We start from the raw sequence: 288,358 nt of genomic DNA, 5'->3' as shown, positions 1-288,358 counted from the left end.
GCGGAACGCAATGCCATCCACAGCCTCAGAAACAACTCTGACATCATAATCAAAAAGGCTGACAAAGGAGGTGCTGTTGTCATCATGAATAGGTCGGAATATGAACAAGAGGCTGCTCGGCAGCTCTCCAACACGAGTTTCTACAAGCCATTACCCTATGATCCCACTGAGAGTTACCAAAAGCAACTACAGCATTTGCTCAAGAAACTTCCTGAAAAAGCACAAGATCAAATCCGCACAGACACACCCCTGGAACCCCGACCTGGGATATTCTATCTACTACCCAAGATCCATAAACCTGGAAATCCTGGGCGCCCCATCATCTCAGGCATTGGCACCCTGACAGCAGGATTGTCTGGCTATGTAGACTCCCTCCTCAGGCCCTACGCTACCAGCACTCCCAGCTACCTTCGAGACACCACTGACTTCCTGAGGAAACTTCAATCCATCGGTGATCTTCCTGATAACACCATCCTGGCTACTATGGATGTAGAAGCCCTCTACACCAACATTCCACACAAAGATGGACTACAAGCCGTCAAGAACACTATCCCCGATAATGTCACGGCTAACCTGGTGGCTGAACTTTGTGACTTTGTCCTTACCCATAACTATTTCACATTTGGGGACAATGTATACCTTCAGATCAGCGGCACTGCTATGGGTACCCGCATGGCCCCACAGTATGCCAACATTTTTATGGCTGATTTAGAACAACGCTTCCTCAGCTCTCGTCCCCTAAAGCCCCTACTCTACTTGCGCTATATTGATGACATCTTCATCATCTGGACCCATGGAAAAGAAGCCCTTGAGGAATTCCACCATGATTTCAACAATTTCCATCCCACCACCAACCTCAGCCTGGTCCAGTCCACACAAGAGATCCACTTCCTGGACACTACAGTGCTAATAAACAATGGCCACATAAACACCACCCTATACCGTAAACCTACTGACCGCTATTCCTACCTGCATGCCTCCAGCTTTCACCCTGACCACACCACACGATCCATCGTCTACAGCCAAGCTCTGCGATACAACCGCATTTGCTCCAACCCCTCAGACAGAGACAAACACCTACAAGATCTCTGTCAAGCTTTCTTACAACTACAATACCCACCTACAGAAGTAAAGAAACAGATTGATAGAGCCAGAAGAGTTCCCAGAAGTTACCTACTACAGGACAGGCCTAACAAAGAAAATAACAGAACGCCACTAGCCGTCACCTTCAGCCCCCAACTAAAACCCCTCCAACGCATTATTAAGGATCTACAACCTATCCTAAAGGATGACCCAACACTCTCACAAGTCTTGGGAGACAGGCCAGTCCTTGCCTACAGACAGCCCCGCAACCTGAAGCAAATACTCACCAACAACCACATACCACACAACAGAACCACTAACCCAGGAACTTATCCTTGCAACAAAGCCCGTTGCCAATTGTGCCCACATATCTATTCAGGGGACACCATCACAGGGCCTAATAACATCAGCCACACTATCAGAGGCTCGTTCACCTGCACATCCACCAATGTGATCTATGCCATCATGTGCCAGCAATGCCCCTCTGCCATGTACATTGGTCAAACTGGACAGTCTCTACGTAAAAGAATAAATGGACACAAATCAGATGTCAAGAATTATAACATTCATAAACCAGTCGGAGAACACTTCAATCTCTCTGGTCACGCAATCACAGACATGAAGGTCGCTATCTTAAAACAAAAAAACTTCAAATCCAGACTCCAGCGAGAAACTGCTGAATTGGAATTCATTTGCAAATTGGATACTATTAATTTAGGCTTAAATAGAGACTGGGAGTGGCTAAGTCATTATGCAAGGTAGCCTGTTTCCTCTTGTTTTTTCCTACCCCCCCCCCCCAGATGTTCTGGTTTAACTTGGATTTAAACCTGGAGAATGGTCAGTTTAGATGAGCTATTACCAGCAGGAGAGTGAGTTTGTGTGTGTATGGGGGTGGGGGGGATGTGAGAAAACCTTGATCTATGCAGGAAATAGCCCGACTTGATTATGTAAAGAGTTGTCACTTTGGATGGGCTAGCACCAGCAGGAGAGTGAATTTGTGTGGGGGGGTGGAGGGTGAGAAAACCTGGATTTGTGCTGGAAATGGCCCACCTGTTGATCACTTTAGATAAGCTATTACCAGCAGGACAGTGGGGTGGGAGGAGGTATTGTTTCATGATTTCTGTGTGTATATAAAGTCTGCTGCAGTTTCCACGGTAAACATCTGATGAAGTGAGCTGTAGCTCACGAAAGCTCATGCTCAAATAAATTGGTTAGTCTCTAAGGTGCCACAAGTCCTCCTTTTCTTTTTGCGAATACAGACTAACACGGCTGTTCCTCTGAAACCTGTCAATGTACTCAATGCTTTTTTTGCCTCTGTCTTCACGAACAAGATCAGCTCCCAGACTGCTGCGCTGGGCAACACAGCATGGGGAGTAGGTGGCCAGCCCTCTATGGAGAAAGAAGTGGTTAGGGACTATTTAGAAAAGCTGGACGTGCACAAGTCCATGGGGCCGGATGCGTTGCATCCGAGAGTGCTAAAGGAGTTGGCGGATGTGATTGCAGAGCCATTGGCCATTATCTTTGAAAACTCATGGCGATCCAGGGAAGTCCCGGATGACTGGAAAAAGGCTAATGTAGTGCCCATCTTTAAAAAAAGGGAAGAAGGAGGATCCTGGGAACTACAGGCCAGTCAGCCCCAGCTCAGTCCCCGGAAAAATCATGGAGCAGGTCCTCAAGGAATCAATTCTGAAGCACTTAGAGGAGAGGAAAGTGATCAGGAACAGTCAGCATGGATTCACCAAGGGAAGATCATGCCTGACTAATCTAATTGCCTTCTATGATGAGATTACTCATTCTGTGGATGAAGGGAAAGCAGTGGATGTATTGTTTCTTGACTTTAGCAAAGCTTTTGACACTGTCTCCCACAGTATTCTTGTCAGCAAGTTAAAGAAGTACGGGCTGGATGCATGGACTATAAGGTGGGTAGAAAGTTGGCTAGATTGTCGGGCTCAACGGGTAGTGATCAATGGCTCCATGTCTTGTTGGCAGCCGGTATCAAGTGGAGTGCCCCAAGGGTCGGTCCTGCGGCCAGTTTTGTTCAATATCTTCATAAATGATCTGGAGGATGGTGTGGATTGCACTCTCAGCAAATTTGCGGCTGATACTAAACTAGGAGGAGTGGTAGATACGCTGGAGGGCAGGTATAGGATACAGTGGGACCTAGACAAATTGGAGGCTTGGGCCAAAAGAAATCTGATGAGGTTCAACAAGGATAAGTGCAGGGTCCTGCACTTAGGACGGAAGAATCCAATGCACCGCTACAGACTAGGGACCGAACGGCTCGGCAGCAGTTCTGCAGAAAAGGACCTAGGCTTGACAGCGGACAAGAAGCTGGATATGAGTCAACAGCGTGCCCTTGTTGCCAAGAAGACCAATGGCATTTTGGGATGTATAAGTAGGGGCATTGCCAGCAAATCGAGGGACATGATCATTCCTCTCTATTTGACATTGGTGAGGCCTCATCTGGAGTACTGTGTCCAGTTTTGGGCCCCATACTACAAGAAGGATGTGGAAAAATTGGAGAGAGTCCATCGAAGGGCAACAAAAATGATTAGGGGGCTGAAACACATGACTTATGAGGAGAGGGTGAGGGAACTGGGATTGTTTAGTCTGCAGAAGAGAAGAATGAGGGGGGATTTGATAGCTGCTTTCAGCTACCTGAGAGGTGGTTCCAAAGAGGATGGTTCTAGAGTATTCTCAGTGGTAGAAGATGACAGAACAAGGAGTAATGGTCTCAAGTTGCAGTGGAGGAGGTTTAGGTTGGATATTAGGAAAAACGTTTTCACTAGGAGGGTGGTGAAACACTGGAATGCATTACCAAGGGAGGTGGTGGAATCTCCTTCCTTAGAAGTTTTTAAGGTCAGGATTGACAAAGCCCTGGCTGGGATGATTTAATTGGGGATCGGTCCTGCTTTGAGCAGGGGGTTGGATTAGATGACCTCCTGAGGTCCCTTCCAACCTTGATATTCTATGATTCTATGAACCAATCACAATTGTTTTCTCATTAGCGTCAGGGGAGGGAAGTGTCCAAGCTTGCCTGGGCCGAGAGCGGGGGGGGGCTTCCTCGACTCTCGTGGTCTTCCACCCTTCTGGGTTACCTGCTGGCCCAGAGCGAGGGGGCTTCATCGACTCTCAAGGTCTTCATCCCCTCGAGTTACCTGACACCACGCCCGAGTAACAACAATTCCCTCCTTTGAAAGCACCCAACAAGAGGGGCAGGCTGTGGGGTCGACAACCCGGGGAGGGCACGTGCACCCACGTGTGAAAGGACCCCTCTAAGGTGGTGGTGTCTGCAGCAGCAATGGCTGGGGCTGGGGTCCCTTACTCTCTCCCCCAATCAAAGGGTCAAACAAAGGGAACCGGACGGGGACATTGAGCAGAGAACCTCGGACAGTGCCCACTGCTCCTCAAAAGCATCAAGGGAGTCGGTGGACGCTGCCCAGAGGAACTCCGCCCGGATACATGAACGGACCGAGGATCGGAAAATGGCCCCACAGTCACAGGAAACTCCATCGGCCAACCTCCTCTCTCTGGTTTTATACATGGCCGTTTTAGCCAGGGCAAGGAGGAGGTTAACTAGGAGATGCCGTGACTTTGTGAGGCCACGGATGGGGAGTAAATAAATAAAAAGGTGAGGGGGAAAATGCAACCAAAAACGTAATAGGAGATTTGTGAGGAGCCGGAACAGGGGCTGCAGTCTGGCGCACTCCAAATATACATGTGCCAGGGTTTCCCTCACACCGCAAAAGGGACAAGTATCTAGGATGGGAGTGAACCACACCAAGTGCGTGCCCGAGCTCACAGCTCCGTGAAGGAGCTGCCAACTGATGTCCCCGACAGGCCTGGGAACCAAGGTGGAATATAGGCTGGCCCACCGGGGCTGCTCACCCTCCAAAGGTGGCAGAAGGTCTTGCCACTTTGTGTTGGGGCGTGACACAAGGGTGAGGGCATGAAGGGTGTGGAGCACGAGCATGTGTAGATGTTTCCTTGGCGCGGTTTGGAAGCATACCGGCTGCAGTTCATGCAGCCTGCTTGCCGTAAAGGGGTGAGGGGTCGATTGGGTCTATGGGACGGGGTCCAATTAAAAGATCTGGTGGGCCTGGGGTAGAGGGTGGGCGGGACGTGCCCTCGAGCAGGACCTGGTCGAGTTAAGCTCTAGCAGCGGGCAGCAAAGCGGCCTTCACCTCCTGAAGTATGTGCCGGGGGGGGGGGGGGGGCGGGTATGAGGTCTGGAGAGCCCCATGCGCTGAGCGTCAGGGGATCCAGCCAGTCTCCCCGGTCATAGACCAGGAGGTCTCCGACTCTCGTGACTTCTGCCAGGATCAAGCTCTGGCGCACCGTGCGGGACTCCTCCACCTGCACATGGAGCTGGGGGTTGTGTAGCAGGGGCTCCGCAAGGAGATCTGCCCCCTCGGTGGCCACCACAGACCTGGTCGTTAAAAACAGTTTCCAAGTCCGGAGGAGATCCTGGCAGAAGACCGGCAGCCCAGAGAGGTCTCGCGGAAGACCTCCCAGATGGAGATAAAAGAGCTGCCAGTCATATCGGAACCCTCAGATGCAGTGCAGGATGGCGTGCGCCAGTATGCTCCACGCCGAACTGCCTGCACCATAGAGGAGCCTCTGTAGGGCCTGGAGGCGTAAGACGCGGACCTGAGTGTGCAGACACTTCAGGCCCTGTCCTCCTTCCTTCAGGGGTAAATTAAGAACCCCTAAAGGGGCCCAGTGCATTCCTGACCAAAAGAACCCCAGAATCGATGTCCGGAGGTTGGTCAGGAAACCCAGGGCCGGGACCAGGGTGTTGAGCCGGTACCAGAGCATGGACAGGACTATTTGATTAAGCACCAGCACTCTCCCTCGGAGGGAGAGACATCGGAGTAGTCCTGCCCATTTCCGGAGCCACTCTGTCACCCCGCCCTCTAAATTTTCCCAGTTCTCTGGCGGAGAGGGATGCGTGGCAGAAAGGTAAATGCCGAGATAGAGCAGCGGACCCACACTCCACTGGATGGTCTGAAGCGCGGGTGGGAGGGAGCTCGCCTGCCGCCAGTCTCCTACCGCCAAGCCAGAGCTTTTGCCCCAGTTGACCCAGGCGGAGAAGGCTGCCAAATAGATGGCCTGGCAAGCCTCCTCCCGCGCCAAGTCGCCCGGATCCTGGACCACGAGGAGCATGTCATCAGCGTACGCCGACAGGACCAGCTGCAGCTCTGGCTCCCGCAGCACCAACCCTGTCAACCTCCTGCGGAGGAGACAGAGGAAAGGCTCGATCGCCAGAGCGTACAGCTGGCCCAAGAGGGGACACCCCTGCTGTACTCCTCACCCGAAGCTGACCGGTTCGGTCAGGGTCCAGTTGAGCTTAACCAGACACTCTGCGGAAGCGTACAGCACCCGGAGAAAACCCACAAACTGGTGTCCGAAGCCAAACGCCTGCAGAGTGCTCAGGAGGTACCCGTGGTCCACCCTATCGAACGCCTTCTCCTGATCTAGGGACAGGAGGGCAAATGACAGACCGTCTCTACGCCCGAGTTTCAAAAGGTCCTGAACCAGAAATAGGTTATCAAAGATGCTGCAGTCCAGGACGGTGTAGGTCTGGTCTGGGTGGATCATGTCTGCCAGCACGGAACCTCGCCGCAGCAAGATTGCTTTCACTACGATTTTGTAGTCCATGCTGAGGAGCGAGAGGGGACACCAATTTTGTAAATCGCGGAGGTCCCCCTTCTTTGGCAATAAGGCGAGCACAGCTCGCCTGCACGAAAGAGGGAGGACCCAGCTCTGCAGAGAGTTGGCCCAGACGGTGACTAGGTCTGGGCTGAGGATGTCCCAAAACACGCAGTAGAACTCCACGGTCAACCCGTCCATGCCTGGAGACTTATTAGTGGGCATATGACGGAGGGCTTCCGAGAACTTGGCCAGAGTGAGAGGCAACTCTAGCCGGTCTTGGTCACTCGCGCTGAACGTAGGGAGCTCCTCCCAGAGCACTCTGCAAGCGCTAGGGTCAGTCAGATCCGGGGAGCAAAGACTTGCATAGAAGGCTCAGGCTCTCCCACACATCTCCGCCGGTTCCATGAGGAGGGTGCTGGCTTCTGCCAGGAGGCAGGTGACGTGTTTCTTGGCCCCCCTCATTTTTTTCAGGTCATAGAAGAAGCGGGAGCCGCGATCCATCTCCCGAAGGAGACGGATGCGGGATCGAACAAAGGCGCCCCTGGCCCGATGGTCCTCGATGGCCCGGAGCTCCTCCCACTTCTCCTGGCACGCTCCACAGAGGAGCGGGTCCTCAGGGCTGGCGGTCAGACACCTCTCCAGCTCTAAGACCTCCCTTTCCAACTGCTCTATCACCGCATTTCTCCATTGGCTGGTGCCCCGGGTGTAGTCGCGGCAGAAAATCCTGGCACGCACCTTCCCCAGGTCCCACCATCGCCACGCCGAGGGAAATGCACGCCGTTGCCCTCACCAGGCCAACCAGAATTCCCGGAAGGACGTCATGAAGCCCTCATCCTCCAACAGGCTGTTGTTAAAATGTCAGTAGGCCGGCCCCGGCCTCTCCGCACAGAGGGAGGCTGTCACAGTGGCTAGGTGATGGTCAGAAAATGGGGCCAGCCGAATGCTGGAGGAGTGGGCTCGTGAGAGATGGAAGCGTGATAAATAAATGCGGTCCAACCAGGAGTGGCTCGACCGATGGGCCTCCACCCGGACAAAGTTGAACGTGGAAGTGTCATCCGGGTGGTGGTCACACCAGATGTCCACTAGGGAGTGATGTTCCACTATCTCCCGGAGGGTGTCCGCGGCGGCCGGGCTCTGCTCGGTCCCCGAGCAGTCCCGCTCCTTGAGGGTGGTATTAAAATCCCCTCCCAGGACCAGGCACTCATGAGAATCTAAGGTGCTGAGGAAGGCGGATGCCTGCTGATAGAATTGCAGCCGCTCTGGGCCCGATGTCGGGGCATAGACGTTAACGGGGTTTACCATGAGCCCCTCCATACGGACCTGGAGATGCAGCAGGTGACCTGGCACAGCCTCGGCGACCCCTAGCACCTCAGGCCGCAGGTCGGGGGAGAACAGGGTCGCCACTCCAGCCTGTCGAACCATGGAATGGCTAAAGTAGACCCTGTCCCCCCACTCCAGCCGTCAACTGTCTTCAGCGATCGGGTCTGTATGGGTCTCCTGCAGGAAAACCACAGAGTACCCTCCCTCCCGAAGGAAGGAGAGCACCTGGGACCTGCGGAGAGCCATCCTACAACCCCGGGTGTTCAACGTTGTGATAGTGAGAGGTGTCATGGGGAGGGCCGGGGGGGGCTCCTCACTGGCAGGGATGCTCGCATCCCCCAGCGGGCCTTGACCCATCCCGTAGGTGAGTAATTGTTCACGGAAGACGCGGACCCGCCAGTAGGCTGCGGCATCCCGCTTCCCCGTCCCTTTACTTTCCCCCATTAGGGCTCTTGTGGCCCAGAGGATTTGAGAAAAGTTCCCCCATCGCTGGAGAGCAAGCTGTACCTTGTTGTGGGAGCCACGGAAATCCTCTAAAAACTTCTGCAATGCTCCTCGTAGCTCATGGGGGGATGGGGTTATGGTTTCCCGGTTATTCCCCGGCAGGGCCCTTGGTGCAGCCCCGTGGCCCACTAAAATGGGCAAGCAGGGTGCGGACCCCTGACAGGGTGCCTGATGGGCTGATGCTTCTAGGCCCGCCTCAAACCCTGGGGCAATAGGGGGCGGTGGAGGGAAAATAGCAGCCCCTAATGGGTCGGGGCAGGAGAACACAAAGGCCGCTCCCTGGGGGTCATCAGTTGGAAAAGGGAAGGAGACAGCCCCGGGGGTAACATTGCAGGAGGTAAACTGGATAGGGGTAGGGGCAGGGGCAGAGGCGAGGTTCTGGGTTTCGGGAGGCAGACAGCTGGATGGTGACGCCTCCCGATCAGGCTCGAGGGTTAAGGGGGTGGGGAGGGAGCTCTCAGTGATACCGGGCGCGGGGTCTATGATGGATTTAGCAGCCACAGCATCAGGAGGTGGATTATTTTCTGTAGGGCCCCTGCCCGGGAAGGAAGTCGATTGCTCCGCACCAACGGGGGGTGCCCCTGGCGACTTGTGTCCCAGCCACGTGGCACCAGCTGTCACCTGAGCAGGCTCGGTGGTCATCAGCGGGGTGCCATCAGTGGCCAGGTCGATGGAGGAGTCCAGGGGCTCCTCGGAGGTGGGAGCAGAAGCAGCAGTTAGGGGGAGGGAACATGGGGAAAAGAGGGGTGGAGTGAGGTCGTCCAGATCGAGATTTGCTGGCAAAAGGTCATCCTCCCGCTGGGTGACCGGGGTCAGATCTAGGGCCTTGATCTCCTCGAACATGGAGGAGAGGACACTTTCCGCCGCTCCGGGGTCCTCCCCGCTGGCACCCGCCACGACAGTTGCCTCAGGGTTCACGGGGGCTTTGGGTAGTGTCAGGACAGAAGGGGCTTCCTCAAGGGTCTCGGAGGGGAGGGTCTCTCATGGAGGGGAGATGCTACCTTCCAGTGCTGCCACGTCTCTCCCGGCTGACACCGGTGGATGGGACGCACTCGTGGGCAAAGTGGAAGGCTCAGCATCAGTGCCTCTCTTCCTGGTCTTCCGGGGGGCCTCCACTTCGGGTAGATGAGGCGGAGCTCGAGCCTTCTGCTTGCCTCTCTTCCCCTGGATTAGGGCCCGGCCCTTCATGGCATCATCTGGGGGCTGGTTAGCAGGGGTCGTGTCAGGGGGTAAAGGCAATGGCTCAGGGACTTGGCGGGGGGGGAATGGTGGGGCAGCATAAGGGAGGGAGGATTCTCCCTGGGACAGGCTCTCTCCCATGCCTGGTGGTATCTCTGCCACACCCTCCTCCATAGGCCCCGCCAGATTGTCAGCAGCAAGGGCAGGGCTCTCCTGCTTGTCTGGGCATTGTAGGGGAGGTGCCCCTTGGGCCTGAGCAGGAGTAGTGGTGATCCGAAGAGGAGGGGGGGCGGGTTCGGGTACTGGGCGGCCAGGGGCGTCGGCAATGACGGGGCCGATGTCCTGCTGGGTCTCGGGGATCCCAGGTGCCCCTCCGGACATGCCCTGATGCCCGGCAGAGGTAGCACCGAGCTTCCCCCGTGGAGAAGTACACCTGGTAACGGGCCCCCTGGTGGGGGACTAGGAAGGACCCCTCGAGCACCTCTCTGTCACACACCGCCGACAGCAGTAGAAGCTGCACTTAGAATATCAGGGTTGGAAGGGACCTCAGGAGGTCATCTAGTCTAACGCCCTGCTGAAAGCAGGACCAATCCCCAATTTTTGCCCCAGTTCCCTAAATGGCCCCCTCAATGATTGAACTCACAACCCTGGGTTTAGCAGGCCAATGCTCAAACCACTGAGCTATCCCCCCCCCACTTGCTGGTGGAAGGAAAAGATGTGACAGTTGCAGCCCAACGGGAGAGGGCTGATAACAGAAACAGGTTTCCCCAGGGTGGAAAGGGCAGGTAACAGGGCAGAATTGGGGAGAAAAGGAGGGACAGAGGTCAGGACCAGGTGGATGCCCAGGTCCTCTAGTGGCTCTAGGGGGACAAACACCCCCCCCCACCGCCAGGCCCCTCTCCGCTGCTTCCTGGGTGGCAGCCTCCGAGGCTAAGAAGAAGACGACCTTCCCGTACATTTTGGAGGCTGCCACAATGGCCGAGGGCCCCACCACCCTTGCCAACGCTCGCATGTAGGTCTCCACGTGGGGCGAGGCGGGCACCAGGAGGCATCGGACACCATGCTTCCTTGTCATGGTGGGAAAGGGGCCCTGGTCGCTATTGATGGTGGCGGAGGCGGTGGGCGGGAGAGATGACGAGGCGGCAGGTGGGGGGGCTGCCGCCGCCCAGGCGTACATCCTGGGGGCTGAGGGAGGGACACCCACAGAGCTGGTGGAGGGGGCAGTGGGGAAGGATGCTGTGGTCGGTGGTGGGGCCACAGCAGTGGGGGTGGCCCCTGCCATGGAGGGCCCGGTGGTTGTAGCGGGGCCCTTCCCCTTCTTCTTGCCCTGGCCTTTCCCACCGGCTGTGGGGCTTCCCTAGAGTCTGGGGAGGCGATGGGCATGGCAGTGGCGGAGGTCACCCTGGTGCCCTCCATTGCCGATGACCCAGCAGGGGTGGTGGCAGGTGGTTAACAGGAGTTGGGGTCAGGTAAAAAGGGACAAACTGTGGGATGGACAGTTCGGAGGGGGGGTGCACATGAACCAACGTACGCTCGTACAGAGAGTCCTGTTTGGTTGGCTGGTGCTTCTGGAATCAGGTGGAATCAGGGTGAGCAGCTAAGTCCAGAGGCAGATGTTAAACAGCCAGCAAAGACGGTGGAGGGGGCAGTGGTGAAGATAGTAGTGTGGGGGTTGGGAGGACACAGATGGATCGGGGGGTAGCTCCGTGCCACACCCCCTGTGTCCCTACAAACACAGTCAAGACACAGTCAAGCCCTCCCTCCACACGAGACCACAGTTCGGAAGTTACTCAGTTTTAAGGCCCCCTCCATGGCGATTTGTAGATTCCCCGGGCAGTGTTCCTCTGGTGGACGGCTTTTTCCCTTTCTTTTCCGGGCTTTCTTTGCAGCTGTAGCATTCCAGGGATGTCGAAGCAGATGACAAGAGCCTCTCTCGGCCTGATACGGGTCCACAAATATACAGCAAGAGGCTGGGTCTGGCGGCTGGGTCCCTCCACTTCCCCCCTCTGGGGAGCGGGTCAGCAGGCCCCCCCCTCTCTCCGGGGACCTCAGTTGGAGCGTCCGAGGGCGGGCCGGGGAGGGGGGGGGCTGACAGCCAGCCAGCCAGCAGCCAACCAGCACTCAAGCAACAGCAGGAAAACAAAAAAAAATAGGGGGGATAAAGGGGGCAAGTGTCTGGCCCGGTCGGGGGGGAAGCTGAAAGCAGGGGCAAAAAGCAAGGAAAGCCCAGGCCAGAGGGCAGCAGGAGAGGGTTAGAAGGGAGCCTTGTTCCCTGTATAGGGAAGGAAGTTTGCTATAGATTAATTAAAGCACCTGAAGGCAATTAAAGCACCTGAAGCCAATTAGAGCACCTGAAGCCAGTCACCTGATAAAAAGCCCTTGCTTCAATCAGACAAGAGGAGGAGTTGAAGCAGAGTGGATTGGTGTTAGAGCAGAGAGCCATTTGGAGCGGAGCGTGGAGAAGTGCTGTGGTGGGCTAAGATGACTAAAACCCTAGGTAAAAGGACACCTGGTTTGTGCAGAAGGAGGGCAGGAAGCCCCACAAGCTGAAGGGCAGGAGTGGGAAGTAGCCCAGGGGAAGGAACTGCTAGTTCAAGTGGTTTACTGCTATCCCTGGGCTGGGACCCGGAGTAGAGGGCAGGCTGGGTCCTTCCCTTTCCACGCCTCTTCACTAGGACACTAGTGGGGCAGTTAATACCCCAGTTCAGGGGCAAGAAATGGTGCCCTGAACACCCCCCCCCCACACCCAAGAAGAGACCATGTGAGACCCATCATAGTAGTGTTGGCAGTTTGCCACAATACACACAAACACACACCCAGAAATAAGTTCCCAATTATGATCATTCCATCTGAATCAGATTGCTAAGAACTCTTTTGAAGCATTTGTAATTTGCATAACTTAGTAGAAGTAGGGCATAACTCAATTTTTTGAGTCTAGTTTTTCTATTATGTGTGGTATAAGCATCCATTTTGCTTCTGCATACCAAAAGAAGGAGAAAAAAAAGATTAATAATAGATGAATGAGGCTACCCACATGACACTGTGTGACCTGTTGTAAATACCTTGTTTGCAGGGCAGATTTACACTTCCAACCCATGCAGTATGATTCTGTGTATGAACACCTGATAGTCAAACAAACAAATTAAATTTCTATTGTCACAGCAGCCTTGCAGCCTCACACAAACATTCTCTTTACAAGGCAGCTTTGGTGTAGACTTTGTAAGACTCCTCAGAGTCTAGCCTGAGGAATGGAAATTGCAGGATCTGGCAGTGTAAATAGAAATAGCAGGAGGAGGTAATGGTATGAAAATAAATATTAGATATAATCTACCCAGCAGAAAAACAAGTAGGAAGTAAGATGGGGACAACCAATTTCAAATCTGTCTCCTGTGCAAATATCAGAAGTGGGAGTCACATGTCTCTAATGTACATAGCTGATACCTCCTGAGTAACTGATCAGCAGCCATTGAAAAAGGCACAGTGAAAACATTTGAATCAGAGAGCAGACTTGGGAAAATTAATGTAAATATTTTAAGATTTAATTTCTTTGGAAGATCCAGCTGCAATGGAAAATTCAAGTTCTTAGTTGTCCTCCCCCCAGTGTTTAATAAATGAAATGTCAAATTCCTGATCTCTCAAAAAGTTGCTGTCACTGATGATCCAGGCATTACTTCAGATCCTATAATGAGCTCCACCGGCATCTACCAAGCCTTAGAAACATGGAGACCCCCTATTGCCTTCAGTGGTGTTCATAGAATCATAGAATAGAATCATAGACTATCAGGGTTGGAAGGGACCTCAGGAGGTCATCTAGTCCAACCCCCTGCTCAAAGCAGGACCGATCCCTGACTAAATCATCCCAGCCAGGGCTTTGTCAAGCCTGACCTTAAAAACTTCTAGGGAAGGAGATTTCACTACCTCCCTAGGTAACGCATTCCAGTGTTTCACCACCCTCCTAGTTAAAAAGTTTTTCCTAATATCCAACCTAAATCTCCCCCACTGCAACTTGAGACCATTACTCCTTGTTCTGTCATCTGCTACCACTGAGAACAGTCTAGAGCCATCCTCTTTGGAACCCCCTTTCAGGTAGTTGAAAGCAGCTATCAAATCCCCCCTCATTCTTCTCTTCTGCAGACTAAACATCCCCAGTTCCCTCAGCCTCTCCTCATAAGTCATGTGTTCCAGTCCCCTAATCATTTTTGTTGCCCTCCGCTGGACTCTTTCCAATTTTTCCACATCCTTCTTGTAGTGTGGGGCCCAAAACTGGACACAGTACTCCAGATGAGGCCTCACCAATGTCAAATAGAGAGGAACGATCATGTCCCTCGATCTGCTGGCAATGCCCCTACTTATACATCCCAAAATGACATTAGCCTTCTTGGCAACAAGGGCACGCTGTTGACTCATATCCAACTTCTCGTCCACTGTAACCCCTAGGTCCTTTTCTGCAGAACTGCTGCCAAGCCATTCGGTCCCTAGTCTGTAGCAGTGCATTGGATTCTTCCGTCCTAAGTGCAGGACTCTGCACTTGCCTTGTTGAACCTCATCAGATTTCTTTTGGCCCAAGCCTCCAATTTGTCTAGGTCCCTCTGTATCCTATCCCTACCCTCCAGCGTATTTACCTCTCCTTCCAGTTAATGTCATCTGCAAACTTGCTGAGGGTGCAATCTACACCATTCTCCAGATCATTTATGAAGATATTGAACAAAACCGGCCCCAGGACCGACCCTTGGGGCACTCCACTTGATACCGGCTGTCAACTAGACATGAGCCATTGATCACTATCCGTTGAGCCCGACAATCTAGCCAACTTTCTACCCACCTTATAGTCCATTCATCCAGTCCATACTTTTTTAACTTGCTGACAAGAATACTGTGGGAGACAGTGTCAAAAGCTTTGCTAAAGTCAAGGAACAACACATCCACTGCTTTCCCTTCATCCACACAACCAGTTATCTCGTCATAGAAGGCAATTAGATTAGTCAGGCATGACTTGCCCTTGGTGAATCCATGCTGACTGTTCCTGATCACTTTCCTCTCCTCTAAGTGCTTCAGAATTGATTCCTTGAGGACCTGCTCCATGATTTTTCCACGGGTGAGGCTGACTGGCCTGTAGTTCCCAGGATCCTCCTTCTTCCCTTTTTTAAAGATGGGCACTACATTAGCCTTTTTCCAGTCATCTGAGACCTCCCCCGATCGCCATGAGTTTTCAAAGATAATGGACAATGGCTCTGCAATCACATCCGCCAACTCCTTTAGCACTCTCGGATGCAAAGCATCCAGCCCCATAGACTTGTGCTCGTCCAGCTTTTCTAAATAGTCCCGAACCACTTCTTTCTCCATAGAGGGCTGGTCACCTCCTCCCCATGCTGTGCTGCCCAGTGCAGTAGTCTGGGAGCTGACCTTGTTCGCGAAGACAGAGGCAAAAAAAGCATTGAGTACATTAACTTTTTCCACATCCTCTGTCACTAGGTTGCCTCCCTCATTCAGTAAGGGGCCCAAACTTTCCTTGACTTTCTTCTTGTTGCTAACATACCTGAAGAAACCCTTCTTGTTACTCTTAACATCTCTTGCTAGCTGCAACTCCAGGTGTGATTTGGCCTTCCTGATTTCACTCGTGCAAGCCCGAGCAATATTTTTATACTCTTCCCTGGTCATTTGTCCAATCTTCCACTTCTTGTTAGCTTCTTTTTTGGATTTAAGAGCAGCAAGGAATTCACTGTTAAGTCAAGCTGGTCGCCTGCCATATTTACTATTCTTTCTACACATCGGGATGGTTTGTCCCTGTAACCTCAATAAGGATTCTTTAAAATACAGCCAGCTCTCCTGGACTCCTTTCTCCCTCATGTTATTCTCCCAGGGGATCTTGCCCACCAGTTCCCTGAGGGAGTCAAAGTTTGCTTTTCTGAAATTCAGGGTCTGTATTCTGCTGCTCTCCTTTCTTCCTTGTGTTAGGATCCTGTATTCCTTAAAGTGTTATGAAGTTCATTGTCAAATGAAATGGAGTGATTTAGTCAAACAATATCTTTACAACCACAGTATTTGATTCTTTTAAATCTAATCAATCTTGTAATTTTTGTAAAAATTATATCATCTGGAGTCATCCATTAACTCAGGTATATTGAGGTACTGTAATTTGTTGGCCCTGAAGTAGTGATTGGGCCAAACTCACTTCATACGAATGGGGGTGATGTGGTCTGGATTGCAACTTCATGCCTGTGGCCTATGTTTATAAGAAGCTTTCAAATCTGGACCCAGCTCCTGGACTACTCACAAGTGTGCAGGTACACACAGAGACTCACTAAAATCCAAGTGTGCACCCACACCAGTGGGGCTTTATACACTAGATTCAAATCCATTCAGACTTTAGGGAAATTCAGACCCAAATGTTGAAGATCTGGCCCACGTTTAATTATAAGAGGTAATGTTTGCAAAAAGAAAAGGTATCCCTTTGTATCAACATGAGTGTGCAAACTTAGTAAAACAAAAACTATTTTTAAATTGGTGAAAGAGAAAGACAGAAAGCAAGAATATAGACTTCTCCAGAACAGAATGAGTGTTTACTTAGCTGTGTCACAATTGGGAGTTAGACATTCCTAGCCAAAGATCTACTAGAGAAATTGACCTCCCATCATGAGTGTCACAGTTCAGGGCAATTGCAACTATATTTTCCTCTTGAGTCCAGCGAGGAAACCCATTTTTAGAGTCCCAAGGTCACCTCTCTTGGGTAGAGACCCACATTTCTCCCCCTCCTGAACACGTTTTTTCCAGGCTGTGTAGCTCCCTGCCTACATTGCGAGTTCCCCTGCAAGTCAGACTGCTTAAGCAGGCCTGCTTTGCTTTTCTCCTCAAAGGTCATAAACAGAATAATGGCTGTTATAAGGCATCACACAGCTCTTCCTAAGCAAGCACATTTATTCTTAGGTGAAAGCATTACATAGAAAACATAGTAAAACAATAAAAGAACCTACAGGCATGCTAATAAGCTCACCAGAGGTCACCCCAACTCCATCAAGGGTTTTTGCAGGTGATCAGCACTTCAAACTCCACACAGGGTTTTTCTGTGGTTACAAGTTCATAATAGCCTAAGGTGAGAACAAGAACCCCCATGAATCTGTGAATCCCTCCTTTATACAGTTTGGGGCTCCGATGTTGTCCTCATGAAACAGGTGATCAGAAAAATCCTCTCCTCAGGTTGAAGTTTCAAAAGACTGAGTTCTTGCATAACTGGAGGGGGTATATTTGCATACACCTGCCGTTAGAGATTCCTGGGAAACACACTTAACTTGAAAAGTTCATTCTTGTCTGGAACATTGTTTCAAATAGACCTTTGAAGTTCCTAACAGTTCCCAGTAGGGTGACCAGAAGTCCCAATTTTATAGGGACAGTCCTGATATTCAGGGCTTTTTCTTATATAGGCGTCTATTACCCCGCACACTCAGTCCCAATTTTTCATACTTGCTATCTGCTCACCCTACTTCCCAGGTTTACATTAGTCACATCTCCCTTCTAGAGATGTTGCACATAATTACTCCTGAGGGAATTCTGCACCACTGTGCATGCACAGAATTCATGTCCCCCACAGATTTCTTTACTTCCCAGAAGAAAAGTGACTTTGATAGGGAATCAAAGAGAAGCCACAAGAGTGGTCATGCGACCCTCCCCAGCAGTTTGTTTTGGGTGCTCAGGGCAGTCGGCAGAGAGGTAAATCAGTGTGGGGAAGGGGGTGGGACTGAGGAAGACCCTGCGCTGGGCTCAGCTGCTAGTCCCAGCTGGGCTGTGGAGTACAGGACTTACTCTTCCCCTGCACAGCATCCAGGGCTGAGTCAGACCCACCCCTAGATTTCTCCCCAGCTCTGAAAATGCTGTCTCCTCCCACACTTCCTGCATCCATTGCTCCTCAGCTGCAGGGTGAGTGATCACTGTATGGGGAGCTGCTCCCCCATCTGCCTGTGCATCCAGACCACCTAATATCCAGACGCTCCCGCCAAGCCTTGCCTCGCCCCACCCCACTCCACCTAGACTCCCGCCCCTTCTGAGCTCCAACCAGGTTCACCTGGACTCCCCTGCAGAGTCCTATTACCATTGCACCCAGAACCCCCCTAACAAACCCTTGTGCATACAGATCCCCCTGCACACGGATCCCTCACGGAGCTGTCTGCACCCAGATTGCCCCTCACAGAACCCTCTCAACCCATACCTGGCTGCCACCACACGAAGCCCCTCCCACTTGGATCCTGCAGGGCTGAGCCTGGTGCACCTGGCACAGAAGGACAGGACTGTGGGGTGTTTCTAGGGCAGGCCTGGTCCTTTTACTGTGTCAGGGTTGGGTGCAGCCTCACCACTGAGTCTGTGTCCTGGGGGGAGCTGCACAGTGATCTCCCACCTTTGTGCAGCCAGTGGCTTGTGCTCCCCAATGCCATGCTGGAGCCTCCACATTTCTGCAAATTTTATTTGTCAAATTTTAAAATATTGTGCACAGAGTTTTTAAATGTTTGTTTGGTGCAGAATTTTTAATATTTTGGCACAGAGTGCCCTCAGGAGTAACACAATCCAACAATAATAAATAAACATTTTCATTTTTAATATCATGAACACCTAAGATACTTTGGTATAATTTGAATGAAGGTTTGAAAGATTATCTGCCATTATTAGTGAACAAGACAGCTGGAGTACCAAAAAAAAAAAAATTGAATTCTTTTTTTGGGGAAAAACCATCAAAATAAACAGGCAGTGAAAAAATAAAATCACAGTACTCATGAGGAGTAACCTGATTGTAGAAAGAATATAGTATAACTACAAAGTTGCTTAAGGGATTTAGGCATTCATTCATCCCTTCATTCAACTTGCCATAGGATATGTTGTTATACTCAATAGACATGGTCGGAAAATGCTCTATAAACTTCCTTACACAATCTGTTCCCATTTGTATTTGAGGGAGTATTTTGAATTATGAATGAAATTTCTTTGTTACGCTTTTCTTTTTCTTCCACTGTGCAATATAATGTGCTTATATTATTTAGGAAGTTGTTCAAATACTGACCCGGCAATTGCTGGGAATACAGGAGTTGAAAGTACATGTACTTTTACTTATAAGTACTATTTCCACATCATACTTGTACTTGTAAGTACTTCTGTAATGGTGTGCTTGGCACTTACACTTAAGTCCTTTTTATCAGTACTTACAGCAACAGGGCTCACAGAGTGGCTCCTTTATTCAGTGGGTACTGCTGGATTTCAGTGACAGAAGTAGGCCTGAAAAGTGTGAATGGAGATACCATAACAGTAACATTGCAGGGACTGTGAACACATCTCATGAAAGGTTACAGTTGCAACAGATTTATATTCTGATGGTATTTCCCCCTCCTCCTCCCCCCGAGTCAAACTCAATGATCCAAACCATGAGGAAGGAATTGAATTAATTAAAGGAGCTGTAGGCTGAAGGCATGGATGTTTCACTACTTTTTCAGGCAAAACCTCAAGTAATTTATTAATGTAAAAATATTTTGTGCAGGAGGGAAGAGATCTTAAGGTAGGAGAAGAATTCAAAAATAGAGCACAGAGCAACACAGACATTGACAGTCTGACACTGACTACTCACATAAGTAAGTGCTCACCAATGTGAGAAAATCACCCTGTCGCATTGACTGTATAGTTTAGGCACATCCCAGAGTAAAGGGTGGTGCAAAGTCTATATCAGGGAGGCAAATGCTTCTTGGAGATTCATGGCACACAGAGGGAGTACACAAGCTTTATGTGGTGCAATTCACCACTACACTGGTCCCTTAATACACCAAGATTTCTTTGGCATTGAAACTATAGTGATTACACTCAAAAGTCCTTAGGCTCTGCAGGCATAGAGACGGCTGAAGAAGACTTATTCCTACAGTTCCTGGAAATGTGTAGAGTACAATTCCCTGAAGTGTGGTTGTGAGCTGTCACACATAGTCCCTGGCATTCAGCATTATTCCTTTTCTGATTCAGATAGCTTCAGCCCCTTCAAAACTGAAGCACTGTATTTTTAAAGAAATTTCTGAGGAGATTCTGCAACTTGGTAACAGAGAAATAAAGTTTAGGAGAAGCATCTGCTGATCAAGAATAAGCTTTTTGATTCTCAGGGCCAATAATGAGTTTGCCAATTTTTTTCCCTTTGGAAAAAATATTTTTACTTGTAAACAGAGTATATTTAATATGTATGCAGTTTTGTTGTAGCTGTGTTGGTCCCATGGACATGCAATAAACAGACATCCATAACGCCATTTTTACAGTCATTTATCAGAGTAGAAATGCAGTTTAAAGGTATTAGAAACTTAGACAGACTTTTTATTGTTTAGTTACCATTGTTTTTAGAGATAAAAGGCTAAAAAGGGCTAATTCCAGGCTACCAAAGGGGGCAATATCGATCTCAAACCAAAGCAGGCATAAAAGGCAAGTTATATGGGCCCATGGTGCCCGTGCTCCACCAATATTCAGGAAGGTGGGCCTGGCTCCACCAATATTTGGGCTTATCTTTTCAGAGCCATCCTGAAAATGGGGCAACCGCCATGGACCCCGCGCTTTGGGGGCCCCCACTCTTCAGAGGGACCCAGGGTCCTGGGGAGTTAGCAGGGGGCCTGGCGCCAGCAGCAGTGAGCAACCCGGCCCCAGCCCATGCCGCCCCACCTCTTCCTGCCCCTTCCCTGCCCCCACTCCACTCCTTCCCCGTCCCCTGAGTTATGCCAGGAACTGGCGAGGCAGAGCAAGGCAGGCAGGGGCCTGGTCACTTGCTGCTGCCGGCGCCAGTTCCCCCGATAACCCTGCAGGCTGCCCTGAACCCCACATCTCCCTGAAGCGTGCGGCCCCTGAAAGTGCAGGGCCCAGGGCGGTTGCCCCGGTCCGTCCTATGGATGGGACGGCTCTGCGTGGACCCATTCCAGGCACCACCAAAAATTATACAAACCTGGCACCCATGAAAGCGGGTAGTGATTCTGTGAATGTATGTTTGTTTCATTGTTGTTCCAGAGATCTTTGTGAGAAAGGGCACTCATGTGGGTTGTTTTGCTTCTTGTCCTCTTTGTTGGGATATTCTGCTCACAGTTGTGCTGCCAAAGAAGAAGTTATGCCTTTCCTAGAAGTGGCAGCTCTTATTGTGTTACACAAGATGTAATAAGGGTGAATGTTGGGAGGCCACCAAAACGTATCACACTCCATCACTCCAGGCAGACACCACGAAAATGAAGGCTCTTGTCTCCAATGATGAATGAATAGGGCAGGAGGGAATAAATACTACACACAGCTGAGAATTCTAGAGAGAGCTTGAGGAATATAATTCAGGGAAGGAAGATGATAAATAAGATACTGAGCACTACTTAATTTGAGCTGTCTTGAATAAATAATCAAGTTTTATACTAAAAATTACTCATTTGCTTCAGTCAAAATACAACAAAAGTGCTGTGGAGAAAATGACAATGAAAACACACCTTACTTCAATAATTTCCTACATTATATACTCCTGGCCCTACAATACACAGGCAAGGAGGATCTTGACGATACAAATTGTTCCTCTCTGGCTGCAGGAGCACATCTATCCTTTTCTCTTCATTCTCACTGCTAAAACCTTGTTCTTGCCTTATCCATTGCAATTTCTGTTTCTCTCCTCCCCTCTGTTCATCAGTACTCCCCCCATTATTGTCCAAGAGAGAATTACCCTCTTGCTTTTACAAGGGCCTCCTAAACTCTCTTAGGCAAACCTCTGAGAATTATCCAATATTGAAATCCTCCTCTTCCTAATCAAGGAGGATTACATGTTAAGGAGCCTATCAATTCCACTCCTAAATTGACTGCAGTCGCTGTTGTTGAGTAATTTAAGAAACTCCCTTAGCCAAGGGGATATGCAGGTCTGAGGCCCAGATCCACAAAGGTACTTAAATGCCTAAACCCCAGATTTAGATGCCTGCATTCCAATTTATGCTGCAGTGCAATCCATGTAACTCCTGCTCAGCTGCTGCTTTATCCTGTAGGTGCCTAACTCCCCTGGCATCCAAATTTTCAGAGTAAAAGTTCCTTAGGGCATGGCTACACTTGCAGATGCAGAGCACTTTGAGTTAAACCCGCCTTCGGAGAGCGCAGTAGGGAAAGCGCTGCAGTCTGTCCACAATGACAGCTGCAAGCACACTGGCGTGGCCACATTTGCAGCACTTGCAGCGGCATTGGGAGCAGTGCATTATGGGCAGCTATCCCACAGAGCACCTCTTCCCATTCTGGCGCTGTGGCTTGTGGGAAGGGGGCAGGAGGTGTGGGGCATTCTGGGTCCTGTCCCAATGCCCCAGGATGCATTGGTTTGCATCCCAGCAATCTCTGTGCTTCCATCCATGTTTGGCACCATCTTTAAACGGTTTTTGTACTGCACGCTCTGTCTTCCCTTTAGGTCTGTGGGAATGGACCCTGAACTGCTGAAGAGTATGCTGATGAGTTTTGCAAGCACATCACGTTTGGCAGTTGAGTTACTCCTTTTGATCCAAAGTGACAGTGAGGGCTCCAACGATGATATCAACTCAAGTAACGCATATGACACAAGTTTGCTTGTGGCATTCACAGACATGCTCACCACCCTGGAATTCCGTTTTTGGGCTCGGGAAACAAGCACTGAGTGGTGGGATCACATCATCATGCAAGTCTGGGATGATGAGCAGTAGCTGCAGAGCTTTTGGATAAGAAAAGCCACTTTCATGGGACTGTGTGAGGAGCTTGCTCCCACCCTGTGGCACAAGGACATGAGCTTGAGAGCTGTCCTGATGGTGGAGAAGCGGGTGGCTATTGCAATAATCTGGAAGCTGGCAACTCCAGACAGCTACCAATCGGTCGCTAACCAGTTTGGAGTGGGAAAGTCGACCGTTGGAATTGTGTTGATACAAGTTTGCAGGGCCATTAATCACATCCTGCTCAGAAGAACCGTGACTTTGGGTAATATGCGTGACATTGTGGATGGCTTTGCACAAATGGGTTTCCCTAACTGCAGAGGGGCACTAGATGGCACGCATATTCCAATTCTGGCACCAGCCCACCTAGCCTCCGAGTACGTTAAATGGAAAGGGTATTTCTTGATGGTTCTCCAGGCTCTTGTGGATCACCATGGGCATTTCATTGACATTAACATAGGCTGGCCTGGAAAGGTGCATGACGCACTCATCTTTCAGAACACTGGCGTGTTCAGAAAGCTGCAAGCCGGGACGCTTTTCCCAGACCAGAAGATCACCACAGGGGAAGTTGAAATGCCCATTGTGATCCTTGGAGACCCCGCTTACCCTTTAATGCCATGGCTCATGAAACCCTACACAGGGAGCCTTGACAGCAGCAAGGAGTGGTTAAACAGGCTGAGCCGGTGCAGAATGACTGTGGAGTGTGCTTTTGGTCGTTTAAAGGGCCATTGGTGCTCTCTGGGAAGAGCTGGACCTGACCAACGACAGCATCCTCCTGGTTATATCCACATGCTGTACCTTCCATAACATTTGTGAAGGGAAGGGTGAATGGAACTCGAAGGTTCAACACCTGGAGGCTGAATTTGAACAGCCAGAGAGCAGGGCTATTAGAGGGGCCCCGGGCGGGGCTGCAAGGATTAGGGATGCCTTGAGGGAGCAATTTGAGGCTGAAAGCCACCAATAATGTCTGGTGCCCTGCACAGGAATGAAGTGAAGTGCTTCCAATGTTAGTGGGAATCTGTGTTTGCTACACTGACTTGCGGTGCCTGTTTCTTTCCTGGGCTAAGGTATCATTTACTTTATGCAATAATAGAGAATGTTTTCAAATAAAACAATATCCGTTTATTGAAAAGAAAATTTATTGAAAAGAAACACAACTGCTTGGGAAACAGAAAGAGCAAGGGGGTGGCATGGGGAACGGTACAATCACAGATTTGCGTATGTCCTGTTATTATACTCAGCCTTCCTGTCTGGAGTGCGGTGCAATGAGTGCTGCACTTCAGGATGGCTATACTGCATGGTGATGGGGGTTGAGTGCAGTGGGTAAGGGTCGTAGTTTTCAGGGCTGGGTGGTGAAGCTACAGGTGTTGGAGGCAGCTGGTGGTGGTAAGAACCTGGATGTTGGGGAAAGTGGGTTGGAGGTGACATGGGGGCACAAGGGAAAGAGTTTTGGGACCAGGGCTGCAGGGGGGCTCAGGCACGGTAGTGCTCCGCCTGCATGGCTACAAGCTCCTGGATAGAGTCCACTTGGCACTCCATTATGCTGATCAGCCGCTCCGTGCCAGCGCTCCTCATTCTGCTGGCGGATCCTCCTTTCACTGTCCCACCATTCCTGCACTTTTTGATTTTCATTACTTGAATGCTGCATTACTTCATACACATGCTTCTACGTGGCTTCTTTCTGATACTTTGGAGTCTTTTGGCCAGTGATAGCATGGATGGCTGAGATCTCAAGGTTGCATCTGTAAAGGCAAAATGCAGCACTTAACAGAGGCAGCATTGTTCACACCAGACAGAGCAATGATTCCCCCGTACTTAAGGGCAAACACAGTCTACACAATAGCATAATTTTCCCATCCCAAAGAGAGTGCACATAACCCACGGGAGCCCCAAAATGGTGAGTAAGCACAGGGTCAAGCGTGACTGATTGTTTCACGGCTGTACAGTCCTTGGGTTTCTGTGCCTTGGGGAGAGCCAACAGCAGCAGGGGCCCCCTATACTGAACACTGTCCCCACATTTTCCACAGGAGTTTGTCCTGGAAGATCTCGCTGCTGAGGGTGACCTGGGAAGCAAGGGACGGTCTTCTACCACACTGCGGCTTCTCCCCTGGATCATATGCAGCTTGCCTATGTGCAGCAATGGTCCCCCTGCCCCTCACAGCACAGTGGCAAGGACAAGTTAGCCTTACTGGGCCAAGGACCACAGTGGCTCTCCCGAGAAACCTGCGCAAGCGCATTGCCCAAATTCTGGATGAGACCTTTGAAGAGATCACTGAGGCTGATTGCCATGATGTGAGAGAGCACATCAACGCCTTATTCCGCATCTAGGCATGCATGTAGCCCTAACCCTCCTTGCCCCAAGAGTCCACACCGAATAACTTCCTTCCCAAAAGCTGCTTACCTGGAGCCTCCTCTGGTGTTTGTCCTTCCCCAAGCACCGGCAGCCATGACGGGCTACCTTCCTCCTGGCTTGAGAGCAGCTCCTGGCTGCATGCAGCTAAGGATTCAGGGGTGTCTTCCTCCACCCTCAGCACCTCAGCTCCCACTTTGCTCCTCCTCCCACCTTGTTGAACTGGACTCTGAGGTGTCCATGGTGGTTCTCGGAGTGGAAATGGGGTTGCCCCCAAATATTGCATCCAGCTCTTTGTAGAAATGGCAGGTCACAGGGGCAGCACCAGAGTGGCTGTTTGCCTCATGGGCTTTGCAGTAGGCATTCCACAGCTCCTTCACTTTAACCGTGCACTGCAGAGCGTCCCGGTCATGGCCCCTTTACATCATGTCCCTTGATATCTGCCAGAAGGTATTGTAATTCCTCAGCTGGGACTGGACAGCTTCCTCCACCCAAACACTGATGAGGTCCAGCATGTCGCCATTGCTCCATATTGGGGATCACCTGGTGCATGGAAGCATGGTCACCTGGAAAGATTCGCTGAGAGCACTCCATGCCTCACTGAGCAAACAGGAAAGGGATTTTCAAAATTCCCAGAGAATTTAAAGGGCAGTCTGACGGTTGGTTACCTGAGGGCAGGGCAGTAGAGTTCAAAGTGATGACCAGAGTAGCTAGAACAGGCATTGTGGATGTTTGCCAGGCATCGGGATGTCCATAGGGGTGTCTGCCAGGTTCTCAGAGTCTCTGGCTTCCGCTTTCAGGGTCTTCCACAGGTCTGAGGCAAGTTCCTGCAAGAGATATCCTTCCTTTCCAGCAGTCAGCCCCAACTGAGCTGGGCTGCTCCCTTTTATACTGGTGCTACACTTCGAGCATGCCCAGTAGTGACATGGGGGCGTGGCTTTCTCAGCCCACATTGAGGCATTAACTTCTCCTTCCCCATCCAGTGCGGGTGAGTGCATCCTGTCACAGGTGCCTATGCCACCTGACTCCAGGAGACGGGTTCCTAGATGTGGATTGCTAATAGAGATAGGTGCCTCCCTGCAGCCCAGACTTAGGCACCTATCTCTGTGAGAGGGGCAGGGCTTAGGACACATCTCTCTTGTCAGCATCTCCCATTGGCTAGCTTAGGTGACTCCCCCCTAGTGTGCTGGCTTTTGTGGATCCCATTCTCAGGCACCTGTCTCTCTTCATTCATCATACAGGGAGCCTCGGTGCCTAGCTCAGGCATTGCGGATTGCAGTCTTGTTCAAGGGCTTTTCTAGATGTCTAAAAGTTAGGTGCTGTGATACTGAGAGTCACCACTCCTAAGTCCCTTTGTGGATCTGGGCCCAAAAAACTCGGGCTCTAGGAAATAAGAACCTCCTATTCCTGCTTTTGTCCCTTTACACTGGCTAAAAGGGCTGGAGTGTCTTAAAGAGGTCCTAATAGTACTCCTTTCTGACCAGGGGAGGATTCCCCAGAGCAAGCACTCAAGAGACTGTCCTCCAACGATTCCCTTGGAAGCCCTGGTGTTGGGGGCATGACAGACCTGGTGTCACAGCAGTTAGCATTGCAGCCCATAGGGTAGCCTGGGGAGGCTCCTATAACCTGAGGGCTTTTGCCACCCCTGGAGCAGCCCAGGAACAGTAAGGCACAAAGATGATTTAAAGTTTCCTTAATCCCTCCTCCCTGTGTACTGTGAGTTCTGTGTTGTACCTTGTAGCGGTACAGCAAAGAATCTCACCCCACGTCACCATGCTCCAGGGTAAATCACTGGTAAATAAAAATCTTTGTCTATTCAAATGTATGTGGTTTCACACACTTAAATGGGTTATATAAGTAACCCTACCTTTTACTATTTAGGAGATAATATTTCTTATGTATTGCAAAGTCATCAATAAATGTATGAAAAAATGTTTCTGCTACTTAAGTCAAATTGTTTTTCATGCAGGGTTGTGATCTCAGTTACTCTGCTATAAGTCTAGGGTATCTTCACTGAAAACAATGGAGTTAGTTACTCTCATATAAACTAGTGTAAGTGAACTCAACATCTGACCCTTCATATCCATTACATTTAGCTTCTCAGCAACTTTAATGATTTTTGATCTCCAGATACTTCTAAAACACATCAAAGCTCTGTGTGAGCCAAGCTTTTAGTTTCAATGTAGCTCTGCTCTAAATTCTACTTCAATCATTTAGGATGTTTGGGACTTTCTGGCCACTAACCAATACATATTACTTGTTTAGCTTTCATCAGAAATGTTGTACAATCTGAAGTTTTCTTGGATAACTGCAAATACATTGACAGAAACAATGCCAGTCCTTATATGGACAGCTGTTCATCCTGAAACCTAGTTCAAACCTGTTCCATTGTGCCATGTTATGCAATAACATGATGTAATGAAATGTCTTATTCCAGAATTAAAGAAAATTTATACTAGTTTTAGAACTGGGATGCTGTTCATTTGAATACTAAATATAGTATCATATCTGAAATGCAAACAGGGACTTAGGCTGGGAAAATGTTCCTACTTTAGGGCATTGGCTGTACAATTATGACCTAAGGTAAATGCATTTCACAAGAATTTATCAGAATCATATCTTCTTTTCAATCTCTGTTTATTGACAGCTTTACAGTAGGTCTCAGTAACATTATCTCTGATTTTTTTAATGAAACCAAATCACTTGTTAAAATTCCTTAATGGAACCTTAACGTTAAAGGATGCCTCCTTCTCTCCCACCTGCAAAAACTTTATTTCTGTATGAAATCCTGAACTGTGTCTGTCTTTGCTACTTAAAATGAAACAGAAAATGCTTTCTTTGTTAATGAGACCTCTGAAAAACATCACAGATGTAATAAACCAGATTAAAAACTGTAGGAAACAAGTAAACCAATAATTTCAGCCTAGAACACGGCATATAAAAAGCAAAAATAATATGGGTAAATGACCACAGTCAGTTTAGTCTAGGTTCTGAATTTTTTTTTTAAAGCACAGGAGGAGGTAACAAAATCTAAACTGAAATGTGTTTGTGATATTTTAGAGTTTCAGTTAAGTTCTTTTATCAATATAATCACTGAGCTTCAGTACTTTAAAACAAACACAACAGTATTGTAAGAGTGTACAGGAACTGATTATGACACTGACTAGCAACTAAAGTGAAACTGAACATTCCAGGTTTATTGTCCAAGCTAAGTGAAATCCAAATAATAAACATTATGGATAAAAAGTGGTGTTATGACAGGCACTTTCCTCTAGAATGCCCCCTTGTATCAAAGCTGCTGTGTCTGCCCCCATGCTCCCTCTTGGTCCAGTGCAGAACTGTGGATATGACCCTGCCTCTGTTTTCCCCACCTGAGTCCAATCTGTTTCTTTAGCAAAGCATGAAGTTGAATGTAGGTTCAACTGAACAAGTGGAATTTAATTAAAACCTGTGGACTGCTCTGTCCATATGCCTGAGTTGCTTCCATCCTAACTCCACCTGTTCCCCTGGTGTCCTTTCAATAACAGTCCTTCAGGGAACATGGACTCCAGTTCCTCTGATCATGATACATCTTTCCTAGTTTGGAAACATTTTAATATGAACATTAAAAACAAATAATTGATGCCCAGACTGCTATCCCATGTCCCTTCAGACAGAGGTTGCTAGTACATAGCTCAGTTTGTGTCTTGTCTTTACCACAGATTCAACTGGTTACATCATCTTAGAGATCATTTGTGCTCCTCAACAGGTCACCACACCATGAGTGACCTATCTCAGTCTCCAAATCTAGCAAACTATCTCTCTGCAGAGTATGCTCCCTCCCTGGGGAGTTGCCCACCAGATGGTTCTCCATATCTCCATTCTGTGATGATCTCTGTAAAATCTCGCTGGGTGTTGTGTCTGCCAGCTCATAAGTGTCTGCTGTTCTTTAAGATCACTTGACCCTCTTGAGTATTCCCTGCCTATGACCTGGGTGCCACTGTGCCCTTCACAACTCCTTTAGTTCACTCCACTCCTGGTATCTCTCTAAAGGCTAGATCCTCACAACAGTGCCTGTCTCCAGTGCTGGTAGGTCCTTGGCGGATGTGTCATACTCTAGTGCCTGCTTCCTCTGCTTGCTGGCCACCTCCTCTCAGTGGTGTCTCCATCCTTCTGGCTGCAATAGGTCTCCCCTCATTGGTAGCAGGGTTTTGATCAGGTGTCCCATCAGTGCCTGCTCTGGACTGTTTCAGCACCCCTGTGATGCGGTATTTCTGTGTGTCAAAAAATGCTAAAAAGGGCTCTGAATCAGAAGAAACAGCCTTGTGTGACAGTCTCTTAGCTGTTTTCACAGCTGATTTCCCCTTACCATTATTCTGGGTATGCTGAAAGGAAGTGTGATGGTTAAACTCCCAAGTGTGCAAATTCCTTGAATTCTTCCAAGGCAAATTGTGGTCTATTGTCAGTCACTACAGTCTCCGGAATCCAAATCTCCCAAAGTGAGCCAATCACTGACTTGCTTCTTGTATCAGGCCATGCATCAATCTCCTAAAAATGCATGGAGTTGTCACTATAATTAAATATTAAATATAGTGGTGTCTGCTAGGGGTCTGTACTAGAACCAGTACTATTCAACATACTCAAAAATTATCTAGAAAAGGGGGTAAATAGTGAAGTGGCAAAATTTGCAGATGATACAAAACTATTGAAAATAGTTAAGTCTAAAGCAGACTGCAAAGAGTTACAAAGGAATCTCACAAAATTGGGTGACTGGGCAACAAAATGGCAGATGAAATTCAATGCTGATAAATGCAAAGTAATGCACATCGGAAAACATAATCCCAACTATACATATAAAATGATGGAGTCATGGATAGTTCTCTATCTTACTGGTGTGATATTTATGTATACCTCTTTGCAAGGTGAGGTGTGAGTTGATATTTCAGATGGGCCCACTGACATTAGCTTCCATGGAAGAGTTCCTGGAAAAGGAGAGGAAGTAACAGAGGCACATCCAATTTCAATATGGGTTGGGTTTGTGCCTGGCCCATCTCCTTTGGAGGTGAGAGAGGAGCAAAAACCATTGAGACTGTTTGGAGCGAATGAGTGAAGGAGTATGCTGGTGAATGTTTTAGCTAATGCTACGGTGGGAACTGGAAAGAGATTGTGTTGGGTGTGGGAATTATGCTACCCCAGGAATATTGTTAATTGTAGTTACTCGAGGTATCACAGAATCCAATATGTCAGGGGCATGGGGTATCAGTGAAAGGGCTATTGTGTAATGACTGTGAGGATTCTGCTATCACTGTTGGCTACAACTGTTTTTATTTTCCATGTAGGGACATGTTGCTGTGTATCAAGGAGCCGGGTTTGTGTCCGGGTATTGGGAGAATGCTAGAAGCAGAATCTTGAGCACTATGCAACTGATGCTCTCTGAAGGTATGGAGCACCTGTTATGGGACAGAGTGAGAACTACCAGTTGTGATTGACTTCTCATTTGACTGGACTTCGGATGTCAAAGGAACTGTATTTGGAGGATGTGGCAAAGCTTCAGTGCCAACGTTCTCTTGCCAAGGGGGTTGTGGACATTGGAAGGAGGGGGTAGGCTGTGCTCTCTGGCATCAGTTTGGTCTTGATTTTTGACTTTGTCATGTTCATATTTCGGTTGTGTTGTCTGGAATTTATTATTTTTACATTGGTTGGTGTGTTTTAGAAAAGGTCTCAGAGGACCATCTATCCTCTGACAGATGGATTTTTAAAAAGTAATGGTATTAAATATTAGCCTGTTTTCTCAGTATTGTAAGTAAGGAATTACTTATTTAAATATGATTTTTGACAACATCCCATGAAATAATAAATGGTCACCTTTTGTATGGGAATGAATAAATAAATAGGCCGTATTTTGAAAAAAAATTGTTTCAAATACCTAAAGTTGTTAAGAAACCTAGCCTCATGGATTGTAATGTGTGCAGAGCTATGCTACTGAGAACATCCTGTACATTACAGTGGTATAGCAGTCCAGACTGGAAGTAAGAAGAGCATACTTTATCTATACTCCAGGGTTTGCCTCCGAAAATAGAAGCTGAAATCCTACAATATTTTTTTAGTTGGGAGATCACAATTCTGACCAAACAAGACAAATGTTCAAAAGACAGAATTGGGTCTAGCATTACAACCAAATCCCTAACAATGTCAGTGATGTTTGTATATTCACCATCAATCTGCGTGTCACAAGAAAAAATCCCCTAGAATTAACAACTTTTTCTCGGATTCATTCAGAATTTCGCAACATTTTGTCACATCCAATTCTGAAGCTCTATCAAGGCAAAACAGTATTTAGCATCACCCCATGTCATATCATAGCTACAATATCAAAGAGAGGTGGGAATAAGTTATAATTCAGATTTATACCACTGAAAAACTAAAATCAAAGGGTTTATGTACATTGAACGTAATCTGAGATCTGAAAGTCAAGCTGAGTTCTTACCTTGGCATACATCATCATCATCATCACCACTAAATGATTCTTCAGGCCTAATTATGAAGTCAGTTACACCTGTGCAACCCATTAGCTTTGACAGCTGGTGAGACAAGGTGTTACCTGGGGTTCTTTCAACCCAAAGCTCTTGGTAACTTTTACACTGTGCGAGGAAATAAATCAGGGGAGACACGGCTGTCCAACAGATAGATGGCTGGCACAAACAGGACAACACAAGAGTGCTTTCTTTAAAGCTAAACTTTACTTAGTCTCAAGCACTTATACACACATCGTCACCAGGTTAGTAAAACACCCCCAACCCTTGATAATTACCAAAGCTGTGTGTGGCTCTCGAGTGGCACAATGGCAGCCTGTCTGCTAGTGGGGAACACAAGGATCCAGAGGGAGAGTCCAGTTCTGAAGAGTCTCCCTACCTCAAACTTTTTCCCCTTATTTATACATTAGTAAGAGAATGACATGTCCCTTAAAGCAAACTTGTTAAGTAAGCAGTTTCAATGGTCAAGTGAGAGGTTCCTTCTGATTATCGATTAACCATGTGTGGGTTTTTCCAGCGTTTGCAGCCTTGAGGCCCCAATAGACATTCCTGGAGCACATCCTGCTCTTCTAAGTTGCATGTATCAGCAACTTCAACACAATTCTTATCAGGAAGGACGCAGGGTCAAGCTGCCCTCTCTGTGGCACCCAAAAACCCGCTTCCCCTCCTGCCTTGGTTAAGCTAAGCCTGCTGACTTGGCTAATTTACAGCCTGCTGACTTGGCTGCTTTTAGCAATAAGCCATAGTGGTTTCAGGCACTTTACTGGTTTGCCAAAGTCTCCCCGTACAAAGATGGGTGAAGTAATATCTTTCATTGGATCATTTCTATTGGCGAAAGAGACAATCTTTGGAGCTACACAGTGTTCTTCTACGGGTCTGGGAAAGATACTCGGAGTATCACGACTAAATGCAAGGTGGAATAGATTGTTTAGCATAAGGGACCATTCAAGGTGAAGTATCCTGTTAACACCTTTGTAGTCATAGGACAAGAAGGAGGGTGAGTGATTAACAGATTAGTGTAAAATAAGTCATAAATTTGGTGTCTTTATTAAGACCATGATCTTTAGTGTCTAGCAAAGTTATGAATTTAAGATCCCAGGCTTGTCTTTTGAAGGTGTTGGGCAGGTTTCCTTTGAGGACAGGGACTGAGAGGTCATATATGGAGTGATCATTTTGTGAAAAGCATTCACCCACAGATGATCTGACATTTTGACAATCATTGATGAAGATATATTTTGCCTGCAGAATCTGTTAATGATGATGCATGAGAATGAAAACACCTGAGACTAGTAATAGCTTTTGGCAGACAGGGAACGGGAGCAGCTGCCTAAGAGGGTTGTATTTAAAAAAAATTGAGGAAGGTGTTGGGAGCAGCTTAGTGGAGTAAGCCTAAATAGATTGAGAAGCATTGTAGGCCTGGGAATCAGTGGTCTGAGGATGAGTGTAGACATGCCCTCATGATGTAAAGTCCTAAGGCTAAGATCCAAAGCAGAGCGACATGAGGGGTACCGCTATGATCCTGCCTGCAGAGCTAATGTGGCTACTTCTGCAATGGAGGAGTGGGAAAATTTATGAATTTATGGGACAAGGCCTGTGCTGGAACTCCTGCAACCCAAAGGCTTGGCCCAGGGAAGACAAGCAGTTTGTGGATGGGAAGCCTTTTGATAGTGGGCAGGGATGAAAGACTAGTTTGTCTTGAAAAGGCAAAGGGTTTGTATTGCTCTGAATTTGGCTGAGGAGGGAGGATGTTTGACTTGGGCAGTGGGACAAACGTAGGTGCTGGAAATATGGGTGTGGGGACGTGTTGCTGTACTCCCTGGCTCAAAGTGGTTTGCATCATATACAGCATTTACAGTTTGGTCAATGGATATCAGCACCCCATCTGTACAAATTGTTCTAACACCTATGAGGCCAAATCCCTGACTAACTGAAATCACCTTACTGAGCATAAGAGGCATCCTGGCAGGAAAATGGTAGCATAAACATGTCAGGATATTTGAAAAGAACGCCATAACCTCAGAAGCATAAACAAAATATGAATTTCCAAATAGCCAAAATCTATTTGAAAGCAGCAGACTAGTTTTTCAGCTCCTGGAATTTGCCAAAATTTAGGAAGTAAAAGAGTCACAAAGGTTGGCAAATCAAAATACTACAAAAAGAAATAGTAAATTCAAAAAGCTTGAAATAATCTCACTGGGCTGGTCATCCTGAAAATAATAGACAATAATAGCTTGGTCTATCCCCCCTCCCCAACCTACCTCCCATGAAAGCTAGAGGCCTAGTGAGGAAAGCAGTGCAACTTTCAACATAGTTCCACAGCCCATCTGGAGGTCATGAACCCCAGTTTGAGAACCACTGCTCGCTATTTTTCTCATTAAAACCTCCACTTGCCTTCTTGTACTCATGCTGAGATTGTTATGGCCCTAAATCCACTGCTAGGAGGGTGGAGAATTTCTGTTGGGACTTGAATGTTGCTGTTAACAGGAGTATGTGTATACTGAAGTGAGCTCTGATGGCCAAAGGGGCTGTATGTTCATTTATTTTACATGACATTTTGTACAACATATATAAAATGTTGAAAGTACAAATCATACATACAAATTTTAGCAGGAGCTCAGCTTCTGAAGTTAAGGCTGAAAAGCAGTTTCCATTCTAGGTCTTCTCTCTCTCTCTGTTTTTAACTTCCAAGCAAATTCCTTTGTGGAATTTTGTTTGCCCACACAGAGATGAATTTTTGGTTGGTTAGATTTTGGAAAATGTATGTAATAATTGAAGTAAGCTGATTGCATATATAGCAGGTAATGCCAGAAGGAGAGTCATAAGTTGGAGAGACAAAATGGTGGAGGTGTTATTTTTCATGAGCTGTCTCACACAGAGAACCCAATTTGATTTTACAATCTGCTTGCTAGCTCCAGTCCCAATACACTAACATTCTAGCAAAATCTATTCAGACTTTAAGATGTGTGGGTTTAACAATACAAACAAAAAAAACACAGCTGTCCCATATATTACAATAAGAAATGTGATAACCTTCCAACTCCCCCTCATTCTCGCAGTTGTGCTCATTTGAGTTGGTCTAGAAACTCAAAGGAAACTTTTCTAGTTGCAAACATTAGCTGTTCATAACTATAAAACTACAGAACTGATTTTCTTAAAGCTTGGTTTCTGTTGTAGACCTCAATAAAATTTTAAATCAAGCTAAGGGGTGGAGGGAAGGTTGTATAATTTTCATGTTGTATAGTATAACTTATAATAGAGAGACACGTCTTAAAGCATATACAGAAGACTTTAACGGTAAACTTTCAACTTCACTTGAAATCAGGCCAGGCCTTAGGGAAAATGGCATCCTGGGCAAACTTGTATTTTGGTGCCCCGGCCACCATGAGTATGGTGCCCCCCATTGCCCCTGGCTCCCATGGATTCCACAAGGCCCAGGTGCTCAGCATGATGGGATTGCTTGCTAAATGATCACTTTTGGCTGGTGTTGGATTCCCAGTCTCCTTATTATTGGGGCAGGAGTAATAAAGGTTGTTATCTTTGTTGTGTGAATCCAGGGCAGCAGAACTGTACTTGGCATTTCCCAATTGAGGGACTCACCCTCAAGTAAATGGCACTCGCTAGGCAGGGGACATGGGTTCTAAAGCCCAGTGAGTTGAAAGAGGGTGGGGATAGGTACTTGTACCTGGTGGTGTAGCCCTGCCTAAGGGCTCCAGACACCACCTGAGCCTTCCTCTATCCACAGTGTAATAGTGGAGCTAATTTAGACTCACTTGAGAGTCTTGTTACATGCTGTAGAGTTGAAATCAGTAATACCAAGGTCTAAGTATTAGACCTGCTTCAAGCCAATATCTCTGATGCAAGAGACTATCCAGTGTACACCAGCAGTGAGGTTCCCCCACTAACAGCTGAAATCACTGAAAGCTGTGTTAAGTGGTGGGCCCTGAAGACATCTTTGTGAGCAGCCAGCAGGGTGGAGGGCTGCAGCAAGCGGCCAGCAGGGTGGCTGGTGGAAAGGTGCAGCCAGCATGGTGGTTGGCAAAGAGGGCCAGAGCAGAGCCTGGCAGAGAGGGGTGGCAAGTGAGTGCCTGAGCAAAGAAGCGAATAAGGTGTCTCCTTACCCCCTCCACCCAGGGTGCGGGGTGAATGCTGCAGAAGCATCTCTGAACTCTATGTCTGCACTGCCCAAGGACACTAACTGTGAATTGGGTGCAGAAAGAGATGGACATGTTAAAGGGACTTTTGGATTGCTGGAATAAGAACCTCAGGGGGAAAGGACACTGCCCAACTTACTTGGGGGTGGGTCTTTCATTCATGGTTTATGTTTATGAGCCCTGTTTGTGGTGTTTCCCCGAATTAATGTTGAGTTATTTCCCTCCTTTTATTAATTTTTTTTTGCTACACTCAGGCTCTGTGCTTGCGAGAGGGGAAGTATTGCCTCTTAGAGGCACCCAGGGGGTGGTGTATAATTGTCCCAGGTCACTGGGTGGGGACTCGAGCCAATTTTGTGTTATATTGTTGAAAAGAACCTCTAGATACTGAACTCGGCCCTTGTTGCTGCCAACTTTGACTAGCAGAAGGGTTACATTAGTGGAGAAGGGTATTGTACATCTTGATTTAAGAACTGCTTTCTAGCTTGGTGGCTCATCTAATAGAGGTGTCAATTAAATAAAAATATTAGTTATTTCTATCATCATCTCAAAGCTGAACTTTGGAAATACAAAATAGAACAAAATCCTTCTTAATAATATTGAATATTCTTTCCTTAATTTATAGGTGAGAGGAAATCAATAACTTCTTTTAAAGTTCCAATTCTTGTGGGGCTGACAGGCCATTTCTTAATAAAGAAATCTTCTCCTGAATGTGAAGAGATAATACATAAAATAGCTGCCATTTTAGTACTATCTAGTTACAATTCTTTACAAATGAAATTTGTAGCAAAATTACAATATCTAATTTTGATCTTTATTCACAGATTTTAAAGGACCATTACAATGATCTAGTCTGACTCCTCCATAACGCAGACCATAGATTCATCACCTTAATTTAGGCATTTGGTGCAACAATTTGTGGCTGAACTAGAACATGGGTAAAACATTCAAAAGTGCCTAAGTGCCTATCACTTTTGAAATGGGGACTGAGGACTTCAGAATCCCATATCTTTTAGAAAGACATCCAATCTTGACTCCAAGTGATGATGATTTACACTTTATTTCCAGTTTGAACTTTTCAGACTTCAGGTTCTAGCCACTGGATCTCAGTACGCCACTGTCTACTAAATTAAAGAACACGCTAGTATCATCTTCTCTCTGCACAGGGATTTACAGACTATGGTCAACTTGTGTCTTAACCTTCTCTTTGAAAAGCTAAATAGATTGAGCTCCTCTAGTGTCTAATTCTAAAGCATGTTTTCCATGCCTTGAATCATTCTTGTGGCTCTTAAATCTTTCAACATCCTTTTTCAAGAGTGGACACCAGTTTTGAACACTACATGATTTAGCTACATGGTCAGTTAAAATAGAGTTTCATATTACACAGCTTGCATGAACCTGTTTTATCAGCTCTTATGGATGAGTATAGAATATACCCAGTAGCTCATTTTATACAAACTTTGCATAATACAACTACACATGAGAACAGAATCAAATCACTATTTAACTTTGGCTTTTGGTTTCACAATATTCAGCTCTAAAGCTAAGCAAATATTTTGCAGAAACATTGATTTATGCAGTTATAATAAATCTTTCATGGATTCAGGCAAACTTGACTAGTAAAACTCAGTATATATGCCAATAAGATTTGTGAATCACCAACTTACTAGGCCTTGTTCCTGTTTGTTTGTAGCTTTGAGATACTGAAGAAATGCAACATATTACTATGATATGCCCTGTAATAAATGATTGCTATAAAGACTTTCAAGAGTGTCAGAATGCTAAATGGGATGTGAACCTTTGAGGTTTTAGACTGTTTGAAATATTTTCCACAAGCTTTGTGCTGCCTAAATCTGGGGGTTAGGTCCTAAGTACCTTTGTAGAGCTGGGTGTCTTAGACAAAAGCTAGTCCATCAGACTATGATGTGATGACTCTCATAATAAAGTGAAAGGGTTAGATCAATTGCAAAACATTAGCAAAGGTAGAAAAAGCCAGGGGAATGAGGGGTAAGGGAAGTAAAATATATGTGGAATAGAAGTCCTCAGGTCCAAGCTAGAGCAGTGTTCTAGAGAGTTTTTTATACTTGGAGAAAAGGATCTGGCTGGAATTAAGGAGAGAGAATAGATTGAATAATGAGACTGGGCTGAGTCCAGTTACATAGAGGGACTGGATACAGAAAATGAGGAGGAGGAGGAGAAATATTTGAGATGCTTCATATAATCTGAGTACATTCTGAATTGTCATTTGATTCAGAAAAACCCTAACCTTTTGAACCTTATCCAGATCTAGCCATTAATACTGTATTTACCAAGCACAAATGTCCTCTTTAACATCAAGGATGTACATGTTATTTCACTTCCAGTCAAAAGAACTGCAAACATATTATTGTAGTCAGTACAATGACTCTCTCTATGTCCTGCTAATATTTCCTAGAATGATAATATAGCAGAGGATGCTCCATATGAATTCTTTGCTTCAGGCATCACCTTCTAAGCTCCAATTACATAATGCAACTGGTGGTGTTAATGGTGTATCCTAAACTCGTGTATCATATAGTTTGAATAAAGTTCTAGTATTTGCCCTCTGATCTTCTGCAGAAGGGTAAGCAGTGGCACAAATAGTATTAAAATTTTTATAAGTGTCTGTTTAAGGGTCCATTTGAAGTCAAAGTAAAAAAAATTGTAATGACTTGCAAAGGACACTTCTTTTGGCAGTACTATTCAAATTATTCATAAACAATCTGGAAGAAGGGGTAAACAGTGAGGTGGCAAAATTTGCAGAAGATGCAAAACTATTCAAGATAGTTAAGACCAAAGCAGATTGTGAAGAGCTACACAGGGATCTCACAAAACTGGGTGACTGGGCAACAAAATGGCAGAAGAAATTCAATGTTGATAAATGCAAAGTAATGCACATTGGGAAATATAATCCCAACTATATATAAAATGATGGGGTCTAAATTAGATGTTACCACTCAAGAAGGAGATTTTTGAGTCATTGTGGATAGTTCTCTGAAAACATCCATTCAATGTGCAGCGGCAGTCAAAAAAGGTAACAGAATGTTGAGAATCATTAAGAAAGGGATAGATAATAAGACAGAAAATATCATATTGCCTCTGTATAAATCCATGGTATGCCCACATCTTGAATACTGCATGCAGATGTGGTCGCCCCATCTCAAAAATTATATATTGGAATTGGAAAAGATTCAGAAAAGGGCAACAAAAATTATTAGAGTAGGAACAGCTTCCATATGAGAAAACATCAATAAGATGGGGACTTTTGAGCTTGGAAAAGAGATGACTAAGGGGGGATATGAATGAGGTCTGTAAAATCATGACTGGTGTGGAGAAAGTAAATAAGGAAGTGTTATTTACTCCTTCTCATAACACAAGAACTAGGGGTCACCAAATGAAATTAATAGGCAGCAGGTTTAAAACAAACAAAAGGAAGTATTTCTTCATACACAGTCAAACTGTGGAACCCTTTGCCAGAGGATTTTGTGAGGGCCAAGACTATAACAGGGTTCAAAAAAGAACTAGATAAATTCATGGAGGGTAGGTCCATCAATGGCTATTATCCAGGATAGATAGGGATGGTGTCCCTAGCTTCTGTTTGCCCGAAGTTGGGACAGAGCGACATGATGGGTTACTTGATGATTATTTGTTCTGTTCATTCCCTGTGGGGCACCTGGCATTGGCATCAGAAGACAGGATACTGGGCTAGATGGACCCTTGGTCTGACCCAGTATGGCTGTTCTTATGTTCTAAGAAGGACCATTTTATCCCAAAATACTACATATTCACAGATTATTTCTAACTTGTTATGTATTATGAGAAATGTATCAGAAAACAGACCATCTAACATTTGGGAATCATCATGTATCCAGATCGCAGCTGAGTCTAACCCTGAGTACTACAAAAAATACCCACTAATCCACTATGTTGTAAGATCTCTTCTTCTTCAGAAAGCAAGAAGAAATTTGCCACTTCTAGCTTTAATTTCCAGTGTACGGCTCTCCAAAATAAGGCATGAAAAATAATAGCAATGTAAAAATCATCACAAGGTAAAGGGACACATCTATCCTACCTGCAAGTTGCCATATAATATTTTGAAGATACCCAAATCTTGGCAGGGTACTTCCAGAAATCTAAGATTTTAGGTCTATTCCCCCCAAAAAATACAACTTTCCTTACATGACCTCTTCCTTGCACAAGAGTGTGGTTTCTCAAACCATGCCAAAATGTATGTTCAGTAATTCTTGAAGGTTTCCCCCTGAATCCCATTCAGTCCACATAGTTGTCCAACTGCACCTCATGTAATTTACAAGACTAAACTAAAAATGCACAGCATGAAAAAGCTTTAGTAAATATGGCACTCTATATACATGTTCTCCAAGTAGCCTATAATTTCCCAATGGATGTCTGATTGTTTTATTCCCTCATAAAATATTTGTTAAACTATGGAAACATAATGATTATGCAGACAAATATATACTTGGGCCTCTTTCTTATTAATATAAAATTTATACATTTCTAGATCTGTTACATTAGGTTCACTTTTCTCCATGACAGCAGATGGGTAAACAAAACAAAAGCTAAACAAAAAGAACAACCCACAGTCGCTTTGGGAGGTACAGTTATAACTTATCTCTACAAAGTGCTGTATTCAATACTGAAATCTGCAAAAGTATGAGCTAGCCTTTTATGATGGCTAAAAACTATGTGTATTCTTTGAGGCATACTTTATTTCTGAGTTAACATCTTCAAGCTTACTTAGGGTTTTTGTCTTCTCGTTTTGTGGGAATTCCTATTAATCTTTGGTAACTGTTGTTTAAACATAAAATCATTCAAATCATTGCAGCTCTTGTATATTTTTTTTTATTTATCCAAACAGCTTCTTAAGGTTTCACACATAATTTTATAGTAGATGGAACATAAGGATTTCCCTTCTCTTTTAATTCTGTAGCACTCCTTTGATCTGTTTTTTGAGCATCTGAACTTTGAAAATTATGATTATATCGCATATAACATATTGCCTCCTTAACTTTAGCAGTATTTTATCAGCTGAATACTAAACTTTAATACCCAAAGAGAAGTGGAATTCTGAAAATAAAAATGTATTTAAAGACCTACTGGGAAAGGGGATTTTGCCACTTGTCTCTAACACTACATTTGAAATGCTAATGGCTTTTGCTAGCATGAAGTTTTATTATGATCTTTGTAGTTTTCATATTGATGCTTTAGATGTAGTAAGAAGTTGCTCTTTTTCAGTAGAGTTGTATGTTCCATAATTTGAATTGGCAGATGTGGAATAAAATATCACATAAAAAACCAAACACTTGGGCTTAAAGATCAGCCAGCATTTCTAATTCACATTCTTGTTGAATGTTGCTAATGTAGAATGATGAAGCATTACTTTGATTTGAATTAGATCTCTTTATACATACAGCCCCATTTATTCATAGAAAAGTCACCATAATCACAACAGTAGTCCTAAGTTATGTTTAGGATCTAAACGGATGTTGCTAGTAACAGATTTCCTTTTAGTTTAAATTTTGCTAATAATGACTTTTCAGAAAGAAAGTAGAAAACTGACACTTTGACACTGTAACTAATAAAAAGATTAGAAATTATGATGATCTCTAATGCAACCATTCAGGGAACGAGAGAGGAATAAGCATTCCCCTTTGTGTGGTCTTATTAGGGTTACCTGGATGTCTGCTTTGGGGATATGTGGGAGAAGTTTAAGGGTTGGATACCAGATGATCCTCCCTTCTTTCTCAGCAGGGCTGGCTGACCACTGGGAGGGGAGTAAACTGCATTCTGAAAAGGGATGTTTTAAATTACTTTCCTCTCCCAACCTGATGAATAGGGAACTCTAGACTCTGCTTAGTCTCTAGTCCAAAGCTTATGTATCTTACCACTATGGATGAAATCTACATTTTGAGTTTTCTTTTGGAGAGGGCAGGACACCTTTTACTCATTAGAATAAAACTTGCAGGGTTCGTCAAGTACTTAAGTTGTAAGAAAACTGCTATTTTGTTCTCATATTTGGCTGATTTGCATCATGGACATGGAATAATGAGATCAGGGGAAGAGTATCCAGCAAGACACATGGATATGAAAGGAAATGCTTGAAAAATAAGTAGAAATGTCAGGTGTTAAGTAAAAGCTTTCTCTATGAAAAGCTTTAGCAAATGGAATTTTGCTGACTCCAGATACTCTAAACACTCAGAATAAACAAGAACAGTGCCACACTGAAAACAAGAAACATGGCACGGGATGCACTACAGCTTATACATGTGGGGTAAAATGATATACAGTAACATGTTAAGATGAGCAGCTTCCATTGTTTTCTCTCAGTGGGTCCAATTCTATAAGGGGTTGAGCAGCCCAGCTTCTTCTGGCTTCACTAGTTTAGTAGTATATGTATTATCATGTCACCCAGGAGCCTCAGTCCTTACTGCTAAACACTTATGCAATCAGGCTTGTATATTGTGCTGGAAGACACTGGAGACAACTGTAGGCATTTATTTAACCTTGAAGTTATAAAACATCAGGCTAAGGTAATTCATCGACAGTTCTGAAAAAAGTCATAGTACAGGATAAAATACATGTTTTCTTCGATACTTAGAAACAAAAGGGATTACTATCTTTCTTAATGCATTGTATTGTATTTTTGCCTATATTTAAGTTCATATTAACTACTTTGCTTTTCTACCGTTGACACAATACTATGCTCTCACTGGACCTGAATTGCTTTACAGGGGATCTCTCCATTGACTACAGAAGGAGTTGGATCCGGGCCATAATCTCATTGCATAACTCATAAATAAAGAATGAAATGCAGATTTATAAAGTACATTTCATATCAACTTCACAAATCAGCTTTGAGATAAATAAGTCTCATTTGAAAAAGAATGAAGTGGCGTGACAGGATGGGGGGACCCGGTCTAGTGCACCCCATCCTTCGAGCAGCCTTCTGTCTCTAGGCAGAGAGACCTAAGGGCTAAAGTCAATAGAGTTGCCCTGATCCACAGGGCTGTGATGCCTGGTGGCCAGAGTCTATATAATCACTCTGATCCACAGGGCAGTAGGGCCCAAGTCAATGAGGTTGCCCTTCTCTGCAGGGCAGCATGGCCTAGTGGCCAGAGTCCATAGAGTTACCCTAGTTCACAGGAAAGTGTGGCCAATCAGCCAGAGTCAATAAGTCTATTCTGGTTCTCTGATTCACTGGGCAGTAAGGCCTAGTGGCCTGCAGAGAGGTGGGTCACCACCCGGATGGCCACGGTAAGGGGACTCAGGTCCTCCCTGCTCCACCGGGTCTCAGCCCAGGGCCCTGGCAGCGGAGAGTGAGTTCACCACTGAGTTAGTGGGGAGCTAACTGCAAGACTCTGACTGTGCTTGGGACTATGGCTAGTCCTTGCCCAGTGCTACTTCTTACTGTGACTCCTGCATTCATGGTCTGGGTGACTTCGGGATTCCTGGGTTCCTCTGCCTGGAATGATCCCAGTGGTTCCAAAGTTCCAAGGGTGTTCGCAGGTATCTGGGCATCTGCCAGGGTTTCAGTACCTCTGGCTTCCACATTCAACAGCTGCTGCTGCTCCAAGGCAGGATCCTCCTTAATGCCGGGGGAGCTATCCAAAGAAAAGCCACACAAAAGGTGCAGTGACGGATATGTGGATCGGGACTGATGTGAATCGGAACACATTCCCCTATTCATGAGCGACGGATAAGCAAAACGACAGGGGGAGATGGATACCAGGGACCCCCTGCACTGACTCTCTCAAACAAAACAGACACTGGAAGGAGATGTGTATCAGAGAGGATATGCGGCCTCTCACCTTGAGTCTGCTGATCTAAATTTATCCTAGGTTGACAGTAACAGGTTCTTATTGTCATCTGATGATTGTTTTGGGACTCAAAATTCTGAGTCAAGTCATATTTCCAGTTCTCAAGACAGAAGTTGAGGTAGCTGAAACCCACTTTGTTATTTAATAAGGATGTGGTTCTAACTTATGCATTTCAGTCTGATATTCGTAAATATATTTGTCCCATCTGTAATTTTGTTGTTGTTCTTTACAAGCCTGGGATCAGGCTATTGAATAATTCACAAATAGAAAATGAAATAAAACTCAACTGAGTTGTTTGTTCAGATCTAATCCATTGCTAATGAAAGTACAGTAAAAGCATATTTCATGGCTGTCCCCATCTGTATACCTGCCTCTGTCTTTTTATTGCTTTTATTACCAGTCTGATACCAATGCTGTTTCTATAGCCTGGCTTCATTATCATATTAGTGAGTTTAAGCATAAAAGCTGTTATAAAAATTAGTAACTCTGTGGTGTTTTATATGAAGGTTGCCAATATAGCGCATTATAAAATTTCCCAATATCCTTTTACAATCGCTCACAGTGATAGAGCCTGTCTCCGTAGGAATTATTAGCCTGCTAACTTAAACAATTAACCTTTGTCATATTAGTTATTGATTCTATTACTTTTGTGGTTTTATTAAATAAATGTAGCCTCAGATACCACCACTTTCTTTATATTTCTTTTAATAAAGAATGGATCTGTAATTCAAGTCTCAAAGTGAGGGAGATTCTAATGAACAGTGGTGGATTTATTATTCACAAGAAGAAAGGAAGAAGACCTTTTGAAGGGCAAGGTTAACTTGAACGAGAAATAAAATAATGCTTAATTTTAAACAGATGAGCAGTTGCACTGAAGTCAAGAGGTTTCATCTGAGGCTTAGCTGTCAGCATGTATTTAAGTGATTTGCTGAGTTAGAGCAATAAAGCATAAAAATCAAGTACTCTCAAAATTGAGCAGACTTATTAAGTGACATAAGAAAGTTGGGGTACACAGTCCCAAAAGCAGGAAAAATGCTGTTATACTTACAGCTACTGGCCACAAATGATGTCTGAGGTATCCATTAATCAAGGAAAGTGTCTGCAGTCACATGTTTATTTCCAGTGTGTGCAACATGACACTTGTTCAAATAAAATTAGGGACCAAATTCAGTTATGGCACAACTACACTTGACATAGATGCAATTATACATGTAATAATCTTTTCTACATCAAGGATCCTCTTCCCCAAGACTTATTACACAGTTTTGGCCACATAACTGTAACATGACTTCCTGTCTCAGCAAGGCCCTATTGCTGATTCATAAATCAAAGTTGTGCTCCTTCTCAAGCCCCTTGGAATACCTCTCAAAATGGTGTAGACTCCTTAAGACGCACTTGGCTGTGCTCATGGGGGGAATCACCCCATCCACTGTGCCAAGAGCCAGCAAAGACCTATGCACCAGTAAATTTCATTTAAGCCTTATATAAGTGGGACTTAAATGGTACATAGGTCCTGAGTGGCCCTCTGCACCGTTGGTGAATTTAATCCACAGTGAGATTATTATTTGAACTCCTTACCTAAGCATGCTTAATGACTCTTCAAATATAAATACAGAAGATGGTTTTTCAGAGACTGTCAATTAATGGCACTTGTAGGGAGTTACTCTTGGCAGAGAAAAGGCTAGGAGATGTGTAAAAACAGGGCTCTGTTTTTAACCGAAAATAAACATCTGCTTGGCAGACAAGGGCTTTTGTAGCAGTTGGTTTAGCTCCAGGATAGATTACCTTTTATGCAAAACAGAAAAAGGTGCTTTCACAGTCATGTAGGCCAGTATTCACCGCTGCTGACAGAGGGAGAGAGCTCCACACATGTGCAAATCTTTGTTTAAATTGTGTTGCCTCTGGGATTAGGCTCTTCATGGAAGGCATTTGTAATACAGCAGAAAATGGAATCTGCACTCAAGCCAGGTTCTTACTAAATTACCAGACTGGAAGGGAAAGGCTAATCTTCAACCTTTTAGAGTCTTCACTGTGCAAAAGATCAGATCTCTCTAGTGAATAGAGCTGGAAGAGGTTTATTACTCAGTGTATGCACCCTGTCCTGCAAACAAGTATGACATGGCAGGGCTTCTTACCAGCCTGGCAGCACATGTGGTTGTAATTCGTGCTTCTGTCACTGTTTCTTTTAAAAAGTACTGGTCAGTTTTGCTTTGTTTTTGCCAAAAGAGTGGAGCAGCTGTCTACTGACTCCAGCTAGTCTGGGACTAGCCAATAAGCAAAGGCAAAAGTTCATAAACAATTTGAGTATGATCAGTAGGGCATCTTCAAGGGTGGGGCCAATTTCACTCCCACACATAAGGAAAAAAAAGGTGCCAAACTCTTCAGTTAGTCCAGCCAGATAGCCATACCAGAGGAGAGGTGAAGATCTCTGCCCTAAGTGCTGATACTCACAGGCCTGCTTTTACTATTTGCAGCAAGAAGATAAGCACAAGGAGATACCAGCCTATTTAAAGAACTGGGCACTTGCTGTTTCTTCAGCTCAGGACAATGTGGTGACATTAACGCCAGATCCGTGCTGCATACTTTCAAAGGATTTGTGGCCTGTGTGCCTTTTGGTACTGAAGAAATCTATATGTTTGATACAATTAGTTTTTGTGTGTGTGCAGAGCATTTGCTGTAATGATAAGATTGTGGACGCAGAACTGGTGGGGCGCCAAAATGGGGCAATGCAGGATCAGGCCCAGTGGTGTCTGCTCCCCCCCCGCCCCCGCAGGATTGGGCCTAGCAGTGTCAGCCAGAGTCCATTGGCGTAGTTTGTGGTGGAGTGGAGGGGGCAGTTGGGGCAGGGCAAGGGGGGGATATGGGGGAAGATGGGTGAGGTGGAGGGGAAGAGGCAGTGGGGCAGGAAGGGAGATGGGACAGAGTAGGGGGAGGGGGGGATGGAAGTGGGAGGAGGGAGATAGGGGCAAGGGACGGTAGGGAAGAGGGATGGGATGGGGAAGAGAAGGGGATGGGGAATGGGGGTGTGGAAGGCATGCAGCACCCGCTTGGCAGCAGCTAGAGCTCCCCCATTAAGCCAGCCCATCCCTGCCCAGTACTGGCAGCCCACCTCCAGTGGGTACCCCTGCCACATGTACCCCCTCCAGTGCCATCCAAATATCCCTTCCAGTACACAGACATCCCCTCCAACCCCCTTCAGTTCCTCCTCCCCCATCCCACCCAGTAGTGTTTTCTATTTGGGAACCTGAAATATGGTAACCCCAGGGATTGCTCCATTCTTACAGCCTTGGTTTCCGGAGCAGGCGGGAGCGAGTCCATCCTGCCAGCAGCCGCCTCCCCCGCTCCTGGGTTGGGCACCAAGCTTCGTGGCTGAGTTTGGGCTGTGTGACCACAAGCCCGGAAGCAATGGGGCTTGGTCAGGACAGCCAAGGGGAGCAAGGGGAAGTTCTGCTCTGTGTGCAGGGAGTGTGCGTAAAGTGACCTGGCTGCAATGGCAGATCCCTGGGCAGGGACTGGGGTGTGACCGGGTTGCTGAGAGGCAGGAGCCCAAGGGGGATGAATGCTCTAGGGAGCACCTCAAAGAGCAACTCATGGCAGCCAGGCTCCATTGGCAGAGCCTGGCTTCAGGGGGTGTTGCCAGCCAGCCCCAGGATCCTTCAAGGCAGAGGCGAGAGCATGTCAGGAGCATAGCTTGGAGCTGTGCCGCCTGCCCTGCCTGGGGAGCACTGGGCCATGAAGAGGCAGCCGGCTTGGGGAGCAGGGTGGGGAGGGCTGCTGAGCAGCCAACCAGCACCTTGGATCCTACAGCAACCAGGAGAGCCAGGAGCCCGAGTGGGCCAAGCAGCTCCCACCAGCTTCCAATCTGCCCCTGGCCCCTGTAACTGTGAGGTACATCCCCCTAGGGAGGCGTGTTCCACAGTTTGATAACCTCTGTGCTAAATGGTGTTAGGGGGCTTATTCCTTCACCCACTTACTTCCCTGGTCCTTCTCACATGAACAGAGAGCAACAATACCCGAAGTCCTAAGGTGCAAACAATTCAATGTTTATCAGGGTGAACTTCCAGCAAGCATGATTCCAGTTTTCTTCCTTAGTGTCCCCCTTCCCAGCTCTGACACCACAGAGCCTTACCTGTGTCCCTGTTCCCATTCCCCCCCCAAGCAAAACATGATTCCAATTTTCCCACCCCCATTCCCTGTGTTATACCAATAAAATAAAAAACAGCAGGATCTTATTAAAGGGGAAAAGGCAAAATGCCACATTTATTGAGAATACAGAAAGAATCATAGTAAGCAGTTAGTTATAGCTATAACATTCCATTCAATTTCATATTTATTCACACATTCATTCATAAACACACACACACACACAGGTTCTGCAAGGTTGTTATCATAGTTACCAGCCTTAGAGTTGCTCATGCCAAGCCACTGGCCAGGTGGCCTGGACATGAGGATGGAGCAGGGCCTTGTCAGATACTCATCTGATGCTTCTGGAAGTTGGTTTTCAGAATCAGACCCCAAAGTTCTCACTTTCTAGAGTCCATTTTTATAGGAATTTATTCCTATGCCAGATGACACAATTCCTGATGGCTCTGTGCTGCCAGATGTTATCTTGTTCTTTGGTTCTCCCATCCTTGAGGCTGTTGGGTGGATTCCAGTCTGCCCTCCGGGGATCCTCTGGTTATTTCCACTTGACGCCTTCTTCAGTCGATGGACACTGGATTCTTAGGCTGGCACCTCCCTGATCATTCAGTTATTATCCACACCAAGCATCCATCCACATCCATCCTCTATCTCTATTTTAATCACAATTGTTAACAAAGCGAGATGAATACAACAAAAGGGCGGGGAGTCTCTGGGTGCTGTTTCTGTTGTTACAGAGTATTGCTTTGAGTCTCTCTCTGTGTGAGCAGTTGTTATTACAAAGAATTGCTTTGAGAACAGACTCTGTCTTAGAATGTACTAACACAATTAGCAGCTTGCAAGTTTCACACAGAGAGGGAGAGAAACAGTACCAAAAACTAAGAGACCTCTTAATTAGTAATACCCTGGAATTTAAACTATGGGGAATCAAACTCATTTGTGATTTTAATACAGAACTTCTTTAATATGATCCAACACCTGTTCCCATTTCCCCCCCCCCCCCCCCTTACTTCCAGATTGACTGCAGACTATATAGTAAAACTTGAGTTCTGCTTAGCTATACCTTAACCAATCATTTTCCTGAAATTTAACTAACCAATCCTAACATGATTGTAACATGATTATTTATCCAATTATATCCCACCACCTTAATTAGTTTACACCCAGCAAAATTAATTATGCAGCAGACAGAAACAATCACAGAACCAGACAGAGATTATACAGACAAACAATAGGGAAATGGGGACCACAGTGACAGAACAGCAAAGAAATGAGGATTTCACACCCCAGCTATTGATAAGTGAGTTCTTGCCAGACAGGATGCTATCAAACTAAGTTTCCCTTTACATTTGCTAGGCACTTCCCTTTCTCTGGAGCCGATAGGCGTTATCAGGACAGGACTGTATTCCTAACAGCCCAATAACACCTTCTTTCAGTGTGACTAGTTTGGAATGTGAGGATGTGACCGTTCGCTTCCCAGCTTATGGCTGCCTCTGCTGCTTAGCCAAAAGCCATAGCCTAAGAACAGGGCCTCAGACTGTCACAGTAAGAGAAGGCCCTTACACCAGCAGACAGTGATTTTGATTCTTTCTTTTATACCTCTAGAACTAGCTAAGTGATAAGAATATACCTACATTCTTAGAGTCTAGGCCTTTACAGACAGGCCTGAATATCTATATCCTAACAAATGGGAGGCAGAAATTGCGAGGAGGGCTATGTGCTCCCCCTCATGTTGCCTCTAGGGGGCACAAATATGATTGCTCTTTCCAGGCACTAAAATGCTTTGTTACAGCTCTCGTCCCAGCCAGCTCTGTAGCTCCTCTGGAACACCAACTCCAGGACAACCTTCCTGAGCATCTGGCCTCTTGCTCCAGGGACCCACCACAGGAGTTAGCTCCATTCCTTTATGATTCATTTCCCCAAGCACAGCCTGTTCCAATCACTCTTCCCTCTTCCACTTCCTCCCATCTTACAGGCCTTTATATCCCCAGGTGTAGCCATGCCCACTTTAAATGGCTCAGCTGGGCACACCTGCTCCGACACTGGGGCACTGGACCTTCTCTGTTTACAGTGACCAGTTGCCCTGTGACGCCAACTTTACATGTTTTTTTTGCTGGCAGTGTGCTACCAGAAAAAGCAATACAATACTCTCTCTCTCTCTTACACTAAAGGCCTGGATTTTTCATATAACTTATCAGTGCAAAATTGCAATCTTTCCAGAATTCATATGAAAATCAAATGAAACTCGGGGCTAAGTCCTGACCCCAGGGAGGCCTCAGCATGGAGCCCTTAAGATATATCTGACCCACAGAGGTTAATGCAGAACTTGAGGAGACTGATCAAACCTCCTGCACTGTCAATCTTTGCTCCAAAACAAAGCCCCTGACTCTGTACCCTAGCAGTTTTATATGGAAGCTAAGCACCTAAAGAACTATATGGGTTCTTTCCAAGCCAGTAGGAGGCGTTATAGTTGGTAAACAGTTGAAGGGACACAATGGGCTGATAATACCTCCCCATCACCACCACCCACCCAACTTATGCTCATGCTTTCTCAGCAAAAAGCTTCTATCATTCACATGAAATGATGATTTATTCATCCCTCTGAAAAATCAGAGAGAATATTGCTCAGGCACACTATAAAACTATGTCCATAATACTCTAAAAACATCAGGGTGACAATTTACTTTGCAACTAAGTCTATGTCATCATCTTCTTCTTTCTTCTTTTTCCTTTATGCTGCTTTTCCTGTTGAGAGTCGTGGCGGCAGCATGGGGAATAGGAAGGACCAGACCTCCCTTTCCTTTGCAACAGGTTCCAGCTCTTCCTGGGGTTTTCCCCAGCATTCCCAGGCAAGCTGTGAGATATAATCCTTCCAGCCTACCCTGGGTTGGCTTTGGGGCCTCCTACCACGGGACATGCCCAGTAGAGTTCCAACGGAAGCCTCCCAGGGGGCATCCTTATCAGGTGCCCAAACCACCTCAACTTGCTCCTCTCGATCTGGAGGAGTAGCAGCTCTACTCCGAGGCTCTCCCATACAGCTGAGCTCTCACCCTATCTCAGAAATAAGTCCTTCCACCCTGCGGAGAAACCTCATTTCCACTGCTTGTACCCCCAATCTCGTCCTTTCAGTCATTAGCCAAAATTCATGACCATAGTTGAGGATGGGGATGTAGACTGACATGTAAACCGAGAGCTTTATCCAAGAACTCAGCTCCCGCTTCACCACCATGGATTGGTACAGCACCCGCATACCTGCTGCCGCTGCACCAATCCGCCAGATGATCTCACGTTTGCCATCACTCATGAGCAAGACCCCTAGATACTTGGAGAATAAGCCCAGACACCCTACGGAGACCCCTAGATACTCCTAGATACCCCTAGATACAAGATCCCTAGATACTCAGAGAATAAACCCAGCCACCCTGCAGAGAAACCTCATTTCCGCTGCTTTTACCTGCAATCTCGTCCTTTCAGTCATTACCCAAAATTCATGACCATAGGTGAGGATGCGGATGTAGACTGACATGTAAACCGAGAGCTTCGTCCAAGAACTCAGCTCCTGCTTCACCACCATGGATTGGTACAGCACCCGCATACCTGCTGCCGCCGCACCAGTCAGTCAATTGATCACTCGTGAGCAAGACCTCTAGAAACTTGAACTCTTCCACCAAGGGTAGCTTTCCCCCCCTCACCTAGAGAGAGCTGTCCATTTTCTTCTGGGAGAGGACCATGACCTCCTATGTGGTTCTCATCCCAAGTGCTTCACACTGAGCAGCAAAATGTTTGAGTGCACATTGGAGATTGCAGTCTGAAGAAGAAAGAAGGACAACATCATCTGCAAACAGCAGTGATCCCACGTCTGGGTCCCCATACCGGATGCACTCCAGAAGCTCAGCTGTGCCTTGATATCCTGTCCATGAAAATCACAAACAGGAGTGGGGACAAGACACACTCTGGGTGGAGTCCAATGTCCACTTTGAACGAACTCGACATAATGCCAAGAATATGGACACAACTCTCACTCTGAGAATAGAGGGACCGGATAGCACACAAAAGTGGCACCGGAACTTCATGCTCCTGCAGGACTTGCACAAGACATCTCAGGGAACGTGGTCATATGCTTACTCCAGGTCTACAAAACAAAGGTTGATTCGATTAGCAAACTTCCATGACCCCTCGAATATCTGCGAGAGAGCAAAAAGCTGGTCCATTGTTCCACACATAGGCACCAACTTCTCCTGGCGCTGGTGTCACAAGATGGCTGCCCCCCCCACACACAGGGGGTCCCCTGGGTAAACACCAGCCTCATATATTGCTAATGCTGTTGTATGTTTTGGAAAGAATTTCGGGAAGGGTTAAAGGTATGAATGCAGAATGAAAGGTTTCTTTACAGGTGGTGAAAGACTGAAGGGGGAGGAAAGGAGAAAAGAATGGTTTAACTTGATGTTCCAGCTAAACCCGAAGATAAGGAGCTGACTCCAGCCCAAGGCCATCGCGCACACTCTGATACCTGCCAAGACAGAAGGGGGGAGTCCACACCCCCTCCACCCCCTGACCAGCCATGAGAAAGGAGAGTTGCTGAACAAAATTGCAGGTGCCACGAAAAGGAGTGAGACAACAAGGTCAACGAGAGAAAAACAAGCATCTCACGGCCCTGAAGCTGGTCTGTTTTGGGAAAGCTGAGGAAGCCACAGGCGGCCGGTTTGAACTGGTACACAGAGCTTGGGGAACAAAGGTCCCGGAAGAAGATGCCCCCAAGAGACCCCAGGGACTTAAAAACCCTCCTGGGAGCTGAGGCAAATCAGAGATCAATAGCAGACCCTGGACGACCCGTGCACAGGACAAGAACTCCCGTCCACCCCTCTCCCTCTTCTTCTTACATTACACCCAGCCTTGGCCAGCCTCGGGTAGTGCAGGTATGAGTATGAAAGTGGGTTAGGGCTTCGGGCACTAACGCTTTCTTCCTTCCTTTGAGTGACGTGGGGAATGGAATCCCCAGCACTCTCCATTGTCATTTTATTATTTTATTAATAAAGCTTTAAAACTCAGTTACTTGGTGTGCTCCATCATCTCCTCCCCTAACGATCCTGCGGCCTCAGCCTGATCACCTGATGCCTCAGGCAGATTGGTAACAGACCCCCCTGCCCCCACCTCGACTCCACCCCTGCCCTGCCCCCATTCCAACCTCTTCCCCAAAGTCCCCACCCCAACTCTGCCCCCTCCCTGCCCCTATTGGACTCCTACCCCAAATCCCAGCCCTGGCCACACCTCTTCCCCACCTCCTCTCCTGAGTGTGCCGCATTCCCACTCCTCCCCCCCTCTCTCCCACAGCTTGTTACGCTGGCATAAGCTTTGCCGGGGACGCTGAGGAGCGTGATCCCCCTGAAGTTGGAACACACACTCTGCAATTAAACACCCATGGCTGGCCCATGTCAGCTGACTCAAGTTCGTGGGGCTGTTGAATTGCAGTGTAGATGCTCAGTCTTGGGCCAGAACCTAGGCTTTGGGACCCTGCAAGGTGGGAAAGTCCAAGAGCTTGGGCTTCAGCCCAAGGCCAAATGTCTACACCACAATTAAACAGACTCATAGCCCGAGCCCCACAAGTCAAAGTCAGCTGACATGGACCAGCCAAGGGTGTTTAATTGCAGTGTAGATGGACACTAAAGGGCCTGATCAGCACCTTTCCACATCAGGCCATTACTTTGTAGAGCTTCTTCCACACAAACTATCCAAAACACTCATAAGAGAGTTGAAGGGATTACTTCTTGAAAGGGATTACTTCTTGAAAAAGGCATAGTGCAAAAATTACTTAAATATCCAATACACATTTTTGAGGGGTAACTGCTTTTCTTTTTCTGAACATTGTTTCAATATTGAACTATATTGTATTGAATACAAAATAATGTGGGGGGTTTTTTGCTTTAGATATTACCCTACACTATCTCCTGTTACTTTTTATGTTTTGTCAAGAAGTCATTTGAAAATTCTGGTATCTGTCACCATTAACTAACTTTCTACAATCATTTTCTAGCCAACAATATACAAGAGAATGACAATATGTTTCTGTAACTCTCTCTAAGAACTGCATTCCAAAATAATGTGCTAATTTTAAAATCCCAGCAAATCAATAAGAAATAATTAAATTGTCATCCTTCCAGGGTTTATATTTTCACTTGGCATATATAGTTTGATATTACAATTTTATTGTGCTTTACAGAGGTTAGTATGCAATTGTTTTTACAAGAAGAGAAGTATAATTAATAAAAATAGGGCGACATTTATTTTTGTAATTTTAAGACAAATATATGTTTGACAACAGACCTGACAAATTTTATGTTTATATGTACACATATATTTGTCAGTTCTGTTGCCAAAATATATATTTGTATTAAAAACTACAAACCTAAATATATATATATTAATTTAATATGCTGTTCTGCTGTGCTCAGAATTCATTATTCTATTCATGTGCTATCAAAAATAAAGTCCTGAACAAGATGCTATTCATAGCATTAACAGCTGCTTCTTTTTTTTTTTTTTAATCTCTACAACTATATTACAGGACCATGGTCAAGGCACCATTGGTAAGGCTGCAACCTTCGTTATATTGTGAAAGCCCTATTTTAGACTCCCCTCTACATCCTCCCTCATGTTGTAGTTCTTACCATAGTTTCACTTATGTCTTCACTCCTCTGTGGTTCTCTTTCTACTTCCAAGTTCGGCTTCTGTCTTGATCTCCTCCCATTGTTACTATCCTATTAAATTCCACTCCACTGGCACTTGTAGGAAGTGAAAAGGACTAAAATTTAAAGGCTTAATAGCTTGGTGAAGAGAAGAGTAGAGGAAGCAAAGGTTTTAAACCACCTTTCTCCTCTCCCGATCCTGGAACTGACCTGGTGTTGTCTGGTTCCCTCTCCTTGTCTAGTTGGTTTAGAACATCTTTTAGGATCAGGAAAAAGAGACTCCAGTAATGAATCTCTGGGTTCCAGATGGTGCCAGGATAGTGATACTGGCTAATGATCCCTGCTACTAACAACATGTAGTGTAATGACTCCAAAATAAGCTGCCCAGCAGCTCCCCTGAAAAACATGTTCAAAAGGGGTGGTAACTTTGTTGTATCAAAATGAACCAATCAGAATAAATATCGGGTGGTTCCACATATGCACTTCCCCTTTTCATTTTAACAAAATCTTAGTCTATTACTAAGACAATTGTCGTTGGAGTCTGTTGCATCCGATGAAGTGAGCTGTAGCTCATGAAAGCTTATGCTCAAATAAATTTGTTAGTCTCTAAGGTGCCACAACTACTCCTTTTCTTAAGACAATTCTATGGCTTCACTATGAGCCTTGAAATGCCACAATCGGTAGGTCTTTTAAACAAATATAGTTTACATCATTTATTTGATTCCATTCTGTACTTTCTTTCAAAAACAAGTTTCTGTAACACATTTTATAGGTTAAAATGACTTCTTGCTGTTTTTTATCCACTCTTATTTCAGCAAGGCTCCAACTCATGATACAGACCTCAACATAACAGGATATGTAGGCCCAACTCCTCCCTACGTTCTTTGGGGTGATTTGTGTAACAGTAGTCACTAGAGGGAGTGAATAGTAATCCCTGCCATGTGATAAGAATATAACATATTGTAAGTCATACAACTGGGGCTCTGAAATAATAGGTGATCCCTGTCAAAAGTAAACAAAATCTTTAACAAAAATGGAACAAATGAAGCCCCCTAAATCTATCAGTCTGAAAGGGAGTAGGGGAGAGAGCTATAGGAGATGATTACAGCATCTGGTTTCCAGGGTCATGTTTTGGAGTGTGTACTATTTGAGTGCTCTTTACTAAATAACTTTCTTCCTTTTTCTGAATTTCTGTGTCTGTGTTCAATTTTATTTTTATATCCAAAATTCCATCTGTTGTTTCATCTGGGCTGCAAAGAAATTAGTTCCACCCACAAACTCCAATGATTTAACAACTTTGCCAGACAAAATGACATAGATTCAACTTGTTGTAAAATAAGTAGACACAACTGTGGTGTGTATCAAGGAAGGTAAATCAGTCTAAACAGTTAGGTCCTGATTCACTGACTGAGGTACTTAATCATGTGCCTTCAATTAAGCACATGAGTATTCCCACTGATTTAACTGGGATTACTTATGTGTCTAAGAACAGTGTGAATTGGGATCTATATTTCTTTTTTAATATTGAAATTTGTCACAAGTACCCTTAGAATTTGATTTACTTGGGATTGTAAACAGTAAAAAGGTACTCATCTGCTATTCTGAGTGCCTTTGACTTTATTTATACAAATACCACCATCAGCAGCAAACTGTTGGAAAAAACTTCAGCAAAACTCCACCCTCTACACAACCAAAGAGGCATAAGGCCACAGAGCTTACACATTGTTTATGAAGACACATTAATTTGTTATATAGAACTATTACAAGCATGTATCCTGTTGACTAGCTGCAAATCAAACTCAAAGTGGTTTTGGGTGGGTTTTTTTCAATACAAGTGCCTGCATTACTGCCGTCATCAGAGCTTTCTTTTAAGAATTCCCACTAGGAAATGAATAGAAATCAACAGAGCTCAGGTTATGTAAAATTCTATTTAGCCTACTTTGAAAATCATGCCAGATTTTATTAGACATTGCTCAAGTGATCTGTACCAGTGCTAAAAGACTGCAGGTTGATCTTGTTTAACAAATATTGCTTTCACTGCACATTTGTTGTAATATGAGAAATTACTCAGCAAATGCAATTGCATTAGTGCAAAAAAATTGCCATTCAAAGAACCATAGAATTGATAATTTAAGTAAATAAGATGCACATGAACTTCACTGTTATGTGATATGTAGCAAAAGCCAACACATCCTGCAAAGCAATTAGAGCTAACTCTGGTTAGTTAAGCATTTGATGAAAGTTGTAAGAAACAGTAACTATTGTTTTAATATTCAGGAGGAAGAAAATTTTTTCCTTGTCAAAACAGAAAATAGTTGAGTACCACATCTTCTTACCTGTGCCAAGCCTGAGTAAACAGTCTTGGCACAGGGATGCCCTATGCAGAAAAGAATCCTCCTTTAGAATATCAAGGCCATGCTTCAGTGCGTACAATAACCTCTGTGGTAACTGCAGCCATCACCTCTGCCACAAGGAATTTGTGAATATAATAGCCAGGTCCCCATCCACCCTCCCACAGCTTGCCCAGACCTACAAAACGCCCCTACTGGTGTGGTCAGAGATCCACAGAACCATGTGGGGGATGCAAGGTGTCTGCATTGTATCCCCTTTTTACACTCTGTGATGGGGTTTGTACCCCCCATACAGGTAATGAAAGAGATAACTGGAGACAGACAGCAACCAGAACACCTGATTGCACCAGCAGATGCCAGGCCCAAGTACAGATGACGCTTAGCTGTGGGCAGAGCTGGGGTGAACATAAAGGGAGGAAGCCTAGATAAGAAGGAGGTTGGAGGAGAGAAAGAATAAGTGGTCTTCTCTGCTTCTCTGGTGCTAGAATGTGAAAGAAAGATCTAGAGAGAAGTAGAAGTATAATAAGCCTAGGGAGGAGACATGGTTACGGGGTCTGAAGGAAAGTCAAGATAGGAAGAAGTCCAGGGAAGCACCAAGGTGTCTGAAGGAGCAGATGTTAGTTGTTTGCCACAGGGTCCCTGGACTGGAACCTGGAGGAATGGGAGGGCATGGATTCTCCCACTGGTCCACTGGAAAAAGTGGTGAGGAAACTGTCTGACACAAGAGGGAGAAGGAGTGTTGAATTTGGAGCCCTGGTAGGTGTTGCTCTGCACAAGAGCAGGAGAGCTACCCTGCTGAGCCCAAGAAGGGGTCGAGGAATTATGTTTATTTGAGTTTAGTTTATTTGACTCTTTGTTTTCCCTGGAAGGGGTAAAACTAATGTCCCTGGCCGTAGGGCTCAGTCATGAGGAAAAGTAGACCACCACAGAGCTCAAGCGGCTGTCGGCAGAGGGTGCCAGTGGAGGATAGGCTGCTACACCACATCCAGTCATTAGGGGAAGCATCAGCAGTGAGTTTAGTCTATCACACACTCCCTCCTGTTCATCACCCAATATACTGAATCCTCACTGGTTTTGCTGTCTATTGGGTACTTCACACTCACAGACCAGGATTTACCCCTGAGTACACTTTTTAGAAGTGTGCATGGATAAAAATATAATTTGCTGTTACAGAACACTAACTAGAGTAGTAATTTTTGAGGACGAGTCCTTATACTAGTCCTTATGTTTCGGGGCACATGTTGATCAGCAGGTAGTATCAGGATAAATTTCCCCATGTCATAATTAGGGACTTTATAAGAATGGTGGAGACTATACCTTCTTCTGACTGTCTGTCATTGTTCAGTGTCAGACACTGCATTAAACAGACCACAGGTCTATTCTAGTATGGCAGTTCTCAACTTCTTATCTAACTTACTGCATATGTCTCTTTTTTATTTTTTTCAAGCCAATTTCTATTTTTATTTAATATTCACATTACCATATTACAGAGGCATCAATCAGGATTGAGGTGCCATTGTGCTAGGTACTGTACAAACACTGAGATAGGCATGTCCCCTACCCTGCACAACTTGCAGTTAGGGGACAAAGTTACAGACTGTGCTGAATAGGCTGAGTAGTTATTGGAAATAAATTCCCTAACAAGTTTGGTAAGGTTTACCATGATTCAGTTTCCACAAAGCAGTCCTTTATTAATTCAAAGGCCACTCAGTGGTGTTTACATCCAAATACAAATATAAGTGCCTACACACTTATACTCTATATCCTAGCAATAATACAGTTATAAGTACTGGCCAAATACTCACAACAGGATCAGGATCAGGAGATACCTTCCCATCGTGGTACCCAATTAACTATGTCTTCTTTATTTTTATTATCTCAGACCAAACCTTAAATATGATAGCACTGGTATTTCAAGGATTGCTACAAGTTTAACACAAATTACTATTCTTTCTCATGCTGTTATTCGTTTTTGGTCACATGTTTTGGGCCTATCTTTCATGCTAACATCCAAGCTCAATTTAAAACCATATTTTACCAATGTCTAATGTGGGCCTATGCTCCTATGGTAATCAAAGATCAATCAAGGGCAGCGTGATAAATCTGCAATGAGCGAATCAGCTGCTCTTCTCCCTCCTGTTCTGCACAGAATAGGACAGCAGGATGGGGAAGGTTCTAGACAGCTGGGAGGCTGATTGATAAGTGAATCCCAGCTGGGGTGTGTGGGAGGCCCTGGGAGGAGAGTGACATTGAAGGCAGTTTGCAGAAAGCTGAATGGGACCGAACAACATTGTAGCATATCTGACTTAGGGCGCTTGGAGTGCCTACTGAACTGTCTCTGAGCTCATGGTGCACAAAGCACACTACTAGACACTTGCCAGGGTCTGAGGTACACAGTATGCCAGTGACCCCATGGGATCAATGATTAAAAGATGAAGAATGGGAAGAGAGGGATATTGCCAAATATACAATATTTTTTTTCTGTGCAAAGATTGTTAAACAATATCATGTGTTATTTCTTAGAAAAATTCTCTTATCAGGAACCCTAATTCTGTAATACCCATTTAGCTCCAATTTTTGAAGATGCAGGTACTTAGAGGATTAGAGTCCTGATGAAGCTGTACTCAAAAGTTTGGTCAGTCTAACTGCAAAGATTGTCAGATGTTCCTGCAATTTTTTTAATGACCTTGCTGATTTTATATAAAACCCATATACATTATTAAAAAATGTGTAGATCTCTTTGCTGGTTAATGGGAGTTAAGGCATAATGGCCTGATTTTAATTCACTGACTTCTTCCAAAGCATGCAGCTTTCTGTGCATCTTATTACTAATAAAGAGTTAAACCAGTTCACAGGGAAACTCCCATTGAACTTAATAGAAAATGATAAATTATGTTGTGACAGGATATACAGTATGGAAGAACCAGCATGGAAAGAATTAAGGAGCCGCTTTGGGCTGCAGTGGCCCTACTCCTCCGTTCCTGCAAATCATGCCAGGACTGGAGGAGGAGTTAAAAGGAGAAAACTTCACTCAGACAGGGCAACCTTGGGAAGGGAACAAATTGTGGAGCTGCCCAGCTCCCAGACAGAGGTCAGACAGCCAACAGAGCCCCTGTCCTCACAGAAAGGAAAATACGGACTTCCTGGACTAAGGAGAGAAAAACTGAGATTTACCTGGACACTGGAGTGGAATGTGATACTTCCAAGGACCTCTGAAATAAGAGTGGCCAATATCCTCACTGAAACCACCTATAGGTTTTCTTTCTTTTTCTTTATGCTTTAATTTAACCTCATTTTCTGACTGTGGACTGTTTTGTTCATTTCATCTGGGACCAAAAGGCCTCAGCCGGAGGGTTGAACACCAGCCCTGCTAGACTGGCATTTGGGGGCAATTGGAGATGCACGTTGGTGCTTCCCATGTAGTTCCTGAAGGGGGCACTCTGCCAAGGACCAGTCCATGACGTATATATTTTAGAAACATCCTGTAGGACTTAACAGAAAAATATATACTTGCTATAGTTCTACAGGATGATTTAAAACTTATCAGGAAATAGGTTTTACAGTAACTTCTATAGAACCCTATTGGTTTCATTCCTGTGTATTTCTATAGCACTTTTCCATAAGGGAAAAATTCAAAGGATTCAGAGGATGTATTTTGATGGGCACCCAAAAGTTAATCTACTTATCCATAACTAAACTATCTCCTGCCTACCAAATTGACCTTTGAATTTGAATAGACTCCCTCAAGAGACCTTTGTATACGTCATCCTGTCCCTCACCCTTTATCTGTTTTATTGTCTTTTTAATTGCTCTTCAGAGCAGGTACAGTGTCTTCCTATATGATGATACCATACTTAGCACATTATGGATGCCATCAAGAAACCCCTTTGAAGGATGGAGATCTTTGCTGAATCAAGCCCTTAATTTTTTACAGTCACAATGTCATTCAGTGTAAGAGGATAGTGGATAAACAATTTGAATAGAAAGAGAATACATTATACTTAGCAGATTTCAAAAGCCAATGTTTCTTTAAGGACTTCAGTTATGAGAATTCCTGTTGAACAGTGTTGCTCTAAAAAACCCTGCCTCTTATTTAAAGAAAGAAACATCAAATTATCTAAGGATTTCAGTTAAGCAACAGCAATTCTCCAGTTATGGATGCTCCCAGTATGGCTTTATAGGTTTCAGAGTAGCAACTGTGTTAGTCTGTATCTGCAAAAAGAACAGGAGTACTTGTGGCACCTTAGAGACTAACAAATGTATTTTAGCATAAGCTTTCGTGGGCTACAGCCCACTTCATCAGATGCATAGAATGGAACATATAGTAAGAGGATATATACACATACAGAAAATATGAAAAGCTGGAAGTTGCCAGACCAACTCTAAGAGGCTAATTAATTAAGATCAGCAGGAGAAAAATAAAACTTTTGTAGTGATAATCAAGATGGTCCATTTCAGACAGTTGACAAGAAGGTGTAAGGATGCTTAACATGGGGAAATAGATTCAATTAGTGTAATGACCCAGCCACTCCCAGTCTCTATTCAAGTCTGAGTTAATGGTATCTAGTTTGCAAATCAATTCAAGTTCAGCAGTTTCTCCTTGGAGTCTGTTTTTGAAGTTTTTCTGTTGCAAAACTGCCACCTTTAAGTCTGTTAATGAGTGACCAGAGAGGCTGAAGTGTTCTCCTACTGGTTTTTGTATGTTATGATTCCTGATGTCAGATTTGTGTCCGTTTATTCTTTTGCGTAGAGACTGTCCGGTTTTATAGTTACTTTACAGCACATTTTAAATCTGATCTGAACAGTTCCCGTGATTTATGATGTATTCCTTTATCTTAATACCAAATCCTAAAGGGACAACCTTAACCTATGACTGCCAGAAGCCAAGAGGGAACACACTGGTGCATCCCTCCAACTGCCCTGTTCTGTATACTCCCCTGAAGCTGTGGTACTGGCCAATGTCAGAGACAAGATACTGGGCTAGATGGGCTATTGATCTTATGATCTTAATATGCACGGGCAACTCCCATTAACACTGATGTGTGAATTACATGTGAGTTTCAAGTGAAGAATAATGCTTTCTGTTTTAAAAATATTTGGTATGATACTTCTGTTATTGTTAGGGTGGTCTTTCTGTGCAGAAAGTGGTACGAGATGCCTTTGCAGCACTGCCCTTACTGTTTCATGTATAACACGATGAGTACTATGAAAGGACTTCAGATTTCTAAATGAAACTTGCTCTTTATTATAAAAACTTTTTACAGAGATGCTGCATCTGCAGATAGCATTCCAATCATGTGCTCACAAGATTGGCCCCCTGATCTTCCTTCAAATTCTTCCCTCTTGCAACCTGTACTCTTCCCTCCAAATTTCATGCAGGTTGCTACTGTGATGCTACAATCCATATTCTTCATAGAAATATTGTTATAATATGACTACAGCATAACTAAGGTGTATTTTATGCAAGATGGGTCATATGAGATATAATTGGAAAGGTTATGATTTACTGAATATGATTATCTTATTTGTACCCATTTATCATTTCTGTATCTGAAGTTAGGAATATTGACTATGTATCCATTACTAAAGTTTTGCACCTGGGGAACATCCACCAGACAGTAGACAATCAGCCTGGATGGGCCATTAGGAAGGAAAATAGGACTGTGAAGATGCTAATCTCTCTCCTTCCTGAGAAGTTTCCTGGGATGCTGCTTTGACACTGCAGGGTCAGGTGATCATGTCATCTAGTACTGGACACCATCCTGCACTTCTAGTGTTTTTCCAGTAAGAGGGGCTGGTGGTCAAACTGGAAAACAAAGAATTCCCAGCATATGCAAATCCTATTTAAGGCTGGGGAGTGAGTTAATCTTGGTTCATTCTTCATTGACTCTCCACCCAGGATATCCACTGGAAAAATCTAAGAAACAAAGACAAAGGGGAAGCAGTGGGTGTACTGAACCCAGGCTAGAAATGGTGTCTGACCCTTGAAGGATATACCTGGAGTTTTAAGCTGCAAGCAAGAGCTGTCTGTCCACAAAGAAATTTTATAACCTGCTTAAAACAACATTTAGGGTGAGGAATTACTATTTGTAGCCAGTTTCTTTAGTTAAGCTTAGTTTGCCTGTTTGTTTTATTTGCTCAGTAATCTGCTTTGATCTGTTTGCTATCCCTTATAACCACTTAAAATCTATCCTTTGTAGTTCATAAACTTGTTTTGTTTTATAAAACCCAGTTTGTGCAATTCATAACTGGGGGGGGAGCTGTACATATATTTCTCCACATTGAGGGAGGGGGCATATTTCATGAGCTTACGCTGTATAGATTTCTGTGCAGTTCAAAACAGTACAATTTTGGGTTTACATTCTAGAGGGGATGTGCCCTTGAGTGCCGGGCAATCCCCGAGCTGAGTCTTCCCACGTGGAACTGATCTCAGTGTCTGTGTCCTTTTGCAGCTGGGTGTGGACCTACCTGTGAGTGTTTGAGTGGAGGCTTGAAGGCTTGGCACAGCAGGACAGGGAGAGGGAGCCCAGGCTGGTGGAATGGGTGGGCTCAGTAGGACCCCAGTGTATCAGGTGGCACCCTGGAGTGGGGGGCAACCCATCACAATTACACTTTCCTTTTAACAACTACTGTTATGTTTTCTGACCTGTTGGGGTCACAGGTTATTAGTACATAGCCCATCATAGAGACATAGTCCTTCAAGAGTGCTGGTCTTCAAAGCAGTCTCCCACTTCTTGTTTGTGTTTTTGCTGTTGATGGGAGACTTGCCTCCACCCCGTTGCTGCCTTCGTTCTGCTGATTGGCATCCTGTTGGTCCTCTCTCTTGCTAATATTCTTACTTTTTTCTGACTTTGCTACATCAGGCCAGATGATGGCTCAGGCTGATCTTAATCATGGCCCCGGTCCATCTGTCCAGATGTGCCAGCTGTCTGCTACTACTACACAGTTATCTTTGATTTAATTTCCACGGCTGTTTTGAGTCTGTAGCTGCCACATATGACCTGTGTCCTGCTGAAGCTTGGATGGTTGCCTCTTGCCATTGCTTTGTGTGGCTATTTGTTGGTTGAATCAAGACCTGCTCATCTGTGCACAGTGGATTCAGGTCCTTGGTTTCTTTGTTGCAGTTTGTGCTGATGTTTTCTTAACTGATCCTGTGTACTGTCCGTCATTCCTCTGCAGGGCTGCAGCATCCGTCGTCGGTCTTGGTTCTCCAGCCCATAAATCTCTGTGCTGGACTACTATCTGGCCTTTGGAAGGATATGTTGCAATGGTCCAAAACTGCTATGTAGTGACTCCCTTCCTGTCTGTTTTGCCTTTTCCATCAGACCCTGGGCTCTTTTAATTGAAAACTCTGCCTACCTGTTGTTTTGTGAATACCCAAAAGAAGACATCTTGCGCTCAAATTCCTATTTGGCATTGAATCGTTTAATTTCTTCTCATTGTACTGTGGCCTGTTGTCTGAGCACAGCATGTTGGGCATATCATACCTTGCAAAAAATGTGCCTTCATTTCTGGATCACAGTTCTTGCCTGAGTTTCCTCCAGACAGTCCAATTCCAGAAATTGGACTAATAATCTACTATAACCATATACTTCCTGTCATATAAAAAACAGTGAACAGGTCTGTTTTGACTTTTTCTCAGGGTTGAGTTTGAAATTTAATGAGGCTATACAGTTTCCTTTCATTGTTCATCTAAAACTATTTCACGTGCACTCTCAGTTGGGCATCCATGCCTGGCCAGTAGATACATCCCTTGCTCATCTCAGGCTCAGGTGTGAAGCATGTATCTGTCTCATGATGTCAGCTTTTAAATCTGCTGGGACTGATGCTCAGTTATTTGTAAACAAAATCCCATCTTGCACACATGAAGCTAATCACTCTCCTGGTAGTAGGGGGTAACCTCCTCTAGCATTTGCTCTTTGCAATGTGGCCAGTCCTGGAGTATGAACTGTTTTATTGCCTGTAGCACCTCATCATGCTGGGTGTTGCAGAGGGAAAGCCTTAGATCTGGGATTAACTCTAGGAAAGCAGAAGACTGGGTGGACCTTGGACTGGGCAGATGGACATCATCCGTAGCCCCACAGATCTTCATGGCAGAAGGTTTTTCACAAAGCACACCCCAGGAGTCCTGGCAGCTGCTGTGGCCATGGCATGTCCCTGGTAGTGCAGGTTCAATAGAGCCATGTTGCCAAAGATTAGGGAGGGTGCAGTGGGGCAGAAGGATGCCAGACACCAGAGCACCTGCAGAGGCACAGGACTTCAGAGCACATGCCCTACCCTGCTGCATATCTCTTGGAAGGCAATGGGTTTGGGTGAGTAGCCTGCCGCTTGCCCCACAAGGGAGGTTAAACTCCACTCCTGTTATGCCTCACAATGGAACAATGTGGGGAAACTCCATAAGGAAGAATTTTACAGAGATTTCTTCTCCAGAATTCACCCTCTGGGGGTTCTTCTGAAGGAAAAATTTAAACATTTTGCTATATCTTAAATCTCTTTTACAAACTCGTGACTTTTAAATTACAAGAAAACTCCATTTTCTTGACCTCACCATTAAGGAAAACAAACTCATGTAAGGTTGAGACTGTTTGTTTGAAGTGTGCAAAATATAGTGAGCCAAATATGCCACATTTCAAAGGAGCTACATCAGTTTACATCAGCTGAAGATTTGGCCCACTATTTTATGAGGGGGGAAATTGTGATTATCACCCAGTGACTTGTGGGGAAAATCATGAATTTAAATAAAGACATGGAGGCAAGATGTACAGTTCCTCTCTCTATGATTCATTTTATATATTATTGTACTTTGAATGCAGTGAATAAGAAATTTAAATGTTCCCTTTGAAGAATGATTGTTTATAGCAGATGTCCTAATTAGCGTTTATTCCAAGTTACTTTGAATTTGAGAGTTGATTTATCATTCCACTTGTTACCTTGATGAGTCAAGGATATTGGGTGCATCAAAAGAATAATTTGCTCACCTTAATTAGGAGTTTGGATTAGTGTATGTGCAAACACTCCTTTGTTAAAGCTTTTGCTGTTGTCAGGAGGAATAAAAAGGGAAGACACTTGATATGGAGTCATAGTGTTTCACCCTAATATCTTGCACTGACATTATTTATCTACTTTGATTTCTTAAAAATGAAAAGGGTCTTTCCTAGGATAAAGGCACATCTGACAATTTAAAATACATATAATTCTTATTAATTGCAGATCCAATAATTTCACTTACCCCCTTTAGGAAAAAATGACCAAGCTGAAAATAAACAAAAATCCATACTGGCAGCACAATTGTCCCTTCCCCAAAAGATTAGACAGATAGATAAGCTTTACAGTGTGTTCAGATGTCAAGAGACCAAGGCAGAGAGGGATGAAAGAGAAAGCCAGTCAGACATTTTGACAGAATGTTTTTCTGTCAGAAAATGGTGATTTGTTGAAATCTTTTCCGGGACTGTATCAGTTTTACTGGATTGTCCAGTGGATCTAGGCAAGTTTTCTGAAAGCTCTTCTGCTCAGCACGCTGCCTCTGAGCTGTGACCCTGGAAGCCCAATGAGCACTAGGGCTCTCAGGGCTTCCACACTCCCTGCTATGCAGCTGGAAGCCCGGCAGCACAGGCTCAAGCTGGGACTGTCAGGGTTTACAGGCTCCCAGCTGCTGCATACCCCACCAGGTGGGCAGCCAGACCTCTGGGAAGCTTGGGGACTCTCATCCATTTTTTTTTGAAGTCTAAATGGAATGTCACTTCAATTTTTCAAAACAAAAAAATTTGGAACCCCCCCCTCCCCATTCTACAGGAAACTTCAAAATCACAAGATTTTGTTCCAATGAGCAACTTTCTGTTGTTGAAAGTTTAGAATTTTCCATGGAACGGAAATTCTGTGTTGTGGCCAGCCCTAATAGGGGATCCAAAGTTCAGAGAACATCCTGCCATCAGCTTCCTTGCAATTAAACTGGGACACCCTGCTGAAGTGTCTCTGCTGATGTCAATTACAGCGACAGAGCACAGGGAGAGAGACCTTTGATTTTACTTCTTGAGTAGTTTTGGTCTCTGTTTAATCATAAAGTATCTCAACAATTTGTATAAACATATTGTTACAACTCTAAGCAGAGTATAAATGTAGAGTATCATTCTGAAAATAAAAAAAAACCACAGGAATAGCCCTTGATGCCACTTTCTCATGTTTAGCTGTTACATATGTAATCTTGATTCACCATTATAGTGACTTATAATGGTTAAAATTACAAAACAATTACTACTAATCTTTGTAGCTTTGACAAAATATTCACTTTTGGGGCAAAGAATTTCTATGGCTGGAAATTTTTGCTTATATTTTGAGTGGAGAAAAAGTTAGCTGGAATGCTGACATATTTTAAAAAATAACAACTTTTTCCTGTACAAAAAAGGTTAGCAAAAAGAAAAGGAGTACTTGTGGCACCTTAGAGACTAACAAATTTATTTGAGCATAAGCTTTCGTGAGCTACAGCTCACTTCATCTGATGCATGCAGTGGAAAATACAGTGGGGAGATTTATATACACAGAGAATATGAAACAATGGGTGTTACCATACACACTGTAAGGAAAGTGATCACTTAAGATGAGCTAATACCAGCAGGAGAGCCGGGGGGTGGGGGGAAGAGAGAAAACCTTTTGTAGTGATAATCAAGGTGGGCCATTTCCAGCAGTTGACAAGAACATCTGAGGAACAGCCGGGGGTGGGGTGGGAGGAGGGGGGATAGTTTTACTTTGTGTAATGACCCATCCACTCCCAGTCTGTATTCAAGCCTAAGTTAATTGTATCCAGTTTGCAAATTAATTCCAATTCAGCAGTCTCTCGTTGGAGTCTGTTTCTGAAGTTTTTTTGTTGAAGAATTGTCACTTTTAGGTCTCTAATCGAGTGACCAGAGAGATTGAAGTGTTCTCCAACTGGTTTTTGAATGTTATAATTCTTGACGTCTGATTTGTGTCCATTTATTCTTTTACGTAGAGACTGTCCAGTTTGACCAATGAACATGGCAGAGGGGCATTTCTGGCACATGATGGCATATATCACATTGGTGGATGTGCAGGTGAACGAGCCTCTGATAGTGTGGCTGATGTGATTAGGCCCTATGATGGTGTCCCCTGAATAGATATGTGGACACAGTTGACAATGGACTTTGTTGCAAGGATAGGTTCCTGGGTTCATGGTTCTGTTGTGTGGTGTGTGGTTGCTGGTGAGTATTTGCTTGAGGTTGGGGGGCTGTCTGTAAGCAAGGACTGTCCTGGCTCCCAAGATCTGTGAGAGTGATGAGTTGTCCTTCAGGATAGGTTGTAGATCCTTGATGATACGTTGGAGAGGTTTTAGTTGGGGGCTGAAGGTGATGGCTAGTGGTGTTCTGTTATTTTCTTTCCTACTACAGGACAGGCCCAACAAAGAAAATGAATATGACATCATGTGCCAGCAATGCCCCTCTGCCATGTACATTGGTCAAACTGGACAGTCTCTACGTAAAAGAATAAATTGGCAAGATTTATTCAGAGAATCAGCCCCCAAAATATCAGCATAATGTAAAAATTAAGGTTTCTACTTTCATGTTAACTCTGATTTTTTGGCATTTGCTTATTTAAATTGGTCATGCAATGAGAAGTCTAGGATAAAACATCTTTAGTCAATATTTGAAAATATGAATGTACATAAACATAGTATTTATTTATTGTTCAGGGGTATACAGTAACTCCTCGCTTAACATTGTAGTTATGTTCCTGAAAAATGCGACTTTAAGTGAAACGATGTTAAACTAATCCAATTTCCCCATAAGAATTAATGTAAATAGTGGGGGTTAGGTTCCAGGGAAAGTTTTTTCACCAGACAAAAGACTATATTGTGTGTGTATATATATATATATATATATACACACACACACACAGTGTAAGTTTTAAACAAACAATTTAATACTGGTACACAGCGATGATGATTGTGAAGCTTGGTTGAGGTGGTGAGGGGGAGGGATAGCTATGTGGTTTGAGCATTGGCCTGCTAAACCCAGGGTTGTGAGTTCAATCCTTGAGGGGACCATTTAGGGATCTGGGGCAAAAACTGAAGATTGGTCCTGCTTTGTGCAGTGGATTGGACTAGATGATGTCCTGAGGTCCCTTCCAACCCTGATATTCTATGATTCTATGAAGTCAGAGGGTGGGATATTTCCCAAGGGATGCCTTACTGCTAAATGATGAACTAGCAATCAGCTGAGCCCTCAAGGGTTAACTCATTGTTGGTAATGACAGGTTTCAGAGTAACAGCCGTGTTAGTCTGTATTCGCAAAAAGAAAAGGAGTACTTGTGGCACCTTAGAGACTAACCTATTAGAGCATAAGCTTTCGTGAGCTACAGCATCTGAGGAAGTGAGCTGTAGCTCACGAAAGCTTATGCTCTAATAAATTGGTTAGTCTCTAAGGTGCCACAAGTACTCCTTTTCTTTATTGTTGGTAATGTAGCCTCACACTCTACAAGGCAGCAGGGATGGAGGGAGGGGAGACAGCATGGCAGACAGAGACACACATCCTGTGTGTGAGAGAGAGACGTGCATTGCTCCTTTAAGTATGCTGACCCCACTCTTAAGTACACTGCCTTTTTAAGTTAAAAAGTTGTTAGTACAGCAATCACAAAAGAGTATTCATGTCACAGAAGTGTTACTGATAATGATCCTCAGAGGAGCACATGATATCATCTGTTCTTGGTGTAACTCGCATTCTTCTTCTTTAACTTTTTAAGCAAGCTGAGATGGCAGCTACTGCCAGGAAGCTCCCTCCATCCTAAGCCCTGTCGTGTGCCCCCCCTGCTCTATGGAAGCTGGGGTAAGCGGGGTGCAGGAGCAGGAGGGAGGAGGAGACCCTGACATTAGCCCCTCTTCTTCCCCCCTCCCCAGCAAACAGGAGGCTTGGGGAGCAGCTCCAAGGCAGAGGGCAGGAGTAGCATATGGCAGTGGGGGGAGGGACAGCTAAACTGCCAGCAATTGATAGCCTGCTGGGCGTCTGCCATACAGGGAACCTAGGGGAATGGGGAGATGATAGGGGGGCTGCCGGTCCACCCTGGTTCCAAGCCCCCACCAGCTAGCTGCAATGGGCTGCTCTTCCTGCAAGCAGTGGAAAAAGCAGGCGGTGGAGTTACTGTATTAAAGATACATTTAAAGCAATAGGCAGTAAGCAACTAGGACTTTCCCCAATTTGGAGTATGTAAATGGGTTACTTTTTATACATGCCATCCTCTTTGGAACTACATATGGAAGTAATTAAAGCATATGAAGTCTTTTTAAACACCAGATACTCTTACATAATTGTTAATTTGTATTGTGTCTGATATAAGATACAATGCTATTTTTGGTTAAGTGTTCTTCCTCTGAATAACAAGAAAATGACACAGGTTAACATTTAAAATATATTTAACTGATATATCTCCAGATTATCATCCTTCAGCATAAATCTACATGATTCATAACTTTTTTATTGTACACATAGATTTTTAAAATCACTTTCTAACAAATCGGGCAGTAGTCTTTTATTTTTTGTTCATCTCCAAAGAATTTTGCCATTAAGTGTTCACATCTCAGTACCTTCAGCCAGTTTTTGGTGTCCACCTGAGTGGATTAACAAAATAAAGACAGATGGCAATGGATTCATTCTCGCACTTCTTTATTGGAAGGGGGCCATTTACAGACTTTTCTTTGGCACTCACTCTCATTAGAACTCTCCTAACTTTATTTCCCTACAACTCGGTCATGCCATCTAATGATCCAGCAAGATTATTTATCAATGATTCAGTTGTTAAGAATGCATGTGTGAGATCAGTGTTCTTCATCGTCAGAGATTTTGAATGGTGATTGAATATATGTTGTATTACTCTTTTAACTGTATAGTTAATACCATCAGATTCTTCTAATCATCAAGGAGAACCTCTTGCTTTTGTGGCTCACACTGGGGAAAAAACGAAGTTATACCCAACTCTCTGAAGAAGAATGCGAGTTACACCAAGAACAGATGATATCATGTGCTCCTCTGAGGATCATCATCAGTAACACTTCTGTGACATGAATACTCTTTTGTGATTGCTGTACTAACAATATGCATATAATAAAACTTGTATGCCTTGGGTTGTGTGTTGTTTTGTATTCAATCAACTATAATTGAGTGTGGGGTCACTGTGATTGAGATTTTGGTCAGATGTCATTTATGGGTATGATCCTTCTTCACTTTACTGTGTCAGTGATTTTTGTAATTGAACATGTCAAACAGCATTTCCAACAGTATGTTGAATATCATTCTAGAGCTGACAGGCATGAACAGTAAAACTGCTGCTGTCCTTTCAGCAGTAGATGTAACACAGAGTTGTGGAATTGAGTTGATCAGTGACCTACTTGAGTGACCTACCTGAAGGAGGTTTACTATGTCTCCCGGGTTTCTAGATTGCTTTTCTATTTATCTTCCATACTTCTATTGATGGTCTACTTGCTTCAGCTGACAACTGGCAGCTGCCTCAAATTCTATGTGAGGCAGGAAACACTTTTTTTTTCACATTTAAGTCTATTACTGTGGTTACAAGCAGTGTGCTGTGTTCTGCACCTCCAAGAGCTGTAAAAACATGTTTGTATGGAATCTGGAATAAACATTTCCTGTTCCTGATATAGAACACTGACCTAAATAAAACCACTCCCACAGGTTAAATTTCATGTGGATTTGATGACATAAGATGAAATGTATCATTTGACAGTAATTTCCCCTTCTGTGTGGTTTTATTTATTTTATTCTAAACAGGACAATATTTACCTACAGAATCACGATTCAGACCCATTCACGCGTCAGACAGTACTTCACGGTACCAAATACCATGGCATAAGACAAAGTAAAATGCTGCATTCTTTTTTACTTAAAATAGGATTTGTTTAGGGATTTCACAATAGTATTCAAATTCTGGCTCATCAGTGTAACCTATACAGTCAACAAGCAAAATGCACATAGAAGTTCACTGTGGGCCTGACTTCTGCTGCATTTACCTGTTCTGAAAAATTTATTCTACAGGGATCCCATTACTTGTCTTAGAATCTTTTAATCCCAAACTTACATTCATTTAGTCTTGATACACCTACAAGACATCTCTCTCGAGTATGATCAATGATTCCAGGCTAAATTGAAAGCAATGGGACTACTCATCTATAATTAGGTTTGGAAGGACTACATTTTTATTTGTAAATGTAGATTTCACCAAGCACCAACCAACAAAATATTTTCATTGATGATTCTCAAAATTTACAGATAAGCAAAGTAAGAAAAATGCTCCTTGAGAACTTAGAGTATAAGGATTTTTCAACATTTTGACATACGATTTTTGACAATTTGTGATTTAAAGGTTATAAAGCTTTACATTTTAAAATTTCAATGTCTACTGTCAATAACTAGTGATTGTCTGACCCCTCCCATAACCTTCCACAACTGTGAAAATTTAAAGAGATATTTTTTAAAAAAATGCTTAAAATAAACATTGATATTATCAATGTCAATTATATATTAAAATGAATTATGCCAGTCTAATCCACAAACACACACACTGAGTGGAAGCACCAATTGAAGCTCTATATTTAAAGCTGAGTTTTGAACTTAACCAAGAGGTTGAATCACAGCTATATATATGAAAAATAGTGTCTCCTTCTCAAAATTACAGCAATGGACTGAACTAAATACCAAATAATATGGCAGTGCAAATCCAGTGACTTAAGTACATTTTTAGTTGTAACTGAGGGGGGAATTTAGCTCTAACACTTTGGCTTCAGGGCCACTGTATACCCGGATAACCCAGGGCATGAGATCTTTCAGTATATCAATTGCTTAGAACACCTATAACATAATTGTCTGTGTCAAGTGATGCCTACCACTCAACTCAGTGGCATTTCTCTTTCTGTAACATAACATTTGAAGACTGTGCCCGATCAATTCCAAACTTTAAGGGAATATTCTGGGCATCAATGGGAAGAACTCTTGATTTGGGTGACAATCAGAAAACCAAAACATTGTAAAAGCCTGACTTCCACACAGCGCTCATTTCATGTTGCAGAGAAAGTGACATTGTGACATCAGCAGTAACTAAACTAAGTAGAAAGAACAGGAGAACTTGTGGCAATTTAGAGACTAACAAATTTATCTGAGCATAAACTTTCATGGGCTACAGCCCACTTCATCGGATGCATAGAATGGAACATACAGTAAGAAGATATTTATACATGAGACAATGGGTGTTACCATACACACTATAATGAGAGAGATCAGTTAAGGTAAACTAAGTAGCACTTTCTGCCTCCAATTCATTTGCATACTTCAATCCCATTGGTTGAAATGAGACAGCAAATGAAACTTCAGTTCAGCATAGAGGTGCTTTGACAGAATGGCAGGTGTATGTTGGATTTCAAGCCTGGAGTGGGCAAATACTGCAGATCAGGAGTTATACTGGCTGAGTAGGAATGATACTGAAGATTTGCACTGGAGCTCCCGCCACACTATACCTGGCTCAGGCAAGGTCATTTACCTTCGTCCAGTGAAAGCTGTTTTAGTTAATCTAAATGATGTCCACTTGGTGTTACAAGCAGAGAGATTCCTCTGCCTGGAGCACCAAATGGGCACTTTTAAGAAGAAACTGCTGATAAAACAACAAAGAGAAGGAGAGAAGTGGCTTAGATGACATCACAATAAAAATTTAGATTTAGTGGCAGTGTCCTGAAAAATTGCTACATGTTCGGGAGTAGAGACTGTATTCCAGCTCCTCCCAGTTTGACCTCCATAACCAATGAAGTGTGCAGCCCTTTAGTAAATAAAGTGTCTCGTATGAATGTATGTGTATATATATCTTTCCACCATGATAAAGTTGGGACAGGTGTAAATCTAGAGTAACTGAGATAAACCACCATAAATGCAGCCACTCAGGGGTTAAAGAGCAGAGCCAGCCCCTCTGTGTAGAGACAGGTAGAAGGCAGCATTACAGTTTAGAAGTGGAAGTGAAGAATGTTGTAGTCAAATGAAACTGCAGGATGAATTTAACTCAACAAAATAGATTGACCTAGGACAAGATTTAACTAGACCCTTGGGACTAATTATCATAATAATTATGTAACCCTTCTGCCAGGTGGAGTTGGCAGCAACAAGGCCAAGGTTCTAGGGGATTCTCTTAACAATACAATGATTTAACTGGGCAGCAGGAAACCTCACTGCCAGTACAACCTCTGCATTTCCTTTCATTTCGCTACTAGTCCCTACACCAGGTCTAAGGCATAGCCCCTAGAGCTGCTTGTCAGTGATTTACCTCTGGTAATCACTGAACAGAAACTGAAACATAAACACCACCCTATACCAGAAACCTACTGACCGCTATACTTACCTACATGCCTCCAGCTTTCATCCAGACCACACCACACGATCCATTGTCTACAGCCAAGCTCTACGATACAACTGCATTTGCTCCAACCCCTCAGACAGAGACAAACACCTACAAGATTTCTATCAAGCGTTATTACAACTACAATACCCACCTGCTGAAGTGAAGAAACAGATTGACAGAGCCAGAAGAGTACCCAGAAATTACCTGCTACAAGACAGGCCCAACAAAGAAAATAACAGAATGCCACTAGCCATCACCTTCAGCCCCCAACTAAAACCTCTCCAACACATCATCAAGAATCTACAAGCTATCCTGAAGGACCAACCCATCACTCTCACAGATCTTGGGAGACAGGCCAGACCTTGATTACAGACAGCCCCCTAACCTGAAGCAAATACTCACCAGCAACCACACACCACACAACAGAACCACTAACCCAGGAACCTATCCATGCAACAAAGCCCGTTGCCAACTGTGTCCACATATATATTGAGGGGACAGCATCATAGGGCCTAATCACATCAGCCATACTATCAGAGGCTTGTTCACCTGCACATCTACCAATGTGATATATGCCATCATGTGACAGCAATGCCCCTCTGCCATGTACATTGGTCAAACTGGACAGTCTCTACGTAAAAGAATAAATGGACACAAATCAGATGTCAAGAATTATAGCATTCAAAACCAGTCGGAGAACACTTCAATCTCTCTAGTCACTTGATTACAGCCCTAAAAGTGGCAATTCTTCAACAAAAAACCTTGAAAAACAGACTCCAACGAGAGACTTCTGAACTGGAATTAATTTGCAAACTGGACACCTTTAACTTACGCTTGAACAAAGACTGGGAGTGGATGTGTCATTACACAAAATAAAACTATTTCTCCGTGTTTATTCCTGCCCCCCCCCCACACACACTGTTCCTCACATGTTCTTGTCAACTGCTGGAAATGGCCCACCTTGATTATCACTACAAAAGTGTTTTTTTTTTTCTTTTTTTCTCTCTTCTGCCGGTAACAGCTCACCTTACCTGATCACTCTCATTACAGTGTGTATGGTAACATCCATTGTTTCATGTTCTCTGTGTATATAAAATCTCCCCACTGTATTTTTCACTGAATGCATCCGATGAAGTGAGCTATAGCTCACGAAAGCTTATGCTCAAATAAATTTGTTAGTCTCTAAGGTGCCACAAGCACTCCTTTTCTTTTTTTGAACAGAAACTGTGACTCTCAGTTGAGTCTAATCAACTATGTCTTTAAACACCGGTAAGGGGACAGTCAAATAGTGTCTAGGACTCTTTAGGCACCATCCACACTCCCATCCCATCTCTATCAGGCTTTGACATACCTACTCCCTGCTTTGTGGATGAGGTTCAGTTTAAAATGATCCCCTCAATCAGAGCAGGCTAAGTACAGTTCTGCTGCCTTTTACTCAAACAGGGTGGCTCCTTTATGAAAGATACAGTGCCAGCTTCTGCCCTTATGTACATAATTGCAATCCCATTGACATCAATGGGGTGGCATGCCTGTAACTGAGATAATTGGCCCCACGTGTAAGTTTCTTTCCCCTCATTCCCACCAATCATTGCTTATTTTTTCCTGTTCATTGCATTCTGCCAGGCTGGCATTTCTTCCTAGTTTGTTGACTGTTTTTAGAGTATACTTCCAACCCTGCCCCCCCCACCTCCACCCCCCGAAACGCCACACACCCAGCCACTTTAGCAGCACCAGGAGTATTGATTATTGTCATAAATAGATGCTGAGGTACTCAGCCTGTTCCAGAAAGAAAAGCAAGTATCACATGACTAAAAGTGACTCTTTATATAAGTCAGCCTTACTTAGTCTTAGAATCTAGAGGTAACCCATTTTTCCCACTGTTGTCTGTCCAGAGCTAGGTGCTTGACTCCATCATAAGTCATGTCCATGACAACAGCATCCTTTTCAATCATCTTTCAATAAGTCATTCTTTGTCCTCTATGCCTTCTTTTCCTACCATCTGCCTTGGAGTAGCCATCTCTGTCTGACTGTTGAGTCCACAGGCTGCTGACCCATAAATGCCCAAGTATTTCTTAAATAAAGCTGGTGAAATGCATTCATCTTCCTATTATGGACTTCCACTATCTGCCACATTTCTGAGGTGTAGTGTTGGGAAGACAATAAGTGTTGTTTAATCTCATTTTAGTGTATAGGTGTATCTTATTACTTTTCCAGATATTTGACAAACAGGAAAATGATTCACTGGCTTTTCCGATTCTGGCTTTCACTTTGTGAGCTGGCCATTAGCAGATATTGTACTTCAAAGACAAAATCATCAACTCTTTCATACTCTTCTCGATCAATCTCAAATCTGCCACAATTGACAGCATTCTCTCATATCTCTATGATCTTACTTTTCTGGATACTGATGCAAAATTCCACTTTAGCAGCTTCTGCTTGTATACTTATAAAGAGTCTGTTCATTCCACCCAACCTGGTATCCAGTATGACTACGTCTAGCTCTCAGAGCTTATATTTTGCCCATACAATACCAGTGTCTTCAGCAGCAGCCATGGCTCTTCTCACCAGCAAGTCAATGACAATGCAGAAAAGAAGTGGGGATAGCACACAACCTTGCCTTATATCAGTGACAATCTTAAACCATTCCAGGTTTCCACTCTCTATCCTGAAGCAGCACACAGTCTCATCATATAACACTTTTATCAAATTAACAATCTTTGCTAGAATTCCAAGATGTCTCAGGATTTTTCAGAGGCTTCCTTACCTAACAGCAGTGCCTCGATCTGCAATGAGGACCCATTGTGTTAGGTATTGTACACATGATAAAATAGTTCCTACCTGGAAGAACTTGCAGTCTAAGTACACAATACAAAGCAGTGGATAGCAACAAATAAATAAGAAGGAAAATGGAGATGGGAGGATGAAGGTACAATAAAAGGTCACATCATTCAGGTTTCTAGTGTACATATCTTGTGTTTAATGATATTAATACCAGTTGTAAAATAAATCTAAATGTTTCTCAAAACCCCACTCATTAAAAAAAACTCCTTCTTTCTCACTCATCAGCCACAAAACAGAATATCCACCCATCCTCAACCACAGTACAGTCCCTATTCCTTTACCCATACTCCATTTATACATATAATTTCAGTTTCAACTCTGTTCCTAAAGGGAGAGCTCCCTTTAACCAAAATGCATGTAATACAAATACAACAACAAAATTAACACATTATCCACATTTAAACACATTTAGCAACATAATTTCAACAGCTACAATTTTTCCAGGCTTCTCTCACTAATTTGTGAGAATTTTATATGTTACATTAAACTATATTAAACAGTAAGGTTTTAAAATCAAGCAACTGAAAAGTTAGAAAAGGGAAAAAAATAAGATTCCCCATGCAATCATAATTCTTCCCTTGTATATATCCATTATAACACAGCCTTTATTTATATACAATTTTTTCCTTATAAGATGGTCAGTAGGGTTTGAACCAAGGGTCTTAAGAACCTCAGCACAGGCTTAATCTACTTGGAGAAATCAATAGCAGAACTAGGCTGTTATCCTCTGTGTGGACCAATCCACAGAGAGGGACACAACACATACTTTGCCAATGGTAATATAACTATACAAAATGACTGGAGGATAGCTAACGTGACACCAATATTTTAAAAAGGCTCAAGAGGCGATTCTGGCAATTACAGGCCAGCAAGCCTAGCTTCAGTACCAGGCAAACTGATTGAAATGATAGTAAAGAACACAATTATCAGATATATAGATGGACACGATATGTTGGGGAAGAGTCAACAAGGTTTTTGCAAAGGAAAATCATGCCTCCTCAACCTATTAGAATTCTTTGAGGGCATGGTCGTGAAGGGTGATCCAGTGGATATAGTGTATGCCCCCATATTCTTCATAGAGATATTGTTGTGATATGAGTATGGCATAATTATGATGTATTTTGTGCAAGATAAGGCATGTGAGAGATATAATTGGAAAGGTTATAATTTACTGAATATGATTATACTACTTGTATGCATGTATCATTTCTGCATCTGAATATTGAGTACGTATCTGTACTACAAATTCTGTTTACACATGGGGAACACTCACCAGACAGAATGCAATCAGTCCAGCGGGCTGGCTGGAAACAAGTCAATGGACCATTAGGGAGAACAACAGGTATTAAAAGATGCTCATCTCCCACCGGGGAAGCTTTCCTGAGAACGTTACAAACAGCCTCTGAGTTATGGGACATGTGGGACATGTGACCAAGTTACCTGGTACTGAACTCCATAATAATATTAGTGTTTTTCCCCTGACCGGGGTGGTAATCAAACTGGGAGACAAATGATTCCCGCCATATGCAAAGCCTATTTAAGGCAGAGGAATGACATCATCGGGTTCATTTTTCACTAACTCCCCACCCAAGAAAGAAGGCTGCTGGAAACACCCAAGAAACAAAAAGACTGAGCTGTGGTGGAAGGGCTGAGCCCAGGCTAGAGGGTGTTTGGCCTGTAAAAGGAATATCTGGAGTTTTAAGCTGCAAGCAAGTCTCTGCAATCTGCCTAAAACATCAGTTTGGGTGAGAATTTGCCACTTGTAACCAATTTATTTAGTATATTAATCTTAGATTGTGTTTTGCTTTATTTGCTGGGTAATCTACTTTGATCTGTTTGCTATCCCTTATAATCATGTAAAATCTATCTTTTGTAGTTAATAAACTTGTTTTTGTTTTATCTAAAACCCAGAGTGTGGAATTCATAACTGGGGTGCAAAAGCTGTTGCATGTCTCTCTCCACATTGAGGAAGAGGGCAAATTTCATGAGCTTACGCTGTGCAGCACAAGATGGTATAATTTTGGGTTTGCACTCCAGAGGGATGTGTGCACTTGAGTACTGGGAAGTTCTCTAGCTGACCTCAGCATCTGGTGTGTAAAGCTGCAGATGGGTGTGTCCTTACCTTTTTGTATGCTGGTTAAGTGCAATCTAAGCCTGGCTGGCTTGCCTCATCAATACAATGAAACGGCCCAGGCTGTTGGATCAGGCAGTCTCAGTGGTACCCCAGTTCCAAGTGGCACCCTGGGGGAACCCGTTACAGTGTACTTGGACTTTCAGAAAGCCTTTGACAATGTCCCTCACCAAAGACTCTTAAGCAAAGTAAACTGTCATGGGATAAGAGGAAATGTCCTCCCAAGAATCAATAACTGCTTAAAAGACAGAAAACAAAGGAGGGAATAAATGATCAGTTTTCAGAATGGAGAGAGGTAAATAGCAGTATCCCCCAGAGATCTGTACTGGAATCAGTACTGTTCAACATATTCATACATGATCTGAAAAAGGGGTGTCAGGGTTCCTCCCCACTCTGAACTCTAGGGTACAGATGTGGGGCCCGCATAAAAGACCCCCTAAGCTTATTCTTACCAGCTTAGGTTAAAAACTTCCCCAAGGTACAAACTTTGCCTTGGCCTTGAACAGTATGCTGCCACCATCAAGCGTTTTAAACAAAGAACAGGGAAAGAGACCACTTGGAGACGTCTTTCCTCAAAATATCCCCCCAAACCCTAAACCCCCTTTCCTAGGGAAGGCTTGATAATAATCCTCACCAATTTGTACAGGTGAACACAGACCGAAACTCTTGGATCTTAAGAACAATGAAAAATCAATCAGGTTCTTAAAAGAAGAATTTGAATTAAAGGAAAGGTAGAAGAATCACCTCTGTAAAATCAGGATGGAAAATACTTTACAGGGTATTCAGATTCAAAACACAGAGGATCCCCCTCTGGGAAAAACCTTAAAGTTACAGAAAACAGGAATAAACCTCCCTCTTAACACAGGGAAAATACACATAAAACAAAGGATAAACTAATCCACCTTGCCTGGCTTACCTATACTGGCTGCAATATTGGAGACTTGGATTAGGATGGGTTGGAGAAGATGCATTTCTGCCTGGCCTCTCTCAGTCCCAAGAGAGAACAAACACGTAAACAAAGAGCACAAACAAAAGCATTTTCCCCCACAAGATTTGAAAGTATCTTGTTCCCTTATTGGTCCTTTGGGTCAGGTGCCAGCCAGGTTAGCTGAGCTTCTTAACCTTTTACAGGTAACAGGATGTTGCCTCTGGCCAGGAGGGATTTTATAGCACTGTATACAGAAAGGTGGTTACCCTTCCCTTTATATTTATGACAAGGGGTAAATAGTGAGGTGGCAAAGTTTGCAGATGACACAAAATTACTCAAGATAGTTAAAACCAAAGCAAACTGCAAAGAGTTACAAAAAGATCTCAAAAAACTGGGTGACTGTGCAACATGGCAGATAAAATTCAGTATTGATACATGCAAAGTAATGATATTGGAACGCCTAATCTCAACTTTACATACAAAATGATGGGATCTAAATAAGCTGTTACCACTCAAGAAGGAGATCTTGGAGTAATTGCGAATAGTTCTCTGAAAGCATCTGCTCAATGGGCAACAGCAGTCAAAAAAGCTAACAATGTTGGGAACCATTAGGACCGGGATAAAAAATGAGACAGTAAATATGACACTATACAAATCGATGGTATGTTCACAATACTCTGTGCAGTTCTGGTCACCCCATCTCAAAAAATATATATTACTAATGGAAAAGGTACAGAAAAGGGCAACAAAAATGATGAAGGGTATGGAACAGCTTCTATATGAGGAGAGATTTAAAAGACTGGGGCTTTTCATCTTGGAAAAGAGACGACTAAGGGAACGATATGATAGAGGTATACAAAATCATGAATGTTGTGAAGAAAGTGATTATGGAAGTGTTATTTACCCCTTTACATAACACAAGAACCACGGGTGTCATAACCATACAGCTAAGGGTAGCCTAGAATTCCTCCTTCCCTTTAAGGGGTTAAGAAGCTCAAATAGCCTGGTTGGCACCAGACCAAAAGGACCAATGGGGAAACAAGATAATTTCAAATCTTGGGGGGGAGAGGGGAAGGCTTTGTTTTGTGTATTCTCTTGGGAAGCAGAGAAGCATCAGGTTAGAAAACTCCTCCTATAAACCATCCTAAAAGTCTCTCATATTACAAAAATTGTAAGTAAAAAGCCAGGCAAGGCATGCTAGATTATCTTTTGTTTTGCTTGTGAATTTTTCCTTTGCTGGAGGGAGGTTTATTCCTGTTTATTGTAACTTTGAAACTAAGCCTGGAGGAAGTTCTGCTGTGTTTTTGAATCTTTTGTTACCCTGTAAAGTTATTTTCCATCCTGATTTTACAGAGGTGATTTTTACCTTTTTTTAAAATAAAATCTTTCTTTTAAGAACCTGACTGATTTCTCTATTGTCCTAAGACCCAGGGGTTTGGGTCTGTGATCACTTTGTAACCAATTGGTTAGGATATTATTCCCAAGCCTCCCCAGGAAAGGCAGTGTAAGGGCTTGGAAGGATATTTTGGGGAACAGGAACTCCAAGTGGTCCTTTCCCTGATTTTTTGTTAAATCACTTGGTGTGGGCAGCGTACCCTCCAAGGCCAAATAATTTGTGCCTTGGGAAAGTTTTAACCTAAGCTGGTAGAAGTAAATTTAGGGGGTCTTTCATGTGGGTCCCCACATCTGTACCCTAGAGTTCAGAGTGGGGAGGGAACTTTGACAAGGGGTCATCTAATTAATAGGCAGCAGGTTTAAAACAAATATAAGAAAGTACTTCTTCACAAAACATACAGTCAACCTGTGGAACTCATTGCCAGCGATGTTGTGAAGGCCAGAACCATAACTGGGTTCAAAAAAGAATTAGATAAGTTTATGGAGGATAGGTCCACCAATGGCTATTAGCCAAGATGGTCAGGGATATAACCCCATGCTCTGGGTGCCCCTAAGCCTCTGACTGCCAGATGCTGGGAAAGAAGAAAAGGGGATGAATCACTTGATAATTGCCCTGTTCTGTTCATTCCCTTTGATGCATCTGACATTGGCCACTGATGGAAAACAGAATACTGAGCTAGATGGACCATTGGTCTGACCCAGTATGGCCATTTTTATGTTCTTATTTGTGAGACAGCAGTGAAATGGTGGATATGATTCTCGGTTCTATTTCTGGCTCTGGAAGCAGTGTGGTCCAGTGGTTTAGAAGCAGAATAACTAAGCTCATGATTTTGGCACATTTATTTTGAAAGGTTGAGTGGAATGGACTTGAGGCTGTAATGTTAGAGACCTGGGTTCTCTTCCTAGCTTTGCCAATGCCCAGGTCTGCCAGACCTTGTATAACCTTTGTTTTCTTATATGTAAAATGGTGGAATGACCGTTTCTGCCTCCGGAGCTGAAGATGTGAGGTCAGTAATAAGACCTGTGAGCTGTACAGAAATATTACCAGCATTCAGTCATTGAGACCAAACCTTCTGGCTCCCAGCCCAGTGCAAGTTTCCCCAGTATAAAGGATATTTGGAATATATCCTTTAAATATATATATTTAATTTAGTTTAAAATTACAATAAAAATACATTAAGATTGCAAAGTCTAACACAAAATTAGGAAATGCTAGAATCAAGATTGCTCCCAGCACCTTAATTTGGCCCCTTTGTGCATCTGTATTATGATGCAGTCTTTAATTATATGATTACATATTATTTTTTCCACAAGACCCTTGTCTTAAGGATGGAATCTTCAGAAAATTTAGCTGCCACTCTAACAAACATCTGCTGAACATATGTGAACTTGAGATTTTTTTAGTGAAGTTTATAACTTGGCCAGATTTGGGCTAATTTTCATAATGATGGCACAAGGCACATCGCTATCAAAAAGGGCACCGCATTGCCAAATTTCTAAGTCCTGGCCCCAAGTATGCAGATGGTAAAGCTCTTCAAGGAAAAGGTCATCAGAATTTATTTTTAGCACAGGTAAAATAATGAATTTTTCTGTAACCTCATTCTCAGAAACAGCTGAACCATTTTAGCTTCCAAACTTTCCAAACTACTTCGGCCTGACGCAGACAACCAGGCATGGAAAATTTCAGCCCTAAAGGTTATAGTGCTGCAAAGATATGAGCAGCTGAAAACTGGATCATGTACTGGGACGTGTCAGGCGTGTAATAATAAGGGCTGGGAGAGTTTGACACTTTGCCTGCCAAATGCATGAGTGTCATGTGAAAGGTGTCACACTTGACAGGCCTTCATGGGACAAGTGCCCTTGTCCTCTCCTTCTCCACCTTAAAAAAACAAAGCCAAACCACATCATACAATTATTTGGTCCAGGCTTACTGAAAGGTTGGGGGTCTCAGCTTATCCTGTAGATTGGGGTGGGTGAACTACAGTGCCATTTTAAGCTGGCCCGTGAGCTCCCACTGGGGCGCTGGGTCAGGGGCTGCACCATGCAGCTCCCGGAAGCTGCGGCATGGCCCCACTCCAAGGGTCGGGGCTGCTCCACAAGTAGGAGCCGAAGAAGGGACATGCCACTGCTTCCGGGAGCTGCTTGAGGTTAGCGTCGCTTGAAGCCTGCACCCGAGCCTCTCCCCACGCCCCAACTCCCTGCTCTAGCCCTGATCTCCCTCCCACTCTCCAAACCCCTCGATACCGGCAGGGAGCACCCTCCTGCACCCCAAACCTCTCATCCCCAGCCCCACCCCAGAGCCCGCACGCCCTGCTGGAACCTGCTCCCCTGCCTCAGCCCTGATCCCCCTCCAAACCCCTCGCTGCCAGCTCACAGCACCCTCCTACACCCCAAACTCATCCCCAGCCCCACCCCAGAGCCTGCACCCCCAACCAGAGCCCTAACCCCTCCACACCCCAACCCCAATTTTGTGAGCATTCATGGCTCGCCATACAATTTCTATTCCCCAATGTAGCCCTCAGGCCAAAAAGTTTGCCCACCCCTGCTGTAGATACTACATGTATGTCTGTGTGTGGGGCAGGAGCTCTTGCCCAAGTGGAGGAGTGCATAGGTCAATTGATCTTGGAGGCCTGTTGACTCTGGGCATCTAGGAAGTTGAGGAGGCTCTCCCCTCACTACTGCCCCTCTGGTCTGACACCCGCTCCCCTCCCACTACTGCCCCTCTGGTCTGACACCCGCTCCCCTCCCTCACTACTGCCCCAGGTCTGACACCCGCTCCCCTCCCCCCACCACTACTGCCCCTCTGGTCTGACACCTGCTCCCCTCCCACTACTACTGCCCCTCTGGTCTGACACCCACTCCCTTCCCACTACTACTGCCCCTCTGGTCTGACAACTGCTCCCCTCCCCCCACCACTACTGCCCCCTTGGTCTGACACCCGCTCCCTTCCCACTACTGCCCCTCTGGTCTGACACCCGCTCCCCTCCCCCCACCACTACTGCCCCTCTGGTCGGACACCCGCTCCCCTCCCCCCACCACTACTGCCCCTCTGGTCGGACACCCGCTCCCCTCCCCCCACCACTACTGCCCCTCTGGTCTGACACCCGCTCCCCTCCCCCCACCACTACTGCCCCTCTGGTCTGACACCCGCTCCCCTCCCCCCACCACTACTGCCCCTCTGGTCGGACACCCGCTCCCCTCCCCCCACCACTACTGCCCCTCTGGTCGGACACCCGCTTCCCCCCCCCCACTACTGCCCCTCTGGTCTGACACCCGCTCGCCCCCACCCCGCCTTCTCGGTCTCCTCGGCGCCCCTCCCGTTCCATCAGGCAGGGCCAGGAGCCCGGTTGGGTAGCCCAGGAGGCGTCTCCGGCAGCAGCCTCCGCCCAGCCACCTGGCTGCTGCTGTAGCGGCCGCAACGACACCCCCTTTGTCACCATTCCCCGGGAAACCGGCGCCTTGTGCTTTGGGCCGCGAGCGGCAGCCGGTCCGGGAGCAGCAGGGGCAGCCGCCTGCCCCAGACAAACACAAGGGCTCCCTCCTGCTGCTGCTGCTGCTGCTGGGGACACGTCATGGTGAATAAATAAATAAATAAATCCACTCACCCAGTGGCAGCGAGAGGAGCCGGCGGCGGGATTAGATCCAGCCCACCGAGCCCCAGCTAGAGACCAGGTAACGTAACCGACCCCTCAGGAGGGAGGAGGCGGAGGCGGCCGCTTATCTCGGCGCTTGCCTGGGCGGGAAGGGGGCTAGCACCCGGGCTAGTGTGCGTGCCCATCGTGCGTGCCGGCTGCTGCCCCCGCCGTGCGGGCAGCGGGCCGGGAGTCGCTCTCAGACACGCGCTCCAGAGCCTCTGCTGCCGACGCTGGGGTGTGAGTGGGATGCAGGCGGCCCAGTGGGCTCGCTTACTGACACCCACCCTGCACAAACAGCGGCTGGCATTGGCTTGTGTGCGGAGAGAGGATGCCCAAGCAGCCTCGCTCATTGCCACAGAACCCCCCGCCCCCCACACACGAGCTGCTGCCCTTGGGTTGTGGGCAAGGGGCAGGTATCCCAGCACAGCCTCAGTCACTGCGCCAGGGGCACACCACAGTTGCTGCTGCCCTTGGATTGTGGGCAAGGGGCGGGTACCCTAGCACGTGACAGCCTCAGTCTCTCTCTCTCTCCCACACACACACACACACACACACACACACGGCACCACTACAACTGCTGCTGCTCTTGGATTGTTTGAGCTGCAGGTTCCCCCCCGCCCCACTGCCAGCCGCTGCCGCGGGCACACACAAAGAGCGGCGGCCAGTGCTCTCTCCCATCCCCGCAAGCTGAAGTGCCCCCGTGTGGCGGTGGCTTGGGCACCCGGCGCCCCCCCCCCCCCCGCCAGTCTCCGGAGCCGCGGAGAGAAGCGCAGAAGCCGCCCCCGCTGCGCGGCGCCGCACCCTGGCGCGCTGTAGGGCGCTGCCGGTGGGACCGCTCCATCCCCCAGGGGAGGCGTCTCTGAGCGCGAGGCCGGGGCCATTCCTGTGACTGCCCCTTATTCTGAGGCGCTAGCCGCGTTGGGAACCGCTGCTTGGCAGCGCCGGCGGGAGAGGAGGCGAGCGCGCTTGGCTCACGCCTTTGTGTCTGCGCTGCAGCATCACTACGCGCCTCCTCGGCGCTCTCATCACACAGCCCGGCCCCCGTCTCCTCCCCCGCGCTGGAGCTGCCCCAGGCTGGGCGTGCTACTGGGCAGACCACGGGCCGCCGTGGCCCGTCTCGTCGTCAACGCCCTACAGCAACTGGCTTGCCCAGGGGCAGAGCCGTGGGGTGCAGCTGCCAGACAGGGACGCGCCCGCGGGCGGCGGCTGGCGATGCTCAGCGGGCGTGGCGGCTGCTTCGGCCCCTCTCCTACCGCGCACCCTGCGGTGGCCAATAGGAAGCGGCGCGGAGGCGGCGGCTGGCCGCTGGAGAGGAATGGAGGATGAGGACGGGAACCGGATGCGCCTGGGAGGGGAGGTGGGCTCGGCCGCCCGGCATTGCCCGGTTGGTTCGTTCAGGGGAAGTTGGGGCCGCCTGGAACCCAGCCCTGCAGTGCTGAGTTCACTCAGCATAAGCCAGGCAAGGGGTCGCGGTGATGCCTGCCGCCCGGAGACTGCCCGAGTCTAGCGCTCACTGAACCAAGGCACTTGCACACTGGGGAAGGCTCCAGAGGGAAACGTGGGAACTTCTAAAAACAACAACTCGATCAATTTATTATTCTGAGAGGTGGGGCTGAAGGAAGTAGAGATCTGTCTCCTGAGCTGTGGAAAAATTCGGCCAGAATAAGTCTCCCGACTCTGCAGCTCTTATGTATTGCTCTGATTACTACTACAATCATTCTGGTGTTGGTTATGGTGGATGATATTTATTGATCCAGCGGTGTCACTGGCACTGTATAGAGGGAGAAGTAGACATGGGGGAGTTCATTTTGTTACTGCAGCTACTTCATATACTTCAGCATACTTCCAGATACAAGGGGTGCAAAGTAGTCCTAAAGTTCCTTCAGGGAATGCTTCCAATTTAAGGGGCTTCCTTAGCAGGAGGAGCATAATTAGCCCTGCTCTACCACCCTGATTCTGTTGCAGGGTGCCCTGGTACATGGGGCATCAGTGAGGCACTGCCATGCCTCAGCTATTTCTGGCTCCTGGAATGGCTCATATAATGTTACAGCTGAAGCACAAGTTTAGATCAGGTCAAGAAGCTGCCCACCCCTAAACCATGCTAGGTTTAACTGTCCCCGGCAGTCCTAGTATCCAGAAGGCACATTATCTCCTCAGTCTCTGTCCCAGGCATAATATCAACATAGGAATGAGTCCCCCTGAGTTTTCACATCTCTGGCAGGGACATTTCAGACATGCAGAGTGCATCACATGCCCATTGGTGAAGTAGGAATCTTACTAAGATAATTGTTGGAAACCTGTGTGGTTAAAACATCTGAGCAAACTGAGGTCACTGGCTTGTGGAGCCTTCCATATATGTTTCACTGGTCTTAATAGTAATTCTTTGTATTGCTGTAGCTCAAGCTACTTATCAAATAGTAATGAAATAGGTGCATACAGCTTTCTTTGCAGGAGTGGGGCTGTAAACTCAACAGCACACCAGATAAGCCTAGCAACATACCAGCCCAGGTCTAAAGAGAGTTGAATCATATGAAGGTCATGCTTAAACGCAAATATTTTGGACAGATAGAAAAAGTAGGAAGAAATTACAAGAGAGGGCCAATAAAGGAAAGGAAAATGGTTTATGTTTAAGTTAGTTATATTTGGTAATATTAATAAGATTCATACTTTTTTTAAAAAAGAGAACCTTCTCCCCTCTCCTTTAGTTCTAGACTGCATATTAAAGTTCTTTAATATTGAAGATTTCTGATATTGTTTTTGATAAAGAATGCTGAATAAATGCAGTTTCTCTGACCATTAAATCAGTTTAATCAGTTTAATCAGAAGAGAGTTGAAGATGGCTTTTTCAATTAGACATTTCTCTTAAGTGTGTAACTTAGTATGGAGTAATAACTGTATGAGAAGTTAGTGGTAGTTTTAATTTAGTATTGAGCTTTTATCTTAGTGATTTTATCTTGTCTGTTTTCCACAATAAAAGCAATAGTTGTCAGGACTGCCCCTAGTTAGAGGTCATTTCCTTTATCATAAAAATGTCGCTCTACTAGAATACCCAGTATCTGTGTTCATTCCACCCATATTTATCCTTCAAAATACACCTTTACATTTCCCCCTTCTGTTTTCTTATCATAGCCTTCAGGGGTTATAGGTAGGCTAAAGAGGAAATGTAATCTTAAAAAAGGGATGACAAACATCAGAGGGTGAAAGGTAAAAGACAAAGTGGAAGGCTGAGTGAGTTTCATCCTGGGGGAAGTATTATTACTTGCAGGGATTTCCTGGACCTTAATCTTTCCAGGTTAGCTAATGTAGAATAGTAGATCAATTTTTCAATGATATGTTTTTTAGTTGTTTTCAGCTTTATCTTATTTTATTGTTTAGGTAGTTACATTAGCTACCTGTATGCCATTGCAAGGTTGTGCTTATTGATGAATCGTAGGTCATTCCATCACAAAGTTGTTCTTCAGCCCTTGGCTTTGCTATTTTGTAAAACATTGATCAGTTATGATGCTAATACTGATACAATTTTAATGTGCATAAGAGAAAAGTTAATGAACAAGTGAATAACATGAGTCTCAAACTTAATGCAATTTGAAAATATAAAAGACACGTCTCTAGTTATACAATGTATACTTGTCCTAGAACTTGAAAATATATTGAGTTATAGGAATGCTATTTTGACAGGGTCGGGCCAGATGGCTATAGGAGAGTAATTTTTTTTTTAAGCAAAAAAGGTATTTTTTTATTTGCATAACACACTTACAAAACAAAACAACAGCATATGCAATGTGTAACACAGCAACCAATCACAATTGTTTTCTCATTAGCTTCAGGGGAGGGAAGTGTTCAAGCTTGCCTGGGCCCAGGGCGGGGGGCTTCCTCGACTCTCAAGGTCTGCCACCCCCTCGAGTTACCTGGCGCCACGCGCGAGTGTCACCAACAATTCCCTCCTTTGAAAGCACCCAACAAAAGGGGCAGGCTGTGGGGTGGACAACCGGGGGGGGGGCACGTGCACCCACATGTGAAAGGACCCCTCTAAGGTGGTAGTGTCCACAGCAGCAATGGCTGGGGCTGGGGTCCCTTACTCTCTCCCCCAATCAAAGGGTCAAAACAAAAGGAGCCGGATGGGGGCACCAAGCAGAGAGCCTCGGACAGCACCCACCGCTCCTCAAAAGCATCAAGGGAGTCGGTGGACGCCGCCCAGAGGAACTCCGCCCGGATACGTGAATGGACCGAGGATCGGAAAACGGCCCCACAGTCACAGGAAACTCCATCTGCCAACTTCCTCTCTCTGGTTTTATAGATGGCCGTTTTAGCCAGGGCCAGGAGGAGGTTAACTAGGAGATCACGCGACTTTGTGAGGCCACGGATGGGGAGTGCATAAATAAAAAGGTGAGGGTAAAAATGCAACCAAAAACATAATAAAAGATTTGTGAGAAGCCGGAACAGGGGCTGCAGCCTGGCACACTCCAAATATACGTGCGCCAGGGTTTCTCTCACACCGCAAAAGGGACAAGTATCTGGAATGGGGTTGAACCGCGCCAAGTACATGCCCGTGCTCACAGCTCCGTGAAGGAGCCACCAACTGATGTCCCCGACAGCCTCGGAACCAAGGTGGAATATAGGCTGGCCCACCGGGGCTGCTCACCCTCCAAAGGTGGCAGAAGGTCTTGCCACTTTGTGTTGGGGCGGGACACTAGGGTGAGGGCGTGAAGGGTGTGGAGCACAAGCATGTATAGATGTTTCCTTGGCGCGGTTTGGAAGCATACCAGCTGCAGTTCATGTAGCCAGCTCGCTGTAAAGGGGTGAGGGGGTCGATTGGGTCTATGGGGCAGGGGTCCAATTAAAAGGTCGGGCGGGCCTGGGGTAGAGGTGGGCGGGGCGTACCCTCGAGAAGGACCCGATCGAGGTAAGCTCTAGCAGCGGGCGGCAAAGCAGCCTTCACCTCCTGAAGTACGCGCCAGGGGGTACGAGGTCTGGAGAGCCCCATGCACAGAGCGAGCGTCAGGGGATCCAGCCAGTCTCCCCGGTCATAGACCAGGAGGTCTCCGACTTTCGTGACTTCTGCCAGGATCAAGCTCTCGTGCACCGAGCAGGACTCTACCACCTGCACACGGAGCTGGGGGTTGTGTAGCAGGGACTCCGCAAGGAGATCTGCCATCGGTGGCCCCCACGGACCCGGTCGTTAAAAACAGTTTCCAAGTCCGGAGGAGGTCCTGGTAGAAGACCGGCAGCCCAGAGAAGTCTCGCGGAAGACCTCCCAGACAGAGATAAAAGAGCTGCTGGTCATATCGGAGCCCTCGGATGCGGTGCAGGATGGCGTGTGCCATTATGCTCCACGCCGAACTGCCTGCACCATAAAGGAGCCTCTGTAGGGCCTGGAGGCGGAAGACGCGGACCTGAGTGTGCAGATACTTCAGGCCCTGTCCTCCTTCCTTGAGGGGTAGATGAAGAACCCCTACAGGGGCCCAGTGCATTCCTCACCAAAAGAACCCCAGAATCAATGTCCGGAGGTTGGTCAGGAAACCCGGGGCCGGGACCATGGTGTTGAGCTGGTACCAGAGCATGGACAGGACTAGCTGATTAAACACCAGCGCTCTCCCTCGGAGGGAGAGACATCAGAGTAGTCCCGTCCATTTCCAGAGTCACTCTATCACCCCGCCCTCTAAGTTTTCCCAGTTCTCTGGTGGAGAGGGATGCGTGGCAGAAAGGTAAACGCAGAGGTAGAACAGCAGACCCGCGCTCCACCGGACGGTCTGAAGCACGGGTGGGAGGGAGCTCACCTGCCGCCAGTCTCCTACCGCCAAGCCAGAGCTCTTGACCCAGTTGACCCGGGCAGAGGAGGCTGCCGAACAGATGGCCTGGCAAACTTCCACCCGCGCCAAGTCACCCGGGTCCCGGACCACAAGGAGCACGTCATCGGCGTACGCCGACAAGACCAGCCGCAGCTCCGGCTCCCGCAGCACCAACCCTGTCAACTCCTGAAGAGGAGACAGAGGAAGGGCTCGATCGCCAGAGCGTACAGCTGGCCCAAGAGGGGGCACCCCTGCCGTACTCCTTGCCCGAAGTTGACCGGTTCGGTCAGGGTCCAGTTGAGCTTAACTAGACACTCTGCGGAAGCGTACAGCACCCGGAGAAAACCCACAAACTGGGGTCCAAAGCCAAACGCCTGCAGAGTGCTCAGGAGGTACCCGTGGTCCACCCTATCGAACGCCTTCTCCTGATCTAGGGACAGGAGGGTGAACGACAGGCTGTCTCTATGCCCGAGTTCCAAAAGGTCCCGAACAAGAAATAGGTTATCAAAGATACTGCGGTCTGGGACGGTGTAGGTCTGGTCTGGGTGGATCAGGTCCACCAGTACAGACCCTAGCCGCAGAGAGATTGCTTTCGTTACGATTTTGTAGTCCGTGCTGAGGAGCGAGACGGGACGCCAATTCGTAAATCACGGAGGTCCCCCTTCTTCGGCAGTAAGGCGAGCACAGCTTGCCTGCATGAAAGAGGGAGGACCCAGCTCTGCAGAGACTCGGCCCAGACGGTGACTAGGTCTGGGCCGAGGACGTCCCAAAACACAAGGTAGAACTCCAGGGTCAGCCCGTCCATTCCTGGAGACTTATTAGTGGGCATATGACAGAGGGCTTCCGAGAACTCGGCCAGAGTGAAAGGCAACTCTAGCCGGTCTCGGTCGCTCGTGCTGACTGTAGGGAGCTCCTCCCAGAGCACTCTGCAAGCACCAGGGTCGTTCGGATCCGGGGAGAAAAGACTTGCGTAGAAGGCTTGGGCCCTCCTGCACATCTCCGCCGGTTCCATGAGGGGGGTGCCGTCTTCTGCCAGGAGGCAGGTGATGTGTTTCTTGGCCCCCCTCGTTTTCTCCAGGGCATAGAAGAAGTGGGAGCCACAATCCATCTCCCGAAGGAGGCGGATGCGGGATCGAACAAAGGCACCTCGGGCCCGATGGTCCTCGAGGGCCCGGAGCTCCTCCCGCTTCTCTCGGCACGCTCCGCAGAGGAACGGGTCTTCGGGGCTGGCAGCCAGACGCCTCTCCAGCTCTAACACCTCCCTTTCCAACTGCTCTATCGCTGCATTTCTCCGTTGGCTGGTGCCCCGGGTGTAGTCGCGGCAGATAATCCTGGCGCGTACCTTCCCCAGGTCCCACCATTGCCGCGCCAAAGGAAAGGCACGCCGCTGCTCTCACCAGGCCAGCCAGAATTCCCAGAAGGACGTCACGAAGCCCTCATCCTCCAACAGGCTGTTGTTAAAATGCCAGTAGGCTGGCCCTGGCCTCTCCGCACAGAGGGAGGCTGTCACGGTGGCTAGATGATGGTCAGAAAATGGGGCCAGCTGAATGCTGGAGGAGTGGGCTCGTGAGAGATGGAAGCGTGATAAATAAATGCGGTCCAACCGGGAGTGGCTCAACCGATGGGCTTCCACCCAGACAAAGGTGAACGTGGAAGTGTCATCCGGGTGGTGGTCGCGCCAGATTTCCACTAGGCAGTGATGTTCGACTATCTCCCGGAGGGTGTCCGCGGCGGCCGGGCTCTGCTCGGTCCCCTAGCGGTCCTGTTCCTCGAGGGTGGTATTCAAGTCCCCTCCCAGGAGCAAGCACTCGTGAGAATCTAAGGTGCTGAGGAAGGCGGACGCCTGCTGAGAGAATTGCAGCCGCTCTGGGCCCGATGTTGGGGCACAGACATTAACGAGGTTAACCACAAGCCTCTCCATACGGACCCAGAGATGCAGCAGGCCCCTAGCACCTCGGCGACCCCTAGCATCTTGGGCCGTAGGTTGGGGGAGAACAGGGTCGCCACTCCAGCCTGTTGAACCGTGGCATGGCTAAAGTAGACCCTGTCCCCCCACTCCAGCTGTCAACTGTCTTCGGCGATCGGGTCCGAATGGGTTTCCTGCTGGAAAACCACAGAGTACCCTCCCTCCCGAAGGAAGGAGATCACCTGGGACCTGCAGAGAGCCATCCTACAACCCCGGGTGTTCAACGTTGCGATGGTGAGAGGTGTCATGGGGAGGGTTGGGGGGGTCCTCACTGGCAGGGACGCTCGCATCTCCCAGCTGGCCATGCAGCAGTCCGTGACCCATCCCGTAGGTGAGTAATTGTTCACGGAAGACGCGGACCGTCCAGTAGGCCGTGGCATCCCACTTCCCCATCCCTTTACCTTCCCCCATGAGGGCACTTGTGGCCTGGAGGATTTGAGAAAATCCTGGAGAGGAAGTTGTACCTTGTTGCGGGAGCCATGGACATCCTCTAAAAACTTCCGCAGCTCTCCTCGCAGCTCATGGGGGGTGGGGTTACGGTTTCCCAGTTGTTCCCCGGTGGGGCCCTTGGTGCAGCCCTGTGGTCCACTAAAATGGAGAAGCAGGGTGCGGACCCCCGATGGGGTGGCTGATGGGCTGGAGCTTCTAGGCCTGCCTCAAGCTCTGGGGCGATAGGGGGCGGTGGAGGCAAAATAGCAGCTCCTAATGGGTCGGGGCAGGAGAACACAAACGCCGCTCCCTGGGGGTCATCAGTTGGGAAAGGGAAGGAGACAGCCCCGGGGGCGGCAATGACATTGCAGGAGGTAAATTGGATAGGGGTAGGGGCAGGGCAAAGGCGAGGTTCTGGGTTTCGGGAGGCAAGCAGCTGTATGGTGGCACCTCCCGATTAGGCTCAAGGGTTAACGGGGTGGGGAGGGAGCTCTCAGTGACACTGGGTGCGCGCTCTGTGGTGGATTTAGCGGCCACAGTATCAGGAGGTGGATTATCTTCTGTAGGGCCCCTGCCCCGGAAGGAAGTCAATTGCTCTGTACCAACGGGGAGTGCGCCTGGCGACTCGTGTCCCGGCCGCATGGCGCCAGCTGTCACCTGAGTAGGCTCAGTGGTCGTCAGCGGGGTGTAATCAGCGGCTGGGTCGGTGGAGGAGTCCAGGGGCTCCTCGGAGGTGGGAGCGGAAGCAGCAGTTAAGGGGAGGGAGCATGGGGAAAAGAGGGGTGGAGTGAGGTCGCCCAGATCGAGATTTGCTGGCAAAAAGTTGTCCTCCCGCTGGGTGGCCGGGGTCAGATCTAAGGTCTCGATCTCCTTGACCGAGAGGAGGAGAGGACACTTTCCGCCGCTCCGGGGTTTTCTCCGCCGGCACCCGCCACGACAGTTGCCTTGGGGTTCACGGGGGCTTCGGGTAGCGTCAGGACAGAAGGGGCTTCCTCGAGGGTCTCGGACGAGAGGGTCTCCCATGGAGGGGAGACACTACCCTCCGGTCCTGCCACATCTTTCCCGGCTGACACCAGTGGATGGGACGCACTCTTAGGAAAGTGGAAGGTTCCGCATCGGTGCCCCCCTTCCTGGCCTTTCGGGGGGCCTCTGCCTCGGGTAGATGAGGCGGAGCTCGAGCCTTCCACTTGCCTCGCTTCCCCTGGACTAGGGCCCAGTCCTCCATGGCATCATCTGGGGGCTGGTTAGCAGGAGTCGTGTCAGGGGGTAAAGGCGATGGCTCAGGGACTTGAGGGGGAATGGAGGGGCAGCATAAGGGAGGGAGGATTCTCCCTGGGACAGGCTCTCTCCCATGCCTGGTGGTATCTCTGCCACACCCTCCTCCATAGGCCCCGCTAGATTGTCAGCAGCGAGGGCGGGGCTCTCCTGCTTGTCTGGGCATTGTAGGGGAGGTGCCCCTTGGGCTTGAGCGGGCGTAATGGTGGTCCGAAGGGGGGGGGCAGGTTTGGGTACCGGGTGGCAGGGGCGTCGGCAATGAAGGGGCCAGGTGCTCAGGGATTCTCAGGGATCCCAGGTGCCCCTCCTTGCTGGGCTAAGGGGCAGTCCCTCCGGACATGTCCCGACACCTGGCAGAGATAGCACCGGGCTTCCCCCGTGGAAAAGTACACCCGGTAACGGGCCCCCTGGTGGGGGGCTAGGAAGGACCCTTCGAGCTCCACTCTGTCACGCACCAAAAGTTGCACTTGCCGGCGGAAGGAAAAAATGTGACAGAGGGTGGGGTCCTTGCAGCCCAACGGGAGAGGGCTGATAACAGAAACAGGTTTCCCCAGGGTGGAAAGGGCAGGTAGCAGGGCAGCACTGGGGAGAAAAGGAGGGACAGAGGTCAGGACCAGGCAGACGGCTAGGTCCGCCACGGCTCTATGGGGACAAACACCCCCCCCACCGCCAGGCCCTTCTCCACCGCTTCCTGGGCGGCAGCCTCCGATGCTAAGAAGAAAACAACCTTCCCGTATATTTCGGAGGCTGCCACAATGGCCGAGGGCCCCACCACCCTTGCCAACGCCTGCATGTAGGTCTCCACGTGGGGCGAGGCGGGCACCAGGAGGCATCAGACACCATGCTTCCTTGTCATGGTGGGAAAGGGGCCCTGGCCGCTATTGATGGTGGCGGAGGCGGTGGGTGGGAGAGGGGGGGCTGCTGCTGCCCAGGCATACGTCCTGGGGGCTGAGGGAGGGACATCCTCAGAGCTGGTGGAGGGGGCGCGGGGGAGGACGCCGTGGTTGGTGGTGGGGCTGCAGCAGTGGGTTGGCCCCTGCCATGGAGGGCCCGGTGGTTTTGGCAGGGCCCTTCCCCTTCTTCTTGCCCTGGCCTTTCCTGCTGGCGGGGGGGGGGGGGGGGCTTCCCTAGAGTCTGGGGAGGCGATGGGCATGGCAGCAGTGGAGGTCACCCCGGTGCCCTCCATTGCCGATGACCCAGCGGGGGCGGTGGCAGGTGATTAACAGGAGTTGGGGTCAGGTAGAAAGGGACAAGCTGTGGGGTGGACAATTCGGAGGGGGGGCACATGAATAGTTTGACTTTGTGTAATGACACATGCACTCCCAGTCTTTATTCAAGCGTAAGTTAATTGAATCCAGTTTGCAAAGTAAAACTATTTCTCCATGTTTATTCCCCCCCCCCCGCCCCACTGTTCCTCACACATTCTTGTCAACTGCTGGAAATGGCTCACCTTGATTATCACTACAAAAGGTTCCCCCCCCCCCCCGCCTCCCCGCTCTCCTGCTGGTAATAGCTCACTTTACCTGATCACTCTTGTTACAGTGTGTACGGTCACACTCATTGTTTCATGTTCTCTGTGTATATAAAATCTCCCCCCTGTATTTTCCACTACGTGCATCTGATGAAGTGAGCTGTAGCTCACAAAAGCTTATGCTCAAATAAATTTGTTAGTCTCTAAGGTGCCACAAGTACTCCTTTTCTTTTTGCGGATACAGATTAACATGGCTGCTACTCTGAAACCTGCAATAATATACCGTATTCTAGAATTTATGTACTGTATTTGTAAGTAGTGTACCAGAGGTTCAAAGCACAGTTCTGTACCGCTTGAGCTGAATACACAGTACAGTTGAGACACATTACAGACTAGATATCCAGAGACTGGCGTCCAATCTCGAAGCAGTGCAGGTATTTTTTTGTTCCTTTCTTTCTCTGACCCCCCACTGATGGACTAACATTGAATGTTTTCACATAAGAAGTATGTTTTAATGAAATATTTGAATGAGGAGAGGATGGTTGTTGTGCCCTACTCGTCTTACCTAAAAGGCATTGTAAGCAATCATGGTGGGGTCTAGGGAATGCCACAAAGAATCAGTGCAGTAGGTCTGCACTCTCTTTTGCCACAGAGCTGTGCTCTGTCTGGGTGGTCTGTCCACTGTAGCCCAGAGAGGTTTGGGGCATGAAGCGGCTGGAGTGATCAGATCAACTGGCCACTACTGTCCCCCAAATAGGATGCTATTAAAGTACACAGAATACAGTAACAGTAGTGGAATATTTCTGCTAGATGGAAGGATACCCTTTGGTTCTTGTGGAACATCCCTGTGCAAAGTTAATGTAGTTAGGTTTTGTGCATTGGAAAGGATTTGGGCCATGATGTACAAGGAAAGGGAAGTGGTTCCGCACATAGGGGCAGCATGGAGCAAGAGTGAAGATGAGAGATAGAGGCTTGTGTGACGGAAAGGAAGAGTGAGTGGGAATGTGATGGGATGTGTGTGTGCCTTGTAGGACACTGAAGAGGTTAAATCCCTTCAGTATGGGATAAGCGAAGAGATTCTCCTTCTTCCACTCCTCACAGTGACCACATCTGCTGTCAGATTTTGAAGGATGGCTCTTCAGCTGGGGCTCAGTAATAATACTAGTCCCATAAGAGTTAAGGGCTCCAGCAAGCGAGGAGGTGATTATTCTTCCAGTCTAAGCAGAGACGACTGTGTTTCGTAGAGCCACATAGCTGAGATTGTTGGTCTGTTGGTTATTGCCACTGTTACAGAGGAGAATTTGAATTGTTTAGTTGATCCCTACCTAGATTCATTAACTGTGTGTTTATTTCTGTCACCTCGCTGAGAAGAGGACTCTTCATATTTGTTTTCCCGAAAGGATGGACCGGAATTGTTTAGCTGAACCCTACAGAGAAGGGAACATTTTTTGTATTTGGTTAAACTCTGGACCAAGGGTGACCCAAAACTGCTCCTTTGACTCTATCATAAGGGAATCCCCCTGTTTATTTCCCCACCTACTTGAACGGTTTATTTTGATGCTTCTGGGGAGAAAAATTGACTGTATTTTCCTGCCAAGAAATAGACCTGAAGAACTGTTGCTTGACCTAAAGAGAGAGGGACTTGTTAAAATGTGTTTGAAATTTTGTTTCCTTCAAGGCATTGGTGATTCTTTGTTCCAGGTTAGTGTATTGTTGACATTTTCATTGGGAGTAAGCAGAGTGATACGAGAAGAGAGAAAGGGAGGAACTAAATGGTAGAGAGCCTTGAAAGTGAAGACAGGACATTTATTTTACATGGGTCCTAAGGTGGATTTGCTTCTAATTTTGGGTCAATCCAGCATCACATTCATTGACTTTCTGATTTCTGCCACCCTGGACGCCTTGGTCATAACCCTACGATGAATCAATAGCTCAAGCTGCCTGAAACCCCTTTTCCACTGGATGGCTTGGAAGAGACTGGCACACTCCAGAAATTAGGAGAAGCTGGGCTGGGAAGAAAAGTTTTTGGCCTGGAACCTATAGTCAACCATAGTTCTCTGGGAGTTGGTGCTTTGCCCTTGTAGACACAGTGGATAGAAATTGAAACCTACCTCTTTATGACTATGGGGTAAATCAGGCACCTGTCTATAAACAAAGTCACTATTTCAATTTCCAAATATTCTGCAGCATCATTAGACTTATATGTTTAAAACATATCAAAATGAAGCCCTAGCTCTTAGTGTAGTGTCCATTTACATTTTTTTTTACTATCTACCTTAATCAAATCAAATCAAATCAAACTTCTCTGGAAAAATTTGACACTGCCTCCCACAAACACAAGGCTGTAAGCTATTTAGATTCAGATATCTCAGTTTAGATTGTAAGATTCTGGGGCTAGGGACCATCTCTCTTACATGTGCTGTACAGGGCTGAGAATAGTGTTAGTGCTTAACAAATAAATAAATTCACACCCATAAACCTTGCTCACTTATCTTTAAGGATGCTGAAGTGAATTTCAGAACAACACAGCCATTAACAACCAAGGAGGTTGCCAGTAAAGACAGTGTTAACATCCCACCCAATCTCAAAATTTCAATTCACCTCCCTCTACCACCCACACATCACAGTGCCAGCCAAAGGAGGTTTTGAGTCCAAGGCCAGCATTAACACCATCTAGTGCAGGGATTCTCAACCTTTTTCTCTCTAAGCCCCCCCCTCAACATGCTATACAAACTCCAGGGCCCGGCGCGGGTGGGGAGAGGGTCTCAGGGCATGGGTCTTGGGCATAGGCATAGTTTGACTTCTATTTGTGGGGGGTAGGGGCCAGCGGGGCTTGAGCCACCTCCACATGGCGGGGTCCAGGGAGGGAGTGCCACCTCCAACCCCTGACTCACCTCAGCAGGCTACCTGGGTTGCGGGGGATGGGGGGAGATGTAACCAAAAATTATAACTCAAAGGTGGGGAGCTTAGCTCAAAAAGTTTGAAAACAGCTTAGGGTGCAAGGATGGGGTACCTAGGGGCTGTGTGTGGGCAGGGGGGTAGCTCAACTTGCAGGGAGGAGGTAGCTGGGGCTGTGTGCACACAGGGGGTGTCTGTGGGTGCAGGGACAGAGGTGGCTAGGGGCTGTGTTCCAGCAGGGGGTAGCTCAGGGTGCAGGGAGGGGGGTGGCTAGGTGCTGTGTGTGGGCAGGGGGTAGCTCAGGGTGCACAGAGGGCATAGCTCAGGGTGTAGGGAGAGGGTATTAGGGGCTGTATGCTGGGAGGACTCCCCTGCAGTCCCTGTTTCCGGAGGGGTGTGCCAGCCACAGAGCCGGGTCTCCCTGCCTGGGGCGCTCTTACCGGCTTCCTCTGTGGCAGCAAAGTGGGCTTGGAGCTGAGGAGCAGCTTCAACCTGGTGCCCCAGCAGGAGAGGAAGGAACGCTGCTGTTGGCTGCTCCATGGCACCAACCAGAGCAGCAGCTGCCCCGCACTGCCCGGCTCCGGCTTCCTGCCTCTGACCTGGCCAGAGGGCGGGGAGAGGAGATGAGGGGGGAGGCATGGAGCTGCCCCTGGGACTGCCGTGATCTTGCACTACAGTTTCGGGGGTGGGAGGCAATGCCCTGCATGTCCCCAACTCTGCCCATGGGCTCAGGGCTTCTGCCCCACAGGGAGCACCAGGGCTTGGGGCTCAGGGGTTCAGCCCTGCACCACCCAGTTTCAGCCCCGCAGGGGGCACCAGGGATCAGGGTTCAACCCCATGGGGGCATCGGGGATTGGGGTTTCAGCCCCACGCCTCCCAGCTTCAGCCTTACAGGGGACACTGGGGATCATGGCTTCATAGAATCATAGAATATCAGGGTTGGAAGAGACTTCACGAGGTCATCTAGTCCAACCCTCTGCTCAAAGCAGGACCAACTCCAACTAAATCATCCCAGCCAAGGCTTTGTCAAACTGGGCCTTAAAAACCTCTAAGGATGGAGATTTCACCACCTCCCTAGGTGAACCCCTGGGGATCAGGTCTTCAGCCCCGCACCTCCTGGTTTCAGCCCTGCGGGGGCACCGATCATTAGGCTTCAGACGCGGGGCCCCACGGCCCCCTTGAAAAGGCTCACGGACCCCCAGGAGGCCGTAGACCCTCTGGTTGAGAACCGCTGATCTAGTGGCTATACTCTAGTCTGGACTGTGTCAACCAGTAGCAAGAGTCAGTGGCTGCTTAACCCAGCAGTAGGATTCAGCAGCTGTGTCACCCAGTGGCCAGGGGAAGGGGAACCCAGCCCCCTCTGCTTTACCAAGTTCCAACCCAGGGCTCAAAGAAACAATAATTCAAATTGCACAGCACAGGAGATGGGCACCCCTACCTCTGCTGTCTGGGCTACTTCCTATCCCAGCTTCAGATCCTCTTCTGGTATCACTGGTCTGTCTTGGGGTCCCCCTTGGAGTTCTTTGGGGCCACTGTCTGGATGGTTTCCCTCTTTCTGTGGCAGTTTGGCATCCATGGCTGAAGGATCTGCAGCAGCTTGACTGTGAGGCCTAGTCCCAGCTCATGGAAGCCCCAGCAGCTCCTCTGCAGAAGGCTGCAGCACCCACCTTCTCTCCTGCTTAGTCAGCCCAGATTGAGCTGAGTTGCTCCATTTTGAACCCTCACTCCATCTGGAGCAACTCCTTAACCCTCACCTCATCAGTGTGGGGTTGGTACACTCTGTCACAGGGCCCAAATGTGCTCACTGTCTCCTTGCTTCCATAGCAAACACCCTTTCCTTTCTAATATGCAATCATGTCCAGGGAACACATTCAGTTCCTCAGAATAATACTCAAATACACAATCTGAACTTTGAGCTAAGAAAGATATTTACACTTTCTCTCTCTCTCTCTCAGTTAAAGTGAAATGAAAGAGCTCTGTTACAATGGTGGTGGTAAAAGAATCCAAAAAGGACTGAATAGACTAGAAAAGTTGTGGACACATATCAATGGCCTGAGTGTATGCTACTTTGCAAGAATTACACTGTTTAGAAAATAAGTTAGAAATTTAGAGTTTTATGGCTTCCCTTTTCAGTTGAGGCATTGGCTTACATTCAGATAACAACCACACCTTTAGCTCTGCCCTAATAGAGTTACATCTATGAGGTCATCTCAAAATGACTAAGAAAGCACTTTGTTTGTGTTTGTTTATAGTTGGGCTTTAGGGAATCTGTTCATCTGGATAACTTTAAAAGAGAAAAGTTCATTAAAAGATGAAAAATTGGGAAGACTGAGGGAGAAGTAGAGCTGTAGCGGAGTCATCTGCCATGGAGTCTTGTGGTGATCAGGGCTTCACATTCAGTTGTACAGGAGTCTCTGTTTAGCATGGACTTCGTGTGGTGCTGTGCCGTTGAGGCACTGGCTGGATGGCGACAGTTTTAGTAGGGGGAGATGAGGCAGCCAGCATCTCAGGGTGGGTGAGATTGTGAGACAAAAGTGAAGAGAGAAAGGTGGGCGACAGGAGTACCAGTGGCAGAGGCTTGAGCAGAGGTGGGGTTGATTCTAGGGATTTGTGGGGAAATGGTGGTACATTGTTGGTTGGGGGATCAGAGACATTGGCAGCTGGTTTAGGTTCAGCTGGGGGATACTGAGGGATCAATTGCAGGGAGTCATGAGGAATCTCCTTAGGTAGTGTACCCACTAATTCCTCTGTCTGTGGGCTGTAGTTTACCCCTCCCATGTGGTTGGTCAGTCTGGCGAGCTGTAGAGTGAGGGGGTCAAAGCTATTGCCCAGCTGCTTCCCCATTATTTCCTGTTCCTTTGGGGGCACTGTGCAGATGAAGAAACTCTCTTTGCCTCTTCAGGACCCAGGTGCTGTAATTCTGTCTGGTCTTTATATGGGCTATACAAGATTCTTTGTCTTTGCACCCCAGTGCAACACAACACAATGCATAAGGGCCAGGGCACACAACACTAAGAAATATGACATATTGTTTAATTTTCAGACTTAAATTTTTCTCATATGCAACACACTCAAACATATTGTTGTTGAGTGATGTCCCACCCCCTGTCAGATCTTATTATTTGGACTTGGCATCTCAGGCTATTTCTACCCTACAGACTTACAGTGTCACAGCTGTACCGCTGCCTCTGCTCTGCTGTAAGGTCTCCCGTCTAGCTGCTCTATGCTGGGTGGCAGAGAGTTCTCCCATCGGCATAATTGAACCACCCCCAATGAGTGGCAGTAGCTCTGTCGATGGGAGAATGTCTCCTGCCGACATAGCACTGTCCACACCAGCCCATCTGACGGTGAAATTTGTGTCAATCACACCCGTGATCGACAAAACTTTTGCCAACAAAAGTGCTAGTGTAGACAAAGACTCTGCTGTTATCTTCATTCCTAAATGTTAGAACTGGTAAAATAATTCATAATGAACATTTGATTGGATGAATTTTACCTCTTTTTCTGAGAAAGAATAAACTAAGGGATTCTTGAATTTGTTGTTAAAAATGTGTCTTCACCAAATAATTCTTGTATTGCGAGTCAGTTGTGAGCAGTTCATTGTGAATATTCCATGTACATGCCATTACATAAGGCAATGGTTATTGTTCAAGGGTCTGATTGTTGCCCTCTTGGATGACTTATACAGTATAGCAAACAGTGTGAATTTTGAATTGTATTTACAAGTCTAAAATTAGAAATTTCTGCTGTTGTTGGTTAACTAGACAATCAAAATTTGTGTTTACCAAAGAGTACATAAAATTCAGTTTTCAAGAGTACTTGCATTAGTAAAGCTAGATGGCTACCATATTAGTAGAAAGCAGGACCCAGCCTATACACAGCATCTATATACTTTCCATGACATAGCTAAAATTAGCTGGACAGATATACAAATTGCAGACTTCCTGAGTTGCACATTTTACAAGCATAGCAAAACAAAATCCTGAACACAATGTACTGTGCTGCATGTGATTTTCAAAGGCTCATAACTCGGTCAAATTGAAATAAATTTTCTCTGCAGCACATGAGAATGCTATTCCTATGCCAAATTTCAGCTTTCAACACCATGCCAATGTGACTGTGGGTTTGCTTCAAAGAAAGTCATAAGAATATGTTTATTGTAGAAAATATTCACTCTCCTTTCACATCAACAGGGCTATACTGATTCTGTTTAAACTTAAAATAAATAAATAAATCTTAAAGCAGAAAACAAGTTTGAAAAGAATCAGCCCAAAAGAAAATTGTGCGTGTCCAAAAGCAGGTAGTTAGAACATAAATGATTATACAGCATTAAGTATAGTTAGTATACAGCTGCCACTCCTGCTGTAATGTATTATGACGATTAGTTATCTTATTAGTGACATAGCTGGATTGTGACAGAAGGATATGATATGGGAAAATAAGAATAAAGGAACTAATATGTCAGCTCTGAGCACCACAGTCTGAAAATTAATAGTATCTATGAATAAATCATGAATTGTATAGAACAGATAGTAGTGAGAAGTGAACCTCATCTGGTTGGGAGGTTCAGCTGAGTTTCTGAAAGTCTGAATATTTACTGGAAACTTATTTAAAGATTTCTCATGATCTCCCGGACACCACCTCCACTTCTTTCTCGAGTCTCTGTCTGTCTCCCACTATGACTTCTCCAACTGGCTGTCCCTCTCAGTACCCCCCCTTCCAGTGACTCACCTCGTCCTTCCTAGTCTTGCTTTTGCTGACCTTATCATGAGGTTGTTCTCTTCCTTCAGAGGAGGCCTGCTTCTGCTTTTTGCTTCCTTCTGTGGGCATCAGGCTCACCTTCAAGGGTGGTGCCTGCAGCTACTCCCTCACCCCACGTTTACCTTTTATGGACGTGGAAATCTTCAGATGAAGGCCCTATTTTCTCTCCCCCTGATCCCCCTACCTGCCCAACAAAAAATAAAATAAAAATAAAGACAGCAAGTAGGGATCCTGTGAAAGGACGTGTAACCCTCTACTGAAGGCCACTGCAGGAGGGGATTATGTTTGCTGACACAAATATATAGGAAAGGATATTCACAGATATAAACAGAAGTTGTTGAACTGTGACAGAGAATCCAGCAGGAAAAATAGCCTGTTTTCTATTTCTGACCAAAAAAAAGGAAATAGGCTATCGTTCCTGCTGTGTCAGAGTTCAACAACTTGTGTTTACCACCCCTCTGTGTTTTGTGTTTACCACCTCTCTGCCCTCTTCCTTATGTACTTATGTCAGCAAACATAATCCCCTCCTGCTGTGGTGTTCAGCAGAGAGTTGAACACCCTTCTACCGGATCCTTTCTACTTCTTTGGTAACTGAGGCTTACCTATCACTATTCCCCTTTATCTTCAAGTACACTTCATCCCTCCTAAAGGAACCAGGTCAGATACAAATTAAACTTTCAGACGTCACAGAGATTAATTAAATGATTATATTTTCTCATTATTAAACAAGTCTTAAACAGGAGGAAAAAAACGATTTCTTTATTTAAACAAACTCTTATATTGGGTTTGCACATACTAGTCCCATAACTAATTTCAGTGTTTTAGCAAGATAACCACCAGGCTTAGAAATGCCGATTGTAACTAATTGTTATTTTCAGATAGATTTAATTCATAGTGAAAATTGCTTCTTACCCTGTGAACTTTCAAAAAGTGCTGGGCAGAGCAAAATGGGAAGTTTTTTTATAAAATCTGTTTCAGACACTGGCGAAATTCACATATCAAAGTAGTTGATGGTGTGAAACCTTGGAGGTATTAATATCAGTTGTACAGTGAATATTTAGGGCAAGTTTAGGTTTCAATTTATTTCTGTACCTTAGGCTACAGAATTTGTTTTCCATGTCATTTAGACATGTAATGTCAACTCTTTCAGCACTGAGTCATTCTTATTGTATGCTGAGTCAAATGCACATAGAGGACTGTGAAAAACAGCATTTTCACTGATCTCATGACATTAAAAACCATTTAATCTTTTTTCTTTATTTTTCTATTTTTCACAGAAAAAATGTGGTAATTTTTGCAATCAAAAAGGGAAAAATCCTTCTGTGTGAAAATGGTGAATGCATTTTTACATGGGGCTAAAGGGTGAAAAGTTGTAACTTGTTTTGGATAGATTTTTGCCTCTTATGCATTCATTCATTTTCCCACATATATTCAAAATGATTAGATTTCAACCATCTTCAAAACTGAGAGTTTTTGGAAATAAAATAAAATAAAATAAAATAAAAACCATGCAGCTCTAAAGCAAAATCTGTAGTATACATGTGGGAAGATATCTTTTTAATTAACGCAGCAGATAATAGTGGTTATTAACACATATAATGTTCTAATTATATTATAAAACCTAATGTGAAATGTCTGTGAAAACTTAGTATGTCTGTGAATTAATCTGACTAAAGAAATCTGTGAAATATAAATCCATATTTATAGTTAATTGCTGGATAATTTCATGTACATCAGAAAAAAATACATTTTGGTAACATGGTTATTGCAATATGAATGTCTATTTCATGTTTTCAAGAGTATGCATGTGATATTTACTGCATAGTTGGCTTTAGTGTTTGTTTGATCTGTCAACTGAAATAATAACTAGTGATGATTTTCACTCATTGTACTTCTTCTTAAATGACATAAAAGACCCATGAGCTCTGTGTGTGGAACTCCTATTAACATTATCAATAGACTGAAAACCCTAGTTGCCCCTAGATGTGGGCGTTCATGTTGGATTCTTGTCTGAATTTTTTCCACATGTTTTTAAAACTATTGCTGTTCATGCAACATGAAGAATTTATAAAAGGTAGATTTTCATAAATTTTAAGATACACGGTGACAATCAGAAAAATCCTCTATAGTAGATGAAGAAGCTTTATGAGAGATCCTAGGTGGACTTGTATAAGTATTAGGGAAGAACAACAGTTTTACTGTGTAACTTTCCCTCTTATGAAAAAGTATCGAGACGGAAGCACCATAACTTCATACATGTATGTAATTTGAGATGCCTGTTCCTTTGGCTATTGGTTGTTAGAAATAAACAATAAAAACATTATGTTGTCATAAACCAATCAGGACTACAAAGAGTCTTTAAATGCTCAGACTATCTGAAGTCCCTATAGCAATCAAGACTAGATTATTAGCTTGGACAGCAGCCCTCTTCCAGGTAATGTATCACTTTCTATTTTCTTTTACCTTTGCTTACTGATAATAGATAACTTGCATGGATTTATCTAGTAGTTTGAAACTAACTGAACAATTAAAGGTAACAAGCCAGTGTTATACAGAATATTGTGTAATACTAAAGTATTATGATTATTTCCTTATATAACACCACTGTAAAGACAAGTATGAAGACAAGGATCCTGTCCGAAAGAGTTATAACAAAAAATAGCATGGTTGAGTGATGGCACTCACACATTCCTTGTTCAGACACTTTTCTTTGTATATTTTGTTACTATTTCTGTGAAGAGAAAGTGTTTATCGAAGATGAGTCTTGTGAAGAGGAACTTGAAAAAAAAGGGAAATAGCACTGCAGATATGGTCAGGAAAGGGGCTTCAGAATTAGTGGACACAGAAATAAGTTACAGAGGCAGGAGTGAGCTTTCATCTACTGTGGAAAAGCTGAGAGGGGCCAGTAAAAAGATTTGGACATGGTTGAATCAGGCAGATGATTTTTGTGCAAGTGTGGAGAAGGGAAGACCAGAATCAAGGATGGCAAAGAGGATCAACTCTGTACATCTTCAAAGTGTGCAAACATTTTAAAGAGACAAGATAGGTAATATCTTTTATTGGACCTATGCTGCAAACAATCATTTTAACATATTCACTTAAAAGGTCTTACTGGGACGGGCTCTTGAGATAAGCATCTTTATTTTTATGAGGGTTTTGGGCAGACAGCAATAATAAAATCTGTCTCTGGCATAAAACAGAATACAAAACACAGTAAAACAGAAACAGCGAGTGAAATGCAGGACACTGAGCAACATTGGGCAGTTACACATTCAGTTCATTTAAAACTTTTAAAATAAGGGACTATAAGTTTCTTGAAAGCAAACAATATGAGAGTCTGTTTTAATGACATTGTCTCCCACCACTAGTTTTAGCTCCAGGCATTTTAAAATTAATAGACTGGTTTTGAGTGAAGCACGTGTGACAGCAGTTTTCAACTTTTTATTCATTATGTACAAAAGTAATTAATTTTTTTTGCTAATAGCTAATGCACCAGTAATTTTCAAATAGCTGTTTACACACAATTTAAGGCAAAATGTTGACTGAGTTTTTCATGAAGATAAATTGATGATTGTTAGGGTTGTCTTTGTGAAATCCATATTATAACAGTTTAGAGACAGGTTTCAGAGTAACAGCCGTGTTAGTCTGTATTCGCAAAAAGAAAAGGAGTACTTGTGGCACCTTATAGACTAACCAATTTATTTGAGCATGAGCTTTCGTGAGCTACGTGAGCTGTAGCTCACGAAAGCTCATGCTCAAATAAATTGGTTAGTCTATAAGGTGCCACAAGTACTCCTTTTCAGTTTAGAGACAGAAAGCCTGATGCTGAATCTCCCATTGACTTCTCTAGTGCAGGAGTAGGGCCTAAGAGCCAGCTCCTCAGGTAATATAACACAGCTCCTTTGAGGTCAATAAAAGTGTGCTGAATTACACCAGCTGAGGAGCTAGCTGTAAATGTATCAAAATATAAAACTGAAAATATGGGTAACTTCAATGGTTATCAGAACACTATGCAAAAGTAAGACAGTTAATTATAATGTTGTGAAACTTGCATTACACTTTTTTATTGATCCTCCTTATTGCTTCTGTACTGAGAATCACTGATATAATTTAGATTTTTGCGGGGGAGAGGCAGGATGTTTTGTTTGTTCTTAACTGGACAGGAAATAGTTTTTTCTGTGTGATTGACACATGTTTAAATTAGAAACTGCTTTGTTTCTGAGCAACTGCCATTAAGGCTGCTTAAATTAAGTTTTTGCTGTGATACCCATGGCAGAACCAATGTCGCGTAATGAAGATTTCAATGCCCCATGCTTTGGTGATTGTAGCATACTAACAGATTTTAAAAGTATGTTAATAAATGAAAAGTTTAAATAGCTGGTGTTCTGTACATAGTGCTGAGTACCAGGCTGAAAACGAACACTTGTGGTGTAGGATCATATTGACACACTTGAAGCCTCAGGTTTAATTGCGGATCTGGGTCTAGATCCTTAATTTTGGAAGGCTTAGATCAGCGGTACTCAAACTTCATTGCACCGTGACCCCCTTCTGACAATAAAAATTACTACACAACCTCAGGAGGGGGGACCGAAGACCAAGCCCACCTGAGCCCCATCTCCCTGGGTGGGGACCCAAAGCTGAAGCCCAGAGGCTTCTGGCCTGGGCGGGGGGCATGTAACCTTAGCCCGGGCAGTGGGGCTTGAGTTTGGGCTTCGGCCCTGGGCCCCATTAACTCTAACTCCAGCCTTGGTGACCCCATTTTGCGACCCACTTTTGGGGTCCCTGAACTAGGACAAGTAGTATGGCTCTTCCTGTCTCTCCTTGAAAGATCCTTCTTTTGCTTTAAGCGTCTGCTGTTCTTTTGTTAAGTCAAGTGTAGGCTCCAGGTTGGCCCCTGCATTTTCAGTACATGCAGGTGTATTTGCATAAGATGTGAAAATGGCCCTCATTGTTCAATACCCAGCAGAGCAAGCGAGGCATGATGAAAAAGGGCAATAGGTCAAGATTTTCAAAAGTATCTACATTGACTTTGTATGGGACTTGGGCTCCTAAGTGATTTAGGCACTTTTGGAAAAACCCCTCCCTGCTATTGACAGAGGCTCTGGAATGACATGGGTAGCCATCTCAGTATTCATAAATAAGCAAGGGCACTGGGAGCACAAGCAACAGCCTTCGTCCTCCTGGGTCCTGTAAGGCAATGTAGACCTAGATTCATAGGGGAATCACGAATGCTATAGGCAGCAAGGGACATTTCAAGGGAGAGTGGCCCATTAACACCTCTGCAGTCAGGACAAAAAGAGAATTGCAGAGTCAGGCCTTTTATTTAAAAAAAAAGATGTTATCTACTACGAATATACCATATCCATCGATGTAGTATTTGACTACTGTAAGTGGGACTCTACCAAATTCACGGTCCATTTTGGTCAATTTCACCCTTACAGGATTTTAAAAATAGTAAATGTCATGGTTTCAGATGTTTACATCTGAAGTTTCATGGTGTCATAACCATGGGGATCCAGACTCAAAAGAGGGCATGGGGAGGTTGCAAAGCTATTGCAGGGGGATCACGGGATTGCCACCTTTACTTCTGCGCTGCTGCTGGCGGGAGTGCTGCCTTGAGAGCTGAGCTGGGCTCTGAAGGTCAGCGCAGCCACGGAGCTTCTTGCAGCCAGGGGAGGTTCCAAGAAGTGGGTCTGACCTGGCCGGAGGAGCAGCCCCTGCAGGGGAAGAGGAAGTCCTGTCCTTCCCCAACCAGGCCAGAACTAGAAGCTGGGGCCTGGCATGCAGTAGGAGCCCCCGGCAGGGGCGCCCCAAGTAGCGCAGAGGAGATCAGACTCTCTTCCCCTACAATAGCCAGGTAGCACGCGAGAGATCAGATTTCACAGCTGTGAATTCGGCAGGGCCCTAACTATAACCTCTTCCCCTAATAGATTTATGGCTTTGTCTACATGGGCAAGTGAAAGACAAAACTTTTGTCGCTGAGAGGTTAAAAAAACACATGCCCACAATAGCCAGATATCACGCGAGAGATCAGATTTCACAGCTGTGAATTTGGCAGGGCCCTAACGATAACCTCTTCCCCTAATGGATTTATGGCTTTGTCTACACGGGCAAGTGAAAGATAAAACTTTTGTCGCTCAGAGGTTAAAAAAACACACGCCCCCGAAAGACAAAAGTTTTGTCTATGACAAGCACTTGTGTGAACAGCACTTTGTTGGCAGGAGCACTCTCCTGCTGACAATGCTAACGCCGCTCATTGGGGATGGAAGTTTTTTGTCAGTGCCAACAAACAGCGGCTACGCTGTGCTCCTTTTAGCGGCAAAGCCATTTCACTAAAAGCTGGATAGTGTAGACATAGCCTATGCCAGGGTTTACACTGCAAGATGTCAGTATAAACTACTATGAAGCTAGCCAAGGGTGTGAATATGCAAAATATAATTATGAAGTTAAAAGGGGATTGACAGGCCCTCAAAGAGAACCCTCACATTCAAAAGACGAGCCTAGGAACTTAAATTCTTTACTCAGTTAAACACAATCATAGACTGAACAGAGAGACTGGATTTATTGCTTATGACAACACTCTGTAACCCACTAACCCCTCCCCCCCTTTGTCCTATGACTGCAAAGGTGTTAATGGGTCACTCTACCGTGCATGGTCCCTTACAATATGTGCTAACTACTTATGCTAAACAATCTGTTCCACCTTGCAATTTACTGTGAATCTGGGAGTACCTTTCCCAGACCTGAAGAGCAATGGGGTGTGGCTAGACAATTTGTCTGTCTCTCCAACAGAAGTTGGTTCAAAAAAAGATGTTACCTCTCCCACCTGGTCTCTATAATATTCGGGGATCAACATGGCTCCAAGTAGACTGCAAAATTACAGCACTATTCAGTTGCAGCTTTGTTTTTTGGGTTTGGTTTTTTTGCACAGTTCCAAAGTGACACGGACAATATTGCAACTTAAAACTCAGTAGTATTTTGTAATCCCCTTTTAACTTCATAATTATATTTTGCATACAGTACTCAAATACTACATTGATTGCCATGGTATAGATAACTATATTCATAGTAGATAGTATCTTTGTTTTAATTGAAGGGTCTGACTCTTCCAGTCCTTTTCAGGTAAAATTACTATTAAAGTCAGAGTTTGTCTGAGGACTTTTCTACACTTGCAGTGCTGCAGTTGCACTGGTGCAGTTGTGACGCTGTAGTATCTAGTGAAGACACTACCTATGTTGACGGGAAAGTTTCTTCCATTGGCATAAGTACTCCACCTTCCTGAGAGACAGTAGCTATGTTGACGGGAGAAGCCCTCCCATCGACATAACAGTGTCTACATTGGGAGTTTGGTTGTTATAACTGCATTACTCAGTCAGGGGTGTGGATTTTCCACACCTTTGAGTGATGTAGTTATACTGACATAAGTTCGTAGTATAGACCAGGGATGAGTAAGGACCCCAGGACTGGGCTCAAGCACTTTAATAATAAGAACTCAGGGATACGGAAAAGTTTAATTTATTTGTTTCTCTCTGCTTGGACAATCAAAATGAATTGGTCAGTTTCATTTTTATTTAGAGGCATTTTCAAATCAGTGTTACTTTTTGGTTCTCATGTATTATTTAATTTAATTAGGTGTATTAAAAGCAACAATGAAAATTCCAAGTTTCTATGCAAAACTAAAATAAATATTAGGGCTGATAAAAAGTTAAAGAGGGATGGGGGATGTAAATAATAAGGTTTGTGATACATCATGGCCAGAGGGCAGCAGGAGAGTGTTAGAAGGGAGCCTTATTCCCTGCAGAGGGAAGAAAGTTTGCTATAGATTAATTAGAGCAACTTAAGTCAGTCACCTGATAAACCCTCCTGCTTCAATCAGACAAGGGAAGGAGTTGAAGCAGAGTGGATTGGTGTTGGAGCAGAGAGCAGTTTGGAGGAGAAGAACACAAGAGTGACTAGGTGCTTCCTATCCCCGCAGATATTCCATTTCCGGGTACAGCATAGGGCCGGAAGCCAACACGGCAACGCTGATGGCCTATCACGACAGCACTGCCTCTTGTCCCAAGTAGCCCAACCCCATGGTGTTGAGTGGGGGGTGGGATATGTGATACAGCATGGCAGGAGAGTGTTTTTTTTTTTTTAAAACAGAAAAGAATTTTATTTGTGTAACACTTACAAGGAATCACCAAAAAGGATAAAGCAAAACTATGCAACAAAACAAAAGCAAACACAAGGTATAACATAGCAGCCTTCAGGAGGGAGAAGTGTTCAGGCTAGCCTGGGCCCAGAGCGGGGGGCTTCCTCAACACTCGTGGTCTTCCACCCTCCTGAGTTACCTGGTGGCCTAGAGCGGGGGGGCTTCCTCGACACTCATGGTTTTCCACCCCCTCGAGTTACCTAGTGCCACGCCCAGTGTCACCAATTATTCTTCTCCTGAGAGTGCCCGACAAGATGGGCACGGCTGCGAGGTGGGCGGTTTGGGGGTGGGGGGGACGTACACCACGTGTGATAGGACCCCTCCTAGGTGACAGTGATGATGGTATCCACAGCGGCAATGGCTGGGGTCTCTCGCTCTTCCCCTCAATCAAAGGGTCAGACGGAGGGAACCGGATGGGGTCACCGAGCAGAGAACCTCGGACAGCACCCACTGCTCCTCGAAGGCGTCAAGGGAGTCGGTGGACGTCGCCCAGAGGAACTCTGCCCGGACACATGAATGTACTGAGGATCGGAAAACGGCCCTACAATCGCAGGATGCTTCATTAGCCAACCTCCCCTCTCTGGTTTTATAAATGGCTGTTTTAGCTAGGGCTAGGAGGAGGTTAACCAGAAGATCTCGCCATTTTGTGGGGCCATGGATGGGGATTGTGTAGATAAAAAGGGGAAGGGAAAAGTGTAGCCAAAAGCGTAATAAAATATTCGTGAGGAGCCGAAAAAGGGGCTGCAGCCTGGCACACTCTAAATATGTGTGCGCCAGGGTTTCCCTCACGTTGCAAAAAGGGCAAGTATCCGGGATGGGGGTGAAACGCGTCAAAAACACGCCTGTACTCACAGCTCCGTGAAGGAGCTGCCAACTAATGTCCCCGACGGGCCTCGGGACCAAGGTGGAATACAGGCTGGCCCACCGGGGTTGCTCACCCTCCAAAGGTGGCAGGAGGTCCCGCCACTTTGTATCGGGGCGGGACACCAAGGTGTGGGCGTGAAGGATGTGAAGCGTGAGTGTGTATAGATATTTCCGTGGCGCGATTTGGAAGCTGACCGGCTGCAGTTCATGCAGCTGGCTCACAGTGAAAGGGTGAGGAGTTTGTTGGGATCTACGGGGTAGGGGCCCAACTGAAAGGTCCGGCGGGCCTGGGGTAGAGGGTGGACGGGGTTGAGATAAGCCCAAGCAGCGGGCGTCAAGGCGGCCTTCACCTCCTGAAATACGCGCCGGGGGGTATGAGGTCTGGAGAGCCCCATGCGCCGAGCAAGCGTCAGGGGATCCAGCCAGTCTCCCTGGTCATAGACCAGGAGGTCTCCGACTCTCATGACTTCCACCAGGACCAAACTCTGGCGCACCGAGCGGGACTCCGCCCCCTGCACACGGAGCTGGGGGTTGTGTAGCAGGGGCTCCGCGAGGAGATCTGCTCCCACGGTGGCCGCCATTGACCTGGTCGTTGAAAACAGTTTCCAGGTCCGGAGGAGGTCCTGGTAGAAGACCAGCAGCCCGGAGAGGTCTCGCGGAAAACCTCTCAGACAAAGATAAAAGAGGTGCCAGTCGTATCGGAGCCCTTGGAAGCGGTGCAGGAAGGCGTGCGCCAATATGCTCCACGTCAAACTACCTGCACTATAAAGGAGCCTCTGCAGGGCCTGGAGGCGGAAGACACGGACCTGAGCGTGCAGACACTTCAGGCCCTGCCCTCCTTCCTTCAGGGGTAGATGAAGAACCCCAACAGGGACCCAGTGCATTCCTGACCAAAAGAACTCTAGAGTCGATGTCCGGAGGTTGGTCAGGAAATCTGGGGCCGGGACCAGGGTGTTAAGCCGGTACCAGAGCGTGGACAGGACTAGTTGGTTAAGCACCAGTGCTCTCCCTCAGAGGGAGAGACATCGGAGTAGCCTCATCCATTTCCGGAGCCTCTCTATCACCCCACCTTCTAAATTTTGCCAGTTCTCCGGCGGAGAAGGATGTGTGGCAGAAAGGTAAACACCTTGGTAGAGCAATGGACTCGCGCTCCACCGGATGGTACGCCGACAGGACCAGCCGCAGCTCCGGCTCCCGCAGCACCAATCCTGTCAACCTTCTGCGGAGGAGACAGAGGAAGGGCTCGATCGCCAGAGCATACAGCTGGCCCGAGAGGGGGCACCCCTGCCATACCCCTCGCCCAAAGCTGACCGGTTCGGTCAGGGTCCAGTTGAGCCTAACCAGACACTCTGCGGAAGCATACAGCACCTGGAGAAAACTCACAAACTGAGGTCCGAATCCAAATGCCTGCAGAGTGCCCAGGAGGTACCCATGATCCACTCTATTGAACGCCTTCTCCTGATCAAGAGACAGGAGGGTGAACAACAGACCGTCTCTACGCTCGAGTTCCAAAAGGTCTCGGACTAGAAATAGGTTGTCAAAAATGCTGCGACCCGGGACAGTATAGGTCTGGTCTGGGTGGATTACGTCCGCCATCACGGACCCTAGCCGCAGCGAGATTGCTTTCGATTTTGTAGTCCGTGCTAAGGAGCGAGATGGGACGCCAGTTTCGTAAATCGTGGAGGTTCCCCTTCTTCGGCAACAAGGCGAGCACTGCTCGCCTGCATGAAAGAGGGAGGACCCCGCCCTGCAAAGACTCAGCCCAGACAGTGGCTAGGTCTGGGCCAAGGATGTCCCAGAACGCGCGGTAGAACTCCACGGTCAGCCCATCCATGCCCGGAGATTTATTGGTGGGCATGTGACGGAGGGCTTCCGAGAACTCGGCCAGGGTGAGAGGCAGCTCTAGTTGGTCTCGGTCGCCCACGCTGACCGTGGGCAGTTCCTCCCAGAGCACCCTACAAGCACCAGGATCGGTCGGATCCCGGGAGAAAAGGCTTGTGTAGAAGTCACGGGCCCTCCCACACATCTCCACCGGATCTGTGAGGGGGTCACCTGTCTTCTAGCAGAAGACGGCGCCATGTTTCTTGGCCCCCTTGTTTTCTCCAGGGCGTAGAAGAAACAGGAGCCACGATCCACCTCCCGAAGGAGGCGGATGCGGGATTGAACAAAGGCACCTCGGGCCTGATGGTCCACGAGGGCCTGGAGTTCCTCCCGCTTCTCCCGGCACGCTCCGCAGAGGAACGGGTCCTCGGGGCTGGCGGCCAGATGCCTCTCCATCTCTAAGACCCCCCGTTCCAACTGCTCTATCGCTGCATTTCTCCGTCGGCTGGTGCCCCGGGTGTAGTCACGGCAGAAGAGCTTGGCGCGCACCTTCCCTAGATCCCACCATCGCCACACCAAGGGAAAGGCACGCCGCTGCTCTCGCCAGGCCAGCCAAAACTCCCGGAAGGATGTCACGAAGCCCTCATCCTCCAACAGGCTGTTATTAAAGTGCCAATAGGCCGACCCCGGCCTCTCTGCACGGAGGGAGGCTGTTATGGTGGCTAGATGATGGTCGGAAAATGGGGCTGGCCAAATGTTGGAGGAGTGGGCCTATGAAAGATGGAAACGGGATAAATAAATACGGTCCAACCGAGAGTGGTGTGACCGATGGGCCTCCACCCGGACAGAGGTGAACGTGGAAGTGTCATCTGGGTGGTGGTCACGCCAGACGTCTACTCCGGAGTGATGTTCGACTATTTCTCGGAAAATGTTCGCAGCGGCCGGACTCAGCTCGGCCCCTGAGCGGTCCTGTTCCTCGAGGGTGGTGTTAAAGTCCCCTCCCAGGACTAAGCACTCGTGAGAATCTAGGGTGCTGAAGAAGTCAGACACCCGCTGATAGAATTGCGGCTGCTTCGGGCTCGTTGTCGGGGCATAGATGTTAACAAGGTTGACCATGAGCCCCTCCATACAGACTCGGAGATGCAGCAGGTGGTCCGGCACAGCCTCAGTGACCCCTAGCACCTTGGGCTGTAGGTTGGGGGAGAACTGGGTCGCCACTCCAGCTTGTCGAATTGTGAAGTGGCTGAAGTAGATCCCGTCCTCCCACTCCAGCCGCCAGCTGTCCTCGGCGGTCGGATCCGTATGGGTCTCCTGCAGGAAAACCACAGAGCACCCCCCTTCCCGAAGGTAAGAGAGCACCTGGGACCTGCGGAGAGCCATCCTACAGCCCCTGGTGTTCAAAGTTGCAATAATGAGGGACGTCATGCGGAGGCCTGGGGGTTCCTTGTTGGCGGGGGTGTTCGCAGGCCCCGGCGGGTTGCGCAACAATCCGTGACCCATCCCGTAAGTGAGTAAATCATCACGGAAGCTGCGGGCCTGCCCGTAGGCCGCGGCACCGTGCCTTCCTTTCCCTTTACCCTCCTTTATAAGGGCCTTGTGGTCTGGAGGATTTGATCAAAGTCCCCCCATAGATGGAGAGCTAGCTGTACCCTGTTGTGGGAGCCACGGATGTCTTCTAAAAACTCTCGCAACACTTTTCACAGCTCATGGGAGGGTGGGGTTGCGATTTCCGGGTTATTCCCTGGTGGGGCTCTTGATGCAGCCTCGTGGTCCGCTGAGGCGGGCAGGTAGGGTGCAGACCACCGACGGGGCATCTGACAGGCTAAAGTTATTAGGTCCATCTCAAGCGTTGGGGTAGAAAAGGATGGCGGAGGGAAAATTGCAGCTCCTAATGGGTTGCGGCAGGAAATGCAAAGGCTGCTCCTTGGGGGGGATCCGCAAAAAACGGGAAAGAAATAACCCCAGGGGCGGCAATAGCATTGCAGGAGGAGGTGGATTGGGCAGGGACAGGGGTGGGGTGGGGGCGGGGGCAGAGGCGAGGCTCTGGGCTTCGGGAGGCAAGCAGCTGAGAGGTGGTGCCTCCCGACCAGATTCGAGGGTTAAGGGGGTGGGGAGGGGGCTCCCCGTGATGCTAGGCGCAGGCTCTGTGGTGGATTTGGCAGCCATGGCATCAGGTGGTGGACCACCTTCTGCAGGGTGCTCGCCTGGGAAGGCAGTTAGGGGGAGGGAGCATGGGGAAATGGGGACTGGGGTAAGGTTGCCCAGATCGAGGCCAGCCGGCAGTAGGTCATTCTCTCCCTGGGTGACCGGGGTCAAACCTAGGGCCTCGATCTCCTCATACATGGAGGAGAGGTCGTCTTCTGCCACCCCGGGGGTCTCCCCTCTGGCACCCGCTACGACGGTGGCTTCAGGGTTCACGGGGGGTTCGGGTGATATTTGGGCAGAAGGGACTTCCTCAGGGGTCTCAGTGGGGAGGGTCTCCCGTGGAGGGGAGATTCTACCTTCCAGTGCTATTTTTTCTTCCCCTCCTGACACCGGCGGCTGGATCTCACTCGTGGGCATAGCGGAAGGCTCAGTGTCCACGCCTCCCTTCCTGGTCTTCCGGGGGGCCTCCGCATCGGATGGGTGCAGCGGAGCTCGAGCCTTCCGCTTGCCTCGCTTCTCCTGGACTAGGGTCCAGCCCTCCATAGCATTGTCTGGGGGCTGGTTAGCAGGGGTCATGTTGGGGGGCAGAGGCGATGGTTCAGGGGCTTCGGGGGGGGGGGGAACGGTGAGGCAGCATGGGGGGGCGGTTCTTCTTGGGGCGGGCCCTCTCCTATGCCCAGTAATATCTTTGCTGCACCCTCCTTCATAGGCTCTGCTGGATTGTTAACAGCAAGGGCGGGGCTCCCTCAGTCGTCTGGGCGTTGTAGGGGAGATGTCTCTTGGGCCCGGGCAGGAGCAGCGGTGGATCGAGCAGGAGGAGAGGTGGTTTCAGATGTCGGGTGGCCAAGGGCGTCGGCAACGACGGAGCCGATGTCCTGCCGGGTCTCGGGAGTCTCGGGTGCCACTCCCCGCCGGGCCAAGGGGCAGTCTCTTCAGACATACCCCGCTGATCAGCAGAGGTAGCACTGGGCCTCTCCTGTGGAATAGTAGATCCAATAGCGGGCTCCCTGGTAGGGGACTAGGAAGGACCCCTCGAGCGCCTCTCCATCACGCGCCGCCAGTAGCAGTAGAAGCTGCACTTGCCAGCGGAATGAGAGGACGTGACGGAGGGTGGGGTCCTTGCAGCCCTACGGGAGAGGGCTGATGACAGAAACGGGTTTCCCCAGGGTGGAGAGAGCGGGTAACAGGGCGGCATTGGGTAGGAAAGGAGGGATGGAGGTCAGGACTAGGCGGACGCCCAGGTCTTCTAGCGGCTCCAGGGGAACAAACACCCCCCCCACTGCCAGGCCCTTCTCCACTGCCTTCTGGGCAGCAGCCTCCAATGCTAAGAAAAAGACGACCTTCCCGTACATTTTGGAGGCTGCCACAATAGCCGTGGGTCCTACCACCCTCGCCAATGCCTGCATGTATGTCTCCACATGGGGCAAGCCGGGTACCAGGAGGCAATGGACGCCATGCTTCCTGGTCATGGTGGGAAAGGGGCCCCGGCCACTGTTGATGGTAGCGGAGGCGGTGGGTGGGCGAGATGACGAGGTGGCAGGCGGGGGGGGGGGGGGGGGGGGGCTGCCACTGCCCGGGCATACGCCCTGGGGGCCGGGGGAGGGACGCTCGCAGAGCTGGTGGAGGGAACAGCGGGGAGGGACGCCATGGTCGATGACGAGGCCATAGCGGTGGGGGCAGCCTCTGCCATGGAGGGCTTGGTGGTTGTGGCGGGGCCCTTCCCCTTCTTCGCACCCTGGCCTTTCCGGCTAACCGGGGGGGCTTTCCTAGAATCTGGGGGGGGCGGTGGGCATAGCAGCGGCAATAGTCGCCCCAGTGCCTCCGGCTACCGATGCCCCAGCGGGGGCGATGGCAGGTGTTTTGGCAGCAGTGGTGGGGGGTGGAGACTTGGGGGTTGGGCAGGGGGTAGGTGGGGGAGGGGCAACTGAGGTTGTTAGAGGGGCCTCACCCCTCTCATTCCCCGCCATCGTGAGCAGGGAGAGACGGGGAGACACCAGAAGGAGGAGGGGGGAGGGGGAAGCAGATTAACCACTTCTCCCTGTTGGGCTGCAGGCGTGGGGGGGGGGCGCAAATGGGTCGGACTGGAAAGGGAAGGAAACAGGAGTTGGGGTCAGGTAGTAGGGGCAAACTGTGGGGCGGGCAGTCCGGGGGTGGGCGGGGGGAATGCGGACTCACGCGCGTTTATCCAAAGAGTCTCGTTTGGTCGGCTGTTGTGTTTGGTCCGGATGACAAAATTCAGAGCAAGCAGTTGAGTCTAGAGGCAGATGGCAAGTTGCCAGAAGGGACGGACAGCGTGGGGGGCCGTGACGATTGTAGTAGTGTTGGGGGGGGGACCGATGGATCGGGGGGCAGCTCCATGCCACACCCCCTATGCCCCTACAAACGCAGTTAAGATACAGTCAAACTCCCCCCACACGAGATTACAGTTCAAAAGTTACTCAGTCTTACAGCCCCCTCCACAATGATTTGTAGCTTCCCTGGGCGATGTCTTTGTCGGCTGTCTTCTCTCCCGGTCTTTGTGGAGCCATTCCAAAAATGCCAAGCAAAGTTAAGAAGACGATTTATCCACAAACGAACAGCAAAATGGTTGGGTCTGGGGGCGTCCACTCCCCTCCTCCTCTGCTTCAATCAGACAAGGGAAGGAGTTGAAGCAGAGTGGATTGGTGTTGGAGCAGAGAGCAGTTTGGAGGGAAGCAGCGGAGAGTTTGGAGAAGTGCTGTGGTGGGCTTAGAAGACCAAGACCCTCGGTAAAGGGACACCTGGTTTGTGCAGAGGGAGGGCAGGAAGCCCCACAAGCTGAAGGGCAGGAGAGGGACGTAGCCCAGGGAAGGAACCACTAGTTCAAGTGGTTTACCACTATCCCTAGGGCCCCTGGGCTGGGACCCGGAGGAGAGGGCAGGCCCAGGTCCCTCCCTCTCCACTCCCCTCCTCTAGGACATTAGTGGGGCAATTAATACCCCAGTTCAGGGGCGAGAAATGGTGCTCTGAACTCCCCCCCCCCAAGAAGAGAAAGCGTGAGACCCATCAAAGTAGTGCTGGCAATTTGTCACACGTTACAGAAAGGTGTTTTTTTTTCTTTTTTTTTTCCTGCCTCTTAACTTTCCCCACTGGAAAATCTTGTAAAAAGTGGAATTAAGGAAAACATACTTTTGCACAGTTTTAATTTTTTTTCCACTGTAAAAGTGTGAGAAAAGTAAAACCCAACTGAAAAAACATATATATAGCCTTTCCCCTCACTTTTCTAGTGGAGAATACAGGGAAGAAATAATGGTGAGAGGACAAAAAAACCCTAAAAATTCAAAATGATTTTTTCAAAATATTTCATTTAGAAAAACTTTGTTTAGATTTATTTTCTTTCAAAAATGGGGGGAAATTTTCAAAGGAAATGAAAACATTTTTCTTCTAACTAACTAATATCAAGACAAAAGATTTTTCTGCTGAAAGGCATTTTACAATATAGCCCATTAATATTACAAACTGCCAACTTGACAATTAAGAACCCAGCAAAAATTAACAGCCTGCAACTAGCCACCCAAGATATGTCAAGTCACCCTGAGAAAGCCCAAGAGAACACAGGCCCCTTATAGCAGGCTTTGGAGCCAACAAATGTGAGCTCTGTCAGATCACATAAGCTTTATTAAAAAAAAAAAACTTTTTACAAAGTTGGGTACCACAGGGAAATCTTTAGTAGTTTATTTTAAAACATTTCCATTATGGGAGAAAGTGCCAGACAGCATTTCTCCTAGTTTTTTGGTTTGTAAAAGTCCATTTACAAATAGTAAATTGTGGGTCAAGAGAACATGAAAAGGTGGAAGTTGCCATACCAACTCTAAGAGGCTAATTAATTAAGATGAGCTATTATCAGCAGGGGAAAAAAACTTTTGTAGTGATCATCAAGATGGCCCATTTCAGACAGTTGACAAGAAGGTGTGAGGATACTTAACATGGTGAAACAGATTCAATTTGTGTAATGACCCAGTCACTCCCAGTCTCTACTCAAGCCCAAGTTAATGGTATCTAGTTTGCAAATTAATTCCAGTTCAGCAGTTTCTTGTTGGAGTCTGTTTTTGAAGCTTTTCTGTTGCAAAATTGCCACCTTTAAGTCTGTTGCTGAGTGACCAGAGAGGTTGAAGTGTTCTCCTACTGGTTTTTGAATGTTATGATCCTGATGTCAGATTTGTGTCCATTTATTCTTTTGCGTAGAGACTGTCTGGTTTGGCCAATGTACATGGCAGAGGGGCATTGCTGGCACATAATGGCATGTATCACATTGGTAGATGTGCAGGTGAATGAGCCCCTGATGGCGTGGCTGATGTGATTAGGTCCTATGATGGTGTCACTTGAATAGATATGTGGACAGAATTGGCATCGGGCTTTGTTGCAAGGATAGGTTCCTGGGTTAGTGTTTTTGGTGTGTGGCTGCTGGTGAGTATTTGCTTCAGGTAGGGGGACTGTCTGTAAGCGAGGACTGGTCTGTCTTCAAAGATCTGTGAGAGTGAGGGATTGTCTTTCAGGATAGGTTGTAGATCTTTGATGATGCGCTGGAGAGGTTTTAGTTGGGGGCTGAAGATGACGGTTAGTGGCGTTCTGTTATTTTCTTTGTTGGGCTTGTCCTTGAGTAGGTGGCTCTGTCAATCTTTCTTTTCGCTTCAGCAGGTGGGTATTGTAGTTTTAAGAATGCTTGATAGAGATCTTGTAGGTGTTTGTTTCTGTCTGAGGAATTGGAGCAAATACGGTTGTATCTTAGAGCTTGGCTGTAGACAATGGATCGTGTGGTGTGTCCTGGATGGAAGCTGGAGGCTTCTATACCTTTTAGGCAACAAACTAGCCACTATGGCATGAAATTCTTGGAAGTGGATAACAGACACACAATAAGAGCTTATTTACTATTTGTTTATGCCTTTCAACACTATTAAGAGCAATAGAGTAGGAATGAAACAAAGAGCATGCTATATATCTATGAAACAGAAACCCTGTTAATGTAATTATTCCTTTAATTATAAATGGAAAGGCATATATTTGAGTTATACTGGAAATACTATTTATTGTCAATTTCTCCTAATAATAAACCTTTAAATTTGAAATAGCTTGGCCTTTTCAGAAGTCAATTGATGGTCAAACCCACTGTGACAGAAATGTAGAATAATTAAGAGTAATACCCTCAGTGGTATTGTAATAGAGGCCTTTTTGCAATTTATCATGTGATTATAAGGAGTACATGCTCCTTCAAGGGCAAGAAGAGAGAAGCTATCAGCAGCTGTATCAGGTTCTGTTTATAAAACTCTGAAACATTATGGTGCACTGTCAACAGGCACGCCTTCCCCTGCTACTAAAACAGAAAGGCATTTAAAGAACTGTCAGATTAATTTCCTGCAAAAACTGTGTGATGGGTTGGGTCACAGAAACCCCCTCGGGGCTGCCAACTGATGTGCCAAGACTACTTCTGCCTCTGCTTTCCCTGCCAGTTTGGGACTCCAGCACCCTGTCTTGCTGAACCAGACATGCCAGTCTGCTCCAACACAGACCCAGGGTCTGAACCATGTGCCCCAAAGCTGCAGCCTTAATTGAAAGCAACTTAAGAAGTGTTCCTGCCTTTAACACTCAGATGCCCAACACCCAATAGTGTCCAAACCCCAAATAAATCTGTTTTACCCTGTATAAAGCTTACAATAGATAGAGAGGTATGCACGGCTGTTTGCCACCCCCCCCCCCCGGGTATTAATATATACTCTGGGTTAATTAATAAGTAAAAAGTGATTTCATTAAATACAGAAAGTAGGATTTAAGTGGTTCCAAGTAGTAACAGACAGAACAAAGTGAATTACCACGCGAAATAAAATAAAACGCACAAGTCTAAGTCTAGTACAGTAATAAAACTGAATACAGATAAAATCTCACCCTCGGAGATGTTTCAATAAGTTTCTTTCACAGACTGGACGCCTTCCTAATCTGGGCAAAATCCTTTCCCCTAGTACAGCCCTTGTTCCAGCTCAGGTGGTAGCTAGGGGATTTCTCATGATGGCCGCTCCCTTTGTTCTGTTCCACTCGCTTATATATCTTTTGCATAAGGCGGGAATCCTTTGTCCCTCTCTGGGTTCCCACCCCCTCCTTCTCAGTGGAAAAACACCAGGTTAAAGATGGATTCCAGTTCAGGTGACATGATCACATGTCACTGTAAGACTTCATTACCTGCTTGCCAGCACACTGGTATACAGGAAGACTTACAAGTAAATCAGAGCCATCTACAGTCAATTGTCCTGGTTAATTGGAGCCATCAAGATTCCAAACCACCATTAATGGCCCACACTTTGCATAATTAAAATAGGCCCCCCAGAGTTATATTTTATATTTCTAAAAAAAAAGGAGTACTTGTGGCACCTTAGAGACTAACAAATTTATCTGAGCATGAGCTTTCGTGAGCTAGAGCTCACTTCATCACAAGTACTCCTTTTCTTTTTGTGGATACAGACTAACATGGCTGCTACTCTGAAATCTGTCTTTATATTTCTAGTTTCAGATACAAGAATGATTCATACATACAAATAGGATGAACACATTCAGTAGATTATAAACTTTGTAATGTTTCAGAGTAGCAGCTGTGTTAGTCTGTATCAGCAAAAAAAAAAAAAGGAGTACTTGTGGCACCTTAGAGACTAACAAATTTATTTGAGCATAAGCTTTCATGAGCTACAGCTCTGGTGCATCCGATGAAGTGAGCTGTAGCTCACGAAAGCTTACTCAGATAAATTTGTTAGTCTCTAAGGTGCCACATGTACTCCTAAACTTTGTAGTGATACCTTACAAGAGACATTTTGCATGAAGCATAACCCAGTTACATTATATTCACACTCATTAGCATATTTTTATAAAATCATATAGAGTGCAAGTCACAAACTATAGGAACAGAGCTACTTAAGGAATAGGTAATCTACTTAAGAAGCATTTATAACTCTAGGACTAGTTTGTGGCTTAAAGCCAGAGGCCAGGCCCCACTTGATGGGCTGCATTGACTTAGAATTCCTCCTGGGCAGCATGTGTTGATGCAGAAGCTCTTCCACCCTTGGAGAGAGAACAGCGTATGTTTCCTTCTGTCACTGGCCAGCCGTACCACCGTCTTGCTTCTTTTGGGGAGACAGGCATTGCTTGTGTCAAAAACAATGTTTACCAACTACAATGTGGCTGATCTGTACACAGGAGATGAAAAGGAGGATGCAATCTTCAACTCAGCTATGTTGCACCCCTAGAGTTCCATCTTGTAAGGTGCTGAGCCGTCTGGCTGTGATCCAGAAAAACACTTAAACACATGCTGAACATCAGGAGGACTTTACACTGAACCGTTGTTATATCTAGAACCTTTGAGTCACTGAAGAACTTTGCTCCCAGCGTGATTACCCATAGCTGGCTCATTTTTATTCAGTGTAGCTAATAATGGGGTGGGTTTTTTAAAGTATTATTTCTTATTTGACCATGTTTTTTTTTTATCTTTTTATCTATTAACTATCATTTTACAATATACAGCTTATAGAAATATTTTACATTTGATTAATTTTACAGTTGTCTTGAGTCAAGGAAACACTTTTTTACCTAATCTTTCAATATTAACTCATATTTGGGAATAATAAATAATTTCTCCTTTATTAGCTGGTTAATCTTGTATCATATTAAAAATAAAATGTTGAGGACCTCTGACACAGGTGCAAGAGTATGAAGGGTCATTGTAACCCAAGAACCTCTTAATGCCAACTGAGAAAGGGGTGTAGAGTGGCTTGAGAAATCTCCTGATTCTGGTATGTGCCTTCTGATTCACCAAAGAAGGTCATGTAAGGTCTTAAATAAAAGCTGGTGTCACACTGGTCATCGGTATCATTGTAAAATGTATGTACAAATACTATGAAAGGAGTTATGTATGTACACTGAAAATATGGTCTTAAAATCTGTAGGCATTGATCACCACCAAAGGTGAAAAACAGGATTTCTGTCATACAAGAGAGGTTCATTCATCTACCTGCTGGCATGTAAATAGAGTATTGTCTCATTTACAATGGGCTTCCTATCAACAGTCTAAACTGAATGCAAATGAAGGATTGTGGGAACTTCAGAAAGATCTAACAGGAAGAGAAGAACAGCAGGGGGAAGGGAATGCTGTGTGGTAGGAGCACTTCAAAGGTTTGTTTGACTATATTTGGGGGAGGTCAAAGAAGACACCAAGGTACTGAGGAAGGAAAAGGACAACAAGTTTGCATCATGAAAAAGGGGTCTGAACCAGGCTTGGTTGAAAACAGTGAAGAGAACTTTGGGTGAGAGAGAACTTCTTTAGACAAGATCGTAACTTGTTAAGTGTACTCTCTAGAAAAAGTGTCATGATTTTGATTTACATGTAACCATTTGTTTGCAATAGTCTTACTCTCTCTAATTTGAATGTTGAAATTTTTGATAATAAACTTATTCTTGTTTTCACAATAAATATTTCTTAATGCTGTGGTGTTAAGCAAGGTGGTGGTCCTAAACTGAATTTTACAAGCTGGTATGTACTGTTCTTTGGGAACAGCAGATCTGGTAATTCATAGACTTTAAGGTCAGAAGGGACCATCGTGATCATCTAGTCTGACCTGCACATTGCAGACCACAGAACCCCATCCACCCATTCCTTAAATAGACCCCTAATCTCAGTAGAGGTTACTGAAGTCCTCAAATCATGGTTTAAAGACTTCAAATTACAGAGAATTAATAATTTACACTAGTTTAAACTGGCAAGTGACCTGTGCCCCATGCTGCAGAGGAACGCGAAAGCCCCCCAGAGTCTCTGCCAATCTGACCTCTGGGAAAATTCCTTCCTGACCTCAACTACAGTGATCAGTTAAATCCTGAGCATGTGAGCAGGACCCACCAGGCAGATACCTGGGAAAGAATTCAGAGCCCTCCCCATCTAGTGTCCGATCTCCACCCCTTGGAGATTTTTGCTCCTGACAGTCGCCGATGGGCCATATACCATCCTATGCAGTCCCACCATACCATCCCCTCTATAAATTTATCAAGCTCAGTCTTGAAGCCAGTTAGGTTTTTTTCCCCCACTGCTCCTCTTAGAAGGCTTTTCCAGAACTTCACTCCTCTGAGGGTTAGAAACCTTCACCTAATTTCAAGGCTAAATTTGTTGATGGCCAGTTATATCCATTTGTTCTTGTGTTCACATTGGTACTTAACTCCTCTCCCTCCCTGGTATTTTTCCCTGATGTATTTATAGAGAGCAATCATATCTCCCATCAGCCTTCTTTTGGTTAGGCTTAACAAGCCAAGCTCTTTGTCTTCTCTCATGAGGTAGGTTTTCTATTCCTCAGATCATCCTAGTAGATCTTCTCTGTACCTATTCCAGTTTGAATTCATGTTTCCTAAACGTGTGAGAGCAGAACTGCACACACTATTCCAGATGAGGTCTCACCAGAGCCTTGTATAATGGTACTAACACTTCCCTGTCTCTACTGGAAATAACTTGCCTGATGCAACTTAGGAATGCATTAGCCTTTTTCATGGTCTCATCACATTGACAGCTCAGTCATTCAGTGAGTGTTCAGTGGATAAGGGGCTCAACATGGCAGGGAATGCTTGGAAGACTCAGGGGTTGGTGTATGCCTATTGCTATCTGTACAGAGAGCGAGGCCTGGAAGGCAGTGCTTGTGTTGCCAGAGGCTGGTGTAATCAGGGAGCTGATCGACAGCAGGCACAGACAAGGCTGCTTCACACTAAGGGCTGGTTGTGGGGAGATATCTGACAGCCCTGGGTCCCCATGGGGAGCATCACAGCCATACTATATCTTTCTACAGATAAACCTATTGAAGATGAATAGAAAGCTCAGAAAATGTCTACTCCCTCAGCGGCAAAGGTTTGAGGATTAAGGAGAAGGCATGGGCTGTGCCATTCAGGTTCCACCTGTGTGAAAACAAGGGAGTGCAAGTCTGGAGCAAAAGTATGTGTGGTACAGAGCAACATTAGCTCTAATGCAGATAACTATTACAGCCTTGGGATTACAGTACTGTTCACTTGCTCCACCACCACTGTTCACTAAGCCACAAAGTCTTGACCCTGTGAAGTTGCAGTCCAGAGGCTTCTGAATGCTTTCAAGAAGGGGAGAAGCATGTTGTGGGAGTGCTGCTTCCCCCACTTTGAGTTTTAAAGCCCTATCTTTCTCTTATTTGCTCCCTTCCATTCCTACCAGCTGGATGATCTTTAACCTCTTCAATTTCTCTGCTCTTTTACATAGTCAACCACTCCATCTTGGTTCTCTTTCTGAGAACTCTCTAACAAATCCTTTAGTGTCTCCTTTGTTGGTTTCTTCTACCTCCCTCTCCACCAGATTGCCTATATTTCTGTACGTAGCCCCTTATTCTAAAGATTACATCTTATTCCTGGGTGATTTTTTTATCCATTCTTCGGATCAGTCTAGTGCTTATAAGAGTATTTTATCTACATATATCATATATGCACTGATGACTCCCAAATCAACATCTTTATCTTGGCTTTTCCTCCTCTTCCAGTTTCAAAGCTCTAAGATATCAATTCCTGGATGTTTGTTTGACAGTTCAAGCTCAACATTATGAAAAGAGAACGCCTCAGCCTGCCCTTCACATCCTAGATTTGTGCATCCATATCAAGCACCCGCGTGTATGCCTGATTTATATATACAAATATACATTGTTTTTTAAAAAGTAATTCTATCCCTCATGCAAATACTTTTGTCTATTACCTTGTAATTTCCTGCCTATATTGCTTCAACCTCTTATTCTTTGACCTACTTGACTCTCACCTTGCATCCTCTTGTCTCTGTAAAATGCCAGTGCTAACCTTATCATCTACTCATTCTTTAATTGCGTCTCTCCAGCCCCTCCCCCACTCCAAACACTGGGTTTCATTGGGTCTTCTCCTCCTACATCAAAAGCGAACTCCTCAAACTCACCTTCATACGTCTAGGGAATCTCTGACCCTATTTATATCTGAGCTCTTTTTTTTTTTTTTACCACGCCACCCCCTCATGCCCTGCTGTCTTCCAATTCTGTTCTATTTCCCTTTATGCTTCCTTTACATCCTTTTGATATACGTTCCTCTGTACTTTTTCCTGCACTGCCCTCTACATGTCATCCTGCACGTTGTGCAACTATGCTCTCCTTCTGCAAGTCACTCCTGAAATATTACTTCTTTCAGTTCTCTCGTGTCACAATGCAGACTGATGCTCCTGCATCAAATTAATAAAAACAACATATATAAAAATGTATGAATAAAACTAACTAGCATGATGCATATATTCACTGCAAACACAAAAGAGCACATGATTGTATTTAATGTAGACCTAGAAGCTCTCTCACCTGCCCGTCTTCTGTGCTGTACATTATCTTGAGGTCATTTGATTGTAAATTCAAGATTGTGCTCATGAGATTGTAAATTCTTCAGGGCAGAGGCTGTGGTTTTCATTTGTCTGTAAGACATCTGTATAAACAACAAAAGTCATAGTAATAAAATGGGAGCAGAGGTTCCTCTACTGAGCCCACTGCAGGGTGTCATTTTGACTGCTGTGGTACACAATTTCTTCTAGTTATTTGTCAGGGTGCTCTGTGTACCACAGGCTGGTGACGAGCACTATGGGCATGCCAAGCACTGGCCTCTACAGACTCTGTCCATTGGTGGAATCCTACTATGCAGTAAAAGAGGAATCTTCACAACAGTTGACAGGAAAGAAAAGAAGCAAACTTATTCGGTAGGATTCTCACACATTAGCTGTAAAAGGAAAGTAGATAATTTCCAAACTACACCACAATAAGTATGTCTGCACTGCACACTTCTTTCAGCAGCGTGTAGAGGACATACCCACATAGCCGCCCAGCATAGGTATGATTAGCCAGTAAGATATGGCTTAGGAGACAAATAGAGGAAAGAGATGCCTGAAGGGTGTGGGTATGTACTCACATGCACACTCTGAGGGAGAGTTGGTAGCAAGGAAAGGCTCCATCAGCTCCCCTACCACAGGAAAAGGCTCTGGCAGGGAGGAAGTGCTCTGGCAGCTCCCTGCTGCTGGCACATTTCTCCTCTAGCAGCAAGGACGGCAGTGGGGAAAGCAACTCTCTGCTGCTGGAGCCCTTCCCTGCCGCAGTAAAAGACTCCAGCAGTAGGAAAAGGCTCTGTCAGCCCCTCATTGCAGGAACCTTTCCTCACAGCAGGGAGAAACTCCAGCAGTGCGGAAAAAGGCTCTGGCAGGAGGGAGGCAACAGGGAAGGGCTGAGGCAGAGCCTTTCCTTGCTGCAGTGAAAGGCTCTGGCAGCAAGGAGCTTTTGAAACCATCCCCCCCTACCACCCTTCTGTCAGAGTCTTTCACTGATATCCATAGCTACCCACAGCAAGGTGGGCCCAGCCTGCTTTTCACTAAAGCATGTAGCTACATATACACTCCATGCTGCCACCAGTGGTTTGTAGTGTAGATGTAGACTAGAGGACATCCAAATAAAGAGTACAAGCTAACCTCTCAGAGTTCCCTGGGTCTAAGATCCAAGGAGCTTCATTATGTGCACCTCTCTATGAGGAGATAAGAGTCCTACTAGGCCTTTGGTCTCACAGGCCTAGTCTTCAGTTTCTGGTGTTCTAGGCATCTTCTGACTGTCACACTGAGGATCTCTCCCTGCCACATTGCTGCACAGTAGGTCCCTATGCTGTTCTGGACACAGTGCCTGCTCCAAAATCCTTATAGTGCCTTTATTTCCTCTTCCCAGGAACTCTGTATCATACAGTTCCTGCTGCTGGCTAGATGCTAACCTGAGTCCTGCTCATCCTAGAATGATTTATAATAACCCAATGCTTTCCCTTTGGGTCAGTCTAAAAGAGCAGGGGTACCCAGTATTGAGCCAGAAGTTTCATTATTATATTTAAAAATTACACAAAATTGACAAAATTGATTTGCCAAAATCATGATAATTTCAGTGGGAAAACTACAGACTTACAAGTGTTGGGGAAAGTACAGACTTATCAGTGTAGAGTAAAAAATGTGGGTGAATATCCTTCCTTTAAGACTTGACCCAGGAAATGTTATAATAGGAACAATACTGACATCCTTAATGCATCCCTTTAAGCTTTTTAACAGAATTTAACAGGAATACCTGAGTGTAGCACTGAATCAGTTAGGATTCTAGTTTCATTGGTAATTTATTTCTCTCTGAGACTTCTAGTTTTGTTAAAATATTCAAGAATGCTGTGAATTCTGTGCATTCTGTGAGATCAACAGTGCCCTGGGTTGCCACAAAACCACAGGTATTTGCAAAGTCAGAGAATGATGCATTCTGAATAAGAGGAGTTCACAGAATAATAATAATTGTAAACAGTTCATGTTACTGCCTGGATACTGAAAGCACTCAGCCCACATTTCTGGGCTTAGTTTTCATATTTCATGTTTGCCTTTACTGGTCAAAGCAGGCAGGGAGGACTAATCATGCACCATTAGAATTCAGGCCAGCATTTGGAGTGAGCACAAGGATCAGTGGGACACAGCAACCAATAGTGGGTCATAATAGAGCAGAGAAGCAACAGTAGGAGGTACCTCTTATGAATGATTACTGCTGGCTGGTCTTGTGCTTCCAAGAGACCAAAATTAAAACTCAGTGGAGAAGAAGCTTGCCAGAAATTGGGAATAGTTGACTGGGGATGGATCACTTGATGATTACCTGTTCTGTTCATCCCCTTTGAAGTACCTGGCATTGGCCACTGTTGGAAGACAGGATACTGAGCTAGATAGGCCAGTGGTCTGACCCAGCACGGCTGTTCTTATGTTCTGAAGAAGATGCATATACAATGTTAGATCATATTGTAACCTGAGGGCAAGGGTCATGCGGGGAGAATCCAATAGCAGGTATTATTTGCTAGTTGCTTCAGAGGAGGAACTAGGAAAGCCAGAACTGAAGAGTTACTATGGAGGTGTGAGGTCCTCTAATGGTCCTCATGCCCTGTCACAATGTCATGTTACATTACCAAAGGAAAAGTGTTGGGGGAGCATGGTGGTTAGAAAGGATAGCTATGCTTTCCTGGTGTGTGTCAGTGATGCTATGACATGTTGTAGGAAGGGAGGAGGACTGAGAAAATGTCTAGAATGAAGACGACAGCTGATTATTACAGCATGGGGAAGGGCACACACCATGAAAGTGAGCAGCAAGAATTCGCACAGCCACAAGTCAGTTTTCTAAAACTTTCTGATGCTGGCTGGGCAGAGAGAAGATTGATGAGGCCAGTATTGGCTCACTCTAAGAGAACGAGGACTAATCTGTTCATGATAGGCTTGGCTACATGGGATTGGACTGCGTAAGTTTAGATATCTTGTCTAAACTGGTGGAGAGGTGGAAATATCTAACCTGAGAAGTGTGAAGCAGCATGGATGCATCCAAATCCCCAGAGAGTCTTAATATAAAAAAGCAAAGTGAAAATATATATGAAAGCAAGTGTCTTTAAAGATCTGTTTGATGAGGACAAACTGATGTCTTTTTGAATCTTAAGAGTAAATATGGTCTCAGGGACAAATAATTGTTATTGTTATGCAGCTGCACACCAGCCTGACCCAAATACATTTAGTGACAAAATAAGGAGGAAAAATGAAGGAAAAAAAAGAAAAGAGTCTTTACAAATTATTTTAATCTACACTGGGACTACAAACACAATTATACACTAATCATAATTGTCTGGTCATTGCACAGCATCAGTACAGGATGGAGTTAAAGGTGTTTGGGTGCCTTACGTGCATTTCCTTATCTTAGTAGGTTTGGATTTCTTTTAAGGTTATCTTCAACTTTGAATTTCCTGGAGTTGTAAAACTTGTTTTAGGGATAATCACATCATCTCTGAAATGTTTTTACCATGAAATAACTGATACATACTCAACCTTAATCTTAACTCCAGTTTAATTTAGATTTTTTTAAATACAGGAATAATAATAAAACATGAATGTAGCTTTCTTGATCAGGAATTTCTGCAATAAGTAAAATAAATAGCCCCAATATTATTATGAAATTCATTTGTAACAATCAATCAGTTGATCAAATGCTGTATATTATGTCTTTTAGCATAACTAAGCTCTCATAGTGTTTAACCTTATATTACTTAATACCTCACCTCCGATCCTTGATGAAGGGTTGCAGTATTGTGTGAAAATGTGAAGGGGTTAATTACACTATATGAAAAAAGCCTTGTCCAATGTGTTTTACCTCTCACTTAAAATGCACTATATTTTGTTTCTTGGTAAGTAGTGTATTTGTACACAATGATCTCATGTTATTCATTTCTAACTTGGCATGGATGATTTAGATCAGCAGCATGTACTAACATCTGGCTTCATAGTCTGGCTGAACTACTTGTGCAATAGCAGCATGCGATGAAAATGCAAGCAGTGTACATAATTTTAGGCTCGAGGGCCTAGTTTCCTTGTGCAAAGCTTGTTAAGCAGACTGAAAAAGCAGTCAGTCTGAGATGTTTATGTAGGAAAATGTAATTAGCTTCATAATAAAAGTTACAGCAATTCAAGAAGTGGATATAAACTGAGGAAAATAGTGCTATTACTGTGTAATCAAACTGGTCAGTTGGAATGCTGGACATTGCTAGCAATCACAGTGGTCTGTATTGCATAGTGGAATGCATGGGTTTGAGAGGAAATTACAGGGGCAAAGCCCTCTTTGCTGTGAGTATCATAGATGTCACAAAGTACAGTCTCAAGGGGAGAGATGAAGTTTCCTGTGTTATCACAACTGTCCCTATGGTCAGATGTTTGGCTGTGTGTGTGTGTTTTCTCAGTGTGCCATCCCAGCTCTGTGCAGATAGCAGATACAGCAGACTTCGATCGGACTGCCCAATAAATCCACAGACTCGGTTTTTAGTGAAGGCACCCGGCCACGTTTACTGCCAACGAAGCACGATCCTAGCTTCCCGGATCAGTGTCTGCAAGTGGCTCAGCCACTGCCCCCTGAGGCTGGCCAAAGACACTCCCTCTCAGACACCACATTATATACCAATACAAACAAGTTACATATTGCCCCACTGACCTAGTTAATTACTGCCCCCTGACATGATTTGTTGCCACCCATTCATTACCTTGTGCATGTTGGTTTGATCAAAAGATGTCTATCCATCACACTGTCATCCAGATCTTATCTTTAGGAGGGGTCAGTCTGCTCTCCTTATCTTTGGGGAGTGTGATTCAGTACAACCGTTCTGGAATATGTTTGCATGAGTGTCCTGTGCCTGGTACTTAGGAACGCGTGTGTGTTTTTGCAACACCAGTCGTATTCTTGCCAAGTTCATGTATTGGACAATGAGCCTGCAAGCAGGCATCTGCTTTGTAACAGGACAGGTCCATTACTTGGCCTGACTTTTGCTAACTCTGCTTTATGTCAGCCGGGCTTGACTTTAGTTCAGGCCTGAGGCCTTACATCAGGCCCCTTGTCACAGGCTCTCTCTTTCTACTACAGTCCCATCAGTCAATTCACAAAATTGGAGCTAAAGAGAAGGGTTAATTTGCACTGCAACCTACAATATGAAGTGACAGTTTGGTACCTTCTCTGTAGGAGGGCTAAGGTCAAAGAAAGAAAGAGAAATCTCTGAAAGGCATTGCAACCCTTCCATCATACAAAAGTAGGTATGCCTCAGTTTCCCACTCTTAATAGACTAATTTAGTTTTGCAGCTACATCAAGAGTTTCCTCTTCTAGGGTAACAAAAATCTGAAACATCTACCCTGTCTTATCCTTGTGCAACAGCCCCCCATCAAGAGCCTATCAGTTTTCCTCCTTCTCCAGGTATAACTGCATCTCATCCACTCATTTTCTCTTTCTCTCTCTGGGTCACATTCCTCACTTAAATCTTCCACCCATCCAAAATAACACACCAACATCCCCTGGTGGCCCTCAGAATCAGAAAGGAACTCACAAGCACAAACTACAGCTGTGAGACCAGCCAAAATAAAATCCCTCCCTCTGGGTGTATTTTACCCAGCCACCTGGCTGTCTTTTTAGGCCCTCTTTCCAGGTCATTTTACTAGAGAGAGACAGAGTCTCTGCCACTCTTAGCAGAGATGTCTACATTAGGCCTTACTCCCGCCCTGCTCTCTCATTACTTATCTGGGCACGGAGTTTAATTATATTCCTCCCTCCTTTTTTCCAGAATTCCTGGCTATTGCCTACAGTTTTCATGGTCCCTTTGGGAACCACAACCTCCAGAATGCCTTTGTTCTGGGCTGAACTGGGAATAGAGCTTTACTGGGTTAGTAGCCTGTTTTAAGCAGTCAGCATGCCCTATTGCAGGCATTAAACACAAGGGGCCTGATTCTGCTCTCACACCAATTTTACAGTGGTGTAACTCCATGAACTACAATGGGGTTAGAAGTGTGAGAGTGGAGTCATGTAGAATGTGATACTACGAAAGTAACCGTGCACCTCTTGAGAGGGTTTTATGATACATACATTTGCAACTGCCAAAGGTCGTTGTTGCAAATGACCTCGGATTGAACTATTTAGTCATATGAGACATTGCAAACCATCTACATCATAGGCTGTAATTTCCACTGTCTCTCGCAGACAAAAGGATGCCAACATCTCTGATCAGATGAAGGTGAGGCCACTCATTGTGTCATAGGAATGCTTAGCACCTTGAAGAATCTAAAGCTCTAACCATCCATTTTCATTTTTTGTAACCAAAATATTTTATTAGCTTATTTTCATATTACTTTCTAAGGTTCTTATTGTTTTTCAACTCCTTCTGCTCTCCCACAATTTCTTTGCTGAATTCAGCATGTTAAACTTCTATGCCTTCCAACATTCCTTTATTGTTTTCTTCATTTCTCCCTCTCCCGCAAGCACATGGTCTTTCACGTTCATAACTAAAATCACTGTACTTATTTAAACACATATATGGCTCCAGACCTAAGTTCCCTGTAAGCTGCGTGGCTGCGCAGCAGCCCATTTAGCTCCACACATGCGCTCAGGGAACTTGCCCAGCTGGGACCTGCCACGGCTGGGGGAGGGGCACCCCTTCTCCAGCCCAGCCCCCAACCTGCCGCGGCCAGGGGAGGAGTGGCCTGAACCCAGCCCCGCCCTGGACCTACTGCAGCTGTGGCGCCCCTCCTCTGGCCCCAACTCAGCCCCAGACCTGCTGCGGCCGGGGGTGGGGTGCCTATCCCGCAGCCCCAGCCTTGAAACTGCTGCGGCGGGGAGAGGAGACTCTCCCCCACAGCCCAGGTGCTGCTGCGGGTAGAGAGAGCTGGGGAGTCCTCTCTCCCTGCCACAGCCCCGGAGCACCCTCCTGCACCCCAAACCCCCGGCCCCACCCCGGAGCCCACATCCCCAGCCGAAGCCCTCACCCCCTGCACCACACTTTGCCCCAGCCCTGAGCCCCTCATCCCCAGCATCACCCCAGAGCCCTCACTCCCCCACACCCCAAACCTCTGCCCCAGCCCTGAACCCCTCATCCCTGGACCCTCCCCAGAGCCTGCACCCCAGCCAGAGTCCTCACATCCCTGCACCCCAACCCTCTGCTCCAGCCCTGAGCCCCCTCCCACACTCCGAACCCCTCCCCCCCGACAAATGTTGTTATGTGAACCAATATGAAAATGATGTGTCACACATCACTTCCATATTGGTGCACATAACAAAATTCATTCCACACATGTGTGGAACAAATTAGAGGGAACACTGCTCCAGACATGAAAATACAGTATTTTTGCTTCTTGGAAATTTCAGGAGACATCCAATTTTGCCTCCCTCTCACCAATCCTATCATCTTTGTGCATGGAAGGTAAGATTCCAATCACTCTTATATCACTGTAAAGGAGGAGGAACTCCACTGAAGATAATGGTATTACAATAATATGAGATAAGAATAAGATCTAAATTCCATTCTAGTCCAAACCTTGTTTTTCAAAACCTGCATTAAAGTGCTAGCCTCCTTTTCTGACAACTTCCAACTGACTGAAAATTTACATTTATTTCATTTTCTTTACAGTAGGAGTTTTAATGTTCCCTGGTAGTTTCAGAAACTGTAATAGAAATCCTTTTACAAAACACCAATAGGCCCGAGAGTTAAAGTTCTGTGAAACAATTATAAATCAAGTCTTTCCTTATAACTTCTGTCATCTGTGACTTTCACACAGTATCTCTGAATGCCCTATTCAGTTGCTATAACAACATCTGTTGTTGGAAACTTAAAGTTGTATTTGTCACATGCATACCACCTGAATGGAAGTAGGAAAATTATACGTTAGCTTTGACATAGTATCACATGACATGCTTAATTTATCTGGATGTAACTGGCTGAGAGTGGTTCAGCCTGTTACTCAGCTGGCATAAATTTACTTCCTTGTTGGCTTTGTGGACCATTAGTCATTAATTTTAAGTAGTAGCAAAGTGCTTTGCAGTTTGATTACAGGAGGAACTAATTGTGTAAGGTATGGGATTATTTACAATGGAAAATAAATTAAAATGAAAGTGTAGATGTTTTTAAAATTCTTTTTGGCTTCATTTCTAATGTTTGTCACTGTAATTTAGTAATATCTTTGTTGTTGGGACATCTTTCAAAACATGTTATGCAATATGTATGAAATATTACAGGAGTTTTCAGAATTCCTTCAGAGCTGGAAATTTGAGCTTAAAGGAAAACTCTTCAAATTGTAAAATATAATTCATGATGCTGGCTATCAAATAGTTTGGGTGCATATTTATGTAGTTTGTAACACTGATTGAGCTCATATGTTTCTCTATAAAATATGAAACCATTCTTGAAATCACTGTTCATGTTATTAACAAAGAGTCTGCTCCTGCTCCAGTTTAAATCAATGGAATTTTTCCTTTGGCTTCAATGAGAACTGGACTGGATCATAAACTTGGAAGATGTATATGTAGTAAATATTTAAGGTTTTGTTTTCTTCATTTCTCTAGGCTGAGCCAACTGATTACTGTCAGTGATCAGACATTGTTCTGTAGCACTTTCCTTAAATACCCTTGTAAAAGCACATTTTTCTTCAGGTATTTAGATATTAATTTATTCACAGGTTAGAAAGGATCATTAAGGGAAGAAAATTGTTTTGCATTTTTAGTGGTACCTAAAAAATTTAAATTTTAATTAAGAAACAAATGGTAGTATATTCCAAGAATAAAACTTTACAGTACCACAAGGTTTTGAAATATCTGTGAAAGAATGCTTCCATTGCTGCTTTGTTAATTCTGCATTAATTTATAACTACTGAATGAAAACCTCCAGCCTCATCAATTAAGAAAACTACAAATAGTTTGAATTGGTTTATCTTCAAAATGTTACTCAGTAGCATAAGATGTTATTTACTACTTACATCATGGCAAAACCCAAGGGCCACAGTTAGAATCAGGAGTCCAAGGTGCTGGGAGCTGTACAGACATAAAATAAGAGTGTCTCTGTTCTGGTCTGTGCTTCTAATATAAATAGATGGAGACTTAAACTCCAAGTGCTACATTTTCAAAAGGTTTCTAATCCAGTCTCCATTTCTGTGTGTGCAACTTTGTATGTTCAGTTTTTGTTCACTGTCTTGCACACACAAGGCCTGATGCTTCATTTTCCTCCACCTTATGATTTACACCTGTGGGAGAAATTACTATTGAGCTGATGTGGTGTTTAGATGTTGCTTGTAATTATTAGAATTGGGAGCACTGGCTGTTGGGAGTCTGAAAGGATAGGAAACAGGAAGGAGGGGGAGGAGTTGAGAGGCTGGGAAAAAACTACAGAGGGTGCAGCAGCAGCTTGGTAAAGAGGTTTCCACTTTGAAAATAAAGTCCTGTTGAAGCTTGTTAGTACCTTGCCTGGTTGATTCAACATTTTGGCGACGAGGATGGATCTTCTGCCTCTGAACCCACCTGCACCCTTTCTGCAAAGCCCTGGTGAGCCTCCAATTATTTTTACTACCTGGATCCATATGTTTGAGACTTATCTGCTTGCAATCACTGCTACAGAGATTTCTGAAGTAAGAAAGCGTGCTCTGCTAATCCACTGCCTTGGAGCAGAAGGGCAGCGTATATTTTACACTTTTCCCCTTGCAGATGATTAATGCAGTGAGTGCAGTCTCATATTTAAGAAATTTTTTGTGCCAAAAGTGAATGTAGTAGCTAATCGCTACAGATTTCACCAGCGTGAGCAGAAACCAGGGGAAACTATAATGCAGTATATTGCTTCCCTGAGGAGTCTGATTGTAATTTGTGACCAGCTCATTGAGAAAACAACCATGCTTCGTGTAAGAGAATGGTTACTTCTAGAACCACAACATACACTAGAAGAAGCAGTAACCATTGCTACTCAGATTGAGTCAGCTACAGGTGAAGCTAAAATAATGAGCATGGATACAGGAGGCACAGTCCAAGCTGTGACTCCTTTGCAGAAAAGTTCACTTCCACTGCAGACACACAATTGCAAGAGGAAAACGAATGAAAAACCACCGAATCAGCAAATTCAAAATACAGTAAAAGCATGTTTTCACTGTGGATCCCCACAATACCTTGCAAGCAACACAGGATTTCCGGCAAAAGTAGCTCAGTGCAATCATTGCAAAAAGATTGGACATTTTGCTAAAGTATGTCACAGTAGCCAGTTCAATCATCAGGTGCATGCAGTTACAATACCAGATGTTACTGTGCTGAGCGTGGGCAAAATCACAACTGCACATATTCCAGAACAGATAAAGTGCACTGTAAACGTTTCAGCCATACCCTCAGGCAAACCACACTCTATTCAGCTAATGTTGGACACTGACTCAGCACTATCTATACTACCTGATTCCATCTATCTGCATTACTTTAAAGATGTGCCTCTTACTGAACCCAAACTTCACTTGGTGTGCTATTTGAAAAACCATATTCCAGGACATGGCTGCCTGCCAGTAATAGTTACTTTTGGTGATTGCTGCATAAATGCAGAGTTCTACATTGTCCACAAAAGCACTCCTATCATTTGCAGAGATTTATTGGCTGCTTTAAATCTCAGGGTAGTTAATGGACGGATTGATCTTTCTCAGCAAAGCACTTCTTTGGTACACACACCAGTTTCAGCTGGGACCCAACACCAGCTTGAGGAGTAACTTGGCTGTGCTTATGGGTTTCTGCATAAAGTTAAAATGCGGAATAATGTGATGCCTGTACGACAGAAGTTACGGCACTTACCATTTTCAGTCAGGGAAGCTGTTTGAGAGGAACTTAGAAAACTTGTTCAAAAGGACATTATTGAGGAGATCGACTCCTCGGAATGGGTTTCACCTATAGTAGTGATGCAGAAGAAGGGTGGAGGCATTCGCCTTTGTGTGGACTTAAGGGATCCAAATAAAGCTATTGTGATTGACAGCCATCCTCTTCCTCAAATAGAAGAAGTATTTGCAGAACTCCGGGGAGCAAAGTTGTTTTCTATTCGTGATTTGCAGAGGGCATACCACCAGGTTATGTTGCATGAAGATAGCAGAGACCTCACAGCATTTATTATACATGAGAGACTATTTAGTTTTATACATGTTCCATACGGTCTCTCATTTCAAAAAAATGTCATTGATTCTGAAGAATCAACATGGAGTTCGGTGCTATCTGGATGATATTATTATGTTTGGAAATACTTCTGAGGAGCATGATAATAACCTGCAGTCTGTACTAAACTGCATCAGCACAGCAGGCCTCCAGCTCAATAGGTCCTAATGCAAATTTAGACAAACTGAACTCTCGTCTCTGGGGCATACAATTTCACAGGCTGGACTAAAACCTGATCCAGATCATATCCTGGCAATTTCAAATGCTCCTCCTCCAACAGATTTGCAAACCTTACATTCCTTCTTCAGCCTTACCTCCTGGTATGCAAAATTCATTCCCAATTATGCTTCTGTCATTGAACCATTACAAGAATTACTACGGAGAAGTTCAACCTTAGTGTGGACAATGGATGCACAAGCTAGTTTTGAAACGGTGAAAGACTTGATTGTACATAGTCCAGTTCTTGCACTGTTCAGTCCTGCATTGCCCACAATTGTAACTACTGATGCTTCTGATTATGGACTTGGAGCTGTCCTCACACAACTGCATGAGAACAACACAGAGAGGACTGTTGCATTTGCTTCAAGGACACTAAGTACTGCTGAGAGAAAATATTCTACAGTCGAAAAAGAAGCACTTGCTTGTGTCTGGGCTACTGAAAAATGGAGAACTTACCAGTGGGGCCTCATGTTCAAGTTGCGCACAGACCACAGCCCTTTGACGACGTTGCACACAACTAAAGGACTGGGAAGAGCAGGATACCATATTGCTCAATGGTCTGCAAGATTACTCTCTTTCAATTATGAAGTGGAATATAAGCCTGGAAACCAAAATGTGATCACTGATTGCCTTTCTTGCCTGCCTTTGCCTTCACCAGATGGTCCACTGGAGGATGAGGATGTACTGGTTGCGCTTATTACACGCACTCTCACTGCAGTTACAAGAGAACAATTTCAAGCTGCTTGTTCAGCGTGTCCAATTCAACAAACTGCAGGAATTTCTGACAAAGAGATGGCCCAATCACCCTAAAAACCTTGACCTAGTTTTGCTGCCTTATTTTAGAGTTTGGGATGAACTTTCTTTGTTTGATGGCTGTGTGCTATGCGGTACACACCGGCTTCTTGTACCAGAAAAATTACAGTCAAAACTCATACACCTGGCACACGATACTCATCAAGGAATTGTCCGAACTAAACAATGACTATGGGATCTGTATTGGTGGCCAGGGATGGACTCTCAAACTGAAGCACTCATAAAATCCTGTGTCACTTGCCAAATGCATGATAAGACAGCAGTGACATGTACCCCTCCATTACAGCCTGTTCCTCTTCCTGAATCTGCATGGGGAAAAAGTGGTGATTGACATTGTAGGACCCTTTGATACTGCTCCAAGTGACTGCCATTATGCCATCACTTTAATAGACTATTTCAGTAAATGGCCTGAGGTAGCGTTTACATCACAAATCTCTTCTGCTACAGTAATTAAGTTCCTCTCTTCAGTTTTTAGCAGGCCAGGTAACGCCAAAGAACTGGTTTCAGATAATGGTAGTCAACTTACTTCCCTGGAGTTTGAAACTTTTCTAGCACAGAGGAACATTTTACACATAAGGTCATCCCTATATTACCCTCAAGTCAATGGGGAAATCGAACGGTTTAACAGAAATTTGAAAGAGTTGCAAACGGCTAAACTGGAAGGGCGATTGTGGATACCCTTCATTACTGATTTCTTGCAAGCATACCGGGCTACACAACATGCCACAACGTAAAGATCACCCACAGAGTTACTGCATGGGAAACAGATGAATACTAAACTGAACATTGCTGGATTGTTAAAGGCACGACCTGATGCCCCAGCTGAGGATGATGTGAGAAAACCAGTTGAACAGAACAAGCAAAGTCTAAAGCTTTCACAGACAAGCGGTGGGGTGCTAAGGAACCAAAGTTTGAGTGTGGTTCCTTTGTTAGAATACGAAAACCTGGAATTTTACGCAAAGGGGACCATAAATTCACAGCTCCTCTTAAAATCATAGAGAAGAAGGGACCTTACCCCTATCGACTTGCTGATGGGCAGGTATGGAACGCTTCTTATCTTGCAACTGCCTATGCACCAAGAGGAGATTATGCCAACACCCAGTCTGCATTGGATGACTACACAGTAGTACCAACACAACAAGACATTGCACTGGAACCGGGGCTTGAGAGACAAGCTGTCAGACCCAGACAACCACCTGTCTGGACTAGAGACTGTTATGTAGTATCTACAGTGTTTTTAGTGTAATATTTCTGCCAACAGTATAGTGTCTTGTTTCATATTTGTTCCCGTGGTTAGAATAATGTTTATTTTAAGTGGGAGAGTTTCTTAAAAGAGGAGGGAATGTGGTGTTTACATGTTGCTTGTAATTATTAGAATTGGGAGCACTGGCTGTTGGGAGTCTGAAAGGACAGGAAACAGGAAGGAGCAGGGAAGCGTTGCGAGGCTGGGAGAAAGCTACATATGGTGCAGCAGCAGCTTGGTAAAGAGGTTTCCACTTTGAAAATAAAGTCCTGTTGAAGCTTGTGAGTACCTTGCCTGGTTGATACAACACCTGACCCCTTCCCATTCTGTGGCACAATCTATGCAACATATGCATGAGCTGTAACGCAAGAGGCCTACGGCATGTATCCTGTAAGACTTGGCTTAAGCTAAAAGCATTTACGTATGCTGGGCTGTGGCACTTGACCCAGATAATGGACTAGGCCAATCTCTAACTAGAAAAGAACCAAAGGGCCTCTGGAAGAGTTGCTAGCCATCCATTATATGTGCTCTCCACCCTGCAAAAGTCCGTAGTCAAAATGCTGCCACAGCAAACCGCAGATCTTGATAATAACAAGGTGTGTCAGCACAGTGCTAATTTTGAAACTGTCTTTCTGTTATCTGCTTATAAGGCTTTATTAATAGTGCTTAAGTGGTGAAAAATAACTAATAAGGAAATGTATCATTTGGCTTGGATTTGGACCTATATAAGACTGGTATTATAGGAGCAGGGTAGAGAGAGACCAGGGTGGCACCTGCGCATGACCATCTTGGTCTCCCTCTCCCTGCATGCTTGTATCTAATAAAAGGCCTCAGGCTCTTTGAACCAAACAGATGGTGTGTCTCATTTTCCACAACACACCTGTGCAAAATACATGCAGAGCAGGTCAGAGTCAGAGCATAGATGCTCAACAAGTTGATTTCACAAAAACAGAATTCTGAAATATCAGTAATCAGTTTTGAAAATCATGGCCTGTGAGTCCTGGTTCAGTGCTTAAACAACAACATCATTCTTCCTTTCTAGACCAATCCTCCTCTTTATTTTTTATGATATTACTCAAAAATTTAGTGTGCCCAAATAAAGGCCAAGTTTTGAAAATTCATCCATGGTGGGTTTTTTTTAAGACTCCATTTCCTCTATCCATTACCTAAGTAGTTGTTAATTCACCTTCCCCCATCCACTACATCTTCTTCCATTATTCTGATGTTATCATTATCATTTTATATCACTTTGGGCCTATGAACCATACTAAAAATGGGGTGGGGGAAAACCTCTCACATTTAGCTGTTTGTAACTACAACTAAGAAGGTCTATGAATAGTTTTGTATAGTTTGTCAGCAATCAAGAACCCTTGATTTTTCTACCTTTGGAACATGGACTACTTTAAATTAGAGAGGGGAAACAAAGTTTGGGGGAGATTATGCAGCTCCTTGAGTGCTACATATAAATAGCTTTTTTGCCCCTGCTAAGTAATTTGTTCCAGAAGGTGAGCTGTTGCTATAAGATAAATGCCCTTTTGGCTGCTCAGTTTTCTGCATTGTTTCTGATCCCTACAGTATCTACAATGATCTTACTTTCTAGCTCTATTTACAGTAAGGGGAAACTTGGGTGGGACCAAGCCCATGAGACTGCGTATTTTGCAGGAAACAGTGAATCTCACATAGCAATGAGGGGACTGTAGCAATGAGCTCTTGGTGTGTGCTGAATACCTAGACAAGAAGTTAAGGGTTTGGGAGGCTATGAAAGGGAATTTAAATGATGTAAAAGTTTTCAAGAATCATAACCCTACAAGAGAATAAAAGCTCTGCTTCTAAGGTGAAATTTCTGTGCAATTCTTTATTGATGAAGAGCTATAAAATATAATCCAGCAGTTTGTCCTAGAACTATTTATTGCCCTTTCCAAAATTTGTTGGATGATTTCACAGTTGAAAATTGTTATATGCTCCAGTTCTTTTCCAGAAACATTTTGCACTCTGCACTGCTTAGTTTGAGGAGAGAATGGAGATTGGAAGAACTGAGGGATGACCCCATCTATATCCATACAGGGCTTTAAAAAATAATAGAATAAAAAGATTATTTTATACTACAGTTCCATATTTGCAACTGCATATTCTATTGGACCTTTCCGACTCTCACTAGAGTTAATGAAAGTACTTCCATTGATTTCAATGGGCATTGGATGAGGCTCAATAGGCTGCAGCCAATCTGAACAGGTCAACAGTTTCTTCCTGAAATACAAAGAAAAAACATATATTTTCAGCAAATTTCAAAATATGATTTAGGTCTTCCCCCCCCTTTTCAGCTTCATGAAAAATGAATAACACTATCTATTATTCCTTGAGAGACTCAGAACGTTTCCTGTGGAACTGTTAAAGTTTTCAAGGATTTCTGGTTGCTTGTCACAGATTATTATCATCATGCTGAGGACTAGTTATGAATGTTTTTTATAAAAAAATTCTCTGAATGCTATATATTGTACACTAACAAAAGAAGCCTACCCTGGCTTCACTGATTTCTGTGAAAAATATAGAATTAGGCTTTCTCTGAGTGAACAAAAGCGAACAAACAACAAAAGCCAAAGAAGCCATAAGCTAAGTGAGAAGTAAGAATCAGAAAGGTGAAAGTTGATTGCCTATTTTGTAACAAGTGTACAGGTTTAACATGAATCAGCCTAGACTTTCTTGCATAAACAACTCTCCTTTCCCTACTCTTGCTTGATTGACACAGAACATAAGTGCATGCAGGGTCAATGAGGGTGAACCAAGGCTCTGGTCACAAGGATACAAAGGTGACCTTGCTGTACTATGATATCAGATATTTTATCTGAATCCTCAATCGAGTCCTCTAGCTGTATCCTTGAGAGAGCTAGCATAGATATTAAAATACTGGAAACATGAAGGACATAGGTTAAATAAGAAGTGTGTGACAAGTTCAGTGGACTGAGTGAATGACAAAATTCAATCAAAGCTTCAAGAAATGTTTATGTACACAGCAGTCTGATGTATCAGTGAAATAAATGTATTGCTTTCCTGTGTTGTCTGTTGCAACTATTCTGATTTTTTCATTATGAACAAATTCTGTTTTGACACTGTTCCCCTATCTATTTAACAGGCATATATACATACTGCAAAATACAGACAAACATTAATTGGGCTTGTGCAGAATTCTTTTTGTTGTTTATCTCCGCTAAGCAATGTAAAACAACACTACTCCAGATATGTCACAGGCTTTGATTTCATCTGTAAAGCCCTACCTGTTTTGCGTCCTGAACCCTGGCTGACTTACAACCCACCTCTCTGTTTCTGGTCGTTTGCAGCACTTAAAACAGAGGTGGGCAAACTACAGCCACCAGGCCACATCCGGCCCGCGGAACCATCCTGTCCGGCCCCTGAGCTATTTCCCCTCCCCCTGCAGCCTCAGCTTATTGCGCCGCTGGCACAATGCTCTGGGCGGCGGAGCAGCGAGCTCCTGAGGCAGCGCAGCTGCAGAGCTCGGCCTGACTCGGTGCTGCGCAACGTGGCTGCCTGTCCTAGTGCAGCTGCACTGCCTGCCACCGGAGCTCCAGGCAGCATGGTAAGGGGGCAGGGGGCGGGGGTTGGATAGCATGCAGGGAAGTTCGGGGTGGTGGTCAGGGGCTGGGGGTGTGGATAGGGGTTGGGGCGGTCAGAGGGTGGGGAACAGGGGGATTGAATGGGAGCAGGGGTCCCGGGGGGGCAGTGAGGAAGGAGAGGAGGGGTTGGATGGGGTGACGGGGGGTGGGCAGGGGTTCCGGTGGTGGTCAGGGGACAGGGAGTGGGGGGGTGGATGGGACAGGGGTTCCAGGGGGGGCAGTCAGGAAGGAGGGGGGGTTGGATGGGGTGGCGGGGGGCAGTTAGGGGGCAGGGTGTCAGGGGGCAGTCAGGGAGAAGGGATAGTTGGATGGAGCACGGGTCCCCGAGGGGCAGTTAGGAAGGAGAGGTGCGGGCTGGATGGGGTGGGGGATTCAGGGGAGGTCAGTAGACAGAAAGCAGTGTGGGTGGATGGGGCAGGAGTCCCCGTGGGGCTGTCGGGGAACGGGGGGGATGGTTGGGGGGGCAGGAGTCCTGGGGAGGGCCGTCAGGGGATGAGAAGCGGGGGGAGGGTCAATTAGGGGGCGGGGGCCAGGCCGTGCCTGGCTGTTTGGGGAGGCACAGCCTCCCCTTACCGGCCCTCCATACAATTTCAGAAACCCAATGCGGTCCTCAGGCCAAAAAGTTTGCCCGTCCCTGACTTAAAATCAGCTGAGCTACGTGTGCATCCTGGACTCGAACTCTGGGGGACTAGATGCAGGGCATTCTTGGTACCAGGCCCTTGGTATTGGAATCTGCTTTCTGTGTTGGTTTCTTGAATACCTAATTTGTTGACCTTCAGAATATAATTGAAAGCTCATCAGTTGACTTCCATTAGGGAAATACAGTGGGATGAATTTTACAGAGGTGGTTGCTTCCCATTATCAAGGTTGCTACTAGGCTGCCCTCCACTTTGGTTTGGAAAATGTAATTAGCCTGGAAATGGTCAGATTTATTTTGAAGACACGGGAGACTATTTTTGCAAAGCCTGAAGAATTTGCTTTAATCATTTATGAGCTAGATCCTTAAAAATTCTCATGATCTGAAATGTTGCTTTGCCTAATGTTTGTCTCATTCTGTAGCTCAAAATGGCTTGTTACTGTTCCCCCTTTGAAATTTCCACATACATACATCTTGAAAACCTGTGTCCTGGACCAAAACTGAAGAAAATAAATTACCATTAAACCAAGTTATTAATTTAATTTCCTTTGGATAGTTTTAGGCTCAATCCTGTTCCCACTGATTTCAGTGGAAGTTTTTTGCTGTTTACTTTAGTGAGAGAAGTCTTGGACACTATGGCCTAAACTTTCAAAAACATGAAATCAGTTTTGTAGTCTCACTTTTTGAGTCCCCAGCATAAAATAACTACAATTTGATATCTTCTTATTTCTAGGTTTAAGTCATATTGAATTTGTTCTGAAAACATTGAATAAACTAAATATTTCTTTTGAAATTAAGCCTTCAAAATAACTCTTTGAAAGTTTTGTGCAGAGCCTAGGCTTTCTTGTGTCTCTTTATCAGCCCAGTGAAACCCCATTATATCACAACACTCAAAACACGAATAGATTTTACTGACTATCCCCAGGCAGTCTTACTGTCAGTTTTTAATCTTTATACAGTACGAGAGTGATAAGCACTTCAAAAATGCAGATAGATTAGATAGATTTTGACATTGGCTTGTGCAAGACTCAGTTTTCAAGGGCAGAAATAACAAAATGTTTAAGGATTTTCTATTGAAAAACTAGACACAATTCTCCATCACTGAAAATGGATAGAGAAAAGAAAAAGCCAATAGGGAATATATTCCGCAATAGCCCCCCTCATCAGTGATTTATTTCAGTGGCCAAACAAAGATACCAGAGTTGGTACTTATCTAAAATTCATTCTCTTTGAGAGCTTTTCATGACCCTTGAAAACATGCTGGGGTGATATTTTCTTTGTAGACGGTGCATTTTCACTGACAGATTCTTTCTACAATTTCCAAATAGCTAAAGGAATATGGATTTTGTTGTATAGCCATTATTAGTTTGGTCAGCTCAGCTCATCCCTTTAATTTAAAGAGAGGGTGACCCCGTATTCATACCACATCAAATAACTTTATCTTTATTTACCTATGTAATAGATAACGACAAAAACAGCCTAGGGGAATTCAGAAACAATCAAAATGATCCCAAAAAATTGTTTAAAAAACCTAGTTAAGGTTGCTAGATGATTACAATAAACTCAATTATCTACGTACTTTTATTTATTTGGATTTAAATAATAACTCTAAAGATGCCTATCCAAGGCCCACAGGACACTAACATTATACGTAAATCTCAACAGAATTAAAACAATCAATTCAACAGGACTTCAGCCAGCCAGCTACAGAAGCTCCTTTACACCTGTTCATCAATATGGGATATATACCTTCAGCACTCTCCAGAACCCAGCTCAAGTTTATTTTTGGAGAATGCCTGCAAGGTCACCACATTTGGGCTATTTCAGATATGGTGAGCAAATTCCAGGGTCTCAGAGCTGTCACACACAATGCCCTGCCAGTCACTTCCTCTCTTTTATAACAAAGAGGATCTATCTCGATCATTCTTGCTGACTGTAGCTGTGGCAGTTTGGCATGGGGAGAGAGGCAACCCCTCACATAAGACAATCCCAGGCCCTTTAGGGCGCTATAGGTCATAACGAACACCTGGAATTCCACTGGAGACGAGTGGGCAATCTAGGTGGCTCCTAAGTTGTGAAAACTAGTAACTGATGGCAAACACACTCTCAATCAAAGGGGCTGATATTACCACCACCATTTCCTCAAGCTGCTTGCCCCACCCCTCAACCATCATCTCAGTCTCATGTGCATTGAGCTTCAGCCAGCTTACTGTCATCTATGACCATATGACCCCCATGTTTATAGTATGTGAGCACTTTGAGCATTAATAGATTTAGCCTCACAACCCCCTAAATGATGATGAAGTAGTACTACACCAGGGGTTCTCAAACTGGGGGTCGGGACCACTCAGGGGGTCGCTAGGTTATTACATGGGGGTGGGTCATGAGCTGTCAGCCTCACCTCAAACCCCACTTTGCACTCAGCATTTATAATGGTGTTAAATATATAAAGAAGTGTTTTTAATTTATAAGGAGGGGTCGTACTCAGAAGCTTGCTATGTGAAAGGGGTCACCAGTAAAAAAGTTTGAGAGCCACTGCACTACGCCATGATTCAAATGACTGACTGGCAGAAAGGCTCCAGTTCTGCAAAGCACTTAAACGTAAAGTGAACATGAATGGACCCACCAAAGCACTTGAACATGTGCTTAAGGTCACACAGAAAGGCTGTATCAGAGCCAGGGAATGAACCCTGATTGCCTGAGTCCCAAGTCAGTGCCTTTAAACACTTCTTTTCATCTTACATGACTTACAAATCGCAAGTACTTAAAAGTGCACAAATGTTTAAAAATCATAGAATCATAGAACTGGAAGGGTCCTTGAGAGGTCATCTATGATTGCTCTCAATAAATATATCAGAGGGATAAATACCAGAGAGGGAGAGGAATTATTTAAGCTCAGTACCAATGTGGACACAAGAACAAATGGTTATAAACCAGTCATCGGGAAGTTTAGACTTGAAATTAGATGAAGGTTTCTAACCATCAGAGGAGTGAAGTTTTGGAATAGCCTTCCAAGGGAAGCAATGGGGGCAAAAGACCTATCTGGCTTCAAGATTAAAGTCGATAAGTTTATGGAGGAGATGGTATGATGGGATAATATGATTTTGGCAATTAATTGATCTTTAAATATTCATGGTAAATAGGCCAAATGGCCTGTGATGGGATGTTAGATGGGGTGGGATCTGAGTTACTACAGAGAATTCTTTCCTGGGTATCTGGCTGGTGAATCTTGCCCATGTGCTCAGGGTTCAGCTGATCGCCATATTTGGGGTCGGAAAGGAATTTTTCTCCAGGGCAGATTGGAAGAGGCCCTGGAGGTTTTTCGCCTTCCTCTGTAGCATGGGGCATGGGTCACTTGCTGGAGGATTCTCTGCTCCTTGAAGTCTTTAAACCATGATTTGAGGACTTCAATAGCTCAGACATAGGTGAGAGGTTTATCGCAGGATTGGGTGGGTGAGATTCTGTGGCCTGCATTGTGCAGGAGGTCAGACTAGATGATCATAATGGTCCCTTCTGACCTTAATATCTATGAATATATGAATATATGAATCTAGTCCAGTCCACTGCACTAAAGGTAGGCCTAAGTATTATCCTGACCATCCCTGTCAGGTGTTTGTCCAACCTGCTCTTAAAAATCCCCAGTGATGGAGATTGCACAACCCAGGGCAATTTATTCCAGTGCTTAACCACTCTAACAGTGAGGAAGTTTTTCCTAATGTCCAACCTAAACTGCCCTTGCGACAATTTATGCTCATTGCTTCTTGTCCTATCCTCAGAGGTTAAGAAGAACAATTTTTCTTGGTAGTTGAAGTCTCCTCCTTGTAACAAGCATTTATGTACTTGAAAACTGTTATCATGTCCCTTCTCAGTTTTCTCTTCTTCAGACTAAACATACCCAATTTTTTCAATCTTCCCTCACAGCTCATGTTTTCTAGACTTTTAATTATTTTTGTTGCTCTTCTCTGGATTTTCTCCAATTTGTCCACATCTTTCCTGAAATGTGGTGCCCAGAACTGGACACAATACTCCCGTTGAGGCATAATCGGCACAGAGTAGAGCGGAAGAATTACTTCTTGTGTCTTGCCTACAATATTCCTGCTAATATATCCCAGACTGATGTTTGCTGTTTCTGCAACAGCGTTACACTGTTGACTCATATTTAGCTTGTGGTCCACTATGACCCCCAAATCCCTTTCCATAGTACTCCTTCCTAGGCAGTCATTTCCCATTTTGTATGTGTGCAACTGATTGTTCCTTCCTAAGTGGAGTACTTTGCATTTGTTCTATTAAATTTCATCCTATTTACTTCAGACTATTTCTCCAGTTTGTCCAGATCATTTTGAATTTTAATCCTATCCTCCAAAGACTTTCTACCCATCCCAGCTTGGTATCATCCCTAAACTTTATAAGTGTACGTTCTATGCCATTATCTAAGTCATTGATGAAGATATTAAAAAGAACCGGACCCAGGACTGATCTCTGCTGGACCCCACTTGTTATTCCCTTTCAGCATGACTGTGAACTACTGATAACTACTCTCTGGGAACAATTTTCCAACCAGTTATGTACCCACCTTATAGTAGCTCCATCTAGGTTGTATTTCCCTAGTTTATTTACTAGAAGGTCATGCGAGACAGTATCAAAAGCCTTGCTAAAGTCAAGATATACCACATCTACCACTTTCCCCCATCCACAAGGCTTGTTACCCGGTCAAAGAAATCTATCAGGTTGGTTTGACACGATTTGTTTTTGACAAATCCATGCTGACTGTTATTTATCATCTTATTATCTTCTAGGTGTTTGTAAATTGATTGCTTAATTATTTGCTCCATTCTCTTTCCATGTATAGGAGTTAAGCTGACTGGTCTGTAATTCTTCGGGTTGTCATTATTTCCCTTTTTATAGATGGGCACTATATTTGCCCTTTTCCAGTCTTCTGGAATGTCTCCTGTGTTCCATGACTTTTCAAATATAATTGCTAATGGCTCAGATATCTCCTCAGTCAGCTCCTTGAGTATTCTAGGATGCATTTCATCAGGTCTTAGTGATTTGAAGACATCTAACTTGTCTAAGTAATTTTTGACTTGTTCTTTCCCTATTTTAGACTCCGATCCTACCACATTTTCACTGGCATTCACTATGTTAGACATCCAATAGCCAACAACCTTCTTGGTGAAAACCGAAATTAAGTCATTAAGCACTTCTGCCATTTCCACATTTTCCCCCCTCATTGAGTAACGGGCCTACTTGTTCTTGGTCTTCCTCTTGCTTCTAACATATTTGTAGAATGTTTTCTTTTTTTCTTTTATGTCCCTAGCTAGTTTGATCTCATTTTGTGCCTTGGCCTTTCTAATTTTGTCCCTACATACTTGTGTTATTTATTTATATTCATCCTTTGTAATTTGGCCGAGTTTCCACTTTTTGTAGAATTCTTTTTTGAGTTTTAGATCATTGAAGATCTCCTGGGTAAGCCAGGGTGGTCTCTTACCATACTTCCTATCTTTCCTACTGTAACTATGCTGGTTCTGGCGGGACACAACTAAGAGTGCTAATTTAGGACAAATTGCTTAAAGCAGGGCAGTTACAGCCCAAGGCTGGGGTTCCTTTACCATTAAGGCAAACCAAACCAGCCAAACAGAGAGGACTTTGGTTTTACCCCACTGGCTAACCACAAGTCACACAAGCAATTCCTTTAGACACTCCAGTATCCCAGTATCACCACCAGTGCCACTCGTTATGGGGATGAATGGTTATGAAAACCAATACCCCAGTAAAAGATAAAAGGTTCTCTCGATCCCAAAGGACCAAGCCCCAGACCTGGGTCAATATACAAATCAGATCTTACCCATAAATCATGCTGTTCCCAATCCTTTAGAATCTAAAATCTAAAGGTTTATTCATACAAGGAAAAAGATATAGATGAGAGCTAGAATTGGTTAAATGGAATCAATTACATACAGTAATGGCAAAGTTCTTGGTTCAGGCTTGTAGCAGTGATGGAATAAACTGCAGGTTCAAATCAAGTCTCTGGAGGACATCCACAGCTGGGATGGGTCATCAGTCCTTTGTGTAGAGCTTCCGTTTGTAGCAAAGTCCCTCCAGAGATAAGAAGCAGGACTGAAGACAAGATGGAGGAGCTGCAGCAGCTTTTTATAGTCTCTTGCCATGTGGTCTCTGCTTTCTTTGTCCCAAAGACAAGCTGTCCATCACATGGCATGGAAAAACCTCAGAGTTCTGTCCATAGGCATGTCGCTGCATGCCTTGCTGAGTCACAAGGTGTGTCTGCCTTCTCTCAATGGATCAGTTGTATAGCTGATGGTCCTCAATGGATCAGTTGTATAGCTGATGGTGTCAGCTCTGCCATCAAGCAGGGTAGGCAGAGCTGACACCAACTTGTCTGGGGTATCACCCAGAAGCATAGCATAAGTTTGAAATACAGACAGTACAGAGCCAATATTCATAACTTCAACTACAAAATGATACACATATACAGATAGCATAATCATAACCAGCAAACCATAACCTTGTCTTAGATACCTTTTTTGACCCCCTTTATACAAGATTTGGTGCTGTTACAGGACCTTGGTTACAACAATGATCTATGTGGTCCCAGTTCATGTCAATAATGTTACACCTATGCAGTGGGATAGTTTGCTCTTGTGCCCTTAATAGTAGCTCATTGAAAAACTGCCAACTGTCTTCAATTGTTTTTCCCCTCAGACTTGCTTCCCATGGGAGTTTATCTACCAACTCCGAGTTTGCTGAAGTCTGCCTTCTTGAAATCCATTGTCTTCATTGTTCTCCCTCCTACCATTCCTTAGAATCATTAATTCTACCATTTCATGATCACTTTCATCCAAGATGCCTTCCACTTTCAAATTCTCAACCAGTTCCAAACTATTTGTCAAAATCAAATCTAGAACTGCCTCCCCACTAGTAGCTTTCTCTACCTTCTGAAATAAAAAAAATGGTCTCCAATACATTCCAAGAACTTGCTGGACAATCTGTGCCCTGCTGTGTTATTTTCCCAACATCTGCTTGGTAGTTGAAGTCCCGCATCACCACCAAGTCCTATGCTTTGGATGATTTTGTTAGTTGTTTAAAAAAAGCCTCATCCACCTCTTCTTCCTAGTTTGGTGGCCTGTAGTAGACCCCCTACTATGACATCATCCTTGTTTTTTACCCTTTTTATCCTTACCCAGAGACTTTCAACAAGTCTGTCTCTAAATTCTATCTCAACCTCAGTCTAAGTGTGTACATTTTTAATATATAAGGCAACAGCTCCTCCCTTTTTTCCCTGCCTGCCCTTCCTGAGCAAGCTGTATCAGTCTATACCAATATTCCAGTCATGTGTATTAGCCCACCAAGTCTCCGTGATGCCAACTACGTCATAGTTGTGTTTATTTACTAGCATTTTGAGTTGTTCCTGCTTATTCCCCATACTTCTCGCATTAGTATACAGACATCTAAGATACTGATTTGATTTACCTCCACAGTTCTGTCTTGTCTCTCCCTTATTTCTGCTATAACAGCCCTTGCTCCCCCCAGATTCCGACCCTTCTTCCAGGTCTCCATGTTTTTGACTTATCTGTGGGCTTTGGTCACCTGCCCCCATCAAACCTAGTTTAAAGCTCTCCTCACTAGGCTAGCCAGTCTGTAGCCAAATATGCTCTTCCCCTTCCTCGATAGGTGGACCCCATCTCTGTTTAGCAGTCCTTCTTCCTGGAACAGCATCTTGTGATCGAGGGAGCTGAAGCTTTCCTGGTGACACCATCCTCGCAGCCAGGCATTCACCTCCAGGATGCATCTGTCTCTGTCCAGACCCCTACCCTTGACTGGAAGGACTGAAAAGAACATGACCTGCATTCCCAATTTCCTCACCCTTACTCCCAGAGCCCTGTAGTCACTTGTGATCTGCTGAGGGTCATACCTCACAGTATCATTAGTGCCCACATGGATGAGTTGCATGGGGTAGTAGTCAGAGGGCCAGATGATCCTCGACAATCCCTCCATAACATCTTGGATATGGGCCCTTGGCAGGCAGCATGGTTAAGGATCTCATAAATGTGCCAGTAGGATAAACATAGACACAATATTCGTATCAAACACAAAGAAATGCATATTTCATCACAATACAGCAACATTAACACAGACCTCAAATCAATACTATTATTTCATTAGGAATCTCAAAACATACACACAATGCAAAATACTTCTTGAAAAAGACTGTGGAAAGAGAAAAATGATACATGTACCCTCAAATACATTGATCAGCTTCATATAGAAATCTACATGCATGAGAGGAAGGATGGGCTTGTGGTTAGGGTTCTAGCCTAGGATTTGACAGATCTGTGTTCAGTTTTTTGTTCTACTACAGACTTTCTGTGTGACATCAGCCAAATTACATAACCTCTCTGTGCCTCATTTATCCAGCTGTATAAAATAGAGCTTCCCTACCTTACATCATTAATACATTAATGACGGTGGGGTGCTCAGGTAACAAGGTCATAGAAGTACCTTAGACACATACTTCAGCCGTGCTATATGCTTTTTTTTTACTCGACGATTTAAACAGCATTATTATCAAGAAATACCAAAATCTATTATCAGTTAATATATTAATTGATATTACCTACTTAGCAGTGTCCAATAAAAGGAAATATTTGAATAAAAAAAATTAAGATAATAAAAATAATGCTATTAAAAACCACCATTTGGGGGTCAAATTTAAGGTTGTTTTGTTTCGATGAAATATATATTTCTTTCTGACTGTTAAGAATAAAGTCCTCATCCGTGGTTGTAGTAGGGTCTCTGTGGTGCAAAGCTGCCATAAAACCATCTTTTCTTATCTTTTGTTTAAAGAAGCACTCCATTTCAAGTGCTTTATTGGCAGTTAATGATTTTGCTGTCACATGGTAGCATGTGCAAGAACTTTCACATTAGAGCAAATATGCATGGTCAGTTAGAGCAAATCAATAGATGCTTTGCTGTGCTTATAGACAAATTAAAGGTCTTCTTACAGTGACGTGCAGTTAAACAAATATCTCTGTTATGAAAGCTTTTAGATATGTTGTGTACCTGGGCTATTTAACTATAATTTATCATTTTTCTGTCTAATTATGGAGGAAGCACAAGTACAATATGACTGTCTAGTCCAAGTAAATAACATTGCTGTTTCTAGGCCATATTTATCGTTTTGCAAGATTCGTTCCATATTTCATGAATGTTATTCATAAAAAGAGTCTCAAGGCCTACTCATGTTTCTTTGGTTTTCAAGAGTGGTTAAAAGGTAATTTTTTTTCCTAACAGAACATAAACATATTTTCCTTCTGAATCATGTTAATCAGAAGATAATTATATGCCTGTTATGCTTTTTTAGGGAGTCAAGCAATTCTTGATTAACTATATTAAGCAATTTGTCTATTATAATGAACCTTGGAGATGTTATTAATGCAGATAAGATCAGTGGTGCAGTAGGGCAATATGGTCCAGTACGCCACACCAGTAAGCTATTTATAGCTGGTACAGCGTACTGAAAGGACACAGGAGGAGCAGAACGTGGGGCCGCCATGCGGCCTCACGCCAGCAGCTTCACTGGCATGATTATACTGCCCCCAGCCCTTCGACGCAGGTGCGTGTCTGCATCCCCTGTCCGGGGTCTGTACAGCAGCCCCGCAAGAGGACAGGGCTGCGGGAGGTACAGCTGCATGGCAGGAGCTGCCGGCGAGGGCCGCCCGGTGGCTCCACATTCTGCTCCCTTCACCACTGCGGTTTCTGGGAGAGCCCTGAACCACAGGCATTCCCAGGAACCGCAGCGGCAAAAGAAGCAGAACGTGCAGCTCCTCCGGTGCGGCTGTACTACCCCCCAGCCCCGCCCTCAACCCTTCCAGGAAGCTGCGTGCCTGCGTCTCCTGTCCGGGGTCTGTACCGCAGAGGACAGGGCTGGGGGCGGGGTTGGGGGTGGTGCAGCCGCGCTGGAGGAGCTGCCAGCATTGGGCTGCCTGGCGGTCCCACGTTCTGCTCTTTTCGCTGCTGCAGTTCTAGAGAACCCTACAGTTCAGAAGTCTCCGTCGCAGCAGGAGGAGGACAGAGGTCCCCCTCCTCAGGTAACGTGGGATGGATCATGGGGTGGGGGAGGAGAAGAGCCTGGGGCGCTGGGCTCGGGACGGGATCACGTGAGGAATCACATGGGGAAGTCACGTGCCCCCTCCCTCCCTTTTAGCTGGTGCAGCGTACTGGTAAGAAGTGAATTCTTCTTGCACCACTGGATAAGATCCAGGCTACAGTAACGTGTAGTGAGTGACTGAAAAATTTTGATTGGATTACTGAAGTCTCTTGTAATAGTCAATTTAGCCTTTTATGTGTAGGTTATCCAACTGGAATTTAACAGCCCATAGCAATGGGTTATGCTGATAGTTCTTGTCTGTAAGAGCCACCTCCCATGCTGTATTCATAATGAGGTCTTTTATTGTAGTTTTAGAGATACTTAATTGTGAAGTGGCACAGCAAAGTGGCTGAGATCTACGTATTACAACTAAAAGTTGTGAGCAAATCTCTTAGTTTTCCTCCTGAGCTCATCAAAATCTTGGGTGATCACTTTGTCTTGCACTTAGCTTTATCCCACATGCCTCAAAGGAGTTGCATGTTTTACTTTCAACGATTTCCCCCCCCATCTTACAGAACTGAATGTTGAAAAGATATGCCATTTTGATTATGTTGGGTTTTTGTTTACCCATGATGGTTTTGGTCACAAAAAAAGTCAGATTAGGAAAGCTCTTGTGGATATCTGGAGGGTATAAGCTGTAGACAAAAGCTGATTAGTTACATCTAATACAAATCTTCTGAATAGAACAGTGCTCTAATTGGGTTAATATAATACATACATATTTTGGTAATTATGTTTCCCCACACTCTCTTACCTAAACATATGTGATATATGCTTAGGCATGTTGATACATATTTAATTAATATTAAGGGCCATATTGTGTCCCCAGGTGCACCAAGTGCAACCACATTGACACAGTACAATGGCACAAGTACTATACTGAATGCAGAACTTAACCCTAGTAATATTAGACAGCGAATATCATAGTATAATGCTAAAATTACAGGGCCTGATTTTCAAAGAAGGCCTCACCCCCGCTCGAAAGGGTGTTTAAACAACTGAATGTGCATTTTTCACAATCCAAAACCCATAGGAACCCTTCTGTTGACTTCAGTGGGTTTTGGATTGTGCCGTAATGCTTGAATTCACAGGAGATAAATTTTACACATGCTAACTCCATTTGTTAAAAGCTCTTACTTGCACATACAGATATTGGTGTTACGAAAGGCTTTTGTATGGATGGTTAAGTGTGCACAAAAGTTAGTCACCTTCTAAAACCAGAGCTTTACATTCTACTTTAAAATTATTCTAGTTTCTTATTGAAAAATTTATAATTTTTTATATCTTCACTGCTCCTCTTATAGGTTTAGAAATCAATTTTTATATTCCAGTGACTAATTCAGAAAATACTTTTAATCTTTTAATTATTTTTAGAGTTAGTATATCAGTGGTGCATTTAAGTGGCCACTTTCTGGATTGTTTTAATTTGACCAAGTATAAAAGTAGATGAAAAGACACATAAAAATAGTCTATGAAATTATTTATCTAGGAACCCTGCTTAGGATAGAGAGTAAGAAGTTTTCCTTGACTCAGTGAAAGATTCAACACTATTAGTTCAGTGTAATTACAGGTAATAACATGAATTATACTGTAAGTGTATGCCACACTTTAAAAGTTCACAGCAATATTTCAAATGCATAACAGGTGGAGACTGCAGCCAATTGAATACTGCATAATAATGTCTCCAGAGCTATGACAAATGTAGCATGTGGATGCTAGGATGTGGATGACATATGTAGCATTGACTCCACCACACTGCAGCCTTGCAATCACTTCCCATTGTGCAAGAGAGTTTGATCGTGGCCATATCTCTGTTATGCCTTGGAGAGGAAAACAGCACTAATTGCCCCACTCCTTTGCAGGAGAACTGGGTGGGTACAAAGACTCTCTGTACATTTTCTTTCTTTCCCCTCATCTCAGCAGACTCATAAATGGGAAGGCTTAGTAAAGGCATCCTGCATATCCCCTTACCTTGCACAACCATACAGAGACTAGTTACAAGCCTATCCATAATGTGCATAATTATAGTTTTCCTCATGACAAACTTTGAATTAGTTTGTCTCTGTTCATACTGATTTCTAGCCTTCTATTTCCACACACTATCTTGCACTACACCTCCCATCATTTCATTCACATTCTCATTCACTCACACACAAATCTGCCAGTCCATTTCCCTCCTTCCAGTCCCTGTGCCTTCCTCAACTGCAACACTCCCCTCATTAAAATCTTCTTCGCTCCATGGTAACCCCAGGCTCAGAGCCCCTTGCCACCCAAACTCAGACCCCTCCCCTTCAGGTAGAGAAGTCCCCATTTCCTAACAATCCCCGACAGCTCAGAACCTCCCTCCACATCAACTCCAAACTCCCTAATTCAGGGCTCTTCCCCTTTCCACCTGAGCATTCCCCCCTACCCAACTCCCCTAGTTGCAAGCCCACCAGCAGTCCCACAGGGCAACCATGTGTACAGTGGCCACTGGGGTTTCCAGAGTTCGGAAAAGCCGCACCCCCCCCACCAGGAGTCCTGGCTGTCAGCAGGTGATGCTGTACACTGCAGTACAGCACCCAGACCATAGATGCTATGCAATAGTATAATGTATACATATATAGCCTACCCTATATAGTATAGTATACCATAGTCACAGACCTTATATACTATAAATCAGATATTCCTCTCACTTACACTGGTGTAAATCAGGACTAACTCCATGACAGTAAATGGTGTAAAATTAGTATGGAATCAGAATCTGTTCTAGTGTGCATAATGTGGCTCATAGAGGGTGCCTTATTGATATGGTTTAGTTTCACCAGCCCCTGGTGACCTGCCATCCCAGCTTATTTCCCTGACCAAGACAAAACAACTCCCTGATCACAATTCTCCTCAGATAATGCTGTCATTGTTCATAATAGGAAAATATTCTCAAACTTGAATTCACAGTAAAAATAGCCCAGCTGTTTGTGTACTTTAAACACACAATATGTGCAAGATTCAAATCAGACTCACAGTACACAGACATATAAAATGATAGTGTTCGCATAGTGAGCAGTGCTCACCCATCAAATGTTTCCAGTGATATTTCTGCTATTAGACAATGTAACTGGGTGTGATAAGATGTCTAGTTCTAGCACCCTGCATGGAATTATTTATTTATTTCATTTGGGTGTGGAATTTCTTTTAGAACACGTTGGTGCCTATCCAAGGCTGTGGGTGTTCTTGACATGCGTTTAAATACACAGTGAGTTACAAAACATAAATGGTCAGAATCAGTAACCCTTCCGTTTCATCACACATGTCTTTAATCACCAGTCATGTGACCAGTTCAGTTTAACCTATCACCAAAGTTTTTCACTAGACAAAAATTTCATCTTCATCTGCCAGAACAGGGGAGTCTCATTAGCTCCAATCCAAGAGTATAAATGGTTTTGTATATCTCTTTTAGTCAGCAAGGACTAAGGGGCAAGAGAGGAGGGCTTCTGGGAACTACTCAAGTCCCTTGTGATTCCGAGACATACAAAAACTTTTAGGCTCCTGAATGGAATATCACCTGGTCTGGCTCACTAATGAAAACCACTGGGTCTGCTTCTGCCATGAACCAGTAGAGTTGCCCCATAACTCACTGTAGGGTCCTAGAACATGACTAAGTGCTATCGAATGTGCTCTAGGGAAGAATCCTACATGAGAAGGGAGATTGACTGGTGACTTAGTAGGCCTTTTCCACTTCTGACTTTGATGATGTAATGCTTTTCTGCTTCTTTTTTTAAGTTACTCAGGCTATAAGAAGCAAAATATAAAGAGAAAAGAAAAATAATGCAAAAATAAAAGAAATTAAAATATTTGTAAACTTCCTCCAGGAAGACCAAGATGGGTACTCAGCAGCATTCTGAGTAAACATGAAATTTAAAAATATGTGTGAGAGGCGGAAACTGGAAATGGAAGAGATGTTCACTTACATCCTACTATCCAAGATGGTTGCTGCTATTTCAGCTGGAGCTGTGCTATTAACTGAGAAAGTCACTTGACCCTGTTAGGAGATGTTACTAAGAGTCCAATCCATGAGCCATGAGTGATCATGGACAGACGCCCCCACACTGAGTCCCATGGAGATCAGTTGGTCTGAGTGTGGAAGCAGGAGTCCATGCACACTCATTACAGGATTACAGTTTAAGCTTTCAGCATGTTTAAGGCAAAAATATATTTATAAAGATTATAATAATACATACATATTCTAGAGCTGAGATTTTTGTATATGTAGAAATCTATTATTGTTTTGTGGGATGAAAGAGTGACCTTCAGTGGACAATGATGCTCTCAAGGTGTGATTCCAGCATTGTATTGTATTGCATTGCATTGCATTGTCAGTTACTTGCAAATGCAAAAGATCTTCTATTATAAACCTCTACTGTAGCCTCTCTGTCTCTCTAATTCATACACACAAGATATATACATGTATAATATATTTTGCATGTTTTAACACATTATGCAAAATTTCATGTATAAAATATTCTGATAAAATCTTGTTTTTATGTATAAGCTGACCTTCAATAGGAATTATAAACACTTTATGGCAGCAGTCTACTCTCTATATGTATCTATATGTCACTTGAGAAAAGCATGACTCATGACTTTTTGCTACTGAACTGATTAAACTTCTATCCTGAAACTGACAGAAGACTCATTGTTCAGATTGATGTTCTCAATGTCCTACATTCAATAGAGTTTACTCTTGATTTATTAAGCTTCCAGGTAAACATGATTTACCTAGTTTCTTATGCACATATTTTTACTGTGTCCTTTTGCTAATTGGTATCATAGAAATATTATGAGTGTCTTTATATTTCTGTTCCCTCCAACCTCACTATATGTAAAAAAAGCAAAATGTATTTCATTTCTTATTACAGCTATTATATTGGATTTTTGTGATTTGAATTGTTTTGATCTATATTTTCTAATGATGATGGAAAACACTTGTTTTGCTATATATTATCACATTTGACAGAAAAATAATCTGGAGTATAAAACTTTTTCTCTGATTATGTAGAAATATAGAAAGATACCTTCAACTAATGCATATTTTTGTTTCTTTGGTTTTGGTTTTTTGCTGATTGACAAAGAAAGCTTAAGAGGAATAAAGTAATTCAGTTATCAATATAGACTTTAGTTCATGATTGCTATATGTTACAATGTTACAATAACTGATTAACATATGATACATTTTGATTAATGCAGAGTTACAGGGCTATTTTTATTTAAAATGAATCCATATTTGCATGTTAAGATCATCCATTTGAGTTATGTAAAGGAATTCCCTCTATTTAGTTGTTCCAAAGAAGATTTGTAACAAGCTATGGAGGGAGTCCTGTGAATTCTAATTAAAAATGCTTATATGCTAAAGAAGAACTTAGAGAGAGAGCTCTGCCTGTGTCTTTATTGTGGACTTTGGGCATTGGAGGTTGATCACTGAATAGTGCCAGGCCTGGTAGAAGTGTCTCTTGAGGGGTGAAAATGGGGATTCAGGGAAGTAAATAATTTAAATGCATGGTTCCTTAAGATTTGGGGTTAAAGCCCAGATTCTCCACCATATCCTAAATATTTATTGTGTTCAGTGCATGTGAATTGGCCTGGGAGGGTCCCCACTCTGGAATTATATAACATTCCTCTTGCACACTTTAGTGGGTTGGTCTGGACCTTCTTGGGCTCCTCAGCTATTCAGTGGCACTGTGGTCTTGAGGAAGACCACAACCTTAGCATGGCATGTAAACTTTCTCTGTATCACTTCCCTCTGCATCCCTTGAGGCTATAGCAAGTTACAGAAAAAAAGAGAAAAATAGAAAAGGAATGTAAATTGATACGTGCCTACATAAATAATGAGAAACGAATCTTTACATAGGCTCTAAACTTTGTTACAGAACATCCAAAGATTATCTTATCTGTACCATTGTAGAAATGTCAGGCCTCACCATGACTGTGAGAGATACAGCAACGTGATATGCTCATAGGAGGATGTGTCCTGTGTTAGTAAAAACTTCCTCCATTAAAGAAAAGGGGGATTTTTGATCTCTCCAGGTCCAGTTTTTTACAATGGGTGGCAAAATACACATTAGCATTTGATTAAACCATCTTGTCCTTTAAAGTTAGTTTGTATATATATCACTGCGTCAGCTCATTAACACTTGGACAAAGTACATAGTAAGTTTGTAATTAAACATCCTCTCCCCTCCTATGGAAGTCAAACACAATCCTAAGTTCTTCCTTCCTTGTATTTGTTTATGATAAAGCCTTGTCATTGCCCCCAAATTATGTTAGTTTTGTTGCATACTTCAAGTGAATTCTTTTATTGTCATGGTTCAGATAGAAAAACAAACATTTTTGCATATACTTAAATGTTCTTTTATTCAGCTACCAGTTCCAGGTAACACACCATGCAAACAAAAGTCAGTTCTTTACCACTGATATAACTCAGTTAAGAAATATTGAAACGTAAGTACAGACATGACAGAGATTAAAAATTAAATGGGCTGGACATAAACAGCAAGTCCACTGTGGTGTTATTATGTGGCTGGCATACTTCGCAATAGCCAGGCAGAAGATTTTTAAAAATGGCAACATGTCATAAACAGATATTATATTAACTGGCCTTTATCTTGAGAAAACATTCTGTTTGAGCCAAACATCTCCCACTCTTGAAATAAAATGTGTTGGAGTTTTAATATTTTTTATGATTCTGAGGCCGCATCAGTTCAGTTCTCTCATCCTTTTTTAATGTAAGTAATATTTCCTACCTCCACTAATATCAAGTCAAGACATATGGCTGAAATACCCATTCTATTTACTGTAATAACATAGTATTGTAATTCTCAGATTACCTCAATGTGTTTTGAATTCAGTAGTTCATAGTGTAACCTTTACTGGTAAAGGGAACAACATATTTGTCCTCTCTTGGCGATTTATATTGGTTTGATTTTTCAGCTCAAATTATCTGTGTCATTTTAATTCTAGTTTTCATATCAATAAATGGGCTCACTCTCTTTTATTTCTCTGATCTTATGAAATATACACAATTCAGACAATTTTTCTCTTCTGATCAATGTCACTTGAATTTTGTTCTGTTCAGAATGAACACATATGACTGAAAGGCTTCCTCCCCTCTCCACCCCCCCTTAGTTTTAGTAACTCTCAGGTAATTTTTTTTTCAAGCCTACTTTCTCCTTTTGTAAGTAAGTTTTTTTTTCACTGTTTCTTTAAACCCTTACTACTTGCCTTCTTTTCTGTGTAATCTAGCATTAATGTAAATTCCTTTTATTGGAAGGCAAATAGTTCAGTAGGATTTTCCAGGGCACACTTAGAAAGTTTCTACCGCTTTAGAAGATCTTATCATTTCTATTTGTTTCCCCCACTATCAGTAAATAGTTAAAAATAGACTAAGTGGATCAGTATCCTTGCAGTGCATACTGCCTCCAGTTTGAACTGTAAAATGTGGGTTCACTGACCTTACTAAAGCAAGTGTTGTGGAAAGGCTGGCTGGTCTGAATTTTTCCAAAGGCTAGAGGGAAAAGTTAAACTTAACAGAAGAACCAGTAGAGTGATTAATTTTAGCAAAGGGGCTGGCACCAGACTCGATCACTTTTATTGCCAAAACTGATTAATTCTTCAGATTTAACCAGTTACATTTCATTTAGATACACACACTCTGACTTGGCTGTGGTGTTGCATGTTTAAGGCTACAGATAGTCTATAGGATGATTTTCTTGAGGTAATTTAAATGGAATTGCTGACACTTCATGGCAAGCACCATGTCTTCATATATATTTGTATTGCACTTAGCACAATACAGCCCCAATCCTGAATGCAGTATAATATTATAGAGTTGGTGTAGACCAGGGGTAGGCAACCTATGGCACGCGTGCCAAAGGTGGCATGCGAGATGATTTTCACTGGCACTCACACTGCCCGGGTCTTGGCCACTGGTCCGGGGGGGGCGGGGACTGCATTTTAATTTAATTTAATTTTAAAAGAAGCTTCTTAAACATTTTAAAAAACTTATTTACTTTACATACAACAATAGTTTAGTTATATATTATAGACTTATAGAAAGAGACCTTCTAAAAACTGGAATGTGAAACCTTAAATTAGAGTGAATAAATGAAGACTCGGCACATCACTTATTTACTTTACATACAACAATAGTTTAGTTATATATTAAAGACCTTCTAAAAACGTTAAAATGTATTACTGGCATGCAAAACCTTAAATTAGAGTGAATAAATGAAGACTTGGCAAGCTGCTTCTGAAAGTTTGCCGACCCCTGGTGTAGACTTTACATTTGTATATTAACAAAAGAGATGATTTTCCAAATTTGATCTATTTGATGAAGTGTCTAATACTTGTGAATTTTCTAATTCATTGTAAACAATTATTACAAATTTCAGTGGTCTTACACTGTCTGAAAATCATTGAGATCTTCTAACAGAGAGACTGATATCTTATTGTGAATCAGCTAATGTATGAATATCAATGAGTGATAAGCAGTTTTTGAAAGTGTTTCTGATAGCTCTTCATCACAAATACTGAGTCAACATGGCACCATTTCATGGTTGGATGTGAGGTGAAGAAAAGTAAAAACAAAATCCAAGGAAAATAATTAAATTAGTTGAGAAAAGATTAATTAGTTGAGGAAACATAAATAAATTATTCTATTTGACAGACTGAGTGCAGTAATGTGTCTTTAATTTCTAACCTTCTTGCTTAATTGTTGGTTTACTTTTTCTCAGTTTTCCTTTGTTCAGAGATCCATGTGTCCACTTCTTAATTTGATTTGATATTAGGGGTGAAATCCTGGTCGCACTGAAGTCAATGGCAAAACTCCCATTTTCTTCGATGGGGCCAGGATTTCACCTAAGATCTCCCCAATGTTCATACAGTCATTCCAGTGCTACTCTTTGCTGGCATGTCATAAAACTTCAAAATATGCTGACATAATGTCCCAGAAGATGTGTTATTGCTGTTGTTATCAGTCCTAACAGAACCATGAAACAGCTAAAAAGGAGACTGAGACTGACCTAAAGAATCACCCCAAGTATAAGCTGAGGTGAAACTTTGGGTCACTTACTGTGGTGTAGCTGCCCAACAAATATGGACATTTCAATAAAGCTTAAAGTCACTTATAAAGTTGAGTTTGGTGGCCAGAATTTGATCTCACTTACAGAGGGTTGCCAACTTTCTAATGACACAAAACCAAGCACTCTTGCCCTGCCCCCTGCTTCACCTCTTCCCCAAGACCCCACCCCTTCTCTGAGGCCCTGGCCCCAACTCACTTCATCCTCCCTCCATTCACCCTCCTTCCACCTCTCACTCTCCCCCACTCTTACTCACTCACTCATTTTCACCAGATTGAGGCAGGTGTTTGAGGTGCGGGCTCCGGGTTAGGGCTAGAAATGAGGATTTTTAGGGTGCAGAAGGAGGCTCAAGGCTGGGGCAGGGAATTGGGGTGCAGAGGAGGAGGGTGAGGACTCCAGCTGGGGGTGCAGGCTCTGGTGTTGGGTGCCGGATGAGGGTTTTGGAGTGCAGGAAGGGGCTCTGGGCTGAGGGCTTGGGCCGAGGGGTTTGGAGTGTGGAAGGTGGCTCCAGGCTGGGGCAGAGGTTGGGCTGTGGGGAGGAGTGAGAGCTCTGGCTGGGGGGGGGGTTGTGGTACAGGAAGGGGCTCAGGCTGGAGCAGAGGGTTGGGGTGTGGGAGGGGGTATGGTGTGTGGGCTCTAGGAGGGAGTTTGGGTGCAGGAGGGGGTTCTGACCTGGGATAGGGGGTTGGAGTGTGGGAGAGGGTTCGGGGTGTGGGCTCCAGGCAGCACTTATATTATGTGGCTCCCAGAAGTGGCCAGTATGTTCCTGTGGCCCCTAGGCACAGGGGTGGCCAGGGGGCTCCCCACATGCTCTCACTCGCAGGCGCCACCCCTGCAGCTCCCATTGGCTGCGGTTCCCGGCCAATGGAAGCTGCGGAGCCAGTGCTTGAGGTGGGAGCAGTGCACAGAACCTCCCTGGCTGCCCCTGCACCTAGGAGCCAGAGAAACATGCCATCACTTACAGGAGCTGCGCAGAGCTGAGGCAGGCAGGGAGCTTGCATTAGCCCTTCTGCGCCACTGATTGGACTTTTAATGGCCTGGTCAGCAGTGCTAACCAGAACTGCCACGGACCCTTTTCAACCTCGCATTCTGATCGAAAACCAGATGCCTGACAACCCTATTTACACTGGTGTAACAATACTGATTTCTAAAAAGCTGCTTCAGATTTGGCCTCAGTACTGCTAAGCACATAAGCACTTGCTTGTATGATCTGCTGAAAAGGGATGTGTGACAGGCTGGACCCTTGGGAAGCCACCTGATGTGCTGAGATACCACTGAGTCTACCTGTTCTGCCAGTATGGGCCCCCTTTTACCTGTCTTGTTGAGCCAGGCTATTGAAGCCTCCTCTAACACATACAGGCAGGGCCACACCCAGCTGCAGATCAGCTCTGGGAAGACTCAGTTTAAGGGACTTGCTCCAGCACTCAGATGTCCACCTCCTTTGGAGTGCAAACCCAAAGATAGATTATAAAATGTGTCCACTCCCTCAATGTGGAGAGAGGTGTGCACACTTCTTGCCCTCATCCGTTAGAAATTACAGAAACTGGGTTTAATAATTAACAAAACAAATTTTATTAACTAAAAAGGACAGATTTTAAGAGGTAAAAGGGGTAACGAACAGAACAAAGCAGATTACTAAGCAAATGAAATCAAACATGCAAACTAAGCTAGTTTCACTAAAGACATTGGTTACAAATAGTTTTTCTAACCCTAGATATTGTTGCAGGCAGGTTGCAAAATTTCTGTGGTTCAGAGTTCCAGTTATATTCCTTTTCAGTCTGGACTCCTCCATTGCCTTCCCTTCAGATGGCTTTTGCAGACTTTCTTCTTGGGTAGACAGCCATGGAGAGGAGGAGTCCTGTTTGCCTTCCTCCCCACCCTTAAATAGGATTTACATAAGGCGGGAATCCTTTGTTTCCCAAACTTGACCCCCCCCCCTTCCCTTACAGTGGAAAGTTACAAGAAGTCCCAGGTAATGTTTTAGCATCAGATGATAAGACCACCTGACTTTGTAGGATCACAGCGTCCATGAGTCAGTTGCAGTATGGAGCGTCCACAGGAAGGCCAAGCTTTTCACAGTCTATTGTCCTTGTTGATGGGCCATCCTCCCTGTCTGGCTTTTCCATTTTGTACCTGAAGTGTTAGCAGTGGGCATCACCCAAAGTAACATAGTTGAAATACAGATACATAGTCAATATTCCTAACTTCAGATACAGAAATGATACAAATTGGATAATCACATTCAGTAAATCATAACCTTTCCAATGATATCTCACATGAGCCCTCTTGCATAAAGTATATCTCAGTTATGTAATATTCATATCATAAGCATATTTGCATAAAGAATATGGACTGACACATCACAGGATGGACTTAAGCACATGCTTAAAGTTAAATATGTGATTAAGTGCTCTGCTGAATCGGGGCCTTACACCGATGTAAGTGGTATTTGAATCATGCTCTCTGGTGAACTTCACCCATGTGCATAAGGCAAGTGTAAAGCCTAGGCATCACTTAACTCACATAAACCCTATTTTGAAATATTAAATGGGGAATGGGGTTTAAGTGATACCTAGGCTTTGTGTTGGTCCCCTGAACATGGGTGAATTTCACCCTAAGTGCATTCATCCAATATTCCCAGTGACATGAGGATTTACATCTGAAATTATTGTTGTTTAGCTCACTGAACGGGATTCTTCCCTTACATTCCATGTGTGCTGGAACTCAGCATCAGCACATCCCAGCATCAAACAGACAAGCTCTTTAAGCAGAAGTTTTTTGGCCTTGGAACTTGTCCCCCTTTCCCCCCCCCCACCATTGGTCTTCTGGAGCTTGACTTTGTTAACACTCTAGGCATAAGACATAGCTCATCTTTCTCACACTCATTTGTAGAGGGGTTGGGCTGCAGAGCAGAGAACCTTTATTATTACACCTGTTTTGAGTGGATGTGTGTGGAGGTCTTATTTAACTACAAAGCCTGCTGGGGCATATTTGTATAGTTATTGCACTGGAGTGAGCAGTCTATTACCATATATATTGCATAAAACAAATGGCCTATGGGTGTCCACAGTGTGGGCTGGGTGCCTCTTTATTTAATATGTGTACAATCATTCTCTCCATCATGAAAAGAAAAGGAGACTACCTTAGAGACTAACCAATTTATTTGAGCATAAGCTTTCATGAGTTACAGCTCACTTCATCGGATGCATCCGATGAAGTGACCTGTAGCTCACGAAAGCTTATGCTCAAATAAATTGGTTAGTCTCTAAGGTGCCACAAGTACTCCTTTTCTTTTTGCGAATACAGACTAACACGGCTGTTACTCTGAAATCTCTCCATCATGTCTTCAAGAAAAAGTACTTTATATTCCAGGGGTAGGCAACCTATGGCACACGTACCAAAGACGGCACGTGAGCTGATTTTGAGTGGCACTCACACTGCCCGGGTTCTGGCCACCGGTCCGGGGGGCTCTGCATTTTAATTTAATTTTAAATGAAGCTTCTTAAACATTTTAAAAAACGTATTTACTTTACATACAACAATAGTTTAGTTATATATTATAGACTTATAGAAAGAGACCTTCTAAAAACTGGAATGCGAAACCTTAAATTAGAGTGAATAAATGAAGACTCGGCACATCACTTCTGAAAGGTTGCCGACCCCTGTTATATTCCTTCCTTGCTCTTCTTCAACAAAGTATATTTCTATACTTAAAGCACCTTTAGTATAACACTTCATCCTTACAATATGTTATGCCATTGAAGGAAGAGTATTTTTACTATTAGAAAACACAGATGGGCATAATACAGTCAGCCATAATTTGGTACCTTCCAAATTCATTTCCCATTCGAGGGAAAATCATTTAAGCAAAGTCTGGGTATTTTTTTTAGTGTAACTTGTTTCATTTACTTTATATACCTTAGTCCTTAAAAAGAAGTGGTCAAACTGCATGCAAGTGTAACGCCAACAGACCCTGGTTGTCGGCGGGCAGGATCGAAGCTGGGACCTTAAATCGCCGGCCCCAGGGCAGCTACCCCTTTTGCCCCCCGCTGTTGGCGGCCCTTTCGGTAGGGTCCCTATCGGCAGGGCTACTGACAGAGGTGGGGTGGGGGGCAAAAGGGGCAGCGGTGTTAAAGTGCTGCCGTGGCAGTGCTTTAAGGAAGGTCCTTTGCCATGACAGAACTTTAACATCAGCTGTGTACGGGCTGGTACCAGCTTCTTACTAGTACACCGTACTAGCCCACTTTCACCCCTGTTTGTGGATTATGTACTTCCCCTAGCTGAGGAAGCACATCCTGAGTGTCAGAGATTTTGCAGTTGAAATCCTGGATAAGCTGCCACTTGTAATGCTGACAGACCCCAGCTGTTGGGCAGGACTGAACCTGAGGCTTTTAGAGCTTAGTGCATGAGCTGCTACTGCATGAGCTAGAAGCCAACTGGCTGCTAGCTAATGCTGTAGAGAAAACTCATTTTGTCTCTCTCTCTAAGTGGTCTCACTGCCACTAGATGGGACAGAACACCACACCCAGAAGGTGTGTGGGTTACACAAGCAATTCTCTTCTTTGAGGCATCTTTGCCAAAATATATTGCAATGCCCAGTGCCCTGAGTAACTGCCCCTAGAATTGGCTGTATTTATAAAGATTAAGACAGAGAACAAATTCTCCTGCTGCTTGCAGCAGCCTCCCTCAAAAGAACCTTCATCACAAAACTAACAAAAATACAACATTTCTTCAAAGACTGAACAGTGTTCACAGGGTAATATAAAGAATGTGTACAAGTATGCCTGACCATGCTATCTGGTGTCTCCTGCCATAACAAGAAATTACCCAAAGCCCAATAAACAACAGTTTATAAAAATATCAGAAAAAACTGTACTTTCTGCAGAGTTTAAACAAGACCATTATCCTCTGTATTGCAGAAAGTGTAATTCCTGTGCAGTCAATTCTTTTGGACTGGTGCAACCAGCAAGCCACTGATTTTAAATGTGGTAGACATGCCTAGTGATGAACGAGTTTGGGATTAAGGTATATCATTAGATTATTCAAATCACTAAACCTAAAATTTCTTTTTGACTTGGGTCCCAATTCTATAATTTAATCCATGCCAGCAGACCCCTGTACAAATCATTGGGATTTACTCTCCTAAATTATGTAGGTGCTTATGAAAACTGCACCCTTACCACATACTTCACTTAGACAATGATCCTTATCCCTACTCTGTCACTGATTTACTGTGAGACTTTGGCAAGTTATTTATCCTCTCTGTACATTAGTTTCCCCATCTGTAAAAGGGATAACGAGGCATTGTGAAGCTTAATGCACACATTTTTGCAAAGCCCTTTGTTATCCTTGGCTCATCCTACAGGTTTGGAATGCACTGGACACATGCCAAGTATTAATGTTATTGTACCTTAATTAAGGGCAGATTTTTCATGTCCCAACTTCTTTCCACCACAGATGAATGGCTACCTAATCAAACACAAAGGAGTTGCAAGCCTACTTTGGTTTAAAAAAACCTCCCAAACTTAAAAACATTTACTGTTAGATACACATGAAAGCAAAACTGCAACTCACCATAAAACTAGAGTCTCTGTAAACATGAGAAAGACAAACCTTTTCAAAATATTTCTTGACAAGCTGTTGATGGTTCATATTGGCAGTGGGCAACTGCAGAATATTAATAAAGTACTGGGAGAAGAACAATCTGAACATGTTGGTCATGACTGACCGAAAGCTGAAGTGCATGATATCAAGATGCATTATTTTTCTCTAGTTATTGGTCTTAATTTGTCCTCGTTACTGCAATATTTTCTTTCTTTCTTTCTTTCTTTCAGTGGCTTTCATTGGCACTAACTTTTGACATTGAACCATCCACAGAGATGGACTGAACTTTTGCCCAGTTGATTTTCTTCGTGGCTAGAAATTAGATTCCAGTGAGCAAAGTGAAATCTAGATAACTGTGCTTAGCACAATAGGGTCCTGGCCCATAGGGGCAAAGAACAGGCAGAGCCAGCCCAACACCTGGTGGAAAAGCCTATGCAATGGATGAATTTCCTGGGGGTTTATGTTTTTGTAGGGTACGAAAACTATATTTGTTCAACTTTTTCTCAGTGATGTGATGGTAGTGATCTTTAAACAGGTATATTTTATTTTTTTAAATGGAGGACTTACTCAGTTTATCACTTTAAATTGTGTTACAATATGGACTTAAAAGTTGATGGTGTATAGACTGCATTGGTATAATTTTAGTTTGGGATAAAATGTTGATACATTAATCTGAAATATCTTCAGATCAAACTGATGAAATATAGGAAAATAGATTCATGTCTGAATTTTTTTAATGTGTATTTGTAGGATCTGTCCAAAAAGTTTGTCAGCAGAGGAAGGAAATTGTGATCAGTGGCAGGTAGGAATCTCCGCAATTACCCTGTAGTACACCCTCAGTTGGTCTACCTATAGGAATGAAGTAGTGTATTTAATGCTAAACTGAGTTTGTTTTCTGGATGCTTAGAAGTGGGATTAATAAATTAGCATGTCTTCTGGATGGCCAGGAGAATTTTTATTTATTTATTTATTTTTTATTTTAGCATTTCAGACCCTGATTCAACAAGGCACTTAATCATAGGCATAAGTGCTTTGCTGAAGTTAAACCTCAACTAGCAATCTATGAGGTTAGAAAAAACTCTTTGTCCCCATTGTCCAAATTCTTTATTTCTTTCAAATAAAGGACCTGATTCTCCTCTCACTCCAGTGTAACTCAGTGGAGTCACATGAAAGTAAAACAGGATAAGTAAGATCAGAATAAGGTCCAAGGTCTTGTCTTGTACTTTGTGTATATTATGTGCTGTATGTTTGTAACAGATACCTATTCCTGCCAAAACCAGGCATGTCTGATGTGATGCAAAAGCCAAATTATTTGGGCTTTTCCAACTTTGCATAGGAGCCAAATATATTTTTGTTCGATTTAGCTCGTGGAGGTCTCTTATTACAGAGGTGATGTTTACAATCATCTTGGAGAATCTTGGAGTGCTGTGACTTTATGTATGGGCTAGGCTGGTAATAGGTAATCTTAAAGACAACCCTATGGTTTTTTTCTAACATATACTGTATGCATTGCTATGTGCACTTTACTATGGGTGTACTCAAAGCATACTGCAGAGAGATTAATTTAAGCTAACACAGTTCATTTTTTACTTTTTGCTAAAGGTAATCATATCACTGCCACCACTGATACAATTTGCTATGAGAAATCTGAGCAGTCTTTAAGTGGCATGGAAAAAAATCACATGGAGATCCATTGGCAAAAGTATGCATAATGGAAACCTACACATAGTTCTGGGTTCGTAACTTTGGTTGGTGGTACAGAGATGATCACTTGAGCTTAAAACAGAGCTGAAATGCCCAAAAAGGAACAGAAGGAGAGGGTGGAAGCTTTATTGCATGCTCTCTACATGTTCTGGAAATGCACAGAAGTAAACACTGAATGACTGGTGCTCTATGTTTTTAGGGTCGGGAGATGCCTGGTGGGAGGATGGCAGGACTGGGAAGCAGACACTCTATCCAACATGTTCTCCACTGACACAAGTTGATTTCTAAGCAGGATGTGGATGGTCTTAGTGTTCAGATACCAGATGAGCAAAGTATAAACCTTAATTGGACAGGGGGTTGATTTGATTTGTCCATTAATTCTTGGGCTCCATAGTGTTTGCTGGTTGCACCTGTTATCCCTCCCATAAGAGGAACATGAAGTGGTATATCTGTAAGATTTGACTCCTGAAGCTTTCTACAAAATAAAATTATTAGTTGTTAAAAGTTTGAGCCATTTATTCTCTTGGTGAAAAACTTTGCTCTGATATCCTCACAGCAATTGACTTTAAGACTCTGCCACCTATACATGTTCAGAACGCTCTTTGACATCAGTAGGAATTCTGTGTATGTAAGAAAAGCAAAGTATTACAGTCAAGTTCTGTAATGTGCATCTGAAAGAAGCACTGTATTCTTATGAGTTGCAGCATACATCAAAGTATGCCAACAAACCTGTCTGAAAACTTCAAAAATAAACACGTCACAGAATCATAACTTTTTAAAACTTTTATGATGGATACACAGAGAATTTAAATCTGATTTGAAACTTAAAAAAAACCCATTTGCAGATAGTAAAAGTGAAGGAGATTTCAAATAGTGTTCAATTTAATAAAAGCATTTTTGGCAATTTGTTACTTGGTATTATTTCCCAAAGGCTTGTAAACTTTGAGTAGATGTTATTGAAATGGCATTTAGTAACAGTGGATTGCAACTTTTGAATTGAACCATCATTTACTATAGGGGTGAAATCAAGATTTACTTTATATTTTGACACCCGTGTTTGAATTAAAAGGGCAAATCCTTAAGACACTGGAGCTATGTCAGTTCCCACCAGCTGAGAATCTGGCCCAAAATGTCACTTTTCTATAAGTGATTAATTGCTAAATATAACTTCAGTGATTGGAATCAATAATCTGTAACAGTTACAAGGTACTTAATGGGATTCTCTGACTAACTATTGCCAAGTAATTCCCCCCCTCCCTCTAGGGTAGATATGGGTTTAAAGGCAAGTATTCATGCTATATCATCCCAAGCCTTCTAGTACAATTTGGGAGTTTGTTCTCTATTGTGATTATGATTTATAATCCGTTGCCATTATTATCAATAATATGCATTTGTTAAATTCAGTGTGCTAAAGCAAAAAGGTCGCTATTTGAAACATTATTTCTACTTTTCATTTACAGCCTAGCTTGAAAAGAAAGCCTGACAATGCCGCCAGCAACAACAGCACCACAATACGCACCCCCAGATGGAGGATGGGGCTGGGTTGTGGTCTTTGGGGCTTTTATCTCCATTGGATTTTCCTATGCATTCCCAAAAGCCATCACAGTGTTCTTCAAGGAAATTCAGGAGATCTTCCACACATCATATAGTGAGATAGCTTGGATATCATCGATTATGTTGGCTGTTATGTATGCAGGAGGTAAGGCATTTGAGAAACTAACAAATGGTATAGCTCTTTAGCGTTTTGTGTAGTCTTAAATAATGTAAAGTTAATTCCTGTTGCCTGCTTACACACTCACTCACCATACCCTGACTTATGGCATAGCTGTATCTACTCCACAGTTAAGGTTGCATCTATGTTTCCATCATGAACCCAATTATTTCACCAACCCCTGATCCTTTCTTAAATCTAAAAAGTAATATATGTCAGGGTTGGGTCTGGAACCAAGGTAAAGTTGTTCTACTATATTTGTCCATAACTGGACAAAAGGTTCCAACTTTGTCACTTTTTAGCCAAAAATACCTCCAAAAATCAATCACTCAATCAATCACACTAAAAACCATGCGCATAAAGGAGGGCAATAAAATTTAGTCTACCTGATTCATTGGTTCATCTAGTTCAAATGTAGGGCTTGATATTGCCAGGTGCTGAGCACTACAATGGGGTGCTGAGTGCTCTCATCTGCCAATGATGCTCAGGGCCTCAAAGTGTTCCCAGTACCAAACATTAGTTGATTGCACTTAAATTTAGAAAATTCTGATATTACTATCAAGTTTATGAGGCTAGCTGGCCCTCTGTTCCCCCTGTGGTCTCTCTGAGGGCACTTCCCCTGAGGTGTTAGACCTCTTGCCCTTACCTGTTTTGGATGGAATCTCATGATTATTCCACTCTTAGACCAAGATCCAGAGCAGTCCCCATGTATACCAGCTGCTTATCACCCTGCAGGTCCTACTGGGTTTCCGGCACCTCCATTTCCTCCCTTTGAGAATGGAATGGACAGTGAATAAATATTCCAAGACACCATGTTCTTGAAAACAAACAAATAACTGTATTTAAGATTAGAAAAAGATAATTATACATTAGGAAAAAAAGGACTAAAAATAAAACTTGTACACATGCCTATCTTATCTAAAGTACTACCATCCCATAATGGCACCCCTGTGGGTTGCTCTGTCTGAGTATCTCTCCACACCCTGGAGAGTGTGTTTTAAAACCCTGACTGGTTTCTTCACTCTCTTGGAGGCTTCTTTAAGTGCTAGTGGTCTTGGCCTTCCCAATCAAACTGGTACTGTAGGCTGTCCAGGGGACTAGTTCAGGGTTATCAGGGCCAGTAATTCTGGTATTGTCATTTAATGGCAATGGAAGCTGATAGGTGACTATCATAAGACATCTCCTCCTTCGTGTCTGGAATGTTCAGGATGGTTCTCTGTTGGGAAACACTTAGTCAAAATATATTTGTCCTGAAAATAGGCCAGAGGCAGATTAAGATATAGTATTCATAATTATTAAAGAGCACCCACATATTTCTCACAAGTGACACCTGAATAGTAATACAGCATGGTAATATCAGGCCCAATAAACTTAAAAAGTGATTGCTGGAGAGATACACTTTCATGTTTAACAAAGTAAGCTCCTAGTCCTTTTCCTTACAGATGTAGACCTCACAGCCTCTGACCTGGGATGTTCAGGGGCAGTGCTAGGACAGGAGATGGAGTATAGTCCTTTGTACCAGGCCTATTCTGGGCAAGGCTAGAGGCTCCTGTATTAGCCCCTGCTCCATGCAGAATCTGGGAGGTGCAAAAGTGTCTTAAAGCCATTTTTGCTTCCCTTTCCTCTTAGCTGTGCCTTCTGTCCTGGGCCTCCTGAGGGCGTGGAGTCTAACTGTTTGTAACATGCCCCTCTAATCACTGCAAAGTTTTGTAAAGGCAGATTTGTCCTGCAACCTTAAGTAAGTGTTTTGTTGCCTGGGATTAATGTTTAATTTACACAACCATCCATATAATCTCTCAGTTTGGCCCTTAATTATTAATAATTTGAATGCTAATTATATAATATTCAACAATGGAAGAGTTCATTTTAGGAGACCACAAAACAGAAAGAGTTTGTTTATGATACTTGTTAGGGGGCTTATTCCTTCACCCACTTACTTCCCTGGTCCTTCTCGCATGAACAGAGAGCAACAATATCCAAAGTCCAAAGGTGCAAACAATTCGACGTTTATTAGGGTGAACTTCCAGCAAGCATGATTTCAGTTTCCTTCCTTAGTGTCCCCCTTCCCAGCTCCGACACCACAGAGCCTTACCTGTGTCCCTGTTCCCATTCCCCCGCCTTAGCAAAACATGATTCCAATTTCCCCACCCCATTCCGTTCCCATTCCCTCTCTTAGCAAAACATGATTCCAATTCTCCATCCCCATTCCCTGTTCCCATTCCCCCCCCTTACTTCCTGATTGACTGCAGACTATATAGTAAAACTTGAGTTCTGCTTAGCTATACCTTAACCAATCATTTTCCTGAAATTTAACTAACCAATCCTAACATATTGTAACTTGATTATGTAACCAATTATATCCCACCACCTTAATTAGTTTACACCCAGCAAAATTAATTATACAGCAGACAGAAACAATCACAGAACCAGACAGAGACCATGCAAATAAACAATAGCAAAGTGGGAACTATAATGACAAAACAACACAGAAGTGAGGATTTCACATCCCAGCTATTGATAAGTGAGTTCTTGCCAGACAGGATGCTATCAAACTAAGTTTCCTTTTACATCTTCTAGGCACTTCCCTTTCTCTGGAGGCGATAGGCATTATCAGGACAGGATTGTATTCCTAACAGCCCAATAGCACCTTATTTCAATGTGACTAGTTTGGAATGTGAGGATGTGACCGTTCGCTTCCCAGATTATGGCTGCCTCTGCTGCTTAGCCTAAGCACAGGGCCTCAGTCTGCCACAGTAAGGGAAGGCTCTTACACCGGCAGACAGTGATTTTGATGGTTTCTTTTATACCTCTATAACTAGCCAAGTGATAAGAATACACCTATATTCTTAGAATATAGGCCTTTACAGACAGGCCTGAATTTCTATATCCTAACAATACTACCTATTTTTTATTTAGTATTTCTTTAAATCCAGTGTCCAACAACCTGATAATTTGCCATTCAGTCTAGACTAACCAACGTATACCTCAGTCAATGTAAATAACATCAGTACAAGAAAACTGTGTAAAGTTATTTTGATGTCTTATTACAATGCTAACAGTGAGCAACCCTGCCCAACATAAACTTTCTTTGAAGCCACAGCTACTGTATAACTGCTTCCTAAAAAATAAGCCATTTAGACAATCACTGGAAGAATATGAAATAGGCAAGAAAAACATTTGAGAAGGAAATCATTCTATTGTTTTTCCTTTCTGGATATGGCTATGTTTGCATTCTAGCATTTGATGTACTGTAATCTGAAATAAGTAGGAGGTACAAGCTGCACTGTTTACTATGAAGTGCACTAGGTATATCTAAAATGTTACTGGTACACTTTGTTCAGCATACTGCTAATTGAGGTAACCTGAAAAAAATCTTCTTAAGATCTGACATACTCATTATGGCTTAGCATTCTGCCTACTAATCATCTCAGTGGGGTCTTTGAGTAAGTTTGAATCTATTCAGAGGTTCTTTGCTTAGGGGCTGCACCCTCTTGCAGTAATTAGATGGCATCTGTGTCTCAGTAACAAGATATTAACTTACCTTTCAATGTTTGAAAAAAAATGAAAGTAATAAAAGACATCCAGTAAGGAGCTAAAAGAATGTTAATTATATTTATCACTTACTTCATACTTAGAATAAATGGCATTAAATTGCAGCAGACCATCTGGCAATCCATATGGTCTCCTGGAGTCCTGGTGAATTCCAGCAAAAAGGTCAAGCACAGTGTTCACCCTGTTAGGAAAGCACTAAGCAGAGGTGGCAAATAGTATAAATTAAATCAATATGAAACCCTTTTCCCCTCTCAATCCGATATAATGCACACTTGTATGCTTTTAACAATGAGCACATATATTGTGTTTCTTTTTAGTTAGTAAGTTATTTTCTGTTTGTTCAAGTTGATTAAATTGCCAACTCTGAAAACAATGTCTTCTGTGTGATCATCATGGTACATGGACAATGGGCAGCCAGTGGCAGTGAGAGCTCCCCATATTGTTCAGCCTGTGCAGACTGAATCATTCTCTTTGGAGAGGAGCAGTAATTCAGTCGCCATGGCAACTCATTCTTCTGCCTCTCTTGAGCAGAAACTGTCAATTGTGTTAAATTAAAGGTGATGGTTTTGTGATGGATTCCTGATCACAAGGGACTGAGATTGAGACCACCAAACTTATTTTACTGGAGGCCAAGACACAGGATGTTGTAGGGTTTATGTGTCAGTAGCTATAATGCAACTTATTTCTATCTACCTACCTACTTTTATATTTATATAACTATAGATAAATATATTAAACTTTGCTCTCTATTTATTTCATAAATTCACTTTTTACTTTACACAGCATTAACTGCCAAAAAGTGGCTGCAGTAAAACAGAAGGCTTCCTCCAAATGGTTGCCTTCTTAGGGGTCAATCTACTTCCCATTAAAGTCAATGGAAAGATTCTCATTGTCTGCAATAGAAGTTTGATAGGTCCCTTCGTGACAACTATGAAGCCAGTTCCATGTGACAGCTCAGTACACCCCAGACAAGTCTGACCCTATGTGTTAGTTTTCCTTGGGAAATAATATTTGTTTTTGCTATTAGATTCTGCTTTGCTACTGTTTTTTTTTTTTTCAGTGATAAGTTCCATGGTGGCCCAATAATGACTATTTAGGGTTCAGCACAGCAGAATGAAACATTTCTCTCAAAGAAAAGTGTTTTGGTATTTTATGGTTGTAATAGATAAATAAATAAATAAAAGTATGGCCATTTCTATGTACAACTTCAAAGTCCCCTTCCATTATTTGATAACTTTTCACAAGAAAACAGACAATACTATTGAGAGTAAGACAAAATGGTATCACATCTTTATTAATTAAAATATTCTTCCATCCCCACTCCCCACAGGTGTGCACTACTTAAAATTAAAGACCCACAGGCATGATAGAAAGGAATTGCAATAGATCATGGTGTCCTAGCCCAAACCAGAGTGGTGCTAAGTGCCCTTAACTCCCATTGTCTCAACTTCTACTTCAAAGGGAGTTGAAAGATCAGCATTTAGCAGGACTGAATCCCTTGAAGAGTTGCCCTAGTTCATCCAGAGAAGGATCCATTTCCATTCTAAGTGAAGTAATTTTTCGAAATAGATCATTTAAAAAGCACTTTATGATCCTTCTGGATGAAAGATGCTATAGAAACTTAAGTAATAATTGTGACAATTTCACACTAGATGAGCTCTGACAGTGGACAAAAAGTACAGTAGTTCACTTTTCTCATCTCTCTTTTCCCCATGTCTTAAGATATGTATGTTTTAGGTTACTTATTTTTATATAGCATCAAATTCTGAAAAGGTTTGTTCAGATGACAATTCAAAAATAACCTACAGACAAGTGCTCATCGTGTCTTTGTCAAATATTAATTGGGAAAATAACTTTTCATATGGTATGTTCAAAATAATTGCAATTTTACCTCAGTGGGTGTTTCAGTGATATTGCTGTGAAGACGAAATGGCATGCTCTATGGAAATGACAGTTTGCAAAATCCATGTAACACAAACAACAGATGACTGCATTTTTAACTTTTACACTAGTAATAGGTCCCTGTGATTTTTCTGTTGAAGTACTGAGAGGTTTTTCCTGATTTTTATAGAGCTTGGCACACAAATCTGAGTGGATGTGAAGAAGGTGATTGAGAAACTTTCCTGTTCTGACCTATATCCCTTGTTGTGAGGGACAAACCTATATTCCCCACCAGAATATGCAAAGTGTTGAATTTTAATAACCTAATTTAAAGTGTCATTGAAAACAGAATGTATCAACTTTCCAAATGCCTCATGGGCATGAGGGAATAGTTCACATTTAGTTTAAAATATATGTACAACATCTATGTCAAGTTAATTTGAGACTGCAGATAAAGGAAAGGGAGTCATAATGAGCTGACACAAGAACAGAGAATTGTGAATCTCATTAACAAACTGAGACAAATACAAGAAAAGAAGTTTCAAGAGTAACAAAAATAGTATAAACTTACAGTAGCTTAATTTAAAAAAAAAGACTTGCAGACAATGAGAAGCCTGAAAAATCCTTCATAGGCCAGTATAACCTCTTCTTCCTATGCCACTTCCAAGACTTTGCTAATAAGATTGAGGGTGTACTCTGTAGGACAGTTTTCTAAGTACTGTCATAGCAATCCTCCTCCGAAATCCTCAAGCTTTCCTAATGCACAGAAAACACTTATTTAACTGGACGCAGGAAGAAAGATGCAAAAAGGGCCCTCACTGGTGACTTTTTTAATGTTGCTGTTTTCAGACTACTCTAAACATGTGGATGAGCTCAGTCTACTATTTTTCCTTTCTTGTCAGTCTTCATGTTGGGCTCAGATTCAATAATAATAATTTCTCCCTGGGGTCGCTTGAGCTTCCCCTGGGAAGCCAGCCTCACAGTTAGGAATATGCTGCTATGGAGAGAAATACCATTTGATTTCATATTATAATGTTATAATTATAAGTATTATAATGTTTACCATAATTCTAAATAATTGCTTTAGAAACATTAAAATGTCACAAAACTATCTCCCCCGCAACCCTCCTTCCCCCAAATTTGTGATAAATGACAATATAGTGTATACCATAAAATATATTTTCAAGTTAAATTCTTTACGTGGCATGCATTATTCAAACCACTCACATTTAAATACATCCATGTAACATGAATTATTTTATTTATCATTCAGCAGAGCAACTACTTTAATCTCTAACCAGTTTTACTTGCTTTATCTTTTTTTCTTTTTTTTTTTTAAAGCTGGGCACTTATATCAGCAAAGCGCTAATACTATCAGTGTTGCTATCCAAAAATAAAGATTCTTTATTCCTGCCCCAAGTTTTTCGGAGTAACCAGTCACTGAAAAACAATAATAAATAGAATACACCATAAAGTACAGTCTCTGAGGGACTAAAACCTTTGGTTTGTTTAAGATAGATATCAAGGGACAAATTTTGTCCTTTGATATGTGCATTCAACTTGTAAAGCATGCTTACTTTGTGTGTACTAATAATATTGGATTAGTTCCCACAATGGTTCATCATATCAAGGATCATACAATGCTTATATTTATGATAAGTGTGTCATAGGACTCAAAAGGTCAAGAAACAATGGTGTAGCACATATGGAATCCTGAGATACTTAGGCAGACACCCAAGAAAGTACAATGGGGAAGGAAAAGTCTATCTAGTCCTGCTGTGTATACTATTGTAATCATATTGCCACACTAAATGAAATAATAAACTTAATGTTTTACAATGTACCTATTATAAAGCATAACTATTCCATTGTTTTGGAATTAGAAAGAAATATTTGTCTGTTTATTTTTCAAGCGTATATTCCAGTGGAACAGAGTTGAATAGAGGCTCATTTGTAAGATATTTCCAAGTCAGAGTCAAATAGCAGTTATTATTCAGAAGAATCCTACTGTAGTTCATAAATATATGTGGTTGATAGTGGAAACAAGTAGATTATGGACTTATTAGCGAGAGATGGGTACTGATCCTAAGGGAACTCCAAAATACAAACAATGAGACAGTGTTGACCTGGGTTCTGAGACTAATGTATCAGTTAATTTAATTAACTAGTTTTCAAGCTCTGTGGGGAGGTCACATGCAGTATCTACTGCAAAAGGTTTCTCTATTCAATCAAAACCTTCTTGTGTCGTTTATTTAGTACTCTGTTAATTTTAAATTCACCTTTGCCAAACGATCAATTATAACTGCTTATTTAAAAGCAAATTTTGCATTTTTTTCCCTCTCAGAATTTCAGGAGTAACAGGGAACATGACCAGTCCCCCCTCCTCCCCCCACTCCTGTCCCTACTAATTTTGGCAAGCTATTTTTTTTCCCAAAGTCAAAAACCAGTGAAGCAGTTGCACTACAGATTTGCATTAAGTTTATTCAGATGAGGAAATATTTCTTCTAGCTATATTAGCTTTGACAAGCAGATCAAAGAATGTGATTAAACTAGACGACTTTGTTGTGAAAAAAGATGTTGGTTTCTTCACTTAATTCTAACACCCCTTACAACAGCTTCCCTCCTGACAACATCTGCGAGCAACATGCTCTGTTCTGATATCTCTGTATAAAACTTTGAAGTGATTATAATCAAATGCATTGATTTTACAAAATTTACAATTTAATTGTTCTCTTTAAATTCCCGCTATTATGATGGTTTATATTACATTACCAATAGAGACCCCAATTGATATCAGGGCCTCATTGTGCTAGGTGCTGTACGCTAAAAGACAGACCCGTCCCCAAAGACCTTACAATCTAAGTAGGACAAGACAGACGCAGGGGTAGAAAGGAAGTATTATTATACCCATTTTACAGATAGGGAACTGAGGCAGAGATTAAATGGCGCAAGGTGCCACAGGAAATCTGTGGCAGAACAATGGTTTAACCCAAATCTCCTGAGTCACAAAGTTTTGTCAGCATAGCTACATCAGTTAGGGGTATGATGAGATGTGATTTGTGACTGACATCATTGTGCTGGAAAAAGCCCCTTGGGTAGAAGCTGTTATACTGGTAAAACTGCACTTTTGCTGGTATATCTTATTTTGGCTGGGGAGCTGGAATAAGCTATACCAGCAAAAATGCAGTTTTGGTAGTATAAGCTGTATCCACCGTAGGAACAGTTTGCTGAGACAGCATATGAGTATAGCTATGCTGGCGAAGCTTTCCAAGTGTAGACCTGACCCTGGTCTAGTACCTTATCCACAAGACCAACTTTTCGCACTGTGAAGTTCTGCACACATTGTTAGCAAGCAGAGCTTCTGGTGCATTAAACAATAATCAAATATGGTATTTGATACTACATTTTGTATCCTGCATATCATTTAACAATGTTTCTCTGTCAATGCCACAGCTTTATCAATTGTGAGACCAGTTGTGGTGCCATTACAATTTGCTAGCGCTCATAAAGTTATCCACTTATATACATTTTTTTTTGCTGAAGTTGTTCACTGAGCAGTTGTTCTTTACAAATATAATTTCCCTTAATATAGCTTGCCTAAATCACATCACCCACTAAATAATATCTCAACTGGATGTATTTCCTGATTAATCCAAATGAACTGCCAAGTTTACACTCTTTTGTAGTTGATTGATCAACTGAAGCTTGAAATCTGTGGATCTGTCATCAGTTCTTCTGCTTACTGTGTGCTTTAAAAGTTGAATATACTTCAGTTTTTTTGCAGCAGGTCCCCAGGCATTTCCCTGTAAAAGTCACTATCCGCTGGCCATATTAACTCTTCTCTGACGGTATGAGGCACCCTACGTTTTGCAGTTCTGTGTGTCGCCTTCTTTGCCTTTCCAGAAACAGGAATGGATTGAGTGAACATTTTCTTCCTTTATAAGAATAAGCTTTTTACCTCTGTGGAAATACTAATTTGACTTGGATTTTATCTCCACCTTGTATGTTCCTTAATGCTAGAATGTGTTTGGCCGTTAAGCATGTGAACAATAGAGGAAGGCATAATGAATTTCCTCACCATACCCAGTCTGCATAAGAGCCAGACACCATAGACCAGAGGTGGGAAAACTACAGCCTACGGCTCACGGCCCACATCCGGCCTGCGGGACCCTCCTGCCCAGCCCCTGTTCTCCTGGCCCAAGAGACTAGCCCTCGGCCCCTCCCCTGCTGTTCCCCCTCCCCCGCAGCCTCAGCTCATTGCACTGCTCACTGCTCTGGGCAGCAGAGCTGTGAGCTCTTGCTGGGCAGTGCAGCTGCAGAGCCGCAGCCTGACCTGGTGCTCTGTGCTGCGTGGTGGCGTGGCTGGCTCCAGCTGGGCGGCGCAGCTGCCTGTCCTGGTGCTCTGGGCGGTGCTGCTGTAGCGCCATCAGCCACCGTTGCTCCAGGCAGCACGGTAAGGGGGCAGGGAGGAGGGGCGGGAGGTTGGATAGAGGGCAGGGAAGTTCGGGGGGGTGGTCAGGGGCAGGGGTGTGGATACAGGGTGGGGAGGGGTGGTCAGAGGGCAGAGAATGGGGGTTGAATGGGGGCAGGTGTCCTGGGGGTGGGAGGCAGGAATGAGAGGAGGGGTTGGATGGGACAGCGGGGGGCAGTCAGGGGCAGGGGTTCCAGGGACAGGGAGCGGGGCGGGGAGTAGGGGGTGCATGGGGCAGGAGTCCCAGGGGGGCCGTCAGGAGACAAGGGGGGTTGGATGGGGCAGGAGACCCGAGGAGGAGGGCATCAGGAGGCGAGAAGCAGTGGGGGGTCGGATAGGAGATGGGGTCCGGGCCACGTCTGGCTGTTTGGGGCGGCACAGCCTCCCCTAACCGGCTCTCCATACAATTTCAGAAACCCGGTGTGGCCCTTGGGCCAAAATGTTTGCCCACCCCTGCCATAGTCTCTGTGACCAGGGGAGCACAGGGATTGCTCCCTATTTTCCAAGGGGCACACATTGCCCTAAATGGTCAGAGAGAAAGTGGCACAGCCCTTTTGCAATGGCCTGCTTGGCAGGATTGGCACAAGTGAGAGAATGAGCTTGAAGCGGTGTAGCTGTGGGTGTGCCCTCCCCAGGTGTAGGAGAAATCAAGGAAGAATTTTGTCTCCTCAAGGTAGAATCCCTCCCTGAACTTCTCCCAGGGTGGTTTTGCTCTGAACTACTCCTTCAGTTGGTCTGTGCCTAAATGGCACAATTAATCCCTGCAGCCACATTTTTCAAACGTGAATGTCTAATGTTAAGCATCTTAAATTGATGTTTACACATCTAATTAAAATGGTTCTGATTTTCACAGGTGCTATGATTTAATTCCCTAATTGCTGCACAGAGATGCTATTTGTAGAGATATTAGAGAATTCCTTTGCAGAAACCAGGCAGTTTAGGAGGGAATGGAGACACCATAATTTCTATGCTGGAGATGGGAGTGAACTGCATAAAGTTTTAAAGGTAGAAAAGAACAAACATAGCTTTATTATGGTGAGACTACGGTCCTTGTTTGCTTTCTGGACCTCTGCCCAGCAAAGAGCAGTAAAAGGAAAGAACTAACACTGGGATATAAATACTCTATTGATGGTGAGTCTGGCTGTGTGCTATGTTTGATGAATCTGCAGGTGATTGTCAAATTGAAACCTATGCATTCTGGGATATTTAGTGCTGGGTGGATAAAAATCAATTAAAAATAAATTAGATGTTTTTGTTTGTTGAAATGGGATTTTTTTAAATTTAAGTTAAATACGGGTTTAGTTTTTAAAAAATAAAACTATTTTAAAATTAACTTGGAAATTCACAACCCATGTTAAGGCCTAAACTTCTTATAGTATATTAAAATAATTTAAATTAAATACAAAAATAATATTAAGTAGTCCTTGTTTGCCACCAAGTTTTCCCACATTTCCCATCTGTCCTAGAGCTAATGAAGAGCTCTGTGAGGCTTGGAAGTTTCTCTCTTTCACCAACAGAAGTTGATCCAGTAAAAGATATTACCTCACCGACCTTGTCTCTCTAATATCCTGGGACCAACACTGCTACAGCTACAACAACCAAGTTTTAAAGTCAAACCACTGAACTGGTGGAAGTCATCAGCTAAGTGCCTGGAGCCAGAGCTCATTAGTGCTAAATCAGCTTTAGAAAGCAATGGCCTCTTCTGAGTTATAAAGAGAATATTTTCTTCATTTCATCTCAGTAATGTAGTTCAGTTCAATGTCTAGTTAATTCAAAGATAAGAAACCAATTGGGAATTGAAGAAAGCAAGAATCTATGAATAAAAACTAGATGTGAGAGGATGAGGTCCTCTAGTTCTGAAATCTTGAAGGACATAGTGACCAGAAACAATCATTTTCCTTCACTAACAACAGATAATCCTTCCTTTGTTCAGTAAATGAGTTCATTTTAAATACACAGCAAGTATCAGGGCTGGCCTTACCATGAGGCCAACTGAGGCGGCTGCCTCAGGTGCCAGACTGTGGGGGGCTACCACTAGGACCCAGAGTGTAGAAAATGGTGTCTGCTGCTGGTGCATATGTATTCTCTCTGCTCTAGATGCACAGAGATGGTGGAGTGCTGTGCTGGAGGAAGGAGGGCTTAGTGTCATGACATACTGTTTGAAATAAATGTTGTAAGCAAGAGACTCCAAGGTATTGACCTTGATCTATCTGGAGCAATGGAACAACTGGACAAAGCAAAGTCATACCTACAGTCTTACCGGTCAGATGAGGGATTTCAAAACGTTCTGAAGAGTGCACAGAAGTTAGCAGAGGAACTTCACACTGAAGCTATTTTCCCACCCATTCAAGAATACAAGTCACTGAAGAAGACAACATTTTGATTACGAGGCATGAGATAATCCCATAAGAGACCCCAAACAACAATTCAAAGTTGAATTCTTTAACCAGGTGCTAGATTATGCAATACAGTCAGTTGAAGAACGTTTCATGTAGCTCAAGGAACACAGCAGTGTATTTGGGATGTTGTATGATATTCCAAAACTCCTCATTATACCTGAAGAAGACCTACACCAGCAATGCAGGGCACTAGTGACAGGGTTGACACATGATGACATGCGCGATATTGATGCGAGTGATTTAGGTGATGAACTAAAAGCCCTTTCAAGATACATTTCAGCAGGATCAAATCCAAAGGCTGTTCTGAAATATATGTGCACAAATAAGATGACCACCCTCTTTCCAAATGCTTTTGTTGCTCTGCGCATACTTCTAACACTTCCTGTAACAGTTGCCAGTGGAGAATGCAGCTTCTCCAAGCTGAAGTTAATAAAAACGCTCCACAATGAGACAGGAGAGGCTGGTCGGCCTTGCAACCATCTCAGTAGAGCATGAGCTGGCCCAGACTGTGGACCTTCAGGAAGCAGTTCAAATCTTTGCAACCAAAAAGGCACGGAAAGTACCACATTGATTATTCAAACAGATAAAAATGCCAGTGTTTACTATGCGGACAAGAAAAGTTACATTTGCTGCTCAGGCATTTGAAAGTTAAGTGTTACTTAAAATTTTTGAACAAGGCATTTTAAGTTGTTAGTTCTTCTTTATTGGGGTAGGTAGCAGAGCAGTATGATGAGAGGAGTAGAACAGGAAGAAGGCAGAATTGAGACCTTCCAAAGTTTTGGCCCAAGCGAGGGGGTATGGGGGCATCATTTGAGCTCCCCGCCTCAGGTGCCAAAATGTTGTGGCCCGGCCCTGATGAGTATGGTTAAACTTTTTATCTTATGTACTCAGAACATTTAAGGTAGTTTTATTTAATTGAAAATGTAAAAAAATAGCATTGTTCGGCTATACCGAAAGGATAGGAGACAGTGGATATGGTTTAATCAGGCCGCAACTTTATTATTAGATGTCTGGGACTACCTGGCATATAAAAGTGTACAGTGCATGTAACTCCATGATCATTTCCCTGGGGGCTTCTGCCAGGATCCCCTTCTTCTATTCTGGGATCTTACCATCCCCTACCCCTCAAATGAGGGTTACGGTGGGCTATAAAGGAAGGGAGGGTTGGCTCCCTGCTGTGCCAGTCATAGGTGCCCCACTCCCATCCTCTGTCCCCCATTCTGCTCTTTTAACAAACACTTCCTTTAAATCCTTTACCAAGCTATGTATCTGGTCACTGTATGCTTTCCTATGGAGTACCTGCACTGGACATCAATCCCATACTTACATAATGAGTGCTCACCATAACAAAGCCCCCTTGAGACTGCTGTGAGGAAGATGAAACTGCCCCCAGCCCCACCCCACACTCCAGGCCAATCTGGTGGTGAGGGAAAAATTCCTTCCCAGCAACCCAAGAAAAGAGTGGTTTGTGTGATACTCACAGCAGGTCCTGACCAACCTGGCATTTTGCCACTTCCAAGGGCAGAGAGGGTGGGTGCTGTTCCATGTGGTCTGGGGAAAGGGGGCTTCTCCTGCCAGGCTCACCCAACTGCCCAGCCCTTCCAGTCCCTGGGGGATGTCAGCGTTGCCACACTGCACACTATATGTTTGAAGCAGCTTCTGTGTCTCTCTCTCACCCCCCACCTGCCCCACACCTGTAAAGTCCTACACCCCTTCCCCCAGCAAGCTGGACACAGCTTAAGGTATGAGGCAGTCATTTTAATTTTTTTCAATTAAATTTTAATTTTCATCCAAATAGAGCTTGACACAAATTACAAGTAAAAGATTAATCATCATCTAGTAAATAAGAGATGTATTGTTCACCATTTTCTACACAATAAAGAATGTAAACATTAAGAATCTGAATAAATGTAAGTTAAGCTATATAATTCCATAGATAAACATATCTGGATATACAGTATCCTCCTGGTTAATAAAAAGAAGCACCTAATTTCATTTAAAGGCTATATTATATTGCAAATCAACATGTTTTAATGGTTACCAGGTAAAGAAACAATCTTTCTTTAGAAAATAAAAAAGTACAAATACAAAACACAATTAAAATTGATGATTTAAATCAAGGTTTTCTGTTTGCTGATTTAAATCATGATTAAAATTGGTGCCTTAAATTGCTTTGATGCAGGCTATGTCTACACTAACAAACTTACAGCATCACAGCTGAACTAATACAGCTGTGCTGCTGTAAGATCGTTCCTGTAGCCGCATTATGCCGATGGGAGAGACCTCTCCTGTCAACATAATAAAACCAGCTCATGTCCCTGAGTGACAGAAGTGCTAGTGTAGACATGGCCTTAAATAAAGCCACCGTGGACTACTTGCTACTGAAAAAGATTGAGGTGAAAATAAGGAATCAGACAAGTGGAGCCATTGGGACACACGTTGATGAATGACACTCTTCATCTGCAGAGTTGTGCTGGTGTTTCAAGCATGTAAAACAGCTTCCTGAGACTGAATCCAGACTGTGGGCCTGATCCTGAGATCACTATGCCTCTGACCCTGCCAGCATTTAGGCATGTGTTTTTCTTTAAGCATATGTGTAGAGTAGAGCCATTGATTTCAAAGTTATGATCGACTACTCAGGTGCTCAAAGTTAAGCAAGCCCATAAGGGTATGTTAACACTAGAAATGTAAGTCGACCTGTATTAGGTTGATTTACAGCCACTGCAGTAATTACTGTGGTGATTCATGTCCACGCTGTCCTCCTTGAGTCAGTGGTAAACACCCACACCAGGAGCACTTCCACTAACCTAAAAGGGGCAGTGTGAGGAACTGAGAGTCCAGTCTCTCAGCTCCACTGGCAGCTCCCTGCCAGGAGCCTGGCTGCCCCACGGGCTCACAACCTTCTGGAGGGCTGCCCCCAATCAGTTCCCCATTCCCCTCTGGGAGTGGGAGAAGCTGCCCTGGGCTTCTCACCCCAAGGGAGTGGAGTCTCACGCTGGCTTCCTGCTGAGAGCGGGGTCTGGCCACCCGTGTTTTTCATCCTGGCTCCCAGCTGGGATCGCTGGCTGCCTGGGCTTCTTGCCCTGGCTTCCAGCTGGGAGTGGAGTCCATTCTCCCCTGGCTCGAAGCTGGGAGCAGGGTCCAGCCGCCCAGCTCTCCAGAGGAGGGGAGGGTAGCTGGGCTGTAGCTTCCAAGCTTTCTTGTCAATTCCACTGCAGGAGCCATGACATTGACAAGACATCCAACAGCCCATGTAAGGGATGCAGTGTCTACACGGACACTGTGTCACCCTAACTACACCGACATAAGCCTTATGCCTCTCGTGGAGCTGGATTTATTATGTTGGGGTAGTAGGGCACTGACATCTCCAGGAGGAAGGCTGTAGTGAAGACACTGACATAATTAGGTAGACAAAAGCTGCTTTATGCTGACCTAACTGTAGATCAGCCCGTAGTGTCTTCAGGATCAGGGTCTTAAACCAGTTTAGCTTCAGTGGCCTACTTCCCTTAGGCACTCTTGAAATCTCATCCTTAATTGTTATTTATTCCCACATGTTAAATGAAGTAACATGAAATTATATATAAAGTATTAATCACCTCTCTCCAAAGCAAAATATAAATAAATAAAATAGAGAGGATTAACAGCTAAGATGGAGTTGAACTCCTCATTTAGATAACCACTTGCCTAAGCTCTTCAGTATAAGACCTATTGCTGCTAAACTTATCTCTGTTTCTTATTTTGCTCCCATTTATATGGGTTTTAAGTCTTGAAAGGAAATGATCTTTTCCACTTAAAATGTACTTTAAAATTTTAAATCATTACATTATCTAATGTGATTGCTCACCATCGCCTTTTTCTTTCATCACTGTGCTATAAAATGATGCAGTTTGTCATTATGATTTAGAAGGAAGAGAAAAATCCTGCTCTGCATGCATTGGGGTTCGGCCTAGGCCAATAAGGCATTGTGTCACTGCCTGCCCTACAACTCTGGGTGCTAGCATGACCCAACATCCCGATATTAGGGACTTTGTCTTATATACGCAACTATACTTCTCCCACCCTGAAAAAAAAGTTTCCTGATTTTTCACACTTGCTATCTGGTCACCCTAGCTGCAGCTCACAGTCCTGATACCAATAGACCACAAGCATTCAGGTCACACCCTGGTTTACACAGCCCACATCCTTTTTGCAGAGTGACCCCAACACCCTCCAAGTCCTGAATTTTCCCCAAACTGTCTGTGCTGTAATGTCCAGCCCTCTTGCTGAACACTTACAGAAGTTATTAAGTTCACTGCTCCCTTAAAGGAACAGGACCCAGCAGCTCTTTACCTTGAGTGAGGATAACAAACATTCTAATTTAATCAAAGCACTGAATTAGTTTATAGTAAAAGTAAAACAAGTTTACAAAACAAAAAGTCATAGGTTTAAGTAATACCAAGCATAAGGAATAAAGATAGAAAGGCTTATAAGCAAACAAAAGTAAAAATATACTTCTAACATGAAAACAATTTTCAAAAGTTACAATCTTTGTCTAAGGAGGTTTCTCATATACATTCAGTTACCAGAGACTTCACCCCCGTTGTATGAAAGACCCACCATTCTCTGATTTCAAGAACTCTGGTCCCTTTAATCTTTCAAGTGATGGATGTCAGAGTGGTTTCTGTCCTTGCTTATATTTCCCAAAAGTCAATGACCTTGCTTCAGGAAACAGGAAGGTTATTTAGAGCTGCAGGTTCTGTCCCCTCTCAAGATTGTTAAGTAGTCATTTTCCCCCACTTCCTCTCCTGATGGCTTTGTTTACTTTGCATATAAACATGATTTTCTTTGACTTTGGTCACCCCTTGCTTAATTTACATCAGAGATACATTCAAGCAGATAAAACCACATTCCTTTGTCTGGAACAGGTGTGGCTTAGCACTACTTGCCGAATACATTTTAAGAACATATTTGCAGTGCATATCTAAAAAGTGCTTTGTGGGTTTCTCACACATGCATTATGCAAGAATATTAATAATCAGTGAGTTATTAGTTTTCCAGTGATATATTACATCCCATCTTTTGGGTATATATCATGACAACAGTGTGCCAACTGCCATTGTGGTGCTCTTAGGATCACACCTACCAGGAAACTTCAGAACTGTTACTTAAAAAAAGAGAGAGCACTATTTAAGGATCTTTAGTTAAATATAAAAGACTCCCACTATAGAATTTATTGCAAACTTACTTCTTAACATCATAGTTCAATAAAGAAATATTTATCTGATTAACAATTGCCAGGAGTCCATGCTACTTCTAACCTTTGAGTCAGAAGTCTTTAAAAAAGTTCCCTGGAGATATAAAATTGGAATTTGAGGACACTCTGCAGCTCAGCTTTAAGAAATATGAGTCTGATTCTCTTCTTCCTTACATAGGTGTAGACTCAAAAGTAACTCTATTGATTCCCTGGAGCTACACCATGCAAAAGTGGTGTAAGTTAGAGCAGAATCAAGCCCCTGGACTGTAGTGAATTATTCTAGTCAGGTACTGAGGTGGGACAGTAATCTGGTGTGATAAACCAAGGCTGGTAGTGATCTAAAACAACATGACTCAAACAAAAAGGCAAAACAATATTAGAGCAGGTGGGGTTAAAGGGCTTCAGCAGAATTTTAGATGAAAACATGTTTTGTTATTGTTAATATAGAATTTTTCAGAGGAGCATTTTAACTTTGTTCAAAAAACAGTTTTCTATAACTGAAAACCAAAATTTTTTGTCCAAAAATTTCCAAAATCCAGAAACATTCAGTGTCCTGCAGAAAATTTTTGGGTTCTCCAATTAAAACAAAATCATTTTTTCAAGGAAAGCAGACACTTCCTGCAAAAAATTTTATTTTGGTGAAAAAATTGACAGAAAATTTTTGATCAGCATTTTTATCCATTATTTGAGCTATTACAAACTCCTTTTGAAGTCAATGGTACTTGTGCATGTGTCTGCAGACAGAATTTGGTTCGCATCTTATTTAGAAGCCATTAAGTTTTAAGCTGGTGTAACTCCATTGATTTTAATGAAGTTTCACCAGTGAAGGAATAGCAACTATCTCATCAAAAACACCCAAACTGTGTTCACTGCTGTATAGGACCCAGCTTCTCCTTCACGAATCAGGGAGAGTGCTGCTTCCAAAACAGAGATAAATGTAGCTTTAGGCACGTCACTCTTTGTGTCTCATGTGTAAAATAGAGGTGATGCCTATCTTGCCAGGGTTGTAAGGATAAATACTAGAACTGGTAAAGAATTTTCTGACACAGTGATTTTTCAACAAAAAATTTAGTTTCCACAAATTTAAAAAGAAATAGATTTTGCTGAAAATATTAGTTTTCTGTCAGGTAAATCTAAATGAAACATTTCATTTCAGGTTGTTCAACCCCAAATGAAAACATTTTAGTTTGTTGACATGACATGAAATGCTTCATCATGAGTTGTTTCAACATTAAATTGCATTCCCCTATCATGCATGTATTGCCTTGTAGGAGTTGTAGTTCAAAACCCAATTCTCTCCTATGGGCTGAGGTTCCTGGAGGACTCCTATAATACAATGAAGGGACTCCCCTCTGACTGAGCTGTGTCGTGTCACATGGGGGTCATATGAGTCTGGTTGCTTTATGGCTGCTGTAGTCCTGCTAGGGAGCCTCTTTAGAGGAAACTGGGAGCATCAGGCTTCCAAACTACAACTACCATAAGACAATATGGAAATGAGAATGGGAATGGAAATTGAAACAAAACATTTCAAATAATTTCAACAAACCAAAATGAAACACTGATTTTGGAAATGTCAGAATGTTTCATTTCAAATGAAAATGTTGAAACAAAATATTTTTTTTATTTTCATTCCATCAATAATTTTGAAATTTCAACTTTTCATCCTAATTTAGGATGAAAACAAACATTGAAATGTCAGAATTCCTGTGGGGCAAAAATTCCAAAATTCACTCACCTCTAATACATACGTTTAAAAATTGCAAAATACTTAAATAATACATTGATGGGGCCATATAATTCACTGTAGTTAGATTGCAAAACAGTTTCCATTATATCCTCTGTTTCCACGAGTAAATTGGCTGTGCAAGGGACAGAGAAACTAAAATTTTCACCCTGTATGGGCCGTGAAGTTGCAGCAGAGCCATTTCTCAGACAACTAATAAAGAGTCAAGCTTTCAGTAGCCTTTATGGCAGCTGTGACCACTGTGCAGAGGAGTTTAGGCACCAGAAGAACAGTAGTCATTAAACAAAATTCTTTTAAAAGAGTTCTGAAATAGAGTTCTGAAATCATGACTGTCTGCCTTGTTCCTTGAAACTCAGTCTGAATGCCACAAAACTTTTGCCTGCTAATTAACTATACAGGAGAGTACTTTGTCCCACTAAACAACTAAATCCACAATGTGTGGGCTAGATTCTCCAGTTTTGCACCTCGTGTCATCATTTACACAAGTACAAAGTGTATGCAAAGAAGATGTACACTACTGCCATTCTGATTAGTAACTTTGTAGTAACTTTTCACAGCTGTAAATAATTATTGAAGTACAAGGCAGTGAAGATTCATGCCCTGTGACCACTGAGAAAGCAGAGTTTATCTAGGATTAAAGGAAAATGGCAAAATACAAATTTGTTTTGATCACCACCTGTTGCTACATGCTATAAAAATGTAAGTAGCAAACTGTTCAAATACATACATCAGTTAGATCAGTCAGGTTACTGTCTAGTCAGTCCTCATTGAGACATATTAATTCATACTAGAGAATCATAGTTCTTCCTAAAGGAATAAAATAATTCGTTTACGAGTAAACCTAAATAATAATCTCATTACAAGCACACATGCTAAATTCTTGCAGAAGCTGGTATATTTCACTGGATCATTTTAATATGTTCTGGCTGAGTTATCAACATAACTCCTCAGATGAAAGGTGGTTCTGGTAATGCATGATGTCTAGGCAGCGTTTGTAATATAAATCATGAGAAGCTTGTGGTTTAATGGCCATTAATTTATTTTGAACTTGTGATACATTGCAATCATTAGAAGTAAGCTACTTTACAATAGCTCATGGAGAATAAGGTTTCTGCCAGTAGTGTGTTGTTTTATTTCCTGATGCCAGTTAGGAAAATATATTTCTAAGGCCAAATAAATTCTGCCACTAACCACAGTAAGACGGCACTTCGTCACCACAGGTTCTGGACCTAGGGGTGCAGGGGGTGCTGCAGTACCCCCTGGCTTGAAGTGGTTTCCATTATATACAGGGTTTACAGTTTGGTTCAATGGCTCTCAGCATCCCTACTGTAAAAATTGTTCCAGCACCCCTCTTGGTCGCTAATTCTTTCCAGCAAAGTTCACTTGTTTCCCTACTCACGTGAGCAAATTTCATCTATATATTTTCGTTAATATTCAGAAGAGCCCGAGTATGGTTCTCTATGCTCCATTGCTATATGGGGGAAAAACACACCACAGATTGTCACTGCCCTTCTAGTCCATGCAAAATTCAGGTGCTAAACATACAATTCTTTGGCTCTCTCTCTTGCCCTGTCACCTTCACTGTCTCTTCCTCTTCTAGTGCATCATATTCAGGCTTTTCCTCTTCACTCTTCATAACTCTAACCTTCCCTATTTGGCCACTTTATGGTAATATTTTTTTTTTATCAAGGACAATACATTTTCCTCACAGAAAAAAACAAGTAAAAATGGCTTCTGTTGGCTCTGCAGCACACAGGCAATGAATAAATTCAGCTAATCCAGAGAAGAAACACTATGTGAGTTCAGCCATATGACAATACCCAACAAACCCAGCTCAAAGCTGGAAATCGCACCATGAAAAGCTTCATTGACATTTTTGCTGAAATCTAGGAAGTGTGTATAACTTTAACAAAATGTATGCTGACTTGAAAATTCCAAGGGCAAAGTTGCATTTTCATGGAAACACTATGTAATGGCCTCCTGGGAACATCCTCTCCATATACTTGGGTTGGACCATAGATGTTGGAATTAGCAGTGATGGGGGTGCAGCAGCACCCCTGGGCTTGAAGTGGTTTCCATCAGTTTGGTTCAATGGCACTCAGCACCCCTACTATAAAAATTGTTCTATCAATTGTACAGGACTTTAGAACAACCTAAAAGACATCACCCACTGAGAATCCAGCCCTGGTTTACGATTAAACCTAGTGCATGCTGCAACAGGACTTTGGGAGTAGTGAAATTTTTCTACTGATAGTAAAATCACCAAAAATTCATTTATTAGGGGACTGAAAATTCAGGCAATATTTGGCAAATAGCTTCCAGCTGAATTAAAAAAAAATGGAAATGTCTAAATGTTCAAAATTTTCTGTTTTATTTTGACATTTTCAAAATGAACAATTTCAACATTTTTAAATGAAATTTTCAAAATAAAATATTCTTTAAAATCAACATTTTTCAAAACAGAATGTTGATTTGAATTGTAAGAGACAAGGTGGGCGAGGTGATATCTTTTATTGGCCCAGCTTCTGTTGGTCAGAGAGACATGTTTTTAAGCTTACACAGAACTCATCTTCAGGTCTTCAGCTGCTCTTCAGATTTTAACTGTTGTTGAATTTTGTTGTTTCAAAATGTCATTTCAAATCCACATTTGAAATGTTTTCATAGAATCATAGAATATCAGAGTTGGAAGGGACCTCTGGAGGTCATCTAGTCCAACCCCCTGCCCAGAGCAGGACCAATCCCCAACTAAATCATCCCAGCCAGGGCTCTGTCAAGCCTGACCTTAAAAACTTCTAAGGAAGGGGATTCCACCACCTCCCTAGGTAACGCATTGCAATGTTTCACCACCATCCTAGTGAAAAAGTTTTTCCTAATATCCAACCTAAATCTCCCCCACTGCAACTTGAGACCATTACTCCTTGTCCTGTTGTCTGCTATCACTGAGAATAGTCTAGATCCATCCTCTTTGGATCCACCTTTCAGGTAGTCAAAAGCAGCTATCAAATCCCTCCTCATTCTTCTCTTCCGTAGACTAAACCATCCCAGTTCCCTCAGCCTCTCATCATAAGTCATGTGTTCCAGACCCCTAATCATTTTTGTGGCCCTTCGCTGGACTCTCAGCAATTTTTCCACATCTTTCTTGTAGTGTGGGGCCCTAAACTGGACACAGTACTCCAGACGAGGCCTCACCAATGTCGAATAGAGGGGAACAATCACGTCCCTCGATCTGCTGGCAATGCCCCTACTTATACACCCCAAAATGCCATTGGCCTTCTTGGCAACATGTTCTTGTTTGACTTGAATACATTTGTTTTTGTGTTTGTTTCACTGATGACAAACAAAATAATTCAGTTTCAGTTTGAAGTGAACTGACTCTTTTTTCAACCACTGAACCAAAAAAATAAACTATTCAATCAGCTCTATGTGGGTGTATAACCAGTGTTGTGTGACTCGTCATACAGTTAGATAGGAGCAATGACATTCAAAGTACTGCCAATCCTTAGCATTCAAAAATCATGAGTCAGGCCCCCAGAAATCACAGATTGCCTTTAATAAAATGAAATTAATAAATAATAATAATTAATAAATAATGAATGGGGGTTATTTTAAATCTTTTGGGGGTATACCCAGGTACATGTTTTCAAGTTTTTCTCCACAACCATGATTGTTAGATACTTACTTGTTTTTTTTTTTTAAATGAAAGCTGAGACCCTCATGTAATCACCGGACTCTAAGAGCTTTACACAACACCAGATATTGTGAGACTTTCAATGAAATTGAAAGAATTGGCAGTAGTGGGTTCATCAATACGCACACTTTCTTATTGAGTCTTCCTTGATTAAAGGCAGTCCTAACCAAGATCATAACAAACTGCACGTCTTGACTTTCTAATATTTCATGTCAGATATTTTGCACAGATTTACATATATACAAGAAGTTCTGCAAAGACTAAAATGGGATAAAACCATGGAAAGAAATGGAATATGGAAAATATTGAAAGATACTATGCACATAATAATGTGCTAGTCTTCTGTCTGTCTGTCTTTCTTTACTAACATTGCCCTTTACTCAATGGAATATTATCATCAGGCCTCCACAGAATGATCACATCTCTCATTACTGCAGCATGTAGATAGAAAGACAACAGAAGAGGGGAGAGAAGAGCAGGAAGACAAGAAGAGGAGCAAGAGAGCAGAAATAAGTTTCTGTTTTCCCAAAACCTAATTCAGTAAGAAAGTGTGACTTGTGGTAAATGATTTTTTAAAAAGATTTTGATAAAAAATTCAGTGTAAAATACTGTTGAAATGTTCATTAAAGAATGGGGAAGTATTCCATTCTGAATCCTACAAAATGGAATCTTCCCATGTTTTGCTCAGCTCTGAGTTGGAGTAGAGGTTAGTGGTGCAGAGCTAGATGAAATGAATAAGTTTTGAAAAGGATTTGAAGGAGGACAGTGAGACCACTTGGAAAACAGAAAGAGGGAAGCTGTTACAGGTATAATAAATATCTTTCAAGCATGTTAAGATTCAATGCACCACATAAGTGCTAAGTGTTGTTATTACTACTGCCAACTCAGGAGGATGGACCAGTATAGGGCTTCTGGCTCCTTTCAATCTTAAATCTCCTGTGTTTCTAAGTATTTAACAGTTATATTGCTTCAAGACTTTTTGATCCATAAGGAAAAGCAAACAGTGTAACCTTTAGATGTCATCCTGTTATTAAACGGACCCTGTCAATCCCCATAGGTCTCATTTTTAACTTGCCTGAAAAAACAAAGATTCTCAGAGTTGTTTGATAGCAGAATTTATTTGTGGTTTTTCTGGTCTTGTCAGCTTGCTCATTTATTAAGTATTCACAAGGAACAACAAAAGCGATCATGCTGGCATAATCACATTGATATACTAGCCTGAATTTCCATGCTTAAGATCATGGGGGTAGAAACAAACACTTATAGTCTGCTCTGTTTGCACCGCATAGAGTGTCCTGGCATTTGTAATCTACCATGTGTATGTACAACGACAATAGGCCAGATCCTCAGCTGCTGAAAATTGGTATAGCTTTGTTGAGTTCAGTGGAGCTGGCACCGGCCCTTTATTTTGATCTTACTGATAGTTTTCTTCTTCTTTTTCCAAATCATTTTTTAAAAAATTCATAAATAGAAGCATACAGATGTAGGCATCAATTCTGCATTCTAGTAGTCCAATAATTCTATCCTCAGACAAGTAAAAACTAAGATAATCTAGTTGGGAACATCTTGTAATCTACTAGGACACATTTAATTCATATTAGGGGGTTTGAAAGGAGACACACCAGAAGATCATTTACTGGTTAGAGTATTTCGCAGCATCTACAGCTTCTAAAAAGCTCACACCGTAATTGCCAAGCGTGCTATTTAGATTTAGGCATTGTATCACCATATGTACAGTTTTATGCACCTCTCCTGTAATAATGAGGCAAATCTGTGATTCACTTCTAACAATTACAGTACTTCAGCACCCATCTCTAAATACTAAACATAGCAGTGTTAGCCAATTAATCTTATAGCCAACATTTATTTCAACATGCATCTTGTTTTTATGCAATTTAAAGGCTGTCATCTTCATTGTACAGACAGGGGTCCTCACAGATTAACAGTTTTTCGTTACCATTGTTCCCTGACTCACTTCACAGTTTAGCTGCCAGTGCTGAGACTGTCTGACATTGATTAGTTCTTAGTTAGGGCTTGTATACACTGACAATTTACAGTGCTGCAACTTTCTTGCTCAGGGATGTGAAAAAACACCCCCCTGAGCACAGCAAGTTTCAGCGCTGTAAAGCGCCACTGTAGACAGTGCCCCAGTGCTGGGAGATACGCCCCTCATGGAGGTGGGGTTTTTTTAGAGCACTGGGAGAGCTCTCTCCCAGTGCTGCGCTGTGACCACAAAGGCATATTAAAGCGCTGCCGCGGCAGCACTTTAGAATTGCCAGTGTAGACTAGTCGTTAGTTCAGAGGTGGGCAAACTACGGCCCATGGGCCACATCTGGCCCACGGAACCGTCCTGCCCGGCCCTTGAACTCCCGGCCGGGGAGGCTAGCCCCCAGCCCCTCCCCCGCAGCCTCACCTCACCTCACCGCGCCACTAGTGCTCTGGGTGGCGTGGCTGGCTCCAGCCGAGCTGCACGGTTGTGAGCTACTACCGCTCTGAGCAGCTTGGTAAAGGGACGGGGAGCCAGGGGTTTGGATAAGGGGCAGGGAATTCCAGGGAGCAGTCAAGGGACAGGGAGCAGGGGGGTGGTTGGATGGGGCGGAGGTTCTGGGGGGCGGCGGTCAGGGGACAAGGAGCAGGTGGGGTTGGAAGGTGTGGGAGTTGGGGGGGCTGTCAGGGGGCAGGGTGTGGATAGGGTTTGGGGCAGTCAGGGGACAGGAAATGGGGGTTTGGATAGGCGTGGGAGTCCAGGGGGGCTTGTCCAGGGGTGTGTGTGCAGATAGGGGTCGGGGCAGCCAGGGGACAGGGAGCAGGGGGGGTTGGGTAGGGGGTGGGGTCCCCGGGGGGCGGTTAGGGGTGGGGGGTCCCAGGAGGGGGTGGTCAGGGAACAAGGAGTAAGTGGGAGGTTGGATGGGTCAGAGGTTCTGAGGGGGGCAGTCAGGGGGCAGGAAGTGGGAGGGGGTAGATAGGGAGCGGGGGCCAGGCTGTTTGGGGAGGCATAGCCTTCCCTACCAGGACCTCCACATAGTTTCACAACCCTGATGTGGCTCTCAGGCAAAAAAGTTTGCCCACCCCACCTTAGTTAGTGTTATCCTGACAGCACTGCTATTTAATAGTTTACTCAAGTAGTGGAAATTGTCTTTCCAATTAGACACATCTATTGTATTATGATAAAGGAATAAGAACAGTGAAGCATACTGTTCAGTAAATAATATCAATAGATGTTTATTTTATAATATTAATAAATGCTTATTTGTTAGTAAAATGATCTGGACAAATTGGATCAATGATCTGAAGTAAACAGGATGAAATTCAATAAGGACAAATGCAAAGTACTCCACTGAGGAAGGAACAATCAGTTGCACACATACAAAATGGGAAATGACTGCCTAGGAAGGAGTACTGCAGAAAAGGATCTGGGGATCATAGTGGCTCACAAGCTAAATAGAGTCAACAGTGTAACACTCTTGCAGAAACAGCAAACATCGTTCTGGAATGTATTAGCAGGAGTGTTGCAAGCAAGACACAAGAAATAATTCTTCTGCTCTACTCTGCCCTGATTAGGCCTCAGCTGGAGTATCATGCCCAATTCAGGAAAGATGTGGACAAATTGGAGGAAGTCCAAAGAAGAGCAACAAAAATGATTAAAGGTCTAGAAAACATAACCTATTGGGGAAGACTGAAAAAAATTGAGTTTATTTAGTATGCAGAAGAGAAGACTGAGAGGGGACATGATAACAGTATTCAAGTGCTTAAAAAGTTGTTACAAAGAAGAGGGAGAAAAATAGGATTTACAGCAAGGGCAGTTTAAGTTGGACATTAGGAAAACTTCCTAACTGTCAGGGTAGTTAAGCACTGGAATAAATTGATTAGGGAGGTTGTGGAATCTCCATCTTTGGAAGTCTTTAAGAGCAGGTTAGACAGACACCTGTCAGGAATGGTCTAATACTTAGTCCTGCCAAGAGTGAAGGTTACTGGACTAGATGACCTCTCAAGGTCCCTTCCAGTCCTACGATTCTATAGTTTCTGAAATCAAATATATAATTTACAGGCCATATAGGAACATAACTAAACTGACTTGGATTTGTTCCCAGTCTGTTGACCCAATGAATGGTACTAGGGAGTATCTCTGAATACACATTATTGTCTTGATAACAATGGGGAAAAAATCCATATCCTTTGTGTGGTGAAATTGTTCAGAAAGTGAATATTAGTTGTCCAGAAAGTGTGTATGGGGTTTCAATGATGAATATGGATGAAATACCAAAAACAGAGTTGGGAATAAACTAGGGATAAGTATATTAAGTTAACAGAGCAGAATTCACCGCCCCAATTTGAATTTTTATATTTAGATGTCCCACGCATATAGACAAAGCTATCAGTCTCCAAAAAGGAACTGCAGGCAGTCTTAAAATCTCAGCTGATTAACTGGGAAGAAAGCAACAACAAATGCAGGATGAAGCATTGGTTGGAGGCACAATCGTGCACATCACATTGACGCTTGACGCTCTTGCCAGTGAAGCCCCCAGTGTTTTTGATTTAGCTCTTTTCACATTTTCTACCTAGTTGTCTGGCTTGTGTTGTTCCTCTCTTGGGCTCTGTCCCTGTGGTCAGGTGAACTTCAGGGGTATATTTAATTCTTACTCCACGGGTGGCGGATGAAGAGGTAGTTGGGGAAGGCTAGGCCCCTCCTCTTCTACCAGAGGCCGTGCCCCTCCTCCACTGCCCCCTCCCCTGCTGGAGCCCAGAGCCCCACCGCAGCTGCTGCCCCCCCGCCCCAGGCCCCGCCTCCTGCCCCCCAGCCCCAGAGTACAGAGCACCCGACCCCAGCCTTGGAGTGCGGGGCGGGCGGCACCACGACAGCACCCCCGACCCCGACCCAGTGTGCGACCACCCCTGACCCCAGCCATGGAGCACAGGGCAGGCAGAGCCACTGCAGCACCCCCAACCGAAGCACCAGGTGGGAACCAGTCCTAGCTTCCCCAAGTCCTGGCGGCAGGCCATCCGAACCCAGACCAGCCCCAGCCTGGGCCACGAAAGAGTGGGAACTCACAGGCACTCCTGGGGGCGGAGCATGAGGCGGGTCATGCCAGACTGCTTGGGGAGGCTCAGCCTTCCTCAGGCTATGGTACCCGCCATCCATGTCTTACTCAGTTTAAAATATTTGGCCTGGGCAAGAGGACACTTGAAAGCCCTTGATATTAATTGGCACGGGTCTCCAGCTTTAACTGAGTGGTTTCATTGTGCAGGCAATCTTGAGGATTCCATTTTTCCCATGAATTGCCATATTATTTTTAAAATCAGAATTACACTTGTGTTGCTCCTGCACACAGTTCTTTTCCACAACAGCAATAGGAGCAGCACAATTAAATGAATGTGATCCACAACTTCTAAAGGGGCTTGTGGGATGACATTATGTGGAAGGGCAGCAGAAGAGTAATCTTCCATACTGGGGGTTGGTCTGTGAGGAGTGCACCCCCACAAGCAATGGTACATCTCCTCTCTGCCCCTGCTGCTCCTGTTCATAGAGGTGACCAAAGAAAGCACTTCAGTGTAGAACTTTGAGGATTGCATTAGTTTTGCTATGTTGCTCCTTCTGAGGAAACCCTGAGAAGAGGAGCACTAAAGGCAGCCCTGATGGTAATGTGGAATAGAAGGAAAGAGTTTAAAGCTCCAAACCTCCAAACACATATGTGCATGCCTAACTTTACACAAGTGACATGGTACCATTGGAGATAATGCGACTTCCCATGTGCACCAAGTTAAGTGCATCTGTAAGTGTTTGCACAATCGAGGCCTTCAGGGGGAATAGGAGAAACAAGAGGAGGAGAAGGAAGGATAAAAATAAATGAGTGAGCAAGATGCATAAATAAGGATTATGTATATGACAGGGTCTGTCAGGCTGTTCCGACCCCTGCTGGAGGCATTAGTGCCCTGACACTCCTGCTTAAGAAAAACCCTCTCAGGCCAGGCTATCAGCAAAATCTAGACCTCCAGAGGCCTTAGAAGGGCCAGGAAGTGAAACAAACCACTAAGGAGCCAGCAGACCAGTTAAAAAGGCTTACCTGATTGTTCTGAGGGTAGTGCGGAGTGGGACTTGGACAGAGGAGGAGCTCCCCAGAGTAACCCAGAACCTCAAGTCCAGGTTGGATCCTGGATTAATGAGCTGCAACAAAGCTCCTGCCTTTATGTTTGTTTGTTTAGGGACACAGATTGTCAGATTCTGAGTTGGTTATTAATTAGCTATTTAAAGACTGTATGCCAAAGCTTATGGCACATGCTGCCTTCCTCTGGACCAGCTCCCACACCTTGTAAACTGAGGGAGTACCTGTATTACCATGTCCCAATGCAGGGGAGTACAACAGTGCTGAAGGGAGCCACTTACAATTTATTTTTTATAATTCTTTGAAATTACAGATTGTCTTATATATATATATATATATATATATATATATATATATATATATATATATATATATATATATACACACACACACATACACAAATGTGTGTGTGTGTGTATGTAAGAAATCATTTCTAATTGGGTAGGATGAAACTCTTTTATAGAAAAAATAAATAGATACTAGGCAAACAAGGAATATTATAAGACAACTAATATGATGGGAAATTTGCATCAGTCAAACAAATTCAAATGGCAATAATAACTAGAGCTGGTTTACTTCATAATGAATACATTAGCTGACAAATTAAGTCTTTTCTATTTGCAAATTGCTAGTGAACTTATCCTAGTTTCAGGTAATATGTTTCTTATTCATAGATATTTGTCAAATAGTGCATGTGGGGTCTTCATAAACTGTTCACTTTGACTACTTGCTGTCTGAGATATGTGGTTGTTCACCTGAATAACAAAGTATTGTTTCTGCTCCCTGACAGGATGACCAAAGATTTTTAAACAGAATAAGAAGTAGTGAATGATGAGCAGAGAATAACAAACAGGGAATAATGAATAGCTAATACTCTTGTTCACACTTACATGCACGTGAGCAAGGGTATACGAGTATTGTATGAAGTGTAGTCATTCCCCAAGCATGTGTTTAAAAAACGTCTGCATAGAAACATTTGACAATAGCTAATAAAATGAAACACAGGCAGACAAAGAACTCATTCAGAATTCAAACAAATGGTTGCAAACATTGTTTTTGCAATATTCAGACGGATCTAAGCTTAAGAGTAAAAGATATGTTACTTCAACAATTTGAATTTCAATTTACTATCATTTACTATAATAATGAGAATTGTTATAATTTTAATCACTCTCTTTTCTTTAAATCTAGCATTCCTAAGAAATAATATTGAAAGTAAGAACAATAGCAAAGAAGGAAGAATGGCTAAGGAGGAAGATATCTAGGACTCTAAGGGTCTGTCTTAGACAGCAGCTGGGAATGCATTCCCAATACAGGAAGATGTACATGCTCTAGTTCTGCTGGAGCTAACGGCTAAAAATTGCAGTGTGGCCACAGTGGCACAGGCTAGCCGCCTCAGTATGTCCCTAGGGAATCAGGTGGGATTGTTCTCAGGGGGCTAGCCTGAGCCACCACCTGTGCTGCTGTGGCTGTGCTTCTATTTTTAGGTGCTAGCTCAAGCAGACTAGTGTGTGTATGTCTACCTGTGTTGTGAATCACACCTCCCACCTGCTGCACAGGCATATCCTAAGGGGCTGATCCTTCACCCCCTGAAGTTAATGGCACTACTACCATTGATTTCAGTGGTGCAGGATCAGATCTTAAGAGAAGTCCCAACTAGTAGACACAATATATGCAGAATAAGCCTCTGAGCTCTTTATCTTCATTTTTTGAGTATTATATTCTCTGCCTCTTTGAAACAAATCTGAAACAAGAAAGAAGAGATGTCACCCCACTATGCCTTTTAACAGGCAAAACAAAAATAATGGCAGGTTTTGCAATTTGATTTGCATATGGAGCACTCATCTTTAAAAATAGGTTTTATAGTTAAAGATGATTATCATCTGTCAAGCATGGCATGATGCACAGCAAAAGCCAGGTATTGCACATTCTGGCCATTTGTCATGCATTTTGAAGTCTTGTGTCACAGACTAGCTACTCTGGAGACTGAAAGGTAACAGTGAGTGTGGTGGGCAATTCCTTTCATTTGTAGGACCATACACTGTCCATGATCCTAGAACACTATGCCCATAGTTTATTCTATGTCTTAGCAAAAAGGAGAGAATAGAAGTTGATAAAGTACAGGTAGGAACTGAAGAGAAACTGTCAAATGAAAAAGAGTCGCATTCAATTATATCACATGAAGGCAAACAACTAAATATTGACACATTTTATTAGTGCTTGTATATAAATGCAAGAAGTTTAAATATTGATGGGTGAACTTGTGTGCCTGGTATTAACTGAGGATATTGATAGAATAGGCATCACAGAAACGTGGTGGAATTATGATAACCCATGGGAAACAGTAATGCCAGGGTACAAAATACATAGGAATGACAGATTAGCTCTTGCTGGTGGGGGAGTGGTACTATGAAAGGAAGCATAGAGTCAAATATAATAAAAATCTTAAATGAATCAAACAGTACTGCCTAATCTCTATGGATAGAAATTCCATGCTTGAATAATAAGAGTATAGCAGTAAGAATATACTACCGAACACCTGACCAAGCTGTTGACAGTGATATTGGGATGGTCGGGGAGATTGGAAAAACAGAACAGAAAACCCAGTAATAAACAGGGTTGTCAAATATCCCCATTTTGACTGGTTATATGGAATAGGACAGAGGTGTGCAAACTACAGCCCGCGGGCCACATCTGGCGCACAGGACCCTCCTGCCTGGCCCCTGAACTCCTGGCCTGGGAGGCTAGCCCCCCGGCCCCTCCCTCGCTGTTCCCCCTTCCCCACAGCCTCAGCTAACTGGGCCACCGGTGCAATGCTCTGGGCGGCGGGGCTGCGAGCTCCTGGGGCAGCGCAGCTGCAGAACCGGGCCTGACCCGGTGCTCGGTGCTGCACGGCGGCATGGCTGGCTCCAGCAGGGTGGCACGGCTGTAGCACCGCCAGCCACTGGTGCTCCAGGCAGCGCAGTAAGGGAGCGTTGGATAGAGGGCAGGGGAGTTTGGGGTGGTGGTCAGGGGGCGGGGGGGTGGATGGGGTCAGGGCAATCAGAGGGCGGGGAACAGGGGGGTTGAATGGGGGGCAGGGGTCCCGGAGGGTACTCAGGAAGTGGGGGGATTAGATGGGGTGGCGGGGGGGCACTCAGGGGCAGGGGTTCCGGGGGCAGTCAGGGGACAGAGAGAAGGGGTGGTTGAATGGGGGTAGGGATCCAGGGGGGCAGTCAGGAAGGAGAGGAGGGGTTGGATGGAGTGGCAGGGGGCAGGGGTCCCGGGGGGGCAGTCAGGAACGAGAGGAGGGGTTGGATGGAGCATTGGGGGGCAGTCGGGGTGGGGGTTCCTGGGGCAGTCAGGGGACAGGGAGCGGGGGTGTGGATGGGGCAGGAGTCCCAGTGGGGGGTGTCAGGGGGCGAGAAGCGGGGGGGGGCAGATGGGAGCAGGGGCCGGGCCACGTCTGGCTGTTTGTGGAGGCACAGCCTCTGCTAACTGGCCCTCCATACAATTTCTGAAACCCGATGCGGCCCTCAGGCCAAAAAGTTTGCCCGCTCCTGGGATATGAGGACAGGATGCAGAGATAAAATTTTTAGACACCATTAATAAGTGCTTCTTGGAGCAGCTAGTCCTGGAATCCAGAAGGGGAGAAGCAATTCTTGATTCAGTCCTAAGTGGCACATAACAGGTGAATATAGTTGAACCAATCAGTAATAGCAATCATAATGTACTTAAATTTAACATCCTTATAGTGGGGAAAATACCAAAGAAATCCACAACAGTAGCTCTTCACTTCAAAAAGGAGAACTACAAAAAAATGAGGAGGCTAGTTAAATGGAAAATTAAAAGGAACAGTTACAAGAGTGAACTTCCTGCGAGCTGCATGGAAACTTTTAAAAAACACCATAATAGAGGCTCAAATTAAATGAATACCACAAATAAAATAAAATAATATAAAAAACAGTAAGAGGACCAAAAAATGTCACCGTGGTTAAAGAACAGAATAAAATAGGCAGTTAGAGGCAAAACAATATCCTTTAGAAATTGGAAGTCAGATCCTACTGAGGAAAATATAATACTACTAAGGGATATAATAGAGGACTAAAAATCATGAATGGTGTCAAGGTTCCTCCCCCACTCTGAACTCTAGGGTACAGATGTGGGGACCTGCATGAAAAACCTCCTAAGCTTATCTTTACCAGCTTAGGTCAAAACTTCCCCAAGGTACAAAATATTACACCCGTTATCCTTGGACTGGCCGCTACCACCACCAAACTAATACTGGTTACTGGGGAAGAGCTGTTTGGACGCGTCCTTCCCCCCAAAATACTTCCCCAAAACCTTGCACCCCACTTCCTGGACAAGGTTTGGTAAAAAGCCTCACCAATTTGCCTAGGTGACTACAGACCCAGACCCTTGGATCTTAAGAACAATGAACAATCCTCCCAACACTTGCACCCCCCCTTTCCTGGGAAATGTTGGATAAAAAGCCTCACCAATTTGCATAGGTGACCACAGACCCAAACCCTTGGATCTGAGAACAATGAAAAAGCATTCAGTGTTTTACAAGAAGACTTTTAATAAAAAATAGAAGTAAATAGAAATAAAGAAATCCCCCCTGTAAAATCAGGATGGTAGATATCTTACAGGGTAATTAGATTCAAAAACATAGAGAACCCCTCTAGGCAAAACCTTAAGTTACAAAAAAGATACACAGACAGAAATAGTTATTCTATTCAGCACAATTCTTTTCTCAGCCATTTAAAGAAATCATAATCTAACACATACCTAGCTAGATTACTTACTAAAAGTTCTAAGACTCCATTCCTGTTCTGTCCCTGGCAAGAGCAGCATCCAGACAGACCCAGACCCTTTGTTTCTCTCCCTCCTCCCAGCTTTTGAAAGTATCTTGTCTCCTCACTGGTCATTTTGGTCAGGTGCCAGCGAGGTTACCTTTAGCTTTTTAACCCTTTACAGGTGAGAGGAGCTTTCCCCTGGCCAGGAGGGATTTCAAAGGGGTTTACCCTTCCCTTTATATTTATGACAAATGGGGTGGGGAAAGTAAATAAGGAAGTGTTATTTACCCTTTCACATAACACAAGAACCAGGGATCATCTAATGAAATGAATAGGCAATAGGTTTAAAACAAACAAGAGGAAGTACTTCACACAATTCAGAGTCAACCTGTGGAATTCGTTACCATGGATTGTTGTGACGGCCAAAATCATAACTGGGTTCAAAAAAGAATTAGATAAGTTCATGGAGGATAGGTCTGTCCATGGCTATTATCCAAGATAGTCAGGGATGCAGTTCCATGCTCTGAGTGTCCCTAAACTTCTTATTGCTAGATGCTGGGACTGGATGACAGGGCTGGATCACTTAATAAATTGCCCTGTTCTGTTCACTCCCTCTCCAGTATCTAGCACCAGCCACTGTTGGAAGACAGGATACTTGTCTAGATGGACCATCGGTCTAACACAATATGGCTATTCATAAATTCTGATGTTTTTATTGATATCACTGGGAGCTCCACTGTCACATGAGGACAATGGCTCTTAATATCAGCATAACAAACATCAAGACTTACACTAAAGTCTTTGGAGTACTTGTGGCACCTTAGAGACTAACAAATTTATTTGAGCATAAACTTTCGTGAGCTACAGCTGAACTGAGTTGTAGCTCACGAAAGCTTATGCTCAAATAAATTTGTTAGTCTCTAAGGTGCCACAAGTACTCCTTTTCTTTTTGCGGATACAGACTAACATGGCTGCTACTCTGAAAACTAAAGTCTTTGGCATTACAGTGAATGTGTTTCAGCAAATTGTTTAAAACTGAGAAGATTATTTTCTTAGTGATATGCATTTAAGAAAAGTGTGAATGCATAGTCTTAGTCTGTGCATACCTGTTTTCTAGTAAGATTATTCTGAGGATAGAAGAACTACTATAAATACTGGTTAGTTATAGATAAGTACTATATTGCTAGGAACAGTGAGAAATTTGTCCATGACACTGGATTACTTAATATGCCTAATCTTTACTATGAGGTTAATAATAATTTTTCTTAGTTCTGTGGAAGTAGACAAATTAGATAGGGTCCATGTTAATCTTTTCAAAAATACAATACTCCTATCAGCACAACTGCATAAGGAAAGATATTGCCAACCTGTATTCAATCTTTCACCTGCAACCATTCACACAGAAAGAAAAAGAAACACCTACTGAGATGAATAGATAATATTTCAAAGAAGTGGGCCTCAGCTGGAGAACTGTTAAGTGTTTTACTTGGGGCACTGCTAAACTGAGAATCATGCCTCCTGAAATCTCCTGTGAAGCATTAAAAATAGTATATATTTCATGAGGTTTATCATTAAAAGAACAGTCCTGTATTTTTAATTTTAGATTAACAAGTTAGTGGTTCCAGTTTGGTTTCTCATTTGAAGAAGGAGCAATCTTCTGTGCCAGTGGTTCCTTGTTCAGGTCACTAGTAATAATGTTTAGATGAGATCTTTGAAAATTTTAGAGATGAAAAAACTATGTTAAGTTTAGATTCATGGAAGCACATGAGCCCCAAGGGAATTGAATTAATCACTGTTAAATGCTAAGCAGGAAAAGTTCAGTCTGTCTTTTCCTCTGATGGAAACATTTATTAATTCTGCAAAGCACCTTGCATTTGCCAGTGAATTTGCTAATGTTCGCGGTGACACATTTACCACTTAAATTACAAGCTGCTGGTTTTCCAAATGTTATGGTTTTCTGAGAAGAGTATTTGCAATTTACGTATCATGTGCTGATTCTGTTTCTAGCTATCTTCATTTCAATAGCATGAGGGACCCTTTGTGTAAAATATGTGCCCTGTGTTGCATTATATCTATTTATATAGATCGCTTTCATAGATATTTTGGCTTCATCTCATTACTACCTATTTTCCCCCACTCTAAGGATTAGAACCTGCAAACATTTATCATGTGTATGGCTTTACTCATGTGAATAGTCTTATTTAAATCAATGGAAATATTCATATGAGTAAAGTTAAGCAAGTGCTCAGATGTGTGCAGGATCTTGCTTAAATCATTGCAAGTGTGACCTGAAAAAATATTGTGCCATCAGTTTTTAAACAGAACTTCTCCTTTGAAGTCAGTGGAACTAAAGCAAACTGATTCTGAGGCCATACAACCCTTACATGGGAGATGAGAATTGGGCCTATTTTTGACTACACTTGATAATGTTTTCTCCTGCTGATTTACAAAGAAGTGTTACAAACTGTATTAATTAATACTTCCATTTTGTGAATCCACTGTGCTACCTTGTTGTAAGAAAAAAGCTCCATAGCAGGGCATACAAGGGATAATAAATATTATTGACAGCTATCCATATAAATGACAATCAACGTGGATATATGCTTCTTAAAAACTGGGACAATTCCCACACTTTAAATTTTTTTTTGGCTGGATTCACAACTTCTACTGTGTCTCTGTGTATGTGTGTGTGCGCATGTATAAAACTGCATTAATTTTAAGTTAAGTTTTCCAGAGCACATCGCACACAAATCCACATCAAGGCACACAAGGAAACAGCAACTAAGACATTCAGCAAAGTTTTCTACGTAAATATAACCCATAGCCCACAAATTTCAGCCTCATCCTGAACCAGCCATCAATCTTAACTGACCACATCTCTACTTCCCCAGTGCACACAAATATGCAGATTTCAATCCTGTAATTTTGATTTAAAAATATCATATATAGAGCAATCATTAGCAATATCGCTCACCCATTTGTATAGCTTTTTTATAAACACTGCAGAAAAACATTACACAGCTACCATTTGCAATCTGACATAACACCTTGCTAATTTACGTATACCAGTACAAACCCATATGCAGTAAACTGTTAGGGGAAGAGGCAGTCTTTTCATTATGTGTTTGTACAGCACTGTCAGGAATAAAGCCATGCAGATATGCCTGCTCTGTCTCCTAACAACCTAATTAGCCTGACAGATCTCCCTGCCTGATTGGCTGAAGAAGCTATCAGGCTTGCTCTTAAGCTCAGCAGTGGCAACAATTTTCTGGCTGCACAACACATATGCCTGTGGTTATGCTTCTTTCCTGTGCTAATCTTGTTCCAAGCCCTGCTTTTGCTCCACCTTGCTCCAGCCTGGACCCTGTCCAGTGTTGGGACAGTGCTGAATTATTATGAATTACTGTCGTTGATATGAATAAGTGTGATAACCCTAACCCTAAGCAAAGTAAATTAGTTAGTTCCCCAATTAACATCTGAAGAGATCTGTGATGCTGTGAGACAGAGGGCCTTGGGGTAACCCAGACCCTGCTACGAGGGGCCTTTGTGGGATGTTTGAACCAGAAGGCCTCAGGGTAACTAAGACCATGCTTCAGGGGACATTTGATAGACTAAGTACCTGAGAGAGAAAAAAGGAGAAGAAAAGAAGTCCCCATCTAGGACTGGTAGCTATACCTGCTTTGTTTGCCAATCAGGATACTGTGTAAGGCCAGCGTAGTTACTGAGGGTTAATGCTTGGGGAAAAGAGGATTATTAGGGAGATGTGTATTATGTAACTTTACTGCTTGTGCGATTCTTTCTCAAATAAATTACTATGCATTAAGCATATTATTTCCGAATTTTCACTGGTACCAGTAACAGTCCGCCCAGCTGTGGGCCATTAAGGATCCATTTCAGCATCTGGCACCTGCTTCTGCCTTGGACCTAGCCTTGCCCCTGCGTTGCCTCACTCCAGGTAACCTGGTTCTGACTCTTGGCTTCGATTCATGACCTCTGACTTTGATTCTGACCCTTGGCTCTGGTGTCTGACTTCTGAGCTCTGGTTCTGACCACACTTTCCAGTTCTTGTCATTCCCTGACTCACCACCCACAATCCATGCGTTCATTGGTGAGCGAGCACAGTACAATTCAGCTCCCTGTATTTCCAACAATTTTGTCTCCTGAAACCTGACTATGGGGACCACAGACCAGGAGCCTTTTACATTTTGGTTTGCCTTCCCCAAGATTCAAGTCTGAGCAGGTTAATCCACAGGGAATCTCGGCACCCTCCAAGACCCCTATCACTGCCTCTGAGCAACCTCCCAAATATAAGGACTTTGTCGCTGTGTCTGTCAAAAAAAATACAAACACCTTGCCACCCCATTGACCTCCAACCTGGTGCAGAAGCCCCTTTCAGCTACATCTACTCCCTGAATTGCAGGCTCTCCATGACTACCTCCAGGAAAACCTACAAAAGGGTTTATTAATCTTTCCATGGGGCTCCGATTTTCTGTGTAAAGAAAAAGGATGGATCTCTAAGGCCTTGTGTTGACCATCAGGTGTTAAACAGGGTTACAATTAAAAATGGATATCCCCTCCCTCTCCTTAATGAATTCTTTGAAAGACTCCACTCCACTAAGATTTTTACTACACTGGACCTTTGCAGGTCTATAGCAGGGGCGGGCAAACTTTTTGGCCTGAGGGTCACATCGGGTTTCCAAAATTGTATTGAGGGCCGGTTAGGGGAGGCTGTGTCTCTCCAAATAGCCAGATGTGGCCCGGCCCCCACCTCCTATCTGAACCCTCCTGCTTCTCGCCCCCTGACAGCTGTCCTGGGACTCCTGCCCCATCCAACCCCCCATCCTCTGACGGCCCCCCCGGGACTCCTATCCCATCCACCACCCCCTGCTCTCTGTCCCCTCACCATCCCCGGAACCCCTGCCCCTGACTGCCCCCCACCGCTCCATCCAATCTCCCCTCTCCTTCCTGACTGCCCCCCCGGGACCCCTGCCCCCGTTCAACCCCCCTGTTCCCTGCCCTCTATCCACGCCCTGGCCACCTGACCACCACCCCAAACTCTCCTGCCCTCTATCCAACCTCCCCGCTCCCTGCCCCCTTACCGCACTGCCCAGAGCACCGGGTCAGGCTGCGGCTCTGCAACTGCACTGCCCGGCTGCCCAGAGCATTGTGCCAGTGGCACGGCACACTGAGGCTGCAGGTGAAGGGGAATAGCAGGGGAGGAGCCGGGGACAAGCTTCCCGGGCGAGGAGCTCAGGGGCTGGGCAGGAGGGTCCTGTGGGCCGGATGTGGCCCATGGGCCGTAGTTTGCCCACCTCTGGTCTATAGCTTGGTTCGGATTGGAAAGGGATATAAGTGCACACAGTACGGACACTTTGAATATTTGATCAGGCTTTTCGGCCCAGTGACTTTCCAACACTTCATGAATGATATCTTCAGGGATGTGCTAGACGGCTTTGTAGGCATTTATCTTGATAATATCTGCATCTTTTTTGACTATCAGGCTCTTCACGATCACCACATGTGCAATGTCACAGAAAGACTTCACCAACACCATTTATGTGTGAAGCCTGAAAATTGTGAGTTTTACCAAGATATGATATAATTAGCTACATTATCCCAACAAGCTAACCATGGACCCATGCAAGGTTGCAGCCATATCCAGCTAGTCTGTGCCAAAGAACATCCTTAGGGCACATCAATTCTTAGACTTCATTAATTTATACAGGCAGTTCATTGAGGGTTTTCAAGTCTGGTCTGAGCCAGTCCCAGGTCTGAACTACATCCCCTAGCAGCTGTAGGCTTAACTGAAAGCAGCTTAAGAAGTGTTCCTGTCTCTAACACTCAGATGCCCAACTCCCAGTGGGGTTCAAACCCCAAATAAATCAGTTTTACCCTGTATAAAGCTTATGCAGAGTAAATTCATAAATTGTTCGCCCTCTATAACACTGGTAGAGAAATATGCACAGCTGTTTGCCCCTCCACCAGGTATTAATACATACTCTGGGTTAATTAATAAGTAAAAAGTGATTTTATTAAATACAGAAAGTAGGTTTAAGTGGTTCCAAGTAGTAACAGACAGAATAAAGTGAATTACCAAGTAAATAAAATAAAACATGCAAGTCTAAGCTGAATACAGTAATAAAACTGAATACAAATAAAATCTCACCCTCAGAGATGTTTCAATACATTTCTTTCGTAGACTGGACGCCTTCCTAGTCTGGGCACAATCCTTTCCCCTCGTACAGCCCTTGTTCCAGCTCAGGTGGTAGCTAGGGGATTTCTCATGACTGCCACCCCCTTGGTTGTGTTCCACCCCCTTATATGGCTTTGGCACAAGGTGGAAATCTTTTGTCTGTCTGGGTCCCCACCCCCACTTCTAAATGGAAAAGCCCCAGGTTTAAGATAGATTTCAGTACCACATGACATGGTCACATTTCCCATGTGACTCCAAGCCTTCATGCCTCCCAGCCTGATTCACAGAAGGCCTGCCTGCAAACAAAGCCATCCACAGTCAACTGTCCTGGCTGATGGGAGCCATCAAGATTTCAAACCACCATTAATCACACTTTGCATAATTACAATAGGCCCTCAGAGTTATATTTCATATTTCTAGTTTCAGATGCAAGAGTGATACATTTATACAAATAGGATGACCACACTCAGTAGATTATAAGCTTTGTAATGACAAGTTTCAGAGTAACAGCCATGTTAGTCTGTATTCACGAAAAGAAAAGGAGTACTTGTGTACTCCTTTGTGCATATGCTCAAATAAATTGGTTAGTCTCTAAGGTGCCACAAGCTTTGTAATGATACCTTACGAGAGATCTTTTGCATGAAGCATATTCCAGTTACATTATATTCATACTCATTCATACTCATTCACAAGTGAGTGCAACGTCACACACTGCTTCTTGAATTATGATCAGGACAATTTGTTGTCTCTGCTTCCATATGCAAAGCTTGCATATAATAATGCCATCCATGCCTTCACCCAGCAAAACCCCTTTTTTGCACACTAGGGGTTTCATCATGACTTTCATTCAGATGTCCCCATGAAGTTCCAAGTACCCATTGTTGCAGATCTAGCTATCCATCTCTGCCATGAGCTCAGGGAGCAATTACAAATAACTAAGAAAGCATATAAGCATCACACTGACCAGGAATGCCAGGTCAGTCCCAACCTTGCCATAGAAAGGAAGGTCTGGCTGTCCACCTGCAATCTTAAATCGACTCACTTCTTGGCCAAGCTGGACCACCAATATCTGGGCGCTTTCTAGAGTAAGGCATGGGTCAACCTGTAACATTCAAATGGCAATTACCCAAGTCTCTGAAGATTCATTCCATATTTGATGTCTCCCTCCTGAACCTATATACCGAAAACCCCTTCCTGCACCATTCTAGCCTTCTGCCTCCACCTGTAACAATCCAAGGGTAGGATGAGTGCATGATGAAACAAAGCCTTGACTCCCTGTGTGTTAGAGGACAACTCCAATGCTTGGTGGACTGGGAGGATTACAGCCTTTATGAATGGTCCTGGGAACCAGCGGAACACATCCACACCCCAGGTCTGCTCTGAGCTTCTCCCAGAAACTACCCTCAGAATCCAGGCATGAGGGTGCCTGCGGGGTGCCCTCAAAAGGAGAGGGTACTGTAGGAATAAGGCCCTGTAGCTGCTCCTACTCAGTCTCTCTACAGCCTAATGAGCACAGCTAGATGACATCAGTCAAACTGCCTGATGGATCACATCTTCTGATTGGCTGAAGAAGCTAGCAGGCTTGCTTTTAAGCCCAACAGCAGTTCTCTGGCTGCTCATCACATACACTTGTAGTTATGATTCCTACCTGTGTGTGTCTTGTTCCAAGCTCTGCTTCTGCATTGCTCTCACCTTGCTCCAGCCTAGACCTTGCCCTGTATGCAGCCTTGCTCCAGCCCTGCTCCTTCCTTAGACCCAGCTTTGTGGCTGCCTTGCCTTACTCCAGGTAACCTGGCTTTCACCCTTGGCTGTGATTCCTGACTTTGGCTCTCACCATTGGCTATGGCACCTGGCCTCTGACTTCAACTCAGATGCAGGGCTCTCATTCCTGGCTACTAATGCCTGTTCTAATCACTTGGCCTGCTACCTGCTACAACCACTAGCAACCACATCCTCCTGCCAAGTGCCTAGTGTACTGGAGTTCTGCTCTGTGATTGGGGCTCCTAGGAGTTACTGCAGTAAAAATATAATAAATAATAATAATTACTATTACTATTATTAATAACAAGAGCCATGTACAGTGTAATACATGAAAGCCAAACCAACACTATATTAATCAACAGAACTCATGAATGAATAACCAGTAAACATGGTTAGAGTTCAAAAGTTATTCAGGGTGGAGAGGGAGGTATGTGGGCTATGGGTGATAGTGAGGTAGTTTAGCTTAAGATGAGGAACAGATGCATGGAGTGCAGATGGGATACTGAAAGACTTAACTGCTTTTTCCTTGTTTTATAATGCTTTGTGCTAATGAGCTGTGCAGTTTAGCAACCTTAAATCAACATTAACCCCCCTCCCCCATTTTTTTTTTTGGAAGGGAGGGAGAATATGTAGATATATGTACTGCAAATTTTGACAAGTTTTAAATCTCATGTATCCTTTTTTAGGTTCCCTTCCTCCATGCTGTGTTGCCCCCCCCCCCCCGTCCTACCCTTCCCCCCAACCCTACAGAAGTGATCAAAAGCCTTTGGAAATAGAAATTGTATCACCTCACAAATCCCTTTGGTCGCATTTAGACCTATCAAAAATAGATTTTAAAGCATTGTCCAAGGATGTGAACAAGTTTTAAATGTGTTCAGACTAAAAATTTTACGTTTCACCTGATGCCACACAAGCCATTTTGCAAGCAGTGTCAGGAAATTACAAAAAAAGCATTTGTTGTTGAGCAAGTAGCTTATACAGGAAAGGAAAAACTAAGGTTTTGTTTTAGCAAACTAACCTAGGTCACTCAAACAAATCAACTCATCACATGCAAATAGGTTTTGTAGGTAGTAAAATACGAAACTAACATTAGTAGATGTTTTACAATTTTAAGTACAATTTTAAGATTGTAGAGTTCCTCAGACATTTCCAGTCTGGTAGAAAACAGAAGTAAGTCTAAATCCAGACGGAAAAGAGCTACACTGACTTTTCCAACCATATGGCCAATCTTGTAGTTGTGTTTTTATCATTGGACTTGGCAGGCTGCCATCTATAACAGTATATTACCACAAGCTAAAATAAGACTATTGTGCTTATTTTCAATTTCTTTCATGACTTTTATGTTATGTACAAATGTCACATTGTTCAAATTGATTTGTTTCAAATGCATGGTTTCAAAGGGATTAAGTATGATGTATGAAGTATTTATTGTTAACATTTGTTTTAAATGCTATCATTGTATTAAGCAATCTTTAGTGTAGTCAAGACAGAAGAAAATTCAAAGCACAAGTGGGCAGTACACTAAACACAATATGGGCATGAAAGAGTTTTAGTTCCAGTAAAAATTATATCAATGAGAAGTACATATACATAGGAAAGACTTGAAGATGACCTCTATGTAGAACTGAAGGTCGTTGGTGGCAGTTTGATACCTGTACCAGCTGGTGTTATCATCTTTGCAGTCTGATTAGCTATCATCCAGTTAAGTTAAGTTACAAAACATTTTTCTTCTATCAGAAAGAGTGTTACCTGTTTGTGGAAAATCTGTCTAAGAGGAATATACTGGTTCTTAGTATAAAAAATGATGGAACAGAGAGAAGAAAGCAGGGATTCTACTGTCCTAGATTCTCTTCTTCTTATAAATTAATGGCGTATACCTAATATATTTGGACTCATAAATGTTATTCTACCTGAGAGCTCTGCAGGATATAGATTTTATGCCAACTAAATCTTCCTTTATTCTATTCTGTGGCCTTAAAACTGATCTGCCACTACCATTACCTCTAGGTATTATGAAATGGAAATATCTAGGTATTATGAAATTGAAATATTATCTGGTTTGCATCCTTTGAACTCTTAGAAACCTTCATTAGAAAGCTGTTTCATTGTCTTCAGAGTTAGGTCATTCATGAACTATGTATTCCTTTTAGGGATGATAAAAGATCAGAACAGGTAAGTGTGTGAGTGTGTGTGTATTAAACATATAACACATAAAATGAGTCCTAAACATTCAGTTCAGCAGAAATATCATGTTATGATTTTTAACAATAAAATATTTTACTGGTAAAGTTCTTTTAAGATCATATTAGCCCAGTTAGTATTTTTTAAGAAGGTAAAAGTGTCATTCCTTCAAACATCTGCTTTTTATACCTTATTATTCAGTCATGTGTAGTCTTTTTTAACTGCTGCTCATGTACAGCGTCATGGCTTAGCACGAGAGGAAAGATTCAAATGGTGATTGAAAAGAGAAACTAGCAAGTGAGAGGATAAGAACAACATAGATTACTGGTACCTTTTTTATTTAAAGGGAACAAAAATATATTCTATTTCTACACCAGAGTCGTGTTGTTCACCTCTGGCCAAATCTTCAGCTGGTGTAAACTGACTGCAATGGAGCTATGAAGATTTACACCACCTAAGGATCTGCCCAATAGGTTTAAATTTACCACTGTGCTGAGGGGCCAGCACAAGGTGAATTGCACAGCAAAATCTCATGTAAACACTCAAAATGGAACCTAAGTGTGAATTAAGTGGCATGTAGGCTTTGTACAGAGGTGATATTCATCCTTATTCATTTAAGAGCTTTCAAGTGATAGTCATAGAGTTTATCATGCCACAAGTTTAGGTTACCCTTCCTATATATAAAGGTACTTTATATAGAGCCAAATGCATTGAACAAATACTAAAGCACCTGCAAAATACAAGTCAGATTAATTAGTGACTTAACCAATGATGTATATTACACGCTGGGTGTACGTTAGTGAAAAAAAATAATTTAAATGATTAAAGTAGTGCCATTTGCGTCAACCTGGCATCCTGTGATGTGTAAGATAAGTGTAATTTACATAGTGAGAAAGCAATAAGCCTGAAACTTTGTTGCCCTGAGCCTTTTGTAGTCATTTACATCAGTGCAAAGTGGATGCAAAATGTTCCCATGCTTTTCGGTAGCATTAGTGTAAATGATTAATTAAGCTGCAAGGCTACAGGGAATCAGGCCCAGAAGATGAGAAATACATAAGAGGAAAAACAACTGAAAAGAGGGTATACAATAAGCCACACAGGAATTGGGCATGATCACAGGATAGAGAATGCATGGGATCATGATGAAGAATTTAAAAGTGCTGATTTTGAGAGCTGGCTAATATATCCAGCGTTAGTGTTCCCACTGGTGACAGTTTAAGAAAAAAGCTCCAGATAAAAATCCAGAGTCCTTTGCCATTTGAAAAGGCTTCAACTGTTGCCATCTCTCTCCTGATAATCTGCTGAATAGTCCATCTTGCTTTGATAAAACTTCTAGACTTTTATTATCAAGCTGGTCATCTACTGTGACCAGTGTTCCTCCCAGTTTAGTCAAGCAGGATGTTTCTGTGATGTTTCCTCTGTGTGATCTGAGGAATGTGCAATGTGTTGAGAGTTTTAGACTGCTAGAAAGGATAACTTTATATTGAGAATGGGAGAAATTTTGCTAAAATATCTAGCAAAAATATTTCCATTTTTCATCAACATTTTCACTCTTCCATTTCCATGATTTCTGAAAAGGGCAAGGAGTGGAGTAAGAGGAAGTTGGAAACCATATTTTCCTGTATTTGTTATATACCTCTGGCGTCCCCCATAATAGTGAGAAGTTTTTAAAGAGAAAAGCAAGGAGAAGAACTATTAGAAACATCCAAGAGCATCCTTAAGTATCTTTGGGAGGCCAAGGGAGAAGACATCACCGACTGGCACATGTTTGTTATGAATTATTCCCTTTAGAGGCCATATGTTTACCATCTCAAGGGATGAACTGTCTTCCCTCAAGATGCAGCAGGAGAGGTGGAAGCTAAAGCTTTATGGTGGAGCTAGGACTATGGCTCCTTTTTACAACATTTTGCTTGGGACTGTGACTTTTCCAGCCATGGACTTCGGGAAAACTCCTCCCTTTCCCCACCCTTAAGTATGACAGTATTGCAATAGGTCAGAGTCAGAGCCTGGAAAAAAAAACAAATCTTTGGGAAGAACTTGGTCCACTCCAATCTGAGATAAAACAGAAGTATAAATGGCTCTCTGGAGAGCAGACATCTGGGCTAAGCAGTCCTGATGTAAGAAGTCTAGTCATGACCAAGCATAAAGAGAAGGCTTTAGCAGAATCATATGGTATTGTTAGTTCCTCTGTTGATCAAATCAGTCCCCAGGAAGAAGAGTTTTGACCGATCTCAGCATCCTTGTCAGTTTTACTAAAACAGTGTTTTGCCTCAGTTTTGTACATTCCTGCAGACTGGCTACCTCAGAAAGCATCTAGCCACAAGGGCTAGTGGAAAGAACAGCACACTAGCTGAGTGTACATGCACCTTCAGAACCAGCTTGCATCAGTCCTCTTACATGTTGACTCACTGGTCTCATACATACAAACAAGACCACCAGATGATCCCACAAATGTATGAGCTATGGAGCCAGACCTCCCCTGCATGTAGAGCTGAATCTACCTTTCAGTGAGGCACGTGAGGAAGAAGGATGGAAAAGGGTCCTCAGCTACCAAAAGCCACCTGTGTACAGCTCCCTGACCCTCTCCCAAACCATCTCTCTGTAACCCTCTTATCCAGGTTGACACATACACAGGTGAGAATTGTTCCCTTCTTCCCTTGAAAAGTCTGCCCACCCTGCCAGCCAGAGAAGAATTAAGTGAAAATCCAGGCAAGGATAGAAATAGAAAGTACATAATTTTCCCATTTAGAGTCAAGAAGTCTGCATATTGAATCAGAATTTATTTTTACTTATTTTTTAAATATATATACATATATATATTAGCAAATGGCATGATTTTGCAACTGATTTGTTTCTTGAAATTGAATGGTTGAAATATGCTTTATATTCAAAAGAAGAATTTGCAGCAGATATCAATACATGCTTGGATGTGAACATTACTTAAATGATTTTAGTTGCAGTTAAATGTAAAATCAAATTTGTGCATGCCTGTGCAAGGCCTGATTGCATGCTCACAATTAGAATTTATGCAGATTCGTAAATCCACATACACTGATGAATATGTGGTAGTTTATGAGACTCTAAAAACAAAGTATATGCAAAGACATCAGCAGAAAATGCTTAATCCACTTATTAGGTCTGATTGAAACTGGGAAATATATGGAATTTCCTCATGCAGTGGCTTAACCCAACATTATGGTTTATATGACAATTAACATTCCCCATATGTTTGTATTTTAAACTGAAGTACTGAAATATTCCCAGAAAACAAAATTAAACTGGAGTTAAGGTGGTAAATACATGTTGATAACTTACAGGAAAAACTTTAATAGAATGTTGTAGTTAAAAAGAAGTTTGAAAGTCAACAAATTGATTTAAAAGTTGTGCTTAAAACAACATTACACTCAATGGCCATGCAGAGCACAGGTGCCTCCAATTCTTCCCTTTTATCCTCACCTACCACCCACCCAAGACCATGGGATCTCAAATAGATCAATGGCTCTCTGGGATCTGCACTGGTTGCCTTCTAGTTGGAGTTTAAGCCAGTATTGGCTTTGACCTAAAAAGTGCTAAATAGCCTGGGACCTGCCTGTTTACAATATCTTCCATTGTTGTACGCAGTGTAGTTGTAGCCATGTTGGTTCCAGGATATTAGAGAGACAAAGTGGGTGAGGTAATATCTTTGATTGAACTAACTTCTGTTGAGGAGAAAGAGACAAGCTTTTGAGTCACATAGAGCTCTTCTTCAGGTCTAGGAAAGTGATGTTTGGAGTACCTTGTCTCTCCACTTATGAGATATTTATTTCCCCATGCATTACTGCCATAATTTAAGACCAGTAGACATGGGTGGCACATAATGAAGGCTGGAGGAGGCTAAGCGTCCCCAAACCTTGTGCCACCAGGAGGAGGAGGGCAGTGGTGGATTTGGAGCCCCCAGAAAAATCTCCCCCCGCCATGGTCCCAGGGCCAGGGTGGGGGCACGTAGCTTTTCTGGTCTCAGGGCCACAGCGGGGAGGGGAGAGGGGCCTCAGGGTGGAAGAGGCAGAGTGGGGGTGTGACAGGGGCAGGGCCACTGGGGAAGGGGTGAAATGGGGTGTGGCCTTGGGTGGGTCCAGGTGAAAAGGGCTAAATTGGGCAGGGGCTCCAGGCTTAGAGCTTGAGCCAGGGCTGAGAGCTCCTCTATGAACCCGGCTGAGAGCTCAACCCCAGCCGGGACCAAGCTCTCAGCCCTGCTCCTGTGGCCCCAACCAAGCTCTTCTCTGTGGAGGAGAGAAGGGGGCTGAAAGCAGCGGAGGTGTGGCCTTGGCTGGAAGAGTCTGGGCCTCAGCTGGACAAAGCAGGGTAGGGGGCTAGCCTCTCCAAGGGGAAGCGTCACTTGCAGCCCATGCCAGTAGAGATGCTTGAGCTACAGTTTCCAGGGAGATGCTGGCAGAACTTTCTCCATGAATCTTCTCTTTCCCTTCCCTTTCCCATTCTGAAAAAAAAGCCCCAATATGTTAATCTTCAGGATACTTTTTGTTGTGGGGCTTCTGAGATGAAGAATGTTGTTTTAAGGGTCATTTTTAGGGAGGGTGGGGGTATTTGGCTAATTATTTTCTTTAATTAGTTTCTGTGGTGTATGGTGAAGGCTATTCAGGTTTTGTCTCCATGTTTGGTTGTTCTTTTAAATAGTTGGTAGTGGTGCCTAGGTGGCTTTTTGGTGTTTGTATTAATAAATCTGAGTCAACAATTTAATACATGTTGTAATGAAACCTCTCTCGGGTGCCATCCCCATATCCTTCCAACACTCAACACTCCACGCTCCAGTATGTGTGCCTCCCATCCATTCTTCCATGGCTCTTCGAACCCATTCCCTATTCCTGATTCTTCTTCCCTCATGAGAAGAGGTCCAAGTTGCTAGAAGTCCATAACTCCAGTATTCCATAATCTTGTACACCTCTACATGCAGCTCAAGATGTTGTTTATAATGTACAAAGCTTTAAATGGCTTGGGACCCAGCTCTCTGAGTGCTCACCTCTCCCCCTCTCTCCTAGCATGATGGTTGTGATGGGGTTCCTGAGGTACAACCTGAACTGTGGGACTGCTGAGCCCTCTGTCGCACCAACTTGGGGTATCCCTCTCACACTGTGATGCTGTGACAAGTGGCCAACCTCTGTCAGGTACTGCACTGACATAGACATCCACAGACAGGGACACACCCAACTGAGTTACATGAGTGCTTCTCCCAGCCACTCATAAACCAACAATAGAGAGGATCCAGCCAATTGCCCCCAGTTCTCTAGCCTGGCACCCTTGGAATATGCCATCTTGTCCTTGTTAGAAGCCTGACCAGTGTAAGTTTATTATCCAGTCGATATGGAGAGGACACACACTCACCTTTGTAACCTGAGCTGATATTGTCCAACCACTTCAACCAAAACACACTGCTTTAGGTAAAATGGAAAACAGATTTATTAACTACAGAAAGGTAGATTTTTGGTGATTATAAATAGTAAGCATAGAGCTTAAAGTTGATTACCTAATAAATAAAAGTAAATTCACAATCTGACTTCTGTAAACTGAATAGGATTTGAATCAAGCAGTGTCTCATCCTGATGGATGGTATAAACAGGTCACAGGTACATAGGCTAGAACTCTGCTCTGGTCTGGGACCACCCTCCTCAGTTCAAAGTCTTTGTCCTCCAGATGTGTTTCCAGGGGTTGAGTTGTGGGGGAGTGAGGCCAAGTCGTGATGTCACTTCCCCTCTTTATAGTTTCTTCCAGCTTCCTGAAAAGATTTATGCTTGTCATGTGGAGGTCCACCCCCATTGGTCAAGGAGCCTCCATTGTCTACATGCTCTTTCTGAAAAGTCTTCTGGGATGGCCTTTGGGCAAGTGAATTCACCTTTAATTCACCATCAGCATGTCTGGCTACTCCATTGTAGTACCTGAAAGGCTGGTTGTAGGTGTTCCCAAACTCACAACATATTTTAGTAACACACACATCAAAACTTCATAAAACTTCAAATTCAATGGTAGTACATACAATCCAACAGGATATTAATGTTCAACAGATCAAGACTTTTAAGATGATACCTCATGAGGCTTACTTTGTACAAAACATATCATAATTACATGACAGCAGTGAATATAGGGGTTTCAGGGTGCTGGTTTGAGGTACACAGTGCAACAATGGTTTTTTCCTGGAGTTGTACATCCCAGGACGGGCAAAAGGGTGTTCTCAGTAGGAGTCTTCATGGTTGGATCATGGTTCATGAGAGCATAAATTCAGTAAGCTTCAGGTCACAATTCAGGAAGTATCTGGTCAAAGCTTTGAGTTTGATTTCTCAGTTCCATGCTTCTCAGTATTTTTTTTTTATGCTTAGTGCTGAAAGAAGACATGCCAATCTATCACATAGTGAACTGTTCCCAAAGTATTTCTGACCTGACCAGAAATGAAAACTATTGTATATCTCATGAGAAGGCCTCTCATCCAAATCTCTTAAAAACTGTGCTGGAAACCTTTTGGAAAGTATCCAGACTTCAGTGTGTTTAACGAAACTAAAGACTGTATCATGCCATTGATTTTTAAACTGCACTTCCATCTAGGGCAGTGTTTTTCAATCTGTGGGTCGCGACCCAATACTGGGTCGCGGCATGTCATGCACTTGATCGCCTTGCTCTGGTCAGCACTGCCAACTGGGACATTAAAAAGTCCTTGTCCAACACCGCGCTGGGCCCCAGAAGTGGCCAGCAGCAGGTCCGGCTTCTAGGCGGGGAGCCATGGGGTTCCGTGTGCTGCCCCGACTCAAAGCATCCTGTGGGCAAGAGTCGTTCAAAGCTGCTTGCGCACCACCACCTAGGAGTGGGACTCATTGTTGGCCGCTTCCAGGGTGCAGCGTTATCCGTGCTGCCAGGAGGAGGCGGGAAGCCTGCTTCTGCAGCCCAGCTGCGCCGCTGACTGGGAGCTGCCGTAGGTGAGTCTGTGCTCCAATCCCACGCCCCATCCCTTGCCCCATCCCTGAGCCCCCCCAAACCTGGAACCCCTTCCTTCACCCCAAACCCCTCATTCCCAGCCCCACCCCAGAGCCTCCACCCCCAGCCCAGAGCCCTGACCCCCTCCTGTACCCCAACCACCTACCCTAGCCCAGAGCAACCTCCCACACCCTGAACCCCTCATTCCTGGCCCCACCCCGCAGCCTTCACCCCTGCACCCCAACCCTCTGCCCCAGCCCTGAGCCCCCCACACCCCAAACCCCTCATCTCCAGCTCTGTTGGGTCATGGGCATCAGCAATTTTCTTCAATTGGGTCCCCAGTAAGGAAATTGGAAAACCATTGATCTAGGGTGACCAGATGTCCCGATTTTATAGGGACAATCCAATTATTTGGGGCTTTATGTCTTATATAGATGCCTATTACCCCCACCTCTGTCCCGATCTTTCTTACTTGCTATCTGGTCAACCTACTTCCATCATATTCAGTTGAGACTTATACTTAAAATATTGATGGCATGGTATGGGCCTAAGACTTTTGCATGTAACCCATCACTAACAGTATCAGTTTTAAGGTAGGTCAAACATTTGGACCCAAAGTAGGACATATTGCAAACAATGTGTATCTCCAATTTTGTTGAACTTGATTTGTGTTGCCAATGAAAATGCTTATGTATATTTCTTTAGGTGTTTATTATGAGAAATTTGTACTTGAGCCAATACACAGTAGGAACCAGAATGATTTGCAGTAAAACCAAATGTAATGCTTGACATTTCACTTTATATCTGGTTTCTTTTATCACCAGTTCTAAATCTAACACCCCCCACCCTGCTTTTTAAATGGAGTGAATATAGTGCTTAAAAAAGTAAAGCTGTTAATGATGGTTAGGGCTACATATAGTACAATCAGGTGTAGTGCAAGCTTCCTAAAGCAACTCTGACAGCTTCTTAGTCTTGATATGCCAGACACCATCTATTCCTGTTGTGGGCCTTTAAAGAACATACAGTGCACATCATGACAGATTGCATGCTGGTTCTTTGTTTGGTATGGACAAAATGACACTGGAATAAATTTCATTTGAAACTAAAAAACAGGTTTGTAGCCATATTTTCAAAGTTTCTAGGCCATTATACCAAGCATACTTCAGAAGCCTCAGACTACAGAACAAAATGATACTGTCCATTATCACTCTCATTCAGATCTGGACAAGGAAAATAGATCTCAGCTGTGAGTTATTTATGCACAACTTCAACACTTTAAACAAGTGAGTAGTCCCATTGACATAATTAAGTGTGTTGCCCTAGTCAACAGCAGCAGTTATAGGGAGTTCAGAAGAGCTTTCATTCTATCAAAAGGTGTAATCTGACTCATTTAGAGATCTCTTCTGCTCTGTTAATTATAGTTTTGATTAAACAACTTCCTTCATTTGAAATTCTGAACTAGACTGCAGACAGTGGGCCTAATCCTCCATTTCTTGCATACCCAAAACTTCCATTGACTGGGCCCGTTGTTGGTTCTCTGAGAACTGTAATTAACAAGCTTGCTACACTCATGCCTTACATCCTTTGATCCACTTCCATGATCACAGGTTATTATGTAGGGCCAGATTCTTCAAATACACCCAGGAAGGGTGAGTAGTTCTTTTGACTTCTACTATGTAAGTTCTTGTGCTGTCAGACTCACAGGGAGGGACTTTTAATCACTGAAAACGCTCAACTGCAAATATATTTATCACTGCATGATGGATCATTTATCCTTTTCCTGCCATTAGGTCCCATAAGCAGTGTCTTGGTGAACAAATATGGTTGCCGGCCAGTGATGATGGCAGGAGGTGTATTGTGTTCATTTGGAATGATTGCTTCCTCTTTCTGCAATAGTGTCCTGGAGCTTTACATATGCGTAGGAATTGTTGGAGGTAAGTAACTGGTTCAAAAATGGTAACTAGTCCAGTTAATTTCAGCTATCCTGCACTGTACTCCTTTAAACTGATTTTTAGGATATTAAATTACTGCTTGGGATATTTCATGCACCTCTGATTATTTTATTCAATAAATGCCCTATGTATGTGCCATACTGTACTGCACTATAATTACAATACCGGAATTGACTGACGCATGACAGCACTTATTAGAGTAATTTGTATTGGATTTTGCATTGATTTTTTTTTAGCTTTCAGTCATACCATACTATGAATAAAACAGCAGAGATAAGTAGTGGTCTAGTAGACATGCAAACTCTATACTAAGCTCTATAGGCTCACAAACTATATATATATCCATATTCGGCAAAATAGTATGCTGGGCAGGGTCCAGCTGGCCCCAGAATAAAAATATTCCTGTCTGAAAACAAATGCTAAATCACCAAAGCTCTAGGAACTGATCAAAGGGTGGGAATTAAAGTAATAATAAAATCACTAGATTAAATTACCTCGCTACCAAAGGGATTCTAATTTTTTAAAAGCATCTCTTTTGAATAAAGAAAAGGTGAGCTTAGAGGTCATATAGAAGCATAGAATACACAAATGAGATCTTATTCTGTCACTACATCAAAGCTTATGTTTATCTGTAATTGACTTGAGTAAAAGTTAATCATTTTGAAAGAACCCTTTCTTACTGAATGTGGTGGGTTTCTTGTTTGTTTTGTTTTGTTTAAGACCTCACCTCTCTACTTTTTAAGAGTCAAATGCAGGGACCCACTACCTAGCGCAAGGAGTGAGCTAGGTACTGGGTTTGCCCATGGGAGAAGAGGGAAGGAATCCTTCCTCTGAGACTACACAGCGGGTGCATTGCTACTAAAACTCAGCGGTTCTGGTGTATCCCCACCCAAAGAGAAGGACCACAGGTGGATCCTCTGACTGCACATCTGGCCCAACTCTGCCTCACCCCTGTGCTCTGCTGTGCAGGGAGCTGGGGCTGTGCATCCCCACACAGCCCCTTTCCCACCCCAGTGCAGTTGCCACTTAACGAGTGATTCCACTACCAGGACCTTCAGAGCTGTGGATGTGGGGCTGGATTTCCTGCAAAATCATTATTTATTAATCATTTTACACCTTACTTTGGATACATGTTCAACTTTAAAAAGGGATAGAGGGATAAAAGCCAGTGGATTTATACTTCTAAATATAATGTGCTCTCTTTTGTAGATGAAGTGACATTTAATAACTTTTGTGAAATGAACCAGGAGAGAATTGTCTTGCAGCTTAGTAAAATACAAAAATGGTGTATTCAAGGTCTTGATACCATTGTTCCTCTGTCACTCCATTGTCTATATAATTGCTCAAATGCTACTATGAGTATTTACTTTTATTGCAATGCAATACCAGGAAATGACAGAACTCGAGTGTGACATAGTGCTGACATTAAAATGTGTGGAAAGCAGTGAAACCACATTTCATTTTCCAGTGCTGATAGCATTTTATCTTCATTTGGAATTTCTGAATGGCATTTTAGCTTTTTTGAATGATTTTGTCTGCTTATCGTGAAGGGTTTTCAATGTATTACATGCAATAATGCTGTGCTCTTTTGTTGTTTAGGTCTTGGCTTAGCCTTCAACTTGCAGCCTGCCTTGACTATGATTGGCAAGTATTTCTATAAGAAACGTCCCATTGCTAATGGACTGGCCATGGCTGGAAGTCCAGTGTTTCTAAGCACACTGGCACCTCTCAATCAATTTCTCTTTAATGCATTTGGATGGAAAGGAAGCTTTCTCATTCTGGGAGGACTTCTTTTGAACTGCTGTGTGGCTGGGTCACTTATGAGACCTGTTGGACCAAAACCAGTCCCTCCTGTGAAAAAAGATGTTGAGAAGGGATCAGGAGATTCAGCCTTACACATGAATAACAAGAAGTCGTCATTCTGGCAAACCGTGAATAAATACTTAGATCTATCCCTCTTTAAACACAGAGGGTTTCTGGTTTATTTGTCAGGAAATGTTATTATGTTTGTTGGCTTCTTTGCCCCAATAGTATTCTTGGCTCCTTATGCCAAACACAAGGGAATTGATGAATATTCTGCTGCTTTTTTGCTGTCTATTTTAGCTTTTGTAGACATGTTTGCTAGGCCTTCAATGGGACTTGTAGCAAACTCCAAATACATCCGGCCAAAAATCCAGTACTTCTTTAGTTTTGCTGTCTTGTACAATGGCATCTGTCATATCATGTGCCCACTGGCCGAGGACTACACAGGCCTGGTGGTGTATGCTGTACTTTTTGGGTTTGCTTTTGGAATGGTTAGCAGTATCCTTTTTGAGTCATTGATGGATCTCGTTGGTGCTGCCAGATTTTCCAGTGCTGTGGGACTTGTCACAATTGTGGAGTGCTGCCCTGTTCTCCTAGGCCCCCCTCTAGGAGGTAAGGATTCTTTTTTATTGTCCTTTCTGATGTCACTGGGCTGAGTGTAAATATTTAAGTTATTATTTATATGTATCTAAAATATTAGACGCGCACATGTTACTTAATGTTGCCAGAAGAACTGTCATGTTTTTTTCACCGCTTGTTCTTTTGAATTTACCTTTTTTTCCCCCCTTTTTCTTTTTGGCATATCACAGATTTAGATTTATATGCAGATTTATATTGCCTGTGTGTGTATGGTGTGTAGCCACCATGGCTATGTATGTAGCTATATAGGTAGAGATACATACAGAGATAAGATACAGTAAGATGGTATTTGCTCTCATTGCTAGCCACCCAGTCCTATTTTTCATGTGCTTTACTCAGCAGTTAGAAGTGCTGAGAGCATCTCTTCCGTAGTGGTGCTTCCACTACCTCCTGGCCAGCACAGCTCCCTCTCTGTCAAATTGGCTACATTCATGGGACTCCACTTCATTCCCCATAGCAAAGAAGCTACATCTATAGTTGCTACCTCACAAAATGGCTCCTAATTTCCCTAACCAATGGCTGCCAAACCAGTGGCTGCTTAAAAATAAAATGATACATATATAAATTGTCATTTTAAAGCTCCCCACATGCTACTTTGCTACCTTACTGCTTTAATCCCAAGTACAAGGGAGGTTATTGAAATAAGATTGTTTCTCACAACATGGCTATGTAAGGTGCACGCACAAAAAGGCTCTGATGGATGCTGCCCCTCAGAGCATAAGCAGAGCATTGTCCCTCATTATGAAAAGACAGTGCTAGTTAATTTTCACATACTGATCACCACTAGAATTCTGATAATAGAACTGGGATTTTCAAAAGAGTTTTAGTGAATTAGGTGCCCAAAATCCAATTTTAAAATCCCTGACCAAATATTATTTTGAACTAAAAATATACAAATATATACATTTGAGCTAAAAAATATTAGATGTTATAGGTGTGAATTATAAATGTAGATCCTAGTACTGCAAACTCTTTCCTGCACGCTGACTACTACAGGCAGGAGTACTTCCTTTGAAGTCAATAGGACTACTCAAGTGAGTAAAGTTATATAGGTAAATGTTTGCATGACCCAGGCTATAATTTGTACTAAAATAACATCTGTTGAACTTATTTGTTAATGAAAATGTAAATGATGCCAGCTGATTATAAAATGTACACTTTATTTTATTGAAATTAATATTTAACAGTTATACAAGTCATTCCAAATGATCTGATCTCATCTTATTTTCATAGATGTTGGAACACAATAGATTCCTCTAACATGGACAGTTGGCATGCCACCTAGTGGAGGGACTGTGCCTATGACTAATAAAATCCCATCACCTCAAACATTGAAACCTATATTAATATTAAATCTAATATTAATGGAGTAATAAAGTATACAGCTATTTATTTTTCTTATATTTGTTATGTGGATTTTTTTAAAAAGGATACATTTTGGATATAATCACCTTTGGATATAGTCACCTTTGTTAATATCTCTACTTGAACAGAGAAAACAAAGTAGGGATGAATAGGCTGAAAAGCTCATATTCCAGTTTTGATCTGTTCAGGTCTCTTAAAGTATTATGATGATCTCATGCATGAACATTAAGTTAATTTTTGTTAATAATTCTTTGAGACTGGCACCATTACAAACTAGCAAATTGCCTGGGATATCTACCTAAGTTGCAACAATATATTAATATTTTTGTAGACTATATTATTATCTCAACATATAAATTATTTTAGTATTCCCCAGTAGTAAGCATAGGGAATACTGCCAATACTGAGGTAAACATTTCTATTTGTTTAAGGCAAAAACTACTAACTTTATAAAGGGTAGCCACTGTGCATTACCTTCAAAGGTCTTATTGCATTAGATAAAACATTACTGCTTTTAAATGCTTTGTAAAATGTACTTAAGTTTAATATTAAAGCAGGTCAACAAATTTCATATGGAACACTTTTCCAATGGAAAAAAATTAAAGGAAGCGTTTTGATAAAGTGAAATATTTTGACCTTATCAGAATAAAACATTTCATTTTTTGTTTTGAAATTATATATATTCTATTGTTTTCTATCACATTATATTATAAAGTTCATTAAAACACAATTTTAAAATATACAAAAATTATAAATATATAGATAAATCAAAATAGAAACAAAACTGTTAGATTGACTCAAAACTCCCCCCCCCCCGAAATTTCATTTAGCAGGATATTGGACGTTTTTCAACTTTATTCTGATTTGGAAAATTTGTGATTAAATGTTGGAGTTTCCCACAGAAATTCTAACTTTTGACCAGGTCTAACTGGTATGTCAGTATTATGGCCCCAATCCCGCAAAGCATTTAAGCACATATTTAAATTATGTGAATCATCCCATTGACTTCAATAAGACTACTCGTATGTAAATTAAGTATGTGTTTTATGTGCTTTGCTGTAATGGGAGCCCGTCTTTTAATTTAGAGTTTAGAAAATGCAACAGAATTACAAGAATGACACAATGCAAAAAGGCAGTCAGAATACATTTTTCTTTGATCTAAATGGCTTATGCACGTAAATCATGCTTGCTCATTGTGGCACTCCCCTTCTGGTAGTGGCAAGGTCAACCTGAGATTGACGAGCCTGATACAACCGGGACTAACAGAGCAAGTTCTTTTAGCTCAGACGGTAGAAGTTCATGCGTTAAGATACAGAGGTACCACATTTGATCTTTGCTGCCAATGATCCACCCCGGAGAGTAACCATTACCCATACAAGTTTGGGAACACACTTCAGCGTGTGAAACTCAGTTTTCACGACAGGGGTGTCTGCACACCAAGGTGAAATATTCTGTCTTTGGGGACAGAAGAAGTGGAGCACAAATAGCAGCGGCACAATGAGACATAGTGACAGCAGCTGAGAAGGCAGACACCTTTCCAGACTCTTGTCTGCAAGCAGCCGCACTGAGTGCTAGGCATTCATTCCAAAACAACAGTAGAAAGACATTAGGAGGAGAAAAAAAAAGACAGATTTGAATAGAAAAGTATACAACCTACTATTGTTGACTAGGCTCTACTTCATTAGTCTTTCAATTATTTTTCTACAGATGATGAATGCAATAACTGCCAATCTAACTAATATAAAATTTGTTACAGAACCACTGTACATCTGTCTGTGAAAATGCCCAATATAGGACAACTTTTATCATGTTGAAAATACTTTTTATTGCAGGACATATATTGATAATACCAGTGGAAGGATCTGGAATTTATTTCTGTCTACAGTCGGAATATTTTCAAGTGTGGTTTTGTTTTGTTTCTGTCTTTCAGGTTGGTTAGTGGATATAACTGGAGACTATAAATACATGTACATTGTCTGTGGATCAATTGTGATTGTGGCAAGTATTTGGTTGTTCATTGGCAATGCCATTAACTACAGGCTTTTGGCAAAAGAGAAGAATTTAGAAGATAAAAAACAGAAAGCACTAAAGAAGGAAGCAGAAACTTTGACCAACAGTGAGAATGAGGAGGCTGCCAACAGGGCTGACAAAGTACTCAATGATTCTTCGGAAAGGGAAACTAATATTTAATATGAAATATGGCTCAGACATCAATGTTTTTGACTTCCATTACAAGTATTTTGTCAAGATACAGGCCAGGTTTTGTAATAATAATGATCAGTCACAATATTGGATGAGAACAGAAATTTGCCAAAGCCAAGATTCCAGACAAATTACCACTGACTGTTTGTTTGTTTGTTTATTTTGGTGATAAGAATTTTAGGTTTCAGAGATAGCGACTCCATGCACATGAGTCCATTCCAACTATGACTATAGACAGTATGAGTCAGGGAGAGTTAAACTTTAAGGTCCTCCATGACAAATTTTCTTGTTCCAAAATAACTTCTAATGCAACAGTATCTGTTTAGTCTTGTTACAGAAGCCATCTGTCTTAACCCTCTTGACTGCCAGTGCCTGTTGACTTCTCCCCACCACCATATTTTGGCCTCTAGTATTAAAGAAGGATATCAGATTATGGGTTAAGATCTGAAAAGGAAGACAAAATACTGAAATGTCCTGAGTAAAGTGCATAAGAAACTGCCTGCCCTTTTATAATGTATGCCCACTACATCAAAAGGATGTATTTATACATATAACTACAATGGGATGTAAAAGATAAGGTTAGAAGAGAAAAAGGTAGATTTTTTTATTGCTAAAATGCAATAAATGTTTCAATATAATAAATACAAGTGTTTGTTTCGTCCAGTGATAGCTAGCCACATCTTTAAACATTTACTTTTGAACTGTGAGAACACTCAGGCAGCATTAATCCAAATTAGCTTAAAAAGCTGTTTGTATTAAAAAAAAAATAAAGATGAACATGTCAGTGGTACATAGCTTGTAAGGGTAGCTACCATATCATTCATCAGATACATAGACTTAAATTAACAAGAAGGACTAACTGGTTCAGGGGATTGGAATGGTTCAGCCTTTTATCTCTAGTGACCTAATCCAATACCCAATGAAGTCAAAGTGAGTCTTTCCATTAACTTCAGTGGGCTTTGGATCAATCAGTCCTTTGGCAATTAGTTCAAATCAGAGCCATATGTTTATTCACAGAAGGTAATTATCCTTTGATAGCCTATGTGAAAGGAATTTTAAGATTTAACCTCGGGTCCTTGTTCACAGGTAACCTCATTACAATTCCCATCTACCCACCCAACACATTAAGCGTAAACTAACTCCTTTGTTGACTGTATGAGCAGAACGGCCAAGAACTGAGACCTCTGTAAAACAGATGAGACATGTTGGGAGCGCAGGGTGAGAAACCTGGCATTGCCACTGCCTGTGGGACGCTTTTTTTTTTTTTTACTGGATTTTGGTGTTGTACCTACAGTATTTCAGAAATACTCATTCAATTTCAACTGAAAACATTACAGGTTGTTTTCTTAAAGGAGGACAAAAATACAAGCAAATACCAAACAGTATCTGCCCCTATGATTACTCTTGAAAGCTAATGCTAAAAGCTAATTCCAGGCTTGCAGAAGTTTCAAAGTGATGGTGTGTTAAATGAAAATATTTCTGTTTTATTTAGGTAAGGGAAGGTGCTATTCATAAATGTTGAAGGGAGGTACCTATGTATAAATGCATCTGAAATTGAGAAAATTAAGGGTCAGATTCATGAAACATTTATGAACTGGTTATGCACCACTCAGACATGATTCAGGAAAACATACTATTGTGCAGTTAATTTGGCCTCCCTCCCCCTTTTTTTTAAGCTCTGAAAGGTGTGAACATATTTACATACTGATAAACTAAGCGGAAGATGAAATCCCAATTTCTCAGATAAAATAAATAAAGAAATCCGTGAAAAATTGGACAGATGTGTGTGCATTTAAGGTAGACTTGCCCCAGTACTCATGTTCAATTTGATCATTTACATCAGGTTTTTGTTTTTCTTTTGATGTGCTATTATATTTAATGTACAATGAATTGCCATAGCAGATGCAACACTTTGTCATTCCTTTCAAGGCTCAGAGTTGTTTTCAGTAATATATTGAATCCACTTCCAAAGCTGTGCAGAAATGTAAATTGACATTTACCAATGGTCTTGCAGCAAAGCTGGACCATTTTGAGAAAAATCTAGTGATTCTGTAGGAATCTCAGCAGTGTCTAATGCACAATACAAGCATTTCTGGCAGAGAAAACACCTATTGTTGCTCACTTTGGGCTGGATTGAAAGTAGACTCAGTGCTGCGTAATGGGCAGTCCAGAGTTGTGTCACCACAAGGCTCGGTCACAGTTCCTGCCCTGCCTTGCCTTGCTTCAGGGAGAACAAAACACTGAAATAAATAAAACTGTGCCTATGGGCCACATTGTGGCATCCTTACTTATGCTAAGAAGTACCTTACTCCTTAAGCAGTACCATCAGCAACTTTCTTTAGTGTTCTCCATCTCTTTTTGGGGCCCTAATTCTGGGAAATGCTAAGCAACTCCCTCTTTATTTATGGAAGTAAAGGGTGTTTAGTATAGTATCTCAGACAGCTCTCAGCACCTTGCTGCATGAGGCCCTTCGATTCTATGATTAACGACAAATGGGTCATTTGGCATTTCCTATTAATATTTTCTCCCTCCACTTCCTTACAAATTCCTTACTAATCAAAGTAGTCCTATGGTGTAATGTACAGGAAAAAGGTGTTTTTCATCTTTCTGAATGGCAAACTCAGTATTGGCAGCAAATAGACAAGCCCTTTACTTGGTGAAACTGACTCTGCAGCACTGGACAATAGTTCACAGAATAAACATGTGGGAATTGCTCTCCTATAGGAGTTATGTTAGTGCTGACCTCAGCCTCTTTTTGTCTGACCTCAGCCATAGAGTTTGGGCCTCATCCTCTTCTTGCTTACACCTGGTTAATATAAGAATAACACCACTGAAATTTTATAGTAGTGTGACAATCAGGCGCACTGCATTATGTAGTGGTGTTTTTCCCATTCTACTATATGGTTATTTTTTAAAATAGCTTCTTAGAGCATATCTTCACATGCAGTTAATTTCCTTTTATTTTTGTGACCTCCCTCCCTCTGTACTGTCCTTTTTAACTACAAAGAAAGACTTCACACCAATGAGTCAGGTTAGTTCTTTTTTTCAAGCTTTTAATGCATGTAGATGTACACGAACCCTCTCATCTGCTCCTCACTGAACTGTTTGTAATGGTCTCCACTTCTGGATTATCCCCAAACTCACAAAAATACCTTCTGACATTACACCTTCTGGCATAAGGAGTCACATACCAGAGCCCTCCTCAGTACAGAGCATGAACTGTGAACTATCCTGGTTGAATTCAGCAAGGTCTTATTTTTCCCAATCAGCCAACTCTGGAGTAACAGAGACTTGGTGGGATAACTCACATGACTGGAGTACTGTCATGGATGGATATAAGCTGTTCAGGAAGGGCAGAAAAGGTGGGGGAGTTGCACTGTATGTAAGAGAGCAGTATGACTGCTCAGAGCTCAAGTATGAAACTGCAGAAAAACCTGAGAGTCTCTGAATTAAGTTTAGAAGTGTGAACAACAAGGTTGATGTCATGGTGGGAGTCTACTATAGACCACCAGACCAGGGGGATGAGGCGGACGATGCTTTCTTCCAGCAACTCGCAGAAGTTACTAGATCACAGGCCCTGGTTCTCATGGGAGACTTCCATCACCCTGATATCTGCTGGGAGAGCAATACAGCGGTGCACAGGCAATCCAGGAAGTTTTTGGAAAATGTAGGGGACAATTTCCTGGTGCAAGTGATGGAGGAAACAACTAGGGGCAGAGCTCTTCTTGACCTGCTGCTCACAAACTGGGAAGAATTAGTAGGGGAAGCAAAAGTGGATGGGAACCTGGGAGGCAGTGACTATGAAATGGTCGAGTTCAGGATCCCAACACAAGGAAGAAAGGAGAGCAGCAGAATACAGACCCTGGACTTCAGAAAAGCAGACTTTGACTCCCTCAGGGAACTGATGGGCAAGATCCCCTGGGAGAATAACATGAGGGGGAAAGGAGTCCAGGAGAGCTGGCTTTATTTTAAAGAATCGTTATTGAGGTTACAGGGACAAACCATCCCGATGTGTAGAAAGAATAGTAAATATGGCAGGCGACCAGCTTGGCTTAACAGTGAAATCCTTGCTGCTCTTAAATACAAAAAAGAAGCTTACAAGAAGTGGAAGATTGGACAAATGACCAGGGATGAGTATAAAAATATTGCTCAGGCTTGCAGGAGTGAAATCAGGAAGGCCAAATCACACCTGGAGTTGCAGCTAGCAAGAGATGTTAAGAGTAACAAGAAGGGTTTCTTCAGGTATGTTAGCAACAAGAAGAAAGTCAAGGAAAGTGTGGGGGCCTTACTGAATGAGGGAGGCAACCTAGTGACAGAGGATGTGGAAAAAGCTAATATACTCAATGCTTTTTTTGCCTCTGTCTTCACAAACAAGATCAGCTCCCAGACTAATGCACTGGACAGCACAGCATGGGGAGGAGGTGACCAGCCCTCTGTGGAGAAAGAAGTGGTTCGGGACTATTTAGAAAAGCTGGACGAGCACAAATCCATGGGGCCGGATGCGTTGCATCAGAGAGTGCTAAAGGAGTTGGCGGATGTGATTGCAGAGCCATTGGCCATTATCTTTGAAAACTCATGGCGATTGGGGGAGGTCCCAAATGACTGGAAAAAGGCTAATGTAGTGCCCATCTTTACTGGGAACTACAGGTCAGTCAGCCTCATCTCAGTCCCTGGAAAAATCATGGAGCAGGTCCTCAAGGAATCAATTCTGAAGCACTTAGAGGAGAGGAAAGTGATCAGGAACAGTCAGCATGGATTCACCAAGGGCAAGTCATGCCTGAATAATCTAATTGCCTTCTATGACGAGATAACTGACTCTGTGGATGAAGGGAAAGCAGTGGACGTGTTGTTCCTTGACTTTAGCAAAGCTTTTGACACAGTATTCTTTGCCAGCAAGTTAAAGAAGTATGGGCTGGATGAATGCACTATAAGGTGGGTAGAAAGCTGGCTAGATTGTCGGGCTCAACGGGTAGTGATCAATGGCTCCATGTCTAGTTGGCAGCCGGTATCAAGTGGAGTGCCCCAGGGGTTAGTTTTGTTCAATATCTTTATAAATGATCTGGAGGATGGTGTGGATTGCACCTTCAGCAAGTTTGCAGATTACACTACACTGGGAGGAGTGGTAGATACGCTGGAGGGTAGGGATAGGATACAGAGGGCCCTAGACAAATTGGAGGATTGGGCCAAAAGAAATCTGATGAGGTTCAACAAGGACAAGTGCAGAGTCTTGCACTTAGGACGGAAGAATCCAATACACCGCTACAGACTAGGGACTGAATGGCTCGGCAGCAGTTCTGCAGAAAAGGACCTAGGGGTTACAGTGGACGAGAAGTTGGATATGAGTCAACAGTGTGCCCTTATTGCCAAGAAGGCCAATGGCATTTTGGGATGTATAAGTAGGGGCATTGCCAGCAGATCGAGGGACGTGATCGTTCCCCTCTATTCGACATTGGTGAGGCCTCATCTGGAGTATTGTGTCCAGTTTTGGGCCTTACACTACAAGAAGGATGTTGAAAAATTGGAAAGAGTCCAGCGGAGGGCAAGAAAAATGATTAGGGGACTGGAACACATGACTTATGAGGAGAAGCTGAGGGAACTGGGGATGTTTAGTCTTCAGAAGAGAAGAATGAGGGGGGATTTGATAGCTACTTTCAACTACCTGAAAGGGAGTTCCAAAGAGGATGGCTCTAGATTGGTCTCAGTGGTAGCAGATGACAGAAGAAGGAGTAATGGTCTCAAGCTGCAGTGGGGGAGATTTAGGTTGGATATTAGGAAAAACTTTTTCACTAGGGGGGTGGTGAAACACTGGAATGCGTTACCTAGGGAGGTGGTGGAATCTCCTTCCCTAGAAGTTTTTAAGGTCAGGCTTGACAAAGCCCTGGCTGGGATGATTTAGTCGGGGATCGGTCCTGCTTTGAGCAGGGGGTTGGACTAGATGACCTCCTGAGGTCCCTTCCAACCCTGATATTCTATGATTCTATGAACTTTTCCCTTGTCATTATTTTAAACACTGCTCTCATTTAGAGGGTGAAATCCTGGCTCTGTAGAAGTCAATGACAATACTCCCATTGACTTCAATAGGGCCATATTTCATATCAAGTCTCTTCCTTGTATGACTCTTTTACACCTGGTTTCAGAGTAACAACCGTGTTAGTCTGTATTCGCAAAAAGAAAAGGAGTACTTGTGGCACCTTAGAGACTAACCAATTTATTTGAGCATAAGCTTTCGTGAGCTACAGCTCACTTCATTGGATGCATGCGATGAAGTGAGCTGTAGCTCACGAAAGCTTATGCTCAAATAAATTGGTTAGTCTCTAAGGTGCCACAAGTACTCCTTTTCTTTTATACCTGCCAACTTTTCAGTGTGGATAAGAGAGATTTGTCTCACTGTTAACATAACGGGTCAACCCTTGCTCCCAATGATGATGTCAATGGTAGTTGTGCAACTGAATTTAGTGGGAGCTGGTCAGTTCCAAATGGTTCATGTACAATGTTGCATGGTGAATTAATGAGGCAACAAAACATGGGACATTGAATCAAGGTGTTGCCATGTAATTTAGTGTGTGTTGAAAATACTATTACAGCAGTTTTTAAAAGGCTGAAAAGTGGGGTGTTTTCACATTTTGATGCAAGTGCTCTCCAAAATCACAGATGCATTTCATCAGGTGGAAGATGGAAGATCAGGACTCTTAGCCATACTGGAATGGGTTAGCAATATGTCCTTGTAAGAAACCCATACAGTGCTTTAGGTAGGCTCACTAGCTGCTTCCTTCACATTACCAGGTCACACAGCATCAAGAAGGGCACAATCTTTTCCTCTTGTTTCTTTCAAGATTCTTTTACAAGTTTCTATCATACAGAAAGGATGGGAAAAACATTGTGAATACAAATGTGTGTGACTGCATAACAAGATGGTCAGTATGTGTAATACCTGTCACTCCTTTCACTCTGTGACCCATTGTCATGGCTGCTCATTAGTTTCTGCAGTGACTTCATTTTGACTTTGAGCCGTACTTTTTCTCTGTTACCCTATCACCTCTCTTTACTGCATTGAGACTGTTGCTAGTATTGGCTCAGAAGACATGGTCCTCCGCACACCATGGAGAAATAGGAGCCCAATTGTTCAGTCAGTCTATGTGCAGAACAGGCCTAAAGAATACTGATGACGGTTCTCTCTTGTTCTTTGGCCTTTAAACAAGAAACATTGAAGTTTGGTAGTTTTACTGTCTTTATTTCTCTTCAACTACTCTTATCACATCATTTATTTTCCTCCTCTCCTTTTCCCCTCTCATTCTGTTGTTTTCTCTCTACACTGATGTGACAGAATAGAAGTAGTATCTGGTATATTGTGACTTCTGTGAAGTGTTTTCTTCTGCTTTTTTTCTTTAAATACTTATGTGACTTTCCACAGTCTCCCTGTGGGGGCTGAGACTTCAGGGGGTTGAGATAAGTAATGTTTAGATCAGTGGTTCCCAAACTCATTCCGCCGCTTGTGCAGGGAAAGCCCCCGGTGGGCCGGGTCGGTTTGTTTACCTGCCGCGTCCGCAGGTTCGGCCGATCATGGCTCCCAGTGGCCGCGGTTCACTGCTCCAGGCCAATGGGAGCTGCTGGAAGTGGCAGCCAGTAGGTGCCTCGGCCCATGCCACTTCCAGCAGCTCCCATTGGCCTGGAGCAGTGAACCGCAGTAGGTAAACAAACCGGCCGGCCCGCCAGGGGCTTTCCCTGCACAAGCGGCGGAACAAGTTTGGGAACCACTGGTTTAGATCATATATAACAAACCATATAAGTCACATGTAACCATCAGTTCTGTCTCTGACATGATGCATACCTCAGGGTTTCAGTAAGCAAAAGCAGTGACAGTTATTTTTAGACTACATTGCTGTAAATTAGGCTGACATTTTTGCCTAGTACAAAAATGGAATTAAGGCAACTTTTGCTAATTTCTCAATAGATAAACTATTTTTCTACTCATATACAGGTTTATAAAGGGAGCTTTTATTGGTTTTATTGGTTATTAGCATTTCAATTTTAATAACTGCTTTCTATATAGTCTTTATTTTTACTGTATTGATATTAGTGTATACCTCTTTGCATTAAAAGTGTAGAATATATTTTTCAGCATAAATTGCATATTCTTCTTTTGCAGTTCAGTAGATCTTCTTTTCCTGTCATCTACCTCTCAATTACAGTTTAGAAAAGTACATGGCCACAGGAGAAAGTTAGCAAATGTATAACAAAACCCATAAAATTAATTAGAAAGCCTCCCAAATATTTTAAAAGTCAGTCATTGTAATATTTTTATTTTATTATTATTTTAAACAAACATTGCAAATTTAGGGCCAGATTCTCAGAAATCTGTGTTTGCAATGTTGACCTGCAGCTGAGGAATTGGACTACCAGGAGAAGATTTGACCCTTGACTAGCATGGGTATTTACACTTTAATACTCACTATGGTATCATACATACATGAAGTGTCCTATTGACTTTTGCACCTAATACACCATGTTACCATATATATAATTACTAGAATAGAGGGAATCAGGGTCATGGAAACAGGTTACAGGAATTTTGGTACATACATACTATACATTTCTCAAAGGGAGAATGTTACAGTAAACTAATGGATTTTTTCAGGTTTGAAATTCACCTGAGGGTGAAATCCTGGCCCCACTGAAGTCAATGGCAAGACTCCCATTGACTTCAAAGGAGCCAAGATTACTACTCTTTAACTATCTACTCTTAACTATTTCTACTCTTTAACACCCTACTCTTTAACTATCTATTCCTGTCCTCAAGGGTACCATATATAATATAACAAATACTAGCTATGTGACAAGACATAAAGTAGGTTGTGCCCGCATAATTTTCCTAATGAATCAGTCCTTAAATTTTCACACAATGTGTACCATTTTAATAGTCTATGAAGTAATGAAGACATGTAGATTATTAAATGTAAAAGGCATATTTAAATAAATACCTGAACAAATCTTATTTAAATCCAATGGAAAGTTACCTAGCTCTTTTTAAGCCTTTCTTCAGCAGATTGTAGTCTTCATTATTCATATCTATTTGGAATGTGTTTTATTTCTTTATGGATTTTATATATAATTTTTAATCCACTTACAGATGTTTTACTTACCAAGCACAGTTTGTAACTCACTATATACATAGTGATTATTCTGTGCTTGGTAAGTAAAACATTTGTAAGTGGATTTCAACAAATGAATGAAACTGAAAATTTTCTACAGGAATATATTTCATTATTTTAAAATTTCTTCCAGGTTTTATTTATATTAGAAATTCATTCAAAGAGAGAATTGAAATATTAAATATCACTGGTGTTCTACCATGTCCCACATCTTCAATATGGCCTCAAATACCATCAAGTATTGTAACTGCTATTAAAAAGGGGATGTTTTAATAATCTAACTGTAGAAATATTGTATAGATCAGGGGTCGTCAACTTCATTGCACCATGACCCTCTTCTGACAACAAAATGACCCCAAGAGGAGGCAGGCGGAGCCTGAGCCCCACCACCCTGGGTGGGAAGGAGAGGGAGCCAGAGCCCGAGCCCCTTTGCTTCGGGTGGGAGGCAGAAGGGGCTGGAGCCCCAGTCCTGCTGCCCTGGGTGGTGGTGGGAGAGAGAGTTCCGGAGTTCCAGCCCCTCTGCCCTGGGTGAGGGACAGGGGAGCTCAGGCTTCAGCTTCAGCCCTGGGTCCCAGCAAGTCTAATGCTCGCCTTGGTGATCCCAATAAAATGGCGTCGCGACCCACAGTTTGAGAACCGCTGGATAGATGATCTCTGAACAAATGGTACAATTTCATCTAAAGTACTCCATACATTGATGGCCTGATTCTCTGAGGTGCTGAGGGCCATTATATATACTTATATATATATATTAAGTACCTTTGAATTCAATGCAGCAGCCACCAGAAGAATAATAGAACCTTGAAAAATTGGGCCAATACCAAGAGTTTAGAAAACCTTAGCAAGTACTTACTGAAGTTTAATGAATGTCAAAGTTAAAACATCATGCTGACGAGTTATCTTTTTGTACTTTTTGTACATGTGTTTCAATCTGCCTGAAGGTACACAATACAGAGAAAAAACTGCATTAGCCTATGACCCAAGGGAAAGTTTCATCCGGAAGAATACCGTGCATTTTCAAAATAGTGTGTGAAACGCATCCTTTCTTAAGTGAGACATTGCTGCATTTTCCACCCATGGCCTACTTTGAAAATGCACCACTTCTGCTCCCTACCAACAGAATTTGCTATGCAATAATTAAATATGTAGTAGCCACTCTTATAGACTAACAAGATTTTTTTAAAATTTGCAATACTGTAATTTTTTTACTTAAATATATTGAATAGAATTTTTTTGACAATCATTTATTAGTTACAGGTGCTATTCAGATTCCAAAGATGGTTAGGCTGATGTCTACATTCAATAAGTTTTTTTGAGTTGACAAAATTTTGCTGTTCATACTGTATATTAACACTGTACAAATTCTTATACACTATATTATGTTGTATTTATATGTATATTTATTTCTTCTTGCTTATTAACTCCTATTCCAGGCCTGTATTAGAGACTAATGTGTCCAGTTTGTCCATATATATTTATGGAATTACAAGAAAAATTATGTATGATAAGCAATTTAAGAAATGAAAACTGAAAATAAAGTTATCATGTAAAGATTGTGAAAGAATGTCAGCTTTATCTGTTCTTTGAATGTATGCATACAAATTTGTTTACACTCATAAAATGTACTTGTATTTAGTAGTTTAATAGAGAAAGATAAATTAGGTGTGATAGTCTTCTCTTGCTACATATATGTAACTCCCATTAATAATTATGGGAATTATTCATGTCCATCGATATGGCCCAAATCCTCAGTATTTAAGTGGCTAAAGCCCCTGTAAATCAATGCACCAAATACCTTTGAGGATCTGGGCCTATGCCCCTAAGACTTGAAATGAGTGGGTGCGGGTTTTTGTTTCCCTTGTCATCTTCTAACCTTTCTCAGATCACCTATGCTAATCAATTGTCCAAATTCTCCTCTTACACCACTGTTAGATCCATTTGCCTCAGTGAAAATAGTGCTAATTTACAGTGTCAGCGAGATCAGACTCAGGTCAGTTATTTTAAATTCAGGAGCATTATTCAACATTGTTATGATTTTTCAGCATAACACCAGGATATCAATGTGCATCTTCTGCTGGACAGGGGAGCCATGGGATACTGGACGACAAGTGTGTATAACTTTAGAAAGCAGAAAACTGGTGAATATGCCTCAGAGGAAGAATTTGAAAGCACATAGTCTTTATTTTTAGACCTTTATGGTTGATTTAATCTAAAATTGAGATTTCTGTCACTTTTGCTACAGCCTACTTAGTCTGCAAAGATTGATTCAACTATCAGAAACTATGTAGAATTTTGTTTAGACCCCATTTTGTTTAGACTGCCACCATATTACTCAGATTCTTAAGAAATAAAATATTTTAAAATATACACCTTAAACAGTAAGAACTGAGCTCAAAATACAGGAATGAAAATGTTGAACTTGGAATAACTGAGATAAAGGAATGAGTCCAAAGTGGCTTCCTGCAAGTTTTGTTTTGTTTCCAATGAGATATTGCTATTAACCCTGTTTATTGCACGCTCACATTCCTAACTAAATGTAAGATGGTCCCATTAAAGCCAATGGAACTACTCATATGCTTCAGTCCCTTGCTGAATCATGGCCATTCTGAATACAGTCCAAACTTAGCCCCTTGCCAGGGTTAGGAACTGTCTTGTTGGGAATTCAATAACAACAGAATGAAAACCTCAGCCTAAGGTTTCTCCCTAAGATTGGCTGTTAGTATGTTACCCATACAGAAGCTATTCTGTCCCACTGAACAAGACTTTCCAATCTCTTATACTCCTGGTTGGCGTTAATAAGTTGCACCTGTCACTCTGTTTCAGCAGTAATTACCCTGCACCTTTATTCAGGGTTCAAACCCCTGACAACTGGATGACTTAGAGAATTCCTGTGCACAGTCCTAGAATCTGCCATCCAAATACAGTTCATATGTAATTATCTTTAAAACAATAATTATGAAAACATTTGCTATTTTCACAATGCCTCTCTCACCTAATGGCATGTAGTTCTCAGCATTTCACTTCCAGTACTGCTTTTAGCTTAAGATGTGGCAACGCCTTGGAAGCTCAGGGACACTGAATTTCATGTTTAAAGATGTATTCAGAAGCATAAGCAAAGAAAATAAATTGAAGACATAATGAACTAATAGGTCACATAATGAGCAAATGTAGTGTTGTGGTAGCCATGTTGGTCCCAGAATATTAGAGACAAGGTGAGTGAGATAATATCTTTTATTGGACCAACGCTCACCCACAGAAGGTCCAATAAAAGATATTACCTCAGCACCTTGTCTCTCTAATAATCACCTAATAATATTCATCGTTAAAATAAACACTTCATTTGCAATAAGAAAAATTCCTAAGTTTGAAGATGTCTCAGGACCCGTAAGGTAGCAAGTACTTGTTTAGAATGACGTAACCCTTTGGGACCTTGGATTTTCCCATAGAAAGTGCCTTCTATCTTGACCACTTATGAAAGTTTTAAAGACTATTCAGATCCCTCACCTTTCCTTCAGTACCCCTGACATTCCACACATCAGACACCACTTTAACAGTGAAGCATATTGATTAATACCTCACTGTAACTCTTTTAAAAACATCCAAATTAGTCCATAAGAAACCTGATTTTCCGAGTGGACTGTTAGGTCCACTGAAGTCATCTGGTTTTCACAGGTGTAGGCAGCTACTTCACATGGAAATATTCCTGGAAATATAAAAAATGTCAAAATGGGGGGAGGGAGGAGAAAGCCTACTATATCTGACATTGGTAATTTAGCACTGGAAGGGGAAACAAATCCACTGAGAACACTTGGAATGCTACTTCATTAAACTCAGTTTTAAAATGGGTTTCAAAGACATCTTATTTGGGGTTCTTCATGCCCAGATTTCAAGTGAGTCACCAAAAACCCAGACGTGCTCTGAAAACATACTACTGACATCCAGTAATTTGGTAGCATCTGTCCCAAGTGTACAATTATGGCATCTAAAAGAGGCAAGAAAACCCTTTAAACCTATTTGCCTTTTTTCATGTGCATACCTTCTTCATCTCATCGTTTTAACAGTGGACATGTTAGGAAACTATCCAAGCATGTAAAATGTGTAATATTTCTACTGGCTGCTTGGATGAGCGACATTCTCTTCAACAGATTACAATGATACAACAAAACAGCCCATTGTTTTAAACTTGGGAAAAATGAAGTAGAGCAGGTCATGTTGTGAGACTCCTGGCCACACAGTATGTAATGTTCATGTCATGAAAAGTTGACTCTCAGTGGTTTGAGCATTGGCCTGCTAAACCCAAGGTTGTGAGTTAAATCCTTAAGGGGGCCATTTAGGGATCGGGACAAAAATTGGGGATTGGTCCTGCTTTGAGCAGGGGGTTGGACTAGATGACCTCCTGAGGTCCCTTCCAACCCTGATACTCTATGACCATGGAGTGCCTCATAAGATGCATAAATGAAAAAAATGCTACTCAGCTTCCCAGCCACCACCCTAAACATAGTGTTGAAAATTATTTGGAATAGTCACAGAATTAGATGCCAGAATTATAATTTTGGAAATCCAATGTGGTAGATTCCAGGAGGTAAGATTTATTAATGTGATACAAGAAATATTTTATTTTTAACTATAAATCTTGGATTCTAATATACTTTAGACTTCTCTAATTGGCTCAGAAATTAGTTATAAAGAGTTCTCACACCAGAAATGGTGTGAATATACAGAATTTTAATAGTTCTGGGTAAACTAAGATAGATTTGGAAGTTTATTTCTGTAATGAGTTAGAAACTTACATACATTTTTCAGACCTCTGGTGTCTGTGAAATTGGGATGGGAGATTTTCTCATGAAATGTTCCCTACTTGCTATTTTTGATCAAACTAGAAAATCTCCAAAGTCAGCCTGTGCAAAATATTTATCTCACCGGTTTTAGGCAGCTAAATACCTTCGATATTTCAGTCTAAGGTTCTCGTTCAAAGCCCACTGAATCATATAGAAAGACTCATGTTTAGTTCAATGGACTTCAGATCAACTCTCAGTGCATTGCGTTCCTCCTGGAACTCTGAAAAGAAGAGGCATGTGAACATTAAAAATAATGAGGAAAATGTGAATTAACCAAACTTCTTCAGACCTGCAAAGGGTTCCATTCAGGTTTAGTGCAAGTTTTGGACAAAGGTTTGTGGTTATGAAGAAAGGATATTTTATCCAATGTGATTCAACATGCCCTAACTTGTATATTTCATGGACAGTACTAATGCAATGTATTTCAAAAATGATTTCCTAAGTTAGACTCCTAAATCCATAGTTAAGCTACCAAAATAGATAGCTGCTCAATCAACACTTTTGAAAATCAGGCTAAAAGCTCCCATTGACTAATACCTGAGCAATACTGATTAAAAACAATAACAAGAAGAAGCAGAACACATTTTAGTTCATGTTCACAATTCCAGTATGGCATAATTGGTATCTTAGTAGTATCAAGGTAGTGCCCAAAGCCCTTAATCAAATCAGAGCCCTGTGATGCTCTGTGCTGCATAAATACAGAAAAAGAGGCAATCTCTGTCCTAAAGATTTTACAGTCTAAGTGTGGACCAAGAATTTGGGAAAAGTCCCCAATACTGAAAAAAAAAAAAAACCCACACACACACACCAAAATAAACAAACAACAAAACAGGATTAAGTAATTTTCATTTTAAATCACACGCATAGTTAAATCATTTTAAAATATATTGCTTGGAAATGCCTGCCAATGATTTTGCATCAGTTTGTAGTTTGTTTTTATCCCTGCTTTCTTCAGTTTGCAATTCATTGATTTCAAAAGCTAGCACAGCATTTTATCTTGATAGAAAAAATAAATAAAAAAACCACCCAGGCAGATTGACATAAATGATCTGCTCTTCTTTTTTTTTTTACTTTGAAACAGCTCATGTTGATAGCAAACAAACAAATCCAAGGTTTCATACTAGATATTCATAAAACCCACGATCTGTTGCTTCTTATTAACATGTATCTTGGATTTGTTAGATTAGAGATACTGGCTGAGCCCAGTTTGAATTATTCCTAATAGGACAACAAATTTGTACTCCAACCCTGAGATCCAAAGAGAGCATGAAGACAGAGACACTGTTGACTCATTGGTAAAAAAAGTAACTGAGAATAGGAAGTAGTGCTCAAGGCTATAGGCCATGGCATTATTGCCCAATATAGATCACTACTGTAACAATATTTCCCCCATGCATTAAAAGTACCAGTCAATGGGCCAGATGCTGAGATCCTTATTAAATTTTGACTTAGGCAAACTTTTATCTTAAAATTGACAAGTAAAAATTCATTTAAAATGGGGGCCCAGTCTTGTCTTCAAGACAAAAGAGAGGTTAATGAGGAGAGATTAATAAGACTGGGACTTTTCAGCTTAGAAAATAGCATGAGTATCTCATACCCTCAGCTCCAGGTATAGAAGTAATTTTACGCAGATGCAAGTTAGAGCAGCCACAGGGTTGCGCTAAATTACACTGTCTAGCATAATCCCCTAGGGACTGTTCCAACAGCAGGAGAGCAGCAGAGCCCATCATGCACCTGCTCTGCCCCCAACCAACTGTGACATACCCATTAATAACTAAAGATAATGGAGCAAATAATCAAGCAATCAGTTTGCAAACACTTAGAAGACAGTAAGCTGATAAGTAATAGTTGACATGGATATGTCAAAAACAAATCATATCAAACTAACCTAATATTTTTTTTGAGTGTAGCAAGCCTTGTGGATAGGTGGGAAGTGGTAGATGTGGTATAGCTTGACTTTAGTAAGGCTTTTGCTACTGTCTTGCATGATCTTCTTGTAAATAAACTAGGGAAGTACAATCTAGATGGAACTACTATAAGGTGGGTACATAACTGGTTGGAAACCCATTCCCAGAGAGTAATTATCAGTGATTCATAATCAAGATGGAAGGGCACATTCAGTGGGGTCCTGCATGGATCAGTCCTGCATCCAGTTCTGTTCAATATCTTCCTTAATGATTTAGATAATGGCATAGAGCAGTGGTGGACATGCTGGTCGCCGCTTCCTGAAGCTCCCATTGGCCGGGAACAGCGAACTTCACCACTGAGAGCTGTGGGGGGCCGTGCCTGTGGACTGTCAACGTCAGCAATCAGCAATCAGATTACCCTGATGGGCCGCATACAACCCGTGGACCGCAAGCTGCCCACCATTGTCATAGAAAGTACACTTATAAAAGTTTGTGGATGATACCAAGTGGGGAGGGGTTGCAAATCTGTTGAAGGATAGGATTAAAATTTAGAATGATCTGGACAAATTGGAGAAATGGTCTCAAGTAAACATAATGAAATTCAACAAAGAGAAATGCAAAATACTCTGCTGAGGAAGGATCAGTCAGTTGCACACATACAAAATGGGAAATGACTGCCTAGGAAGGAGTACTGCAGAAATGGATCTGGGAGTCATAGTAGATCACAAGGTAAATAGGAGTCCATGGTGTAACACTGTTGCAAAAAAAGAAAATATCATTTGGGATGAATTAGCAGGAGTGTTGCTAACTGTTCTCAGTGGTAGCAGATGACAGAATGAGGAGTAATGGTCTCAAGTTGCAGTGGGGGAGCTTTAGGTTGGATATTAGGAAAAACTTTTTCACTAGGAGGGTGGTGAAACACTGGAATGCATTACCTAGGAAGGTGGTGGAATCTCTTTCCTTTGAGGTTTTTAAGGTCAGGCTTGACAAAGCCCTGGCTCAGATAATTTAGTTGGGGATTGGTCCTGCTTTGAGCAGGGGGTTGGACTAGATGATCTCCTGAGGTCCCTTCCAACCCTGATATTCTATGATTCTAAGACACGAGAAGTAATTCTTCTGCTCTACTCCACACTCATAAGGCCTCAGATGGAGTATTGTGTTCAGATCTGGGCACCATATTTCAGGAAAGGTGTGGAAAAACTGGAGAAAGTCCACAGAAAAGCAACAAAAATTATTAAAGTTCTAGAAAATATGACCTATGAGGAATGATTGAAAAAATTGGGTTTGTTTAGTCTGGAGAAGAGAAGACTGAAAGGGGATGTGATAATAGTTTTCAAGTACATAAAAGGTTGTTACAAGGAGGAGGGCGAAAAATTGTTCTCCTTAACTTCTGAGGATAGGACAAGAAGCAATGGGCTTAAATTGCAGCAAGGGGGGTTTATGCTGGAAAATAGGAAAACCTTCCTAACTGTCAGGGTAGTTAAGCACTGGAATAAATTGCCTAGGCAGGTTGTGGAATCTCCATTATTGAGGATTTTTAAGAGCAGGTTAGACAGACACCTGTCAGGGATGGTCTAGATAATACTTAGTCCGGCCATGAGTGCAGGGGACTAGACTAGATGACCTCTCGAGGTCCCTGCCAGTCCTACACTTCTATTCTAATTGTCATGGCCTCAGCAAGGTCACTTTATGGCAACCTCTGGGCATGTTTTCACTAGCAATGTTGAAGCGCTGGCTGTGTAGGGGCGGCACTAGTGCTGGGAGAGGGCTCTCCCAGCACTGTAAAAAACCCACGTCCACGAGGGGAATAGCTACCAAGGCTCGGAGCACGGCTCCCAGCACTGCTGCACTGTCTACACTCGCACTTTACAGCGCTGAAACTTGCAGCGCTCCGGGATGTGTTTTTTCACACCCCAGAGTGAGAAAGTTGCAGCGCTGTAAAGTGCCATTCTAGACAAGCCCTCCGAAGCACACTTGAGTGGCTGAGTTGCTATTCCTGGTTTGCAGTAGGAATAACTGAAAAATCCTGTTTGTTCCACATTTTATTTTCATCTTCTGGATGTATTTAAGTATTTGCAATAATCCATGGGCATGCCCTGTCTCTGTTCCCATCACATCCACTCTCCCCCACTCCCCATAGCACTCAGTTCAGTGGAGGTTATAAAGGAATGCTATTATGCAGAGTACTGTGCAAATTCTTCCTCACCCTGGGCTACATCATGCAGAGGCACCTTAAACAGATGATGGAGCAAGTTAAGCAACTTCCAAGTAAGTTTATCTTAGCTCCTCACTGCTCTAGATGCTACAGGCTGAAGTAAAGTCAAGTCATTTTACTTAACAACTGTGGTGATCTGCAATTTATGGCGGTGTATTCAAGTGGCAGGGAAAATGGCACAGGTGCTGCAGTGTAGAGTTTCCCTTGAGTTGTTTGCACAATGATTTAGAATTTCTTTTATTATGAACACTATTCCTTATGGCTCAGTCATCCAAACTGATAAGAGTCTGAGAACAAATGCAGGCTGTGGGAATATGATTTGCAAGAAAAATGAAAAGAAAACCCTCTCTAACTTAGGAGCACTCCACCTGATAGGATTGTATTAGTCCCCATCTACTGTTAAGGAGCCCACGTTCTAGAACTGTATCTACACGCAGCTCAAACAGATCTGAAAGCAAATACTTCAGCTGCAAACTATCGCTCCTTGGGAGAGATGCATCTTTGACAAGAGTTTGGAAAACTATACCTATATTTCTACAGGTGTTACCCTATAGAAATCTTTAATGCACAAGCATAGCAATACAAGTATCATAGTGTAAACAAAAGCAATACAATAAGCACCATGGTCCCTTTATCCTGCAGACCTTTCTCCAAAGCAGCAGACCAAATCTCTTGTTGCAGTACAAGCATTCTTAGAAAGCGTTGCATATTTGAAAGCTTATCTTCCGGACAGGCAGTATAGTATAGAGACTACGAAAACAGTATTCTAGCTGGAAGATGGGAGTTCAATTCCTAGAGCTACCTCTGACTTGTTGGGTGAATTTCATCAAGCTTATTCTAGTTGATTTCTCTCTCCCTAATATAAATATTGGGCAAATGATGGCCAAAGACCTTTGTAATTAATCCAAAATGCTGAATCAGTGAGCATTAATATTATTATGGTCTCAAAACACCTGCTATTTTCCTGATTGCCCTTGTAACACCTGAACACTGTCACATACATGTATGCAACAAGTTCTCAACATGAGGTGCTAAATAGAATGTGGCAGAGCAGCTACTCACCACCTCTAATATGCTGGGGCTGTCGGGTTAAGCCAATAGTTAACAGAAACTCTCAGTCACACACTAAGTTAAAAGCAAATGTTTGCTCAACATAGTTGCTGATTTCTAATGAGAGCTTCTAAGCAGTTAGTGATAATACATATGCACACTTGCAACAGTGCTAATAGATTATGTGTTAGGAATTTTATACTACGGAAATAGTATGTAAATCATAATTGGTGAGAGATATATTAGTATACCTCAGCATCTCAAAATGGGGTTTGATGTTGGAGGGCCTATGCTTCAGTGTATTGTTTTGAATTATGTAAATAAAACTACATAGTTCTAGGAGAAAGGAGATTCCAATCAGAGAGTGATTGTGTGATTTTTGTCTCTTCTGAGTTAGCTATTTATACTTTATGATACAGAGAAGATCAGACTATATGTGACTTCAGCTAGCCAGTCCTAAATTATATTTTTGGTTTGAGTGCTCTGACAGCTGTGATAAGAGTATGTATGCAATCATTAAACGAGCAATGTTTTCAGGATATTAGCTCCAGATGTTTACTCTCACCCAGGCTTCATTTTGATTAGGGTGTCTTCTACTGCTTTGACCTATCTCCCCAAACGTAACTGCAATTGCAAAGGTAAACTGTTATTGTAAGATAAAGTCAAATAAACCTAGGGCTATGTCATTCTGTATACTGCTGCAGGCCCTTGTTTCTATTGACACTTTCATTAGGGACATAAGTAGGTTTGTAGCTCAGGTAGTAGGCTAAAGTTTCCTCATTCTCTATTGCCCTGCATCTTGTATAGTCTTTTATACCTATAAAGCAGTAATGGAAAGTAGGTGTACAACTACCAGAGAAGAATGCTACCTACTTTGCACTGGCTAGACCAGGTGCAGGATAATGCAGAATCAGGACCAATGTATTGAGGGAGCTCCCCAATACGTGCTTTAGATCTATATATTTATTAAGAAAGCTACCTGCTGGAATACAGAAAGAAGAGGGGCCAGACTAGCAAATAAGGTGGGTACCTGACCTTTGCTATTTTACAGCTCAGCTATATTTAATGAATGTTTAGCTGCTGATTGGAGCCGTTTACTGCCTTTCTTTATTGTTGTAGCATTCCCCAGGTCCAGCTCAGGATTGGGACCTATTGTGCTAAGCAAGGTTAAAACCAGACAGGGAGACACCCTGTACTGACAATCTTTAATTCAGAAAGTGAAGTAAGACATGAGGGGAGGAAAAGGGTACGACATGCAAGCAAAGGCAGAAGCACACCAGGTTCGTTCAATCACTTTGTCTATTTCTTTACTTATTTATGAGGAGCAGTGCTCAGCAGCCATATGTGCTAGTCTGGGGGGTGGGAAAGTGCTTTCATTACAATAGACTGTTTGGCGGAGGGCCTGACTCTTCGTTGAAGTAAACTGATATAACTCCATTGATTTCAGGATGTACATCAATGTCGGATCTGGCCCAGAAATTGTATGCAATACCCCTACACTAGGGAGTGTACTTTTAAATGGATTATTTACATTAAAACATTACTGTTTAAAGGCAGATGCTGTGCTTGTGAGAGAGCCCCAGGAAGTGGGCTAAGAAGGGTACTATTAAATTAGCCTGCCTGACAGCCTAACTGACACACAGGGGGAGGAAACCTGTCTGCTCTAATGGCATTACCACTTTGACCTAGTCCTGCAATCAAATCCAGGCAGGTGGACCTTTTGCACATGCACAGAGTCCCATGGACTTCACGAGAGCTTGCAGGACTGGAGCACTATTTGTAATGGACACAGCTGAATAAGTTGGTGGTTCATGGCTACAGGACAGCAGCAGATGTTAGACTCTATTGGATGTGCAAGTGAGCACTGGAAAAGTAGTGAGGTGCCATTGAAAATCAGTCCCAGCTGAGATGCCAAGGTATCTATGAAAAAAGCCTTCTGGGCTACCGTATATTTGTGCAGGTTGTCTTATCTCATTTGTCTATACATTTTATTTAACCTTCTATAGCTGCTAAGTGTCTTCAGGAAAATGTAATTTATACCAGAAAGTGATTATTACTTCTGGCTGTTTACTCAGTACATCTTACATTTAATGAAAGCTGGGATGTAAAAAGGTCAATCAAGTTTTGTACTGGCTTCAAAGTAATGGTTCTTAGATCAAATAATAAAAAAGTCCATTATTGTATTTAGTTTTTACATTTTACCTGCACTTTCATTTTTCACATCATGGAAATGCAAAAGTTCAGAGGAATCTCCTGTATTCAGCATGAACCTCCTGTGGAGTTCTCCAGGTAACTTTCAGCTGAATTTCCATCTAATTCGTTTCCATTTAAAATATTAATGATTAAAATCATTTTATATTTCAACATTTTAAAGCTCTCCCTGCTCATAGGGAACAATCCTCATTTAATTCAAACAGTTTCTTCATATACATAATTAACTGTCTATTTTATATTTCACCTCCTTAAGCGCTTCTTGTTAGGAAGATTATTTAAAAACTGGATATAAAGGATAGGGTCAGAAATGTCTGGTTGTACTGATCAGTAAATGGGATCTCTCCTTGTCATCGAAGCTATCAGGAGATCTCTCCAGAAACTAAAAGGAATGGCCCTGAAACATCCCTTTAATCAAAGCCAGAAATGTAATTTCTACTCTGTACATGAAGTCTGCAATTTAACAAAAGAAATGAAAGGTACTCATAACCCTCTCCTTCAAGACTCTACAGCTGAGTAGTGAACTGGAGAAAATAAAAACTCAGGTTGGAGCCTTCAGTGGAGATGATTCCTGTCTCCCGCTCAGAAACTGAGTCCTTGAGGGGAGAAAAATCTTTACTTTTTTAAAATAGTAGGTCAGCCTCATTTCTCAATCTATCCTGAAATGACATTTAAAACCCATTACAGGCCAGCTTGGCATGTCAGAGCAGTCTTTTACACTGCCATCCGAGAACTTTAGGTCGAGACCTGTTCTTGGCTTTCCTACCGTTTTGGTGTAAGAATCACTGGGCCTAAGTCTCCATTACCTTGTATGTTCTGTAGCCATTTACACCTGTGCAAGATGGTTCTAATATGCTACCAAATCAGAATTATCCCTCATTTCCTTACACGCACTTTGCACAGATATAAATAATTATGCAAGTTGCAAGGCATTGGTGAATGAGGACAATTAGGCAGCTGTATTGAAGGCAACAAGAGGGAAAGTGAATTCAGATCCTCCAATTTTCCTTCACTTCATCTTTAATCAAGGTTTCATTTTTATAGTGTTCTCATCAAAGGTCTCCTTTAACAGTATCTCCACAGGAACCTCTCAGTGATAAGTAAATTCTTTCAGTGTCCATAAAGTTTCCAGAGTTACTTCTGTTAGAATTTTGGACTCAGTGCTAGTAGGGACAGATGGGCTGGTGACAGAATGGGACAGAAATTTTTAAAAAAATATGAATTTCCTCTCAGCACTAAACAGGCTCTGACTGGCAAAGAAATGAGATGTTCGTTATGTCACCTGATGACTGATCATTTTATTAGCTCTCCATGTGAGTCACATGCTCTCTAGAGCATTCCCAGGCTTGGTATTAAGAGCTGTAAATTTGTCATGAATAATCCTGGGGGATGAAAGATTTTTTTAGTGCATGTGTCTAATCATGAAACTGGTTGAATAATGATAGGGGAAGTGCAAAAAAAAAAAAAAAGGGACTTCAGCAAAACTCAGTCCATACCACTTTATGAAATGATGCTTTATTTGCAATTGTGGACCAAATCCTCACCTGGTGTAAATCAGCATAGTTCCATTGATTTTTATATTTAGTGTAAATGCCAATACAATATTCAGGCAATGATGACCTCAATAGAGCTATACCAATTTACACTACTGAGGATCTAACCCTGTGTTCTTCACAGGAGCAGGGGAGATTGATGAAGGGTTTGTTTTCAGTCATAATGCTGGGAATGAAGTGTTCCCTGAGCTACTGATTGATTAGATTCAAACTCCACTTCTAACTTCCATGCCACAAAGAAAACAAGGATTATGTTATGGGCTGGTTCAGCAGTCCTTACACACAGTGGCTTCAATTCATCCCTGCTTTCCATGACTGCAAAAGGGTGAGTAAAATACTTCTATTGTGATTTTATAGCAGTTTACACCCAATTGCACTCATTTATCCCAGGGGTAAATGGCTACACAAAGTATGCCCAATCTAAGGCTTAATACTTATTCATTCATTTTTTCCCCCACCAAAAAAAAAAAAAAATTGTTGAAAAATCATTTCCCCCACTTTTTCCAACCATTTTTTAAAAAAAAAAATTGGTTGAAAAATTAATTTGTTAAACCTTGTGGATTTTTTTTTAACTCTCTCTAGATTTAAATAATTGAGAGCATCATATTTGTCTCTGGTGGTTCCTGGGGTGTGGCTAGCCGGTCAGTGTAGTAAAGTGCTCATGACTGGAGTTGACTGGCTTACCCAAAGTATGACGTGATGGAGCTTTGTCCAGGGACCAAACATCTTGAGGACAGAAAACGGAAACATTCTCTCTAGATTATCCTCACCCTAGGTGAGGAGAGTAGGTTCTGATCCTGCCTTTATAGCAACTCTCAAGAAATTGGCTACAGGGCCCAATCTCTGATGTATGCCATCAGCTAACCTAGGTCCAAAGCTACAGCCACAGTCTTTTTGACCTCCCAGACTCCCATGGTCAAGCTAACTTTGGTTGAAGGGTAGGGCCGTACATACACATGAATGCAGCCCACAAATACCCACTCATTCCTGAGGTTCCACGGGATGCAATCAACTGCTCCTGTATGAATGTCTGCCCCGAACCTGAATCCACTAGACCCAGCACCTTGGTTCCACCAGTCAGAAATGGGACAACATATCTCTTCAGACCACAGAGTCTTCTTGAGCTTCTGAAGCATAGGTGCTGACATAGTCACACTGCATATGGGGGCAATCTTTATACCCATGGCCTTCCTGTCCACAAGTAAAGCAAATTATGGGATCCCTCCTTCCTTTCCACCAAGGACCAATCTGCTGCTGGCCCTTCACCCATCATATCCAGTCCACTGTCTGGTTTATTCTGGATTTTAATCTCTTTGGGTACTGTAAACATATGCCATGGGCCAGTGATTCTCTTCCTGGAAGGAGTCTTGTATCCTGCATCCACCCCCTCATAGGCCCAGACATGAGGGAATCCTACCTCTCAGGTTTTTCCATTGACTCACAATCTAATTTTGTTTCAAGAAAGTTCTCCACAAGGCATACTGTCTCCTCCAGGCAAGTTGGTCAGTGGCAACAGACCACTTCTGGGTCCTACTGGCAGGATCTAGCAGAATTGCTCTATATTAATCAGCTTAACTGTTTCCATTGAAGAACATGTCTCTGGTTTCAACCAATGGAAGCAAAATTCTCTCAGCTGCTGCCTATTGCTGTAGGCTGAGTCTGGGGAAAATGGTACCCATCTGAATCACCATTGATGCCTTTCCTCACTGAGACTTAGACAATCCAATATGGCAGCCTTAAGCATCCCATAGTCTATTTTCATACTTATACCCAAAGCATAGTAGATAGCACAGTATTTATTGGCCCACATTTTCTGGGGCCACTAATGGGCCTCAGCCACCCACACCAAGGTTTCTAAGAAGACCTCATGGTCATCTTGTGTCCCCATCTTAGGGAGGACTCCTCCCCACCGCTCACACCAATCTGGGCATCCTGTATTAGCAGGCAAATCATGAACTGCTGCTAGTCTTCCTGTTCCTGATGTGTTTCTTGCTGCTGTAACGGCTGCTGCACCAGGACCTGCTGCAGCTATTGGTGCTGTTGCTGTCCCATCCATTTTATTAGAGCTTCAGGATCCATAGCTACCACTAGGTAGTGCCACACTATGCTCATATTCTACACCTCATGTAAACTGGGACAATCATCCACCCCTACTTCTATTTATAGCCCCTTTCCTCATGGCTGTTTATTCTCTAAAACAGAACAAAAGGAAATGTAGAACAATACCAAAAGCAAAAGCCCTGTTCTTGGCTGAGAATGTGGGGCCCCTTGGCCTCTGGAAACCAGAGGGTCTGGACCTCCCCATTCTGGGGAGGAGAGGTAGGCCACAGGACCAGCCGGCAGGCCTGCCTGTCTGCTTCCCTCTTGCAGCCTTCTGCTGCAGCCATAGGGGAATGTATTCTCAGCTGTCTCCTGATCCTCCACCCCCTCAGAGAGCTGGGGTCCTCATTTATATCCTCCAGTCTGGAATGAGACCCAGTCATGAGGTGCTATTCAGTTGGGTCAGCTAATTCCAAGCACCTACCTTCTGGGCTTCCCTCCATAGCAAGAGGAGCTGCTTCCTTTTCTTCCTGGCCCTTAAAGGGCCAGACCTTCTGTTACACCTACATTTTATGTCTGTGCTGCTTTTGCTACATGAAAACTAAACATTGCATGCATCATTAAAAGGGACACTCAGTGTCAAACAAACAAGCACATTTAAGTAGCCACCAATAAGAATATTTAGAGCTGGAAGTCTGAGCTGACTCTCCCACTTTACCTCATGCTGCTTTATCTTCTTTGACTGTAGTATTTATGCTCAGTGACACAAGAAGGAGCTGGAGTGTCAGCCCACATAGTCTGCCTCAACTATAAATTTGAATGAGGTTCCTAGCATTTTTTTTACCTACAGTGTTTGTAATTGAGCTTATACTCTGATGATCTAGAGACAAGCCCATCAGTAGAGATGGCCAAAGGTCAACAGATGAGAAATGCTGTATCATGTGTGTTCTGAAAGTAACCTGTCTAATTGGCTCAGGGAATCTTGCTCCAAGTGCTTTTTTGTAACAGAAGACACATAATTATTAGGCATCAGACACTGGTCAGGTTTAGTGAGCAGGAGAAGGAAAAAACAAACAGTTGGCTTGCATCATATTTCCTCTTTGTCAATAAAGGCACTTCTGTGAGATCTGCTTGATTTTTTTTGTTTAAATTCTTCCAAAGCTGTAAACATTTTTTCCTTCCCTCCCTCATGTTTTACAAATGGATTGCTCAGCAGCTGTTGCTATGCTTGCTTTCCTTTTTCCTCTCCGTTTTTCCCACCTCTCAAGTCATGATCCTACTTGTCTTCCTTTCATCTCAGAGATAAAAGAGTAAACAATACTAATTATTTTCTCTTGACCATCAGGAAAAGGAAGACAAAGGGATGCCCAGGACAGAGCAGAACTGAATTATTGGTAAGGCCTAAAAAACAAATGTTGGAATCAATGCACAAATTACTTTTTTGTATTTATATATTTTTATTAATTTTTCCAAATACAAAAAATATACCAAAAATTATTCTGAAAGAGTATTTCGCTTTGAAAATTAGACTTAATGTCTTTTTAATTTCCTAGTTCTAGACATTTTAAATGTAGTTTTGTCTTCTCAGTTCATTCTCTTCTGCAAATAGGTCTCTTTTCCAGGATCCTCTGTCCCAAAGAAATGTTTTTCTTGGCACTTGGAGATATTCTTGGCACTTTGAATATACCAGGCTCAATATTCCTCTGGCACAGGAGCACAAGGAGAAAAAAGGGGGGTGCAGGATAGCTTGTTCCCAGTTCTTGATGAATGACAGTATTCTGCATTAGGATACATTGGCAGTCTAGCTCTGCAAGGTATGTGGAGCTGTGCATCTTGGCCTATGTGAGCATGGTTCAGAGGAAAGGGAGCAGGGATAAAATGGGGCATATGAGTATCTACCAAAGGCAGGCAGGAGGTCTAATAAGCACATTGTTCCTTCTGAGAAGAACAGAAACATACCTCCTTCAGAAATGATGTACCAGTCACAATGTGGATGCATAGAATCAGATTCTGCTCTGCCTGGCACTCACATATGCACAAAGGGAGTGTAAAACCACTACTGTTCTGCTTGGCAGTATTTTACCCACACTTTCCATAGATGTAAATGACTGCACCAGTTGCCAGGCTGTGAATAAATGAGTAGAAATGATTCATGAGCTTGTGCTGCATTTGAACAAATAACCTAGAGGAGAAAGACACTGTATCCGATGAAGCGAGCTGTAGCTAATGAAAGCTTATGCTCAAATAAATGTTAGTCTCTAAGGTGCCACAAGTACTCCTTTTCTTTTTGCGGATACAGACTAACACAGCTGCTACTCTGAAACCTGTATCCTATGATTGATTCCTGAGCCATCCCATCTTAACTTATTCCAAATGCAAAATGGAAAAGAGAGTGGACAGTTAAAATTTTATATCTGATGCAGGAATAGTGGCATTACTTATGAGATTTGATGTGTGTTCCTTCTGTAGCAATCAGAAAGGAATAAAACTGAAATTATTGCCAGCTGACAAGATAATCAAAACAAGGACTATATTCCTTATTCACTTAAAGAGTAAGCAAGACTGGATATCTTGCATCCAAGAGATTTAAAAGAGCTGGGTGAGGAGCTCCCTGGACCACTAATGTTGATTTTCAATAAGTCTTGGAACACCTGAGACGTTCCAGAAGACTGGAAGAAAGCTAATGTTGTGCCAACATTTGAAAAGGGTAAATTGGATAAACCAGGTAGTCACAAGGCTGTCAACCTGAAATTGGTCCTGGGCAACATAATGGTGTGGTTGATATGGTACTTTATTGATAAAGAATTGAAAGGAGGGTAAGGTAATTAATGCCAATCAGCAAAGGTTTAAGACAGACCGATTCTGTCAAGCTAACTTGATATATTCTTTAATGAAATTACAAGCTTGATAAAGGTAATAGTGTTGAGGTAATAGACTTCTGCAAGACATTTGACATCATCGCAAATGACATTTTGATTAAAAAACTACAAAGATATAAAATTAACATGGCACCCATTAAATGAATTAAAAGCTGGCAAAGGAATAGGTCTCAATGTAATTGTAAACAGGGAATCATCATCAAACAGGTGTGTTTCTAGTGGGGTCCCGCAGGGATTGGTTGTTGGCCCTAGCTATTTAACATTTTATTAATGACTTAGAAGAAAACATGAAATGACTGATGAAGTTTGTAGATCTGGATTGCTTAGTAAGGAGGGTGAAAGCAAACAATATGCATTTTATTATAGCTCAAGGTAACTGTATATGTCTCAGAACAAAGAATATACGGGCATACTTACAGGATGGAAGATTTTATCTTGGGGAGCAGTTCCTCTGAAAAATATTTGGTGGTCATGGGGCATAATCTGGTGAACATGAGCTCCCAGTGCAATGCTGTGGCCAAAAGGGCTAATGCAATCTTTGGATGCATAAACAGGGGAATCCTGAGTTGCAGAGAAGTTATTTGACCTCTATATTTGGCACTGCGGCTGGAATGCTGTGTCCAGTTCTTGTGTCCACAATTCAAGAAGGATGCTGATAAACTAAAGAGGGTTCAGAAAAGAGCCACAGGAATGATTCAAGGATTAGAAAATATGCTTTATAATGATAGACTCAAAGAGCTCAGTCTATTGAGTTTAACAAAGAGAAGGTTAAGGTTTAAGGGGTGACTTGATTACAGTCCATAAGTTCTTACATGGAAAACAAATATTTGATAATGGGCTCTTCAGGCTAGCAGAGAAAGGTATAACACAACCCAAGGGCAAGAAGCTGAAGCTAGACAAATTCAGACTAGAAATAAGACCTACATTTTTAACAGTAATTAACAATTGGAACAACTTATCAAGAGTCGTGGTGGATTCTTCTTCACTTACAATTTTTAAATCCTGTTTGGATGTTTTTCTAAAATGTATGCTCTGGGAATTATTTTGGGGAAGTTCTATGGCCTGTGTTATATGGGAGGTCAGACTAGATGATCAGAATGGTACCTTCTAGCCTTGAAATCTATGAAAGAGGATATCCTTTTTTGAAAACCCCTTTCCTAAATAGCTCCATTTGATTTTTGTTTTTCCATGACTAATATAACATTGTTCTGGATGCCGTTCTTAACAAATCCTTGAAGGTCTTTCCCTGGCACATGAAAACTGTCAGTAAAAAAAAAAATGTATTCATTATTAGTCAACTAATGAATAAGGGATCAGCCATCACTGGAAGAACCTGAAGGGATGAGGTTACTTATTTTATTCTAATGAACAATACAAGAAGTGGCCGCTACCTTCATATTCAGTACTTTTGACCTGAATATCTTATTTTGAATATATAGTTAAATTTCAAGGTTATTTTTCTCTTTCACAAAGTATCTGCACATTATTCATTATTTTTAATATGAATTTTAATACTTAGCTCCTTAAAGAACTTATCACAACTTGAGAAAGCTTCTTACTTTAGTTGATAGCAAGTCTACAGTGTCCTTGCCAGGGTATGGGGCACAAATAAACCCACATTTAATAATAATAAATTTTAATCAAAATTCCTGCAAATCGGAAAAAAAACCCTAACCGGGGAGGGGGGAGACAAAAGGTGGGTGAGGTAATACCTCTTATTAGACCAGCTTACCCACCTTGTCTCTAATAACCTGGGACTGACATGGCTACAACTACACTGCATGTAATTGAGGGGGTGCATTTTAGTTAGAAAAGCTTTAGGAAAACACAACTCCGATACAGCATCTCAAGGGATATATAAATGTTTATGCATTAAAAATAGGCTTTTCATATTTTAAAAGCACTTTTAAAGTCCCAGAAAAGGCTTTATGTGAACTCTCAAATATGAGCATCTTGGTAAAATTCTATCTTGGCAGCTACGGAACAAACAACAAGTGTTTCGAAGACAAATGACTAGAGGACATTTCCAAACTATTTGTCTCAATGTTTCTAAATGTACTAGGTGAAATCACCATAGTGAGGATAAAGCCGGAATATTGTTCATTTATTGCCATAATCCCACAACGTCTACCAAAAGAGTAGATTTTAACAACAATCGGACACACTCAGATGCACACTGAGAAAGTCCAGAGACAGAGGTATTTATGATAGACATAAAAGAGATGTAGAGCCTGGTGACATCCATGTGCTGTTGGCACTTACATTGTCTCACCAGCTCTCCCGATCTTTGTGTTGATACTGAATAATATTGGACAGAGGGCTGAGCCTTGCGAGGCTACAGAAGTGAGTGAGATCTGGAGGCAGATCTGAATATAGTCAGAAATAAATCAAGCCATTTGATTAAAAAATGGCTACTTTTATTTAGGTAGCACTACAAAGTATGAGGCACTATACACAAACACCAGGTGATCCTTGGAGGCCAGATAGATATATTTGGTGGTGAATAATATCAGTATCACAGAGAGGTCCAGTTGGAGGAATATGGATGTACTGCCTTTGTTTATGAAGAGAAAGAAATAATTGACCAGAGCGATAAGTGCTGAAGCCTGACTGACAGGGATCCGGATATTTGACTAGTATCTCGGTTACCTTGCTTAGATAAGGGAGCTTAGATACTGGGCAGCAGTTTGTGAGGTCACTAAGCAGTGACCACTTTTTTTTTTCTTCCCTTCCCTAATACTGTTGGTCAACTAGTTTCATGCTTCAGGATGTGAAGAAGGTTCCCCTCTTTGAAAGAGGTGATGACAATCTCTCCTTTGTCCAACATAACCTCCACTCCTACACCGCCGTCCTATAGACCACCAGTCAGGGCTGAGGAGGAGACATTGCTACTGGGTATAATCAACTCCATTCTCACACAGCAGCCTTCCACCAGCACAGGGGTAGTCAAGGAACACTGAATGATTTAAAAATAAATGAAAAAACTGGCCCCAATCCAGAACCCATAAGGCGTACACTCTGGAGAAACACTAAATTCTAGCCATGTCTACACTACATTCCATTGACTTAATGTAAATCCTGGCGACAATCATAAGCCCTCCTTATTTACATCAGTTGTGCACATCCAGACAGTGCTCCTTGTGTCTGTGATGCACGTCCACAGTCGTTACTCTTGCATCGACAGAGAGAGTGTTGTATTGTGGGAAGCTGTCCCACTGTGCAACTCGCCACCCAGTATCACCCTCTGCTGCTGGGAGCTCTGGGAACAGATCGTGGTGCATCGTGGGGGCATGCTTGCCATCCATGATGCAGTTCTTTCCGTCCCATCATTCCATGGGCTCCCAACTTCATTTTGTGCTGTTTTTCAACAGCCTTTTTAAACTGTGCACCCGCCATCTCTGCCTAACAGCATGGATCCTGAACTGCTGACGAGTCTGATGAACGTAGCTGCTCCTGCACTATTTCATGAGCTGCGAAACAGAGTGAACTGGTGATGCCTACCCTGCTGTCTGCCGTAGAAACAAACAACTCAAGATTTCTGCTGGCATTCAAGGAATAGCTGCACATGGTGGTCCATTGGTACTGGGCTCAGGAAACAAGCATTAAGTAGTGGGATCACATTGTGAAGCAGTGGCTGCAGAACTTTCGGATGCACAAATCCACCTTCCTGGAACTGTAGGCGCAAGGACACCAGTCTGAGAGCTGCCCTCATTGTGAAAAAGTGTGTGGCAATCACTGTGTGGAAAGTGGCAACTTCAGACTTCTACTGGTCAGTCGTGCATCAGTTTTGAGTTGGAAAGCCCACTGTGGGGGTTGTGGTGATGCAAGTGTACAGGGCCATTAATTGCCTCCTACTATTAAGGACTGTGACTCTCCGTATTGTGCGGGAAATAATCGATGACTTTCAGGCAATGGGATTCCCTAGGTGCAGTGGGGCAATAGATGGAACACACATCCCAATTTTGGCTCCAGACCATCTTATGATGGAGTACATCAACTGAAAAGGGCTACTTCTCCATGGTCTTGCAGATGCTGGTGGATCACCGGGGCCGTTTCACTGACATGAATGGGGGTAGTTAGGGAAGGTGTGTGATGTACGCATCTTTCGGAATACTGGACTGTATAGAAAGCTGCAAGCAGGGACTTTCTTTCCAGGCCAGAAGATTCCAATGAGGGATGTGGAAATGCTCATAGTGATCCTTGAAAACCCCATCTATCCCTTGCTCCCTTGGCTGAAGAAGCCTTACACTCAGAACCTAGACAGCAGCAAGGAGTGCTTCAACAGGCTCAGCAGGTGCCGAATGACCGTGGAATGTGCCTTTCGCTGATTAAAAGGCAGCTGGTGCTGCCTTTTTGGCAAGTTAGGCCTCAATGAGGGAAAATATTCTGATGGTCATTGCTGCCTGCTGTACTCTGCATAATATTTGTGAACCAAAGAGGGAAAAGTTTCCCCAGGGGTTGACTGAAGAGGCTAATCACTGGCTGTTGATTTTGAGCATCCAGATACCAGAGCAATACAGCGGGGGGCTATTCGAATCAGGGAGGCTTTGAAGGAGCATTTTGACGACAATTCCCAGTAATGTGTCTTTATGTGATGCATTCAGATAGGCAATGTTTACTTGCCACCTTGAATTACCTCTGTATCACTTGCTTCCTGAGTGTTAATTGTATTGAGCAAATATTCCTACCTATAGCCACTGTGTTTGAATGTTAGCACTTTTTGTGTCATACACACGTCATTAAGACTTATTTCAGCCTTAAGTTTAATAACAGGACAAAACCAAAAATTTAGGTCAAACGGGGCATAGCAATGAGGAACAGTCTCGTGGTTAGGACTTTCACAGTGGTGTGTAACTCCAGCTTTTGTCATGAAACCAGTCCCTAGGTGTGGAGAGCATGGGGTACTGGAGGGCCCGGGAACACATGAGGAATGCGGTGGGGGAGTTTGAGGAGGGCATGTGTCAAGGCTGAATACCCACTCTGGCACTTCGAATGCAGAAGGTGGAGGCTCACAAAGGTTTTTAAAAAATAATAATTACCACTCTAGGCTTGTATTAAACTCCCAAGGTTACAGCTTTTTTTTTTTTTAACCTTGGCTTGGTAAAAGCCCCCACCACTCAAATGCTAACCCCTCCCCCCCGCCCCAAACCAGGAAGGAGCACTTTGGAATTCCTCCCTGTAGGATACCCTCAAGCCCTTTCAACCCCCACCCCATCTGGGGAAAGCTGAGAAAGAAAACAAAGGAAATTAGCTGTTGCCACTAGCTAATTAAACAACATATGCACAAACCTCTTAGGACACCAAAAATCCAATCCTGTCCTTAAAGGTAAAATTTATTAAAAACAACAACAAAAATACATCTGGAACTTAGGCTTTTGCTAGATTTTAAAAGAGCAATTCCAAAAATCAAGCACCCAAAATAGCTTTCTTGGGGGTTCAGCTTAAAAGGTTACAAGCAAACAAAAGCATCTGGGGTTAGCACAGAGGAGTCCAGAAGCCAATAAGAAATAAAAGAAATAACCCTAATTGCATCTTTCTAGACATTCCCTAATTTTACTTACATCTCTGATGCTTCAGATAAGTAGGTTCAAGGTATGAATTGATCTATAATCATACCTGGTTTAAAGCTGCTTAAAGCATTGCTGCTCCGTGTCCCTGCAGCCCAGAGAGAACAAAAGACAAAGGGAATGTTTCCCACACCCCCAATTTAAAAACGTTCTACTTTCCCATTGGCTCTTTTGGTCAGGTGCCCACTTCCTTTTCTTTACCTGGGGGACTTTTAACCCTTTACAGGTAAAGCAAGAAGAGAACAGCTACCTAGAGGGATTTTACAGCTAACTGTCTGGTTGAGTGTCCATAAAAGGCAGCTACCCCCCGCTTCATTTATCATAGCATGGAACAGAGTTCTGTATTGGCTGCAGCAGGAGTCATGCATGGATGTGCTCAGACTGCAGTGTAATGAGGGACTTCACCATCTCTGTCTGGCCCTCCAGTAGCTTTATCATCCACTCTTGTCCATCTGTCCTCTGCTCCTGCCCTTATCTCCTTTCCAGGCTATCCAACCTGAGCCTATGGGTGGCGGGTATAATTGGCCAGGGAGGCTCAGCCTCCTCTGGTGCTGCCACAGCTGCTTGACTCCTGGTTGCGAGGGTTTGGGTGGAAGTTTTTGATTTATTATGTCCCATGCAGGTTCCAGGGTGGCTGAGGAGGAGGTATGTGTTATTCAGCTTCCCAGGTTCAGGTGCAGGCTCTGGGAGGGAGTTTGGGTGTGGGAGGGGGCTCAGGGATGGGGCAGGGGAGTGGGAAGGGGTTTGGGGTGCAGGCTCCAGCTGGGTGGAGATTACCTTGGGTGGCTCCCAGAAGTGGCGGCGTGTCCGGCAGCAGCTCCTAGGCTCAGGGGTAGCCAGATGGCTTTGCGTGCCACCCCCACCTGCAGGCACCACCCTCACAGGTCCCATTGCCCATGGTTCCCCATTCCCAGCCAATGGGAGCTGTGGAGTCGGTGCTCGGGGCAGGGGCAGTGTGCAGAGTCCCCTTGGCTGTTCCTCCATCTAGGAACCGCTGCCAGATATGCTGGCCGCTTCCAGGAGCAGCACAGAGCCAGGGCAGGTAGGGAGCTGGACTTTTAATAGCCTAAAATCTCTCAGTTTGGCTTCAGTAGTTTCTGGGAGATTGAGCCTGATTTCAGGAGACTCCTGGCCAAATTGGAAGGGTTGGCAATCCGCTATAGGTATCAAAGTTCCTATAGCTGGAGCAAAGCTGCAACTGCACAGCCTCCTCTCCCCATGGATTCAGCAGATCCAACAGCTCCAGTGTACTACGTGGGAGACTCTCTGCTGTGGAAAGCCGGCATGGTCAGCTGGGAAGATGCTGCATGGACTGTGCACACTCAGCGAACAGGAAGAGGCATTTCAAAAATTCCTAGGCCTTTAAATAGGGGAAGGGTGCATACCTGTGTACCTTCAGTTCAGTACAGTTCAAACCGCTGACCAGAGCGGTCAGGGTGGGCATTCTGGGACACCTCCTGGAGGCCAATTAGGGCAAGGTAACCAAGTGCACTGTCTCCACTAACACTGCATCGACCTAACTACAGCACAAAGAGCTCTGTGCCGCTCGCCGAGGGGTTTTTATTATGCTGGCGTAGCAGGGGGGGTGACCTCAGCGGGAGGAGCATTTCAATGTGTGCTCCTCCGCTGTTTGTCGATGAAACCGTGCAGCGGAGGCAATGCCTATGCGTACCATAGCAATGGGTGTGAATTCGGTCTCTGCACAGGCTTTTTAATCTGGAGGGAAGGGACTAAGTTGGTCGCTGTGAGAGTGGCATTGCTCTCACAGGCACAGACTACCAGGGGAGCAGTAGCAAGTTCTGATATCATGGGGAGATCAAATTGTTCCACCGGCCCTAATGATACGAGGAGCGGCTTTTACGTTTCGGAGAGAATACTAATCAACCAGGTAATCTGAATAATTCATTTAATGCTGTGAAGTATCTTTAGGTTCTATGTCCTATATTTATAAACTTATTTCAGTGCTGTTGACACAAATCGATTTTTCTTCAGTAATCGTTAGAGATATATTTGTTTGTCCTACAGCCGTATCACCTTGGGTCATGATCCTGCCAAATCTGATAAACTAAATGGGGTTGAGTTTGGATTGGAGACCCCCAAGGAAAATCTACATGTTGCAGGAATTAGTACTGATGATTCATTAAGTGGCACTTTTCCCTCTGTGTCAGAAGCTGAACAAATGTCTCACTATGTTGCTAGAGGGCATAGTGCTGCTGTTGGAAGTGCTGTCTCTTAGATTAAATTAAAAAAAAAGATCTCCCCCCCCCCCTTTTTGCTGTGGAAGCAATGTTAACCTCAATGACCTTCTAGTTAATTGCACTTGGTTATATTATGCCCATGTAAATTTCCTCCTTCATTTTCAGCTGAGTAATGTATTCACTTTCTGTCCTTAGCTAAATTGTACAATACTGTTTGAGCATTGCCACCTTCCACCTCAGAGCTAGTTGCATTTTAGAGGTAGGGGGGAAAAGAGAGGTTCTTATATATTCAGTGTACCTTGTAAAATGCTTTGAACGCTATAGGATTTTGGAAGAAAGGTGCTATGTGAATTTCAGTCATTCTCATCTACTTTAGAAAGCTTGGTAATTATGTACATCTGGACCACCACACCACACAACCCATTGTCTACAGCCAAGCTCTGCGATACAACCGTATTTGCTCCAACCCCTCAGACCGAGACAAACACCTACAAGATCTCTATCAAGTGTTCTTACAACTACAATACCCACCTGCTGAAGTGAAGAAACAGATTGACAGAGCCAGAAGAGTACCCAACAAAGAAAATAACAGAACGCCACTAGCCATCACCTTCAGCCCCCAACTAAAACTTCTCCAACGCATCATCAAGGATCTACAAGCTATCCTGAAGGACGACCCATCACTATCACAGATCTTGGGAGACAGGCTAGTCCTTGCTTACAAATAGCCCCCCAACCTGAAGCAAATACTCACCAGCAACCACACAACAGAACCACTAACCCAGGAACCTATCCGTGCAACAAAGCCCGTTGCCAACTGTGTCCACATATCTATTCAGGGGACACCATCAAAGGCCTAATCACATCAGCCACACTATCAGAGGCTCGTTCACCTGCACATCTACCAATGTGATATGTGCTAGCAATGCCCCTCTGCCATGTACATTGGCCAAACTGGACAGTCTCTACGTAAAAGAATAAATGGACACAAATCAGACATCAAAAATTCTAACATTCAAAAACCAGTCGGAGAACACTTCAATCTCTTTGGTCACTCAATTACAGACCTAAAAGTGGCAATTCTTCAACAAAAAACCTTCAAAAACAGACTCCAACGAGAGACTGCTGAATTGGAATTAATTTGCAAACTGGATACAATTAACTTAGGCTTGAATAAAGATTGGGAGTGGATGGGTCATTACACAAAGTAAAACTATTTCCCCATGTTTATTTCTGCCCCCCCTTCTCCGCTGTTCCTCAGACATTCTTGTCAACTGCTGGAAATGGCCCACCTTGATTATCACTACAAAAGGTTTTCTCCCCCTCCCCCACCCGCACTCTCCTGCTGGTAATAGCTCACCTTACCTGTTCACTCTTGTTATAGTGTGTATGGTAATACCCATTGTTTCATGTTCTCTGTGTATATAAATCTCCCCACTGTATTTTCCACTGAATGCATCCGATGAAATGAGCTGTAGCTCACGAAAGATTATGCTCAAATAAATTTGTTGGCCTCTAAGGTGCCACAAGTCCTCCTTTTCTTTTTGCAGATAGTATGGCTGCTACTCTGAAACCTACACATATTGAATCTATTTCCCAAAGTTAAGTATCCTCACACCTTCTTGTCAACTGTCTAAATGGACCATCTTGATTATCACTACAAAAGTTTTTTTTCTCCTGCTGATAATAGCTCATCTTAACTAATTAGCCTTTTACAGTTTGTATGGCAACTTCCAACTTATCTTTGTGTGTGTGTATGTATGTGTGTGTGTGTGTATATATATATATATATAGACAAAGCTCTGCCCTTTCCTCCGTGGGTCCCGCGTTTCCTGGCGGATTTCTCTAGCCTCAGAGGCTCACTGTGACCCTCCACATAACCCTTCTCTCTCTAGAGACAAGGGTCACAGTCTACTGAGCCATTTTCATCATAAGCCAGCGAGGGAGGTGAGGAGAAGTTATCCTTCCTTGCACAGTCCCTGTTGTCTCCCAATCTCAGTGATTAATCAAGGGGCAAAGGTGGGGGGGAGCCCGGGCCCACCCTCTACTCCAGGCTCCAGCCCAGGGACCCTAATAGTATCAGCTATGGTAGCTGACCTTTTAGAAACAGGACATGTATAATTCCCTGGGCTACTTCCCCCACAGCAGCCCTCACTTCCTCAAGCTCCACTTCACCCTTACCTCAGGGCCTCCTTCCTTGTGACTGATATGGTGTGTACTACTCAGTCTCTCCAACAGCACAACTTCCTCCCACAGCTCCTGACATGCATACCCACCTGACTAACTGGGAGGCTTTTAGCTAGATTCAGCCAGCCCCTGATTTGCTTCAGGTGTCCCAATCAACATAGCATTCTGCCTGCCTTCTGGAAAGTTCTTAATTGGCCCCAGGGGTCTTAACTGACCTGGAGCAGCTGCCATTTCACTTATCCTGGTACCAGGGATTTGTTTAGCCTGGAGCTAATATATCTATCTCCCACTACTTTTCTATAGCCATCTGGCTTTGCCCCGTCACAGTAGCTATATTAAAACTAATACCAGACAATGAAATCTGTGACTTTTGTATTAATTTGACAGCCTGTTGAAGCTTCAGGGGTGCTCAAAATTATTATTAGGCCAAAGCAAATCCATTATTTTTTTTAAGTAGAATTTCAGGAGGAGGGTGTGGATATTAGAATTGAACACTTTTAACCAGAATAAGTTACAGCTATAGTTCTCCGGAAAATTAGGGGGGAAAAACCTGTACTACTCAATAGCAATAGCAACAAAATAAAGCCAAGACTGAGATCAGTTCATTAGTAAGCTATTTTCTCAAGTTTTTATCAGTGTTGGTACAGATTTTAATTCAATTTGATTATCAAAGTAATCCTCAAGCAAACATTTGGATAAACAGTGAAAAAGAAGCTCAGATTGTTTATACCAATTATTCAATTTTTGGGTTTAGTACTAAAGCTTCTTCAGTAGAATGCAAATATTTTAAATTAATTTAGAACATAGAGTTGGAGTTACTGGTAAAATCACATGTCATACAACTAAATTCACTTAAGAACTATTAACTTTGGTATGTAAGAGATTGAGAAAAGCTCTTTATGTTTATTTACATTCCTCACAGGAGGTACTGTGAGGAGTAAGGCTTAAATTTTTAAAGGGATTTAGGCATTGTGCTGCATTACATTGCAATGGCTAACTGATTTAGGAGCCTACATCCAACAGCATTCCTGCTCTGAAGTGAGGGTGAAAACCCTTTTTAAAAATTAGATTTAAGCTCCTAAATCAGTTAGGCACTGCAATGCTGAGCAATGCAATGCCTAAATACGTTTAAAGATCTGGGCCTAAGGGCCCAATCCTGTAAACATGCACCTGAGTAACTTTACAAATGTGTTTAATAGAGTGTCTCACATGTGTGATTACAAGATTGGGGCCTAAATCATGAATGTTTGTAAAGTGGTTTGAAATCCTCAAATACAGATGTTTTAGATGTATATTTTTATGATAATTTGATTGTGTTTTCCTGACTATCCACCTGATTCTGCCACTCTTACTCAAGATGAGTCGAACCTCAGTCTCACTGGTAGCGCTCAATGGAACTACTTTCATAAGTAGTGTACTATTCTGCATGAGTATTGGTGGCAGAACAGAGACTTATGTCAGGTACTCATTACCTGTTGCTATTATTTTTATTAATTCTGAGACCATTCAAAATTGGTTCATACATACAGGAAGATACAGAACCTCAGAATTTTAGGCTCTGATTAAGTGAGCAGTTAAGTACATGGTTATGCCTATCCCTGTTCAGGGATATTTACAAACATCCCAAAAGTTAGTCACTTATTTAAGTGTTTGTCTAGATAGGGTTGGACTGCTGAACCAGGATTTTAGAAACCTGTTTGATAAAAGGAGAGAAAGAAATGGAAAGTATTATTTGCATCCACCGTATGTAGAGTCAAAAAGCCATTATTGAGAAATATGGAGAACAGCTAAAACTTCCCCTGCTGGCAAGCATCTTGAGGAGAAACAATAACATTTGAGCAAAGTAGAAATCCATAGCAAATACACATCTTCTCATGTCAATTAGCCTTGCAGACATCCCTGTACTATTGATTGTAGCTGCAGATAATTCAGATCAAAAACTTGGTAATGCATTTACCAGCCATTAAAGATCTATAGCAAGTCACCCCACAGCTCCTATGTCCTTCCTGAGAAACACTCCATTATCACATGGACAGCACTCACATCACAGGAACCAGGACTTCCTGGTGTTCTCAGAGTGTCACTGTGCTGATGTTTGGAAGCAGTGAAGTAGCTTAAAAGCATCGTCTTGAAGTGCATTTTCTACTGAAAATGTAAAAGATGCTTTTCGTAGGACAAAACCTTTTGAAAGGTTACATAGTATGAGATTGAATGTGTTTGAAATGTACCCAAATGCCTTCAGGCACCTATTGTGCAAAAACTGCTGAAAGATAAAATAACGTGGACCTGACCAAGTCAGGCACACCGGTTAGTAAGTAAGAGACATTTAGCTTATTCTTTTCCCTTCAGTTCACAAACATGGTTGGATGAGCCATGAACGCCGCACATTATTTAAATTATCTACTGATGAGGCCTGCATTTTTATACGTTATCATTATAATTCTTATTTAAAAATTATGAACACACATAATTATACTCACTGACAAAAAATGGTTACCTTTTGTTTTGATTTTTATCTGCCAGCATTATGACATCAGGCAGATGAGGTGATACGAAAGTATCCACACTGTGATCCAACTTCTTTCTTTACCAGTATAAATCCCATTAACTAACGGAGTTAGTCTGCTCTTCAGGCAGTACAAATGAGATAAGAATCTGTTCCAATAGTATATATAATGTTGCATTTAATTAACACTTTGTGTGCAGTAGATTTTTTATGTTTCTCTATAAAATTGATCATACTGTTAACACTTTCACATATCACATAATCTGCCTGGAGTTATGATGCCATCAAAGTCAAAATACAGTGTAACTATTTTATTAAAAAAACAAACATGTCAGCATTACCCTGCACTTAAACGTTTGTACCTGATGTTAGAATATGAAATGTTATGCTATCTATGTCAATAATTTTGATTTAAATAAGTAATATTACTAAAGAAAGCCCAAAAGATGGGGGGGGGGGGCAAAAGCATGTGAGAGTCATTAATACCAGCATTTCTTAAGTGAATTGGTTCATTTCTAGGGAAGAAGCATGTTCACAAATGAGGTGATCCAACTGTTCTCTACTCATTTTCCTTGCTGAAAACCTGTCATATCAAGTCTACCATGGCCTTTCAAATCAGAACACTGGGCTTTTTGGGTATGTCTACACTGCAGCTCAAGGCTAACTCATCTGTGCTTCTACTCTGCAATTACGCTAACCTAGGGCTGAGACCCAGGTTTCCAGGATCCTGCAGGGCTGAGGAGGGTCTGAGATTGATTTAAGACAGGACCCAGGGTCTGACCCCTATTGCTTTGCAGTGTAGCTGCAGTTCCACTTGACTCAGGTCCTTGGAGTCACCCCAAAGTATCCCACAATTCCATGGGACAACTTCCTTAGTCCTCTCTATCCCAACAATCTGCAATCCACTCTATTGAAAATAGAAGTTTCCCTCCTTGGAAAATGATTGCAACTCAGGTCAGTGTTAACACTTTCTGTTCTGATCACTGATCTGCAAGCACACCATCAGAGAGCCTCCTGGTTTGTCAATGGAGAGCAAATCGATCAAGTCTTTTGCAAAGCGAGGTGCTTCCTGGTAACTTGAAGAGCAGGCAGTAAAGTTTTCCCACAGTGCACCATGTTCCTAGGGTGATCACATTTTGAGGCAGGGGTGCTAGGGAATCTGGGATATGGTTACATTGACTTGGGTTTTCACATTGCAGTGTGTACACCAGAGCCCTAGGTTTGAGCACAGGTCAGAAGTCCTTAACTTAGTGTTAAAATACAAAGCAGATGGTCAAGCCCAGGGTTAACTAACACACATCAGCTGACTCAAGTCCCACTAACCTGGGTTTACACTGCAGTGTAGACGTACCTTTTAATGCCAAATATGATCGGCTGCAGTAAGTCATTCTGTGGATTATCCCTATGAAATGTGAACCTTAGTGATGTTTTTCCTGACCATGTCATATAAAGTGTTACAATGTGGGAGACAGAGCATATTCCACTCTCTTATCTGAGAGGTAAGTAGACAACCAGAGTTTTAGAAAAGAATAAACTCAGCAATACTAATAATAGGTTATTCTTGTTCTCCAAAGGTAATACCACCATAGAGCTGTGAAGTCCCACATTGTTTGAGTCATGTGGCCATAAAACTTATTTAAGCAGTACTTGACAGCTACAGGATGGCTGCACCTCTCTCAAGCCCTGTGTCCTTTAAATACCTTATGCCCTTTTATAGATTCCAAGGCCGGAAGGGACCACTGTGATCATCTAGACTGACCTATTGTATAACACAGGCCACAGAAGTTCACCAAAATAATTCTTAGAGCATCTCTTTTAGAAACACATCTAATCTTGATTTAAAAATGGTCAATGATGGAAAATCCACCACGACCCTTGGGAAATCATTCCAATGGTTAATTACTCTCACTGTTTTTAAAAAAAAAGGCTTATTTCCAGTTTGAATTTGTTTAGCTTCAACTTCCAGCCATTGGATTGTGTCATATCTTCCTCTGCTAAATTGAAGAGTCTACTGTTAAATATTAAATATTTGTTCCCCAGTGTAAATACTTACAGACTGTAATCAAGTCAACCGTTAACCTTCTCTTTGTTAAGCTAACTAGATTGAGCTCTTTGAATCTATTACTGTCATGTTTTCTAATCCTTTACTCATTTTTGTGGCTTTTCTCTGAACCCTCTTCAATTTATCAAAATACTTCTTGAATTGTGGGCACCAGAACCGGACACAATATTCCATGAGTAATTGTACCAGTGCTAAGTATAGAGGTAAAATAACCTCTCTTTCCTACTCAGGATTGCCCTGTTTATGTATCCCAGGATTGCATTAGCCCTTTTGGCCACACAGTTGCACTGGGAGCTCATGTTCAGCTAATTATCCACCCTGACCCCCAAATCTTTTTCAGTGTCACTGCTTCTCAGGATAGAGTCCCCCATCCTGTAAGTATGGCTTTCATTCTTTGCTCAAAGATGTATAAATTTAACTTTAGCCATATTAAAATATATATTTTGTGCTTGCACCCAGCTTATCAAGCAATCTGGATTGCTCTGAATCAGTGACCTGTCCTATTCATAATTTACCACTCCCAATTTGTGTTTTGAAAACTTTATCAGGGATGATTCTGTTTTTTTCCAGCTCATTGATAAAAATGTTAAATAGAATAGAATTAAGAACCAGACCCTGTAAGACCCTCCTGGGAACACATGATGACCATTGTCCATTTACAGTTACTTTTTAGACCTATCAGTGTGCCAGTTTTCAATCTATTTAACATGTGCCATGCTAATTTCATATTATTCCAATTTTTTAATTTCATATTGTGCAGTACCAAGTCAAATGCCTCACAGAAGTCCATTACGTCCACACTATTACCTTTATCAACCAACCTTGTAGACTCATAAAAAAAAGATATCTTTAAACTGTTGCTTAGTTCTTCTCTGCATCCAGAAGCCTTAGGACTTGAACTCCAAAGTACACGGGAGGTGCGAGATTCCCAAGATCATTTAGTACATAAAGTGCTTGAGAGATCTTGCTTTATTCTGCATCCACTCCCAGCTGGCTGTGCATAACAAGAACTTCATGGTGTCCACTCAGAATTTCTAGGAAGACATAGTCCCAAATACCACATCTTTCCTTCCAAGCCAAAATCTAATAACTACATTTACTAATAATGCTTCAATTAGTCTTTTAGGTGCCTTGTGCTGTCAGTTGGACCTATGGGGTTCCCCTGCAACATCAGGCTACTGCTCTCAGGAGTCAACAAGTCCACTTGTTCTGATTGTGTCACGTCTCAGGTGTCCATTATCTCAACCTGGTTTCTATTGTCTCAACCTGGTTGTTGCCATGGTTGTTGCCTGTCAGAGATCCTCTTGGGTAAAATAGCATACCCAGTGCCATTTATCTCCCCCCATTCTGTGATTTGGAGAAGGTGTCACCTACCCTTCCATAGTGTTTGCCTGTCTGTGGTGACTACCTCAGGATACATGTCTTTGTGGGTTCATACCCCACTCCTGGTACCCTGCGATGTTCAGTGAGAACTCCATGCTTAAAGTGCTTATAAAAGATCTGTTTTATTCTGTGTCTGGATCCAACTGGCTCTGGTTACCCAGAGTGTTTCTGGGAATCTCAGCCCTTAAAGACACAGTCTCCAATACAACAGGAGAAGAGAATGTCAGCAAGGCTGTGGAGGCAAAACATTAAGATAACGAGAAAAAAACAACCCCTTTTTTCCTTCTTGCCTTTGCTTCACTGTGCCACTCTGTAGGAGACTAGCCATCAGTGACATTGTACAGGAGATGGACTCTGGAGCGCCATTAGTTGAACAATGATTTATTATCCTCCTAAAAGCAGAAACTACACCTGAGCTTAGATGACTGCAAATGGTCTGATAGATCTTTTGAAAGACTCACTTGTGCCTAAATAGCATCTGACAACAATCTTTGCATCCAGGATGTAGATTCATAGATTCTTAGGCTGGAAGTGTCTACTGTGATCCTCTAGACAGACCACCTGCATAGGGGTATAGGTGCTCCCTAAATTAATTCCTATTTGAACTAGACAATTGCTCTTTGAAAAACATCCTGGCTTTTCCAGGAAACTACAGAAAAAAACTATATGGATTGATTTAGATTAAAATCAACACCATTTTCATGAGAAATATTGGACGAGGCTTCAGACCCCCCTGGTTCTTATAAAAAGATCATAATTGGTGTTTTTGCCTTAAATGACTGCAACTCCTAGATCCTAAGGCAGCCACTAAGAAAGACCTTCAGTAAGAAGTTGGTATATCTTAAAGGCTCAAAGGGCTCATCCATAAGCCCATTCAACTTTAAATTTAAAACCCTCAGCTCACTAGGCTTCTGAATGGGAGGATATACATCTGCAAAGCCTTTCAAATATTGTTTTACCATGGGATGAACAAATTCAAATGCTCCTTTCATGGGGACATAAGAAGAAATAGCCACTAGCTATGACTATGACTAGTGGTGGCCAGAGATGATTTTTAGACATGAATAGAGCAAATAGATAATTATAAAATACCTGGGAATGAATTGTGCTGTGCATATACCACTAGAACAAAGATGACTTCTATCCATCCAGGTTCTTACATGGTTACCCACCCTGTAATAGCTTTAATGGTATTGGTCAACATTTTGAAAGTTGCAGTCATTAAGAAAGACAGAGAAGTTATTTGGAGAAAAAAATCATGAAAATGTTTTCCGTTTTGCATCCAGTTGTAATCTTTATCTTGTTGAATCTTTTTCAATACAATAGGGATAAGAGGGAAGGAAAGATACTTACAGGGAAGCCCTTTTCCCCTAAAGTAAAAGAAAGATCTCTAATAAGCATTTTGAGTCTTTATTTAAAGTGGAACCTTTGATAAATTCATGTTTGGGAGACTTTGTTTGGCAAGAGTCAGATGCTGAGGGATTGAATGGCAACTCAAGCTGATCGTAACTTTCGAAACATTGATTATTGGCCATGGTGGTGTTTGGAGGGGTGTGTGTGTGTCAGAAATAGCATACATGAGATCACCTGATGTACCATTCCCACAGATGGATTACTTACTGAGGTAGAGTGAGGAGAAGAGCAAGATCTCCCCTTGCCTGCTCAGATAGTATATAACAGCCATGTTGTCTGTAAGAATCTGCATCTGTTTCCTTCCCTTCTATGCAAGGAAAATTTGAGAGCCAGTCTGATGACTACAAATGTGTATGTGAAACCTCAACTTCTGGAGCTGCCTATGAGCAGGCTAAGGTCCCAAATCAACCCGCGGACTATGTTGAGTCATCTGTACTCCTCATTCTCCAAGGTAGGGGTTGTAAGAATAATTTTCCTTCCAAGAAATTATCTGGCTGCATCCACCACACATCAGAATCTTTGAACTTCTTGCAGTGGGAAACAGCCATGACCAAACTGTTATCAAAAGGCTCTACAAACCAATTCCACCATACGATCAAAGAACACATTCAGGGCCTTTAGAAGCAGTGAGGAAAGTACAGGATGCAATCAGGCCCAGTACCCCAAAGTAGAGTCCAACTAGTCCATCTAGTCTGGACTTAATTTGGCCCATTACTTGGAATATATCACAAAACCTTTCCTGGGACAGGCAGGCTAGAGTTCTTGTGGACTCAAGGGTCGATCCTCTGCATGCAAGAACCCCTACATACCAGAGTATCCTTCTTTGTATTTATTCTCAGGCCAAGGATTTTGATAATACAGAAGCACTCCAGTAGGGTATGACCAACAAAGTTGTGAGAGAGGGCTCTTATTATTTACTTACACTATCTATGTGTAGAGCCAGTCATCTAAGTAAGGGTACACCGGTATGCCCCAATGAAGATGATGACTCTTGACCACCTCCCAACATTTAGGCCCTGAGTCAGCGAAGCACGTAAGCCCAGGCTTAAGCAGGTGAGCAGTCCCATCGACTATGCTGAGAGTACATTGAGTAAACTGTGGTGGGGTGTTGCCTCTAGAGATTAGTACCTTGTACTGGTCGTGATGGGTGCCACTCTGAACTTGAAGTTCTTCCTATATCTTCAAACTACTGCACACAGTAAGTCCATTTTGAATTATAAAAGATAGGGCAGTTGGTGTTTCCTGCTTCTTACATTTGTTGAGAAATCAGTTACAAATTGCATCACAAGTCTAATAATACACTCTGTACATTAGTCCTTGGAAAACCAAATGGCAGGAACTCTTCATTTCCTCACATTAACAATTATTATTCTGGGGTCCTTAGAACAGGCCTATTTCATAGCCAGTTTTAAGAGTGAGAAAAATATATAGCTGCAACCTACTCTGGATGGTAAAAACTCAGGTGCTGCTGGACAAATTTAGTCAAACAGTTTAGTAAGAAACCTAGACAGTCGTAAGGAACAGGGAGAAGTGTTATACTCAGATACTGTAGCATTAAGACCAAAGAAGTCTATGGGCCATTAATTTATATTTACACACTACACTCCCATCAGATCAATAAAATATTCAGACAGTATTGGCACATACTTTTGACCGATGAGATGCTGGAGGGAGCATTCTACCTTCCATTTCTCTTACACAGATGAGACGTTTGAATCTTACTGACTCAATCTGCCAGTGATTCAATGACACGATGACCCTCCTGACTCAGCTGAGTTAACTATTAATAATGCTAAAACCAGGGCTTTCCCAAGGAGTGGTAGTTTCTCCTACTCAAAACATGCACAGTGCTAAGGGCCAGATGGCACAGTCAGTCAGTGCACTGTTCTTTCATTTCTGGTGGGTTTTGTTCACATATAGCCACAGTGCACAAGTAAAAATGAGGTTAGTGTTTTCATCCTGGTCATCATCACATAGCTACATCATAAAAGCCTTAGCCATTAAACCCTTGCATGGCTGGCAGCCTCTTCTCTAGGGAGATTTCAAGAAAAGGGTACTTCGGAGGCACGGTCACAGGTTTGTGGGAGCCCTGTCTGCACTATGCATTGATCCAACCAGTGTTGTGAGTTCTTCATTTTCATATGTGCTAAATTAACTAACATTTTAAAAACATAACAAAAATAAGACAACACATTCCAATAACAAGATAAAAGCAATCTGTCCAGCAGCATTACTTATTTAAGTTTAACATCTGGCACAGAACCACAGATTTTTCTTTTTTTCAGTCCAGTGTCTCCCTCAATTCTGGACGTCTGGGCTGCTCTCCTCTTGCTGCAGCTCATGGAGACCAATCAGTGTTTTGGCACCACAAGGTGTGGCCATGCCACCTCTGCTCCCGCTTGCTGCCAGATTCTCTGTGTCTGCGGCAGCAGACAGTGGTGGCTTCTTTTGCTTCCTCCGTACTCCTTCTATTTCAACTTTTCTGCCCTATTTTTGAGGCACTGGGGAGCAGTGTTCTCTTCCCTCAGCATTCCTCCTTCCACCAAATAGCTGCGACTCCAACCAGGGAAAAATGGACCAGGAACCCCAGTGCAGAGCAGGGAGAGGTTCCAAATGTGAGGAGGACGCTGACCAGTCGACTCAGAGAGTCAGTCTGAGGAGACCCCCACAGAACAAAGAGGGGAGGCTTGTGACATCATTAGTACCTCCCATGTCTCAAAGTGGGTACTGAGCACTCTGAGAAAGAAGCAGGACTTCTAATCAGGTTCCCGCCCTCCTGAGCCAACCAGGAGGACTCTGACAATGAGTTCCTCCTTCTCAGGGGGAATGGGACATGGTGGGGGGAGGATTCTGAGAGGGTTCCAGGCTCTAAGGAAGGCAAACTGCAAAAGGTCTCCCCAAAGCTGCAATGGAACTTTTGAGCTCCCAAAGCATCCAGAAGAGTTTAAAAATCTAAAAAGGGAAAGAAAAACTCTAGGGAATCTCAGACCTCTGACTCCTCTCCCTCCTTCTCTTTCTCCACTCCCTCCATGGTGGAAGCTGAGCTGTCTGACTCTGACTCCAAGCAGGACGGTGGGAAAATGACGCAATATTTTTTTTTCTCCCCTGAGAAATTTCAAGCCGTGTGTAGCAAGGTTGTCTCCACACTTCAAATCCAACCTGAGCAGGTTCCTGAGAATAAGCCTCAGAGTAAAATTTCTTCCCTGAAACTTCTCTCCTGAAGCTTCAACACCCCTTCACTCCTCTTTTGTAGGAAGTGATTAGGGATGAATGGATCAAGGCTGATAAGGGCAAGGGTATTAACAAGAGTGACCTCAGGCTTTATAACATTCAAGAGCTAAAGGGCTCTATTGTGGTGACACTGAAGGTTGAAGCTGCCATAGCATACTTTGCCAGGGATATGGTTATTCCCTCAGAAGGAGAGTTCTATCCAAAGGGCTCCACAGATGGAAAAATGGAGGCCACTCTCAAAAAGGCCTTTGAAGCTTCCTCCACCACCTCCTGAGCGTCCCTGCCAGCTACCTGCTTTGCAGGAGCATCTTTTGCCTCACTGGAAGATCTCGAAGCCCTTAAGGACAGAGATCATCCTGACTTTAGGTCCATTTTAAAGACATTCCCCCTAGCAACAGTATTTGTAGCTGACACCTCAATGGATTCAATGAGGTTCTCAGCCCGAGCAATGGCTTCCAGCTCACTAGCCAGATGCCCCTATGGCTCTGACCCTGGATACCCTCTCTAAGCAGGTCCTATGCTTGGCCAAGTTTACAGGCTTCCTCCTTTTTTGGAGACAAACTGGATAAGGTGGTGGCTGAAAATGCCACAAAATCCAGTTTCTCCCATCCCCACTAAGTGTCCACTTCAGACAGAGGAGCTGCTTTCTCTCCCCATCCTCACAGAGGTACCAGCAAAGGGACAAGAGATGCCCTGGAAGAAAACACCACAATCAAGGTCCAGAGGAAAATCCAGAGGGACCTCAGGACCCTCCTCCCCTAAATACACTTTATGACAAAGATTACATAGGCCTCCATCCTGAAGTGATGCTAGAGAGCAGGATTTCCCATTTCCCAGAGGAACGGTTTTCTTAATTCACAGATAAGTGGGCCTGGGAAATGGTAAGCAGGGATACTCCCTCAAGCTGTGTGCTCCACCCCATCCGTACTTCATCCAATCACGCAGCTCCAACAACTCTGTCAAACACAATCTGATCCAAAATGAAATATCTCATTTTCTGGATATCGAAGCGATGAGAGTTTTCTGTTCCCTCAGAAGAAAGCCTTTCTGAGTTCTACTCCATCTTCTTTTCATTGTACAGAAGTACACAAATGACTCCACAAGTGGATGAAGAAAATGAAGTTTCAGATGGGCTCTACAGTGACGCCCCTGTTATCTTGATTTCAGTAGACCTAGCAGACCTGTATCTCTGTGCCTTTGCAAACTATTGAGGTTCACTTATGGCAGGAAACATTGTCAGTACTGAATGCTACTGTTTGGCCTGTTGCTGGTCCCCTGGGTTTTCACAAAGATATTGGTGTTGATATAGCCAGACTCAGTTCACGGGGAACTTACCAGTACCCTGATCAGAGCTCCGGTCAGAGTGCAAAGGGCCATGTCTCAGACCCTGAATCTCCTCCAGGCACATGGCTTCATCATCAATGCCAGGAAAACTCTGGTTCCATCCTCCAGAATAACACACCTTCAGTGGAACTAGACACTTCAGTAGCAAAAATCTACACATCATTAGAAAGATTTCAGAAAATCCAGGAACTTATTTTCTTGCTCTCATTTTTCTTGTTAAAAATTAACAAATAAACGATGGCTGAGGGAGATGACTCCATCATATATGGGTATTAAGAATGATAAAAAGAAATCAATGTGTTTTGCTATGATTTACCTGATTACTTCATCATTTCATTATTTTTTCTTTAATAAAATGAGCTCTCTCGCTCAGATAATTAGGCAAATTGGCTCAATCTTGTCTGTTAATCACACAAGATTAAGATCATTATGTTTTCATCAAGAAAAAAACCCTCTGTCTTAATAAACAATTGGAAAAAAAATAATATTAATGAGATTAATATTGCCCTCCCCTATCGCTCTTTATAAAAGAAATTAGGGGTACACTTTTGAAAAGTACCTAAAATACTTAGGAACCTAAGTCCCGTTTTCAAATATGATTTAAGCACTCAGGAGCCTCTATTTCATTGAAAATCAGTGAGAAATAGAGCTTGTTCACACAGAGATGTAGGGCTTGTCTAAACGTAAAACGCTGCACTGCTGAAGCGCTTCAGTGTAGAAGCTACCATCACTGATGGGAGGGATTCTCCCATTGACATAGGTAATCCACCCCCCAGAGATGCAGTAGCTATCATGATGGAAGAATTCTTCTGTGAACCTAGTGCTACCTACACAGGTACTTAGGCTTAACTATGCTGCTCAAAGGTGTGGATTTTTCACACCCTTGTGCAATGTAGTTTTGCAGACCTAATTTTCTAGTGTAGATCAGGCCTTAGTGCACAGAAATCTGGGGTATAAATGTGTGAAGCATTAGCCTGTCACTCACTAAGTCTCCAAGTGGACAAGTCCTGAGGCTCCTAAATCCCTTGGGGGCTTTTGTAAATGTTACTGCAGATGTATTGTAATTCTTTAGTTTACAGACACCATGTTGTAAACTTGCAGTGCTCACAAAATGAAGAACTGGCAACTAGGACTGGCCACAAGTACCCTATACAAAATTCTTCTACGGCTGTGCCAATACACATTCAATCTAGTGATGTATCTTTAATATTCTAATCCTGGGCCTTTTCTGATTAGAGACCGCAAACTGTTCTAAATTATCGTGTTTTTCTGATGGCAGCTACATTTTTGTTGCAAAAATCATTTCACATATGATGACACCAGATCTACCTCCTTGACCCACTTCCCCAGTAGTATGCATTTCATGTTCATTTCATACAGTATAGCAGGAAACTAGGTGGAACATTAATTCGGGCATCATTGCAAGTGAACTGAAAACACTGCTGAAATTTAAAAATACAAGTAAATGTATGTACTTTTATTGTCTTTTTTCCTCTGTAGCCACAAACCTTGCAACCTTTCCTTGGGTACAACTCCTAATGGGAGTAGTGTCTTCATAAGGTCTGCAAAATTTCCATTGACTTTAATTGGCGTGTTACCTGAGTAAGGGCTAGGATTTGTCTCTCAGTGACAAAAGATCTTGAGTAAGAATTGAAAATCTTAAATTAACTCGTAGTACAGTACAAATCTCAGACTCATTGAAAAAGAAAACTCATTAAGGGCTCTGTCGTGAGAAGCTTAATGTGCCCATACAGGAAAGTAAGAGGGAATAGGTGACCCCCCTATACTTTTGGAATATCCTAGATATCTCATCTCTACTCTTGGGATATTTAATTACATAAGTTATCAAAAAGACAGAACAGCTTGTTACACCTGTTTCGCTAGCACCGTATCAATACTCCACTCATTCTCTTCAAAGGAAGAATGCCAGCTATGAAATCAATATCAAATCTTGCCATATCTTGGGTTATCCTTGGAATTTCCCCATTCACATACTGGACAGACTAGACCAGTGGTTCTCAGCCAGGGGTACATCAACTAATCTAGATTGAGGTCTTCCAGGGGTATGTCAACTCATCTAGATATTTGCCTAGTTTTACAACAGGCTACATAAAAAGCACTAGCGACGTCAGTACAAACTAAAATTTCATACAGACAATGACATGTTTATACTGCTCTGTATACTGTACACTGAAAGGTAAGTACAATATTTATATGCTAGTTGATTTACTTGATAATTATATGGTAAAAATGAGAAAGTAAGCAATTTTTCAGTAATAGTGTGCTTGACATCTCTGTATTTTCATATCTGATGTTGTAAGCAAGTAGTTTTTAAGTGATGTGAAACTTGAGGGTACCCAAGAGAAATCAGACTCCTGAAAGGGATGCAGTAGTCTGGAAAGTCTGAGAGCCGCTGGACTAGACAATACTTAGCTTGTGAGAGCTAATGAGATTGTGGCTCAAAGTGCTATGACTTCAGGCTTCTATGCTCAACTTGCTGGAAAGAATGACTGTAGAATTTTGCACATATTTAATTCAAAACATACAAACGTGTCTGGCTTTATGCTGAAGCTGACATCAAACAACACCTCAACTTGAAGGATGCATTTTAAAAGTACAACATTGCATCCAAAACAATAAACAAACAATGAAGTCAGTTTTTTAAACGTTGCCTTCTTTTCTGAAACAATGCTGCTACTATGTAACTGCAATGTTCCAAGTGCAAATGTCTTAACTCCTGTGGCTTTTATTTCTTTTGATAATGGCAACTTGTCCAAAGCCTTTTGAACCTAAGAGTGAAATCTCTCAGACAGTGAATCCATCCTTCAGACAGCAGCACTATTTAATGTGCACTGTTCATTCTTCATAGCAAAGAAAGGAGCACAGAACTGTTTGAACAGTGTAATCGATAGAGGAAGAGATATTATTGTACAATGCAACTTGGTTTTATGGCTGGTATTATCATGACCAATGTACCCACTATCTCTTTGTAGAGGAATTCTTACCCTGTTATTTTGCCTTAAGTCTGCAAAGTATGCTTACAATATTTTGGCCTGTCAGATGTTGGAAGGTTTGCTTTCTATCTACTGAGCTTTCTCTCTTTCTTTTAATTCACTTCCTTTCATCTGTAAGAAAATGGCAGGTTTCTTGACGTTAAAGGTAGGAAAACCTTCCTCATAAAGTGAACATTCCGTGTATGGAGTAGGGCAAAAGGAGTTCAGTTCAGTGCTTTTGTGGAATCTGTTCTGTTTCTCTGAAATATCATCCTTCTCATGTGTGGTTCTTCCACTTCTGTGATGTTCCCGTGCTGTAGGATTTACCCTTCATTGTTTGCAAGTGGAACAGACAGTGTGAAGAGCATGCAGAAGGACCAGAAGTTTTGCACTCAAGTCAGTGCTGTTCTAGCCAAGTTATTTATGCGTCCACCATTACCATAGTATCTGAATGTCTTACAGTTGTTAATAATGTGTTGTGAGGATAAGTATCTTATCTCCATTTAACAGTTGGGAAACTAAGGCACAGCAGCAGTATGTGATTTGCTCAAGGTCACAAAGGAAGACTGTGATGGAGCAGGAAATTGGATACCACTCTCTTGAGTCCCAGGATCATGCCCTGATCACCCATCATTCCTGTATAATGCCCAATATGTAGAGAGGGGATACCAGTAGAAGCTTCTCTGTTATTATTATGTACTGTATATGTTAGATGCTTAGGCCAAGCCCCTCCTCAAGCTATGGCTAAATTCTACTTGCCTTACTCCTGCAAATAGACCCATTGATCTAAATGGGGCTAAGTGCATGGGTGAAGCAAAGTAGGATTTGGCCCTCAGTGTTGTATCACTTTCAATAAACCTTTGCAACCTGTTTGTTTTATTTTACTGCCTTAGTGACCAGAGGTGGAGCTCAGGTACTATGCTGGCAAAGTCATTACATTTGGAGGGTAAGCTAATTACTAAGGTGTGCCAAATAGGAGGGTTATTGTATGACAGGCTGCTAGAAAGTAAGCTGGAATCATCACATTCATTTCACTTATACAAATCCAAGCTGGCAGGAAGCTAAAGCAGCACTGGAATGAAAGGCAGTTGCCTAATTAGTTCAGCAACACAATTTCACAGATTTATTAAAATTTTTAAATGTCATAAGTTGTGAACCATGAGCATTAAAAGCTTTCCAGTTCGAAACCTGGTAAAGGAAAGTGTTGTTACAGAAGTTTGTGTAAGTGGCTGAATGTTTGCTCTGTGAACGATACTTCTGAATTCTCTCAGCATTGTTTGAGAAGTACTGCAGTATTACTTAGAAGCCCATTATGGGCCCGATTCTTGGTTGTGCTTCAGACATTTCCACCTCCCAAGGTGCATAAAGGGGCCAGACAACAGCCCAAAGTGACCAACTGAAAATTCTCCTGACTTGGGAATTCTGAGCTGGCAGTGAGATAGCACACCTAGCCCCAGCACCACCATCCCAGTGCAGGGGCTGTGCTCTGGTTATGCTTAGCTGGCATATGGTCCATCTAGGCTGCACTAACGTAGGGTTTAGGGTGATGCAGCTGATACTAATCATACCTAGGTCTTATATAGTGCTTTTCATCCCTAGATCTCAAACTGCTTTACACAGATTGCTATCATGATCCTCATTTTACACATGGGAAAACTGAGGACCTAGGTCCCCCGGCAGGCTAATAGCAAAGCCAAAACCAGAACCCAGGACTCCTGACGTTCAGTTTAGGAGGTCTACCCCGTAGTCCATATTGCCTCCAGATCTACCTTGAAAATCAGGGAGGCATAACCAGATTCCTGAGGCCCTCCTTCTGCTTACTGCAAGAGAGGAGAACCTTGGCACGGCAGGGACTCTGAACTTATATCTTCAGAGTAATCTACAAATACTAACTAATCCTCCCAACACATGTGTGAATAATGTAAATTTGCTCCCCATTGAAAAAAACCAGATAAACTAAGATAAAGATAGCATAAGTAATTAACAATGCAATACATTGATGCAGTAGAGGATCCAGGATTACTTCTGCCCATTTTGTGCTTGATACACTGTACTATAATAGTCTTATATAGTGCTCTTTACAATTTATTTTGCATTTCCAGTAGCAGATGCAAAAAATTTTCAGAAATGGGTATGTAACATTAGGGGCCCAAGTTCATATTTAGGCACCCAAATAAGTGACCTACTTTTCAGGAGTGCTGAAATGCTGGTGCAAAAGAGAGAAATCAGATCTACTTAGTACCCAGCAGGCTTTATATTCAATTTTCTCTTGTCACAATTCACAAATAACTGTTATGTCTGTTTCTGTGGCCACCTTTCCTCCTGACTAGAGCTGCTGCTTTCTGACTTCCGTATTTCTTCCTGGATAAGGAAGTAGGTGTGAGATCTTTCCTCCTTGTTAACCCCTCAACATCATGCCAGCAGCTGAGCCCATGACTATTACCCCATGTCTGTGTAGAGGTGGTTACGCAGAGTAGTTGTAATCAGTTGGAAATCTCTTATCCCTCATCCTGCATTAATATTTGGACACTTTGCCCCAAGTTCTGGGTCTCCAGGCATACAACTCTTCTACAGCTCAGGCATGAACTTCCTTCCCACTCCTCCTCGCTGTTACCTATGCTTAGTGATCAATGATGGTATAAATATAAATATGTTCATCAGTAATATTTTCCCCTCTCTCACTATCCTTGCCATTGACAAAAATGTTCTTAGCCTTCAAAATGAATTACTGGTTATTTGGTTTATGGGATAGGTACAGAACCAGGAGCATGTGAGGTCTTGTTTATTGTTATCAGACTAGTTCTTCAGCCTTAATTCCTAGTTCCTAACACTTTGCTCTATCAAAAAAACACAAATTTCCCTTGATTTCCTGTTTTTCTGTCCCCCACTATCAAGATTGTGCCTAGCCTTGCTACTTCTTAATTAGCCAGGGAGGGGTGTCCATGAAATAATCAAATTTTCCTTGAATCAGCAGG

General features: G+C 43.4%; 1 protein-coding gene across 4 annotated transcripts; it reads left to right on the top strand.

Moving 5' to 3' along the window:
• Positions 1–84,526: 84,526 nt before the first annotated feature.
• Positions 84,527–232,649, top strand: SLC16A7 (solute carrier family 16 member 7). Of its 4 annotated transcripts, XM_073327958.2 has the most exons (6): positions 84,527–84,819; positions 171,096–171,147; positions 173,510–173,748; positions 226,487–226,630; positions 228,248–229,063; positions 232,386–232,649. In XM_073327958.2, exons 3-6 carry the CDS (start codon positions 173,535–173,537, stop codon positions 232,643–232,645), a joined length of 1,434 nt encoding a protein of 477 aa, XP_073184059.1. In that variant the 5' UTR covers positions 84,527–84,819; positions 171,096–171,147; positions 173,510–173,534; the 3' UTR covers positions 232,646–232,649. The 4 variants fall into 4 exon arrangements, with proteins under 4 accessions (XP_073184059.1, XP_073184057.1, XP_073184058.1 ...); XM_073327956.2 differs by lacking the exon at positions 171,096–171,147; XM_073327957.1 differs by lacking the exons at positions 84,527–84,819; positions 171,096–171,147 and adding an exon at positions 105,770–105,805.
• Positions 232,650–288,358: the final 55,709 nt, after the last annotated feature.

This window comes from Lepidochelys kempii, chromosome 1 (assembly GCF_965140285.1).
Source record: "Lepidochelys kempii isolate rLepKem1 chromosome 1, rLepKem1.hap1, whole genome shotgun sequence".
NCBI classification, from domain to species: Eukaryota; Metazoa; Chordata; order Testudines; family Cheloniidae; genus Lepidochelys; species Lepidochelys kempii.
The sequence above is the reverse complement of the archived record's forward strand: the minus strand, read 5'-3'. Positions and strand labels throughout refer to the sequence as shown.

Excerpts from the sequence above, each read along its gene's own strand:
- SLC16A7 (XM_073327956.2), top strand. The coding sequence starts at position 173,535 with ATGCCGCCAGCAACAACAGCACCACAATACGCACCCCCAGATGGAGGA. Across the intron at positions 226,631-228,247 it reads ATGCGTAGGAATTGTTGGAG|GTCTTGGCTTAGCCTTCAAC; the intron begins GTAAGTAACTGG and ends TTTGTTGTTTAG. Across the intron at positions 229,064-232,385 it reads CCTAGGCCCCCCTCTAGGAG|GTTGGTTAGTGGATATAACT; the intron begins GTAAGGATTCTT and ends TCTGTCTTTCAG.